The following is a 204671-nucleotide window of genomic DNA, read 5'->3' as shown; positions in this document are numbered from 1 at the left end:
AAAAAAAGGAACCTTTAGAAGGGACCACAGGTTGGGGTTTAATCTCCCTTCCAAGATGACCAGCCTCCAATAGATGCAGAATGGGCAACATTGAACATATAATGTAATGCTATAAAAGTTAACGAGAACAACTTGATTTGATAAGATGAAGTCAATGCAGAATTTTCTATAGCAGTGCATCCAGGAAGGTGACCCACCTCAGATCTTGTTCCGGTTAGTTGGTGCAAAATCAGATTTGTGTGCTTTGTTGCTGCTACCCACTAGGGGGCTAAGTTCTGATCCCTGCGGGACTCCACAGGTGACATTACAATACTCAGGTCACATAACCATGGATTACATGGTCCATCCTCTCTGAGGGATAAGATCTAAATCAAGTGCTGAACATGAAATAACATGTTTTGAGGTGTTCTAGTTAGGATTGATGATTTTTGTCGACTTTTCTAGAGAAAGTGGGGGTTTGACACCAAGCATAATTGTGAATATGAAAGCACATGTTCGCGTGTACTGCAACACTAATCATTAAGGATGACATCTCCACATAACATAAGGTGAGAAGTAAGTCCAGTATCCCCACGTAACATAGACGTGGATGCCCACAACATTGTGGAGCGATCACATGTCAGAGGTTACAAAGATTTACATTCTTGCAACATGGTCTGACAGTTTTTTTTTCATTCAAGCAAAATCCATCTACTGTATTAAACAGTGATGGGAAAAGCAGACTCACACAAGGGAAACGCATACATGGTGCAGGATTCAAGAGTTGGATTTCAAGCCCCCCCTTAGTCCCTCCCTCCCTCTTCCTCCCATAGCAAACACTGAGGGTCCCTTTGTTCACACACACAGCAAGGGGGCAAAAGTGCACCGATATGTCAGCCAAATATTCACATTGTTTGAAGTGAGATGCGAAAGACGTGAGCCAAACTTGCAATTATAAATCACGTTTACCACTTGTAAAGGAGTGCGAAGCGTAAGCGTCACCCAGGTGTTTTTCTATGTGACACCAGACATGGGCCAAGATTGTCCACTTATATGATAGCCTGATGCTGTGTTAATATGTACAAAATGATGAGTTATAGTTACTGTAAAGATGAGTTTCCAAAATGAAGATCAGTCCTGTGGGTTTGTTTTTACGATCTGCTTTATCCTCACAAGTGTCGCAGGGCGTGCCGGAGCCTATCCTAGCTGTCTTCAGGCAGGAGGCGGGGTACACCCTGAACTGGTCGCCAGTTAATCGCAGGGCACACATAGACAAACAACCATTGATGCTCACAAATCACACTTAGCCTCGATTTACAGTGTTCCATTAACCTGCTACGCATGTTTTTGGAACGTGGGAGGAAACCGGAGCACCCGAAGAAGATCATCATTCTTGCAAAAAGGACTACAGAAATTGGGCAGTAGTTACTGTTGAGAAGCTGAAATTACAGATTTTGACAATTCTGAATTTTAAAAAAAGGATTCTAAACAATTATCCCCAAAAATTTAATATTATTTAATTGATTAACCATTGCAACTCAATTTTTTAAAAACTGCAATTAAAAAAATAATGACACAAATATAGTGTAAATTTTAAATAAAATTGAAATTTAAAAACGTGGATATAACAATTTAAAAAGACAAATGGAAACAAAATAATTAATATATCTCAAAATGAATATATGGAAAACTATCATTAAAAAAATAAAACCAATCACTGAAATAAAACTATAAATAAATATATGCTGAATAAAATCTCTCATCAAAACCAAATTAATGAAAAACAAACATAGATAATCACATATAAATAAGTATAGAAAACCCAGGGGTGTTTGGCAAAGCAGCGCAAATAAGCAGAAGGTAAAAAAATAGGGGGGGGGGCGGGGGAGGGAGATGAGAGTAACGCTTCCACACTATTCCAAACCCAAAAACATCCCTCTGGCACGGCGCCGGCGCCGCCGCCACACATTGTGTCTTGTCTTGTGCAAATGAAGGCTAAATAATGCATGGCTGAGCGCCATGCCTCAACGGACTGCTGAGTGCTGCTCGCAGCCCTCACTGACGCTCCCTTCCGTGGGCTTCCATTTCAACAGGCACAGCGCAAACTTTTAAGTCTGCACAACGAGACACGACTAGCGCTCGGCGCTGTTTGCTTAAGGCACTTTTAATTTGTTTACAACTGCTCGGTGTCATTTAGCCACATCGATCAAAATATAAGGAACGTCGATCGGCATTTGAATCGTATACACTGCTGCAAACTACACTATAAGCACAATAAGTATCATTTTGTTCAAATATTACCCCAAAGTCAAAAAAGGTATTAGAAATATAATGTAAAAAAAATAATAATAAAAATGACCCGCTGTATTACTATACTGTTTACACATCATCTGTGTAAATGTGACGCAAAAAGGAGGACTTTTTATGTGACTTTGCCCCCCTCTATAGGCTGTCTTTATGTACTGCAACAAGGGACATAAACAGCCTTTCTTACTGCAGTTACATATGCGCTGTAAATACAATAATCCACTATAAACCAACCCGTGTTCCTTCGTCATAATTCTAGTGGCGGTGTGATTTCTCAAAGTGGACGAGACATGACGCAGTAACATATCTTCACCGCATGAGAGCAGCAGAGTACATTTTGACAGCTCGAAACTCAGCACAATCGTCATGTAACAGAGGGATGGTGTGTTGAAAAAAATGTTACTTTAAAATTGTCGATTCAAATCAAAATAATAGCCTTCCTGTATCGTTTCAGGCATGTCTTCTTTAGAGTTTGGTTGTTGTTTTTTTTTGGTGGGATCTTAAGTGAAACTGTTTTTGGGGGCTGAGTTTTCAAAAGAACACCCAGGAGTAAGAACGCCTGCAAATGACCCCTAAAACGGTTCAAACTAAAATGCCTGACATCATGCATATTGACAGGACTACTTGCCTCAGACATTTTTGTGGCTAAATTAAAGATAAACATCCACACTAAAGCTCAGGCTGCTAAAGAAAACTGTCTTCGGAGGCTAAATTTTATCACAAATTGCGGCCCTGACACAAATAATAAATTCAAGCCAAAACGGACAGCTTTCTTTTCTGTGTCCTTTCAGGCGTGGCTTCCTGAGACTTTTTTGTGGGTCAACTCACCATAGACACTCAACAGAAAATTCCATATTGGGAATTTCACTTCCCAAAATATGGGAGCTGATTTTTTTCAGAAGACCACCTGAATCTTTTCAAGTGTGGGTTCTGGGGACGGGAGTTTTTGGTAGGTCTACGCATGCTAGTCATTGACACCAAATTCCATCTTGTCAACCTAAAGTGGCTTTGGGGGCTTAAATTTTCCACAAATTATGGTGTGCTGGAAATGGCCAAAACAACCCTAACATGGCAATTTCAAACCAAAATGTCAGATTTCCTGTGCGTTTTAGGCCCTGGCATTGTGAGACTTTTTGTGGGTCTCTTCATGATGGACATGTTTAATTTCATGTTGCATAGTGAAACAGATTTTGGGCTCTTAAATCTTCCACAAATTCGGAAGTACTGGAAATGACCAAATTGGGGTTGCGATTTCTAACCAAAATGGCTGACTTCCTGTGCTTTTTAAATCTTGAGAATGTTTTTGTGTCTCCTCATGAAAGACATGTTTACCAAATTTCGTGTCACTTTGTGAAGGCCTGTCGCTATTATTCTGATGTGTCTTACCTTTTTGTTTGAGGCAGCGAGGCGTGCTGCAGGCAGGTTGCATCATCAGCTAATTGCCACCCTGGAGGTTGAGCTAGAGAGCAGCATCTTCATCATCATCATCACTTTCTACTTCACGATCATTATCATCATCATCCACATGTGCTGCAATCACCTGCAATCCTTTCCACGCTGGCACCGGTTGCTTAGCAACCAGAGAGGAGCCAAAATGGAAGTGTCATTGACATTTTATTTGCATTAACAATTCACGATACAGTACATCGACATGCGGGCCACACTGATGTCAACGTCAACAGGATTCATGTTCACATAATAGCGACAAGCTAATTACGCATCAGCAACGGCAATTAGGTTCACTGTATGTATGTGTATGTTGGTCATTGATTGCAGCATCCCTGGGGATGTCATTTCATCATGCGCCATTTGTCTTACACGAGTCTGACAAGAGACAAGATGTTCAACCTTCTGGGAAACAATCGGTGTGTCTGCGTGATCATGTTTTTATATCTTTGTGTGGACAAAGAGTAATAGAATTGTGGTGGACATGTTTTTTGGTGGGAGCATTTCGGCCGGTCCATGTGTGTGTGTGTGTGTAGAAGATTTTCTACATTCAAAGCAAGGATGGCAGCGTGTGTATGCTTTGGTTTTGGTCTGCGTGGCACAATGTAACAAATGTTATTTGTGAGGACATTCTCAAACAAAATGGCACTATTTGCTGTTAATGTGCTGTGACATTCGAGGCTCTTCTCCAAATTACTGCTCCACTCAATCCAAATAAACTCCCAAGTTGTTGATCTGAAATTGTTTATTGGTGTCAGTTGTTATTAGTCAAAACAATCGGTGTTAATAATTATCGACATCCAAATTCACAGTGTGTGCCAAACTGCTATTGTGTGTTTAAAAAAAATAATGGCATTAAAATCCATCAAGTGACAATAATTGAGGAATTGCACCAGACCTGAAATCATTTTTTAAGTCAAATAAGCCCTTCGTGGGATTTTTTCCTGGCATCTAATTGAGCTGCTCTACATTCATTCATCACATACAAAAAAAACATTTGGTAATTTCCTACTAGGTCCAAATGCAAGGCAACAAACAAAAAGGCTCAAGTTACCATCACAAAGTGTCAGTCAGTGCAGCAATAAACACACACAAACACACAAAATCTATCAAAAAAAATGTTTTTGAGGTACAAAGTTGCAAAATGTCAACATCAATCTCATAAATAAAACAATCACAGCAACCAAGAGTCTTTAAAAAGAAATAAACATCATCCTGGATTCGTGCAGGCATCCACGTATGCGCGCATCCTGGCCCGGTGTGCAGATTCCAAGCAGTGCCCGACTGCCCGCTCCGCCTCGTCCACGCGGCGCCGGAAGCGCACGCGGTCCCGGGCCATCTCCTCCCAGGGTCCTTTGCGGGAGGCGGCGGCGGCAAAGCGCCACGCACACATCACGTGAACCTCCACCACCGGAGAGAAGCGGACCTCACGCTAAAGGACAACACAAACAAATGACACGTCAATACGTGCGGTAAAGATGGGGCTTGCTATACTTGTAATAATATATACAGTGTATACACACACATCTAAAATCAACCAGGATGAGCACAATTAGAAAGACACTTTTTAATTGAGTATTTCTTGGGAAGGGAGGGAAGAAAGAGGGCAGGAGGACATGAAAAGGAAGGCGACAGGAAGGAAGGCGGGATGAAGAAATGAAGGAGGATGACACAAAAGGAGTGAAAGGAGGAAGGGTGCATGTGAAGAAGCAAGGCAAAGACAAAAAAGGAAGGAATGGAGAAGGCGGCTCGAATGATTTGAAGGAAAATAAGTAACAAGGAAGGTAGTATGATGTATGGAGGGGAGTTTGGGGGAGATGGGACATATGACCAAGAAGAAGAAAGGAAGGGGAGAAAATGTTATATTTAAAAAAAAAAAGAGTCGGAAGGAAAGGGAAAAAGATGCAAGCAAGGAAGGGATGAAGGAAAGGGTTTGGGGCTGAAGGGTTAACAGAAAGATGGAAGGAAGGATGAATGCCAAGAAGAAAGAGGGAGGTAGTGGAAGGAAGCAAGTCTGGTATCAAAGAAAAGGAGGACTTAGGATGGCAGGTACAAAAGGATAAAAGAAGGGATTAAGGAAAGGAGGTAAGGATGGAGGGAAGGCAGCAAAGGAAATAGGGGGGATGGACGGCAAGACAGAAACAAGGATGGTACAAAAGGAAGAAAGGAAAGAGTGAAGGAAGGAAGGATCAGCACACACGTGCGTCCTTCGGGACCCCATTTTGTAACAACATGATTCAAGTGTGTTGAATGAATGTCTTTGTGCCAACTACGTCCAAGTGTAGCGGTTTTGTGTTTGTGGGCCGGCGTGTTCATTCAGCGGCTGTGATGCAACCCGAGTCGGGAGCTCGCGACAAGTCTCGGCCGACTCATCGAGTCACGTGATCGGTCAGCATGACAACAACACGGCAAACGCGAAACAAAACAAGTTACCGCGCACGCGCCTTCCGCTCCAACAGACACCGCGCATCAATTAAGCAGTCCTCTTAGAAAATTGGATGGCGCAAAAACAAACAAACAAATAATAAGTGCGTCCCTATATGGCATGTCAGGTTAAATATAGATTTTAATCTAGATTTGAACCAAAATGCACACTTGACATTTGTAAAACTGATGTTTAGGATGATGGAGTCGCGGGGGGGGGGGGTGATTCTTCAAGGTCTCAACAACTCATAAATCACTAAAAGGTTTGAACAATGGGGAGGATATTTAAAAATCAGAAACAAGTTTTATAAATATATCAATAGAGTAGATATTTATGGAGATCGCGCTTTCAAACAAGAGTGAAGCAGCGACGGCGGCTTGAGATGTAAAAACAGATAAGCACAACAGCAATTGAAGAAAAAAAAAAAAACAAGACAGCAAATTCAACAACACAAATACAAAAAAAACAACCTAATCTGACTTTTTTGGGGGTATTTGTGAGCTTTGATTTGCTGTTGTGATCGTTTTAGTCGTTTTTGATTTACTGCTGTGAATGTTTTTTGGTGTTTGTCATTTTTGATCTGCTGTTGTGATCAATTTTGGGTTTTGATTTGCTGTTTAGTTTTTGGTTTTCGTATTTTGTTTTCTCGTTTAGATTTTTTTTCTCTTTTGTTTGTTTTTGTGTTTTGGACTTTGGGGTCACCGTAGGCAGCAGTACAAACTGTTCCTTCAACGCGACGATGTAAAAATAGCTTGTCAAGTCACGGTGTCAGTTTTAGAAAATGTGTGGGTGTGTCAGGAGTGTGCCACTGTGTTAGTGATCTCGTACCTTTTTTCGGGTTTCAGGTCCGCCGCGCCTGTTGGGTGATTGACATCTGTGGGTGGGTCGTTTCCATGGCACCCGTGTCACAGCGTCAGGGCAACGCGTGACACGTTGGCTATGTTTCTGGAGTGTTTTGGGTGTGGTGCGTTTAGCAGGAGTAGCTTTGAGAGGCTCTGAGACATGTTGAGGCAGGTGATTGCTGGGACGGGCCTGGAAGTTCAATGGGTGGTAAGGGTCGTCTGTCTGGTCGAGGAACCCCCACAGCTCGTCCTCGTCCTCTGAGGAAGAGGTGAAGCCGCCCTCGTCACTGTCGGTACCCGCCGAGGCGGCTTGCGGCGCTTTGCTGATGGTGCAGGCAGTGAAACACATGGGGTCGTACGGGTCGTCGGGCCTGGAGAAAAACTCGAGAAGGCGTTCGTTCTCTTCCAGATCGGCGATGGACACGTCGGAGCTGGACCAGCTGGAGTCGCTGTCAGAGCGGCTGACCCACATCTTCAGGCCCGACATTTCCTCTGACGCCTTGCCTGTCGCGTCAGCTTTGGGCTTCTTCAGGAAGAGGTCGTAAGGGTCGTCGCACGTGGGTTGCCATAAGGCCTGGCTTTCCTGGCTGTTAAACTTATTGCCGTCGACGACGTTCTCGGAATCATCCTGGAAGAGCGACTCCTTGGGGAAAGCCGGCAATATATCCCAGTCGCCGTGGAAGCCCACGTAGACGCCATCGTGGGAAGCCAGGCCGGACAGCAGCGCTTCGGCCGCGGCCCGGCCGCCGCTATTGTCGTCGGCGCCACCGCCGCAGAGGTCTGAGAGGCCGTTGGGTCGACCCACCATCACACCGGCGTCATTGTCAAACAGCGAGGAGAAGAGGAACGACTCGGTTGGGCTGTGCTGGATGTGCTGCCCCATCTCGTCTGTGATCCGGAAGTGTACCTCAAAGCGAAACATCTGGAAAACTAAGAAGAAAAAAAAGAGAAAAAGTGGACAGTTAAATCGTGACACAAAATGGAGGTTGACTGCAGGTTTAGAATCCTCCTTGACAATCACTTTTTGTTTTGTTTTTTACAATTTAGAGGTTATTTTGGCCCCTTCTAGGAATTGTTCTCCTTCATTTCCTCACCTATCCCACACTGTGTCCATGTATCCCACAACTTCTATTTTGGGGGGCTAAAACAGTCAAATGGCAATAATGATGGTTAGCACAACAAAGCTAGAAACTTATTTGCTCGAAAACAATTTGATGAGCCGTGTTTATTCATGTTTTTCGGTTGAAATATATCAAAGGGACAATTATTTCTGTCAACTCTACTCTTATTTCTCTGTTGAAAAAGTAGCAAAGCCAATTGTCACATTAGCAAAAACGTAAAACATTTTGTTGAATTGCCCAACTTAAAATTTTATCGAACTTGGCCTTGAAATGTTGAGTGTAAAATACTTCCTTTGATGTTTTTACAAAACAGTTCCTGAGCGTAAAAATATTTCGATCTAGTTGAGAATATGCCGATGGGAAAATCACACACAGTCTGTAACGGCACCTCACCTCAACAAAGCCACAAGCCCAGCATCGATAAACAATAACGTTCGATTGTTTTTTTTTTATTTGATTGAAATGTAAGGAATAAATGGTGTTATTCAACTGTTATGCTTAGTTGGATAGAGCAGACTTGACGAGTTGCATCATGTTTTCTCAACTGAAAAAAAAAGAATGCCTTGTCTTCCCTACTAACGGAAGCGCGTCACGTGGTATAACACGCAGTTCCGCGCTGATAAACTGATAAACAAAATATATTAGTTGTTGAGTTCGGGTTAACTAAGTAATACACGTCTAATTGAATATTTTGTAGAGTTCTTCTAGTTTCTTTGAACGCACTACAGCTTTAAAATCCATCCAACTACAGACTACAACGCCGCTTACCCCACGGTCCAAAATGAGTATTACCTCTACCGTGTGTAGTTAAAAGTCTCTCTCAATTGGTTTTCTGGAATCATACTATAAAATTGAATTTCAGCGAAGAGCAAGTTGAATCATGGAGTCAGAATAATAGGTAAATAAAATATTTTCAAAAGAGAATACCGAGAGCTTGGGAAAAGCCCTTTTTTCCGTGGGTACAAAACCGCACCCCGGTCGTGCTATGGTGAACGATTATGGTCTCAAAGTGGAAACTTTTGGTGTTTTCTTCTTACCAGACAAGAATGTGCAGTAGATGACTCGAACCATAATCCAGAGATGCTCCCACAGCACTGTCAGCATCTGCTTGGTCCAAGGCAAAAGAGCCATTCCCCGGTTGCCCAACCTCTCCATGGCCGCGGCGGTTGTTACTGTCCGATCACAAGTCATCTCCGGAGACATTTTTCGACGATGCGGGGAGAAAAGGACAAACCAGTCACGTATTCTGATACTCTTCGTCGAAGACCAGCTGGCTTCGCGTTAAAAAGAGATTAATGTCACTGTACGGACGCTTCATTTTCTGCCGAATTGGCGCCATGTTTTCCTCTGGGCTTCCTTGTCAGGCGTTCCCGTGTTGCTGCATCTCCATTTTTTCATTTGTCATATTTCTTGCGTCTTCTGGTTGTGGCGAATAACTCTTTGTCGTTACGCTCTTGCTTTAATACACGGGATGACGTCAGACTGCACGCTGATTGGACAGAACAACTGTCAGTCAGTCTGAAGGAGGGGTTTGTACTTCATCTTTTTGATGATTGCGTCGATAAGCGTCATGCTGTGTTCCGATTGGACAGAACGAATGTCAGTCATTTCTCAAGGGCCCACGCCCTCGTTTTCTTACGTCATGGTGACGCATAGAAAGTCACGTAATTTCTCGAACACCGAGGAAATCCTCAGAACGGAAAGACGAAAGGGAAAATTAAAACCCTACCGTTATTTGTGTACCCGTTAATAAAAATGCATATGTTCAGTAATGTTTAGGAATAAAATACTGTTGGTAGTACTCTGAAACCAAAAAGAGAGCTGGTACATTGTCTTTAACGACATCAAAGATAATTCAATCAGAAAAATCGCATACACAGTATTACTAGTGAACTTAATATAGATTTCAACAAGTTAATATTAGTTTGTAGTGAATTTATGTGCCGCTTTTGTGGTAAACTGGCCCCCGAGCTCAGTTATGACCCCAAACACCCCTCCAAAAATAATTGATGAAATTGGATGCTTGCATTAGTACACTCCATTAAAATTTATTACTAAAATGTCCCTCAGAGATGAACAAAAGCATTTTAATCATTGTTGCTTTTAAGATTAAATAATAAAAAAGACAAAGGGAGCTTCAAAATGTGAACTTTCATTTATTTGAAAACTGAAGCTTTTATGCCACCAGAGCAGAAGCTGTAGAAGACTCACTGTGAACGGAAACAAAAACACAGTTAGAAAATACTAAGGATACCATACACATGAAAAAAATATATTGATTATAAACAATTCATCTTGTGCGAAGGGGACTGGCAAAAGCGACACAGGCGAGCCGCTCTGCTAATTTACCTCCGGGTTTTGCTCTTGCACAACAGAAATATCACAACTCTCAAGATGAGAGAGAGAAGGACAATGTTTTTGTGCCACGGCTTGGAAGTTAGTTTTGAGAGAATAAGAGAGGCGACTGAATACGTACTACTTCCAGTTGGGGGCCAGAACCCTCTTGGTCTTATAGTAGCGGGCCAGCCGGTGGATTCTGCTCTCGATGAGAATCAGGCGGAACTTGGCATCCTTGTCCTGCACATGGACGAACACCAACATCGAGTCAGGCCGTGTTCAGGAATGAGTGTAAACATCTGAGCGTTTTTGAACTTGGCACCTTTCTGTTTCTCTCCAGATGCTTCCTGACGGCCACGGCCTTCTTGATCAGGTGGTACAGGTCCTCAGGCAGGTCAGGGGCCAGGCCCTTGGACTTGAGGATCCTCAGGATTTTGTTGCCCGTGACAAAACGGACCTGGGCCACACCGTGGGAGTCCCTCAGAATGACACCTAAAATACACATATAACAAAGAATATAGATTTATATATGAGCAATGAGCAACCACAAACAAAGTATGACTATTTGTTTTTCCATGTTATTCTGACTTCAAGATGGCGCCGCGAGAGTGGTTGCCTTTCCAGCAGCTCCTACACTTTTGTTCAACTTTCTTCCTTTCATAACTGCTGCTGTAAATTGGGAATTTCTCCATCATGAGACGACAAAAGTTTTTCTTATTCTTAATATTGAACAGTATATCACAAAGTCAGTACAATTTAAACAAAAATATGGTTCTCAAGTATCATAAAAATCTCGTGCGGGAGAAGTTTATAACCCTATTGAGGTGTGGGCTAACTGGTACTGAATCGTCTTTTTTTTTTCACTGACAACAGGGCTACGCGATAACTCAATATAAATATGTATCACCACTGACATGCTCGATATCAACAGAAAATGCCTTCGATAATATGTTTGATGAAAAAAAAAAAGAAATCAGAAAGCAAATTGATTGCGGCATTGTGTGTGTTGTAGGGAACGCGCTGCCACCTCCAATGACAAAGCCGAAGAAGACTAACGACTAAGAAGTGCGTGCAGAAAAAAAAGATTCCCAATTAATTAAAAAAAATTCAACGAATAAAATAACTTTCCCTCCCTTCATATTTGGGCAATAATTAAATGTGTATTTGTGCTCTGGGTAAGTCGGCCTGATTCACCACGAATAGTGGAGGTGAACTGTAAATATATGGTTCAAAAAATAACTTCCATTTTCCATTCACAGAAGGCTTTGCATGGCACAATGAATTTAATTAAGGAAGTAACAAGGACAACTATCCTTGCCATGCGTTTGTGTTGCCACTAGTTGGAATGTGTCATATTTATCAGACATGTTGGGATTTATGCTGCACTACCGTGACTTGAAGTTGTGTTTGAAATAATGACACCTCGTTCAATTCCACACGCAACTTGCATTGCTCTCAAACATTCTACATTACGCTTTTGCTCCATGTCATGATTTCTGACATTTGAGTTTCAGTCATATGCTTTGGATCATACACAACCGGCAAACATAACATCCCATCAATTCCATATATTTAGTGAGTAGTGTGCTGACGATATATTTAAATTAAGGAACAGTACCCAATTGACTCACCAATCTGAGAGGGGGTCAAGCCCTTTTTGGCCAGCTTGAAAATCTGCTCTTTGACATCATCGGATGTCAGCTTAAGCCACTGCAACAATTAGAAAAAAAACTGTATTATAGTACAGTATGTACAAAGATAAATTACAATGTACAATGAAATGGTGAATTCTGAGACAATTTGTTATTACCAACTGTACCGACTGTATTTAATAAAAGTCCCACAACTTTGATGTACATCACTGCTGACTTTCCTTCATAGAAATCCCTTTTCATTATTATCCATGTCCATAAGTAATAACCTGCAGTCTATTTTTTGTTTGTTCAAAATTTCTTTTTCAGGCTTAAGACAAAAAAACAAATTTCCTTTTATTCCTCCTCAAATGCTGTTTTTGTATTTGTTTTTCACCCAGTTAGCTGTTCGTTTGTGTTACATTTGTGGATATTGATGCTATGACAATCAAATGTTTCCTCCCAGGATGACAATTGTATACAACACTGATTTTGGGTGCATGTATGCGGATTTTTCTTTTACGTTACTTTTTGTACTTCTTGAAGTTGCCTTTAATCGTGATGCGAAATGTTTATAAACCTTGCAAGAGTGTGTGAGAGACTCACAGTTGGGACACTGCGTCTGTAAGGCAAAGCTGACTGGGACAAGCCCTTTCTGTTAGGAAGAAAAGAAAACATTTTGTTGTCAAAGTAGTGCAAAAAGACAAATTAGCTCGACTAGCATCGAGTTGGCCTGCACCGTAGTTACGACAACCCCAAAGGACAAAATTACTCATGAGACATTTGAAGTTTTGCTACGCTACCACCAAGAAGAAGGAAATGTGACAATTATATCTATGAGTGCTTTCCATGAATCAAACCCTGTCAAATTGAGCACTGAAGCTCCAGGTAAGCATCAGCTAATTCAAGCTAGCACGAAGCTAACAGACGACCGAAAGCGGGTCTGCCTCATGCTTTTTTTCTAGCTTCTAGAGCCGTTTTTAAGCCTCCAAGTTGTCCGATTGATGCTCGACATTCGCTTAGAATCACTCTCGTATCGGTAAAGACAAGATGTGAAGGGGAAAAATCTACTTTCAAGGCGAAAAATCGGCGTTTACCCGGGAGCGTGCATGCGACCCATGATGGCGGTAGAGGAAGAGAGGCCCCACACGAGACAGAAAACGGGGCTTTGCGCTTGCGCCGGATGTGACGGATGAAGCGCGGGTGACGTCACAGGAAATTGTCGATAAATTTCGGAAACGTATACAAAACTTCCATCCATCCATTCTCTCTACCGCTTATCCGGGGTCCGATTGCGGGGGGAATGGCTTTAGCAGGAAAGCTCCGGCGACTTCCCTCTCCTCAGCCACTTCTTCTAGCTCTTCCCGGAGGATCCCAATGCGTTCCCAGGCCAGCCGGTAGACATAGTCTCTCCAGGTTGTCCTGGGTCGTTCCCGGGACCTCCTGCTGGTCGTACCTGCCGGAACGATCCTGATAAACTGCCCGAGCATCGGTGAAAACAAAACTTATGTCACGAAACATAATTTCCAAATCCCTTCCAAATGATAAATATTTCTTCTATTTAATCTGCATGCAAAATATATTGAATCAAACAAAAAAGTACCAAAAGTATTTGTCCGATCCGATATCTTTGTGCGTTATCACGAATCGGCTTTGGATGAAAGAAGCGCCTGAAACAGTATTGTTAATGCATTATTTGATTTATTTACGTTTTGTTTTTTTAATGGGGTTATTTGATTTATTCCATATAAAGTACTATGGGCGTTTATACCAAAAGTTTAAAAATGTGTTTATATAGCTAAAATACTCCTAATTCTGTCCAAACTCACTCATTTGTTGCACATCAAAGTTACATTTTTGTGCACAATTCATCCATGGTTGCAAGTTTTGTTTTGATTCAGTTTTGAAATTGATGCACAAATATGTACGAAATTAGTGTGGGTCTTACCTTGTGCAGGTAAGACCATATTAGCGTATAATTATCATACGTTGCAGTTGTTGTGCTTCAATGAAAGCAGATGCCCCATGCAGTTACAAACCCTTATTTTATTTTCATGAATTAAAAAAAAAAGACAAATTGTGATAGCAAACCCAACAGATTAATATTTCAGCAACAGTGTGTTCACATACACTTATAAAAAATCATTTTGGGGGTCAGGGAGAATAACTATTATCTGACATTTTCTTATGCAGGCAAAAATACTCAACTTTCGTCCCATTTGTTCCCCAAAACATTGAATGTGCTTTAGCAAAGACGCATTACACACTGATCCATGTCACCAATTAAAAATAAATAACTGGCCACATTAACACAAATGTTCTCTTTATACAGACATGAATGGAGTTAACCAAGGTGGGATTAATATTTATTAGAGCGAGTGTCACTTTTTTCCATAAATGATCATCATCGTCATGATATGTAAACACACTTGCATGGGGATTAAAACTTTCATATCTTTGTGAGTTTTCTTGTTCCCTTTTTTTGCTTTCTGTGTGTGGGTCAAAAGTGCTGATCAGGAGAAACCCGCAACATTCCAAATGAACATGTAGGCACTGCACGTGAAATCCCAAACAGCCCCTAAAAGTGTGCTATCTTGCCATTAATACCAGCTTGTGTGCAATTAGTGGAAAGCCCACCTTTACCCGAGAACCTACGCCCCCCCCTAAAAAAAAAGAAGACATCCCCAGACTAAATGTTTCTTTTGAGATGGTTATTGAAAATAAATAAAGCAGTAAGGCCGCATTAAAAGAGATTGTGAGCCGTCGCTAAGGCACCTTGAAGTGGTCGGATTTTGCTGCTCTCCTCGGCTAAATTTGGCACATTTGTGTGGGTGTGTTTGTGGGCGGGGGGTGGTTGTAGTGTAACACCTGGACTCTTCTCTCAAACCACCTCAAATGTGATAAAAACGGCAAATTTGACATTTCTGGGAAGAATCCCGAAATTCATTGCCTGGGATCTCGTGAGTTAAATGACCCCAAAGTGTCTGCAGGTACAACAGCAAAGGAGTTTTTTTTCCCCCAGAGAGAATCCTGTAGTTTATTCCGTGCAATCTGGTGTGTCAAACTATCCTAAAGTGTGTGTGGTAAAAGCAGCAAACTGTGACGCCCCCTTAGGAAGGAGAATATGTTATTAAAAAAAAACAACCAAACAAACTTGCTTCTAGTCCTTGAAAAATAAACGTGTCTATTTCTCTCTCTATTTATATTTACTCTTGTGAAGGTGAGCAGTTTTGGTCCTCTAATATCAAAATGTACAAAACATTACAGCTCACTGTTAAAGTTAAGGAGGAGAGACAAGAAATGAAGCGGCGATTGTTTTGTCACAGAAAAAAAAATCCAGGTGGTGTTTTTTTTTTAGAAGTAGGGCACGGCAGTGAGCTTGTACCACTTGACCGTCTCTTTGCCCAGGTCAAAGTCTTTGAGGCGAAGCGTGATGCCACCCAGGAAGTAGTTCTCACGGAGGGACTCGGCACTCAGCACGCTGAGTTGCAGCTCGCGCAGGCCCAATGTCTCCTTGCTGTAGCCGCTGTACACCAGCTGAGGAGCAAAGTCAGTCACATGGCGTCAATTTTGAATTACATTTGTGACTAAACATGTGAAATGCTCCCAAATTTGAACCTTCTAGAAAATTGACAATATGCACTCTCTGTCCAATCTAATAAAGTCAGGCTACAATTTATTCTAACGTGGTCTCACCATCTCGTTGAAGGTCGGGTTCCTGGTTTTCCTCGAGATCTTGGTCTTCCGCTTGGAAGTCTTATGCGGATCCGGAAGCAGGTACGTCTTCACGTATGGGTTAGGATCCGTCCCCTCTTCAGACACCTGAAATGGAACGCGGAGGATAATGGGGTGAGCCGAGAAGCTACACTGTTCAAGCGGCACGTGTGACGCTCGTGTCGCCATGTTTACCAGATCTCGGATGTGCATGACCATGATGAAGAGTGTGCTGTTCCGGTATGAGATGGACAGCTTGACCTCGCCTTCCACACGGCCCGACGTTGGACTCAACGGGGGCTCTGCAAGAGTCCCAACACGTAAGTATATGTTGGGGTATCTCATAGACAAAAAGTAAATGACTCAGCCTATGGGAATGTCATGCATCACTAAAAAAAAAGAAGTACTTTGCGGAGCACATCTCTCAAATTAATTCAAGAGCAGAGAGTTCCCTACGCAGCATTAAAGACGACCTGGCATATTGCTTAAAAACAATTACTTCGAAACGTTCCAGTAGAGTTTGACTCCACTATGTTGCGTATATCCATATTTACATTCCGGCAACTTCTTAGTTCTGCCCAGTTTGCCTCAGGTATTCCAGTATATCAAGACGACACTTGTCTCGGCGATAAGCATCTCAGGAGATTGTGACACGTGGTTGAGCTGCAACGTCGCATGCAGTCATGTTCCAGGAACTTTGTGATTTCTTTGTTATGCTCATTCTGCAATGTCTTGTCTGGTGAGAAGCGATTCAAGTCAACCTGGGCAAGCTATGTGACTTAATTTTTCTTTCTTGTTGACATTTTTCTGATTTTCTCTATAAGTTTATTAGGTTTTACACTCCACTTGCACTTGGCAGAAATTTCTAACAGTGTTTTGTACAAATAATTTGCACCCCCAGGACTAAATAAAGATTCTTCATCTGAATAAAGGCCTTCCATCTGCATCTGCTTACCAGGAGCTCTTTGGGTCGCGTCCAAACCTTCCGTCTTGTCATCGCGTGCCACCGGATGAAAGAACGTGTAGATCAGGTCGCACTAGAAGAGAAGAATGTTAGATGACAAAAGACAGCAATTTGCTGACCCGTTTGCGTGCGTGTACCTGTTTGACCTCGGCCGAGCTCCTCATCAGGTTGTGGATGTAGTTGTTCAGCTCCAGCTTCCTCTTGGCGGCCACCTCCTTGATGTGGGTACGGCCCAGCACCATTTTACTTGGGAAACTGAAAGGGGGGGGACGACGACAATCGATTTTGTGTCTGTAGTGCACATTTCATCCACATGAGGGAGGTAGTTAGCTGTCTACTACTGTCTGTGATGCCACAAATATTGAACGCACGTTCCAGTAAAATCTCAATTCTATTTCACAACAACGGAATTTCCGACTCTTCCATTCCCTCCATGGTTTTAATAAAAATCAAATGGCAATGACATTTCACCCCCCCCTCTCCTTTCAGTAATGTTCTTATTTCTCCTGATACACAACTATTGAGCAAGCTTGATGGGGCTGTGATGACATTTTCATGATTTATTTCATTTGATTTTTCCGATCTCACAGTATGTTCTCTAGCTTCTTCCCACAACCAAAAAAAGCCTCTTAAAAACGTCTGAGGGAATAGAATGTAAAAAGTGGCTTGTGGAGGAATACCTTGGTAGCTTCCAGAGGGGGAAGAGGATACTGAGTTTGTTATGGAGCTCCTGAAACTCATCAAAAGTTCGGAAGACAAACTGGGGCTCGTTCTGCCCTTCCCTGAGCAACCTCACCACGTACGTCTGCGCAAAGGGAACAAGAGGGAAGAATAATAAGTATAATAATTAAAACATAAGCCAATAATTACCCCCGGACGCTCCTTTGAAAAACGTACATAGTGCTTGTCAGGGTTGTATCGCTTCTGGAAAGAGAAGATGGAGGCGTGGAGAATGCGGCCCTCCTGCTTTAAGGTGTACGTCTTGGGCGAGAAGGATAGGATGGGCTCGTCGTTGGCCGGTAGACCTGAGAAGCGGAGCTGGGCCAGGTTGTGGATGAAGAAATTGAACTTGGTGGCCACGCTGCCCAGGCTGGACTCGATCAGTCTGCAATGATGTTATGAAGTTGTTAACAAATGTGAAATTGTATATTTGAGCTCACACAACTGGTGGATTTTTATTTCACTCCGTCTAAACTGGATTTATGCAGCCTGGTTCAATTTGGAGAACTGGGGAAAAAAATCCAAATGTGGATGGAGGCCTTTTCACACTGCACTTATTGCACCATTGACTGAACACATTCTTTGTGTGATGTGCTTTGAGGAGCTATGCGAGACAACTTCAGATGGCGCATCCAATAGGAGAAGGATTGGCAAAGTGATTTCAGAGAAAAGAATCCACGGTATTTCCTGGTAGGCCGATAAGCAGCCACTTCCTGATATGGGGCATGCTCCTACTGGTGGCAATGCTATCGTTGCACCCTGCTCCACCATGAACACAGAGAAAACCAAGCGAAGCGTGAAAAGGCCTTAAAAATCGGATACATTTCAAAACGATTGCGACGGTGAGGGGGTTGACGTACCTGGTGAAGAAGATTGTGGCCTCGGCGTCAGTGTTGTGCGGCTGCAGTGCGTCATAAACGTACTTCAGGTCCTGCGAGCTGGTCAGCTCTGGAAGCCCCGATGACGTCATCTGAGACAGGATGAAACAGACACCGTTCAAAACAAAGACACTAACGTGCATGTCTCAAACTCAAGGCCCGGGGGCCAGATGTGGCCCGCCATATCATTTTAAGTGGCCCGCGAAAGCAAATCAAAGATGACAACTTCCATGATACTTGCTAAAATGTATACCAACATTTCAAATTTTCATCTGTAATAAATCAGTGACATATTGTAAGCATTTTGTTGTTACCAAACCCCTCATTACAGTTGCAGAAACAGTAGTTGAATAAAACGTTATTCTTGACTTTTTTTAAAAATATAGTTTCAGTCATCATGGCCCTCCAAGGGAAACGGTAATTAACAAAAATGAGTTTGACACCCCTGCAACAATTGTACGCCTCAGTGCGTACAATTGTTACCACAAGCGAGAGCGCAAGTGTGATTTTAAAATGATCAGATTCATTAAACCATAAACATGCAATCAACTGGACAATGAATTGTTGTTGTGGCAACATAATGAGCAGCTGTGAGACATCATTAAAGGCAGCATTCTGTTGCCATTCTGGGTGTGCTATAAATAGAAAGATGCCAATGAGCGAGGAAAACTCGAGTCACGAAATGGCAGAGCTACGTTAAAAATGGAACATCTTGTGAAAAATTTAAACGAAAGTAGATCTTACTGTGTGAGAGTCAAGATTTTACACTTGACAGCCATTTTCAGATTAACGATAAATATTAAGATTCAAATTACAATTCCTCAAGGGGATACCCACAGTGTGCTCGCTGTATATTACAGAACCATATCACACACCTGCAGCTATGCAAGAAGTGATGTCGGAGTAAAAGGGCCGTGCAAACAGTTCTGCGCCTCTTGAACTGGGGCGGGAGCGGCGGTAATTTGCTCGAGGGCCACCTCAACAGTAGCCAGGAAGCAGATTAGAATCTCTTCAGCAACTACCTGCCATTTTTATATTTTTGTCCACAGCAGGACTTGAACTATGATACTGCGGCTCTAAAGTCCGGGTTCTTACATCTGAACGACTGCCACCAAATATTTATTTATTAAACAATAAAAATGGTGGCGCTACAGAGAAACCCCCCAAATTGGTGTCCACTCTGGAAAGCCGGTAAATTATTAGAGCGGAATCGTTCCTTGTGTGTCTGTCTGTCATAAGCAAGTAAGTGTTTACCAGTGATAGCAGGTTGAGGAAAAGACCGGAGTGCTTGCGAATGAGATTGTAGGCCTGGCAGCAAAGATCAACAAACAGCTGGAAGCGACTGGTGGGACGCTCGCCGCCATTAATGACGTAAGCCATGTCAGAGGTAAGCACAAAGGGTGCTCGGTCCCTGGTGGCAGGCAAAACACACACACAAAAAAAAAAAATTGCATATTCAGTAGGCGGAAACAAAATGGCAACCCAATCAAACTTCACTGTCACCTTTTGAAGCTGCCAAACATCTGGGCGTGACCGAGGAACTTGCCGAAGTCGATATGGAACATGTGGCCCGTGGAGCGCAGCATGATGTTGTCATTGTGCCGGTCGCAGATGCCCAGCACGTAGGTGGCCACGCAGCAGCCAGCACAAGAGTAGATGAAGTTCTCGGAGGCCTGCGGAGTGAGGAAAAGGAGGGCGAGGAGGGAAATATGCAGGCGCCAAACATTAGCGACGCCGCAGCGCTTGATGGGAGCACATTTAGCGCAACCAGAAGATATTGACGGTGCTTCACGTTTTCCATATTTTATTATTTTCCTGTACCGTCCATGATGTGAATCAATTTCAAGGTATTAACACTATTTTAAACAAATCAATTGACAGGACTTCAAATGGATTTCCTGATTTGCGCATACCTTCTCATACTCGTCCTCGGCGGGGTTGTATTTGCGTAGCCACTCGGCCAGGGGTTTATCCTTAAAGGAGCCGGTGACGCCATATTCCACCTGGATCTTTCTCAAGGTGTCGGAGGATGGCACCAGCTCCACCATTCCTGCGACCAACAACCGCAATTTTTCAGAAAGGTATTTTCACGAGAGCTGGAAAGGCTTGTAAGTTGTTTGCTACCTTTGTCCTTGCCCGTGGAGATGCATTTGAAGTTCACAATGCGAAGGTCCAGTCCTTCTTGCAGCCAGATGCGGTCCATGATGCGGATCATTTGCAGCGCCAACATGTCCTGCCTCAGATCTTCTCCGACCTAACGTGATCACAGTCAAATACGCAGAGGTGGATTTAGATTGCGGATCCGAGTGTTCGATTCCGATTTATTTCGTGTTCTAGTTGCATGTACATTTTCGAGTGACACATATCTGATACACTGACACAATACAAATGGCATGTGCAGATGTTCAACTGTTATTTCAACTCCAGGCAACCAGGGGGAGCAGTGTACAGTCAACACTAAGTTCTAATGACAACAATGCTAACAAGAACCAGGGATGTGATAATTGAAACCCTGTTTGACTCCTAGCATGTTTCTTCCAAGTGTGTGGGTGTGTGTGTGGGTGTGTGTGTTGTACCTTGAACATAACATTGATCTCCTCTCCCAGTGGGTCAGCATTAACCAGTGCCAGCTTGAGTGGGAGAGCGTTGGAGTTGAAGAAGGAGCAGGCCTGCCCACACAAACAAGTTTTACTTTTGTTTATTTTACATTCAAGCAAAAGCGCCTCAATATATCCCCTCTGTGCGTATGTGTCTTACTTTGATGTTGAGTTCCTTGGCCACCAGACTGGGAAAGAGAGGAAGTCGGCAGCTACTTCTCTGGAAAAAGGTCTGAACGGTTTCAAGGCCCTCCAGAAGAGCCACCTGAAAACACAAACGCACACAAACACTGGCAACAATGTGTTGAAGACAAGGATGGGGAAACGCATGGCGGGGGGCACATGATGCCCACTCTATGAATCTGGACCACCAAGCATTAATTATCAAGAGGCGTGTCATATTTAATTACGGACAGAAAATAATAGTTGTGCAGTGAAATTGGTTCGTTAAATTTGGTTGTATGTTCTATTCATGTTCATTTTTTTTTGTATTACCGCTGTAAATAATACAATTAAATAATCAGATTAAACCATTTTATTGTTCAAATGTAATCTTTGACATATATGCGAAAATTTAAAAAAAAAGAAAAAGGGGGGACTCCATCTATTCATAACCTGGCCTATCTGTCCATTTAAAAAACAAACATACATGGCCCTTGTTTCAAGAGAAATGTCGTGGAAACCAAGGTCAAACCCAAGCCGTCATACTGCACTGATCGAATTTTGCATTGTATAACCTTTCGCGATTCCACCTTCTTAATGAAAGGCGGGCAGGAAGACAGACTTACCTGCCGCGTGGACCCGCCGGCCTGTCTCACCCTCTCGGCCACGGCGCCAAGTAGTGTGACCAGCTGCGTTTGTTTCTCCAGCTCGGCCCGTAGTTTGGTCCCGCACAAGCACAGCAAGGCACCAAGCACGCGCTCGTAACGCCGCCCCCACGCCGCATCCTGCACGGCGTCCTTGAGCAGCCTGTCAACAACACATTTAACAAAAGACATTTCTTCTTCAATGTCACAAAATAGACATACCGACTATCAGGTCAAAATTGAGCAACACTTTCATTTCATTTGACCTTTTTTGTGCATTTTTGTCAGATGGTCTATTTATCAAAGGATAAATTATGTTTTTCTTTTACTGTCCAATGACTTTGCTCCAGTATTTGGCCTCTCTCATCTAGCTCAATAATAAAAGTGTGTGTCCTGTGTTTCTGTTATGTACGAGCTCACCAGTAGAGGTAGTGTGCGATGTTGATGTTACCGAGTGCCCTGGAGAGCAGCAGCATGACGAGGGCGCTCTTGAGGTGACACTCAAACTTTAAAGCCTGTGAGTGGGGACAGTCCAAGTAATTTGTGGTGCAAAGTTGCTCGGTGGACGCGGGTCGTGAACTTGTATCAACAGCAGTACCTGCACCAACTGCGGTAGGTAGTCAGCCAGCTCGTCATCGGTACTCTTCTCAACCCAGCTGACAGCCACCCGCCTCACCTCGGTGTCAGCAAACCTGCGCACGCACACACACACACACACAGTTGATGACTTCACACAAACCCCGCAGCCGTATATACGAGGTATAAATGGGAAAACAGCGCGTACTTGGAGTCGAGAAGTTCCAGCGCAGTGACAGGCGGCAACGGGGGCCAGTGGTGAAGCAATGAGTGGATGTGAGCCATGCTGGCCCAGTCCCAACTGGGCGCGCTGGCCAGCACCTTGGGCAGGCTGCTGGGGTGATCCCTCCGGCAGTGGAGCCGTTGGTCCCAGAGGAGCTGGTGGTCAGCCCGCCTTAGCCTGCAGGGGGGAGGACCACATGTTAGGGACTATCTTACTAAAATCAGCTCTCCTTTTTGGAGAGGGTTTTGAAATGAGTTAACCGATCCTCCATGGACCAATGAATGCTTCAAGACATGCGTGTGACGTCATCGTGTAAGAGCCAGGGAAGTGTATTTACTCAAACAGTGTCCATGGGAAATAATATTTTTTTTATATTTTCCTCAAGAATAAATAGAACTTTGTGATTGAGATGATACGATGCAGTCATCTACAGCTGACCCCCCTGTATAAACTATATACTGCTCTCCTGGGATCAGGCGAACACCATAGCACAAAGAGGGCAAACACAAAAGCCTTGTGCCCACACGGGCCGGAGACACGAATGGCAAAAAAGCGTTTGCGGGCGGCGATGGCTCAATAAGAGAGCGCTCTGTGTTCGAGTGCCAGTTGTGGTTTTGGGCAGCAGGGGAGGAGATTTGCCTGCAGCTGGATCAGTTAGAAAACATGAAACAGGGATATGTGCTTCGGCGTTAGCATCCCAGTTTTGTGAATAGCTAAACCATCAGTAGAGTACTTAACATACTCTTCTTTTTTTCTGACTTTAGTATGGAAGCTGTTCCTTTTTTTGTTGTTGTTAATTTAAGTTGATGGTGTTTTTTTTAAAGATGCGTTTCCTTTACCCAAAATTGGATGCTCGGCTGCAGATTTTCTCCAGTTTTCGTCGGAGGTCAGGATCAAGCTCCTCCTTTGGGCTGGGCTCTGGCCTGGGAGGTTCCTGAGGCCCCACATACAAAACATCCAGCGCAGAGTTGGGGAAATCCACCTGTTGGCGATACCCTTCAGTTACTCACAAGTCATATTCAAGCTGACACATGGCAGCCATCTTATGAATCCCCAAAACAAAACAAAAACAAGAACAAAAAAAAACCCGAAACAAAAACAAACAAACAACAACAATAGACCACTTTGGACAAAGTATGGTCCGCAAGCCATATGTAGGACATTCTCTTCTTTAATCCAGCCCACAAAGCGTTTACAGTGTCTTGTTGCTGCATTCATTCAGAACCCCTCCACCCCCTGCAAAAATATATTTTTTAAATATTTCATCTCATTGAAGAGGTTTAATAGTAAATTAATGTGTAAAATTAACTACATCATACATGCACATTTAACATGTTTGCATGAAATAATTGTTTCATAAATATTAAAATAAAAAAAATAACTATTATGATGTCATTGAAATTAATTAGTTTACATATAGAAAGATTTACTCATCTGCAAAGGCTGTCCGTTTTTCCAAAAAAAAAAAAAAAAAAAAAAAAAAATCAAATATGGCCCTCAGGCAACTCATGCACATCACTATCTTACTAACCTGCAGCACAATTCTCTCTACAGGCATCTTTTTGCGGCTGCCCGCAGAGCCGGCGGCGGCTCCCTGCACAGACGCCCACAAACACAACAGCCGGGTGCCCCTGGCGAGAACCCTGTGAAGCACAGCCAGTCTCAAATCATCGGCGTTGTGCAGGACTTGGGACTTGAATTGTGACAAGATGGACTATTTCCTACCGTCTGAAGTCAAACAGTGGCATTGACACTTTGCCCAGCATCTCCGGTGCCTTCCTCTGTTTGTTGGAGTCTGGGGAGCCTCCAGCATTCTGGTTGAGCACACCATACAGAGTCAGGCTCAGGATGGACTCCCTCGGAAGCACCGCCACGGCGATGGGGAAATTGATCCTTGAATAAAAAGGGAAAAAGATGATGAGAGAAACGGTATATCAAAGTGAATACTCGTGGATTCATCACTTACAGCTCGTCCCATTTTATGTGGTAGAAGTAGCTCTTGTATGTGCCAACTCGCTTGGATTGCACCGGCTTGAAAAGGTTCTTGCCGTTGTGGGTGAGGAAACACACCAGGAAGTATTTCTCGTAACTGTAAGGAAAGGAAGACAAAAAAAAAAAAGACATTACAGGACACTAATTGCCAGCCTTTTGTGGCATCTCATTAATATGCCTTAAGACAAGTTTGGCCTCAACGCGCTATTAAGCAGTCAGTGACAATGCTGATGCCAATATCCCCACAAAGGCTCCTTTGTTTTCTCTTAGACATCCGCCTGTGCCCCCACACACACCTGAGAACAAGTCTAATTTTAACACGTGTGCGTGGGTGCGGCAACCTCCAGACAGGAATTCTGTAGATTGCAGTTTCATCACCCTGACACGTTTTCACTTTTATATACTGATTTCAATGACATTTACGAAACACGAATTGCGCTCGGAAACGCTGGCCATTTCCTCCGTCAACATTGCAACGTTTGCCAAACCCTTTAAGTAAGGGGTTTCAAATCATGGTTTTACGGTAAGGTAACATGTTCAAACTACAGTTTGTGTTCAATTAAAAGCCAGTGTTGGGGGTTCTAATTCTGGGTGAGGGTTTGTGGCATGTTCGCTACTTTCCTTCCTTCCCTCACAAGCTTTCTCAAACAAGTGTATACCTACGTTTTGGTCCACCCTGTATATTCATTTCTTCACACTGAATAAATATAATATACAAGTTCAGGGAGCGAGAGATCGACAGGCGGATCGGTGCAGCGTCTGCTGTGATGCGGACGTTGTATCGGTCTGTCGTGGTGAAGAAGGAGCTGAGCCAAAGGGCGAAGCTCTCAATTTACCGGTCGATCTACGTTCCAACCCTCATCTATGGTCACGAGCTATGGGTCGTGACCGAAAGAACGAGATCCCGGATACAAGCGGCCGAAATGAGTTTTCTCCGCAGGGTGTCCGGGCTCTCCCTTAGAGATAAGGTGAGAAGCTCGGTCATCCGGGAGGGGCTCAGAGTCGAGCCGCTTCTCCTCCACATCGAGAGGAGCCAGATGAGGTGGCTTGGGCATCTGATTCGGATGCCTCCTGAACGCCTCCCTGGTGAGGTGTTCCGGGCATGTCCCACCGGGAGGAGACCCCGAGGAAGACCCAGGACACGCTGGAGTGACTATGTCACCCAGCTGGCCTGGGAACGCCTCGGGATCCCCCGGGGAGAGCTGGAAGAAGTAGCTAGGGAGAGGGAAGTCTGGGCTTCCCTGCTAAAGCTGTTGCCCCCGCGACCCGGCCCCGGATAAGCGGTAGAAGATGGATGGATGGATGGATGGATACAAGTTCAGACCCGATGCTGAGATCTCAAACAGTGTCACAAATGAAACAAAATGTGAAATTCTGCGCTCCGTGGCATCTGCGTTGGCCGCTCCGTCACTATCCCGGGCCTTCCCTGTGGCCGCAACAGATGGATGACATACAAGCCAAACGCACACACAACGCGACCCCAACAAGAGAGCGTCACGGGACAAAAATGTCTGGCTACTCCTTTGTGGATGGAAAAACAGCAACAACGTTTGCCACCGGCTTAAAATAGAGCCAGGCATGGAGTATGCAGAAGCCGGTTATTAGGATGGAAATTGCTACTGAGACGGAAAAAAAAAAAAGTTCGACAAGTTTACATGGTTTAGGCAATGACTCGTGGGAAATGATTTGGTTCTACTTAATTAGTTTGTAAATTACAGTGACAGCCAGAGGATGAAAGGCTCTTTGACAAGCTGATGAAGCGACATGACATTTTCCACCAGCGTCCACCTGCCATTCATCCAACAGAACAAGAGCCGTGAACAGATTTGACAAGGAGTGAATACATTTGAGAGTAAATTGAGATGAGATCATCATGATTTTAGCAGATATCGTTGATATGACATTTTTGTTTAATGGTGTGCCGTGAGATTTTTTTTACAAGCAAAATATGGCCAAAAAAAAAAAAAAAGATTGGGATACATTGGGTGCAGGTCAGAACTCAAATCAGATTTTCATTCTAGTTATTTTGTGACATCACACCGTTTCTAAATTCCCGTCGTTGTTTAAAATAAAGTCACAGACATTTTCTGTGCCCTTCAGGCTTTTGTGGCCACCAAGGTAACTGCTGATTTTGTGGTTCCAGATGCGCGACAAGAGTTGAGAATGGAAAATTTGTCCGTGTTCGTTCCAGGCACGCATGCATGCGCGAGATAAAGCCAGGTTGAAATCCGACACTGGCGTGGAAAAAAACAAGCTGCGGGAAGCAATGCTGAAGTGGTTTTCTAATATGTGTGCCTTGAAAACAGATGTCAGAATGACATTTTTTCCTCTCATCACTTATTCTAATTGATATGATGCACATACCAGCCATTTGGTACTAAATCCATATGCATCTGTGTTTACCTGCTGACCCAGTTGGCCGGGATGCCGTGCAGGGCAAAGACGGTGAACTGGAGGTGGTCCGTAGTTCCTGAGGCTTCTTTGCTGCTCCGCCGCTCCTTTGCCGTTTCGCCATTGAGCGAGGGCGAGCTGATGGAGGTGGAAGGCGCGCAGAAGGAGCGCAGGTAGAGCTTGGCCAAGTCGTAAACGGCCTGGGTGAGCAGCGCCATGCTTTCGTCCACTGGGCTGGCGTGCCCTGATGAGGAGTCAAAAATGGATTCGGTGTTGTGAGTTGTACTTCACTGCTGTGGAGGGGGGTCGCACCTCCCAGTCATTATATTTGTTGCAAATCTAAATAAATAGGTTCACGAAAAGCAGCAGGTGCGGACAAACTTGATTTTTAACAGGGACAGATTAATTCGTTAAAGTTCAATTAAATTGTCGGCAACACTGCCTATTTTATTGTGATAAACTAATGACTCTCATTTTAATTGTACTATTGAATAGAATTCAAACAACTATTTTTTAAAATTTTATGTATTTGTAAAATTGCTTAATTCACTTCGATTTTAATTTTTTTTCTATTTTCTATTCACAATAAATTTGCGAAATTTTTTAGCAAAGTATATGAAGACAAATTAGGGGTGCAACGATCAATCACCTACTTAATCAATTTTTAAATTAAATTGCAATTATTTTTCCATCACACTGGGGAACACAATTTTTGTTGAGTCAGGTCTGACAGCTGTTTTAAAATAATTCTGAGGTGCGGAATCAAAAACTGAGCTCTGTTTTTCACTACCATGTCAAGCGAGACCATGGTTTTCCCAAAAACATACGATTCGGATCAAGTGTATAAATGTTTATGTAAAAAAAACATAAAACACCCTCAAAATGAATTTATGTCCTGTTTTTAAAGAACTGGATGGAAATTAAAACATGATTAATCAATGATTAAAATAATGCATAAGTGAGATGGTGAATTCAGGTTTCTTGTTGGCTGTTTGCCACCCCCCCAAAGAAATGTTTTGAATTAAACTACTAGAATAAATGCTCATTCATTGAGATTGCATCTGTTTACAACACTCTGCACTTATTTTAATTTTGGTTAAACCTTCACTACGTTCGAAACAACACCGAGAGCCGTTCCAGTGATTCTGAAAAAAACGCAGGTGGCACATTTCAATGCAATTTGTCAGTGAGTATGGTTCTTACCATTAGCTGTCTGCCCAGATGATGGGGACCCCATCTAAAAGGTAAGGCACGATCATTTTCAAGGAGCATATACACACACACATCAACAACTATGATGTGCCTGTGTGTGTGTGTGTGTGTGTGTGTGTGCGCGCGCGCTTTAAAGCTCACCATCGGCGAACGCGTCCTGGGCAGGTTGACGGAGTGTCGCAGTCTTTTGATGGCCTCTGCGATAGCCTGAGTCTCCACTTCATCCAGAGCGCAGCAGAAGTTCTTCACCGTCTGCACCACCCGGTCCACAGTCTTGTACTGGGTACTCTGAATTTAGAGATGCAGACGTGTTACCTTGGGTGTTCCAACAGCTAATACGTCATTAGCTTGACCGTATTCAAAAGCTCAACGGGGGGAACGAGGAAGGAGTACAGCAAAGGCAGAGTGGCCCAATTGAATTCATTCTTACGTGAGTTTCAAACACATGTCCTGCTAAGAATCAAAAACCGTGTACATTGTTCAACCTTCATTTTCATCCCAGACTTGCAGGACTACCTCATTTTGTAGGCAGATGTTGACTTGGTTGTGATAACCTTCCAGGTAATCGGTCAGACCTTGTCTGGAGGCACAGAGGGAAAGAGAAAGTTAAAAGTTATGTCCATGTACAGTACAGGAAAAAAAACGTTCCCAATTCGTTTAGGAAGTTTGTTGGCAGTCTTGAACTTGTGCAGAGATGGGTTTTTTTTATTTGTTGTAAATAATTTGTTAAGTCTGCTTTGCCTTGCGTTTTTTATTTTTTATTTTTTAAAGTGGAGATGACTAGAACAGTAAATTTCCCTTGTGGATGAAGAAAGTAGTAAGTAATATACTATGTACAGGAGGCTTCAGAATATTTTTTTCAGATTTTATTTTTCTCAAGCTGCTCAACCTCCCCTGAAGTCCCCTGGTGCCTGCCAGTGAACATTGCAAAACCGGTGCCTTAGAGTTGATCGAGTCAATGTTGGAAAGAGCTTCCATGATGTTCCACCTCTTTCGTTCAACATCTTCGAACGTGGTCGTATTCCAACATTATTTCGTCCCATTCCAAACCATTTCCTGGATCACATCATCTTCCTCACTCACACGAGTTTACGGCCTTCTTACCTTGTGGCGGTCTCCTTAAATGGTCGCTCCACATAGCTTAGGTGTTTGTCCAAATTGATGGACGCGTTGTCATCATCCACCTGAGTTGGCACAAAAAACAGGAAAGATTAAGCAGCTGATCATGGAATTTTATTTTATTTTTTTTAAACACGAGGTGAGTAGGATCGCCAGATTGAAAGTGAGGATGACTGATGGGACTGCGAGAGCGGTTAAACAGGACATTTCAGTGGACATGGAAATGACTTACAGTGCGAGCCAAGTCCCGTCTCATGGTGGAATGAGAGAGAAGCTGTAATGTGATCTCATTCTCCCACTTCCTGCAGTTCTGGACGTACTCATGGCTGCCCAGGCTGTGTTTACTGTGACGCGGGACAACACAGATGCAAGGTTACGCTAAGCCTTAATAATGAATGGACGCTTAGAATCGAGATGGGGACACGGAATGACGCCATGAGACAACCGTCAGTGAAAGTGAAACGTCGCGTCAGGAAACTAGCTCACTTCTGCAGCACTTCCTCCCGGCCGCACACTTTGAGGAGGTAGCTGGAGAAGTCCACCTGGTCCAGGTCGTCGTGAACCCAGCAGAGCGTCTGACTGATCAGGAGCTCCACCGGAGAATTCACTGCGGCGTGAAAAAAAGAGCGACTGTTGAGCAGATAAGAAATGCAGCGGCGAGGGCAGAGGCAATGCGGGTGGACATGATTTAGAAAAGAACCAATTCCTGTTTTAGTAAACACCTGAAAGTGAAAGGGAAGCAGGCAAGAAAATAACGCATCTAACTTAGCGGCGAATGATTTTATTGTTCATTTTACACTCGACGGTCACGAGTTGAGCTGCAACGCTCACTGGACACTTCATTAGGTACACATGCGGTATTTCAACGTGCCAACGGGTCAATCCGGTTTGCCTCTTGGTGCCATTTTGTGTATTTACGACGCAAGTACTTATGGTCCAAAGAGGGTTGTCCCGTGACATTCAACACATACAAGACTTAACTTTACGACTAGGTTGATGACCTATTTTTTTTAAGTTTCTTGCCGAAATGTAAAAAAAGCATTGAGCGGGAGATTATATTTCAATTTAATCATGGGCTGGGTCGACAAATTTGAAATTTGAATTACCGCCGCCAAGAGTACTGGAAGGAAAGGTATCAGGTGATTTTTTTTCCCCCATTAAATGAGTCAGGCAGCAGGCATGTTTCGGATCCTGCCTTGGTGGAGGCCTCACTTTCGCTATCCACTTTCAAAGTGGAATGCACGAGGAAATCCAGGAAGATTTCCGGTGGGATACATTGTGGTCCGCCATGTTGATCTAGTTATATTTTATAAAAGCAACATTTTTGATCCCGTTCTTGCAATCGATTATTCTTTAAACCGTACCTGCGTTTCTGACGTTGTGGACACACGCATTTCGTTCCAACCTTCCTAATGGACATGCCAAGTTTTTGAATGGGCTAATAATCCAAATCAAACCTGTTCTTGGTTCGAAGTGAGTCACAGGAGCAGAGCGTTCCTGAAGTGTATTTCACGGCATAGGTTGTGCAGTAGGTGTAGTTTGTTGACAAAAACAGAAGCAGATTTTGGTACGTTAGCATTTTTGAAAGTGGCTGCATTATTGTACGGATGCAAAGCCAGATAAAGTGCGGTCGTAAGTGAGGCATTCACAAAGATGGAGACCACCCCGGATCCAGTAATAACAGCCCTCCACCCACCAGAGGAATGGAGGCTATTTCTTTTCAGCCCAGAATTGGAGCTCACAGTCAGGATAAGACATGGTGGGCACGCGCCACAGATTTTGGGACCCTGAGCTAGCGAGAGAGAGAGATCCCAACAGGGCATTTTTAGTTGGAGGCAAACGAAGTGCCTCGCTTCAGTAAGGAACACATTTAACGGCATTTCCAGTGCATCGGGTCACAAAATATCCCCAAAAAAGGAGGTAGACCATTTGGAAGTCAACATAGGCAGGATGACGAGGCGAAATGGGGAAGCTGGGAAAGTGCTTTTGGAGAAGTTGGGAAGGAAGGAAGTTTCTTTTTCTTGAGCAAGGGAACAGTAGGTCAGTCGGTCAGATGCAACACATGATGCGGCTGAAGCCTATAAGAACTGGAATTCAGCCGTCAGCAGGATTGATGGTATGTTCTACACACCAGGCAAAAATATTTATCTTCAGAGAGCCAGAAAGACACAGGAGGTGCGTTTAAAAGCCTAACTATATTTTAAGTATTTTTGTACCCCTTGCTCAAATCACCTAACAGGCCAAGGAGTGAGCTTAGTGTCGGGGGTGTGTGAGGTGTCAGCTGCAATCCGTTTCTCCTGGGAAGGAAAACAAAATTGTTCGGAGCCCTTGAGATGAGGCGAAAACAGAGACGCTCCCGACTGAGAATACATTTCGACGCAACAGGAACGCCGTGTACTTCCCATGAGACAAGAGGGTGTGGGAAAAAAAAAAAAAAAGACAAAAATGGGAGTGAAGAGTTTGGCCAATTTCCTCCTAATCAGCACGCAGTCACTGACCTCAATTTCATAAAAGATCATCTGGGAACAAATGCCATCGAGGAATCAAACATTTTGTCCCTCTCGGAACTTACCATCACAGGTAAAGGTCACCGGCTGCTGAGAGTCCGAAATCTCAATGGACACCTTTACGGAGCAGCTGGTGTCCCCCCCAGCGTCCCTTTGGGCGATTACGGGACTGCGGAAGTAGCCGGGGTTGGTGGACGTATCGACGTGAGGGAATTTGGAGCGCAGGCTGCAAGAAGGGACCCAAAAATTAAAATTGTGTGTGTGTATGCGCACGCATATATATTTCTGCCTTGAAGAGATAATGGCGAGACAAGAAGAAGGCGAAAGATTTCCGCAAAAGCATGTCAGGTAAATAAAAATCTAAACAAAACCCCAAGTATGAATACAGGCTATTATAAACATTCCTGGGAAGGGTATCAAGTACTTGAGGTTTTGGTCCGTTTGCAGCAGGGCCGTCCCTATTCATGTACAGCCCAGGTGTCAAACTCAAGGCCCGGGGGCCAGATTTGGCCCGCCCCATCATTCTATGTGGCCCGCCAAAGCAAATGATGTATCAAACGTCATGTTTCTTGATAAATACCAACAATGCAAATGGACTTCACTTTTAAAAATGTTGAGATATTGCAAGAATTTCTTTGCTTCCAATCCCTCTTTCAAAACAAATTAAACATTAGAAAGCATTTGAAAACTAATTTAACATGATTACTGGTCCCCGATTTCAAAACTAGTCTTTCATATAATTGTGGCGTGTTTGTAATCTGAGACAACCAAACGTTTATTTGACGTCGCACTGTGAACTTCAGTCAGTATGGCCCTCCGAAGGAAACCCGAACTACGATGTGGCCCGCAACCAAAATGAGTTTGACACCCCTGACGTACAGTATAAAGTTTGACAGCCAATGAAGCATCAGCGATGCTGCCCAGACGTCATACCTCGCCACGTCTTTGCAGAAGGCCACCACCTCCAGGTTCTGAGCGTCTTCTTGCTCCAGGGCATCATTCTTCACTAGACCTTTTCCTTTGCCCTGAATGTGCCAAAACACACACATGTACACGCAGTGTAGGAATTAGAAACACACACGAAAAAAAAACAAAGAGGAACAACCCAGATGAGAATTTGAATACACCACGGACCGCTCTGATGTCAGCTTTCAGGGTTTGAATTCCAAGAATGTTGATGGCGCACGATGACTATGAATAAAGTGAATTAGAGCGTGACATCTTATTTTACTCATCTGCTCTAAATTGTAGAAGGCATGATTTATTTGTTATTAGGCGGGATTAAAAAGGGCTGAATGATTCAGACAAAATCTCCAAAGCGTTGGCGAAGAAACCTGGAACCGGTTCCTCTCAAGCACGCACACAATTGTAAGATAAGCGGCTTACTGCCGGGAAATTGCAGTAACACTTGGTGCTATTTTACGGAACAGGCTGACTCGAGGAATGCAACTTCCCGGGGCACAGGAAATGCACAGCGCAAAGAGCCCGGGCTCTGCAAAGTGCTCAGTCACGGCTTTGGGAATGTGTGACTACGACATCAATGCTGGTGAGGGGAAAAGAGGACCAGGAGGAGGAGGAGTAAAAAGAAGAGGGGGGGGGGAGGTGTAAAAATGCTTGGAATGTGGATGCAATCGTAATTTCCTCCCATTAGAAACTTCTTGATTTAACACACAGAAGCACAAGTTGGACTGCAAGTGTGTCACAATAACACAAAAAAAAGACACAACGGGTCATCCCGTTCATAGTGAACCCTGTCAAACACTTTAAATCGAATCTCATGAGGCTTTGTCCTGAGCTGTTGTTCCTTTAAGGCATATTTGCTATCGCCTGTTTTCAATGACGGACAATGTGAATGAGGAGACGGCGTTAAAGCGCTTTGAGTATTCTGTAGGTAGAAAAGCACTGTATCGGTAAAAGCCTATTTACCACTAACAAAAAGCTTAGGGATAGTCACAGATCTGCAGCTTTCAAATATTTTAGGAGTGAGTATTCTCCCGATTATTCCATTGATATATCATCCCAAAAAATTATTACCGGTAAATACAAAAAGTGAGATATGAAGTGCAGGTGATGTGGGCGTCAATAAATGAGCGTGACGAGTTGGCTGGACGCGTTGAGTAACTCGGTATAGCATGTCAATCGGGGAGTTTTAACAGCGGAGCTGCGTCTCGCCGCATGGAAGAGAGAGAGACACGCCACACACATTCGTGTCGGCCCTCGCAAATTACCGCTGCTGAGGTGACAATTTTTAAAAGTTGCCCCGGGGGCTTTTTCGAGCGACATTATTGTAAGCAAAAACAAACGCAGGCTGAATCAAACAAACAGCGGAGAGCGAGACAGGCCCGCCTTTGTTCAAGCGCTCATGTGATTCCCACGTTGGCTAAAAAAAGCCTTGTCCCTTTCATCACTGTGATGTGTCGCCGTGCCGCTGGTGCAAAGTGATGAAGACGCCGACCGTGGGGAAGGCCCGTGTTCACAAGATGAGTTGGGAATGTGACAAAATGGGCGGAGCGTCACCGTCAGAAGCGCTGTAAGTGATATTTGGCGCAAAATAGCACCTTGCGACCAATATACAGTATTTCCGATACGAACATACTTTCAAGGGGATATATTAACAAGAGGTATACAATGGATGGGACTCGGCAGACATTTAATTGGGAGAATTGTTTCAAATTGGGATCAATTAAAGAGCAACATCTCCCAAATCAAGTGCATGATGTCTTTGTTGTGGGTGCGTGCTATATACGAGGCCGATGGCGTGCGATGTTATGACACATCACGTACCGCTCTATGGCATCACGTAATTACCGGGTCGTCCCGTGTTAGGCTTTCAAACTGCAAGCGGAAGCGGTCGGAGGCGATCACAACCCGCCTCCGATGGCGTGCTGGTGGACACGGATCGATATTGGCCAGTGAGCCTTTCCCACTGCCCAAAAAAGCGTGTTTACCCGTGGTTTTGCGGCAATGGGAAAGGGGTATTACATTTTAACTCATTGTGGTTATTTTTGGATGTGGAATATACTGTCGTAAAAAAATGTTTAGCAAGTTAAACCGAGGGTGCCCAACAGTTTTTAACCTAAGATCGACTTTTCAAGTAAACCAACATCCCGCGATCGACCCAATGCCACACGCAAACGCATACACTCACGCGCGCATTCATTGCACGCACAGGCCCCGTCAACACGGAGTCGGAGATCACACAAAAATCAATAGATTTGCATCTCTAGCAGTTCATTATCCACTTTGATGATGGATGAAAACAATGGCTGAAAAGACGACAAAGCAGTCGGCAGAAAACATCTGCCTCTTGTTCGCAAACATGCACGTCAATGCAGCCAAGTACTTGTTGCAAGCTGTTCGTTCCGTCATCAGAGGAACCAGCGAGACTCAAAACAAATCAGCTTCCTCTTTCGATCAGGAAATGAACGTGGGGTACAATTTGCCCTTCGTGCGATGGACTCAAATCTTCGCACAGAGACTTTAGCTTCATTAACAAAGAGCAAGGACGAGGAAAAAATAAACCTAATATGTAAGAAGTCTGGCCTGCTGTTGATCTTTTTTTAATGTTCTTTTGTATCTCTTGGCCGGTAAACAAGGTGAAATTTTATGCGTTCTGTCAAGTGACTCATACAGTTGTTGACATCCCGGCTCAGCAACGGCAAGCATCCACTCTGCTAAGTGCACTGCAGCATACGTAAGGTGTAATTAGAGTATTGAATAAAAGATCAGAAGAGTCTGGCTTGGGGGTGGGGGGGGGGGGGGGGGCGGGGTCTGCAAGTGTGGGAGATGCAAGTTCAGACGGTTCATTGTACTCCTGTCTGACGTCAACACTCACTGAATTTAAGATGAAATTGCCCAAGCAGATTAAAATCAGCACAAAGACATTTCGACAGGCAGACTGGCAAGCGGGAACACGCTCGATCCGTCTGCGATGGCAAAAACGCTGTTGCGTTTGTGGTATGTCCTCAACTAAAATTTTGCCGACACTTCAAGGGAGGTGCGTCATCTGAGGCAGTGATGCATTATAGCACTTTGACTACATTTAAAGCGAGTGGCATCGTTTGGAAGCGCGCTTTCGGATATAACCAGAAGCAGTTTTAAGAGCGAACAAAGTCAATAAATAAATAATCGATCACAGTTGTTTTTCGGTTATAGGTACCATCATGTGTTTACTTTGGTCCTTCAATGACGGCAAATTAGTGACGTCGCAAAAAGCGATTGCAGACGTAACGACAAACGATTACAGTATACCCCCAATTTTGTGAAATTCATTTGAGTAGAGTTACGGCCGCTTTACCCAACATTGGCAGGAAACATTTGAACTCCTACACATAGTGAAGTGCAAACCAAAATATTGAGTAAAACTGCACAAAACTTGAAAGTTCAAATGACTGCACGATTTATATTTGTGCTGCCACATGTTGGTGATCCTCTGACACGTCTGTTGCCACGAAAAGTCGGTGAAGGCAAGTGACTTGATAGACTCATTTTAAATAACTGAGCGCAGATTCAGCCAAGTTGTTGGGGTAAAACCGATCCTTGACAGTGCAGTTTAGTTAAATATCACCAGGGGAAGAAACTCCACATCAGACGATTGTTGGGCATTGACATAGATGAACAATAAGCAGTGCTTTTTTGTCCGTCCATCCATCCATCCATCCATCCATCCTGTGACTATTTTAAGAGACTATCCCTTTCTTGTTTTTATATTCATGCACTAAGTTCAAATCATTGCAGGAATGACCGTTTCTGTATATCGCATAACCCCAAAAAAAAAAGTGAAAATCGCCACAAAACAGCACATGGTAATTTGGTCTTTTGGGTTAAAAAAAAACTGCAGAAATACCCGCAGCAATGTCCTGAGGCAATGTCCTAAATATTCCTCACAAGACCTCAGATTACTTGTGTTTGTAACCACAGATTGAGGAGAAAAAAAACAACCCATCTCATTCTAAAATAAGTAAAGAGTATGTGAACATCGAGATTGATGGGTTTCGTAGTAAAACGTTTTGGGAGGCCGAGTGACCAGCATTGACATACAAGAGTAGATGCGCTTTCACGTTGCCTGTAATAATATGTTCATCCATCCATTTTAGGGTCACGAATAGGACAAAGATTATACCAGCTGATTTGATGCCACTTTACCAGCGCGGGACCAACTTCGCTTTTTCATCAGCGCGATGTTCTGAAAACAACACGGCATTGAATGCATCAGTCTGCTGAATTGGTGATGATGTGTTGTAAGGATCCCCTTGAAATTGAGATGATGCATCTGACGCGGTTATCCATGAAATAAATGAAAAATACAACACCGTCCAGGGCTACGGCACGGCTACAGACTGTGCAAGCTAATGACGGAACATTTCTTTTTGAGGCATCAATAATGGTTTACATCACCTGCGTGGTTTCCAGTTCCCAAATTCAGAATTCCAGTACCCTTTTAAAATCTGATCACCTGATTACAAATAGAAGCCGCGGTGAAGTGCAGTGTAAAATGATTTCGAATCACAGCACACTGTGGCTCTCCTTTACCACATGTAAATAGTCTATTAACTCATTCCCTCCCAAAGACGTTTTTAAACGTCTTTTCAGACTTGGTCCAGAATTGGCTGGTACTGAATGAGTTAAACAAACCCAAAAATCACTTGAATATTCGCAAGTAGAGAAGCGTTTGTGTGTGCGTGCCTACCTGACTGTTTGCTTTATGTTGCGAGGAGGTTCCTGGAATGTTGAGCGAGTGGCTCCTCGTAACAGCGGCCCCAGTCGACGCCCTCCTCTGTTGCGATCGGCCCGACCCAGATGCCTTCCCTTCAAGCGGGTGACTGCTACTATTACTTTTCCCTTCAGTCTCCAGCACAGCGTCCCAGGGATCCCCAGCAGAAAGCCCCTGCGTCGCATCGGGATCGTCCCCCGGCGTGGCGCCCGCTTCCTCGTTGTCGGGTTTACGCTTAGTCAGCGGGTCCAGATCCAGCCAGTCGAAGCGGCCGATGCCCGTGGATTCCGCAGCCGCCGCCGGTTGCTGGGCCGCCGGGTTGGGTGCCAGGGAGGCAGAGCACGCCGGAGCGGAATCTAGGTCAGTGCAGGTCGCCTTGCCGTTCTTCAAGTATTCCGAGGTGCTGGCAATCTTATCAAAGAGTTTTGCCATCTCGGGGTCCACGGCAGGCGGCGGAGGGAACACCATGGTGGTGGCGGCGGTGGCGGCAGGTTGTATGGGAGTGAAGGCCAAGAAAGACGTCTGCTGGGCGGGCAGCGCCATGAAGGGCGACAGGGCTGGAGTGAAGCCATTCTGAAACGTCCCCGGCTTGGGGAACGGGGCGGAAGGGAACAAGGGTGCCGGCTGATGGGTGGGCGTGGACACAGCAGAACTCGACGGAGTGGACAGGATGGGCGTCCACTGGGAACCTTGGAAAGGAGATGAGCTACAGGTATGGCCACCGGGGTAGGAGGCGCTGAGGTTGAAGCCCAGCAGCGACGACGGGCGCGATACTTTACTGTTGGCCCCAAAGTTTTCATCTAAGAGGAGCTTCTCCAGCTCCTCGTTGGTCAGCTTGTCCACATCGATGTCCCTGAACTTGTTGGCCTCTGGCTGCTTCTTGGTCTCGGGAAACACAATGAGGTCCTTTTCTGGTCTCTTAGCGGCAGGCAAACGTTGAGAACATGCGGGAGCGGAAGCAACGGTTGCAGACTTGGGCTTGTTTGGCTTGGGGGAGGACCCCCCAGTGGGAGAGGAGGAAAAAGTGTGCCTTTTGTCCCTTTGGAGCTTCGCTAACGCTTCTTCTTCCATGCGCAGGGCTTCCTCTTTACCCACAAGCCCCTTTGGCTGGGGGACATCCAGCTTAAACCCATTACCTTTCGATATCTGGGCCATGGTGTCAACTGGGAGGTGCCATGAGCTTGACGGCTTTTTACATTAGGATTCCAAAGCAAAGCCTCATACACCTACAACAAAAGGACGCAGTAAAAATGTGAAAGAAACAAAAATTTTAATGCAGCTTTTTGGTTCTCAAACTTTGAAACCGCAACCACAATAACAACATTGTTAAAAGGAGACATAGGATGCATCACTGACAAAATTTAAAACAGTTCTCAGGTGTCTGACCGAAGGTTTAAAAGATGACAGCCCTCTTTAAAGCCTGATCGAAATGAGGGTCTTTTGAGGGGAGCCATCGTCTAGTGCGGCTTTTGCTACCACAATGGGTTGGAGCGAGGGGGTTGTGACAAAGCAAGCAGCTGCGCTAACTACGTACTACAAATATCCTACATCAAACATTTACACAAGGTGTTCTCATTTTACGAGTCTTTTCAAGTAGCCACGTAAACGTCGAGATGAGATAAGATGGGTCAGTAAGCGAGAATTTATTAATCATCTACTTCCCATTTCCAGTTACTCGAGCAATGACCAACTTCCTTTTGAACGCAGATCCTTGATTGAGTGCTTCAGTGACAGATATGCATTTGAGTTCATCCGCTGGCGCTGTTGAGCACTCAGTGAAGATGAAGACCTTTAAATTAGCTCTCACGCTAGCAAAAAGCTAGCTAAATGCAGAATGATTATTAGCTGCCAGGAGTGTATTCGGATTTAGTTCCAAAATGTGTCATTTCTTTTTCCGTATGGAAGGCGATCACAGAGTCCATCTTGCTAAACACTGCCAAAGATACGTTGAAAACTTTTGACCCGAGGTATCTGCTTCCAAACTGGGATATATGGACCAGCTGAGCCATGTAGTTTGATGGTTCATTTTCTGATCATGTTTACATACATGTTTTGACAAACGTGTTCTATGCAAGAGGAACCGCTTCTACTTGCGTCATCTGTCACGAAAAGTCTTTTTCTATTAGTTCTGTGAACGTTTATGTTTCAACATGATGTGCTTTTAAATGTTAGCGAAATGGCGTGTGAGAGGAATCTTACATTTTTACTGAGGCCATTTTGCTCAGGCCTACAGTGCATAATATTAAATTTATTGTATTATTTTGATGTCAAATTTGTGTTCTCCCATCATAATGAAGGTGACGTTAACCTCGGAGTTAGCAAGCTTAACCTCACAAGTGGTTCACTTTAACTAGCGCGTGTCAAACAACCACCACAACCTGTTAACCCCGCCGTCCCTTTTTCTTTTGGGGGGGGGGGGGGGGGACACACACTGGTCAAAGCTGCCATTCATCTCACCACCACAGGGTTGAGTGAGTTCCTTCCCTCGCCAGGCACTCCTAAAAGACCTCCCGCCCCCCTTGTTGCCCCGCTCCCCCACTGCACCCCTCCCATTGTGGTGGAGGAGGCTGGCTAGGGCCAGCGCTCGCCTCACACCATTGTGCGCCTCAAGAATTTGGCATACTAAGCAACCTGAGGGGTTTCTCTCTCTGAATCACTCTTGCGCTCTGGCGTGTAACTAGCGCTCGCAGCAACAAGGCTGTGTTATCAGCTGCGCTAACACCAGCGGGGAGTGACAGCAAACCTGAAACAGTACGGAGTCATCATATTTTGGCCTCAAAACCAAAGTCATTTGCCGTTCAGGAAATTCATCGTCACACTATGAAATAAGACAGAAAAAAGGTTAGGATAAATGGGCCTCTAAAGTTCAAATTCCGAAGAGGAACCACCGTGCGATATCTCAGGACTCACAATCGAGTATTCAGACAGGTGTGGTCACTAGTTAGCAAAAGTTAAGCTCGAGACAAGACGCAGTCACCAAAGACTCTAATTACTGTTGCATTTCATTATAGCTATGTGGTGCTAACCGCTAGCAAGCGAATTAACCAGTGAAATGGTTATCAGTGCTTTTTAGGGACAGAAGTTGAGGAAACGGTAAATTATACAGTTACCCTTGTTAGCTAAATTGTTTTAACCATTGTTTACATTTTTTTTAACAATTGTAAGACCAAGAAGAAGGCTATAAAATAAGATGAACAAGGCGCAACTTAGCATGCCATTGACGACTGAGGGTTGTGACAGGTCTGTCGCATTTTAATGCAATGTCAGCTTCTCATTCCTGCCGGTAGCTCTTCACAGGTCGCAAACTAACAGCTGAGACAGTTGTCTGGTGCCTTTTTTCCATGACAAAATAATGTCAAAAGATGATAAGTTAGGTGAGCAGACTTACATCCCGATATCACTTGTAAGCAACTCTGTTTTATTTTAGTGCATTCAAAATAGTTAAATTCTTCCTACACTTCAACGACCATGAAGTATGTTTAAAAAAATGAAAAAAAAAAATAGAACGCATGAAGCTAGCATGGCAACGGCTGACTTGGTCAGCTGCTTCTTTGTGACAAATGAAAGTAAAAAGACAGGAAGTGGACACACTTCTGGTTCACCATATGTGCTATTGTAAACAAAGTAAAGCTGGATTGCTTTGATTTATTTATTTTTTTGCATTTTAAGGTACTAGTAGTTTTACCCTTGTACAATTTTAACTATGGTTAAACATTGATCAATAAGGCACAGTTTGGCACGGCTGTCAGTTTTTCAAGTTTTAGATTTTACTTTATTGATGTCTAATTCCTTGATTTGGTGGGCTGGTTGGTTGTTCGAAATTGTAAATTGGGACAGAGCAGTTCCGTTCGTTTCCTGATGGGAAAAAAATGCAACCCGCCCCAACAAAAATTATACTGTCATGAACATTTTCCTGACTTGAAAGAAAAAAAAAAGCTGTCTCATGTCCCATCATTCTTTGGAGATCTGAAACTCAAGGGAGCATATCTGCATGCCTTGATATTTATGTATTTTGGTATATCAACTGGCAATATTGTTAGCTTTGTTCCTCAAAGATCAATCATGAACAATTATTCCAGCCTGCAGAAGAACACCGAAAGCTATCCTAAGATAACAAAAACGCCGAAAGAACCTGACTCCCGATACGCCTATGCTACGACGTAAGGCGATCCGTATATGGCAGCAGGATGCATAAGAGGGAAGAGAGAAGGTGAATTGATCCAAGACTAACTCCAGAACTGAGTGGCTTCTACTGCATTATGACACAAAAAGGGGGGCGTTGTGGCGCTTTAAGACTATAACAACATTGGAGCTGTTGGCTGTTGTGCCGTTTAAGTATTCAGGAGGCAGCCGAGAATGCTCGCTAGAGTGGAAACAAATGGAGAATGCGCGCAGAGGTTAAAAAAAAAAAATCTCTTTGGAAGCGACTTTGTTCATTCACTTCCTCCATGAATTGACAAAACCACACACAAGTAGTGGTGTTGCTGCTGCTTTCCAATCAGAGTTCAAAACTGCCAATGTTAGCAGTCTGTTGGCTCAAAGTGCAAAGAGAACATCTTTAAAATGGAAAATATGTAACTGGGGCATAGACAATGGACTATATGACAAAAACAAAACAACTGTGAAATACGGCAATACGTTTCAAGTTAATAACATCTTTTACAGTAAACGGTGACATACAATTGAAACACGCAGTTGAAATTTTAGACCAGTAAAACACCCACCGGTATTTTCTTAATCATTATCCAGGTTAGGCAATAGAGAACAGATTCTCGTTTGCAATATCAACTTGGCTACAGAGCAAACAACAATAAATTAATATTTCAGTCGAAGTCTGATAGTCAGTAAAGGTTACTTGAGTGGTTAATGCCAGACAAACCAGGATGGTTAACTTCTCAACTTTTTGGTCTTCTACTTTCTTCCTTTTATAACTTTTCTGCTGTAAATTGGGAAGTTCTCCATTGTGAAACAAATCAAGGTTGTCTTATTCTTAAGATGTTCCAAGATGGCGCCCAAGTAGGCAGCAGTCGGCATGTGCTCTTCAAGAGCTTTGTTTTTGTTTTTTCCTTTGGGCTTTGTCTTTTGTTTTGTCACATGGCGTTTGTTGTAACTTCATGTGGACCCGATGTGGATTGTTTTCAGCGTTTTTGGCCACCGCATTCGTCATAAGAGAAGAATCTGTGCTTGGTGGTTGCGCCTTCTCGGCAGCACACGTATACCATCACAGATTTTCATTGGGAGGAAGGTCGGCGCTAATTGACTGTCGCCGCTGGACAGCCCCGGGGCGCTTGTTTTTGCACCTGTAATGGGAAGCATTTTTTACAGCCCCATTTTGTTTAGCCGAGATGTCGGCGCTGTTGGACAGTCTGCATTGGTGCGTTAGGATGGATGGCTTGTGGAGCCGAGAATGAGGAGAGAGAACACGTGGATGCGTATTTGGAATTAAGAGTCGCCGCTTTGAACTGAAACAGATTTACTTGGGACCGGAGAAGTTAACCAATCTCTTTTTTCGTCAATGGACGCTACAGCTTCTTGTTTACTTTCAAACTTAGCTTTTAACAGACGTGTGCACATTTTGAGCATGGCGTCTCTGATCTCTGGTGTCTGGTCTGGTCTGGCGTCTCTGGTGAAAGGACACTTTGATTCTCTCCTGTTTTATCTAGAGCTGCTTCAAACAACAAAGCGTATGCAGGAAAATTGCATGATTGTCCGTTTTTATGTTATGTGTTGTGCTGTATTATTTTATTTGTTTAACTGTTTATGTTATGTTTATGTGAAACCTGTGTTGGGACTATGGCTGAAAACTAGCATTTAAGTCCGGTACAATTACACTTTTTATTCTTGTGTTGATTAATGTGCACTGTCCCAATGAAATAAATAAAATTTTAAAAAATTCAAAGATGATGCATAGAAAGGTCTGGACTACAATTGGCTGATCAGTTAGTGCCCAACTAAAGACAGTTTGCAAAATCCTGTAAGTATTAAAAATAATAAGAGGATCTAAATCCCACTGAGTCTAAAATGACTGATAGAAAAGTAATAACTGTCATTTTTACTTGACGACTTTCATGGCCGGTATATATTTTTAAGGGTAAAATTAGTTTGAAATTATGTTTTCAATTATTTGGGTATCATAGTTTGGGGGTATATTTCAGATTGATAAACGCAATTATAATAATTACCTTGTCTTTCATTCTCAAATTTTTACTGTTTGCTGCCGGTCTTGTCACCTCCTTTGACGATACAGTACAACCATCAAATGGAGCAAACTAAAGGAAGGTAAATACCAATTTGTAGACAAATGCTAACCACATTCAGAATATCGATGATACAGTTTGAGTAGTCAAGTTTACATACAAAAAAAAACAATAACGCGACATCAGGAACATACTGATCACGCAAATGCAATAAATAACATTTTAAGAGTAAAGTTTGGCAGATAAACTAGCTGCACTTACTTACCTGCTTAGTCCTTTTATATTCAGTCCTGTACAAATTCCTGAGGCAGGGCGCGAGCATTTATGAAACAACAAAACAAGTTGAGTAAAGTTCTGTTCTTTTAAAACGCCGGTTAGTTTAAAAAAAACTCAACACTTCGAAGCGATTCGAACTTCCAACTTGACTTGGCTGCTAAGTTAGCGGCTAACAAAAATAGAGAGAACGCGCTGTTAAATTGAAACACACGCTCGGTTCGATTCCGTTTTCAAAAATGACTACGGTGGAGTTGGCCTGAGTTCAATTTAATGATTATAAAAAAAAGTAGACGCGAGTCAAGCGCTGCGGTCTCACAACAAGGAAGAAAAGCAGGTTTTTGCTAGACGGGAAGCGGTCGCTTTCAACCCGGTGAAGGAGCCGCGACGACAGCTGATGACAAAAAAAGTTTCGACGCAAACATTTTAGTTAGGGGGGAATTGTGTCACTTTCTCACCTTTTAGCGGTGATCGAAGCCATTTTTGTCCCGCAGCTGCATTTTTTTCCCGTCCACTTTGCACGGCTTAGACGTCAGTTCCTGTGGAGGTTGAACGAGGAGGTTTTTTGGTGAAGGGGTCGGACCAGAGCTTGGAGGGTTGACTCAATGCGGGATGGCGTTTTGGAGCGGCAAGCAGCGCCGTCTTGTGGACACGTGAACACGCCAGCTTCTGTTTGGCACGTGACGTCTTCATGACTACAGCATTTCTTGGACCGAGATACAGTTCTGTACAATAAAAAAAATGCACTGAGCTACGATCATAAATTTAGATTATAAGTATGTATTACTATATATTTGAATATAATTGTTTACAATTGCTAATTTTATCCATGGTTACATTTTAGGACATAACTCACATGCTTCATTGCTTCAAGTTGACAATACAGTAGAATATTAGACATGAATTAATGAATTTTATAAATAATTGAGAATTTCTCCAGTGTGAGACAAATAAAGGTTTTCTTATTATATCTTATTTCATCAGTGTTTTGCATGGTCTGTTTATCCATGTTAGATATGTATAAAATGAAACTCACCTGAAAAAGAAAATCAATGCAAGACAATGCAGTACAATGCGAATAGTTTGGAAGAAAATATATCAAATAAATTCAAATATGAATAGAAATGAGTAAACACAAATAAATACTATATGAACTACATAATGTAAATAATTTGAAAGCAACCGACCACAAGTTCTGTGCAACATAAAAAAGCGAGATGTTCAGTACTCTATTTACAGTATATGATTAGAAATGCAGGAAATATTGTCTATCGTAGCTTACTGGATCATCGTTTTATTTGATGTTGATATGACTTTTTACCCCAATAAGTGTATAATGCATTGACAACGATGGGCCTGATATGGAATAAAAATACATTAAGTCCATGTTTGCGTCCTGTCAGAAGAAAAAACATTTTAAAAACTCAATAAAATGATACAAATTATTTGGAAGTGTCAGGTAGCACTGACCCCGCCCACTCGATGATTGACTGAGCGCCACGTACGGTCTGCTTTAATCAGCTCGATGACATCCTGATTGACGGGTAACTGGTCCACTCAGCACCTAGCGCGACTGCACCGTTACTATTCCGTCCAATGGGATTGGCCGCGAGCGGGGCGTCACCATGGTAACCCCTTTAGGCTAGTAGGTTGATGCCACGAGCGGCTTGTATTGGTGGCAGGGAGCAGGTGACGGCTGTAAACATACACAAGCTAAGCTAACAAGAAGCTCGTTCAGGAGTCAAAAGTGCATCTGGACCTAGGTAAGTATTATTGTTTTGGTCTTCGTTGATCATAACTATGTTTTATTTTCACAATATACTGTTTTAACCTTCTTTTGGTTCCTTTTTCTCTGGCAGGATCGCCTCAAAGCCAACAGATGGTTCGTTTCTGCCTAAGCAGAGTTGGGTTTCTGCGTTTGTAGATTTAAAAAAAAAAAATCCATTATCAGATAGTTACAAACAATATACAGTGGATCAGTTAAGTTGCCACAGCCCTTCACCTTTTCCACATTTTTGTTGTGAAACAGCCTTTGTCCAAGATAAAACCTAAACAAGAAAAATTCTCAAACGTCCACACTCAACACCGTCAATTAAACGACAAGGTGAAAGATGAGCTTCCGAAATGTTGAAAAAGAAAAAGAAGGGGAAAAAAATAACAACTAAGAAAGCAGGTATTCTGGAAGCATGGTGTCACATATGCTACACAGTTTTGAAGTTTGGGGTTCGAATCTCAGCTATATAAGTGTGAATAAATGTGCCCAGCAATTGCTATTAGTCCAGGTAAATTCAACTCCTGGAAAAAGGCTGTATTCATTAAAAAAATGCTTTACAGCTGCGTCCTATGTGCTGTATGGGCTCATTGTTGAAATTGCACGTCATCATTTTTTTCTGTGTGTATTGTATCCCACTAATGATCTCAAAACCATACATTTCTATTTTCGAAAGTGGATGGCGATGGTACGAGGTAAAGCGTTGGACAATTGCGTACTGGTTCTGCTGAGTCTGTGGCTGTGCATCCACTCACTGCCCATTGCTGTGAACAAGAGCAAAGAGAACACAGCGCCCAAAGAGGATGAACTGAATGCCCCACAAAGTGTAGTGAGTCACAAAACATTTTTATTGATTAAATTACGACATGATTATTTAAGATCTAATTTGATGTTCGCCAGGCAAATGTACCCATTTTATTGTCAAAATGAATGGAACTTGGTGTCCTCTCGTCATATCTGGACATGTCCGCTGGAAGCTGAATGTGTAATTTAGTGCCATCTACAGGCGAACTAACAGAATGCAATGAACTCAACTTGAAGTGCGTGCATTTCAAGCACACGCGCGACGATAGAGATGCAAGCAAAATATCCTCACAAACGACTTATAATATTCTCACAAGTGATGCAGTGAGTTCAGTTGTAGTCATAATGTTGAGGAACCACCTTCACTAAGTTCGTCTCCCTCGGGTGTCCTGAGCGGAAAGATGGCGGCCAAACATGGCAGCCTCTTGTAGCGGGGCGCGCCCAATGTAATATAATCAGTGATTTCTTCACCTACAATTACATGGAAAAAAATACGTTGATGTTTTCGAACATATTTTTTTCCATAAATAATGATCATTGAAAATCGATACATATTCACACACTGTCCCTTTTAAACAAAAAAAATGAAGCATTGCCTTTGACTTTTGACCCTGGATTTCCAATGGGGAGTATTTTGTTTGAAAGTAAAACCGCTTCACAGAACTACTTGTGTTGGACTTTGGAGATTCCGCTGTACGTCAACAGCTACGCATGCTTTCCATTCAGTTTAACAATAATAATGCAGTATATTTAATTCATGCCTCAGGACACCGGGCTACACTATGACCGCTACCTCAGGGAGGTCATCGAATACCTGGAGAAAGACCCTCACTTTCGAGAGAAGTTACAAAACGCCAACACGGAGGTAAAAATGCAGAAAAAAAAAGTTTGTTGACTCATACACTTGCACTACTGAACTGTCGTCCTAACTCACAGCCAGACAAACTTGCCAAAGAGCTGGACTTTGTCCACAACAATCTGCGCACCAAGCTGGATGAGCTGAAGAGGGAGGAAATGAACAGGCTGCGGATGCTCATCAAGGCCAAACACGACATGGAGCTGGGAGATGGTAACCCCACATTATGCTGTTGTTGCGACTTACAGGCTTGTATCCCAATTAGTGTACAAGACGTGTTGTAACGTCCATGGTTTGTTGAAATATCCTTGCAGGCTGGAAAGTGGACTACCAGGCCTTGCTGAAACAATTTGAACACCTCAACCACGACAATGCGCATTCATTTGAAGTTGAGGACCTGGACCGCCTCATCAAAGCGGTATGAAGCTTGAAACAAACATTTGTACACTGTATGTCACATATAAAATACATCGATCACCTCCCGACAGGCTACGAAAGACCTTATGCAATTTGACAAGCAGCATCACGAAGAGTTCAAGCGCTACGAGATGATGAAGGAGCACGAGAGGCGGGAGAAGCTGAAGGCCATGTCGGAGGAGGCGCGTAAGAAGGAGGAGCAACACCACGAGGAGATGAAGAAGAAGCACGCCGACCACGCCAAAGTCAACCACCCGGTAGGTCACCAGTGGAAAGAAGTGACCAAGGTACACATGCCCTGTTACTGTACTTAAGTAGATTTTCAGCTAGTGAGGATTCCCAAATCCAAATTCCATTCCAAATTTATAAAAAAATCGGAACTCTAACAAATCACACATATGTGTAAACCAATTGAGTTCTTCCTTGGACTTCATAGGACAATATTGCCAGTTAAACTAATCATTACGTCAACTAGCATTTAGCGTTAGCGCATGCCTAAGATGACGCCAGTGTGTCTGCGCATGCGTGTGTGTGTGTGTACACGTGTATGTACAGCACGGGTGTCAAAGTCAAGGCCCGGGGGCCAGATCTGGCCCGCCACATCATTTTATGTGGCCCGCGAAAGAAAATCATGCGATTCAACTTGCATGATCCTTGCTAAAATCTGTACTGAAATGTCAAATTGTCACGTGTAATAAATGACGTTGAGATTTTGCAATGATTTTTGTGACCCCGTTTACATTCACTTCAACAATAATGGAACAAACAACAAACCAAGAGTTGTTTTTAAGACACGTCACAAGGAAGCAGTGACAGCTCCGATGAGGCTGAAGTGACAGCCGAACCTGTCAGCCAGTTAAGAGGTGAAGAGAAACTTCACCAAAAAAAGACTTTAAACCTAATTTAACAAATAGTTGACATTTCAAAACTCGTAATCCATCAGTTGGTTGTGAACAAGTTATGCCAAGAGATGATTAAACATTTATTCGGTTTCACTATCGTAATGGCCCGCCGAGGGAAGAGGTAACTCCTAAGTGGCCCGCGACAAAAAACGAGTTTGTCATCCCTGATGTACAGGGAAGCGAGGACCAGCTGAAGGAGGTGTGGGCGGAGTCCGACGGTCTTGAACCGGACAACTTTGATCCGAAGACCTTCTTCAAACTGCATGGTAGTCCTGACAAGTTTCACACCAATGACTAGAATTTTTTTGTGGATGTTCAAATTTGCCTTGTATGCCCAGACAACAACGGCGATGGCTTCTTTGACGAGAATGAGCTTGAGGCTCTCTTCGTGAAAGAGGTATGACATCATGCCATTACGGTTTTTCTGTCATGACCGATATCTTCTGTACACTTTAACAAATAGAGTAGACCAGAACATATTGCGAAGGCTAATATGGATTATTTTATATATTATTCTATATTTGACCAGTTTCAGCCTAAAAGTAAAACAGTTTGCACTTCAGGTTGAGCGGCTCCTCTTGTTTTATGTTGAGAAGGAAGAAATTTTCATCTGTGCTGTATGTTACACATACCGTACATTTGACAATAAAGTTTATCCAATCCAATCAATTAGTTTTTGCTAAAATAATGATTACGTCTCTTTCGGTTCCGTCGCTTGTAATATTTTGAACGTGAGCTTGATATTTTTTTCATGAATTACCCCAAAAATATTTATTTTAAATAATTCTTACAAATGTTTTTATATTTAAAAATGATTCAGTAAAATATGTTAGTTTGTTTTTGTTGTTATTCCTCATGTTTTGGGGGGGAAAATCCATTATAAAATGGAAAATGTTTTTTTTTAATTGATTAGTTGTAGTGACATTTGTTTTTCTCTTTTCAGTTCTTTTTTCAAACACATCTTTTGCCTATGTATAACAGTATTTTTTTTTTGGGGGGGGGGGGGGGGTCGCGCTATCGTTTGTTTACTCTGGACCGAGTGAATATTGTCTGTTCTCTCCTCAAGCTTGAGAAGGTGTACAACTCCAACAACGAAGAAGACGACATGGTGGAGATGGAGGAGGAGAGGCGGCGCATGAGAGAGCATGTCATGGCTGAGGTGGTATGATTCATAATTCAGATGCACAGTGCATCTGCAAAGTATTTATAGCGCTTCGCTTCTCCACATTTTGTTATGTTACAGCCTTATGCCAAAATGTAGGCAATACGCCCCCCCCCCCCCCCAAAAAAAAGAAAACAAATCAATTTTGGAATAAGGCTAGAACGTAATCAAGGGTCGAAACAGGAGTGACCGTTCATGATGTGTTCAGGTGGACACCAACAAAGACAGACTGGTGTCACTCGCCGAGTTCCTGGTGGCCACGAAGAACCCGCAGTTCCAACAAAATGAGGAGTGGGAGGTAAGAATTCCTTCACGGAGCCAATCAGAAGCCATCTTGATTCAATGCAGTTGTTCGCAAATTTTTGACACAAAGGACGACCACCGAAGGAAAAAAACCCCCCAAAGCTGTCCATGTACCACCACTTTGAACAACATTATTATCAGTATTATGTTTGAGGGAAACCAACCCCGGTACTGCTGATTTCCTCACACCATGATTGAAATACATGTTGGACTTTGAGAATCACTAAACTGTTGCGTGGCTTCCAGACTTTGGAGCAGCAAAACTCCCCTTACATGGAGGAGGAGCTGGCGATGTTCGAGCAGCAGCTGGCCAAGGACAGCAAAATGATCGTGGAACAAGTGGCAGAGCTGCAGAAGCAGCGCGAGAATCTTCAAAATAAGCAAGACTTGCTCGATATTCAGAAGCGCAGCATTCAGCAGGTCCTTAAATAGCACAACCCCCCCCCCACCACCCAGTCATGGGACGCCACCCGCCTTCACCTTTGAATCAGTCAGATTTTTTTTTTCCTTTCTCTATTTAAGGCCATGAGTGAACTGGAGAAGAGAAAAGTCCAATCCAAGTCAGACGTCAAATGTGAGTAAAGTGTGGATGGGGGTCTGAGCCTTGTTGCTAAATACAGAAAAATTGGAAGCAATTGAACCACCCCCAAAAAAAGGTTTGTATTTTGAGATGGCGCAAATGAACTACTTTCATCTTAATCAACTCCAGTCTTTGAGGGCTAGCAACATGTAAAACATGCAGGCTAGGGGCCCTCGAGGACTGGAGTTGGTGACCTTGGGTCTGAATGAACCTCCTCAAATCAGTTCAAGGTGTTTCCATGTCACCAGGTGGCGTCAATGCAACACTGTTATTGTTTTGGCCTGAACACATTCATGGATTTTTTTAGGGGAGGAATCGATCCTGTTATGTTTGTTTTTTTTGTTTTGTTTTTGGGCTCAAGCAAAAGCCATATCGAATATAAAAGTATTGGTTTGATGCCATCTCCATGCCACGAGACTATGTTGAAGTGAAGGAGAGGAGCTTCATCAGTTGGACGGGTCCCCTGTCCAATAGAAGTGACCCCAAGTTGTGGCATCAATCAATAATTCTAAACCCTTGAATTACTTGCGGATTTCCACTTTTATCGTAGCACAACAGCAAGGCAACATAAATTTAATTCTCAAACTTATATCTCACAAGATTATCCTAAAAAAACAAATGGCTTACATATGTTTTTTTTTTTACACACCAGTAAAAATACAAATTTCTACTTTTTTGTTAGCTTTTTTTTTTTTTAATTGTGTTTTGGACTCAGTGACAAGTAGATACTCTAATTTTAGCATTAAATGAGTTATTAAGTTCCACAACCTGCAAAAGCGATCTGTACCTTTCTTAGCATCATCTTGAGAAGTTTACCAACCTGCGGGAATCATGTTGTATTTGATGTTTTTTGCGGGTTTTTATTGCAGAGTCCGGAGCCGCGGGAGCTGGAGGAAAACAGGCGTTAACCAGACACCTGTTGCAAATGACACTCTTGACGGGTCCTATCAGGGTGCGCGTGTTTGTTGGCATTTCAACCTTCTGTCTTGTCTACTTTTGTTTGTTTGCAATACCACTGGATAAAAGTTGGGCTACAAAGCTTTGGAAAGTTCCTGGTGCATTTCCATGGGTATTTAAGGTGGGGAAACGGAACTTTATGGTATTTAAATATATCTAATTTCAATATTAGGAGTCAACCTTTAATTAAATTCTTGATTTATTCCCTGAAGTTGGAAGTTTCCAACTTTGAGAATTCCTGGAGTTTTGTAACGCCGAGATGAAAGCGTTTCTTGACCCTGCAAATTGTTGCCCTTGAAACTCAAGGAAAAATGATTCATAGCATTTATAAATTAATTTATTTTTATCGACAACTACTTTTGTCACGAGAACCACATTCTTGAAGATGTTTAATTTTTTATGTCATTTTATTTATTGAATTTGCTAATTGGATTTTTTGAATGATTCCTTCTCCATTTTGTCATGCACGTATGCGTCTGTACTTCCTGAGTCCCAACATCCGCCATTTCGTTACGAGTGGCAATAAAGCAAATCAGGTGGCAAATTTACAGTGTGTCTAATGCTTTTTCTTGATTATTTATTTATTCATTTATTTTGTGTGATGTTTGCAGTGATAGCATGTAACAATAACCATAGAACCCGAAATTTACTGCGACACAGAAAAGGGGCTTGCTGCTAAGTACAAGAAAAAGCATGAATTAGAAATTAATTCTACCAATCAGATGCGAATAAAAATAAACAGTTTTTTACATGAGGCGACCGTATGGCTGAGCTTTTGCTGTCTCGTGAGTCTGTCAAAAGGGGTAAGCAGTTGTAGTAGACGTTTTTTTTTGTTTTTTGTTTTACAAAGAATTTAAGAATGTTAAAGTGAGGCAGTCTGATAATTGAAAATATAAAAATATTTTCCAAATAATTGCACTACATTGCTAAATATGTTGCCGTACAACTAGTTGTCTATTTTCGAGGGGGAAAAAAATATGCACTTGAGAATAACTTGTAAAGTCATACATTAGAGGGAAAAAAAGTCAAATAATTTCATGAAAACGTATTTTTTTTGGGGGGGGGGTACACTTTTGTTTTGTATTTTGTATAGCGGTACACAGTACCTGTATTTATATTTTTCAATAAATTGGGTTTTTAGTTAAATTCATTATTGATAGCATCTTTGTGTGCATTGTTACAATTAAAATTACTTTTTAAAAGCATTTTGACTAGTTTTTTTAAGCATTCTTTTCTTTAATGATTGGGTAATTCTCATTACATTAGAATAATTTTATGATTAAAAAAAAAATGTTTCCCCATATATATTTTAAGCATTTCCCTTGAATGAAAGAATTGATCATTCAACTCTAATTAATTGTAAATATTAAAAACTATTAATTCGTATAACTGAGGAGGAATTATTTTGGACAGAGACATATTGCACATTTTACATTCATTTTTACATACCAAATCTGTGGGGGGTGGGGGGGGGGTTTGTTTTTTGTGATCGTCAAGTGAATGAAGCTGCTCGTCGGCGGTGTGGGTGCCTTCATGTCCGCCCGTAGGAGTTTTTGAAGCGCTCGATGAGGTAGGCGCCCGCTTGCACCGGAGGGTACAAGTTGGATCCGTCGATGCAGCTGACCACGGCCTCGTCGTCGGGCTGAACAAAGAAAGCCAGAGACTGGCGGGTGCTGCTGCAATCGCCGGCCGGGGGGAGTAAAACTCTGTGGAGCTGATGGACACATATGAATGACAAGCTTTGGATGGTCTCTTGATGCACACCCTCAGATTAAACCATTGCAATGAAGGTGCTGCATTAGTTCCAGTCATTTAAAAATCTATATTTTAAATCAGTGATAAGGCTATGTAAATGACTAAAACAAATAAAGTCATCACTACTGCAGCAATATAGAATTGTAAGAGATCTTGAGCATGGGAGCAAAAACAAATAAGCCTTTCGGGAATTTTATTCTAATTTGTACATGTCAGAGTATCGTGCCCATCGGGATGGCAGGGCTAAAATATTAACCAACCTTCCCGAAAGACTCATGAAAAGGAGACACTGGAAATAAAAGTTAGTACAGCCGTGAAAGCTCTGCGATGGGAAAACACCTAGTCATGATGGATACAGTATTTAAAAAAAAAAAAAAAAGTACGGGTAACATCTTCAAGTTTGTTGATATTGAAGTTTTCTATACTTGTTTTGAAAGTGCTCACCACAGAGACAAAATGGTCGCTGGTCCAACGCTGCATCAGGTCGGCGATGTTGACGAGAATGGCCCCGGGCACGGAAGGAGCGCAGATGAACTCGCCGGAACGACGGCGCACCTGAACAAATAAACACACACGTTCGGGAATGACATTTAGACTCCATCATCATCATTTTTGCTTGCATACTTGGAGACCCTGTGCATTCTGGAAAAGCAAAGTGATGCTCCCGTAGTCGGAATGCTCTCCGCATCGCAGCTGACCCTCCTTGGCTTGCTCGCTGTTGACCGGCGGGTAGTAGAGCGAACGTAGCGTCGTACCGTTTTTATCAGCTACAACGAGACACAAAATTTCAGACAACGGAATAATGCGCTTGTCTGTAGAAGAGCATTTTCCAGCCTTTACATTATTGCGACATAAAATCTTGTAAATACAAAATACATAATTTCCTATAAGAGCAAAGCAGGTTTCATCGTGCATCGTACTTCCAATCAGGCGGTGTGCGCTCAGGAGGATATCGGAGTCCACATCCAGACTGAGGGCCATCACCCTCAAAACGCGCAGGCACAGCTCTTTGCAGCGGTGGAAAAAAAGCCGTCTGGGTCTCCTGGAATCCCGGGGCAGCCTCGGATGAGGGCCATTTCTACAGAGGAACACAAATCACAATGAGTCACTAATTTTATTGGAGATAGTCTGTCTGCCAAGCTGATGCAGGGGTTGTACTTTCAATCTGAACAAAAGGCTTACTATGTCAGGCTGCAGTGATGACAGGTTAAACGCCTCTTTTAGATCTCCCGGTTTTTGTGGATCTAATCTGAATGTGTACAAATGCAGAATTCAAAACAAATCGTACTCGTTGGTTAAAAGGAGATTAAAAAAAGTCATGTAGTCATGCACTTGGTTTACCTAAACGGGCGGGGAGGAGGGGTGCTTTTCGCTAATGGTGCTTTTCCATGAATCCGGCTTCCACACCGGGACGGCCTTGATTGGCCCACGAGTGGTGGTTGTCTCGCTGGCTTAGTCTCAGAAATGTGTGTATTGCGTTACCCGACCTGGCTTCTGTTGAAAAGTAAATCATCCACCCTCACCCCCTCACCCAAAAAAAGAAAAACACCTTTCGGTCTCCAGGGATACCCAGCCGTGGTTGGGACTGTTTGGGAAGGATTTCCTGCTGAACGGCCGCTTGAGCTGATCTGGTTGCAAGAAGAACCTTCTGGAAACATCCATGACATTATCAACCTGCATGGAAAGGCAGAATAATATGTTCTGAATTTGGAATGATATCCAGGAGAAACGTTGTTCCTCAATAATATTTTAGAAATGGGTATTTATTTTTATTTTTTTTAAATATAAAAAATTGAGTTATTGCATTTAATGTTGAGTTCTTGTTGAGCATATTTGTGCCGTCCTTGAATGATATGTATTTTTTTTAATGTGCCTTTTGCACTGGGGGGGGAAAATGACTGAATGTTGTTATTTTGTTGTTTGGTTCAAACCCTCTGCTACTGGGTAAGATTAGTCGGTCTTTTACATTGTCCATGTTTATAAATAGTACTTTGTTCGTATTTGGTTCGGAAATTAGTGTTTCTATATGGCCCCTTGTAACACTGATGAAAAACTCTCGGCCCCTTCAGCATTTACGTGATCCGTCCCTGATATAGAGTCGCAAAGTTGAGCGATCTGTAAGTTTCAATGCTTCATTGAAATCATTTACAAGCATGCATTTTAACAACCACAAAATGTAACTCAGTGGACCTGGAATTCTGCGGCAGTTTCCCTTTCGCCGTTTTTTTTTGGGGGGGGGGGGTCGCAAAGTTGAACGATCTGTAAGTTTCAATGGTTCATTGAAATCATTTACAAGCATGCATTTTAACAACCACAAAATGTAACTCAGTGGACCTGGAATTCTGCGGCAGTTTCCCTTTCACCGTTTTTTTTTGGGGGGGGGGGTAAATTACCGACAACAACAACAATTTGTGTTCATTCTCACCTCCGCCTGCGTGATGCCAGTATTCTTCAAGAAGACGAAGCCCACGTCCGTAAAAGCCACTTTTAACTCTCTGCCGAGTTGGTGGAGCTCTGCGTTGGAAATATCCTCCACGCTGAGGCTGGCCACGCTAAAGTCGACCACCGGAATGCTCATCGTTTCGAATTAAAACGTCTAAAACAAACAAACAAATAAACAAAAATAAAAATAAAAAACTAAAAGCAGCAGAGTATAACTCTAAATAAAGACACATGGGTATTAGTGATGTGTCGTTCGCGAACGAGCCGGCTCTTAGAGCCGGCTCTTTGAAGTGAACGATGGGAGCCGGCTCCTCATTGGGAGCCGGTCCGAATAGGACCCGACTTTTTTTTCTCCTCTTTTTTTCCCCCCTTCGGTTAAAGCCGCACGTGATTGGTCAAGATCCGTGGTAGAAGAGGAAGGCGAGGGTTTTACACACACACACACACACACACACACACACACACACACACACACACACGCACACGCTGCAGTTTAGAGAAGGGGGAGGGGTTAGAGAAGAGACACACAGCAGCACACTGAGCAGCACGCGAACAAGACAAACGAGGAGACGAGAGAGTTAGTTAGCGAAAGAAACAACACGGTGGAAAGCGGAAAGGTGAGAAAATGGATAGGAAACGCAGTGAAATTTGGACTCATTTCAATTTAATTGATAGTTCAAAGGCAGCGTGTAGACTGTGCAAGGTTAAAATATCCCATCGATCAGGCTCCACAAATAACCTGCACAGGCACATCAGAAAAGTCCACCCATCAGTACAATTTGAAGAGAAAAGACAAGCAAGGGAACCAGCTATTAATGAAGGTGCTAGTGTGTCTGCAACTGTTGCTGCTGCTGCAATGTCACAACTGCCTAGATGTACAACCCAGAGCTCTATGAGCCACTTTATGCAAAAAGCTATAAACCAGCAAAACAGAACACAATTGACGAGGAACTGGGTGAAATGATTGCAAGTGATTTTCAGCCATTTTGTGTTGGCTGTGTGTTGTCGCAACATCTGAGAGAATCTTCTCCAAAACAGGGCAAATATTAACAGAGAGGAGAAACAGGATCAACCCCTCAAAGCTGAGGCACTTGGTTTTTCTTCATGCCAATCTTCGCGAAAGACAAGTTAAAACTTTTACCTGGGTGCTGCTTTCTTCTTTTTGTTTTACAAATTTTAACTTATAATTTGTTGTGTGGTATTCAAAGCTTACTTATGTTGTTTTACTGTAAATAGTTAAAAGCTTATAAATATACACATTCAGAGATTGGAACTTTTTGTTGACCTTGTTTTGATATGGGTCTTTGTACTTTGTTTTTATTTTTGTAGCACTCCATGTTGTACTCCATGTTGAGTATGTTCAGAAGAATATACATAAAGCCATATAAATAATAAATATTTGATATACTGTCTATTTTTTGCATTAGTAATTCATTTTACGCATAATATTACGTTATTTTTGGTAGTAAATTAATTTAAGCAACAAAAAAACTGAGGAGCCATTTGGGAGCCGAAAGAGCCGGCTCTTTTTAGGGAGCCGAGCCAAAAGAGCCGGCTCTCTAAAAGGAGCCGGAATTCCCATCACTAATGGGTATGTGGCAGGCACCATTTATTTGGTAAATTTGCGGTCACGTGATCACTCCTGTCCAATCAGAGAGGTGGGGTGTGGCGTGAGTGCTGTCAGATCACCTGCAAAACTCGTGATACAAGTGGACGCGATACAAGCACACATCTTAACCGTTTTACGAATACAAACAAGAATATCGAGCTCGAGGGAGAAAGAGTGGAGCGTTTTCCACATACAGTCAAACTCAAGCGAGAAATTGGACTGAACGATTTTGGAAAATAATCATTTTATTGCGATTGAGATTTAATCCGTGATTTTCTGATTTCTTATTTCAGCAAACACATTTAATAGATTAATCTCCGGTACAATCAACAATATCAGATTTTGTTTTGCTCTCATGAGTTCAAGGAAAATTATGTTTTTTCGGGAGAGAGCGAGAGAGAGAGAGGGAGAGAGAGAAAGAGAAAATGCCCATTGACCGACCAAGATTGATCTTTTTTTTTCCACTTGCAGCCTTTGCAACATGAAAATTGCATTCGACTACATTGCGATGTCGGTTCGAATTTGGTTAATTGTTCAGCCCTAGTGAGAAACATGCCCTTTTAGGATCTGCATGTCCATATTCATAAAAATAATATTCATTGTAATACGGCTGATATAAATTAAACTGGAGCATCTTTGTAGAATTCTGTCTAATTTGGCATCCAACGGGACACAGAACATAGAGATGAATTACTTTTGTGGCGCCCCGCGTTTCCTCAGGTGAGTCATCATAACACTCCATTTTCAAGGCACACCCTTAACTGACTCAAAAAGTTGCACAAATTCCGAAGAATACTTTCCAAAAAACAGCAGACCTTCATATCTATTTTCGTTTTTTTTTTCTCTCCTGCCAATAACTCATTCATCCAGGTTTCCTCACAATTTAATTTCATTCAATGATTCTCTCAAGATGTTTTTTGTTTGTTTTCAACATCTATTTGCTTTAAGACATTCAATGTTAGGTAACCCCAAATCAAACTTCAGTGACAAATTTTTCATTAAGGATTCTTTCCGGCATTAATATGTATTGTGCAATACAGTATATGTGGGGTGGTACAAATTAAATTGTTGTGTATTTGCAATGTAATCTGTATTTTGGCATTCATCTCTAATTGGTCAACAAAGGGGCACATAACATATTGCTGTTGTGAAAGCACGACATACCGGTAAAAAAAGATGGATTGTCTTGCATTGTTCAATTATAATAATTTTGTGGAGCCGTGATGGCCGCATCCACCCAGCCTTCTGGGTGGCGCACCCTTTTTACTCATAAATTGCACAAATTCCATGGAACCATTTCGAAATGACAAGGAAGCTAAATCATACATGTTGTTTTTATTATTTTGCTCACTCTTGCCAATAAGTTTCATTCATTTCCTGTCAAAATGTAAAAATATATCCGTGCTTCCATTTGAAAAAACCCCCAAACAAATTATGTATTTTATAAAGGCGGGTTGTTTTGTATTAACCACATAGTTGCTTTCATCACTTTCGACTTCTGTCATTGTTGAGGGAAGAACCAACCAACCTCCAATGAGAAATGTGCCATTTAATATATTTTTTCCCAGTAATGAAACATTATACATTATATGTGGAATGATTTGAGTAAAACAAGTTTAACATGAGAGAATATGTTGCATCATAATATCAAATTCAGCGTTGAATGGATGAATTCCAAATTCCATATAGAATAGTTTCAAAAAGCCTTTTTTTCCTTGTTTTTTGGTCTCACCTGCCAATAATTTTCAGAGTTTATAGAATGGATGTAAATTTATTCAATGCTTCCATTGAACATATTCCATATGTTTGAGTATGTATTGAGGACTTTGTCAGGATAACGATGAAGAATCATCAAGAAACATCCGGTCATAGCTTTCTTTGATTGCTCCTAGTTTTAATTTCATTACAAGCTTGCATCTGAGACAACACCCCGCGCCCCCCGAAATTGTCTCACAATCTTTATAGGGCACCAAATCTGTCTACCCACTAATAATTGGATTGGTGTAGTCTGTGTGGGGATATTCAATGCCATAGTGCAGCACTAAATCACAGAGCATGCAAGAGGCGTGGCCTCAAAAGTTTGCCCGCAGGGTGGGGAGGACGGCCCAGTGTTGGCGCCAGATTCAACTAACTTCTCATTATGTTGGTCTTGCGGCAGTAAAGCAAATGAAGCTGCTTGTTGGTGGCACGGTGCGTGGGGGGTGCATTACGTCCGCCCATAGGAGTCGTATTCGCGTTCCTTGACGTAGTCGCTCGGCCGCAACGGGGGGTACTTGTCGGATCCGTCGATGCAGCTGACCACGGCATCGTTGTCGGGGTGGAGAAAGAAAGCCAGAGACTGGCGGGTGCTGCTGCAGTCGCCGGCCGGGGGGAGTAAAACTCTGTGGGGCTGATGGGCACATACAAATGACAAGCTTTGGATGATCACATGATGTGTCCGCCGCCGCCACCCTGGTTCCCACCTATTTTCTCACAGCATTTTTGCCCAGGTTCCAGTTATTTGGAGAAATACTTTAAATAAGTGAAAAGGCAGGGTAAATATGTGCACTTGCACGAAAACAAAAATCATCATTACTGCAGCAATTTATAACTGCCGGGGGTCTTTAGTATGGAAGCAAAAAACAAATTAGATAAGCCTTTCGGGAATTTGATTCTAATTTGTACGCATCAGAGTATTGTGCCCATCAGGATGACAGGGCTAAGATATTAAATAAAATACGGATAACATCTTAAAGTTGGTTGATATTTCACTTTTCTGTTATTTTGAAAGCGCTCACCGCAGAGACAAATTGGTCGCTGGTCCAACGCTGCATCATGTCGGCGATGTTGACGAGAACGGTTCCGGGTACGGAAGGAACGCAGATAAACTCGCGGGAACGATGGCGCACCTGAACACACACGCACGCACGCACGCACACGTTTGGTAATGACATTTAGACGCCATCGTCATCATTTTTTTTTTTTTTTTGCTTGCATACTTGGAGACCCTCAGCGTTCTGGAAAAGCAAAGTGATGCTCCCCCAGTCGGAATGCTCTCCGCATCGCAGCTGACCCTCCTTGGCTTGCTCACTGTTCACCGGCGGGTAGTAGGACGAACGTAGTGTCGTGTAGTTCTCTTCGGCTATGACGAGACACAACGAGGAACAATTTGAAACAAGTGTAGAACAGTTTTTACATTATTTATATGATGAATACATCATTTCCTGTAAGAGCAAAGCAGGTTTCGTGGCTAAATCTGAAAAGAAGTGTGACTTAGTGCAGCGTACTTCCAATCAGGCGGTGTGCGCTCAGGAAGATATCAGAGTCCACATCCAGACAAAGGGACATCACCCTCAAAATGCGCAGGCTCAACTCTTTGCAGCGGTGGAAAAAAGTCATCTGGGTCTCCTGGAATCCCGGGGCCGCCTCGGATGAGGGCCATTTCTATAGAGGAACCCAAATCCCAACGACTTTTTTTTTTTTTTTTGCGAAAGGATTCATCGCTGAGCTGATGCAAGCTAAAAAAAAAAAAAAAAAGCTTGTGCTTTCAATCCGTCGCACAGAATAAAATGCTTACTATGTCAGGATGCAGTGAAGTCAGGTTAAACGCCTCTTTTAGATCTCCAGGTTTTTCTGGATGTAACCTGAATGTGTACGAAAGCAGAATTGAAAATAAATCGTACTCGTTGGTTCAAAGGAGACAAAAAAAAATAGTGTACTCATGCACTTGGTTTACCCAATTTGTACAAAATCTTGCGACAGTGGAACCTTGATTTAACGTAATAATAGGGGTTAGGGGTCATCCGCTGGGTACGATTGTCCGTTCTATTGAAGTACTTTTTTTTTCGTAGAGTACCATCCATCTATCCATCCACTTTCCGATCCGCTTTATCCTCACAAGGGTCGCGGGGGGTGCTGGAGCCTATCCCAGCCGTCTTCGGGCTGTAGGCGGGGGACACCCTGAACCGGTTGCCAGCCAATGGCTAGGCACACAGAGACGAACAACCATTCGCTATCACACCTCGGGACAATTTCGAGTGTTCCATTAACTCTCTCAACCCTACCGAGATGTACACAATGCTGTCAGCCTACTCTAGTCTACCATCTATCTGTGACCCAGAAGTATGCGTACCAGTCTCTGTTTGTTAATTGTGTCACAGCATCCGTATAGAGCAGCAAATTGCGGAACTCACGGACTTCGGCGGCGACTGTACAAATGGCCGTTCAGAGCGGACCGGACACAAAATAATACCTTTCAGTTTCCATGGCTACCCAGCCGTGGTAGGGATTGACTGGGAAGGACTTCCTCACGAACAACCTCTTGAGCTGATCTGGCTGCAGGAAGAACCTTCTAGAAGCATCCATCACATGATCCACCTGCATGGAAATGCAGAACTTTTACTTGTTTTCCCTTTTTACAATCCGAAAAAGTTTTAATATTTGCACTAAAAGTAGAGATATAAAAAAATAAAAATAAACAAGGACAAGTACACAACAAATATGACAATACAGAACTCTTCTAACACCGTTGAGCGCTAAATTTGCAACGCAATCCTGGTTTTAAACATACATAAGAGGGCAGTTTAGTGGCCTCATTCATCGTGCACATGAAACGATCTTTAGCGACAATTATCAATTATTTGTACATAGCGCAGGGATGGGGAACCGGTACACCGGCAGGACATGAGTGGCCCTTGATTCACTTTCCTCAAAAACGTTTTTTCCCCCAAACCCAAACAAATCTTCAAAAAGAACTGATTGGCATTCTAAGTTTCCGCAAAACAAAAAAGATGAAAAAAAAATCCCCAAAAGGAAAAACAAATACAATTAGAATATACGAATCTAAGGGTGCCCATACTGCAAATATGATTGGTCATCAATAGTTTTGACTCATTTTATATGTTGCAGGTCAAATTGACCTGTTTGAAAAATGTAGAAAAAAATTATATAAATTAACTTAGTCTGCTGGCCTCCGTTTTCCATTTTTTTAAACATCAAAAACTGCATTCCATTATGTGATATTTTTTATGTGATTTAAAAAAAAAAACAACTAACATGGAGCAGGAGGTTAAATTTTAATATTATCAACCACCACTAGATGACAGACATTTCCTATATTACAAGGTGAGTAGGCCTAATAATTTCTGGGAGGATTTGGAATGATATGCAGGACTTTACCTTATAAAACCACAAATGAATGAGTTTATTTTTGTGGAAAAAAAAAGATAAAAATGAGTTCTTCCACTGAATGTTGGTTTCTTGTTCGGCAGTTGTGTGCCGTCCCTCAATGTCAATTTTGACCTTTGCACTGGAGGAAAAAAAACACAGTGTGAGATTACTTTGTTGTTTGCTTTCAACCATTTTTCTTGGGTTATGATAGTGGATTAGCAAGATATACTGTAAGTTTCAATATATGACTGAAATCTTTTACAGCATATAAACAAGCACAAAATATAATAGCGGACCTGGAATGCCAATTCAGTTTCGCCTCACCGTTTTTTAAAATTATTACTTTTGAAAGCTTTTGTTAAATTGTTAAATATTATCATTTTATATTTAAGCATTATAAATAAATAAAAAAGAGAGAGCTGTGTTCAACGAAGTCGTCCTCTCCTTTTTGCCCATTCTAAACGTAGAGCAATCCATCCAAAACCTACGAACCCCTCAACTTACACTTTTATTGTTGTTATTACAATTACTGTTTCTACTGAGTCTCACCTCCTCCTGCGTGATGCCAGTGTTCTTCAAAAAGACGAAGCCCACTTCCATAAAAGCTACTTTTAACACTCTGCTCAGTTGGTGAAGGTTTGCACTGGAAATATCCTCGACGCTGAGGCTAGCCACGCTAAAGTCGACCACCGGGATGCTCATCGTTTCGAATTAAAACGTCTAAAGACAAAAACAACAACAACAAAAAACGAACAGGTTAAAAAAACTAACCCCAAAAGAGCGTGGCACAAAACCCAAGACGCTCGATGACGTGTTACGCACCGTTATTTGGGCAGTTTTGTAGTCACGTGATCACCCCCCCGTCCAATCAGAGAGGCGCGGCCCTGATGTCACCACGACAGCCCACCTTTCGATGCCAACTCACAGAACACAGGTAATGTGGAGTCCACATTGATTGTGGACACAATACACAGCTTTTAACACAATTTCCTCTCATAAAAATACAAAAATGTCGAGATCAAGGGAGAAAGAGTGGAGCGTCTCTTTCGCCGGTTGTAGTTTTATGGGCATTTATTGCGCAATAATCTCCCCCCCCCCCCAAAAAAAATGGTGCCCCCCACCCATCCGTGTTAGACCACAATTGAGTCCAGTGGTGTTGATGGTCCATTACAGCCACCTACAGGATTTAACTGGAACTGCCTCACCTGTCAGAGTTAATGTGTAATTGTTTTTTGCCTTTTTCCCCCCCGTCACTGCGGTCTGCGTTTTTATAAACTTCTATTGTGAAGCAAATCAAATTCGCACAGGCCATGGCTGAGATCTGCCACAACTGCTGGGCAGATGCGCTCCGCTTCCTGCAAGATAACAATAAGGCAAAATCACCTAATTATTGTTAATCAAACCGGTAAATCTTAATGTGAAAATGCCCTGCACAGATCTTATAGACCGTGATCTGGTTGAGGTGTCGGTGAAAGTTCTAGAGTCTAGTGAGGTGCACTGGTGGCTAAACCCACATGTCATCGAGAACCTCCCACTTAAAACCCTCATAGTCGACCGTTTACGTTAAATGCAATATTTCTTTGAAGTGTCATAGCACAGTACTGCTTTTATTGTCATAAAGGGCAAAAAATCCCAAGGAATTAATATAAACTATATATGTATGGATAGCACAGATGCCGCTGAACATTTTGAGTGATTGAAAATAAAAAAAACACATGCTGGAATAATGCAACATACACAATTTTCAAAAATTGTAAAACGCGTAGGTTCGGTATCAGTTTTTTTCGAAGGGCATAAGGGTTTTAACCTAAAAAAAGGTAGCCCTCAATTTACGGTACCAAATACACGCCGACATGTGGTCACTCCAGAATGTTGTGTGTGTGTCCATTTTGTATGTTCTGGGCAGGGCCTTATTTGACACACCCAGTCTGCCTTGGGCCTTGCTTGATGTGGAGATTTTATTTCTTTAATCAGGATTCACATTTCAGTTGCCTCCGACTTGCTCACTCCACAATGTTGTGTGCGTCCGTGTTTATGTTGCTGTGAACTACGCAACTCATTTTTCATAACTTTTTAACACTTTACAATGTTAGTGGTCCAGCAGACTCTGACATGTGGTCATTCCACAGGGTTGTGTGTGTGTCCATGTTTACATTGCAGGTAGCAATTTATTTCAATCAGTCAATCAACCGGTCAATCACAACTTTGTGAGAGAGCTCTTTTCATACAAAGATTGTGATTAAAGGGGGTTTTACAGATTAAAATGATTCCCAGCCCCACAACCGCCCACCCACTTCTCAGGCCCCACCCTCTGATGAGTCAAACACACTGTCACGTTGCAAGGTGGTGGTGGATCCCAAAAAGCAGGCAGGAGGGAGGAGCAGGGTAAACTTGACGAATTGTATTTAAAACAAAGAAAACTAAATCCAAAACAAACAAAGTGCTAACAACCAAAACTAATCCAAAGTAGCAAAACAAAACCATGACTGTGGCAAAAAAAAATAACAGGAACAGAACCATGACAGAAACAAACTTGACAGCAACAAAGGAGGAACAACCAACCAACAAACAAACAAACAAACACACAAACAAACAAACAAACAAACCTGTCAGTAGCAAGAGCAAACAATGACCCGACACTGAGTGTTCGGGCTGGCAGTCCTTTTAAAGCCCTAATTATCTATGACCAACAGGTGTGCAGCTGCCGGGGGAGCCCTACAGTGCCACCTGTTGGTCCCTAAACCGAATCATGACACACACGATCACGGTTATATTCACCCTACTTGACCCTCTCCTCTGCCTTTGGAGCGCAGGTACTGTGAGAGTTCATACGTTACAAGCAGTTCTGAAAGATAAGAAGGATCAAGACCATTAAGGGGCATAAACTATTAAAAGAATCTTGAAATCGATCTTAAAACAAACAGGGAGCCAATGCAGTGATTCACCAGGCGAGACAGAGATATACAACTGTGTATTACCAGCGTAGCTGAAAGTTGACTCCTTTCTCGTGTTGACATCACCGAAAATTAAAAAGCTGAATTTGTTGAAGTTGGGACTCATATTGAATTATATCCATCTCATGATTACAAATTTCAAATGTATTAGTTTTGAGTACTTTGATCCTGGAAGGAGAAGAGCTTGAAGATTATTTTTATGAGCTCTGCCCCTCCCTCGATGTTATGAAAAGAGTTCTGTAAACTGATCTTGTCTGTTGCGCAACACTGCCCATGTGCGTATGAGAATGAGAGCTTGTGTGTGAGGCGTCGAAGATTTGAGAGGATGTTCGCCCGGGGTAAAGAGTGGAATATTTCCTTTGCTGGCTGTGGTTTCCGCAGTGTTTACTACCTGGGAGCGGTGACGAGCATCCTGGAGCGAGCGCCGCACTTGGTGCGCGGGGCCTCCAAGATCTGTGGAGCGTCGTCGGGATGCCTGGTGGCCGCGGCGTTGACCGTCGGACTTCCCATCGGTGAGAAAGCCTCACTCTAAAATAAACCTGAAAAAAGGAACCGTGAATGAAACCACACCCCCCTGACGGGGGCCAACACGGTGTAGCGTCAACAATAATCAGCAAAATGCTGACGTTTTTCCAAACGGGGTCCTCAGAGCAATTGTACGCGGACGTGCTGGCGGTGGCCAAGGAGGCGAGAAAGCATCACCTTAGCATCTTCCACCCGACCTTCAGTCTCCAGCGAACGGTTCGCAACTCCCTGCTGGAGAAGCTTCCGGCGGATGCCCACCGGCGAGCCTCGGGGAGGCTCTGCGTGTCCCTCACCAGGATGAGCGACGGGAGCAACGTCCTGGTGTCCCACTTTGACAGCAGGGAGGAGCTCATACAGGTGGGTCGCTCACTTCAGAGCACGGGTCTCAAACATGTGTAAGCTTATGTTATATTATTAATTATCATTTTATGTTTGAGCATCATATTATTTCATGTTAAGCATACCTAAATTATATTCTGTTGTTTAATAATTGCTTAGACATTTTTTTTTATGTTGATAGGTTCTGATTGGCTGTTAAAGTAAGAGAAGCAGGAAGTGATTTTAGTTACGGGGGTTGTGTTCAGAATCAGAATCAGAATCATCTTTATTGGCCAAGTATGTAGAACACACAAGGAATTTGTCTCCGGTATAACACGCTGCATTAGTATCATCGTAAACAACAAATCATTGAACCATTTTAGAGTAACCAGTAGCAGTATTTGTAGTACAAGAAGAGTGACTACGTCAGTGACTGTTTAAGGAGTTAATGGCTAGAGGGAAGAAGCTGTTTAAGTGTCTACTGGATTTGGTGCGCATGGATCTGTAGCGTCTGCCTGAGGGGAGTAGCTGGAAAAGGTGGTGGGCAGGGTGCGGGGGATCCAGGAGGATTTTCCGTGCCCTTGTCTTGATTCTTGCAGTGTGCAAGTCCTCAAGAGTGGGTAGGGCGGTGCCAACGATTTTTTCCGCCGTCCTAACTGTCCGTTGAAGTCGGATTTTGTCCTTTTTTGTGGCGGCCCCAAACCAAACCGTGATGGAAGAACACAGGATTGATTCGATGACTGCCGTGTAGAACTGTCGTAGCACCTCCTGTGGCAGGCCATGCTTCCTCAGCAGCCTCAGGAAGTACATCCTCTTCTCGGACGTGCTGCGGTGCAGACGTTTTTTTTCCCCGCTTTTTATTAAACTGCATTGAAGGATTCCATCTCTGCATCTGTCATTCGCAAAGAAGAGCCATCCACTGAAAAACAACGAACCCCTCAACTTACACTTGGATCGTCGAGGGCCGCTGTCCTACGCGTTTCTTTAGTCAATTGCAGCTGAGTGGCACATCGTTTAGAGCAGGGTTCCAATCAGGTGTGTCGGAGGAGGCAAACATCTAAAACATGCAGTTTTCAGGCTATGAAAGGCTATGCTTTAGAACAAGGGGTGTCAAACTCATTTTTTTCCCCCGCCGGCCACTTTGGAGTTACGTTTTCCCTCGTTGCGTCAGTGAAGCCGAATGAACTTTTAATCATCTCTTCGCATAACTTGTTCACAACCAATTGATGGATTACAGGTTTTGAAATCACTCAAGTCAACTATTTGTATGTTAAATTAGGCTTAAAGTTTCTTTTTTTTTCCCCCAGACAATGCTCTTTTTTTTGGTGAAGTTTCTCTTCAACTCTTACCTGGCTGACAGTTTTGGCTGTCACTTCAGCCTTCATCAGAGATGCCACTGCTTCCTTGTGACATGCCTTAAAAACAGCCATTTTGTTTTTTGTTTGTTCCATTATTGTTGAAGTGAGTGTAAACAGGGTCACAAAATTATTGCAAAATCGCATCCTCATTTATTATACATGATGATTTTGCATTTCAGTACAGATTTTAGCAAGGATCATGTAAATTGAAACCCAGGATTTTCTTTCGTGGGCCACATAAAATGATGTGGCGGGCCGGACCTGGCCCCCGGGCCTCGACTTTGACACCTGTGCTTGAGAATGTTCAACTCGCATTATTTTGTCCACGTTTGATTCCATCTATTATTTCTGCCAATGTTTTTGTCTCCATGTTTGAATCACATTATTGCGTAGGTGTTCAAATCCATCTACATCAATGTTAGACCCATCTGATAGTGTTGGTGTTTGATTTACATTCTCGTGTCTATGACTGTAGGTCCTGATGTGCAGCTGCTTCTTTCCAGTCTACTGTGGCTTGATTCCACCTTCCTACAGAGGACAAGTGAGCCAATACCGAAAAAGGCAAACCACGACGATATCATTACCTTTCTTTCTATTAATAAAGTAGGAACCGGTCTGTCTCTTAGCTATACATGGATGGAGCTCTGAGCAACAACATGCCGCTGTTGGAGCATCCTAACACCATCACGGTGGCCCCATTCTGCAGTGAGAGTGACATCAGCCCCAAAGATGGCGCTTGGACCGCCATCTCCGTGCACTGCAATAACCTCAACATCCAGGTGACCGCGGGAAACGTGCGGCGCATTTACACCTCCTTCCTGCCCCCTGCACCAGAGGTTAGGGTTGACTAACCTTATTTGACTCCGTTTTATCCCAAAACTGACTCACATTTTTTTCAATGTTTGATTCACAATATTGTGCCCAAGTTAGATTCAATGTTTGACTCCAAGTTTGACTCATATTTTGTCCATGTTTGACTCACATTATCTTGCCCATTTTATTACTTTGTTTGACTCGCATTGTATCCAAAATTGCCTATGACTTTAATATGTTTGACTCACTTATTGTGTTTGAAAAGATATTTGACTCAGATTGTTCTGACTCTCATTTTTTTTTCCATGTTTGACTCACACTATCGTAAGTTTGGCGTTTGACTCGGTGTCTCCACAGTAAAGCATTTGACTCACATTGTGTTCAACTAACATTGTATAATGTTCTTCTTCGACCTCATGGTGGACTCGCATAATAACGTCAATGTTTGATAGGCATGCGTCCATGTTTGACTCCATGTTTGGGACTCATACAATAATATCAGCCTGTGTTTGACTCATAGGAGCTGGCTGAGATCTTCTACAGTGGCTACACAGATGCTCTCTGCTTCCTGAGACAAGAAGGTAAGAGTTTAATATATATTTCGTTTCTTTTTTCTTTTTTCTGTACACAAATCTGCGTGTTCCAGATCTGTTGGGTACATCTTCTCCAGAGGAGCCGATGGACAAGGTTGACATTACAGAGACAGCTTCGGGGGACCAACCATGGTGGCTGAAGCACAAACATGCACAACAACTCCCGCTCAACATCAAGAGAGGTGAAACCATCCAAAGTAAAAATATACTGTTTACATTCATATCCAAGTTTCAATTAAAATTAGAATCCAAATCAATGAGAGGAAAAAATAAATAAAACCTTTTAAAAAATGACTTTTTAACTTAAAAGCAGTTTCCATGTTTCAAGTCACATTTTGATCATGTGAACTGTCATAAAAATGCAAAAACAACTTCAATATTTTGTCTCCTGTGTGTGCATGCGAACAGTATTATGTGCGGCGTGCAGGGATGGAGGCGATGTACTTGGAAGACGAGGATTGTGTCCACTTGAAGTTTTTTACCGGATACTGACGCCACTGGTGCTTGCGGTTGAGCTGATCTTGCTTCTTTTTAAGAGGTAAAGTGAAAAATATTTCATCCATAACAGTGGTTCAATTGCCAAAAATGAATGCTTACAAGCAAACGTCTCACATGATGGCAATTTGTCCATTTCGCAGTCGAGTGGGTGTGGCATAGGGGCGTTACTAACATTGGATAAATTCTGCCTAACAACAAGCCACAATGTCATTTTCTTACTCCTCGGTGGTTATAAAAGATCATTTGATTAGTGACCTATTGTCGTCACGATTTTGATTGGCAGCCTGACACCACCAACAAAGCTATACGAAAACATAGCAGCAGTTGCCATGACAACAGCTGCAGAAAGAAGTGCGCGTGTGTTCGTGTATGTTAACCATATGTACAGTAGATGTTCCGAAAGCTTTTTTTGGTGCAAAATTCAATCTATTTTTTGAAATAGATCATTCAAATATGCAATGCATTTGTTTAAAAAAAAAAAAAGTCAAATACTCCACTAATCAATAACACAATACTGACCCTATTTAGCGATCATTTCAATGTCGACCTTTTCAATTACATGTACTTGTATTTAGTGCCATTTCCTCAGTAGGATTATTTGAATTTGTCTTTCTTTTTTGACATTACATTTTAAGAAGTGCCTTTTTTATTTAATAGAACTTATTGCGTGACATTTGTATTTATCAAATAGTATTTGTATTGAATTGAATTTGATTTATTGAATTTTTAATTTTTTCATGGCTACTGTATTTAATCAATGGCAATTTTTTTATTTTGTTGAATTTTTACTTATCGATTGGCTGACTGGAATTTGTATTCATTGCATGGCATTCATATTTAATAAATGACATTTGCATTTATTTAACGGGCTCGCAAGATTCTCTATTTAATTGCCTTTATATTTATTGAATGTCAAGACAACCAACCCTCCTTTAACTGTTATTATGGATCGTGATATATTTTTTTCATATACCCTCCAGTATACTTTGTCTTACTTTATGCTGCTGTGGCTTTGACATAGATATGTTCAGTATCTGTTTTATGATTACTGAACTTCCCACATGAGTAAGAGTGATTTTTTTTTTCCTCCATAGAGAAAGAGACACACATACCCACACAAGTGAATAAAAACAAAGTGCAACTATGTATAAAAAGCACCATAAGGACATGTTTTAATGGACAAAACAATCACAAAACTCCTTGAGTGTAATTTTCATCAACCGATTCTAAAAAGTCCTAAAACGAAATGAATTTTAAAAAAAGGCGGCTGAGGTCATTCCCTGCAATCAAAGCAGTAGTTGCGCATGTTGGCTTGTTTACTGCATCGTGTGCAGTACAGTACAACTGTAAACACGATTAAAAAAAAGGGCACCAAAGAAGTTGTTGCTGAGTTGAAACAAAGAATTGGGAGGAACTTCTTAAGGGGTTCAAGTACGTCTCTATACTTTTGTCTCCATAGAAGGAAGATGAACAGCGGTAGTAGAAAGTATTGGGACACAACTCCTAATTAAAAAGTGAACACAAAGTTGTGTTGCGCTACCTTTGTTAACGCTTATTTCCACTGTGTGGACGACTCTTGATTAAAAAAAATTGCCCTATGCCTCAATACTTTTGTCCACGCAGTCGTGATTAACGTAGACAAAGGTATTGGGTCACACATTTCAATTTAAAATGAACAAAACTATTGAAACACGACACCTTTCAGAGGTGTCAATAACTTTGTCCACTCTTATCTCAGTGGAAAAAAAGTATTGAGACGAGCCCCAATATTTGTCCACAGACTCATAGTGGAGTCAGAATTAGACGGTAGAAGAAAATAATGCTAGGGAAGTTAGCATTTCCGTTCCATGTCCCTATTCCACTTCCAGTTTCCTGCTGCCCCCAGCTGGTCCGTAGTCCAAAGTACAGCGCCCTTTTTCTCAGTGGAAAGAGCCAAAACAATTGTCATTGTCCCTGCATTTCATTTGTGTGTGTGTGTGTGTGTGTGTAATGGCGGCCATGGAGAGCATGATACCACAACAACATTTTAAAACCAGTGCAGAAAGAATATTCTGCAAGAATGTCTACAAAGTCTATCTAGGCGTGTATATTCCACTAAGGAAGAAAAACTATATAAAAATTGGAACAATTTGTCATTATACGGCTGAGGACAGGGTAGCTCCTCCGCCTTCTCCTTCTCCTCTTCCCTCTGCGCTTTGATCAGGAATCTGACTGGCACACGATTGCGTCATCCCCTCTCCGTTGGGTAGTTGAGAAGTTTTTGACGAGCTCGCTTCCTGTCCTTCGTCTTCTGCTAGGATGAGAGACTGTTATTTGTTTTCTCACACTCATGCAGAAGCTGCTGTTGACTACGGCACACGCTCAGACACTCACACACTGCCCCACAAACCCCGTCTCTTAAAGGCACATGCACGTACACTAAAATATGTACAGGTATACTATTTTTTTTGTGTTGCAGTTTTTTTGTTTGAATAAATTTACGGCGTGTCTAAAAATTAGGTTTTATGAGGTTTGAAATTTTCTGGGATTTTTTTGGCCATATTTAATTTAGAGAATTGAATCATACAATTTTGATGAGAATCAAGCAGTCATTAAAAAAACCCTGCAGTGTAGCCCCACCTACTGGCGAGGAGGACTTACTCTGAATTCCCCCCCCCCCTTGAAGATGGATGGCTAGTATCGGTAACCTTCATGAGTCCACGATACCTTGAAATAAGGTGTGTATTGGGACGGGCCCTCTCCTAATCAATTTAATACATTGTAGACGTGGGTTAACCTTTTTCTTAGCTGCAATGATCATCCATCCATCTGTTTTGTGTCGCGCGTCACCTTCCGAGCGACGTCTTGTGTGTTCTCGTGGAATTATTGTGTCTCCAAACTTCCACACAGGAAGCGTATGCCTACCAGCATTGTTTTCCTGGCTTTGTGAGAAGGCAAAGTGTCCGTTGGCTTGACTCTGGCCTCCCTCGGCCGGCGGTTCGCCATAAGCTCCGCCGTAGGCGTCCTCGTAGCCGGGATCATACTGCTCCTCCTTGATGGCCACTCTCTTGGCGTCCTCTGCGAAGACCGGTGGTAAAATTAACACAAGGTGGCGATGTACAACATGGCTCGCTTCCCGATTGGCGTACCCTTGGCCAGGTGAAGGTCGAATGAGTAGTTGATCTCTTCAATCTCCCTGGGCCGCTGAATGCCCCGCAGGTGGTCGCGCAGCTCCCGCAACTTAATGTAAAAGTGGACTTTGTCCTGAGCACGAGGGAACTGAGCGCAACGGGCGCTGGATGATGGCATCAAGTACAAAGCCTGGCGAAAGCAGAGACCCGCCCCCACAAAAAAAAAAGAATTAAAACCAATTTTTTTTGGGATACTGAGTAAAACATCCACCCGCCTATTTTCTTATTGCTTATACTCTTAGTAGGGCTATATGATTTGAAAAAATAATTGAGCTGTGATTTTTTTTTCCCCCCTCAGGATTGCAATTGCAATTTAATATGCGACTATTTTTGTTTCGGTCCTTTTCTAATGTATCTTCAACAAACACATTTTATTTAAAATGGACATACGTGTTTTTCACAGGACAGTGACGATATCCAACTGGTTTCACGAAGTATGATTAAGTAAACATGCGGACTGCCTTTTTATCAACATTGGACTGATAAATCATCTAGACCAGATGTCAAACCCAAGGCCCGGGGGCCAGATCCGGCCCGCCTGATCATTTTATGTAGCCCGTGAAAGCAAATCATATGTGTCAACTTGCAAAAATCTGTACCAAAATGTCAAATCGTCATGTGTCATAAATAACATTGAGCTTTTGCAGTAATGTTGTTCCCCAGTTTACACTCACTTGAACAATTTATTATAATTGACTTGACTGATTTCAAAACTCGCAATGCATTAATTTTACAAGTAATAATTTTGTCGGCCCTCCAAGGGAAGACGCAACTCCAAATTGGCCCGCGACTAAAATGAGTTTGACACCCCTGATCTAGACCAATAAATAAATAATATACACGATACATCTTTATTTCGATGGCGCTTTCACAACAGGTTGTGGCTGTGACGAAGCGCATTGCAGAACATTTAAGAAAAAATAACAATAATACACATGAACATTCAAGCTCCAACAGGTAGCTGTCTCACTCTTGTTTTGTACCTCACTGTGACAATGAAAGCTGGGATAATGTTTACTCACCACCTCACAGTCGGGGATCTTGTGAGGCTGCAAACCAAACTCCAGCGTCTTTGGTTTCTTGCCAAAGAGTTCTCGACAGAACATTTCATATATGCCTAGAAGAAAGAGGGGAATAAAGATTTTGGCAAAATATGTGGTTTGGTTGAATGGAGGATGCGTAACGACAGCTGTAAAAAAAATAAATAAATAAAATAAAAAAAAATACTGTACGAGACTTACACTTTCCGTTGAAGACTGCAATGAGAGGTTTGTATTTCATCAGTTTCTCCACAAGAATTTTGCCCCCTTCACGCAGCTCTTTGCTGCGGGGACAAAAAAAAAAAAAGAAGGTGGTTCAACAGCTTTTCCAACAAAAAATAAGACAAAGTTGTTACCTACCTTGACAGGTCTTTACTGCCTGGCGTCGCCCTGGCAACCATGTTGGTGAAGCCCATTTTGTACTTGCCAGGCAAAGTGGTGTCATGCATGTGGTTGAGTTGCTCTTCGGTGAATCCCGAAAGGAAGAGGCACTTCCCTATGGAGGAAAACAAAACAAAAAAAGTCACTTTCGGCCTTTTTGCATGGAGGAGCCTTTTGCAGATATTATAGTGGCCAAAGATCAATTTAAATTGGGGTCTTCTTTTGATGGAACCAGTTTTACATATTCTCACTTACAAAAATGATTTCCAGGACCAGGAAACCATCGTCCGATGAAAGCAGCCATCAGTCCTGGATTGATACCAATCTGCGAGAAAAGCAGGATTGCCAGATTATACCAAAAAACAGATACTTGCCTTTGAATGCAATATCGTCAAATTCCGCTCACAATGACATAGTCCAGATTGTGGTCCAGCAGGTCCGGCAGGGTCTTTTTCATCACCTCCTCCTCCGACATGCCCTTGAAACGATCCACTTTCCTCTTCACCTTCTTGAAGCTCTCGTCAATCTTCTCCTGCTTGCCATCGGCCGCCTGTCCCTGAGCGCCTTTCTTGGGCTTCGGGCCCGGTTTGGCCTTGGGCGCTTTGGGTTCCTTCGGAGGCTTGGGTTCCTTCGGGGGCTTGGGTGCCTTTGGGGGCTTGGGTTCTTTTGGGGGCTTGGGTTCCTTTGGGACCTTGGGGGCCTTTGGCGCCTTGGGTTCCTTGGGCTGAGATGGTCGGCCTCGCTTTTTGGGCGGGGCTGCGTGGAGGATTCAACAAAATCTGTTATTGCAAACAGTCGTAGAGATCATGTTGGTGAAGAAATTATTTCTCTTGGTCTAATTAAAACAGCGGTGTGTAGACTTTCTAAATGCACTCTACGTTTTGTCAGATTAGCAGGCTCCTGCTGCTCCATCGCGGGCTGAGGGTGAACAATGTGCGATGTAGCTGCCGCTGTTCCCCCTGTGTGTTCCTCCGGGCAGTGCGGCAGACGGTTGTAGGTTGAATATTGGGCTTGGAGGGCTTGGAACTGCTGAGCCGACTGAATCCTGAGGCGTGACATTGAGAAAAGAGGAGCAAAGAAACTTGTAAAATCTGTTTCCCTTGACCCGCCCCCCCCCCATCCCCCAAAGCAAAATATCAAAAGAATGAACATAAAACTTTAAATCATAACATGAACAAAACAAATATGATTTAATGTTTGAAAAACGTTTTTGACACTTGATGGTTATTTCGTCGGCCTATACTGTGCAACTCACCACTGTTGTAGATACGCCGAGGAGCCAACAGGCAGGGATCCTTTCATCTCATTGTCCATCTTGTGGGTGCTTTTACTTCATTAAATAAATAAACCGATATGCATGGTGAGGGACAAAAATGGAAGTGGCACATGCAATAAACGGATGATTTAAACACAAAGACAACAGACAACAAATTCAACAGACAGTGAAACTACCAAACCGTCTGACGGGCACTCTGGATCACAATCACTCACTCTTCATGTAGTCCAAATTACAGTATTATAATTTACTGACAGATCAAAACCCCAAACATCACTGATAATTTACAACGTTAATATTAAACAGGTAATTGGTATAGAGCCAGGGTGAGGAGTCATAACATGAGTGGGAAACTTCACAAAATCCATAGTGATTATGTATTTCATTCTGTGGGGTGAGACTTATAAAGGAATAAACAACATGGAAAAAGTCAAGAAACTGGACTTCCCACTCCTTTTGGAATATAGAAAACTTTTGTACAGACTTTGATTGACTATAGTTGATTTTGTTTTGTTTTCATGTTTAAAATAAAAGTTGAAATTGAATCATATCCAACACTTAAAAGATGTCACTGCGTCTTCAAATGCTCTCAAACACGCTACGTGAGCGGGTTCTAAAAATTAAATACCCTCCTTTCTTCCGGGGCTAAAAGCTAACAATGGTAACAATAAACCGAGTGTGATCATCGCTTTTTAATTTTTTTACGAAGACGTGGCTACACCGTTTTCAAACGTTTGACTCACAAAACAACTTATTAATTCCTCTTCCGTAATGAATTGTGCAAATTAAAAGCGATCATTAGCCGCCAGCTAGCAGCTAAGCTATCACGGATGAATGATCTTGCTTGTATAGTAGAATGGGAAGCAATAAGGGCACAACAGTTTAGAGTGTAAACATGCATGAGACGTACCTAGTTAACGGCTGTTTTATTCGGATTCTCCGGTCAGGAAAATAATCTTATTTTCCCCACATGTGTGTTTTCTTTTTAAATTCAGACGATTGGGTGAGCTTCAGGGAGCAACAAAGACGTGACAGCGCAGTCCCAGTCAACTTTGACACGAGACGATTCCAAGTCCAAGATCTAGGGGTCAAGAAAAGGAGACATCAAAATAAACAGAATGATCGACGCTATTTTTTTTACGCAGCCAAATACAGTTGTTTATTGTTTATAAGTATATATGAGCGTTTATATCTTTATTTAATTTTAGCATTTGTAAAGAATATTACAAAAACTGAAGAGAGCCCCCTTATTGGACTCTTGGTTTGAGCTACTCGGCTTTTAAACGTGAGGGTGTTTTCTATTGGCTGAAAGGTTGTGACGTTTAAAGTTTGCGGCGTCGTGTCGCCTCTCAGAAGTGGGCAGCTTTGGGCCAAGTATTTTTAATGAAACTAATGTACATTTTTTTAAATATACTGTACATACATACACCATAAGAAACTGAATGGATGGATGAATGAATACAAGTATATGTTTTTGGTGAAAAGAGGTGTGGTTTTTCTTGTTTTGTACCCAATTAATACACCACCAGTCAAACCAGTACTACAATAGTTTTGAGAATCTACGTTTCACTTGTTGAAAATCTGACTAAACAAGTTTTATTTTTTCCATGAATATGTTCACTTTACTGTACAAAAACAACCAAAGCAAGGCATTGGTCTTCATTACGATTTTAATAAAAATCGTAAAGACAAATTACTTGTTTACACAGATGGTCACACAATTCCATTATTTCAAAATACAGTACAAAAATAAGAAACCAAAGGGGAACAAAAAGATGATACCAAATGCAATAAATAGTGGAAAATATTACACCTAGTACAGTACATGCACAGTGAAGTGTAGGATCAAACATTCGTGTGTAGTCCTTTTTTTTTTTAGTGCATTCCATGAAAATTCAGCATTATGCTGTCCGATTCCTCTTGCTTGCTGATTCCAGTTTGGAAAATTGCCTTCCCGATGTAACTTCAGTAAAAGTTTCCTGGATTACTTTGCCTCACATTCTCATGCTGACCACTATAGCTTTCGTACTCGGGATCCATCTGCTCTTCTTTGATGGTGATCCTCTTTGCATCTTCTGCGCAACAAACAAGCAATAAAAATAAATAAATAAATAAATGGAAGGAATCCAGTGATTCCTGGATGCGGCGATGGTTTACCTTTAGCTTGCTGCAGGTCAAAAGAATAGTCGGTCTCCATCACCTCACGGCGGGGTACGACACCTTTCATGTGGTCTCGCAGCTCTTTCAGCTTGATGTAGAAGTGCACTTTGTCCTGTGCGCGGGGGAACTGGGCACAACGAGGACTGGAGGAAGGCATCAAGTAGCACACCTAGACCCAAAAGGAACAAAGTTTGGCTTCTTCGTGATGGTTGTTTGTAATTTGTGGATGTGGTGTGTCACATACCGTTTCGGTGTCTGGGATCTTGTAGGGCTGCAAGCCAAAGTCTATGTTCTTGGCCTTCACGCCAAAGATTTCCTTGCAGAATATTTCGTAAATACCTAACAGGATAAAAGATGTATTATTCCTATGACATACAAACAGAATACAAGCCATCTGTAGCTTTGGGGAAGTCAAATTAAATATATATACAGGTATATATATTTTTTCTTTTCTGTAGGTTTTAAGACCACTTTCCATGAAATTTAAGACCTCGTTTAACCATTACAACTGGGCAGCATAGGAATTTTATAATATAGTTTTTTCACGTGATGTTGTACCTTTTCCATTAAAAGCTGCTATCAGCGGCTTGTATTTTTGCAGCTTTTCAAGCAGCTGTCGCCCTCCTTCACGGATCTCCTTACTGGGAAGAATAACACGAGAAGCTTCAATGTCTTTTTACATACCAAAATGCATCATCTGAACTGGTCACATTTTTTTCAATTTTATTTTTTAAAAAACATGAGCCCTAATCACCTGGAAAGGTCTTTGCTGCCAGGTGTGGTCCTCTCTACCATGTTTGTAAAGCCGATGCCGTATTTCTCCGGCAGGCTCTCGTCATGCATGAAGTTCAGCTGCTGCTCAGTGAAACCAGACAGAAATAAGCATTTCCCTGCAGACAAAGCAGGATAGAATGCTCTGTCGTTTTATTTATTTTCAAGACACGGGGCCATTATTTTAGGAGGGTGACAATATTTAAAACCTAAAAAATACATTTGTAAAAATGTATTTTAATTTTAAAAAATGAATATCGGTTGCACAAGTGTTCAAAGCTGGTAAACTAGGCTAACAATGAAAAATAGTTCAGTAATGAAGACATACAGAAATGGTTGCCAGGGTTGGGGTAGTGGTGTCCTTTATAGGCCGACATCAATCCTGGATTAATTCCAATCTGAGGAGAAATATTACCATAGAAATCCATCCAAAAGAAAATCACACGCTCTTCAGACAAAAAAATAAAATACCCTGACCAGGTGTCTTCTGAGAATTGTGCACACGTTTCATGATTAAGGAATTCGTATACGGTATGCTCTTTATAACTCACGATCAAAATGTCAAGATTGTAGGTAATAACGTCAGGCAGCGTTTTGGCCATAACCTCAGCCACTGACATGCCGTTGAAGCGATTCAGCGTCCTTTTGGCCTTCTTTGCCGCCGCCTCGTTTGCATCCTCCTCTTCCTCTTTTACCGCTGCTCCTCCTCCTCCTCCACCTCCTACTTCACGCGGATTCTTGGGCGGGCGGCCTCGCTTTTTCTTCACCGGCGTCACCACTAAGAAAAAATGTCGGACACCTCATGGAAAATGTACTTTGTCATTCCTTGTATACAAAGCCCAACATCATTCATCCATCCATTTCCTATTGTGCTTGCCTGCAGAGAATGGTTTAAAAATGTGTGTAGGGGTGGGGGGAGAAGCACATCACATTTACCTTGAGGTGGAGTAGCAGGTGGAGGTTGGTGCTGAACATTGAGCTCCTCCTCCTGTGTTGAATGTTGATACTGGGGTTGGTGGTGTTGTACTGCATGTTCAAACTGAGGCTCCTGCTGCTGCTGTTGTACTGGATATTGTTGTTGTTGGTGCAGGTAAGCAGGATGCTGATCTTGCTGGTAGACGGGCTCCTGGTAGTGGGAGTAGTTCTGATAAAACTGCTCCTGGCAGAGCGGCTGTTCCCTGTGTACCGACAGTTCGGCCATGACGGGCTCATCCCTGGGCCCCTCGCTATAGTGGTTGTGGTGGGACATCACATGCTGCACCTCAGGGTGCTGCTGGCTTGACTGGTACCTTGGAACAAGATTTTAAGCATTGAGTCGCATATCCTGGACACCCAGCATGAAATTCATGTACTCGTATGCTCATTGTCCTCGCTCGTGAGGCAAGTCGTAGTTGTATGCAGGTGTCAACTAGTGCACAATTTTGCCTCCCTGTTAACATGTCGTTGTCCAACTAGTGTGCTAAAATACCATCCATGTTACAAAATAATGTCCTACTAGTTGCCTGTAGTTATAGTCAAAACCCGAAAATGCCAGTTTTGTTGTTGTACAGTGCCTTTGAGTACTATGAGAAGCACTCTCAAATAAAATGTATTATTATTATTTAAAAATATAGGTGTTATAGGCACTAGTGGTTTTGGTACTCCGGTGACTACTCAAAAGTTGGGTATTCGTACTGGTATCGGTCTGAAAAAAAGTACCGGTAATATCAAACATCCGAATTATCTCACTTGTGAGAATAAAGAGTGTACGAGTTCATGGACCTGATGATAGATAAATGCTCAAACTGCTTTCCTTAAAAGAGTACGACATAAGAGGACACTTGAAATTTGGTGATCAATGAAGAAACATCATGACTGCACAACACCAATTGATATTCATTCATTAGACTACTCAAAAAATGTGGGAATAGAGATTTGGGGTGAAAGTTGAGGATGAACCTAAAAAACACAATATTCTTTTATAGGTTATTTTAAATGGACCTTAAATTGAATATCAAGGATCTCGACCCAAAAGTGATATGAAGTGACTGTAGGAGGCAAAAAAAGTGGAAATAGCATCTGCTGTGAATATTTTTGTTAAGTTCTGAGTAAAGTTGTGCAAAAAGTACAGAAACACTCAGTAGTCGGACAACAGCTCCGATGTCAAATTAACTTCAAAGACTTTTAGGTTCATCCTGAAATGTCTTCCAAATGTCGAACATCCCTGATTTGTGTTTTGGTTTTTGTGAGTCGTGCATATACAACCAACATGCAAAATAAAATCATAAAAAACGAATCAATCGATGCTGTTGTTTACTAATGCCACTGCATTCACGAAAATGACAAATAAAAGGGAAAAATGAAAACATGACAAATCGAGATGATGACTGCATTCCTCGGAGATGGGCCACTTGCAGGGAAAACTCACCACTGCTGGAAATAATCCGTGGGCACCGTCAATGGTGTAAACTCGTTTTCCTCCATACTAACTGCTGATTTACTTGACAAAAACATTAACATTCATTGGGTTGCCGTGATAATGGTTCGCTTAGGCGTGAGAGGAACGAAGCTAAGCCGTGTAAAAAAATGCTAGCATCACAAAAAACATCGACGGACAATGGCACTTGTCGGTCTGCGTTACGTTTAACAGACGGTTTTAAATTAGATGCTTCTTGTGGGATAAAACTATCAGATATGTGTGATATTTGACATACCTGTCATACATTTTATGGCTTCTGATTTTGAGGCTTGGGGGCAGGAAAGCGATTCCAAAACAAAGAACATTGAAACTTTGCGACGTGTTCGCTTACTGCCACCTAAAGGTCGGAAGGCGCACCGTTTCCTTCTTCTTCGTCGTCTCATGCTCTTAGCAATTACGCACACTACCGCCACTCATTGGAAAAAAGGAGAATTGCGTTGGTTGATGCAATGAATACAACCCGGATGTAATCTTTTCAGAATGTGACCCGTTCGTGTCCCGATGACCGACAATCCTTGTGAATGAGTTATAAACAACTTGTTCACAAGTCTGGTAATGGATTAGTCTAGCAAGGTTGGTAAACAAACGTTAAAGTGTGGAACGCTTACTTTGTTAGGCACCTATTTATTATTAAAACGTGAGTAGTACAGCCAGATAGCTTCTCAATTTGACAACGTGCAGTTTTGACATTGATGGCATGACACATGTTTGTTCACAGTCTGCAAGTGTGCATGGTGTTCCTCGTTGAAGCAGCGCAAAAATGCCCGCTGGGGTGTCGTGGACTCGTTACCTAAGGATGTACGGAGCCAGTATACTGGCCATGTTTGCAGGGGCACAGGCGGTCCACCAGTACTACTTACCCGACCTGGTGAGAGGGCTGAATTGAAGGAGACCTATTATCTTAAATATTCAATGAAATTTTATACCGCCCGAAGGCTTTATATCTTAAGTAGTCAACAACAAATGTTTTCATGCCATAAGACTTGTTAGTATTCTTATACAGTAGTAGTTTTTCGAGTTAATACAAATAACTTAGACATTTAGCTGTCAGCTAGTATTCCACTGCTTTATAAATTTTAAGCTGTTGCCGTGGTGCTGCCGAACATACCAGTATCAAGGTCGATAAAGCAGATATAGTATGGAAGTGAAAATGATGGTATTGTGACAACACGAAATGACCTCTCTGAGTTGTTCAAGTCAATTTTCGCTTTAATAGTAGTGCACACGTAGATCGTTTGTTTCTGAAACAGTGCTTTTCTTTTTCCATCAGACTATACCAGAGGTCCCACCAAAGCCTGGCGAGCTTCGGACAGAATTGCAAGGCTTCAAACTCAGAGAAGCAGCCGCACAGGAGCAAATGGAAGCAAAACCCAAGATGAACTAATATGGAAATAATATACTGTATATAATGGAAATGGTCTCAGGGCGGTGAATATTTATCACAGACAGTAATCATTGGTTTCAACATATTTGTAGGTAGACAACTGTGTGAACATTAAATGGACTTTTCAGAGTCTGGTGTTTTGTTTTGTTTTGTTTTTAAAGGAACAGTCCGCTCCAAAATGTCAGGAAAATGTTATTTGAACATCTGAAATTTATTTGAGGTTATCCAGCACTTTAAATGGTGGCAGGTGCGCTGACTCCTATGTAACATAAATTTGAATATAAGATGGGGAGGCGGGCGGTTGATGGCTGGATGTGTAAAAAAAATTGCATTTTTTTTGTTGCCTGATATTTGTGTAATTATGTTTTATATGAATCAAACAAGTTTAGCAACATTTATTTATGTACGAAATAAACGGGGTTTATTGTTTTAAATTTGTTGAAACACATTGTCAGACCCTTTTTTGGTGAAGCAGGGTCGTATCTTAGCAACCGACATCAACAAGCAGGATGGATGACAAGATGGCGACCGAACGAGAGAAAGAAGCTTCTGAATATCTGGAAAAACACAAAATCTTCGATCTCATGAAAAACCTCACCAGCATGCTCTTCTTTTATAGACCCGGTTAGCCTTTTATGTATCTATTACAAGCAACAGCTTTTTTTCAGGGCACTTTTTGAGGTAAAACGACTCGTTTTTACCAGATAGTTAGCTAAACTAGTACTTCGCTGTTAACTGTTGAACTGTTCTTTTCTCGGATTCAATAATTTTTTTCATCATCGTATAAGTACATTTAGTTTCTCAGATTTTTTTTGTCTTTACAAACTTTATAAACATTCTGTAAATGTACAGAAGTTCAATGAAATTTTGTTTTCCTCATTTTAATATACTTGATGATTAATAATATTTGAACCACTTAAGTGAACTTGGATAATTCCCGATGCTCTGCTTGTTTGGAATCGCTCATTAGTCATCCTTTTTGTTTCGCTTTCAACTGATTCAGACTATCTAGCTATTTAGCATTTTGTTTACATTTTAAGCTTGTTTCAGTTTGATTGGACGTTACTTTTCATCTGTTTTACACATTTTATTTATTTTTATTATGTCGTTTGATATCTTACTCAATCCATTGGCCTTTTTTGTGCACCTTAGTATTCATGGATAAGCAGTTTGGAACATGGATGCATGCACTCCTAGTCTTTTTTGGCAAAAAGCTTCCTTGTACTTTGTTATCCTTTCAGTTGATAGGCATCTCAACTTGGAATGATTTGTCCTTTTTATTCAGATGATCCCAAAGAGTTTCTGATCGAGAAACTCACACAACTAAAACAAGCTCGAGATAGTGGCCAAAAGGCTCCCAGTCTCCTCAGCCCTTCTAACCTGGATGCAGCGTTTGGTATAGTGGACCCAGCCAATGAAAGACATGTCTCGTTTGCACAGTACAAACAGGGTGAGCGCGTCACAACTCATGAAAATATATATTTTTTTCATCAACTGTACTATTAAAAGAGCCTTATATTTTCCACAGCTCTCATCTCATTGGGCATGAAAGACATAAATGAGTGTCCTGACGGCGTAAACGAAGACAAAATATCCTATGATACTTTCATAACAGAAGGGTAAGAGAGGTTATGAGAATTTTTTTTTCTTACTTCGATGATTTAAAAATATAACATCATGTTCTCTTATTGTTACAGGATGCTTAGCTTGGAGAAATGCTCAGCGACATACAAACAACCTTAAACTTAAAAATTTACTCCTAAAAGTAACAGTTTCTTTCTCTCTTTATACACTTTTGCAATGTTTTTCCAGTATTCGTTGTGATACAGACCAACATGATTGCATGACATTATTTTATAACAATGCAGACCCTGATAAATAAAAGAATAAAACAGCAAAACATATTTGAGTTGGATTTTTTTTTCTTAAACAGGTACGCGGGGTACTCATGTGGTCCTTGAAAGCTACCCTGGTGCCCGCTGGTACCATATTGGTGGCCCCTGCTATACAGTATCTACAGCAGTCTATTGATGCAAAGTGCTCGTAGCAATTATTGGAGCAAAGATTTGCTTCTACTTAAAGACGTGAACACTAATGCAGTGGGATGATTTACAGTATTATATGGAATTGTGGACAGTAGTGCAAGTAAATTAATTATGATCTACATTTTCATCATCTGAACGCTATACCTTTTTCACACATCCATTTGACAGAATGATTAATAGCATTGAGACGATTTGATTTTACTTTTATAACTTTACTGAATTTTATTTTCGTTCCTGTTTCCTGACATTGTATTTTTTTTAAATATATATTTACTGTATTTTATGTCTGGGTATTCATGTTTACTGTATTTCTATTTTAAATTGTTATCTGTACATGTTAATATACTTACTGTATTTATATTTTGTATTTTTACGACATTTTATCATCAAACGAGCAATGGCCGCCTGCTGGTAGGCGTGGCCAAGCCGAATTCCGGAAATGACATGGCTGCCTCCTTGCGTGAAGTTCTTTCTCCTGTCTCCGCGTAATAGTCTTGAGTGTTTGCTTTTTGCGTGTGTCCCCCCTCTGTCAACTGTCGCTGTTTTCCATCGGGTCGCCGTCGCGTGGATCTAAGCATGGGCACCGTCCACGCCAGGGTAAGAAAATGCGACGGAAACGCGTTGCTTTGGGCGTTTGACCTCTCGGCGTGTGTGGCTGCTGAGGAGAAAAGGGAGGCCCTCGGTGACAGCGTCCACCCTTCAACGAGATTTGGGGCATTGGTGGCTAATGCACGGCGCTTGTTTGTCGAGCAAAGCATGTACATTTGGACCTCCTCAATCACATATTGTCCACCGTGCATTTTAAACATTTAACACCACAATGCTGACGCTTTAGGTTTCCTTTATACATGTATGTGCTAGCTCGTTGTCTTCTTGACACCAGTATTTTATTTTTTTTATCTGGGAGTGGAAAGACTGACATTATGGAGATGTACTGTACTGTGTTGTACACTCAATGACATGTTGTTAGATAGACTCCGACTGTATAATGAGATGTAATAAGACTGCATGATGAGCAGAATCAGTCATTTAAGTTTATTGTCCTTGTACTTGTGTGAAGAACATTCACATGTACTCAACCAATATTGTTTTGTAACCTTTTTTACCTGCACTATTTTGTCCTTTTGTCCTATTCAAGCAATTCAAAGTCTATTTACATGCTCCTTCAGGACATCGCTCATCTACAAAACTATTTGGCAAGTTCCTGAAATTGCCATCATTTTCACTATATCGCATTTAGCATTATAAATGGGACAAATATTTGCCATTGACACTCTCCTTCCATATTTCTAGACTGATTAAAATCCTTCCATCTTTAGGTCTCACATTCCACATGTTATCAATTCAATTCATTCCACAGCATTTCATGTCAGTGTCAGCTGCTCAGGTTTCACCCGCAATTTCTCCGAAAAATGCATTCTGAAGTTTGCAGCGTCTAAAAAAAACAACTGCTTTCGGATTGTGTGATTAAAGTAGGCTACAATGCAGACATTGCTATATTATACAGTAACATCATGATTATCTTTGTAAAACCTAACTTGTTTGATGCAACTCCTCTTGTATTGCATGCCATTCGAAAGACTAGATGATGTAGGTGTACCCAATGGAGTGTGCATAACAAAAGAAATACTTGTGCAAATAACTTATTATTCCATAGATAATATCTTTCAGGAAATGATTTATACTGTAATTGTTTCACTTGAGTCACAGCGTGTCTCTGATGGTCGTTTCTTTTCAACATGGTGTTGCAGAGCCTGGACCCTCTGCCCATGCAGGGTCCTGAGCTGGGAGTTCACGCTGATGACATTGAGCCTCCTGATATGGAGCAGGAACCTAAGCAGGAAATTCTGGAAAACAAGGATGTAAGATCCATGTAGTTGCCAAACACGCCACAAAACAACTTTGTGAAATGACATTTCCTTCTGTTCCTTTAATATCCAAAGGTGGTGGTCCAGCGGGTGCATGTAGACGGGCTCGGGAGGACCAAGGAGGACCTGCTTTCCTATGAGATCTCTGATGTTTTCCGAGCAAGGAATTTAATCGATGTACGTACTGGAAATCAAAGGGAAACTACAGCCCGTTAACTGACTCTACACTGCTGCTTTGTTATTTCAGGTAATGAAAAGATCCCACGAAGCCAGGCAGAAGCTGCTTCGTCTTGGAATCTTCCGGAAAGTTGAAGTTGTTATTGACACCTCCAGGGGTACATCAGCCACAAAATACGACGCTATACATGAGTCACATCACATTGGGGTTATTTGGATGTTGTGTAAAATTTGCAGGTGAACCTAAAAATTCACTATAATATTTTCGGGTGAATTCAATTTGAGCTTCTCGAAACTTTTGAATGGACACACCAACTGTTCAATGTTTATTTTCTTTTTGCATTTTGCTCTTCTCGAAACTAAGGGCTGAACGGTTGTTTGATCATGAATGGACCAACATGTTTCCTGGTTCAATTACAATTGGTTCTTAAACAGTCCATTCCATTAATGCTGTTCACATTTTGACATCATTCGATCAAGATGACACTCTAAAAATTGCCAGGCTTCGATTGCAGCAGAGAGACTGATAGAGTAACAGAAAGGCACAGAAGTGGACATTTTGGAAAGTAATGAATTGTTAAAAAACAACAAAAAAAACAACAACAATCAATTCAAATCCAATCCAACTTTATTTGTGGAGCACTTCTAGAGCTCACTTTTGCTACCGCTTATATTTCAGGTGAAGACGCTCTCCCCAACGGCCTCGATGTGACGTTCGAGGTCACCGAGCTGAGGCGGATGACCGGCAGTTACAACACTATGGTCGGGAACAATGAAGGAAGCATGGTGAGTGCGCAATTGGATGGACGGTCTCGCTTGAATTGGCGCCACTAAACGATGGTACAATAATGCTTCACGGCAGGTGCTCGGAATGAAGCTGCCCAATGTGTTTGGCCGGGCCGAGAAGCTCACCTTTCAGTTCTCCTACGGCACCAAAGAGACTTCCTACGGCCTGTCCTTTTTCAAACCGCAAGTGGGGAACTTTGAACGCAAGTAAGTATCTTTTTAGTGTCATGTGTTGACAATTAGGAGCGTAACACGACGTATACTTGTGTATGAATTTTTCGCCGTGACATTTATAACTTGCCTCGCCTTCTGCATAGTTTCAGTGTATACTGAGTACTGAAATCATGATGAAGAGAGAGTGAATGTTCGTTTTAGAAATAGAATCCAAACTATTGCCACTATCCGAAATAGAAATCCCATTACTAGATTTATTAGCGATCGCTTGCATCAAGATTCTCCAATTGCTTTACAATACATCTGATAATCTTTTTTTTGCCGTGTAATAGGAGAGGAATGTTGTTGGGGTTTTTTTCTCTCCCCTCAGCATCACACTCAACGCCTACAAAGTAACCGGACAGTTTCCGTGGAGTTCGCTGAGGGAGACGGATCGTGGCGTCTCAGCCGAGCTAAATGTAAAAGACGACAAATCTTCATACGATCGTCACTGTCATTGTGGAAGAGGATTTTAATGTCTTGCTGTCCATCCTTGCTCAGTTCCCTGTGTGGAAGACCAACCAAACCCTGAAGTGGGAAGGCGTGTGGAGAGATTTAGGATGTCTGGCTCGCACCGCCTCCTTCGCTGTCCGGGAAGAGAGTGGACATTCTCTCAAGTCGTCACTCGCGGTATTTTGGCTTCAAGTCCCACATGACATAATCTCATTCTCACAAGAAACGCACAGCTGCAAACAACAACAAGGTTATGTGCTATAAAAGACAATCAGGTTCCACAAATAATTGAATTTCAAATGAACCCTTTTATGCACCCTATAACCTGAGAACATGATAAACTGTCCACTGTAGTAACTGCTGTCCCTCAAAGGGTTAAACCGTTTTTTAAATGACTTTGAAACTACAGGTACAGTTATATAAATTATTTTTGTAATATACCTGATTTTTAAAAAAAAGTACACAACGAGTGAAGCATTTAATAATTTGGGTGTGTGACTTAAGGGCAACAAAGACCCCAATTCAATCATCTCAAAACGTTAGAATACGGTAGCAAATAAACAGCCCAAATGACTTTTTTTTTTTAAGCATGCCATGGTCATCGACACCAGAAACTCCTCCATCCTGCCCAGGAAAGGTGGCCTCTTGAAAATCCATCAGGTCGGTTGCAGACCGCACGCCTTAAACCACAACCACATGAATGACCTAATTTACGGAATATTTGATGTGACGTGTAGGAGCTTGCTGGTTACACGGGAGGAGATGCCAGTTTCCTCAAGGAGGACTTTGAAATCCAGCTCAATAAAAGCCTCTTCTGGGACTCTGTGAGATTTACACTTTTTTTTTTTTTTTTTTTAACCTGTAAAAATGATCACAGTTTATATTAGAATTGTCTTCACCAGAGCCTCATATTTGTTTTTTTTCTTCCAGGTTCTGTCTGCCTCCTTGTGGGGCGGTTTGCTGTTGCCTATTGGTGACAAGCCAACAAGCATAGCAGACAGGTACTTCATATTTTCTTGTACCCCTTTTGTCATTGCGAATCCGCCAAATAACCATCAAAAATTGGACACTCTATGGGTGGGGCGGCTAGATAGCTCGATCGATCAATCGCTAGATAATGTTGTAGGAGTCTCCACAATGGGAATGACATAAGTCAAAGCAAAGCAGACTTTTTATTTATTTATAACCTTTAAAAAAAATGCTTGGAGCCTCTCTGTCATAACTTCCTATGTCGTCCCTCCAGGTTTTATCTGGGTGGCCCGACCAGTATTCGAGGTTTCAGCATGTACAGCATGGGCCCGCAAAGTGAAGGTGAGATGGTTGGCTACGCTGTTAGCCTCGATGCTAATTTTTAAAATATTTTCATCTTTTTTTTTTGTTTGTTTGTTTTGTTTTGTTTTGTTTTTTAATTGGTATGACAGGCGATTACCTGGGAGGAGAAGCTTACTGGGCGGGTGGCGTTCACCTCTACACTCCGCTGCCCTTCCGGCCTGGCAGGGGGGGCTTTGGCGACCTCTTCCGAACGCATTTCTTCCTCAACGCCGGGAACCTTTGTAACCTTAACTACGGTGGGTTAGGTCCTAAAAAACAAACTTAAAAAAACTGAAGGTAAACATCCAAGAGCTTGGAACTTGACCGTAATATTGAGTTCAAAATGTTAAAAATGACTCGTTAGGCATAATTTTGAAGTGACTAGCCCTTTTCAATCATGTCATTCATCTTTGAACTTTTACCTTTTAATGGTTAACTTCTTTTTACACTACGAATATTAAAACAAGACGTCGGTGATGCACCTCACCTTTGCAATACTCCTCCGTCTTTAAACTCTTTCAACTTATTTTTACAGATACATGCAGAATGTTACTTAAAACGGTTTCGTTTGATCAATATGCTGAAAAATATGGTGTTAGGAGGTTGTGTATCAAAACTAATTGAACCTACCCCAATAAATGAATAAGGATCATTGCGTTTCTCATGCTTAGGAGAGGGCCCTCAAGCACATTTGAAGAAGCTGGCAGAGTGCATCCGCTGGTCATATGGGCTTGGTATCGTGTTGCGTTTAGGCAACATTGCCAGACTGGAGCTGAATTACTGCATTCCCATGGGAGTTCAGAGTGGAGACAGGTAAAGATGCTATCGACGTCAAAATGCCATCTTGATGTTCACAGGTGGGAGGTTTGTTTTTCATTGAAAGGAAACGTACTTTGTTTTTCACAAAGGCATTGTGATACCTATGAAAAATTAAGTATGTGCCAGCTGTCGTGGATATTAAAAGTCTACACGCCCTTGTGCAAATGTGCCAGGCTTTTGTGATATGATAAAGGGCAGAAGTAAATAATTTCAAAACATTTTCCACCATTTTGTAACCTATATAGCACAACTGGAAATGAAAATGAAGTGGGTGAATGAAGCACATTGAAACTCACACCTGACACGTTGGGGGGGGGGGGGGGGGGTTGATGGGAGAAAAAGCTTTGAAATTATTTACCTCACTCACGGGTGCAAGGGCAGGCTTTCGAGACACACTGCTGTTTGTATCCAAGACATGGGAAAGTCAAATTTCCATAAAATGCCCCCTTTAATTTAACCAAACTTGATCATTCATTGTTTTCTTTTGACTGCTGTCTTCCAGGATATGTGATGGGGTCCAATTTGGGGCAGGAATACGATTCCTCTGAAGCCGCCATTCAACAGGAATGCCAGTCTTGTTGCTGAAAGGGAAGACTGCTTGTAGTAGATGTTTGTTTGCAACTTATCACTTTGTTGATAAATATGTTTGCACTGAATTAGCATTGCTCTGTGTTTATTCATCTTTGGAGAGCTCAACAAGTCATCAAGCTAAAAGGTGAAGATGAACGGCTACCAATTGAGTATAATGCTCTGTAGATGTACAAATAAGTTCTGATACCTTGATAACCAGCTTGATAACCAACTACCTTTGGTGTTTAAAAAATTTCCGTCTATCTGAACTCATACAGGCAATGTATTCATTTTTTTCTGTTGTTAAGGGCAGGTGCATCTCATGTAATAAGCAATTACTTCACCTACAATTTCATTAAAAAAATCGTTGATGTCAAAGAACATATTTTTTCACATTATTGAATTTAATATATATATATACTGTATATATATTTTTTAAAATTACAAACCATGAAAAACCAACTTATTTTCACACACTGTCCTTTTAAGTAACTGTGCATTTCTGAGTTTACGTTTTATTTTACTCGAGTAGGTTAAATCAATATTTCTAAAATTACACTTGCCACTACTGAATACAAAATGGATGTATGAATGGATGCATGCGTCAAATGAGCGCCATAACTGCGCGGCATTTTTTGCTCCATTTTGTATCACGTGTTTCTTCATCTCGCCCTGTGGTTGGCCAAACCTGCACATGCGCATCGTCGTCACTTCCGTAACTGCTTGGTTTAGCCTTCCTCTCGTCCATTGAACGTTGCTTGGTTGGCGGACAATTAGTGGGGGCTCATAATTCACAAGCTTCTCGAAATTTCGCCACCCTCTTCCCATTCTTTGGTGCTACGTTCACAACGAAATAGTGCAAAATAGTGCCACCACCCCGTTAACCAGCAGAAAAAAAGAACCAACGGGTATTATTTTGGCGTCTTGTTTTTGCATTGAGCTGAGCGCAAGGCAAATCGGACGCACGCTGATGGCGGTCACTATCGAGGATCTCTATCGAAGCTACGGGGTCCTTGCTGATGCCAAGGACGACGTCAGCCAGGTAAATGAAGAAAATAGCAAAAAATAAAGCCTATGCATTGCTTACGTCGCTTCTAGAAAACGCCAAACCTTCATTTTCAGGCCAATGTTGCTGGCTGCTAGCTTACGTAAGCTTGTGTTGTGAGTGCGGGGGTGCTAAGCTAGCATCTAGCTGTTAGCCTTGTGATGGTGCCATGTTTAATTCACAGTCGAAGGTGCTACGAGCCACGTTTTGTTTTGTTCGTAATGAGAGGGCACTCGGACTTTGAAAGCATTTGTCCCGTCTGACTTTAAAAAATATTAATATATTCCGTTAATACCGGGATCGGTAGAAGGTAGGGACGTACCGTGAAATCTTTTAATTTAATGACATTTCGATCATGTGTATTTGTCCCCCCCCCCCCCCTCCCCTTGTATCCATCTTTCCTTGGCTGAAACGTCTGCTGTTATTTGTTCCTACCTTATTTTTGGAGTTTGACTCGGTCCTGTTTTCCTTCCCCACTTTCTTCCCCCTGGCATCTTTTCCTTCCTGACTTTTTGACATCACCGACGTCTTGTTTTAATATTCGTAGTTTGTTTTTTTTCTTCTTCTTTCTGCCTACATTCTTGCTGCTGGAGGCTGTAAATTTCCCCAGTGTGGGACAAATAAAGGATATCTTATCTTATCCTTTCATTTTTGACTTCGTTCCTTCCTTCCCTCAATCCACCATCCTTTTTCCTTCACTGAAAGCTACTAGTCTACATGACCTCCTTTCCCCTTGCCCTCCATCACACCTGTTTTTTTAAAAATTCTGTCTCCTTACTTCTGGCCTTCCTTCCTTACCTCATTCCTTTTTGCCCTCCTCCCTCCTCCGACCTCCTTTCATTACCTTCCTTGTCCCTTCTTTCTGTTTTTTCCTGTCTTCGTTTACTTTCTCCCTGATCTTAAATTTGCTTTTCTGCCTTACTTCTTCACTCCTTCCTTTCATCTCAGACCTGTTTTTTCTCTTCCTTCCTTGTGTCACACCTCTTTTTTTATGCATTCTCACCTTTGTTTAAGCTTGTTTTTCTCTTTCCTTGATTCCCTGCATCATACCAGGTTTTATTCATGCATCGTTCTATTTTTATCAGTCACTTAACCTTGATTTTTTTTTACCTTCCTTCCTACTTTCATTTCACCCATCCCTCTTTCCCTCAGACGCGCTTATTTATTTTTCTTGTCTCTTCATATTCACTTTTGCCTTGCGTCCACCACAGAACTGTCTTCCCCCTGACCACCACTGTCCTCAATCTGTCCCGACCTGCTGCTATTCATTATGTATCCTTCCTTCTTTTGTTTAAAACTCTTCTTCAGTTTTCCTTTGTTCGACACCTGTCCAAAACTGCTTTAGAATGACTTTTAATTGTTCTAGACTTATCTATTTGTTCTTATTATAGTCGTATTTACATATTCAAACATATTTTGCTATCTTAGCATGAGTTTTTATTTTTTTATTTTAAATTCGTCATAGCTTTGCTTCCCACACCCCACCGCAGTTTGCCTGTATTTACTCTAACATCAATCTACTTTTTGGGAATGAGGAAATCAGTCAGTGTCTACAGTAATGTTAAACACACGCACAAAAACAATTCCAGTTCCTTGTTCTTTGCATTCTGCAGCACAAAGATGCCTACCAAGTCATCTTGGATGGCGTGAAGGGCGGGCCCAAGGAGAAGCGGCTGGCGGCTCAATTCATCCCCAAGTTCTTCAGCAGCTTCCCCGAGTTGTCGGACGCCGCCATCAACGCCCAGCTGGATCTCTGTGAAGATGATGACGTGTCAGTAAGTGTGACGACTATGTGCAGTCTCTCAAGATTTATTCTCGGGCCACGTTCATTCACTGTTAATATCTTACGGCCGCCTGTTCACTTTGGTCCAGATTCGGCGGCAGGCTATTAAAGAGCTCCCGCGCTTTGCGACTGGCGACAACATCCTCAAGGTGGCAGATATTCTCACCCAACTACTCCAGACAGGTACTGGATGTATAGAAAGTAAAGTAGTGCCTTGATTTGACCTGTGAAATATTTTTTCAGCCAAGTACCCCCTAATCAGTGGAAAACATTTTTGGTTTGGAAAAACCAAAAATGTTTTACAGAGTGCTGTAGCATTTTTAAAACAATTTTGCATGGTTGCTACTTTTTAAATATATTTTAAAATCTCACGTACCTCTTGAAGCTCCTTCACGTTCTGACAACCAATCTTGTGTACCATACTATGCTATTTTTATTCAAGAAAACATACAAGCAACAACAACCTCTGAAACATTTTAGTGTTTTTGTTTTTGTTTTGCGGGCTGGAATGAATTATTGGCATTTAGTTCCATTTCCCCTGGGGAAATTGATTGTCTATATAAGTAAATTGAGTTACGTACCACTGCATTGTTTTATAAATTTATCATTCATTTTTATAGCAGTGTTGAACAAAAACCAATTTTTAAGTGTCATATGTGTTAATTTTTTTTAGATGATACAGCAGAATTCAACCAAGTGAACATTTCGCTGATTTCCATCTTCAAGATTGACGCGAAAGGTGCGTGATTGTTTGTTTCAGTTAGCATTTGAATTTTCCCCCTCTGCTAACATTGATTAAGATTGTCGCCTGTTGCACAGGCACCCTCGGTGGCCTCTTCTCGCAGATTCTTCAAGGGGAGGACATTGTGCGTGAGCGGGCCATCAAGTTTCTGTCCACCAAGCTCAAGACCTTGCCTGAGGATGTCATGACAAAGGAGGTGGAGGAGTACGTCTTCACAGAGACGAAGAAGGTTGTGCTCGTGTGTTTGCAAATTTAAACTTTGATGAAGTTATTGTTCAAGACGAGCATCATACTAGTGCTATCGTTGACAGTAGGCAGCCTTCGGCAAGTGCTCTTCAGGAGCCTTGCTTTTTTGTTCTTTTTTGCTGTTTTTGCCCTTTGTTTTGTCACATGTTGTTTCATCATGTGGACCTGATATGGACTGTTTTCAGCATTTTTTGGCTACGACATTCGTCAAAGGAGAAGTATCTGTGGTTGGTGGTTGCGCCTTCTCGGCAGCACACCTGTACCAGTACAGACTTTGATTGGGAGGAATGTCGGCGCCATTGACTGTCGGTGCTGGACAGACCTGGGGCGCTTGTGTTTTTTGCGCCTGAAATGGACAACATTTTTCACAACCCCGTTTTGTTCAGTGGAGATGTCGGCGCTGTTGGACAGTCGGCGTTGGTGCGGCTGGATGGATGGCTGCTGAAGTTGAGGATGAGGAGAGAGGAGCGTTGGCGCAGAGCGCCGATGCGTATTTGGAAACGAGAGTCGCCGCTTGGAATTGAAACGGATTTCCATGGGACAGAAGTGAACCTATCTCTTTTTTCCACAATGGATGCTACAGCTTCTTGTTGACTTTGAAACTTAGCTTGTAGCCGATGTGTGCACATTTTGAGCATGAGGTCTCTGATCCACTGGTTAAAGGACACTTTGATCCTCTCCTCTTTCATCTCAAACTGCTTCAAACAACAAAGCGTGTGACGGAAAAGTGGTTAGGACTGCACGACTGTCCGTGTTTTATGTTATGTGTTGTCCATCCATCCATCATCTACCGCTTATCCGGGGCCGGGTCGCGGGGGCAACAGCTTTAGCAGAGAAGCCCAGACTTCCCTCTCCCTAGCTACTTCTTCCAGCTCTCCCCGGGGGATCCCGAGACGTTCCCAGGCCAGCTGGGTGACATAGTCTCTCCAGCGTGTCCTGGGTCTTCCTCGGGGTCTCTTCCCGGTGGGACATGCCCGGAACACCTCACCAGGGAGGCGCTCAGGAGGCGTCCGAATCAGATGCCCAAGCCACCTCATCTGGCTCCTCTCGATGTGGAGGAGAAGCGGCTCGACTCTGAGCCCCTCCCGGATGTTATGTGTTGTGTTTATTATTTTACTTTGTTAACTGTTTTGTTAAGCGCCTTGTTACAGCTGCCGCTGTTGTGAAAGCGCTATTTAAATCAGCATGTATTGTATTGTATTAACACCCCCCCCGCCACCGCCCTCTCTCTCTCCCCTCAGGTGTTGGAGGACGTGACTGGTGAGGAGTTTGTGTTACTGATGCGCTTGGTGTCGAACCTGCGCGTGTTGCAGACAGTGAGCGGGCGCCAGCAGCTGGTGGAGCTGGTGGTGGAACAGGCCTTCCTGGAGCAGGCGCTCAACCCGGCCGACCCCGACACTGTGGACCGCCTGCTTCAGTGCACGCGCCAGGCGCTGCCCCTCTTCTCTGTGAGTACATCAACAGTATCGTTTCACTGTCGATTTTCCTTGTTCAAAATGTCAAAAATGTTAATGATTTCCATTCTTTCACCTGTAGAAAAATGTCCATTCCACACGTTTTGTGACATACTTTTGTGAACACGTCCTGCCTAACCTCAGCATGCTGACGACTCCTGTGGCCGAGCTCGACATCCAGCTTGAGGTCAGTTTCCTTGATGTGTCCTGTTTTGGGGTTTGAGAGTTTATTTTTAACCTCAACCGGTATCATAAAATTCTGCCCTATTGAGCACACGGGGGCAAAAGGTGCACTCGCGAAATAAATATCATTTGTATATTAAAAATACAAGTAAGTGTTCGCAACAACAACAAAAAAAAATCCTAACTTGCTATGGGAAACAAAAATAAAAGGTGGAATGCAGCGACTTTCCTTTTCCAACTTTTGTGAGGTATGTTGAGAGTGCCATTTACTGATCCAAATGCTTCAACGTATGCAGAATAGATTTAAAAACATGAGCAGTTCACATGTCAACATGGATCTCACCGATACTGTAGTAAACGATAAAGATTTTGGCGTGATGGAGAACCCACGAAGAGACTAACCTTCTGAGATCAAAAAAACGAGACAGATGTTTAAGACACTTGTATTTCTAACTTTTCAGGTACTTGCCTCTACTTACTGTGTTGCTGCTGACGTGTAGTGATAAAGTCGCGTCTTTCAAAGAAGGAAATGACTTAAGTTGTGAAAAAGTGTCCCGTTATTCCCAACAAGAGTTTATGCAACAGCGGCACCCACTTCCAATCGGCACCTCGAGTCCCACCAAACTCGATACTCACGACGGCTGCCGCACACGCAATTGACAAGGTGTTATGTGTATGACGCTCTTTATGACTCAGCTAATCACACTGTTGCTCGTTAGCGCTACGTGCGTGAAGACGTGTCTTTTTAACGCTGCGCGTCTTTATGTGCATCCGCGCAGGTCCTCAAGCTGCTGGCAGAGATGAGTCCTTTCTGCGGTGACATGGACAAACTGGAGACCAACCTCAACATGCTTTTCACCAAGCTGCTGGTGGGTAAACAGCACAGACCACCATCAGCCAAACACCTCGTTGAGAGTATGTGCGACTGCGCCATGCCGTGGGCACTTACCACCGTGGCAGGCACACTCAAATTCAAGCTATTTCAGTTTGGGAGAAACACGCCGTTATGGCATCTTGGCGCTTCCAATCGGAGAGATGGTGGTGGAGTGCCACCCATCCATCCATCTTCTACTGCTTATCTGGGGTCGGGTCGCAGGAGCAGCAGCTTTGACATTGACAGTTTTCATAATCCACTATCTTCCCATGGAATTTAATATTTTGAAATGTATTTTTTATCCCCCCCTCCTCTCCCATAGGAGTACATGCCTCTGCCGCCAGAAGAGGTGGAGAACGGCGAGCAGACAGCCGGCGAGGAGCCCAAGCTGCAGTTCAGCTACGTGGAGTGTCTGCTCTTCAGCTTCCACCAGCTGGGCAAAAAACTACCTGACTTCCTCATTGATAAAGTGGACGCTGAGCGCCTCAAAGACTTCAAGATCAGGTACGCATCACTCACAGGTGATATGAACTCCACTGACTCATCAAATGTCACCTATGTGATGTCATTTTTTTAAAAAACGGTTGCGATGGCACTTACAGGTTACAGTATTTCGCCAGAGGCCTGCAGGTTTACATCAGACAGCTGCGAGTGGCTCTGCAAGGCAAGACGGGACAAGCGCTTAAGACGGACGAGGTATACGGCGCCATCTTTCTGAGTCTGTCAAACCATGTGGGTGCTGACGAGGACTTGTTTTAATAATCATCAGAACAAGATCAAGGTGGTGGCCCTGAAGATTACAAACAACATCAACGTCCTCATCAAGGTCGGTTGCGGTTAAACTAGGAACTCGGGCAAATCTCTTATTTACATCGGCTATCTGTTATGGTATTTCCTCATAGTGACTCCAACTCAAATGAACACCAAGCCATCCGATTTAGCCGAATAAGTGTGCCCCTCAAATTGATGCTTCCCCTGGACATTTCATACTACTGAGCCATTTGAATTCCGTTGTGAACCAAAACAACAGAAAAACGATACTCTAGGCATGAGTAAAAACCGGAGGTAACGAAACCACCTTCTACCAAGGCAGAAACGGTATTTCACCCATAAGGTGATACAAATTCACCTCACTGCACTGTCGGTCGCTCCTCAAATCGTGGCCTCACCTGTGATGGACACAAGGCAATCGGCAAGTTGACCGCTTTATCATAAACATATCCCTCTGATAGATTTGATCCAACTCTGTGTCTCAGGATCTCTTCCACAACCCTCCGTCATTTAAGAGCGCCGTCACGCTGTCCTGGAAGCCTGTCCAGAAGACCGAGGCGGCGGCGGCGGTGGCGTAAGTTTGACACGCTGCAAAGCAGCTGATGCCCGATTCTCCTTACGTGACTGAGCATTACCTCTGCTCTCTCTTTCACGCAGCAGTCTTAAGCGTCCATCCGGTGACGACGCAGGCACGGGCGTCACCCTGAAGAAGCAGATGGCTCCGCAGCCTCGGCGAGACGCTCGGCAAATCTACAACCCACCCAGCGGCAAATACAGCGCATCCCTCGGGAACTTGAGCTACGGTAGGATTGCGAGCACAGTCTGATCATGGCACACGTTGACAGTTTTAGTAGTAACGTATGGAAATGCTCTTTATTGTTTTATGTACACGATGTTGTGGCCACCGAGGATTAAATGTGAATACATTTGGGTCATGGTGAGGAGATTTGCTTTCGATACCTCCAATATTAACATTAACAGGAATATTTTCATAGCAACTTGCTAAATGTTGGCACTCAAAAACTTGAATCGGTCCAAAGCTCAACCCAGCTACACTATATGAGGAGTGAACAATAATTTTATAGTTAATAAATAATTATACGAGTGGACCATTTTTATTTGTTTCACATGGGAGCTTGAAATGATTGAAAAATCTTGAAAGAAAATTCGATTTTTATCCATTAGTTCACTTAACAAAAAACTAAAAGCACTGTAAACAATGAGAATTTGGTTTTCCTTATGTAGCCATTTAAGTGAAAAATGATGTGCTTGCACAGTGATTTATCAATTTCAAAAAACACAAGACAATTAAAAAAAAAAATCATTGGCTCTTTTTTAAAAAATTGTCACCATTTGAATAAAAACAAAATCTATCCATCTATGGGGGCCCTCCTAATTTTTCATAACTATTTTTCTGTTTTCATCCCTTGATGTCCCTTGTTGACCAATTAATACAATTACAAAGCTAATGACAAAATCACTTTTGAGTCCCCTTTTTTTTCATTGATCAATTCGCAATAAAAGTTTAAAAATACTGTAAACCCAAAGTTTTTTTTATCCTCAGAAGTTATTGATAAGATAAGAAAACCTTTATTTTTCTCACAATGGAGAAATTCCCAATTTACAGCAGCAAGATTATGAAAGGGAGAAGTAGGAGAACAAAACGTATCAAATGGATCTGATATACCGGTCTGTACCTTGCTTGTTATATAGGGCGAAATATTTGTTAAAAAGAAAAAGCATGCCTTAGGTCACAGCCGAAACTTTTTGTACAACCTATTATGACACTTGGAGTACATAGAGCACAGGTGGGGAACTTCGGTTCCTCGAGAGCCAGATCGTATCTGTTTTACAAGTCTCCCTCCTCCAACTCATCTGACTCAAGGGATCAGGATCAATACAGGCTTCAAAAGAGCTTGCTGTTAGCTGATCATTTGAATCAGGTGTGTTGGAGTAAAGGATGGCTCGAGAGCAACCGGATTGTGTGTGATTTTTTTTGTGGGCCATGCGCTAACATTATGGTCTTCACCATGGTGAATGTTGCCTACAGAGCAGCGCGGCGGCTTCAGGGGCGGACGGGGACGGGGCTTCGGCACCAGAGGCAACAGAAGCCGAGGGCGGATCTACTGAGTCGGGTCACCAAGAGGGTGGGTGGGGGCGGTGCTTCTTACTCACTGAACTGCATCACGCCTGGATCGTTGTCAACCTTAAATGGATTATGTACCACTATTGTCCCACTTCCATTTAAAAAAAATGAAAGAAAATTGTCACAATGAACATTTTTATCCAGATCAACTAGAATTCGTCAAGAAGCCAAGGCCCGTAGCTGTAGTTTCTCTCCCTTTTTTGTTTTTATGAATGACGTTGTATCCTTGTGGAACAAAAAGACTGCCGAGTTGTGACACACAATAGTTTTTCAAAACAAAACCAAAAAAAAACCAAACAAAAAAACAGTCCTTTTTGGGTTGCAACGTGATGTTGGAATGCATTTGTTTTTACATTTTTTATTTAATCTTGTTTTCATGTTTAAAATTATTAGTAGAGCTTCAGTTTGGCCGACTATTACAACTTTGTATGAATCGCTGATGTTGTCGGATTTTTATCATAAACTTGTATGGAACTATGAGCGGTCGGTGTCATGTCTTCATGTTCGATAACGCACATCCACCAAAGTACAGATACCTTGCTTTTTATTGGCCTTGTTATGCGACCGCAGTGGTGAAGACGTGATCATGACACAGGATGGTGGGCCATAAGTTTCCATCTACAGAGTTTTACAATACATAGGGCATCTAAAACATTTAAAAAAAGAAATGCATGATACATTTTTCTATGTATGGAAACTTATGGCCCACTCCGTCGAACAAGAAATGCAAAATATATACGTCTATAGCTACAATGTGAGTGGAAAAACAACTCCCCTGTTTAAAAGTATTTGTATTTATTGTAACAGTTTCAGAATTTTGAGGTCTGATGAAGATTTTACTCAAATTTCTCTTTTTTGTTGTTGTTGTATTAGAACTTAAATTTGGATGTGATGCGGGATTGCGAGTACCTTACCATGATGCGAGTCCATTTATCAGTATTTGGGAGAATGTTAAAGATTTGATTTTGATGCAAAATGAGGCCTCTCCACGTTTTGCTACTGTCCTTTGTGAATGGCTGAGTGCCTCTTTCAACAGGAGATAGATGTGACTTCACTTTTTTTCTTTCGTTTCTTTTTGTACAAAACCAAAGATTTGAAGGGCAAATATGAAATGTGGTCTTCCAAACCACAAAATTTAGCTTCTGGTCACGCGAAGAAAAAAAAATGCACCTACCATTTGGTGGAAGTCATCCCTTTCCCCGTTACTTAATTTCTGATGCATTAAAGAACAGCAAGAAAATTAAATACATACTCAATTCTCATCCATTTAAAAACAAGCAAAAAAACCCCAACCTATTATTAAACCACTTGTGAATAGTTTACCATAGGAAGTTATTTTTCAATCACTCTGTGTAGGTAGATGTACAGGAAAGGCGGTAGTGACTCGGGACTTAATTAGCAATCCAAATATACCGGTACATGAATTTATCTTGCTGGGCCGGTCGCTGATGCAAAAAAACATCGGGCTTCATGCATTGAAATTGAAACTATTTTAGGAGATATAACCATCCAATTCTGACAAACCATAATCTCAGTTGGATAAAACAATTGATTGGAGGTGGCTGCTGATAAACTGGAGTGTGCACCCCAATGTACTTTTTTCTTTTGTATCATGAGATGACTATCGAGATGAAAGAGCAAAATATTTTAAAATGTTGTGACAGGCTGTTCCCTCTAGGGGGCGATACAGACCAGGGTTTTCCCCTCCTGCCAGAGCAACAACCTGTTCTATTTTTAGCCCCGTTGAACGTTTCAAGCTTCATTCTTTCTTTTGTCTTGGATGCAGAGAAACCACTACACACACACACATTTATGTGTGTATGTATACATATATATATAAAAATACACTAGGCGATGTGAGTTTTGTCCGATTCAAAACGGACAGCAAATATCACACCTTTTACTCATTTCTGTTAAGGTTGACTTTCCACTCAAAATTAAGTGTGTATCATGATTGATATTGGCTTATGGCTTGTACAAAATACACTTGATGAACGTGTGTTGCGATCATGTTGCCGAAAAAGCTCTCAAAACTGATACGATGCACACCACTCCAAACACATTCTTATTTTACCATCCCAAAACTGAGCATGGCGATCTTCATTGGGTTATATTTCGAATGAAATGGCCAGTGAGCTTTTCACACGAGGGTGGTTTTTTATTTTTATTTTTTTTGGGGGGGGGGGGGGGGGCAATTTGTCGTCGCAATCCGCTGACCGTTTATTGTCTGTGGTGCGTTCAAGGTCCTCCTCAAACTTCTCCCCTTTGGCCAGCAGGAGGTGGTAAACAACCGTGGGAAAAGAATCTCTCCTCTGGTGATTGATCGTGACCAGGTATTTCCCAAAGCGCGCGCGCGCGCACACACACACACACACGCACTCACACGCACTGCAGAGCTGAAAATAATCATGCAGTGGTGAAGGAGGAGGCGTGGGCAGATAGGGGATCGAAATTATTGGGGTACATAGCAAGCACCCTTGCCCATTATTGCTGCTATTGTAACGTGTTTGACGTGTGATGTGGTATGCTTTGGCTCACAAGCTCTTTGTCTCCTTTGCCATAGTTGTTTTTCCTCGTCCCATTTTCAGAGTATATCCGTTTTTCGTTTTTTTGGAAGCTAGCAACACCCATAATGCTGTCTCCAACAGGTGATCTGGGCTTTTCTTTTTCCATGCTTTTCCAGTCCCACTTGATGCCGCGCGCCTCCATTTTCAGGAGCTCATAAGAAAAAGAAATAAATCAACTGAAAAATCCTTACTTAATTTGAATTGTGTTTCCATCCATCCATCCATTTTCCGAACAGCTTGAATCCTCACTAGGGTCGCGGGGGGTGCTGGAGCCCATCCCAGCCGTCTTCGGGCAGTAGGCGGGGACACCCTGAATCAGTTGCCAGCCAATCGCAGGGCACACAGAGACGAACAACCATTCACGCCCACACTCCCACCTAGGGACAATTTAGAGCGTCCAATCAGCCTACCATGCATGTTTTTGGAATGTGGGAGGAAACCGGAGCACCCGGAGAAAACCCACGCAGGCCCGGGGAGAACATGCAAACTCCACACAGGGAGGCCGGAGCTGGAATCGAACCCGGTACCTCTGCACTTTGAAGCCGACGTGCTAACCACTGGACTACCGGGCCGCCCTGAATTGTGTTTCTCTTCCCCCAATCAGATCTCAGATCCATCATACAAGCCAAATACACATCGGATATTCCGCTTGAATGGAAACGTGAGCAAAGAATTCCTCCAATGGACGGGTAACTTAATTTCTCGCCTTTTCGTACCCGTTGGAGTCACATTGGGTAACCATGGCAAACACCCAAACCAAACCAATGTAAATATGTCAATTCTTTCCCCGAATGGGAATAAAATGTCCTATTTTTAGTGAATGCAAAGTGTGCATAATCTATTTATTGCCTTGTGTAAAACAAAATGAAAAGAAAACAACATATTTCTAGTTCATGGAGAGTCTGCAAAAAAAAAATCAATTGATTGTCTTGAAATAAATTAAAATATAACATCATATTTCAACTTATTGCAAAGTGTGCATAAATTCTATTGATTGTTTTAAACTAAACTAAAAAATGTCATATTTGTACATTAGTCCACGTTTGCATAGCTAAATGCAATTCAATAAAAAGCACTCATAAAATGATCTCATTTAAAATAAAACGAGATTAATGAAATGACTTCTATTTAATGCATGTAAAATAGATTGAATTGATTGAATAGAATAAATTGATTGAAATGTCAAATAAAATGGAGAAAAAAAAACATTGATTGAACTGCTGATTCTTGAGACAGTGGCGCAAAAAAAGGCGAACGTGCACCCAAACGCATGTTGTGCCAAACCCAAATTTGCGTTGCTTCCAAATTCACCCATTGAAACTCCTCCTCTTGAAGCCGGCATTGGAGCACGTCTGTTCGAGGCCTGTAAAGAGGCTATAAAAAGAATCAACTGCGTCAGCAATGCAATTTTTTTTTCTTTTGGCATCACCGAGAGCCGGCGCCATATTTATACTGCAGTGATTTTTTTCCCCTCCTTTTAAACTGAATTTATGACATCCTTTTTGACATCATCATGTGTTTCTTGAAGGTCAAGAAAGGGCTATTGAGAGAATTCTTTTGGGGGAACTCTCCTTGGTCCTGAAGCGCTGTTTGAGAACGTGTACTGTCACTGGTTCAGATATAAAATCATCCATTCTTTTCTTAAGGGTAGTTCCCCACACATGCTCACCCACCATTTCATGAGGTACACCAGCGCCATTAGTTTTGATTGACATTCCAGTCATCGTTGTAATTCTAGCTTTACGTGTGTGGCTGTCACATGGCCCACCCAGAGCTGTGTTTCCAATATTTCAACATCATCATCTTGCTAAAACGGAGATCCGTAACAACACGCGCACATTCACACGGATACTTTAAGTCCCTTGAGGGGCTCTATTGTACACCACATATACATTGTCAACATTTCTGATGCACTGATTAACATTAACTCAATGTTCACCTAGGTATTTTTCATCCATTGGCTTTGACAGTGCCAGTAGGACATTCTCTTAACAGCCCCCCCCCCCCCATTTTTCCCTTTGCAGCTCACTTGAGTGGCTGTACTTTTCCTATCCTGTCACTTTTCCTATGTTAGGTCTGCCCTCCTGTGGCAATTAGTTGCGACAATCACAGGCTAAGAAAACAAGAGATTTATGGCTGTGCTCCTGCAGTTCCCATAGGCCTGTTGTGTGCTGTATCGATCCACAGCTCATCAAATCACACTTAGAAAGTCTCCATCCCTGTTCAGAGCCACTGTGGCACCACAACCCAGCAATGAGCTTAATATCCAATTTGAATAGGAAGCAAGCACTGGCTTGATATCGGGTGCATGTGTGGCTTTGTATAAAGTTGGAAGTGTTCACATTGATGAGAACTAAACCACTATTGAAAAGAGTGTGCAATGGTCCCAATCCCTCTTTGCCTTAGGGGGTAGTTAAGTGTGAAAGTCATTACCCAATTTTGGTCTATCTGGCACAATGAGCAGCAGTCTAGGAGTTGGGATAACATCATACCCGTGAAACACACAAGGTCATGTCATGTTATGTCTGTGCTGTCCTTGCTTCTTGGATTACAAATCGCTACATTCCCTTGTTTCACCATCTTCATTGTTTATGTCTTGTGACCTGTTGTAACTGTCATATGCTTGTGCAGGAGTTTTTTGCCTCACTCAAATTATCCTCAAATGAGGGTAGTTTGAGCGTGGGTTTTTTTTTCTCCCCCTCTCCCTCCCTTGTTTATTTCTGACTTTCGGGTTGAGTGAACGCTGGCGCGTTTTGGCTGCCGCTGCTCAACCCGTATTGTTTTGTGTTTTTTGTTATTGTAAAGTGTCCTTGGGTGTCTTGAAAGGCACTTATAGATAAAATCTATTATTATTATTATATTATTATTATTTTTGGCACCGCCCCCCTGTTAAAAAAAAGAAAAACAAAATCCAATGATGACTAAAATAATTCACCACCTAAAAAAGTAATAATGACTGCAAAAATACAGAAGGTTAACCAATGAAAACCATTATTTGGACACACTTGCGCCCGACATGAGTAGGGGAGTGTTACTCAACGTAATAATAATCGTTTTGCTGACACCAGGAGTTGCATTGCAACGTGCTGTTAGTTAGCTAGTTTTGCCTTCACCCCAAAAACACCTCCTCCCCCTTCAGATATTCTGCAGTTGTAGCCACTTTAGAGTGCCTCATTGTTAGGTGTGAGTGAGTGTCCGTCACACAGAGATAGGTGCGAGAGCAAGCGGTGGGAAGTGAGTGTGTTGACGCTGGTTTTGCTCTGGCGTGGCTGCTTCACAGCGCAGTTTTCGCAAGACGCCATTCCAACCGCCGGAGGCTTTAGACGGATGTATTTTCACAACGCGTAAAGATGCCCGACGAGGTAGCATCCATTTGAGATCTTTGATTGACAGTTGAGACTTAACGCATTCAGCGGACACGTCCACAGTGTTTGAGAGTGGCGGTAATGGCTTGACTTTTCACAATTTTCACACCTTGTTTTATAGACATCATGATTTCTGTATTTTTCAAGTTTTGCTGGGTGGTTAACTGCATTCTTCTCTGTGCTCTGTCAAATTTAGATGCCATATTTATGTATTTTCAATTCACAGGGACTTAATATCGATATTTTACTCCAGAATAGCATTGAAATTCCTTTGCCCCCATCACAATTTTAAGACTTCCTATGGCAGAACGTACCTGACTGAGCCTGCTGTTTGTTTCACGGGTGGAGCAGTGTTCTTTTCTTTGTACGCGTGGCACAGGCAAAGCTGTGGGTGCGCTTTTGTTTAAGAATGAAAACCCCCACAATCAACAAAACAATCTAATATTTTTGAGATCGTAATCACCGACAAGCCGCAAAGCTTCTGGACAATTTTTGTGAGGGTTGTGTTTGAGTTAGTATTAGTAGCAGACCCAAACATTCCAAAGCCACGTATGTATTTATATATGTGTGGATATGCATGAAAAGCCACCTACCCCCTCATGCGCAATGCTGGGAATAGTAACAGTGCGGCGAGGCAGTGCTAAATATAGCAGCCAGTGAGTGTTAACATGTCAACTTGAGCGGGAGTGCGGGGGAAGCACTCGCTGCCTGCCGCACGTGTGTATATGCGGTATGTGTGTACCTGTATACATCTCAACCCACATACACACATTTAGCGACTGATAATCTCAAACACACTTTTAGACAAAACCGCCATATATGCAGCAATTATCAAAATAATGGCATCATGTTCCAGTGTGCATTGGATCTAGCTATTCTCTTGCATATATATATATATATATATATATATATATATGTATATATATATATATGTATATATCTCGGTTGGATCTCCATTGAAGACGCTTGTGCAGCAAAGTGTGCGTTTATTTGATTGAAGAAGACTTGAAACATGCTCCCCACCCGTCCCAACCGAAGCGTGTTATGTAATGGAGCATGTGAATGTTAGGAGCGAGGCAAGAGGAGAAAGAGGAAGAGGAGGTTGTCACTTCTTCTTCATTTTGCTTCTCCCCCCCCCCCCCCCCCCCTCTCTGACAGATCTCCGGAAACTCCTCCCCCAAAAATGGCTTCCAATTAAATGAACCCAATTCAAATCTCATGAACAACAATTGTAGCCTATCTGATAATAAGGTAAATGGAATTTAAAGTATACCTTAAAATTGGATTTAAAAGCCCATTTGAAGTTCAATTTAAGATAAGATAAGAAAACCTTTATTAGTCTAACAATGGAGAAATTCCCAATTCACAGTAGCAAAGTTATGAAAGGAAGAAGTAGAAGAACAAAATATAGGAGCTGCTGTAAAGTGGAAAGCTTGAAAGCTTGAAGTCAAAATAACAATAAAATTACAATTCAAATTGAATTCAGTTCATTGAAATTAGTGTAGAACTTTGCAAAAGGGTGTTAAATTAACCATTTCCCGACATTTTTGACAGTTTCAAAAGAACAAAAAACGTTTTAATCGCATTCAAATTAATTCATCTAGAAACACTTTACAAAATCTATTTACAAAAATAGGTTTCTCAATCGCATAAAACAATATTGCACTTTAAATGTGTTTAAGAATAAAAAATAAAAATTAAGAATCATTTTTCATTTAGTAAATTAAGCTATTAAAATGAAATTAAACTACATTTTAAAAAAAAATCTGTTTCGAAATGGATTAAATTTGTGTGGCTCACTATTTGGCAAGTCTCTCCAAGCCGCCGTACACACTTTTTCTGGATTTTTCTTCTCACCAATGTCAGATCTTGAGTTTGTACAATTTATCATTCAACAATAATCCGGTTTTACTCACTTACGGGCAAAGTAATATGGCAAAGGAAAAAAAGGGGGCGGAGTTCACATTTGACAGGCCCTTGTGCTGTAGTAGGGCAGCTTTCCTTTCCTTTTTTTTCTTTTTTTCTTTTACGCACCGATATCCCCAAACTCCTGGCGGGCGGGGAACACTATGTACTCTACTCCTCATATGTCCACTGAGACCCCCCGCCCCCCTTCATTGCTTAACACACATACATAAATGGAACACCCCTGCATTCATTCACTTACTCTGCCCGCAAAACGTCGTGAATGAGTGAGCCTAGAAGTGATGAATGAAGGAGTGAGTGAATGAAGAAGTCAGCCCTCCTTCCTCTCTCTCTCAATGGGGCTTGTCCACCCGTTTCTTCTTCTTCTACTCATCTTCGTGATCATCACACAAGGAAAGCAAACACGCACATGAGCAAGAGGGGAGAGGGGGCAGTGTGGGGGGGGGGGGTCGCATTTGTGACAAAGGCGACCTCTAGAGATGCGTTATTGTGTGCAGCAGAGCTCCCAACCAAGCATGTGATGCCAAGGATTCTGCGTGCGTGCGTGCGTGCGTGCGTGTGCGCACGCGCCAAATCTAAAAATAGCCACAGTATAGCTCTGCTCTTCCACTGACATCATTTAGGCAGGAGAAATGGAAAAATAAATAGTGGGGGGAGAGAGGGACGTAAGGAAGGGAGTGTAATTCCTGCATAAAAGGCTCAAAGATTCTTTTTTTTGTTGTTGTTGTTGTTATGGTTTTAGTCTTTTTGTCAAATATTTTAGCATAGGTGTGAAATACTCATCAGGCTGTGTTCATTAACAGTAATCAACAAATAAGGCATGCAATGTGTACATTTTGAAATACGGCGGACGAGTAGGGGAATGGGATCAGGGTTGACCATAAATAGTAAAAATCTGAAAATTTAATGCGGATTATAATTACTTTGAAAAAAAAACACATTTAAAAATAAATGTTATTAAAAAAAAAAGCAAATCGGGGATCAGAAGACCAGGAAAAAGAATCTGGCAAATAAGCGGGGCTTCCCACAAATAACAGGTTCACAGAAGTCTATGAATGCCTCCAAACTGTGAATCCGTGAGATCCACTGTATGCATGAATACCAAAAGGAGTTTTAGGAATAATACACAAGATGGCGTCTTTATGACTGAATATTAGTTCATCAACACATGTACGCTCAAATGAGAGCCAATAAAAGCCAATCTGTTAAATACATTTATAAATAGGTTATAAATGATTCATTAATGAAGTAAAGTAAAACAAATTTTTTTTTAAAATCTCATGAAATCAGATTAAATTGCCAACAACTTAATATGAGGGCAAAAGGTATATAATTTGTTTATGAATGCGTCATTATGATGATGATGATGTAAACACATTGACTCCCACAAATCACATGAGATTTAAAACCGTTTTCACCAAAAGGTGAAACAAAATTTAAAATTTTTATATTCTTAAAGTCATCATCTAGAATCCATCCGTTTACTGCCATTGACGAATATATTCGTCAATGTCATTTTTTTTCAGCGTGTAAGCTTGTAAGATGGTCTCGCCCAGCTTGTCTGTTAAATTCAAGCATCCACGTAACTTATGAGAAACAAATGGCAGTAGATGCAACGTTACATCTCTTTGCATTTGCTATCAGCACAGCATTTGAGTCAAACAGAGAGATTAGAGGCTGAATCTTGCCTTGTCACGTTGATTTTGAGGGAGGGAAATGCCAACATGTTGGAAATCAGACAAGTTTAGGCACCTAACACTTGAACTGACTATGTACATATATGTTAGAAACAGAATGTGTGTTGCAACAATGAGTAGAAAAGCGTGTGTCACAACGGTGAGGAAAAAATACTCAACATGGGATGACACCAGCCGCTTTTTACCGGAAAGATGCGACCCACCACCATGAGTGGGAAGCCACTAGCAGATGGGAAGGGACATTAGAACAAATTAAAAGGGTGTGTATATGTGTGTGTGTGTGTGTGTGTGTGTGTGTGTGTGTGTGTGTGTGTGTGTGTGTGTGTGTGTGTGTGTGTGTGTGTGTGTGTGTGTGTGTGTGTGAATGTTTCCAAGCGCCTTAGTCACGCCCAGCTTCTCGCCGTGTGTCGTCAGCCTTGGCAGCCACGCCTGAGCGCTGCGTGACTTTCTCCAGTGACGTGGTTTTGTCGTGCATGCACGCCCGCCCCCACCACCTCTTTCCTGGTGAGGGTTCTCCTCCATCTTGTCCTCATTTTTAGGGCTCACATGATAATGGGATGGTGGTTCTTTTTGGGGGTTACTCAACAACCATCGAGCAGATTGCTGTGGAAGTGTTCATGCATAGCCAGATAAAAATGCCGCCCGAGTCACAATGGAACCCCAAGATGGAAAGTGATTAAATCCCTATTGTGCTCCATGATCCAAGATGTCTGCCAGTCAACAAATGAAACAACAAAAAAAAATTACAGATTTTTCACTTTCTTGAGAATGAAGTAGCCTGTTAGCTATAAAGGGGGAAAAAAAAACCTTTTGTCAACGGAATTTATTTTCCACATTCAATATTTTTCTCAAATCAGGAAGTAGCCAAAGCTCACACATTTTGGGCCATTGAAAAAACATTACATTTTTGTTGATCCTTTTTTCCCATTTGCGGTACAAAAAAAATGGTTCCCAACCCTCAAATGTAAATGGTAGAATCCTGTTCAACTATTCCGGATGTTATTCTTCATGAAACAGCTAGGAGCCTGTTAGCGAAAAAAGCGAACAGAAATTTAGCACTTAAAAATAAATCTTTGTGAATTTATTTGCCCTTTTTTGGCAGTTTAGGCTCGAGTGAAAATGTCCCCCCCTCTCATCCCAAAATGCGAATGGTACAGTTCCCTTCATCTTTTTCTACTGGCTTATATCATTCTCCGTGAACTAGTAGCCTGCTAGCTAACAAAGCTTTGTTATAGCGTCAGTGCTACGTGTCGCGTTGGCCTGTGGAGTCCATTTTTTTCCTCACAGCTACCTGGAGACAGCAAATGAGAGTCACCTACACACAACGGACACCAACTAAAAAAATGATGCCTCTTCCTCCGCTGCTTCAACAAACACCCACCCAAATGTAATCTTGTGTGTTTGTGTCACCTCTAAAGCTCGAGAAGTACCAAAAGGCGAGAATTGGAACCTCCCACGACACGAGCTACGGTCCACCTCAATTCAAGTGGGTGAATCATAAGAGCTAATTCTGTCCTGATGCCGTGTGTGAGTGTTTATTTTTGTTTGTCACTCATTCCTTCGCGGGTGGAATGTGGAAAAATACAAACACTCATTGGCAGTGAGAAGATGCACCAAAAATACAATAAACAGCTTCAGTCACACCTGAGCATTGTCACTGCAGATTTTTTTTTCTAATACACTGAAAAAAAAAAAAAAAGAAAACGTGTCAACCTAAAAATTCCCCCAAACGCCCTCATTGTTTATTTTCTTTCCAAAGATTTTTAAAAATATGTTATCATTTTCATTGTTACTTTCAGTTCAGAACCACAGACAGCTCCTACTCTGTCAGTCCATTCCTGCCACCTTACCTCCTCCATGGCAAATTCTGATGGTTCTTGTGGTATGGCCTTATTATATGTCCACAATATAAGCAACGTGACATCACAGCACGGTGATAGCCAATGACATCGACAAAGATGAGAAAGTTGACACAGTCGCTCGCAACGGACGACATGTTGACTGTTCTCTCTCCACCAATCCGCAAACCCCTCCGTGCGCTTAGTACCCCAGATGGATCAGTGCCAGAAAATGGTACAATCCAGATAAGTTATTTTGGTGCCCTTGGCATCTTCCGACAATGGACACGCCCTTTCTATGCTTATCTGCCATCATTGGCACCCCTTTTGTTTCAATCTTTATGTATTTATTTATTTATTTATTTGAACGAAACAATTCCTTTCAAGAATGGTCCCGAATGTAATGACGTGGTTATCATCGTGCTTCAACATCATCAGGGGTCCTCAAGGTGTTCCCTTTCCCTGTCGCCTAAAGGTTAAATGGGAGGGGGGCGGAGTGGTGCGCTGTTGAATGTGGTCGGGTGGGAAGGCTGAGAGATATTTTTAGATCAGAGAAAGAGAGAAAGAGACGTTTTCATTCTGACATTTTTGACCCCAAAGATAATTGTCGCGCCATCTGTTTGCATCCCAATGTGGAATCTCATTCGTTTGTGCATGTCTGTATGAATGTGTGCGCGCGCGTGTGTGTGTGTGTGTGTGTGTAGGATGATGATGGTGGGCTGTTTGGGCGATAAAACATCACCCCAAAACACCCCGACCTTAAACGCTCCCTCCCTCTGTCTGTCTCTCTCTCCTGCTCTGCTTGTGAGCTGAATTAATTTGATACTATTTTTGAAAGTCAGTGTTTCTAAGGGATACCTAATGACGCAATGACGTCAATGCAGGTCAATAACACGCTGCCGGAGAGAGAGAGAGAGAGGCTCATGGAGAGTGACAGCTAGAGAAAAAGACAATGAGGTTTTTATTTATTTATTTTTTGCTCCACACAGAGGTTGATATCGTTCTCTCCAGCCCAGCCGTGCTGCCTTGTTTCTGGGTACAACTTACCTGTGACGCCCCGCTATTCTCCATTCTTCCCTGGATGGAGGGTTTCCATGAAAGTATGTTTCTTTTTATTGTGTCCCTTGAAGCCGTCTGGAAGCACACACACACACACACACACACACACACACACACACACACACACACACACACACACACACACACACACACACACACACACGTGCATGCACATGCACCCACGCACAGCCACACTGAGGTGAATCGTGCTTCTCCCCAAATACCCCCCACTACCCCCACGCCCCCTACCTCCTGTTCTCAGCTTTGGTGCGCTGGCTCACATATGTAACTCTGCCCCCCAACCACTTCTCTCTATCGTACACCCGCCCCTATACCTCCAACATGAGCCCCCATCCTCCATTTTTTTCTTCCAGAATCGGGAATTGGCAATGCCGGCAAACATTTGGGTCTGATCCAGGAGACGAAGCATCAGCACCGTACTGGCCTGATTCCTGCACCCTCTCGTTCTCCTACCCTTTCTCACCCCCCTCCAACCCCCCCCCCCCCAAAAAAAATCTCCACACAGTTTTAAGGGTAAGTGCTTCCATTTGTAGTCCAGAAAGTTTGACCGCATGTGTGTATCTTTTTTTTTTTTTTTTTAATTTTGGAGGACATCCTGTGGGCATAGACCCCCCCCCCCCCTCTTGAATCCCTCCCCTCCCTCCTCCCTCCTCCATCTTCCATCCGGGCAATATCAGCACAAACTTGACGTAGTTGCCGAGTGGATTTAGGTGAACGTGTCGATCCATCTTGGTGGAGAGGTTTTTTTTCTTTTTCTTTTTGTGGGGAGTGGGGAGGGAGTAAGGGATCTTTGCGTGATTTTGCAGACACTCCACCAGAGAGAGAGAGAGAGAGAGAGAAAAGAATGAGGGGAGAGCCAGGACGCATGAGGCTGCAGTGATGCGTAGGAGTGTTGTTCACATGCCGGGGGATCTTCCGCCGCGCCGCTCGGCAACAACAAGCAGGAAGCACACAAGGCAGGTTAGGAAAAAAAACAATCTTGGAATACGTTTGTTTGGAATACATTTGTCTGTTTCACACAACTTTATTGTGTCTAAGTGCTTTGCTTTGAAAAAATGAGAAACCCTCGTCTTTAAAACCGATGCATAGATAAGCGTTGTAAAAAGTCAGCAGTCAAGTAAGAAAGTCAACAGCAGCAGCAGGTTGCCGTGGAACATTGAGTAAAGCGTGGGGTGGGCTGCGCCAGCCCTCTTGATTCTTCCACGTGATTGTTTTGTAACGCAAGTCAGTGGATGGCGGGAATTAACATTTTTTCATCCATGAAATTGAATACTTCGTTTTTTTTATTTTACAATGTCCCAAAGAGCATCCTCTGCAACCAAGATTTGAGGGCACCATGTTGTTATGTAACAATTCTCAAGTTATTTTAAGTGAAATTTGGAAGATCTTGTTTTATTAAAAAAAAACAAAAAAAGATCCATTACTGTATTTCCTTACTTTTAGTATTTTGTTTATACTAAAGCACCTTAAAAATATTCATTTAATCTCTGTGTTTGAAGGAGGGTAAATGATATTTTTGGGCAATATTTTCTCTTTTTGTAAATGTTCTTGGAAATGTATTTCTACAATTTCCTTTTCTTATTTTATTCAAACGCTGAAGAATATATTTATATTGTGTGGTTCAAGTATTAATCATTTTTGTCTCTGTTAATATTTTATTCTTGTCATATTTAATTTACTGTATTTTTCTTTATTTTATTGAAAGATAAATGTTCAATTTTTTTGCCAAATGCACCGTGTGGTTGAAATATTTCCAAGTAATTATTTTTTGTCCAATATTTTCATCCCCCCACTGAATTTTAATATAACATTGCTATTTTTCTATTAGAATTTTTCCTCTTGCTTTTAAAGGTGTTGTGTTGTTTAAATATTTCGAGTTTTAACACTACTCCTCTTAACCAGAGCAAACATATCTTAATACTTCTTATTATCTGTAAAATATTTGTATATTGTTTCCTAATTTGTCATTGCTTCCAACCAAACGTACTTGGTGACGTTTGCGAGTGTTTTCTTCTTCTGTCGAATTTTTGGTCTTATCTCTCGGTCGAGTTTGTCGACACCATGCGGCCACTCTCCAGCACTGCACCTTTGCCCTCGGGGCCGCAAGTCCCATTGATAAGCGTGTTCCCTGCTTGATTGGGGACATTTTTTTTCTCCCCCGCTCGCCCCCACCCCGTGAAGTGTCCTGCGTGTGTGTCCACGGTGACGTCACACACACTTATCCCATTGGCTCTTGTTGTCCCTCGGGGAATAGGGAGGAGGGGCATCAAAGGAAAGCAAGTAAGACTGACGTGTATTTTTCATGATATGCGCGTGCGCGTCCGCGCACACTCGCCGTGTACAGTTGGCCCACAGGCAAGGCTAAAAATAGCGCCAACCGATGCGACGGGCGCAGCCCTTTTGCTCCCCACTTGCCCCCCCCCCCCCACCTTTTGTCGGAACCACCTTTTGTTACTTTCAACCACTCCACTCGTCACCCCTCCAAAAGCATCCACTTGTGCAATTCCACGCGTGTCTAGCTGGCATGATGTTGCTTTGATGTTTTGAAGTTAAGAATTACGTCTACGCAGCTGTTTACACAGAACAACTACGTAAGTTCTTTACAATTATTCTTATTATTTACAAATCTAGAATATCTGAATATCACAAGATCCATATTTGATTTTTTTTTTTTGGTACTCTTCCCCCCCACCCCCCAACACATACGCAGGATGGCAGCAGCAAGCAGCATCTTTCCAAGCAGGTTCCACGGGGCGGAGGGAAGAAAAAAAAAAGTGAGAGAATCTGAACGTGACGTCAATGCCTAGTAACTGACGCAGCCCTTCACCCCCCTCAGCCACCCCCCTCAAAAAAAGAAAAACTGCTTTTTATTTATTTCTTTTTTTGCAGAGGGGTTGCTTCTAGTCTCGTCAGCAAAGCAGCTTTACAAATTTTGCTCGCCTATACGCGAGAGGTTTTGTTTTTATAGCAAAACAACAACAAAAAAGAAAGAGAGAAACGGCAGTTCCACTTGTGGAGGAGCGTCGTGCCAGGTAGAATGTGCCTTCTTCATCATCGTCATCATTATCATCATCATCATCATCGGTTTGGTGGATGTTTGGAGTTGCTTGGTGGAGAGACAACATCAACCCCAAAAAAAAAAACATCGCTGCATTGGTGCAACAAACAGCGGCGGCGTTCGTGCACACTTGTGGAGGGCTCATTTGCATGAAGCTTCACGGAACATGCCTCCCTTCTGCTAAAAATAGACTAGATAGTTTTGCATCCTCCACAAATAGCGATGTAAAAAAAAAAAAAGAAGAAGAGGGGGGAGCGCGGTGTCAGTAAGGTGATCCCGGGGAAAACTTGCAGATGTTTTCTTCAGGGCTTGAAATAAAAAACAAATCAAATAAAACCTTAACCAAATGTATTTTTGTTTTTAGGCGGTGTACACGAACGCAGCCAGGTGAGTGACATTGAACGTGCATGCTGTACCTCTTTGGTTTTCCCTCCTTTTCACCCAGTCTCGTGTGTCGTGTGCGGGAATGACAACCGCGCACACTTCCTGCAGGCTTGGAATCCCCCCCCCCCCAGCCCCTACCACGCTGTAGGACACCCCACCCCCACCCCTTCCCTACCCCTTTGTCTGTTCTGTCTCTATCAGTGTGTGCGTGTGTGTGTGTGAGAGAGAGAGAGAGAGAGAAATCGGGTGCGGGGGGTTCCCCGGTTTCTTATTTTTAAAGAGGAGGTACACACTCATACATGCATGGAGGTGGAGGGGGGGGGCAGAGGAAGAAAAAGGAGCCGCAGTGGGAGAGGGGAGACCCGGGAGCTGTCCATCGTCAGTGGTGCTGATCGCACGCCAAGTGGCAGTAGTGAGCTTATTTTCAACGCCTGTGAGAAAGAGATTTTCCCCGAGCAGAATATTCGGCCTCCGCCTTTCCAAGTTATCTTCCAATTCAAATGTCCCATCCGTTTCCTGCGCGTTCAATCATTGGGGCCGGTGGCATCAAATTTTCCGACCACCCGTGCCGAACTCTCCAGCTTGAGCTCGGCAAGCTGCCCATCACTATGGTTCTTCCCTCAGGTGACCAGCAGGGCGCGCAAGAGGGAGGTTCTTGCGAGTTTTGCTGTTTCCGCCAACCGAGTTCAGTGGGAATGAGCGCGCCAAGTGAATGGCGAGAGAAAGGGGGGCTGATAGCCACCCGAACTACCCCCTCCTCTTTATTTCTTCCATGACCCCTCTTTTCTTTTTATTACTTTATTTTTTAAAATTCATTCTGCATCAGGCAAAGCGCGGGAAAGCTGCGCGGAAAGGAAGGAAGGGACGAAAAAAAAAGGGGGGGGGGTGCACATCTCATCCCGCTCCGTCATGACGTGGGTAGCGTGCGCGAAGGCTGGCTGCGTCAGGAGAGAGGCAGTCACTGTGCATGAGCCCAGACGGCAGGGGGGAGAATCGTGACTGACTGGCTAGTAAATAAAAAGACCACCATTACCATTAGAGCCGAAGTCCAACCATGTCCTAACTGAAGCCGAAATCAAGTAACGAGCTTGTTTGGGTTTTTTTTTGAGGGGGGTTGGAAGCAGGTAAGTTTATTTACTCCCCCCCCCCCCCCCCATGCACGAGCATTGTTTGGATGCTGTGTGGACACATTGCATTGCAGGGTTTTGATTGGTTTAGCTGTCCTCTCTCCCCCTCCCCTCCTGTCTAACTCTTAATTTAATTTGCATGTGTTAAGAAAATAGCCCGATCCTCTATCATTGATATTGATCACAAATTGGTTCCCCAACACACACAGACACGCACACACATCCGTCACCCCCCCCCCCCCCCCCCATTTCTTTTTTCTTTTCCTTTCTTTTTTTTTTTTTTTTTCAAAAAGGGGGGTCCCTGTGCGAACGAGGCTGCGATTGGCTGATGACGAGCTCGCCCGCGCACCAATCACACGCCTCCCCTGCTCTCTATTTATTGCCAGCAGTCTACAGCCTGGCTCCCTCCTCGCACGGAGCGGCTGCAGTAGCAGCAGCAGCGGCAGCAGCAGCAACAAAACAAGCAGCAGCAGCAGCAGCAGCATCTCATCGAACACTATACAGAGAGAAGGGAGGCGAAATTTAAGGGAATGCATGCACAGTGACGTGCAAACAACTTGCAGTTTAGAGGAGAAGGAAAAGAACCACGGACAGCTCTCAAATTGCGGAGATTCCCCTACCTTATTCCTATTTTCATTTATGAGCGCGTACATGCGGGCGCGCGCGCCTGTGTGTGTGTATGTGTGTGTATGCGCGTGTGTGATGGCGAATAGAGCTGGAGATACACTCGAGTGGAGTGCAGGAGAGCGAGGGGGAGATTCACGGCAGGAGAAGTCACGGAGGAGCACCCGAGGGGGGGGGGGAACAACAACAACAAAGAAATTGCCCTTCGTGAATCTTTTTGCGGTCTGGGCTTGCTGTTCTGAGCAATGCATCTGGGAAGCCCTTACCCCAAAAAGCATTCGCGGGGGGCGCGCTCGCCGCCGACAACATCGACGACACATCGGGAGGCTGGATTTCATCGCGGCCACTCGTGGAATTTCCCCTGACACGCTCCTCGCTTGCTTCTTTTTCCTTTTTGTTGTTGTTTTTTTTTCCCAGTGTCGTTTTTTTTTCATTCTTCATGCTCTTGTCTCCCTTACCCGTCTTGTTTGCAGCAAAGTAGAACCCCTGCACATTATTTCGTCATCTTATTGTAGGCTTTAATTACACCCCCCACGCCCCTTCACACACTTTTTTTTAAAATTCCACTTGACTTTTACTCTAACTCCTGCATGCTTCACTGTAAGAATATTTTATTTAGTTCGACAAAAACACATCAACTTTGTGAGTCAAACACACACTAACCTCCCCTTAAAGTAACTTTGTTTGGACCCCCCCTCCCCTACCGCGCCCCTCCTGTAATGTTGCGGGTCAAATTGATCCTATATTTAAGTTTAAAAATCAAAACATAACACTTTAAAAAATGTCAACCTTCCTCCATACAAGCCTTCGTGTTATTATTTTATCTTTCATATTATTTCTTGAATTTCTTTTCTCCTATGACTTCTGACGTGCAACATGTTTTTCTATAGCAAAGAAGCAAACATAACAAGAGGGTCGGAAAAAAAAGGTGTGTGACAATAAGCCCACCCCACTCTCAATCGTGTTTTATGAATAGAAGTGAACGCACCTCAAGCATCCCCCTCCCTCTTTCAGCCCCCCCCCCACACAAGTACACGTGTGCACCCCACGACCACCACCTGACCCATTCAAATAAAAAAAGTGCAGCATTTAAAGTGAGCAACGATAAGCGCGTAAGATGTTGAGGTGGCCCCTTTGAACAACAACGTGCACGCGAGCGCACCGCTCCGTCCCACCGATCCCGCGTGGCGTGCACAGACGTCAACAAAAAAAAGTCACAAGAGCGGCGTGATTGGTCGCTTAGTGACGTCACCTGTCCCGTCCACCCGCCATCGTCATCATCATCAACATTAAGTGCGTGTGATTCGGTGTCCAGCAGAATAGTGCCAAAAGGGGGTAAACAATAGTCCCCATGTTCAAAATTCTGAAATATATTGATATCATGAAGGGGGGGGGCACTGTAAACAGCAATACATTGTATTTGGGGGGAAAAAAAAGACACGTGGCAGACAAAGTTGAGTGATGCGATATGATGAGGGCAAAGGGTACCGAGAAAAATCTGAAACCGCACTCCCCATGATGAAAATGCAGAACGTTTATTGATAATAATATGATTTCATTATGACGAGGGTTACTATATTTTATTTATAGTGCACTTCAAAAACAACCGCCGGCTGCTTATACGATGGGCTTGTGCATCAAAAGTAAAAATCTGACGTGTGTGTTTGTGTGTGTGTGTGTGAACACAAAGACATTTAAAACAACATACAAACAGTTAAACACAATAAAACACCACCACGTTAAGTTTTTTTAAAACCCTTACATTGACGATGACACGTGGCAACCGCGCGGAAAGTTTAGTTTTCTGGCGAGATTTTTAACAGGCTGGTACCAAAAAAAAACATGAAGGATGAAAACACCCCTACGTCACCACTTCAAGTGCACCGTATTAAAAAAAAAAGACACGTGACAAACATAGCGAGAATATCACGACGATGGCATTTTAAGTTCTAAACAAGGGTACTAAAAAGTTTCAAACATAGGCCCAAATAACCCCACGATTGACCTCCAGCAATACCTTGCCTTGAAAGACACCCACGTGAAAAAAAGGATGGACGTGCGTGAAACAAACAGATGAGCTCTTCTAATTGAGTGACGTCATAGGCAAACCGGGGTGCAAAACACGCGTTCACGCGCTCGCTCTTGCAAAAACTTCTCACGGTGCGTTTGTCTGTCTCGCAGGTGAGGAGGAAACACCAGACCCGAAGACCACTACCAGGAGGCCGATCCAGACGCGCACGGGTGAGCCACAATGCATGCGCGTGTTTTTGACAGGGACGTCGTCGAGGTAATTGCGCAAGCCCCGGGAAGGTTCGAGGCTGCGCGTGCCATCACGAGTTTGTCTCCACCACATCTGTACGTTTGAGATCAACTTCAATCAACTCCAGTTGCGTAGGAGGATACAGTAGTCGGATTAAATGAAAGAAAGTCGTACTGGTTGACGGTCAGACGGCGACAAAATGGACGCCGCGAACCAAACGTGTGCGTGCCCGACACACACGTTTTCTGATACTCTAACTTCTAATTTAGAAAAAAAAAAACGTTTTGGCATAGCTACGTAATCAATGGAAAGCGGAAAGGCAAAGTTTAGTGAGTGAGCTCTTTCTGGTCCCACGTACTGAGAGATGCGGAGTTTAATTGTGCTCGAGGAGGGGTCTCAAAGTCATTTTTGTCACGGGCCACGTTGTCCTTATATAAATGCAAAGTCACCTTCAGTCTAAGATTAGTACAACTATTGTTCCCTTTATGATAAGACTGCATTAAATGAAAACATGCTTGAAACGTCTGTCAAAAGTGACCGAAATTAGCAAGTTTGGTTGAGAGTTACTGCCAAAATAAGAACAAACAGGTTCAGTCATAAAATCGATCACCTCAGTTTATAATTGCAGTGAAATGTATATTAAGAAGAGATGTAGTGAGAAAAGGTTGTAATTTATATTTAAAGTCAAGAAAATGGCTACACTGGTACAGCTTTTGTTTGCCAACAAAACAAAAACAAATCCAGTCCTGTATGTTTAGTCATCACTGCATACAACTGCCGTTCAATATATGTTGGGCATTTAGTGGGGAAACTGCCTCACAGTTTTATTAAAAATGAAGAAATGTAGCAATTTTGGTGCAGTTTTTCCAGCCCAAAGCACAAGAACAAACCCATGCAAACAAAATGCATAAAGTAGCCCCTAGACTTGAATTGCTTTAGTGGGCTGAATCAGAAACTTGAATTTGACACCTGCCTTTGTATTTGAGTTTGTGAAATTTCTCTTGCTTGCTGTTAAAAGTAACAAATGTCAGGTCCCTAAAATCAAATCATTTTAGGACAATTATTTGCTGCTTGTAACATCCAATTGCACATGGTGACTTTCTAGGATAAGTTGAGAACACATGAGAATTTCTAACACAAGCCCAAATTTCACATGCAAGTAATTTGTCCAGTTTTTACAAATTGGCAAATGAATTTCGATACACGCTAAATTTGTGTTTGTGAAGTTTCGTGTGCTGTTTGGCTCAAGAGTGGCTCCAACAACTGACAAATACAGATACAATTCCTCGTGTTATTTTAGCATACTTGGCCACTATCGCTATTTCTGATTAGTGATCGATGTTAATCGCTACTGTAATACCTTCGCACGAGGGCAAGGAGTGCAGATACACTTTCGGCTGTTTATTGAATGAGACAAACAGTCAAGCACAAACATTTCAAAATAAGAACAGTGGCAAGGAGCTGCAGTTGGGCACAACAAAATAACCAAACTTGAGTCTTTCTTCCTCCGACATTGCAAACGTTTATACGTGACGTCGACAACAATAAAACAAACCTAAACAAATGCATTTCCTTTTCAATATCATTCAAGTGACATAAACAAGTCCGCTCCTCCTTTGGGGTGGCGTGGAATCATCCAATGTCCAAAGCACCAGACCTCGATTTAGCGCGCTCTGATCCATCAGGTACAACGTGACAAATGGTTGAGGACCAAAATGATCCATGTACAAAATAATTGGTTCTTAACTTCGCGTTACACAAAACTTCAGGTCTTTATTCTCTCCAACACTGCATCTCAACTTAATCCTGTAGATAAACTGGAGGTCAACAACAGCAAATCTATTTCCCGCTAGGTCTCAATTAAATATACATTTACTTCCTCTCGTATCCGACATATTGATTCCGTAAACGTATCACCAACATGTCTCACTTGAAATCGTTCCCGGCCCGTATTGCCATACACAGCAAGTTTAGGAGCATTTTTAGGCACTCCTAAAAAAATACTTTCATGCTCTACAATGAACTTTTTCACAATTATCTAGTTTGCAATAACCTCACACTCCGGCACCAGCGTCCAACAACGGACAAACGCATGTTTTCCCGAGCTCTGTGTAGGTCAACAAATGTGAGGTGTTGGTCTCCACCAAAACCTTTTAGTAAACGAGAGAATATTACCAATCAGTTAGACAATCACTTATCTGAACACACGATCGATTTCTGATGGTACTAATATAATAAGTAATAATGCATTCAATAAATTGATTTCGACAAAGATTCAGAGGGTTCGATGCACGCTGTTGTAACATTGACGAATGAAATGCGATGACATCCTCCCTACATATCAGCGGAGCGCAGAATCTGTCTGCCTGCGCTTCGATCAAATCCAACATAGTCGCCTCACGCCACCTGCGCCACAACTTAGACCTGCTCTTAGCTCATCTACTTACTGTCACCAAATTGTCAAGTGCGCTGGGGGCGTGTAAACGAAAACGCCCTCACTGCGCCGTAACGCCCATCATGGCACCGCGCAGCCCGCCAAATTATCAAAATGGTAAACCGGACTGGCCCCGTAACAAAAATGAAGATGGGGCCAGTTTTTACACCGAATGCACCTGTTTATGAAAAAAAGTGCTAAATTTGGTGAGAACCTCTAAGACACTCGTATAAGCACATTTTAACATAACAAGTAATGTTACTAATCACAGCCTATTTAATTGTTGACGGCGTAACTGATTGCAAGACGCTCCACAAATAGGGATGACATGGTGCCCTGCTAATTTTGCCCCACAACTTGTATTTTCTTCTTCCACCATCGAATACATACACGATGTGGTTAAAGACTCTACAAATACGACTGACATGTTGCATTGCTAATGTGACCCGATTTCAGAAGAGCATTTTACGCCCTATGTAACAAATTTACAGTCCATCTTGTTATTGACAAAATGTAACCCTCGTGCCACAAAAATGGCTGACGATGTTAGCAACCTTGCAAGAACTTATAATAGGCAATGATGAAGATATTCTTTGCTCATGGCACACAAAAAAAAATCTGAATCCGGCACATTTTTACTGTAGCTCAAAAAAAAAAAAACATCCATATTCACGGACTGGTTTGCAAGACCCTCCACAAATATGGCCGACACGCTTTGCTTCTAATATTATATCCCCAAAAAATCTACTTTGAGAGAATTTTTTTTGCATGTTAACTTTAAGGCATGCTACGCTAATATTTCCCCAGATTTTTTTTCCACTTTTTTTGTTAAGAGATCCTTTTAAAGCTCAGTTAGAGGAGAGTTCTAATTGGCCATTTGCCTTTGTTACAACAATGCAAATTTTCCCCCCTCACAATTGATTTGTATTCCTTTTTTTTTTTTTTGAAAGCATTCATGAAAGACATAACTCAGTCTTTTCAAGTAGTGTAAAAATCTGTCGCTTTTCCACTTATTGCAGTGTGTTACTTTTTGTTAAATAGCCAACCTCATTCTCAGAGGAACTGACAGCAATTCAGTGATAGGTGACCAAAACAGCTTTGCATAGCTTGTGTGTGTGTGTGTGTGTGTGTGTGTGTTAGTTAATCCTTCAATGATAAAAATATCATTTATACCGTGAATGATGCAAAAAAGTGAAGCGCTACATAAAATGGTACATCTTGCCACCGTTTATTTTCTTGTCCGCGTTTGTAAAGCAGAAAGTGGTCGTTTGTCACACTGCTAATCTATTTTCAATTCCAGTCAAAAATAGTCGAAAATATCTGACAGCATGTTTTTAAAATAGTTTTTTTTTTGTAATTGGACTAATTTCCACAACATTGAATATTTTGATTCCTGCTTGTGTGAGCTGCACGAGCAAATTCAAACCTTACTGTAGACAAAAGAACCGGATATTGATGAAGTAGGAACTTGTACAAGCAAGTTAGAAACCATCTTATGTCACGATGTTAGCGGCGACTCATTTTGAGCAACATGGACATCATATACTGTATATCACTCCATATAATATTTGTCAGGTCACATATAGCCAATGAAAAATATTAATCGTGATGAAAGCAATTTAGTAGGACGTAAAAAAAAAAATTGGTCTCCGTAAAATTGATTTGATAGTTATAAAACAAATAGTTATAATTATATCAGGAGGATAGTGTGTGTTATTTTCCCACAGCATTTACGAATAAAAGGAAACAAATACTTTCTGAAAAATAAATAAATAAAAAAATTAAAAGTTTGGTGCTCAAAACACAGTCTTGTTTTTGGTACAAAATCTAGTCATTTCTGACCAAAAAAAAAAAAAAGAGTTTGGGGAGAGCGTACTGCGCAGAAATCATGAACAACCCAAGCGAATGAGCGTGCGTGTGTGTGCATGTGTGTGTGTGTCATTTTTTGTTTGCTCTAAAATGTAATGGAAAATTGTCCAAAATGTTTTGTTTCCTGTGTGAGCAGCACATGAAGCATCAACCCCTCTCCAGCCCCCCGCACCAAAACCAAACCTGTCACAACACACTTGCGCTGGAAATATAACAACAAGCAATGAGACATGTATGTCGTTAATAAAATGTATTCAAATAAATAAAGAATAGCAGTAAGACTAATACAATTACAACGTTCAATATTTAAAAAACAATGAGCAACTCTTCTTTCTGTTTGTAACTTTCTACTTGTTTTTGTCTTTTGTTTTTGCTCAAAGTCCCACAAAATAGTCTTTTCGCGGAGAGACAGTAATTACAAATGTGAGAAAACAAACAAGATTGCATATTGCGTTGCTTGTGTGGGACAAAGGCCGCTTTTTTTCATCCTCTTTAATATGCCACTATGATATTAATTGTATCATATATCTGGATTTCCTCTTTTAAGGCAAATGAGGCAGGTGAACAATTGGGAAGAAAATGTTCAGATGTTTTCAAACGTATTGCATGTGCAGTATGACAAATTTGGAAACCATCAGACACATTGTTTGCCTGTCAAGCAAGTTCTGTTGTTGTTGTTGTTGTTGAGTGCGTTGATTTTATTGACTTCATTTCTTCTACTTCCTAGCATGAAAGAATTTAGTAGGGAATCAAGGAAAGATCTAGACACCACGTTATGTGACAACCGGACTATTTTAAAGCGACGGGAGATTGTCTATTTGGTTGTTGGTTGGATGTTGTTGGATGTGTGAGCGGTACGACCACTGATAATATGGCGAATGATGACAGTAATGGGTTTTCAGAAGAATTTAATCTGGAATCCTCCAAAATATTTTGACACCCAGTCATTGTCTGTCCCTGAACCGCTGTGTGAAAATCAGCATCATAAGTGTCCCATGGAATTCTTTCCAAAATAATTGACACCATGCACTGCTTTCTAACATCATGTGTGTTATGCTATGCTAGAATATTTTGTATAGGCTACACCAGGGGTGCCCATTATAAGATAAGATATCCTTTATTTGTCCCGCAATGGGGAAATTACAATCAGAATTCAGAAAGGAAAAACGCTGGGTAGGGAGAGGGAAAAAAAAACACGCTCGAACTATCCTTTTCCGAGGATAATTTAAGTCCAGGATAAAAAAAACACCCTAGCACATGAATAAGCATTAGACAGTTACAACAAGTCACAAGACATAACATGTATAAGGGGGGGATGAATGGGAAAGGGGGGAGGGGGGGGGGTAGGGTAGGGTAACCGCGACGCGGCCGACAATGACCAGCTGCACGGTCACCGTTGCGCTCCGCATCATCGAACCACGTCACGGCCGATCGCGATCGACCAGTAGATCAAAGTCTGGTCCCAAGTCGAGCTGAGGGGTGGAGAGGGGAAACCCCCCCCAAAAACATTTGTGTTTCTGTGCATGCTAGTAATGGGCTACACTGTCAAAAAAAAACAAAACATAAAAAAATGGATGAATACAAAATTTCAAGGCAACAAGCTTCAATAAAACCCTTTCATGCACCAATAATGATAACCAGTAACCTGATAACTTGCTAAACTGTCCACTGTAGTAATCGCTGCCCCTGAAAGGGTTAAATTGGGCAATTCAACAAAGTAGTCAAAATTTTGCTAATGTTAATTGTGTCTTTCCCGCACTTTCCACAAACTAATAAGAGTTGTCAGAACAAAGCCCCTGTTTAAAGACGGAAGTCAAAACAACTCGGCAAATTGTTTTGAAGCAAACGACTTTGCTTGCTTTGTTGTGCTCCTCAACATACATGTCAATAATTCATCTTTTCAAGTTGTCCCAACCCTACATTACTGTTTTAGTTGCCCCAAAAAATACACATTGTGTGTTTTTATTTTTTTACAGTGTACAGGGTTGAATGCAATATGGCTAATCAAAATGTTATTCCCATTGAAATCGATTAATTCTGCCAAAAATGTAATTGAATGTTTTTTTTTGGCCTTTCAGCGAAGAATACCCGCAAAATAACAGACGTTGGTTGGCAGTGGTGTGAAAGAGAAGAGTGGAAGGAGTGTCAAATTTCACATTCGACGCTCACCTCTTCCACCCTGTTGTGTTAAAAGCAACGAGTGACATTGATGTCATTGAATTCCCAGACTGCGCATTGTCGTGTCTCTGCGTAAATTGGCTCGTTTGTGTGTCAAAGGCACCAGCGGCAAAATTTTTGTCATTGTAGCTCTCATCGCCCAATTTTGCTGAAACTCTCCTTGAAATCCGGCTGCTTCATTGTATTTAGCCCTTTCATGCACCAATAATGATAACTTGTAACCTGATAACATGATAGACTGTCTGCTGTAGTGACCGCAGTCCCTGAAGAATGTATATATGTCACATAAAAAAATGTGCGTGCAGTTATACAGGTTTTAATGACACGTCACACTCTGACATGAGGGATTCGCTCAACTTGAGTTCAGGTGGAATTTAACTGTTCTCCTGGCATTCGCCAAATGACTGAAATGTGCCTGGGCACCTGTCGAAGTCTGAATATTCAGTCTTCAGATGCAGTGGTCAGCACGAGATTTGAAACTCGGGAGTCGATTTTTTTTTTGGGTTAACGGCATCAATCCAGCGGGGCGTGCAGCTCGACTGCGCGGACGAGCGCAGGGCGGTGGACCTGAGAGAGGGAGGTGAATGCGCCGCTGTGGGAGTGGGCACTTACGAATACATTAGTTTGGTCTCTGGAGATATAGCAATCCAGCTTTCTCGACCACTTTCCTTTGTGTTCCATCATATTTCATCATCGTGGATTATTTTTCCATTTTTAAAAAATGTGTTTTTTTTTCAAATGATGACAGAATAACGATAGTGTGAGTGGCGCGCACACGCGGAAGAAGAAGCGCATGCACTCAGCCTCGTGTTTATCGGTCAGATCTTGTTCATATTACAACATTAAAGAACATGAGCCTTTTTCTAGATCTTATGATTATATGCATGTTTTTAAATGCAGGATCTGTTTTTTATTTTTTTGTGATACCTCACCGTCTTGGAGGCCTTGATGACAAAAGTGGTGGCCCGCTCCGTCACTCGACAATTAAAATGGGGGGAGGGGGGTAGTGTGTGTGTGTGTGTGCGCGCATGTGTGTAAGCAGTGTATCATCACTCTGGGTCGCCTCTCTCTCTCTCTCTCTCTCTCTCTCTCTCTCTCTCTTTCCATAGCACTCTCTATTTTTTTTATATACGACTGAGCGGTAGGCCTACACACACACACACACACACACACACAGGAGACATCTTTGTCGCACAGGTAAAATTTTTATTGTCCACACAGTGTTCAGTTGCCCCGACTTTTTCTTCCCCCATAGTACTTTGTATAAAAACCACTTTGAGGACCGTCTTACATTTGTGATTGGTCCAGCTCAGGTTTTGCCATAAATATGATGTATTTTGCCATCATTTTAAAACCTAAAATGAGATCCAGCGACCTAAAATGATGTCAGTTTTGTAGTAATGATAATTTCTGTGTAAAAGATATCGCAAGGAAAGGCTCTGTGAAGATGAAATTGTGTCCATATAAAACCGACAAGGTCATTATTTTAAAAACGTCAAATAGTACCCTAAATTTAAAAAAAAAATCTGTTTCATCTTAATGATATTTTGGTTCAGAATCCATAAATGAACTTTATTCAGCTGACACATTTTCAGTCTTTTATAGATTGGAAACAAGATTTCACTGACAGGATGAAGAACCTTGTCAATTTTGGAATCCAACTTACATGACTCTCGTCTCCCATTTTGAAAGTATCAGGAAGAATCCGAACTGCACGTCTGACTGAGATGTGCCGGCTCCAGGCTACAAATCGATTAGTTACGATGTAACAATGATGTAATAACAATGTTTGTCCACAAAATAAGTCAGGGCCCAATGGAGTTAAGGAAGCATTTTACATCTCTGTGAAGTGGCTAAAAAGTAACAAGAGACAAATAAAGCTACAAACTTAGTAAAGCTTGTCAGCCTCTGAACAAACCAGGATCTCTGGTTATCTCGACAAGGTTAACTTCTGTTCCATATTTAGCTCACTAATTAACAAATTGCTGTTGATTAATAATATCATTATGACCTGTAATGTAGATTTCTTACTCCTGACTGAAAGTAGTTATAATGCTTTTATTGATGAGGCAGCACCAACATATTTTTGTTTCACGATTAAATGTTGCATTGGGTTGTTCCCATTGTTTAAATCACTGGGCGATGTATTCGTAGACAGCGCATGCGCACTCGGGTGTAAAGAACTGGTGCAGCTTAATTTTCATGCCCATGAAAGCCTTGTTGAGACTTTTGGGGAATTTGGTAGGCCAGGAAGGTGTTTTTGTTTTACCTGCCAATTTGGTGGCTGAAAGTAGACCAGGCTTTAAACCAGATGAAAGCAGGTCTAAGTTGTGGCGCGGGTTGGCGTGACATGATTTGAGTAAATTTGATCAAGGTGCAGGCAGACAGAGTATGATATGTGTGGTGGGAATTCAGTCACCGCTCTCTGTTTCTGACGGGCAACCAACAATGACGTCATTTCCAAAATGGCTGACGGAAAGAGAACAGGCTTAAATATAACTTATTTTTTCTTTTTTAATAAACAAGTATTTAAACTAAAATCCATGAACATTTCTGAAAAAAACCCCATCAGTTATTTGTAGGTCTCCTTACGTTACTTCATACCATAATCTATCTATCTATCTATCTATCTATCTATCTATCTATCTATCTATCTATCTATCTATCTATCTATCTATCTATCTATCTATCTATCTATCTATCTATCTATCTATCTATCTATCTATCTATCTATCTATCTATCTATCTATCTATCTATCCCTCGTGATCTCTCTCTCATCATCCATCCATCCACCACCCATTACTTTGTGTAGGAATAAAAAGCAGGATTACAACAGATGACATTCTAGATTTTCATTTTGCGCTGAAATATATTCCTGGATCAATTCCAGCTCCAGCCTCCCTGTGTGGAGTTTGCATGTTCTCCCTGCATGGGTTTTCTCCGGGTACTCCGCAAAATTTGCCGGAGTTTAACTTTGAAAGACTTTCTGAAAATGGCCAAAATTAGCCTCAAAAAGACCTCTTCAAAGACTTCTTCAAATCACAGAGTTAGACTTCAGTGGCTAAACCAAACTGGCTTCAGTGGTTGGATTTAAAAAAACAATTTTTTTTTTTTTTGGAGCCAACCTCTGATGTAAGAAATAAGACGCATGAAAATACTACGTTGTCATTTATGTTGGCATTGGCCTGATCAGCAAATTAAGATAAAGATGAGCAATTGCATAAGTGTGTGTGTGTGTGTGTGTGTGTGTGTCAGAAGGCAGGAGGGGAAAAAAAAAAGATGCAGGTCGGCCATCTTGTTGTGACGAGCCTCAGGGCTGAGGAGTGTCGATGAATGTATGAATGAATGTATTGATGTCATCGTTTCATCCCTTAAGAATGCCTTTTTCATGCTGTTAACCCCCCTCACCCCCAAAAAAAGAAAAAGAAAAAAAAAGCCTCCCCCTGCTTTTCAGTGGCGCCTCGACAGAGAAAATGGCTGCTCAGGTTTCCCACCCCTGCCCTACTCTCATCATATAACACCAAAGGAGATCCTTAGCTCTCCAAAATTTGTACCTCGATAACAAATCCATCTCATAGCTTTGATTTTGTCAGTAGTGAGACATTTGAAATATATGAGGTCATATTTTGGTCCAAAAATGAATAGGTGAAAAAAAAGATGCAAAATTGTGATCATACAGTATGTCTCTTAGCTTCATTAATATGAAGACACTTTTTGGGAGTTGTATTGTGTTGATGTCAAGTGCATTGAATTTCGTCTGTGTATAAAACGGCTTTGATACGCTTTAAATAAAATATTTTATAAAAGGTAACACTTGAGGATTTTTCTCAATGTTGTCATCAAGTGTGATGTACAAAAACGTGTTCAAGAAAAGTCACACAATAAATCCTCGTTTGTTTTTTTTGTGCTTTTACATTTAATTTTCACTCCGATGAAAGACAAAAATAGGTTATTGAAAAAAAATGGATCAGCAGTGTTTACTTTGCAGCAAGTCACTACAAATATGAACATTCTTTTAAATTTTTTTGTGTGTGTGTTTTATAACTGATTTAAAAATGGCATAAATACAAACCATTATTCTGAATGTGATAAATAAATTGGATGCAGTCTATGTTGTTCTTGTGAGTTTAGTCATAATTCTATTTAAAATCAAGGGAAAAAAAGCCAAAATATTTTTATGACATCAAATAAATGTCACCATAATGCAAAATATAAAACAAATGAAGCTTGCAACCACGTGTGCTTCACTCACGTTTTTTTGGGGGCAGGGGGTCACCTGATTTTCTTCATGTCAATTTGACCCAAACTTCTGGGTTGTTTTGTCCAAAATGACCCCGTTTTGGGGGGTGTTTTGCAGGGGAAAAAAACAAAACAAAACACAAAGAAGGGTGAAATTGTCCCTAGTAGTGGATTAGTCCTTTTTTTAACCTGAATTGGGTTCTTTTTGACCCACCCAACTGTTTTCAGAGTGAAGCGCTGGATCTGAAACAGACTTAATGCTGTGTTATTTATACCCAGGGCGGGCCGGTGGTCGAGTGGTTAGTCCGTTGACCTCACAGTGCAGAGGTCGTGGGTTCGATTTCAGCTCCGGCCTTCCTATGTGGAGTTTGCATGTTCTCCCCCTGCCTGTGTGGGTTTTCTCCGGGTACTCCGGTTTCCTCCCACATTCTAAAAACATGCATGGCAGGTTGAATGAACACTCTAAATGGTCCCAAGCTGTGAGTGTGAGCATGGATGGTTGTTTTGTCTCTGTGTGTCCTGCGATCGGCTGGCAACCGGTTCAGGGTGTCCCCCGCCTACTGCCTGAAGACGGCTAGGATAGGCTCCAGCACGGCCCGCCTTCCTTGTGAGGATAAAACGGTTCAGATAATGGATGGATGTATGTTTATATCCAACACATTGGGTTGAGGATTTGACTCAGCATGTTGGGCCAAGAATTTTATTCAACAAGGGGTAAAAAATAAAAATAACTATTCCTACCGATTAGTTAAAGCTACCAAGAAATGGGCTTCCGGCTTATAAATATAATTCAATATTCATTTTCCAAAGACAACCCGTGGACGGTCTCAAGTTGTTGACACTCTTATAGCCGAGGCCGTCTTCATGTACAGCAACGTTTTTTTTTCCCTAACAGATCTTGAGCGCTCAATTTTGTTTGTGATGAGGTGGTCTGACGTTTTGTGCTCTGTACTTGGTGAAGCAGCATGTGGCTCATCTTTCAATGCCCCGTTTCAAATAACCGTGGGCATGCAGGTACTGTTTGGATGCTTGCGATCATGAGGCGGTCGATGTTTTTGTGCGCGTGTGACAACAGCTGCCATATTTGTCACATGCTGCATTCCCTGTGACTGCTCTCTAAGTGAAGCAGCACGTGGCTGATTTTTCAGCACCCTGCCTCTGAGTGGCTGGAAGCAAATTTATGTCTACGATCACGAGGCAAACGTATCCGTAGTACGAATCTGACAGCGGCTGCTTCACGCACTGCATTCCATGTATTTGCTCAATAGTTGGTGAAGCAGCATGTGGCTCATCTTTCCACATCCTGTTCCAAGTAACTATAAACAATTGTATGTTTGTGATCACGAAGCAGATCCGAATGGTGGTCCGCTCGTGACGGCAGCCGCCGCGTTTGTTACCTCCTACTGCATTCCATGTGCCTTCTCTCGACTTGGTGAAGCAGCATGCGGTTCATTGTCCAACGCTCCGCTTCTGAGTAGCTGTAAACAATCGGGTGATTGAAAAACAGCTCCACTTCTTGTCGGTTAGCGTGGCGGCAGCTGCCGTGTCAGTTGGAACAGCTTTTGTCCTGCATCCCGCGTGTCTGCCATGTACCGTCTTTTCCCTTCTTTCCTCACAAGAAACCCGGTGGAAGTTTTCTTCAATTTCACTCTTCAATTTTCACTGATTACAATAATTGTGAATCGAGAATAAATGCTTGAAGAATTGGAATGGCTAAAATGCACAATGCTGCATAGTTCTCAGATAGGAATTGACAACTCGTGCGTAGTTTGTTGGTGTTTGTTTGAGTGCTTTTGTGTTTGCAGTCATGTGGTTATTCATAATTATTGAACCTGCTTATGTGATATTAAAACAATTTTACATTTGATTGTTATGGGTTTGGAACCAAGTTTTAAATGTTTTTTTTCCCATGTGAGTGTGTGAGTGTGTGAGTGTGTGTGTGTGTGTGTGTGTGTGTGTGTGTGTGTGTGTTCTTTCATGCGCAAAACTGATTTAAATTGACCTTTACACTGAGGAATTTTTTTGAACTTGAATATGCAAGTGAAAATGTATTTAGAGGTAAAAAAAGAAAGAAAGAAAACCGTGGCTGATAAGTTAATTTACATTGCAGTGATTTGATATGTTCTCAGGCAAAAAGTGGAGGTTTTTTTCCTCCTTTCAAATTTAGCTTGATTTTTGTCCCCTTTTTATTAAATTTTGGCTTGGTTTACCTGAGGCATTGCTTATTTTTTTTTTCTCCTGTCGTAGACGATAGGTGTGAGAATATTTTAACTTCTCAGAGTTGATGTGTGCTCAATTCTTTGGTATGAACAAAATTGGATGCGTGTGTGTGTGTGTGTATGTGTTTTCTATATATATACTGTATAAACAGTATATACATATATATATATATATATATATATAAATTGTTTGTGTGTAGTTATATGAATAAACGTAACACTATGCTCTTTGCTGTATGTTGCAGGGAGCACATGATTGTAGGGATGAAGCTCAAAACCACACACACACACACACACACAGGTGAGTGTTTATGTGATTTTATATATATATGTATATATATGTGTATATATATATATATATATATATATATATATATATATATAATAACTGGTTTATATCAATAAAAATAGTACACATAAGGCAGCACACACATGCCCAATTTTTTGATTGACAACGATTACATCAATAATTACATTAGTAAAAAAAATTCTAAGAAAGAATAAAAGAGAGTGCAACACACGCACACAGGGTGCAAATTATTGTCAGTGTTAAAATAGTGGGTAAAGCGTCATGATAATGTAACGTTTTAAATCTTGTGGATTGACTGAATTCGAACATGTACATTGGTCGCACATCCTTAAAATGTGGAAAACCGAAGTGATATATGTCACTTGAACACATTTGAATTCAAAAGCAAGCTTTTGATTTGTAATATGAATCTTGCCATCTTTGACTCACTTTTACAAAGTATTACATCCATTTCAACTACCCCAAAGTCGTACGAAGTCATAAAAGATGCGCATGTAGAGAAAGAAATGAAATCTCCTGCAGCCTCACAAACAATGCAGCAACTTTACAAAAAAAAAAACTCATAAATGTGGCTAAAAAAATCAGCAAGACATAATGAGTCGTTACAACAGTTTTGTACATCAGTTTGACATTTCTCCCCTTCCTTCTCTCGCTCTGTGTGTGTGTGTGTGTGTGTGTGTGTGTGTGTGCATGTATTCAGGTGTACAGACGTCCGCCATAAAGCCTGGGGAGGTATGTCATGACACATTCTTTTGTCATTCCATGTTTAAACGTGATATTCAGATGTGAAGCGTGTGTGTGTGTTCTGTGCTCTAGACAATCGTGTTTTCTTTGTCGTCACTTTCCACACTTGTCGTATTCTTTGTCAAGAGTATATTCCAAGGTGGTCGTCATTGGGTTTACATGTGATGATGATGATGATGAGGAGGGGAGGAGACACGCTAATACTTGATGTGAGCGTGTCTTTTTATACAAGTGTCGCTGTCCACTTGGGTGGTGCTGAAATGAGAAACCAAGTGTGTTTCAAACTAATGTTTTCAAAAAAAGCACAGAGACGATGATCAATTGGTTGAAAACGTACACGCTTAGATTTATTGCTAGTTTTACATCATGCAGTATGTTCACTTTATTTAAAAAAACAACAACATTAAACGTCTTATTTTAAGTTGGTCTGTCTGTCTGTCTGACTGTCTGTACACACACACACACACACACACGTACACACACAGAGATAAATACAATATGTTACATACTACATAAATGCAGCATTGTAAATGCGCGTGCATATGTTTGTGTTTGTGTGTTCAAGCCTGACAGTAAAAAAAATAAGTGTGAGAAAAGTTGAGTTGTTCTATACGGGCTTTGTGTGTTTGTACATCACGCGGAGAGCTGTTTCGAATATATTGAACCATGTCGTCCCTGTATAGCTCAATGTAGTCACAAAAGTATTACACAAAATCTCCCTGTGTGCTACACCCACAATTGTCGTCATCTCATCATGCTATAAATGAAGACGAATATAGATGAAGTGACCAGTGTGTTTTCAGAGAAGGGGCAAGAAAAAAAAACTTTGCAACCCAAGGAGGTTGTGTAGGTGTGTGAAGGACGTAAAAGAGACTAAAACTTTGAATTACGAAAAATAATAATGTTTATTGTTCGTAGATAAAATGCTTTTAAAAAAAGTATTCATCCTATACATTTCCCCCAGTACTAAAATTTCACTTTTTGTCCTGTTTACAGCTTTCTGGACGAGCCACGTGTGAAGTGGGACGCTGAAAAAAAATGTAAACCAAAACTACAAAATACTTCTTTGTCCATATATGCGTGTGTTTGTGTGTGTGTGTGTGTGCGTGTGTATGCGTGTGTTATACTTCCACGTGTACTGTACATTATGTGTTTAAGTTGCAATGTTACAAAGGCGACGTCACGTGTAATATATATATGTAATATATCATTATGTGACTCATAATTGTAATCCAGTACGTGTGTGAGGTGCCTGTGTGTGCGTGTGTGTTTTGAGCTGGGTAACCGTCGCGTGCACGCGCATCGGCTGGCACTTGTGACGCGGATTGCGAGCCGACGCGCACGCACACCGGCTGTGCTCGAACATTTTTGTAGTCTTACACGCTGACAGACTACGCGGCAGGCCACACGTGACGTCGTCACAGTTCATTTCGTGTACATTTAATGTTTCGTTGCTGCGCGCGCGCGCGCGTATGTGCGCGTGAAAAGCGAGAGGATGGCGACTGCGCTTGTGCGCGTGTGTGTGCGCCTGTGTGTTTTGGTGCGTGAGTGATGAGGAGGAAATTGTACAGAGGATGTGTGCATGAACACAACGTTAATGTACAGATTTTTAAAATAAAATGTAAAATAAAATTAAAGGGCAAGCGTGTTGTCCCTGTGTTTATGTAACATCGCCCCCTTCTCGAAACTTAGACTCGTACACTGTCATGAAGAGAAAGGGGGAGGGCAAATCTCGCGAGAGTGGGAGCAACCGGCAAAAAGCGATGCTGGGAGTTGTAGTTATGTTATATATTCATTATTTATTTAAGAGAGGGAGTCTTTTGTCACAATTTATTTTGGATAGACAGACAGATAGACAGATAGAGAGATAAATAGCAGGTGTATTGTGGTTTCTTTGCAGACGACCGGATACCTGAAATAACCGAGTGAGTGACTCGCGTCCGAGGAGTTATGTGATGACGTCACCGACTGACTTGTCACGCAGCTAATAGACACGCGGTTCTGACCAATAAGATGCACCTTTCATTCATAAAGCGGCGTGTGCACTCCAGCGGGGTTTCGTAACGCATCCTGAAACCGACAAACCTGTCCTGCCCGCCAGCCAATGGCTACACTTGCCAGTCTCATTTGGATCCGCCGTCCTAACTGAACACAAGCCAATAAGAGGCGAGAAATCGCTTGAAAGGCGGCGCACGTGGCCAATAGAAGCAGCGGAGGTAGGCGGGGCGTGGTCAAATCTGGCTCTGCAAGTGTTGCGGGGGGAGGAAGTGAAGGAGTGTGATGCTACAACCTCCTTATAAAGCCAGTCTCCCACGTCCTGCCGTGGAAATTAGAAATTAGCCTTACAATTGAGGTCTCGTCACACGGCAACTCGCACACACACTTTTGGACCGAATAGCTCCGCCACTGCAACTAGAGCCGCCGCCATGACGTGGACCGACGCTCAGGACATGCTCCGCGGGGCCGAAACGCTTCTCTTCTGGGTCGGCGCCTTCGCGGTAGCCTCGCTGCTTTTGTGGATCCTCTACCGGCTCTTGTCCGGCTTCAGGGTGTGGGTGCTGGGCAACGGGCAGCTGGTCTCACCGCGGCTGGGCAAGTGGGCAGGTAAGTGTCCCCCTCTTACTTTTCTCTGACTTCACCTCCACACAGCACTTCCAGTGAAGCCAGGTGTGCCCAAACTTCACTTTAGGCGCATTCTATTTCGTCTTAACAATAATTAATGTTATTAATTTTTTTTGGCGGGTTTGGCTGGGGGTGTTTATGAGCTCAATCAAGGTTGTTGCGGTGGTTGCATAACCAACGCAGGTAAGCAATTGATTGCTTGGCAAGATGACGACCATGAGGTTCAATTATGTGTGAATGGGGTTTTCACTTACATTTTGCGTGCCCCATTCGCTTGTTTTGATTTCCGGCTATAACGCACTTTTCAGCCCCATTAACTCCTCACAAGGCACCTGCTCTTTTTTTTTTTTTTGGAATGGGTGACCTACATTTCAATACCTTTTAAATATATGTATATTGCGACATAGGATGAGTATTACGTGGACATTTTAGCGTGTTTATGGTATTTTTGCAAGGATGATCTCGCTGGAATCTCCCCTGCTAAGGTTTGACCCAATTCTGCATGGGCGAAAATACTGCGCAGTGTGCCAGTAATACCCCCCACCCCTCCACCCCCGGCGCGCACACACACACATTTTTAAGGCACAAAATCTTAATTTGATATGCTCCAAATGAAGGTGCATTGATGAATGGTGCCTTTAGGGATGACTAATGCGCATTTTTACCCCCCAACCCGCCCCTCCCCTTCCATGTCACTGATGTTGCGCACACACACACATACCGGTGCACATCGATGAGTCATGCACTCGTTCACCGCTTAGTCATCTGATGACCACGTAGGAATAGTCATCACACACCCTTTGCATCCGTTCTTTTGGTGCATTGTGAAATCCAACGACACTTGAAAAGCATCACCTTCATTGACTGAGGTATCATGCCTTTTAATAATTAGATTCTTCTCCATGATATCATCCTTCTTAAGTATGGGAAGAGAACCTTTGTGGAACCCTTTAATGTTTGCGGGATTGATCACTGTAAAATAAGTCAAATGAATTTAAAAATGATGACACAGCAGCTTTATGACACACGTGTGGACACACAATTGAGATCAGCCCAGAATTTGGTCTCAAGTTGGTTCGCTTGCCCAGTGTGAACACAAAGCTCGAATGATTCACTGCCTTGCCTTGTTTTGTATTGAATAAAATGGACTACAAGCAGACTCTGAAACTTATAATGTGAACCCCAAAAGAAGTCTCCCTTTTCTCCAGTCCTTTGTTCAAAGGACTTAACCAGTTTACATTCACATTGTGATCTAAACCTGGACATGGGTCTTTTTCTGATCCAATTCAGATTTCATGGCTTTGTATTTCCATTGCTTTGAGACTGTTGCCGGAAGTGACCTCAGTTTGGTTTTTGCTTCAGAAGTGTGAACCATATTCACTTGGACTGGATTGTGTTTCAAATCGACTTCCAATGTGACCCCCCCAAAATAACGAATTTGGTTTTGCTTCAGAGGTGTCAGCCAGATTCGCTTTGTATTGTACTGACTTTGTCGAACGTGGACTAAAACCTGAACCGCATCCCGTTTCAAATATCTTTGGATGTGTGCACAAGTAGAACAAAGACCTTTTTTTTTTTCTATTGACAGAAACTGAAGTTGTTGTCATCAAACTAACACAGTAAGGGATTTAATACCATTTGCTTTCACATTGTCGTTTACAGTATATGGTGCACCTGGATCCACGTCTCTTTTAAATCGAATTCTGGTTGATGATTCCACTTGGAATTTACATCCTTTAGACCGCCAGAGGTGATCTCGGTTTGGTTTCAGAAGTGTCACCCAGATTCACATTGCCTTTTATTCACATTGTGTTGAATGACAAAAGTTGATTCAACACAAATAAGTTTTCAATGTGAACGCAAACACAGGTGAATAAATTTACGAGGGAAGCTCCTTGTTCACAGTGAATCAACGCAAAAAGGGTTCACTTTGAGTTCACATTGAGAGCCCATTTAAACTTGGACCCTGGCCTCTTTCTAATCTTTAGTTTGATTATTGCACTTGGATTCACATTGCGCATCCTTGCGAGAGGTGAACTGTTTGTTTTTACTTTAGAATGGTCACCCAGATTTACTTGGCCTTGTATTGACAGTCTAATCAAATGAGGAAAGTAGACCAGAACTGGATCTTCAAAACAACTTGTAATGTGAATGCAAAAAGTCCCTTTTCTTTTGCATCTCTTCTTGGTAAACCTTTAGTTTTTGTTGTTGGGGGAGGGGCGGGTTGAAATTCATTTCAGATCAGAGTTGCAAAGTTGTTCACAGACCTAGAACCAAGATAAAATGAGACTCTGTTCAGTTCCCGTTCCCATTGCAACCCCATTTATACTCTGACCCAGATGTCTTTCTGATCCACTTTGTGTTCCCATTGCACATAGTTGATACTATTGCCGCAGGTTATATCAATTTGGTTTTACCGAGGTGTCGCCCAGATTGCATTTGCCATACATTGGATCAATCAAGTGGACCCGACTCAGGTTCTTGTTGTTCAAGTTAAATTGGAATATAACCCCCCAAAAGTCCACTTTGCTGTTTTTGCCACTTCTTGACCAACTCGTTTTTTTTGTCCTTCCTTCCCAAGCTAGTTTGATCTACCTTTTGTGAACCAACTCAAAAAGGGAGTTTGTTCTGTTGGGTTTCATCTTGCGAGCCCAACCCGAACATCTTTCTGATCCTGTTTGTGTTCACATTGCCTCATCGAGACTCTTGTCAGAGTTGTTGAATGTCCATCCGGTTTCACCCAGGTGTCATCACATTCTATGTAATGAGTCAAGTGGGGACCAGAATGGGTTGCCACAATATAAATGTAAAAGGTTCCTGATCCCTTTGTGTTCACATTGTCATTTCAATGTGGATCCAGCTCTCTTTCTGGTGCACTTCAGTTGGATGCTGACACTTTGTGTTCCCTTTAATGACATGCTGATTCCCTCCTCCCCCTCACATGTCCTCTCTCGCTCTATTTACGTAATGTGGGGAAAAAAAATGTTCATCATTTGTATGTGTGTGTGTGTGTGTGAGGATGTCGACCCCTTACAAACACCACTCCCAGAGAAACCTGTTTCGGAGTCGCGTGGTGAGCGCGGCTGGCAGTTGATTGAGACGGGAAGTGTGGTTAAAAAAGGCTCACTGGCTGCAACGAGCGCTCTCGCCTCGGCTGGTCGGACCAGATACGCCGGTCGGGCTTGTCGTTGCGGTGAATGGCGTGATTTTTTTTTTGCCTGTCGAGTGTCGTCGTCCTCAATGGATTGGGGAACCCTTATCGACTGGGGAAAAAGACCACATTAGGACTTGGATAGTTTTGACTTTTGTAATTTTGGCTGGCGGTGTACAGGGGGATGAACTGGTTGTCTGAATCCAGACTCTCGGGCTTTGGCTGAGCAGTTCAAAGTCAACACCTGAAATGAAACATTACGGGAGTAAATGGAAAAAAAAAATACACATTTTTCATAACTTCTTCAAACGATAAGCTTCCCCCGTAATACCCGATAACGGTGCATCCCAAAATATTTCATTTCGCTGAGTAATGATTGGGTTTAACAGGTACAACATTTGAAACGTAACCGTCTCCAGATTTAAAGATCTTAAAATGGTAGAATTACCCCAAAATACTAGATTAGAGTGCATTTTAAAAATATTTGTTTTCCCATCTGTAATGATTGCATTTAAAATGAATAGTTTAATGCTTTCATGCACCCTGTAACCCGATAACATGATAAGATGTCCACTGTCCCTGAAAGAGTGAAAAAAAACCCCTACTTAAGCAAAGCTAAAATTCCATCATAAAGAAATATACGATTATAGTACTTTCCCCTGAAAACATCTCCATTACCCTTTATTTTTTACTTATTTTCCTTCTTAGTAATGACAGGATTAAATTTACAGCACTTTAAACAAGACCTATTTTAATAATGTTTTCTAATAAATTTACCGGAAAATACGCACGGTGATTGCGTTTATACATTTACTCGTCCATCATGATTAGATTTGTAAACAGTTTTTATTCTAGCCAAATGTCAGACTTTAATAATACCATGAAATGAAAGTACTCCAAAAGTACTTAACCCTTTCAGGGACAGCATATCATGTTGTCAGTTTACAGGGTGCATGAAAGGGTTAATTACAATGATTTAAAAAAACATTTTTTTGGGGGGGTGAATATATTTTCTACTCTGCAATGAATGGATACAAAAGTTCAATGTATAAAAGAAAAACTACTCATTTAAAAAGAACATTTCATATCTGAATAATGCCTTAAAATAAAGGTGGCGCACCTTTGCAATCAGTTTTTTAAAAATATATTTAGACTCTAAAATAGTTACTGAACAATACTTCACACAAAACCCAATCAGAAAACCCCCCAAAAAAAAAAGTTTCAAATTTTAATAATGCGTTCAAAAAGTCGGCAAGGGCCCCAAAATATTTCATTACAGTGCAAAAAGGACGCTTCAGGTTGCAAATGATTGGCATTTTTTTTTTCTCAGTGAATGGAAATTCTTTTTTTTTTTTTTTTTTCTGCACAGCCCTTTCGTAATGTGTTGCGCAACGGAGGCCCCTCAAAATGCAGCGTGGTGACACCCGAATGCCGGTCCCGGCGGGGAATGCGGCCGCGAAACCACATTCTCACCTGCGGGTCTTTTCATTCTCGTTGACGTGCGTCTCCATGTAATTTGCTGCCGAACAATGTCAAAAGCTGCATTCCGCAGGCACTCGCCACGTGCGTCTTTCAGTCTGTACAATGTGTGATGTCAGCCATGAGAACGCCTGCGTGCGCACGTTTCTCGTCGTCTTACGACACAGGCAGCGGCGTGCTGGTCCAACTCGTTTTTCGGCAGCGCTCGGCCCCGTTATGTTGAAATCGGCTTGACAAGACTTTTAAGGAAATGTTCACAGAAAATGTTTAACAGTACTTCAACGCTATTCTTATCGACAGGGGCGCACGTGCGTCCATCCTTCGTTTTGATAAACGATTACTTGTCGGCCATGTTGTTTGCTTGATGTGGTGTGAAAGCAAGGATTTTGATTGACGGTGACTGTTGGAATTGAATGTTCTCTTCACGATTATTTTTGAGTTGACATTCAGATCAATGATGTATTTAGTCTTTAAATATGCAGTTCATATTTTAGGGTGTGTGCTTTTCCATATACAGTGGACCTCCGATTAATCGCAGCTTAGCATTTGGGGACTGTTGATTTGAGCTGTTTGGAGACATCAGAGCAAGATCACGGCAACTCACTTCGCAGCAAGCTGTTGAGCACGTCGTGAGAAATTCTCAGAGAGGAGGCCTCAAGTTGGGTTTTCGCTCTCCGTTAAAGTTGGCCGTCAAACTAAACCTAAAACAAAAACAATTACACGTGTATTCAAAACCGCCACATCATTTTTGACCGTGTGCGCTAGCTTAATGCTATATGGGAGGGTGATAGCACTTTCAGTAACAGATATTTGATGACTGTAGTTTGAGATAGGCTTGGCCTATAGCCACCACAACCGGCCCCCACCAATCACAATTTGTGATTGACGGTCATCAGAAGTGGATAGATAAGATGGTGGCACCTTTGTCTGCTTTGCCTCGTGATAGTTTGCCAAACCAGGACTAAGCACAGCCTCCAACCTCGAGGAATCGGCCACAGCAGCTCAGCGGAACGTCGCTCAATCTCGCTCCAACTGCCAGTTTCGTGTCATCGCTACTTGGATCCACCGATTTTGATTTAATTTTTCAAAAGTGCCATTTTTACTCATTTATTGGACGTATTGTCACATCCATCCATCCATCCATTTTCCGAACCGCTTGATCCTCACTAGGGTCGCGGGTGTGCTGGAGCCTATCCCAGCTGTCCTCGGGCAGTAGGCGGGGGACACCCTGAATCGGTTGCCAGCCAATCGCAGGGCACACAGAGACGAACAACCATCCACGCTCACATTCACACCTAGGGGCAATTTAGAGCGTTCAATCAGCCTGCCATGCACGTTTTTGGAATGTGGGAGGAAACCGGAGAACCCGGAGAAAACCCACGCAGGCCCGGGGAGAACATGCAAACTCCACACAGGGAGGCCGGAGCTGGAATCGAACCCGGTACCTCTGCACTGTGAAGTCGACGTGCTAACCACTGGACTACCGGGCCGCCGTATTGTCACATCTCTTGCAAATTTTTTTCCCACCCCTTTCTAGGATGAAAAAGTTAAATGTGTGCTTTTAATTATATTCCGTGTAAGTGAACTATAGGACAGCATATGGAGTGAATGTGGTTTGGATTTGTGTGCTTTTTCGATAGTTACATCCATTTTTTAATTTGTATTTTTTGCGAGGCATTTGTTTTGTCTGATAGCTACAGTATGTTGTTTTCACACACACACATCACAAAATATGGTCACTGTTTCCAAAATTCCAAATGTTCTTTTATTGACTTTTTCCTTTTTAAAAATATTTATATTTCTAACAAAATGTAACAATATGTTGTCTTTGACTTTAAAAGTCCAAACATACTTTTGTAGCTATGACACGGGGAAAACCGCAACTCAGAATTTTGTGAGATTTCTATTTCATGGTTGATGTATTGATCAAATAAAACCATTTGTCTTTTGGCAAAATAATGAAGAGAACCCCCCCGCCCTCTACATTTTGAAAATATTGCAATTATCCAAAGAAAAAAATGCACAATTTTTTGGACATAAGCTCATTTAAAAACATTTCAAATTTTAAAAATGGGGTACCTCTTGGCTTGTTTTATGTGTATCAATACTCGCATGCTTTTCCCACAGAAAACACGTCGATCATAATTTTATTCATGACAAAATGAAAGTGGGGAAAAAAAACTACTTGATGAGATACAATGCCATTGTGATTCGCTTCGCATTGAGCAGCAGGGATTTTCCCTGGTCTTCCCCTTTTTGTAGAGCAGGCGACTCTTAGTGGTAGGACTGAGCTTGTGCAGGCAGCGCCAGTCAAGGCGGCTTCCCCCATTCACTTTCTCCTGCGCGCGCACACACTCCACCGACTCACTGCAGATGTGCAAAAAACTTCAAAATGTGTGCGCATGCGGAGGTTTAATCTTCAAAAAAAAAAAAACAACCCTAAAAATCTGAACCAAATTCATTTTTAAAAATACTTTGGTCAATTATTACTTGTTGCTATGGGAAGGCGCTGATTGCCCCTTCTCGTGTCCTGATTGTGAACACGGTGGCATTATATAAGAGCCATGAAGCCGGGCTCCATTCATGTACTTAAAGGCAAATGTGCATGTAGAAGTGAATGATGCGTTTGTGCGAGCGACATGAATGTCTTAATCCTTGTGAATGTACTTCCCTCAGCTGGTGTGTGTGTGTGTGTGTGTGGGCGGACGGAGAGCGAGAACACCGCTGTTCATGTGCCGAACACGCTCAGCGACACGTGCCGCAGCCAGGGATGCTGGGTAAAAAAAAAAAAGAAAAAACCCTTATGCCGGAGCTTCCCTTTCAACCTCCTCAGCAACACGCGCAAAGCAGGAGTGGGTGGGTGGTTGTCTGGGGGGGGGGGGGGGTGTTGAGTCCGTATAGCTACAGTATCTTCTCATTCATTTTTCTTGGATTGTCCGCTTTGTTTCAGTCCTATTCGTTGTCGTTTTTCTTCTGGTCGTGTCGTCCCCTTTTTCTACCCCCCCCCCCCCTTTCGGTGATGCACCAAAATGAATTGAGACCAAAATCCTAGTTGCCATTTGGCAAAAAGAAGCAGTTGATCAACGTGAACGCAAAGCTGTGGCGCGAAGTGCATTGGAGTTGAAGATTCAAACGCAAATCCAGCCCTCCGCTTAACCCCAACCCTGACCCTGAGATCACTTGCAAGGAACTGCTGGAGACCACAGCTCACGCCCAAAGGCTCACATGCAGACTAACCAGCCAACCCGATTCACTGGGCCACACCCCTAAAAGTCATGCACGCAACACGCTTGTAGAATCAGTTTCTTTCTTGATGTCATTATTAAAAAAAACACCCTAAAAATGCAATGTTTTTTTTAAATCAAAAATGTGCCACAAAATTAGTTTTTGTTGTGTGAGTATTTTGATGTACATTTTTACACTCTATCGGCCCTCAGGATATTGATTAAAAAAAAACAGCCTTTTGACACTGAGCGCGGGTGTTGAAAAATTGGGGTGGGGGGGACACCCACATCCCCATCGCTGCAACGCACCTGACAACTACTAAGGATCCATTATGATGATAATGATGATTCAAAATCATCATTGTACTAAACGGGTCTCGGCGCTTTTCTAGTGATGCAAAGAAGCTATTTCCAACAGAAATAGCGACGTTGTTGTTTATAATCCCTCATGAATTCAGATATCTCAGTTCCACAAAATCAAAAATGTTTCCTCCATCTTCTGCTGTCTGTGAACATATCCTCGTCACAATGAACCCTTTCCCCGCACCCTGTAACCCGATAACACGATAACACGATAAGCCGTGCACCGTAGTACTCGCTGTCCCCGAAAGGGTTAACCAAGATCCTTGAAAAAGTGTCCCCTTATTACTGATTGACTCTTGCTTTGTTTCAGAATGTGGACGTCTGCTCAGAGCAAGGGCGGAACAATTCAAGTGGGACCCAGTGCTGTCGACCACCCCGAAATCATGAAAAATCCCAAACCGTTTGCCTTATCACCTCTAAAAGTTATTAAATAACTTAAAAAAAAAAAAACGGGTCAACAAAAATATGTGAAAATGAATCTAATACATAATTGCTTGATGACTTCATTATTAGAATAGTTGTCGGTTGATTAATGATCCATTGGTTGTCGATTTAATCCCTCAATTTTGTACGCAGCAATGGACAATTTATCAGAATGGTGTTATTTGTTTGCTTAATGGTGACAATTATTTGTCCGTATACTGTAATGAATCGAAATAGCTCCAGCCAATCAATGACGGCGTTGTTGCCGCGGCAAATTCCAGTCCAACACCTCCTCGGGTTCAGTGTGACCTTCACACACTCTGCGTGAGCGCATAGCGTCCCCCTTTTGATGTTGCTTGCGTACCAGGACAATTTTTTTTTTCTTTCAGATTTTGAAACCTTTCCCCTCATTTGTAAGCAAGAGGAATAGAAATAACCTGTCCAAGAAAATGTTTTCAAGGGGAAATAATTTTTTTCTTTTTTTTCAAATGATAGTGTCCTAACAAATGTCTGAAGCCAGGGCCACTCTGCTAACACGGTGACCTTTCCGACCCCTCGCGCGCCCTCTTTTTTTTTTTTTTTTTAACTTTACAAATTTAGACCCTTTTTTTTGGTGTTATTTAAGACATCGAAAGTCCTTCCAGAGCAGGAAATGTGCAACTTTCCACATCCAGACGAAAAATTACGGCCGCTTGCGCAAAGCCACTAGTGGCTAATTTAAGGTTGGTAGGCAAGCCAGTTACCCCGCTATTTAAAAAAAAAATAGCCATTTATCAAGGTCAATTTTCCAGAACACGTGCCCTTCAGGTAACAATTTAACATAACTCGCTGTCAAAAAAAAAAAAAAATTAACATGATTAATCTCCAACCCAAATGTTGCCTTCATTTTCATTGTGAGGTGAACACACACACGCAAGCTTGGCTTTAGCTAACCGGTAGAACGTGTGGCGGTGTCTTTGGCTTTGAATGTGATCCGACGTCTTATTTGAACACCTTTTTCTTGAAGTGCGCCCAAAATGGAACAAGTACTCATGTATTGTACATCTCACATCTTGCGGGTTTGCGGATTGGAAGCCCATCTTTGGGATGGATCTCCTAATACCGTTTTGTGTCCTACAACTTCCAGGTTGTGAGGTTTCCTCCAAAATCACTTCAACTAGTTGAAAGAAATTATTTACTTTTGTCGTATTTTTTTCTCTCCAAACAATGGTGGGTGGGGTTTTTTTCCCCTTTTTTTTTTCCAGAAAGCTATTTTTCGCTCGATCCAAATATAGATGCTGGATCTATCTTGGTTGACTCTGAAGTACAAGTCCTCAAGCCTCCCTCCTTCGCCGTCAAGCTTTATTTTTGTCGACTTTTATATTACCCATGTGACTTTCTCCCTTGCTATTTAAAGAAATATACACGTGTGTGTGCGTGTGCGTGCGCGTGTGCGTTTCCATCTTGTGCTGCATCCCTCCCTCCTCCCTCAGTGTAACGTAGGAGGCCTCTGCTCGTTGATAGGCGAGTTTGGGGTGCGACAGATTACATAACAGGAGCAGGGCATACGAGGACCGCAGTCTCTCCTCACCGAGAATCTTAATTGAGGATTTGCCGGACGCTTATTTTTACAACGGTGTCCTTTAAGAGAGTGATGGAAAGCTTTTTATGTCAAACTTTTTTTTTTTTGGGACAAATCTGAACATTCGATGTATTGATCGTGTACGCCCACCCACCCATCCATCCATCCGTTTTCCGAAACTCTTTATCCTCACAAGGGTCGTGGGGGAGGTGCATGAGCCTATCCCAGCTGTCTTCGGGCAGTAGGCGGGGGACACCCTGAACTGGTTGCCAGCCAATTGCAGAGCAAACATAGACGAAAAACCATCCGCGCTCATAATCACACCTTGGGACAATTTAGAGTGTTCCATTAGCCTGCCATGCATGTTTTTGGAATGCGGGAGGAAACCGGAGTACCCGGAGAATACCCACGCAGGCACTGGGAGAACATGCAAACTGTAGGAAAGTATATATGAAAAGTTAGGCTGTGTGGGACAAACTGACTCCTGTCTCTTTACACTAAAGCATTTGTCATCCCACCGGGCCCCGCCTCTTAAAGGCCCGCACGGTATTGACATTTTACATTTTATGTATGCATTTTTTTTTGTGTTGTTGTTTTGATAAGTTTGAATGTGTTTGAAGCGTATGGGAGGAGTAAAATTCTCATATATGGGAGAAAAATGATCTGTGAACGAGGGTTCACTGTATTGGGGGGATTTATGATTCATCACTGAAAAAGGTAAAACCTTTTTAATAGTGCCACAATATCGATATGTGTTGCCGTCTTATCGCTACTATATAGTAACAGACAACCATATGCTATTTTTAGTTGAATTCCTCCGGTTCTCCATCATGATTCCAAGTGTGTGTGTGTGTGTGTGTGTGTGTGTGTGGTGTTTCCCAGCATGTAGCGTGGATGCTGCAGCCCCGGTTGTCGTGGCGATGATGCTGACGGTGATGCTGGTGATATTGTTTGGTATTCAGGTGCATGCGGCAGGCAAGCATGCAAGGCGGGAGGCGATGGATAGATTGTGGTGTGTGTGTGGGGGGGGGGGGGGTTAGCTCCCAGACGAGGCAGTCGCTGCTATTTTTACTCCTCCTGCTGCTTTTTTTAGAGGCGCGCCGTAGCGAGCAGGCAGCGGCCGCTCCTCAGCCCAGGGAGGGAGGATGGTGGGGGTGGGGGGGGGAACAAAAGGCTGGGGGATGTCAATATCTCTGGATGTGAAGTGCAGCGCTGAGGTGCCGTTTATGGTGCAAAAGCGCCCCCCTCAGGCCGCTCTCGGTGCTTGAGAGCAGCGTGGTGAGAATGGGAGACCTCGGCTGCAAAGTCAAATGAAATCTGATCAGGGATGTTAGTTCAATATGGGTGTTATCATGTAGCTGCATATAGCAGAATTCAGTGACTTTCCCCCACTATTCAACCAGGGATGGGGATGAAGCACTGCCGCAAATCATGAAAATTCGATTTCGCCCCCGAAAAGGGTTTGCCACTGCCTGTATGTGCCTGTAGAGAACTTAAAACGGAACAAATTTAACCTAACTACTTCAAGATGGAGCCAAACCAATACATAATTTGCTTTGATTTGAGCACAAAACAGCAAATAGGTGAGTTTTCAGCAAATAACGGAAGATGAGCCAAAATACGCAAATAAGCAGGGGTTCACTTTAAGAACAGACCTTAGCATATGGCTGGCAATTTTTTTTTCCCCAACTGAGAGCCACCCACAATTGTTCAAATTATTGTCCCCCGACTCCCAGTAAAAGGAACTCTGAGCGCTTCAGCAAGCCAAGTCATTTTTGCAACCGTTTTTCGTATTTTGGTTACCTCATTTACCAAACAGGATTTGGAATGTTAAGAGCAGTCAAGAGGGTCAAAATATTAAAAAAACATTCCTCAGGATGATGCACTGCTCTACGTCGAGAGCAGTTTCTAATCTTTTGGTTGCCTCGAGTAGCTACGGGAGAGGGTCAAAACATTAGGAACCGCCCTTTCCCATCATTCGGTTGCCCTGTGCAGTGAAGTCTGTCGTGATCATGCGGTGCACCGCTACCAACTACAATCACGCCCCTGTATCGACGATTAAAAACCGTCCCGCTGCATTGTCTTGTATTTGATTTCAGACAATTGTGTAGGTATCCCTCTTGTTGTGCGCAAGGAGCGTGGGGGTCAGGATAAATGAGAATATGCTTTCAAGCACCTTCATCTATATTTTGGATTAAAACAATGAGAAATGTCTGCACGCCGAATGACGTAGCTTGGTTTCGTCCTCCTCTCAGAGCCCACTTACACACACACACACACACGACAGGCGACGCACGCACACATGCAACTGTTATTGAGAGAATGGGGCTATTATATAACGGGTGGGAGGAGCGTTGTCATTCATAAGTACAGCAGGAGGATATGGAGATGTGCGTGAGGAGGAGGAGGCGGTGCTGAGGGTTTGCTAGGGGGTGCGATAGCTCCCCCTGGAATGCCACTAGCACTCTCTAAGAAATAGTTTATTGATTCGTATACGTTGTGAACGGCGCAAGTACAGTTTTCCGTTTTATAGGAAATTGTTTCAAATGACAGTGGAACTTGCGGGGCTGGCAGACAAGTGAACACCCGAGTCAAATTACACGACTCAACCGCAGTTGTTAATCAGTGAGATTATGTGAGCCTGGGAGGTGAGTCTCTTCACATCAATGTGAAAGACAGTTGGTATACATCCTGGTTGGAAAGTGTGCTTAGTTGTGCGTAGGCATGCGTGTGTGTGTCTGTGTTTGTTCGGGCTGGGCATTAAAAGAAAAAAAAAACGATGGATGTGTAGAATGGCGCGGTGCCTTTGCAAGTTCCTCATGAAGTAAAAGTACTTTGCAACCTAAATGTTTGTGATTATGTGGTCAAAGCCCCGATACCACCGGGGGCCGAACTTTTGCGACTGTCGGCAAAAAATAGCAAAATGCGGATTCACGCCAGGGTTCGTTCATGGTCGTAAATGTGTGTGCAAGGAAATTTCGAATGTGTTCAGGATTCCCCTGCGGCAGAAAAGCATCGGAGACCTTCAAGGAACACAACCTGCGTACACACTCGCGAATGTTCACCGCTCAGTGGGATCGGAGCTTTAAACTGTTTAATCACATCCCAGTTGTGGTTACTGTAAAACTAAACGCACGATAAAAGAATTACACACATTGTACTGCATTTAAATACGAGAATTTTTTCTTTTTTTAAACATTGCTAGTGCTAATGCTAAAGTCAATGTAAAATCCCATTCACATGCTAACAGGAAATAGGCATCAATTTCAGCAGTGATATTCTTTCAAACGACGAATATTCACACACCAACGCTGTTGATATACACATATACACAGCTAATATATTCTCAAAGGTGCAAATTGTTCCCAATTTGTGAAGAATTAATTAAATCTACAATGAAGTCCGAATACGCTGCCTCCTTAGAGGCCAAAGCGCGTGCACGGCAGGGACAGACGGTGTTTGTTTTTGTTTGTTTTAATTCATTGCGATCATTTTTCATCTTAGTAATTTATTCTCATTGCCCTTTTCAAGTTCGATTTAGAGTTGAGTTTTCGAGGATTCAAGGAATTTTACTTTCCTCAAAATTCAAGGATACAAAGATCCAAGAAAATGGAACGAGATGTGATTCCCGAGGTCCTGCGTTAGCCTAGTAACTCCCAAGACGTGCAAAAATCAAGATATAACCTAAGATCAAATAAACATGATAGAGTGATAAGGGAGGTGCTTATTCGCGGTTTGAAAGAGTGCAAAAGTGCGATCATCACAGGGACTTACAAGGTTATTTTGAACTTGGGAGCTGGGGGGGCAGGAATTTTTTTTTTGTTTTGTAAATTGATGAAAAATATATTCATGTATTATTTGTTTTTGTTAAATTCCAACTCAATTGTCTGAAATTTATTGAATTTTTTTTTAGCGAGCTAGCTTGATAGCTAGACAGATATCTAGCTAGAGAGATTTTATTTTTGAGTGAATGATTCATTTGATTAAACAAAATGAAGAAACAATACTTAAGGAATATCACATGAGTGGGGGTGATGTACTCGCAAAAATGATTGAAACTGAGCACTTTTTCGTGGTGACTGATTTAGGCGAAGGACGGACTGATATACACGAACGAGGCTGCTTCAGGTTCACCTCTATGTCAATGACAGGTTATTTTTCCCAAAAAAATGTATTCCTATTCGGTTACTGCTTTGGTCCATAACGTCAGAAGATCGTCAGAAAATTTCCTGTTGACAGGATAAACTCATCAGATGTGATGCTTGTTTGGGTCTCCTCGTCAACTGTTTGATTCTTCCTCCCCCTGTGGCATGCATTGGTATGATCCGCTCCCATTGAGGCTTTTGTGCCGGAGTGTTTCATTCTTAATATTGAGGAGGGTGTGGGTGGTGGTGGTGGATGGGGGGTGGGGGGGGGGGGGGGGGGGGTTTGACAACGAAAGAGTCGGATTTAAAAATAAATTCTGCTTGCCTTTTTCACTTTTTGACTTTGTGCTACTCTCGCTCGCCTTCCTCTCCTCCCTCCTTCTCTCCGTCTCTCTATTCCATTTCTCCTTCACACGCTCTTCTATTTTTAGACGCCCCCAGGATCCCTCCACATCCCGCCAGCCCCTCTTCTTCCTCCTCCTCGTTCATTTGTCATCGCTCCCTCTCTCTCCTCTCCTCTCCTCTCGCCTGTTGCCAGAGAATGTCCTCTATGCCTCCATGAATCTTTCATCAACTGATCAGAGATGTGTTGCGCGCACAATCGTGGCTATCGGCTTTCTGTTAAAAAAAATAAAAATAAATTCATCATCATCAACTTGAGGCTTGACGGACGCACTTGGTGTCCTCCATTGTATATTAGTCTAAAGCGGTGTTTGGCAAACTGCGGAATGTCGACCACGAGTGGTCCCCAAGAAAATCCCAAATGCAGGGGCGGAGCGATGTGGTGACCATGGTCACTCCACATCCAGGGCAAAATTTGCATTCCTGTAATTTTCCTGCCATTTTCACAATAATGCAGTATTCTGGCATCCATTGATACGCCGCCGCAATTCATTTATAATAACTGTCTGTCGGAAATGGTTTAATTCTTCCAGTCAATGTCATTCAAAATCATTAGAAGTCGCAGCAAGTGACATGACTGAGAAGTCATTTTTTTATCATACCGTCCACAGTCGTGGTTTCAAGAAATAAAATGCCCACATATTTCCAATCAAAATGCTTTGTGTTTTTTAATTATGATTAGTTTGAATGGGCGATCAATTGCAGTATGCAAAATGGTGTCAGACGTTAGTGACTATTGATCACTCTGAATCAGTAGCAGAGAAAATGGCAATGTCTAGTAAATTATATAAATAATATACATAAAATATAAATAATGAAGTAATGATGCTGTTGTTGTTGGATAGCAAGTGGTCTGGCGATTTATTGGTCAGGTGGTCCTTTTTAACCTGAAGAGGTTGTACTGATCTAAACTGCAGATTTTTGGGGTCTAAACATTAATGTCAATGCCCCACCAGTTTTTGCAGATGGCGCTGCGGGGGAAAGTCTTCCCATTGCAAAAGGAATGCATCTAATTTTGCCTTTTGTGCTACATTTGGTTTGGTTTTAGTCATACTGTCGGTGTCTGTACATTTTTCAGTCAGAAATGATCTTGCCCCACAAATTCTGCCCAGTAACACGTCTCCAAACTTTTCTGTTTAATCTTCGCTGTGTCGTTGTGGCAGTATACGGTTCATAAACTCTAGCTAGCTAGCTAGCTGCATATCGATCTATCCATCCATATTTTCAGCAGCATCTTCCGTTTGCTTGGCTAATGTTAGCACATTTAGCTCGGAAGCTTGCTTCCGGAAGGTGAATGTTTGTTCTGCTAATTTAGCTTGTTTATAGCATTTTAGTTCCCATTCTTGTTAGCATGAAACTGGGGTACTTTTGTCAGATGAAATTAGATAGCCACGGTGAACGTTTTGCTGTTACATGGTTTAATTTGCTTTCGTTTGAAAGTAAATGTCAACTGGGAGTGACAAACGGTTTCAAGCGAGCACTTTTTGCCTCTTGTTTGGAGAACAGTGTGAATGAAAACATTCGCCAAGGATATATATATATATAAGATATATACACCTTCTCAATGTGTGGCTAAAGAGGTGGGATAGGTAAAACTGTTAAAAAATGTTTTCCCTTTTTTTTTTTTTTTTTTTAATCTCAGATATTGCCAAACCTTACTGTGAGAGCTTCTACAATATACGCTGTACAGGAATGTTGCATGAGAGAAACCTCTCCCCAGGTTTCGTTGACTTAACTAACGCCTGTCCTTGGCCTTTGTCTCTCGTGTATTGTCTACAATGATCCCGTTAAGCTTTGAAAACCTGCTCCCCATCTACCTGTGATGACATGTCTTATCTACGAGCATCGCCACTGTGTCACAAGGAATCTACGTCACGTTGAAGCTTATTCAGTGCTCACTCACCATAACAAGTGGTCCAACCAGAAGTCGGGGTGTGGTCATAAATGAGGTTCACGTTTTGTCTCTGCTGCAGTCAAGCAGCACGGGTGGCCATGTTCCTTAACATCATAGAATCCCACTGGGTTACGCAGAGTTCAGCTATTGCTGTTTTTTTTTTTTTAAATCCAATTCAGTTTCCAACACATTTCATTCAGTGAAATGTATTCTAAAATATTAATAACTTCTACAAAATGAGGACAAAAGTTCATACAAAAATGATTGGAAATGTATGCAAGGACAGAAGAAGGCACATGTTAATTTAAAATTGTAAAATGTATTAGAAAATTATGAATTCCCCGAAACATCACCCAAAATTTAGTGAGCTTATTTAGAAACTGCAAAGAACTAGATGCCACCTTGCGTCAAACGTTATTGAGCGCTACATACGCTCCCTTTATTTTTATCTCACCATTTTTTTTTTTTGGTGCCTTCTAAGTACGACTCATTGTTTTTAAAGTCTATTAAGCAATGTGAACGCTTTGTACCAAAACCCATTGCTGACCTTTTGCCTCCCTTGTCTGCTTTGTTCAGTTGTGACGGGAGCCACTGATGGAATCGGGAAATCCTATGCGGAGGAGGTGAGTCTCCTGAAAACATTTTTTTTTCTCTTTATCTTAAAATGAAATAAACATTTATTTAACTTTCTTTGACAGAGAGGCTGTGACTCATACGTACAACACAGGGTTCAGTCTAAGGCCGCAGCCGCTCTACGCTCACGCTGCTTTTATTGTGGGAAATACACACGTACATAGACTTTTAGTATGATGCTTGCCATGCATTTTGGTGCTACTGTTGATTAAACGGGGCTCTTTTTTAGTTTTTTTAAACGCACACTTTTTTCTGGGTTTTTACACTATATTTGATGTAATGCCCTCGCATGTGGGGAAAAGTGAGCCACTTGCATATGTACTTATCAGCTGATTATTGAATGCTGAGAAACGGTAAGACGCGTAGCGACATTGAGCTCACTCACTGCTGTCGGCCACAGCTCGCTTCCAGTCACTCGCACGCAGGTTTACCGATATCACATGCCACCCCGCCATGTCCCGCCCCTAAAAGACATATGCACAGACGCTACATTTGCATTTTCGGATCGTGTTCGGATGATACTGGCGATTTGTATCTTTCCACAAAAGACGTTTCGATATGGGTGGTGCGAAACGGTGCTCGGACGGTTCGATTTGAAAGTGGAACGATTCGATTCAGTTCGACTCGGTGGGATTTTCATTCGATATAGTCCGGCTCAGTTCGAGAGTTTTTTAACTTGTCATTTTACATACATTTGAATGAACCCATCAGTACTGTAAGTGTGACGTTTCCTTCGAGCATATATGTCTTCGAAAATAGAAAGGGTGGGGTCGGGGGGGGGGCGGCAACATTATAGTTTTTACATTATTTGTGAGCTGTAACCTGACGTCTTTTCCCTCCAGCTTGCTCGTCGAGGGTTTGCCATTGTGTTGATCAGCCGCTCCCAACACAAGCTGGATGACGTGGCCAGGTCACTTGGTAAGGGTGCAAATTTGACCAGCACCATCCTGTCCGGATTGGAAATAATCTGGTCAGACTGTAATATTGTCATTCTTTTCGGACGTTGCTTCAGGCATTGTTGTGCACGACCATCAACTGCTTTTAAAGAGTCTTTGGGCATGCAATGACAAGTAGTCTACTTTGTTTGGTCTGCGGTGCCCTCTGCTGTTTAATTTTGACACTGCATTAGGATTCTCACAAGAATCCCAATGCTCAGAATCCTATTCTTGATTTACTGCTCAGTAATTGCTTTCCGCCCCCGAAATGTGATAAATAAATACAGACAAACAACATTTTTTTCCCATACTTTGTGCCACAGAGGACCAGTTTGGAGTGGAGATAAAGACCATCGCGGTGGACTTCGGCAAGACCAACATTTACCCCTCCATCGAGGCGGGACTGTCGGGCCTGGAGATCGGTGTCCTTGGTGAACAACTTACATATTTACTGGAACTGATTTTTAAAGTGACCATTTTTTAGACCAGTGTTGGTTTCGTCATTAATGTAGGGAACCTTCATCGTAAGATGTGTTATTTTAAATACAAATAAAGTATTTATACTTTCTATATAATAAAATATATTATAAAGAAGAAGACATTTGTTTTTACATGTACTTAATGTGAAAAGAGCATTAAGAAAACAACGCTTGGTCCTTGTTTTATATGCAGTTGCTTACTGGTTAAAAGGTGTGGCTGGTTGAATCGTTTCTTTCTTTTGCTTCTACCACCTCCATGTGGACATTTTTAGAATGTCATGAATTTGTATGTGTGTGTGTGTGTATGTGTTTTTTTTTGTTCGTGTTTAACAGTCAATAATGTTGGCGTGTCCTATCCATACCCTGAGTACTACCTCCATATCCCGGATCTGGACAGTGTATGTATGATTCATTTATTTTGGGCGGGGGGTGGGGTTGATTGTTGTATTAAAATGTTTTTGTCGTGGTCAGGCGAATTTTGAATGTTGTATTCCCAATTTGTGTTTCAGTTCATCACCAACATGATTAACGTCAACATGACTTCAGTGTGCCAGGTAATCTTGATCCATTTGAGCCTACTGCTTCCATATAAATGCCATTGTGTTGCTGCTTCTGCTTCTTCTTCTTTGGTGGTACCTGCAGTGTCTCGCTCGTTCCCAAAGCAACGGTGGACTACACCAACGCCGTCTGCACCCACCCACGCATCTCTCCCTCCTTTTCTCCACTCTCTACCTCGCTTCTATGTTCTAATTATTTCACTCTGTCAGGATCCTCCATGTGTTTTTTTTTTTTTTTTTATGAGCTTTTAAACACCAATTTTTGTCTGTTGTCCACCAGATGACCCGCCTGGTACTGCCCAGAATGGCTGACAGGTGAGCCCCCCCCCACCCCCCATTTATTTATTTTTTTTGTAATGCACATTGATGTCACATTGTTATTAATTGTTTTTATAAAAATGAGCTAAAGGATCAGCGAGTCTTTCCCCACCATGGCTGCTTCCTCTTCCTCTCCTTCCTTTTGTTCACAAATGCTGACAAGCTTTCAATTCACACAAAGTGCCCTCCCTGCCCTGATTGGCCCCTCATGTGGCCACGTGACTGGCACCGGCCAATGAAGTCGCAGCACATTTTGGAGCTGTGTGAGGCCGAGCATCTCTCTCTCTCTCTCTCTTTCTCTCTCTCTCTGAACTATATCACTGCAGCAACAGGCTGCCATGGCAACGCACACTGCCACGCTCTGTGTGTGTGTGCGTGTGTGTGCGCGTGTGTGCGCGCGCGCGCGCGCGTGCTTGTTTGAGAGGGCAGACGATGGGTTCCCTGGGAAATTGTTGATGCGATTTGATCCAAAAATAGATGCATAGAAGAGGTTTAAACACTTGAAACTGCTTCCTGTGAATGCATTTTCTAAAATAAAAAAGGTGTGTGTGTGTGTGTGTGAGAGAGAGTGTGTATATGTATTTAATATACTGTATATATAAGAAATATGCTTTTAAAACTTTTATTTTGTAACTTTCTTTAACAAACCACATACACTTTGTATAATTTAAAATTTTAATTATAAAAATATTTTGCTTTTAAATTTACCACAATATTTCACAGGAGTCAGATTTTGAATTTTTTTTTTTAAATTTGATGGAAATTTGAATGTTTGTCACTTAACATCAAATATTTAAATGTCATGGTCAAATTAATTTTTACACAAATAAGTGCAAGTGTTTTTTGTCTTTTAATGAATTGAAAACATGTTTCCAAATGACAAGTTTGATGTTTGTTTTTTTTTCTTTAAAGTATTCTTGATTGATATTCAAAACAACAGCAGTTAGCTGGATGTGACCTGTCTTTTGAGTTTGCTCTTGTCGGAGTGCACACCGCTGCTTGCACAAACAGTTGGTCAGTGAGACCCAATTTCAATTTGTTTTTGTTTTATAAATTCTCTCAATGTTGTTTCAGATCCAAAGGTGTGATCCTCAACATCTCCTCGGCCAGTGGCATGTACCCCGTCCCTCTGCTCACCATCTACTCTGCCACCAAGGTTCGTGTGCCATCCTCATTTCACTGCGTCGAAGCGGAAATTGTGACTATTTCTCATCCGAATCTTTCTTCCCCACACCCATTTCAGGCCTTTGTGGATTTCTTCTCCCGTGGCCTCCAGGAGGAGTACAGGCGTCAGGGCATCATCATCCAGGTAAGGCTACCGCCTGTGGTATTGTCTGTGGCACATATAGTATCCTATTTAACATAAGGTCGTGAATTAAAATAAAAACGAGGTGGTAAAATAAAACAAACGTATTAAAATAAAACTGGCTGTAGAAAAAAAAAGGTGATATAAAAAGATTAATTCAATGAAGACGTAGTTGTTGATTAAAGTAAAAAAGAAGTGGTTCAATCAACCAAATGCAATGAAGTACATTAAAACGAAATAAGGCAGTATACCGCATCGAAATAAAATAAGGTCAGGCATTAAATAAGGGTAAAATAAAACATACAATACATAAAAATTCAACATGCAGAGCAGAAAATGGAACTGTAAAATATATTTCATAAAACAAGGCAACGCTTTAAAATACAGAGAAATAAAACATAGTAAGGAACTACAAAAGAGTAAACCAAAGCAATGATTGTCAAGTGAAAGGGACATAAAATAAAAGCAGTAAAATGTAGTCGAAAAATGCTATCAAATAAAACCGGCAGTAAAATGAAGTTAAAAAAAAAAAAAAGTCAACAAGGCGGTGAAATACAAAAAAAATAAAACAAAGTAAGGCAGTACAGCGAGGTGAAATGTAAGTAGGTTCAGTAAATACAGTCGTCAGATAAAGTAAAAGTAAAGAAAGTAAAGCGCAATAATGAAATTAAGTTTAACAAAGATGGTCAAGAAAAAAAAGCAGGGAAGTGAAATTAAATAAAATAAAGCAAAGATGGTAAAATTGTCATCTGCATCAATCTACTGGGAATATTTGTTCAAACTTCGTGATTAAAATGGACCACGAGTTGTTTTTTGTTTTCTTTTTTTTTTGTCTTTGCCCAAACTTTTCTGGCGAACGTTGTTTTGAGCCCCTGCTCGTGTTAGTTACTCTTACGACATCTGCTGTTCATAGACGGCACTGCACTTTGACCTCCGCAAGTACATTTTGAATACATCCAAAGCAATTTTTGCCCAACATATTAAGTGTTCACAACACTTTTTCATTTCAAGACTACTGCACGCAAAAAATGGCAAAGACAGGAAACATGCACACCAAATCGTCCATATTTGTTCGATATTGAGCTTTTTGAAAGCGTCCGTTTGACTCTAGCTTTTCGTATCCGCGTCCTCCCGCAGAGCGTGCTGCCTTTCTTCGTGGCCACCAAGATGACGCGCATCAGGAAGCCCACTTTGGACAAGCCCACTCCGGAGCGCTACGTGGCTGCCGAGCTCAACACCGTGGGGCTGCAGAGTCAGACCAACGGCTACTTCCCCCATGCCGTCATGGTAAGACACTCGGGCGGTACAAACATGGAGCGACCTTGACTTTGTTAAGTTTATTCCTTGACTGGCTGTATGTTGTGAACTAAAAATAAAGTAGCAGAAGATGAAGACAGGGGGAAAAAAAACAACCTCATGACGGTGCAGAAAAGGCACAAATATAAATTATAATTCAGGTCCCGGGTTGGTCCGTACCATGTCAGAAAAACTGCCAAAATTTGGGTCGTTGTTTTCCAAAGTAAAAAAGGATGTTCGCAAATGTCTTATTTGGAAAAAAAGACTAATCTAGTCAGTTTGCTTTCATGGAAAATTACAGAAAACTGTGAAAATGGACTGACTGTTGAGGGCCTGAAATTCTGAGCATTTGGAAAATTTTAAATCTAACAAATGATGAACAGATGATCAAAAATATTTATTGACTTTTTAAATATCATTTTTAATTTATTAATTGTGATAATCGATGAGTTATTGATTCATCATTGCACCTAACTTTTCTTTTTTTTTAATGTTTGATCAACTTTTATGTAAATGCAAGTCCACCTAATGCCTTGCCCAATTAACATCCAGTACTTTGATTTTATTTATTAATGCGCACAATACAACAAGATCAGTAGAATACCATAACCACTCACCCAGTAAGAGATCGTGTAGGTGAGATCAGAAAACACGCCGGGGTTCATGATTTTAATTTCTTTAATTTATCTGTTATTCTCCCTTTGCCCCCCCCCAACACCACCACCACCATCCACCAGGGCTGGCTGACCACCAAGCTGGTGCCCATCGGCATCGTCATCTTCTTTGGAGCACGAATGAACCGCCTGCAGCGCACAGGATACCTGCACAGAAGGAAGTTGCGCGAGCAGAAGAATGGAACCGGCTTAAAGACGGACTAAGATCATCAATGTGACCCAAACGCAGTGTTTAATTAAGTGTTCGTGTGTGTGACTGTGCGTGTGTGTATGTAAGGGCTCCCTTCTGGGTGACTTTCAAGAGCTAGGGTGCGTGAGTTTGTGTTTACCTGAAGAACCTCCACAGAAAAAGAACCTGAATTGTTACTTGAGATTAGATGCTACTGCCTGAAAAAAAAAATACAAAAAAAATATTAACAGAGGTGTGTAAAACCCTGCTGTTATAAGCAGTGGAAAATGGTGGTGGGCTTTTTTATATTACATATGGTGTGTGTATATAAATATATATGTACAATTATTTATTTTATATTTGTATAAGACCACATGTACACACACACAATCTGCCTTAAGACTAGGTTTGAGCCAAGTCGTGTTTTTGATGCTAATCATATGAAACTGCCCGTTTAGTCGCTTGCAGTGAAGTGTTGACACTTTATTTATGATGGCGACGCCATTTGATGGTATGCTGTTACAAACCAATGTATCACTGGTTTTTTGTTTTGTTTTTTGGTTTTGTTTGGCTCGACAAGCTACACAGAAATGCCTTTCTATGGTCATTGATGCTGGAATTACATGGGAACAACACTGTGTCTCATTTGGTGTGCCTCCCCAGCAATGGACAATTTTCTACGATAAAAACCGTTCACATTGACTGCTTCACATATATTTTTCAGCAGTGACACACCGAGTTAGGTGTATGAAATGTTCTCATGAGTGCCTCTCGGGTGCCAACAATCTTTTTAAAATGCTTTATATTCTCTACTTTATATGTAATATTGGAATATGCACTGTTTACTTCTGATTGTAGCTTCTTATTTTTGCTACCGTTTGTTAATAAAAGTACACGCTTGACAGCTGGGGTGCTTTTCTTTTACGTTTGCAGACCCTTCTACAGTATGTCACGCGTGTGGAAACGTTTTTTCTTCATTCCCAAGACCTCCAGCAAATGTAGAAAAACACGTCCTCTTTTGGCTTTACAACCTTTTTGAATACGAGCGACATTTAATTAGCGAATCTTGTTGATGGACATTGCTGTTATTTTTAAAACAAACAAACAAAAAAAAACGACAACCAAGGAACATATTGAAGTGTTAGAAAAACATAATGATTTGTACTTCAGTCCTTTAAAATGTGCTATATAAATGTAAGTTATTAAACATACGGTAAGAGCATGTTAACTGAGGTAAATGTTCCACTGAAAGTTTAGCTGAAGAAATTTGTAAATACTGTATACTACAGTCATCTAATACTTTTTTTAACGTAAACTTTACTTTGTATTGTACAGTAAATCTAATTGTTTAGAGCAAAACCATGCACTTGGGCAGTTCCTTTCGATTTTATATAAATTCCCGACTTGTAACATTTACACGAGAGAAAAATATGCTTCAGTCGGAAAGAGCGGTACAGAATTTTTTAACCGGACATAGGACCTGTCATTTCCAGATAAGGTTTCTAAACTCATGCATTTCAATTAAAAAAGATAAAAGGCATAAGAGCTTGTAAAATACGTTTAGATAAAAACAATCATGTTCGTGGTAAAAACATCTCACAAAAAGATTAGCTAAAATAAATTAAGAAACGAAACGGCACGGCACTATACGTCTACATCTTAGTTCCGGGTGGAGTTTATTTTGATGTAACACATCAATAATGGCCGGCCTGCCTGATGAGTAAATGTACCTCCTTTGGACACATGATTATATGTTCTTGTTCTCTCAGGCAAGTCATTTGACTATTTAAGGATTAGTAAACTTGGCACTTTCGTTTTTGTGTGAAAATATCCTCGTGTTTCTATTAACATGCAAGCCATCGAGAGATGCGTTTCAATATGAGAATTGGAAAACTTGAATTGTTGCAGTAGTTCACCGTTCAAAACAGAAACTCATAAACTGTATAGACTCGTGATACTAAAGCATTTCATGGCTTGAATGCATTTGATAAAATAAAATGGATGTTTGTATCGTACAGGCAATGGTAACCAAAAATTCACCACCTCGAGAAATTTGAATATCCCCCCGAGGACCCTAACCTTTCCCTGAACAGGTGTGATGTCAGATAAACGCCAGCGTGCTCGGGTGCAGGGTTCCTGGGCTAAACAGCTGCCCAAAAAACCGAGGCCAGCAGGTACTTAGAAATTAAAATTCTTTATGTTCACTCAAACCCACTTTAAAATTGTAGTCTTCAATGTGTCATCTTTTTATTTGCCGTGTAGTTCCTCCCAGCCAAAATGCCACTCCAGCTGTCGCATCCTGGGGAATACATCAGCAGACGACATCTGCAAATTTTGAGTTCCACCAGCCCATTAAGGTCTTTTTGCGCATGAAAAAAAAAAAAAGAAATTCCAACAAAACTGAATCTGAAAGCAGAAGCTTTACTAACAAGACATGTATTTCTCTTCTTCACAGCCCGTTAGAGATGTACCACCAGAGAAAGTTATTGAGTAAGTGTTGGATTTGAGTAGACTGGCTCATAATTTTTGTGTAATACTACTTCTAGTATGTATTTCTGTTTCTATTTTGCTTTCGACAGCCAGGCAGGTGATTACGAAATCAGCCATGAACCCTCAGGTGTGTCAAGGTAAGCAATGAAATCAATTGAAATGTCAATAATGTGTACCCACCAAAAAAATAATTTTGGGTTGCGTGTTTAGTAAAGAAAAATAGCGCTCTAATTGTTTAAAAACAAATTAGACGTGAATGTTAAAAAAAATAAACATAGGTACTGAAGGGTTCTTGTGTTAGATGTGTGCCTTTAAGGGGAACGCCCCAGTGAATTATGTCTTCAGGGGCCTGAGTCAGCTTGGACAATTAGTCAGCGTGTGAGTGTCTGGGCGCGAGTTGCGGCATACAGCAGCTCCTTGCGAGTGTTTTCATCTTGTCTTTTTGGGTTTGACTGTTTGTGACGATAGCTCTCTTTGGCTTCATAAGAGGGCATTATCGTTGATTTATAGGCACTCTCGTTTTTATTTGATTTTGTCAACAAAAAAGATTTGTTTTCAATGTAGATTTATTCATTTCCCTCATTTTTTGTTCACTCTATTAACCTTGAATATGATATGTGTTTGTCTTATGCGATCAGATTGCGACTGGTGCCCAGCTTTCTTCCAGCAGACAAAGCTGACTGGATATTCAGTAAACTGCTGGCAGAGCTTCCCTGGTCACAAAAGACCAACGTCCGACAAGGTGGGTATAAAAAAGTCAACATGATGACCACATGCTCATCGAGTGAAAACATCATATTTTCACGTTTCGCTTACATTTCAATGTACAAAACGCCTTCATAGACCGCAACATTGCACAATTAGGACCAGTGTAACTTAGCAGTGTGCAAAATCTTTTACGCTAAATTATTATTGTATAATTTAAAAATGTGTATTCCTACAATCTACCAATAAAAAACAAACAAAAAAACAAAAAACAATTACCCTTGCCTAGCTTTGATCTTGGCCAGTTAGGGTGATTGAAAATTATCGTATCATCACACAAATCTGACATCCCAGCATGAATAAACTGGAGTTAAAAAAAACATATTTTTACAGGAATAAAGAACATTTTGTTTTTTTTGATGAGGTTTTTTCTCAAAAATGTCGTTCTCTTAAAAATAAATAACTAAAGAGGACTTTGCCAAAATAAAAGAGAAAATATTTTGTGTGTGCGTGTATGTGGGTGGGGGGTATTTCTTTTTATTCATTTAAAATGTGACTTTTTTCCATTATTAAACTTTGACTTGAAAATAATATTTTGACTTGATCTTGGGAAAAAAATGCATTTAATCTTGAAAATTTGTGACTTTTCACTCTTCCAATAAAATTCAACAACGGGGCATTTTAGAATATCACAAGCAAGAACAAAAATAATAATGAGATGGTCGTAATCATGCCCTAAATTGCTCATATTTCACAAATTCTGTCAGTGTGTGTATGTCAACTTTCGAGCAGAAATGAATGCTCTTATTTTTCATGCACCCTTTCATACGGCTCCCTACGTGCCTGAAATAATGTTGCAAAGGCTAATTGTGCCTCCCCTCTTCACCCCCCCCCCCCCCCCCCCCCTTCGCCCTTCCCCCTTACTGCTTTAGGTGAGGCCTACGCAGAGCCCAGGCTGACCTGCTGGTTTGGAGAGTTACCCTACACTTATGCTCGTTCCACCATGGCCGCCAATACCAAGGTCTAAAAAAAACATGGAATACATAACCAACAAACACAGCATCCACACACAATACAGTATAACCTCCCCCCCCAAATGTTTGTAATTGCATCTCGCTACCACAGGATGGCGGCAAAGCGCCACCTGTGTGTATTTCTCAATTCACTTCAACATACAGTATTTGACACCTTGCCTTGTCACACTATCCCGCTATCCGACCCTAGTGGCACCCGCTGCTGTTGAACCTTCGCCGAGCGGTTTCCGAGGCAAGCGGCGGTGGCGACGGCGAGCGCTTCAACTCGCTGCTGTGCAACTTGTACCGAGACGGACACGACAGCATCGGCTGGCACAGCGACGACGAGGCCTCGCTGGGCCCGCAGCCCGTCATCGCCTCGCTTAGTTTGGGTGACAGCAGGGTGTTCAGCCTACGCAAGAAGCCGCCTCCGGTCAGTCACACACTGGCATGCAAGCACAAACATTTGAGTTTGAATCGTTTTTTGGAAGAAATAATAAGTTTGCGTATAATCTTGTTTCTGTTCTACAGTGTCAATGTTTCAACAGGTTTGAGATTTATTGGGCTAATCTGGCATTTTCAAATCACATGGGAATCACGTGGGAATTTGTGTTGGTGTACAAGCAAAATTTGTTGAGATGATATTTTTTTGTCACAGGAAGAAAATGGTGACTACACTTATGCGGAGCGTATTAAGGTTCCTCTGGGTCACGGCGCTCTGCTTTTGATGGAAGGAGCCACGCAGGATGACTGGCAGGTAGGTTCCACCAATCACTCCCAACATAGAGAAATGTTACACACCGCAAATCACAAACATCGTCTTCAAGGTCAGGAATGATCAAGAGCCCCGTTCGTTTGAAAGGCTATGCAGTGGTTAAAATCCATCGGAAGTCAGTTGGCTGCCCCTGATTCGTCCGCGCCTCACTCGGTTGATTTTGATGCCCGCCTCTTGTGCTTCTCAGCACCAGGTGGCGAAGGAATACCATGACCGCGGCCCCCGCATTAACTTGACCTTCAGGAGCATCTTCCCCGAGCCTCAGGGCCACTGGCCTGGCACCAAGTTGCGCTTTACCGGCCGCCAAGCGGACGTGAATCTCACAAATTAGAACCCGACAATAAAAAGAACTGCACCGGTTGAGATTTTTCATTTTTCTGTTTTTCCCAAAGAGCAAACCCGAAACACAACTCGTGTGACCAGGACGATGCGGTGTGTTTTACACTTGATCAGAACTGAATTGTCTTGTTTTACTTAATGAGTACAAGAAGTGGCACGTACTGACATTGAGAAAAATATAAATGAGTCTAATCACCCCCACACCCCTTGTCAAAGGAGTGCATGTTTACTTGCAATAAAAATAAATAAATAAATAAATAAATAAAACGAATACTTTTGAGACATTCAAACTGTCAAGTAGTTATTTGAAATTGAAAAAAAACCCTTATTGTGATCTTATTTTCTGTAAAATAAGTGGAACTCATAGCTGGCCTGGTGGAACAGGATTGAAGAGCCTTGTCCTAAGACAAACCACAAGTCAATAAAATCCATGAATAATCAATCACAAGTAACAGTGATTTTCGATGTTGAACCAGTTATATAATGTCATCATAAATTTAGATCCTTGTAGCATGTAAAAAAAAAAGGTACCTATGCTTTGCCCAAACATGGTACAACCCCGTCACCTTTACTATATACGGATTTGGTTGAATCCGTTGTTGGTTTACCAGTTGGACGATGGTCTGGAAGACTGCATCTCTGGAATCAAGAAACCTTGCCACCCGGTAATTAATCCATTTGCTTCAACTACTTGGTGACATTGCAAATAGTCTCAAGAAAATTGATTTTTTTGCGCCACTTGAACTGATCACGTGTTTTAGCTTAGCTCGTGCTTTCGCTCAGAGAGCAAAAAGACCATTTGCAAGTGTGGCTTGCTTTCTTGCAAGGACTTGACCCTCGGAAGGAAAAAAAAAAGATTCATTAGTCACTGTCAAGATTTACTCCAGTTTGAAAATCACCCCCAAAATTGTTATTCATCTATGTTTGATGCTAATCTGTTACAATGTAGTCAAAACTCCCTGAAGTCTTACAATGTCCAAAAAAGGTGCACATTTCAGAATTTGCATTTAACAGAAGAGGTTGAAGGCACCCTTGGGTGATCATTTCACACATAATGTCCACATTGGATCAAGTTACAACCTAAAATGCAGAAAAACATCCATTATTGCACTACCTTGTGCTTTTGGAAACACAGTTCACACGTTTGGCACACCATTCGGGTCCACTCGGCACGAGCAACAAGGCTGGATTTACACTGTGTGTGTCAAGTGACTCATTTGGGATAGGAGCCATGCCAATGTCGATAAAAACATTTGTGCGCGGAATAAGACCTCTTCCAATTGTGTGTTATTTAAAAAAAAAAGAGAATTGCATTGCATAAGTCAAGTATCAAAGTCGAGGCATGGGGGCCAGATCTGGCCCGCCACATCATTTTATGTGGCCCGCGAAAGCAAATCACGCGTGTCAAGTTCCATGATGCTTGCTAAAGTCTGAACCAAAATGTCAAATTGTCCTATGTAATCCACAATAACAGTCATTATTCTTGACTTCTGATTTTAAAATGAGTGAATCATCATTTTGTTTTGCGCTGTGTATGTAAGATGTGGAGGGGATTAAACATTTTTATGGTTTCCCAAAATTCATAATGGCCCTCCGAGGGAAATCGTAACTACAATGTGGTCCGCGACAAAAATGAGTTTGACACCCCTGGCATAAGTGATACAGTCCACTTGAATCAGAAATGGTCACTCGGAACCCGTAGTGTGAATCCAGCCCTGGTGAACAATGCAAAAATGAATAGATAATCTCACACACACAAAAACACAAGTTAGCTTCAAATACAGCAGCGCACAGACTGATTACATACAATCCGAGACACACAACTGGCGCTTTACTAGAACACAGTCAAGGCACAGTAACTTTTCCATATATCCATGGTTCACTATTCACCAAATTGTTCAACATTCCTAGGAAATTATAACGGCGAGCTATTTTTAGACGACTCATGTGGTCCTTTGGGGGCTATCTGGTGCGTGTGGATTACAGTGATACAACACTAATACTTGATGCCTCGTTGTTTAACCAGGCATTTAGGTCTTAGTCTCTCATTTCTAATGTCGACCTGGGGGCAAATTAGGGTTCAGTCTCTTGCCCAAGGACACTTCAACAGCAGGCAGTCAGAGACGGGAAACCGACCGCTGACCCTTTGGTCATTGGGTGATGCGCTCAAGCACCTGAGCCACAGCCACCTTTCCGGATGGCACCGAGGCACTACTTTTCTATTCGATGGTGCTTTTGATTCCCCTTATTTCAACATGGTTCCTTGTCACGAAGATGGCGCCACAGCATTACTTTTCGATTGTCCAAGTGTTTGCTGCCATCCTATGGAAACCTCTGTCATCGGAAAGCGCACAAAAACCGTGAAGAAGTCTCAGCAAATAAAGGAAGGTTTCACAGAACCAAAAATGCACGGAGATAAAACTCAATAGTGAACTGCCAATGTGGTGGAGAACACTGCCGCTAGAGACGTGTTTTTAATTAGCTACGATAATTCAGTGTGTCGAATGAGGTTGAAAATACTAAATAAGTACCGTGAAATCGCACAAGTAACAGTTAAGAATAAAACTTTTGTTGGGTGATGAATTTAAGTTGACATGAGTGCAACAGGTTGTTGAAGGCCGACTTAAAAAACAAAACAAAACCCAACAACAACAAGGCGGGTATTGCACGCGATCAAGATATTCAGCTTCAGGAAATCCAAACGGCGCGTTCTATCCTGGTTCGGGTGCACCAGTACCAAAGGAGCCGGTCCCAGTCCTGTTAGACGCGATGGAGGAGGTGACGCTGCCACCTGCTGGTGAGGCTTCGCCGCCGTGTTGCGTTTTGAAGTAAATGATGTAAAACAAGGGCAGGACGATGCCGATGAGCAGCATGGCCACCACGGCGTTCCACCACTGGATGCCCCAGTCCGCCCCCTGACCCTTCTGCCCTTTGACGATGGACCTTTTGGAACCGACATCCAACAGATCCATGTCAAAGTCGTCCGAGTTCGGGATCAGCTTCTCCGTGTCGTTGTCCACTTCGATGAGGAAGTCCATCACTTGGTGTCTGTTTGGCTGCGGCTTGACTGGCGTTTCCTTGAAAGAGTTACTCGGGCTGGCCTCCAATTCCGTTAAAAGGCTGTGCTTGGGAACGGGAATTTTGATGGTTTTCAGTGCAAATAAATCCTGCTCCTGTATGAGGTTGTTCACACGCTTTATGTCTGCCACCTGTTCGAAGAAAGAAGTACCCAATTTAAGCTGGTTGAAGTTCAAAAGTTGATTGAATTAAAAAAAACAACAACATATATATATATATATATATATATACACATATATATACAGAAAAATCTGTGAATATGCAAATTCACATGAACTGTAGTTTTAAATTGTCTTATCATTATTTACCACTAGATGGCAGATGTAGCTGACTCACCCTTCGACAGGTTCTTATACTGCCCTAAACTACAACATGAGTAGGCCGAATAATTTTTGCTGATTTGGAATAATGTGCAGGACTTAGAACCTCAGTAATATTCAAATTTTCAGTTTTTGCGAAGAATGCACAAAATGAGTTCCTGCTCTAAAAATTGGATTGCTGTTCAGCAGTTTTGTGACATCCTTGAATGGTAATTTTTACGCAAGGGAGTAATATATTAAAAGCATGTGTTTTGCACACATGCACATATTTTGTCCTTATCTAAAATTGCATTTTTTTCATACAACTGGTCGGTAAGTATGTGGTCCTATGTGGGCCCTCAGTCGCACTGATGGAAAAATTAAGCACGCTGCCAGCATTTATATTGCCCTTCCCTTATTTCAAGCCAACACTTTCGCAGCCAGATACTACAAGTAGAGTATGTGAGAATGGCGACCCCAAATGGACAAAACTAATGACCGCACCTCACACGCACATTATTGTTTGAACAGGCAAAACCAAATTTCATTTTGATTAAATCGGTGGGATGATCGGCAGAATATTTTATTCTAAAAATATCTGCTGGCTGTTGCCCTATATCACTCCCCTACCTTGCATCCGTACTGCAAGGCCAGTTTATTGAGATTGTCGCCGTCCAAAACGTCACGTTCCAGCAGGTGAAAACTCCCCAGCCTGTCCTGCTCCAACTCTTGGAACGCCCGAGGTATCATTTCCATCAGGCCCAACTCCTCCAACTCGTCCTCTTCCTCCTCGTCCGATGACGCAGCTGTGCCGTTGGCTTTCCTCTTGAACATGTAAACCTGGCCATCGGCGCTGGCGTGGACGTCCACCGGGGCCTGGAACGCGTGCGACACATGCTCCCCGCGCCGCATCTTTCAACACTAGCCAGGAAGAAAAACAATTTGAAGAACCAGTCATCTCAAAAAGAGTTGCTAGAAAAGAATAAAGGTGGTCCTCTGTTCACTCAGTGCCTTACTTTTTGTTTTTCATTGAATTGTTTTGTATTTATGATGTGGAGGTGTTTCTGCGCTCACAATCGTGTGGCTCTTAAATCTTAAAATTATGTTTCCGATCATATACATTTGCACCAATGTTTTTTGCCTCGTGTTGATGAGAAAGCGCGAAATAACTCTCGTGAGTGTTTCACAGTTTTGACTAATTTTTACATTTGTATGACTCTTAAACGCGAGTCATAAAACATTGCATGAACAGTTGAAGGTTTCATGATGGCAAGCCTGACTCTGGAATGTATTATTTCTATTTTTGGGAGGATTTCCTATTGCAATGTGACTGCACTCTTGTGTATTTCTTCAACGTTAATATTTAAATCAATTACATTTAAATGTAATTGATTGACAAGACACAATAGCACATTTGCACTTATCACAAAATTTAACGATTACCTGTACTTTGAGAGAAATCCTGCCGTCATGCCATATGTGGAATTGCCCGAAAATTACTAAAGGGGAGCAGCATTTTTTTTACGTTTAACGTTGGCAACAGAGGCCAGAGGGGATGTTACCATGGTAACATATTTGACTCGCTTTACACTTGGCTGGTAACTGCCTGCCTGTTGCTCTGAAAACAATAAAAAGGTGAACTGAACTACAAGTCACTCAACTAGAAAGATTGAAAAAGACGATATTATTCATCTTTTATATTAACACGTTCAACTGGGGAGGCACGGTGACTGGTTTGCTCGTCTGCCTCACTGTGCAGAGGTGCAGGGTTCGATTCCGGCTACGGCCTTCCTGTGTGGAGTTTGCATGTTCTCCCCGTGCCTGCGGGGGGTTTTCCTGGGGTTTCCAGGTATTCCGGTTTCCTCCCACATTAACGGAACACTCTAAATTGTCACTCGGCGTGACCGTGAGTGCTAATGGTTGTTCGTCTATGTGTGCCCTGCGATTGGCTGGCAACTACTTCAGGGTGTCCCCCGCCTACTGCCCGATGACAGCTGGGATAGGTTCCAGCACACCCGCAACCCTCGTGACAAGTTGATTAGAAGATGGATGGATGTTCAACTGGTAGGTTATACGACGTTAGGCCGGTCAAGTGCCACTTTTGCTCATGAAGCTTGGAGCCGTTTGACTTCAGCGACGCGTTAGCCTAGTTAGCACATGTAGCTCAGTTAGCCTTATTAGCGCAGTACTCTCGTAACGTGTTACCCAACATGACGTGTGTCACTTCAAGAGGACATTTTGTCTCCCACGCACAACTATAAAGTCGCGCACACTGTCGTAGGCAGCTCCAATGTAGTTACCTTAAAGGGAAAAGCAACAAAAGGCACCACACTCGTAATACTCTCCAACCCCTCCACCAGCTACTTTGTGCTAAGTAACTTCAAGTTGGTGTGAGTGACGTCAGCGAGCAAACCTTCTGTGGTACTCTAAAAGCGGACACACTCGGCCAAAAATTCACTACCGCCCCTCTGTGTTAAATTACCAGAAATGCAGCCTTTTTTACAAGCTGTTATTTTAAAAAAATTCTCAAGCAATCAATTCATGCTTGATTGCTTGATACATTTTATTATATTCATTTAATTGTCATAGCCGCCAAACCACTATGCATTTAGTTATGGATGGTGGCTTACAGCCCCAACCACAAGCCACTGTTAGCTATAACTCCGGCTGAAGCTTGAAACATCAATCAATGAGTCAAATTTGATTTAAATAACACTTTCGTCACATGAAAATGCAATTCAACGTGTATGCGTATCCGTTGGAATGGTTGATTCTCTTCTATAACCCAAAATGGATTCACTACTCCAGAATCCCCATCGGTGTGATTAGAATCCCACTGAAATATTCTGACAGAAACCTGCAGCGGTTGCATCTGGCAACCAATCTAAACCATAAAAGACTACTGCAGTATTTTCGATTGAGTGTCCTGCAGTTTCAGACTCCCAAGTCTCACGCTTCCACCTGTGCCAACCACCGACCGTTTTTCCACCTCTGCTGCACAGTACAAGCCTCAGCCTTCTGCTGCTTTACATCTGTTGCGCCCACCAGAAGATCTTGGCATCTAGTTTGGTTGGCAGGCGTTTGGGAGCGGCAACTGTGGAATATTTGGCCAGAGGCACTTAACAGACGCCGTGGTCGCACATGTCTGAGTCAGGCATGCATGACGACTGCTGGTTATAAGATGAAGTGTTTGTGAGAGTTACACACATATGTGAATGTGATTTTTAACAGTGGGGGAGAGGAGGAGCGGGGGGTCAGGCCCGAGAAATCCTTTTCTACTGGCCTTAATCACAGAGGCGCTGACCTTCATTAAATCATAGCATCTTGTTTGTCCGAAGCAGAATTCTCGTAATCAACGTAAAAAAATATTCAAGCATGGAAGTGTGTTGCTGCAACTACATATCATTTGTCTTCTTTGTCGTCGCTGAACTGAGGTTTTGAATTAGGATTTTTTTTTGGTGCAAATTATCAGAAAATTGCATGCATCCAACAGAAGTTAGTTCGACAAACTAGATCATTGTTTATGCATTCATAAAAATATAATCTCCCCTACTGGAATGATGCGTTTGATGTAACTTGCTCAGTGTTGACAGTATTCTTGAGATGTTATTGCAGCCTTTGGACACATGAGGTCGCAGCAGGACAACGAAAACGCTCTTGCGCTTGAGCTTGACCCATTAAAAACCCACCACAGCGTGTCTCTTCGTTCAGAGTAATTACGCGGGAGCAACATTACCTTTTAAACACCTCACAGCGTCACAAAGACTTTGTTTTCTTCGCTTAACACAAACTGATTTCGTAATAACATTTGCGAGTGACGCTCCGTGTTTTTGTGGTGTATTTGGAAGACGTTTCTTTACGAAGGGGAACCTGTTGTGACGTCACAACTCCTTCATCTGGAACATGGTACAGTAGGATCAAACATGGCGGAAACACTGCTGTTATCTCCCACCGAGCGCGTTTTGTTGTAATTGCTATTTCTAAAATAATATAATGGTACTACTTCCATCTCCAAAGTATTGAACTTTTTCTTGGAAATACTCTACTTTTGTTTAAAATATGACATGTTCAAAACCACGAAAACTTCAGGCTCGTTATGACTTTAAACTGGAAAATATACAACTTTAGTAATTCTAATACTTTGTATTCCAGATGGATTTTCAGATGTTTTTATATGGAGTATTATTATCATTGTTCAGTATTTTCACTTTCATCTTGAAAATCAAAATCGTTATTCTAATCTTATGACTTTGTACAAATATGTCATAATGTTCTGATGTAATGGAAAAAAAAGCCGTTTTGAAATTATATTACTATTCTCCAACTATTTTGATTTCGAATGACATTTCAAAACATACATTTTGTTTTTATCAACTTTATTCTAATCTATTTTAATCTAAAAAACATATACTGTACGTTTGTTTATTCTTGTAATATGACGACTGGAATCTAAAAAAAACGTTAAAAATAAAAAAATATCAAGACTGGAAAAAATGCTGTACATGACCTATTAACTATTTAGACCTGTATTCTTGTAATATTTCAATTTTAATCTCGGAAATATTGAAATGTCTTCTTGTAATCTTGAAACTACATGAATTTAGCCTTTTAATATTACGACTTCAATCTTGAATTGATACAAAATTCTGGACGTAACAGACATTGCCACTCCAATCTCAAAATGATGACTTTTTGTTTTGCTATTACACTATTTTTTCTTCTCTAAAAAGATCCTGACTTAAACCTCATCGTTGTACTATTTCCTTTTCAGTGTGTAATAATAAAATAGAAGCAGTGTTTATTCTATCCGACACTTTTGGATTACTCTGCATGCCCCAGGACATTGTTGCTATTTCATCAAAATGGATCAAAGGGATTGACAAAATCAAAGTCCTCATTTGACAGAGAGTGAAACTATGAGCAGTTCTGTCTAATAGCAGTCATGCATATTCTAGTGATGCTCCCCACATATGTGCCGCCACTCAGCTGGAAAACACCGACGACCTCCAGTTGACTCCCGATCTACACAGTTGACTCTCACCGCTCATCAGATATTGTGTCCAAATGCTCCATTTCACTTATAAAAAAAAACAACACGGGCTATCTTCACTTTGATTTTAGGACTATGTTAATCTCGATCGCTGCAAGAATAATCATCCCTTTATTTATTTATTCAAATTGGTCCATGATGGAAAAAGAGTGTCTCTCAAATTCAACCCTTGCAATCGACGAAGGCGTTAACGATCATGAAGCTAACGTTGCCTTCGAGGGCATATCATCATATCGTTTACATCGCGTTCAGATGCGGCGTGGAATGTGAACGATGAGCAACAAAGCGGCATAATGTGCTGCATTTCAGGGCCACTGAGCAGCTTGTCAAACACTGTCGGAAGAGAGGGAGAAAGAGAGAGAGACAGAGGAAGGAAAAGAGAGACAAGGAGAAAGGGAGCGAGAAGCTAGGTATGGAAAGAAGTGTGGTGGGGCCGTAAAAAAAAAAAAAAAGTGTATACTGCTTTCACATATTGTCCTGCAAAACAACAGAGTGGGCCTCTTCTTTAAATGATTCATAGCAAACGGTCAAATATTTATGGAGGTGAAACATTCATGGTTGCCACATCTATGAACTTATTGCTGTGTGGCTGCAATATATGTTGACCCCCCAAACCCCACAAACACACACACACACGACTCCGACAGTAGGTGGAGTTACTGTTTTGTGAATGTAGTACCACAATCTAACTTTTGCAAAGTTTGCTCACACATTTAGGATGGGCATTTGACTAAATTTAGCAATGAGAAAAAGAGGAGAACAGAATTGTTTGGTGTGGATTAATTGCCTCCTGTGAGTATAAGAATGAATAAATGAATGTACTAATGTGGAATAAAATCATCCATCTATTATCTGAACCGCTTATCCTTGTAAATATTCTTTTAAATCTACAAATATTATTTTCTGGATGTAAATATTTTTGATTTGATATTTGATAGTCTATTTTAGATGGAAAATATTGTTAGAAAGGTGCATTAGCCTCACATAATTATTCATATCCTGGCCAAATATATCTTTTTTAAAAACAAACAAAATACTGTAAAGCATTTTGTTTTGGCCCCAAAAAAAATCTAGCAATGAATCTTTTTCAAAAACATTTTTAAAATACTGTAAATTCACAAATAATGACCTAAAATAATTTAATATTTTATAGTGTAAGTGTAAACAGACACTGAGCTCCGTCGACACGTGTGGTGAGCGTCAGACACATTTCATTCATAATATGTGAAGAGTTAGCATCCAAACCTTTGAAGAATTGCAGATCAGTTCAGCATTATTTTTATGATTAGATTTTTGTTCATACATTTTTCAAATCATCCCACTGGGCGGCAAAGCAACGGAGGCGGGGGACACACAATAATCGTGGGTCAAGGGCGTTCCTTCCAAATGTCCACTTCACTGCGCAGATGTGCGCTTGGCAATGCTGAGACGCTAGCGCGCAACCAACGCGTCATATTTAGGGAGAACGAGAGTAGCCGCTTTTATTGGCCGTGGTGGAAGTTGACTGTGACCACTCCCACATCGGCGCAGCCTTTCCTCTCTCAGATCCGGCATCTGCCACGTCACCAACATTGGATCTAATACTTGTCCTCACTAGAAGAAAACGAAACCAACAATCGTCAGAGCACTCACTGAGCAATGCTTTCCTAGTAGATTGTTTTCATATAGTACGTGACATTTGATTCATTTGAAGATGTCACCACAGCATTTTTATAACTCGAGCCTTGTTTCCACTTGTCGCCGTTCTCCACCAGATACGTTTGATTATTTGCCTTGCAAAAACTAGAGCGTGATGAATGTTGACATCAACAGCGGGTGATTGGAGCTTTGTCTCGGAAAATCCGCGGGGGCTCCGCGCGAGTCAGTGTAATGAAATTCTTATGGGTTAAGGTCACGGCAACAGTTCAGATGTTTATTGATTAAATGTCGACCCACCAGGTGAATGTGATTCACATCTCGGGGCAGACGGATGCAACGATCCATCCATCATCTTTGAGGAAACATACACAACTAAACATCATTGGCGCATGTCGACAGCACATTTGAATGCAACATTACAACAATTTTTGGTGGACTGTTCTTGGATTGAAGAACAACTGCAGTCTTTTGTAACGATGTATCAGTATATCCTATAATCTGGTTAGTCATTTATTCCTTTGTAGTTATTCATTGATCCTAGAAGTAAAAATGCAGTTGTAAGAACAGGATAGAATTCTCCTGTTGGCCGTTTTCTTTCCTTGTGGTTTTGGCGAATTGTTGAAGTGCTGCCTCCATGAGTGAAAATACAATTGATGTGTTGTGTTGTATTATTTTACCATTTTATGTTAACTGTTCTTTATGATGGCGGCGTGGGCACCCGCGGCGGCTCCTCTTGTTGTCTGGTTGAAAGGGAAGAAATTTCATCTGTGCTGTATGTTGCACATACAGCGCATTTGACAAAGTTGTACTTTACTTGACAATTCACTCGTTTACATTTTTTGATGGGGGTGCACTAGCTTCTTTAGTCTTTGAGGTTAACAAGTATGCTCCTCACTCGACATCTAATCGTCTCACAATGACAAAGGTAAAAAGTGCGTCGGTTCTCCGTTCTCACATACCAGGGCGTTTGAGTACTTTAGCGAACAGTCGATACCCATTAAAATAAAGGGGAATACCGTGTATCGTAAATTACATTACTGTCAATTCAAGCATGTGGATACCTTGTCATTCATCATCAAATTTCCTGTGCGAAGGCAGCAAACACAAATTCTGATGTGATGTGTTTGAGGCTGTTTGAAGGCCTTCCACCGGAGGAACCTCGGAGCTGATTTGCTGATAGGAGCAGTGCAGTCGTGGTGGAAATTAATTTGGATCCCGACGGCCCCTAGGGCTGACCCTGCACCCCCTGCCTACTCACATGAGACACAACCCTGGCAGTGGTGGTCTTCATGCAGGCCTGGAGCATACAGTGACACATAACCTTGCCCTGTCACCACCCTCACCAGTGTGTCAGCTAACATTACGCTGATTGACGTTGAACCAACACTCCGGAGCTATGAGATCTGAGGCTCTGTATAACCTCGCCCTAGCTTCAACCAGGGCTAGGACATTTGGGGGCATAGTGCCGGATCATGAGGCCATCTGCGCATGTGAGCCGCACAAAACATCAGTCGTAGCTTTTTGGGAATTAAACATTCATAAAACACTGTTGGGTCTGAAATGGTAGGTGGGATATTTTCTCGGTTATAAGGCGGAATGTAAAACACAAATAGAATGGCTGCAAATTGAGCTTATTCACATTTTAACGTCAAGAAACTGCAGCCTACCTATTTTTGTTGACAAGTAAGACCCAGCAAATGTTAAGTCAGTTAATTAGTCAGTCAGTAAGCCTACTTTACACAGCCTATCTTTATGACTTTATAGCAGTTGGTATGTAATCATATCGCCAGATAGCATCCTTAGTACAGATAAACTTGATAAAGACTTAACTTTGTGTTCTGTTGTGAAGTACTAATGTGAAATAAGAGAAATAACAGTGAATAACTCAAATACTTTTATGCTAGCAGTTGTTATGCTAACAATCAGCAAGACAGCAACTTGAGTGTAGAAAGAGCTGCACATATATAACGATTTTTTACATTGTGGTGTTTTCAGGTACTTTTTTGGAAAGAGAATGGCTCCAACGCTAACAAGCTAACATTCGGTATGCTACTAAGAATGCAATCTTAAACACTGAGGTAGCTTGTAAGCATTTGACATTGTGCCCCGTTTTCTGGTCTTTTCTGGAAAGAATGTTTCTTGCCAGAACAGTGCAGTTGTTGTATACATCCTGTTATAAAATGCCAACATTTATTATCAGTACCTAAGCTCAAGGGCAGTGCTTTGGTAATCCAGTCTATATGGTTGGATGGGCTACAATTACAATGAAAAAAAAAAAATATATATACAATTTTTCCATCGAAACAGGACAAAAGTTACAACTATAAATAGAAAAATTCTGGCTCAGTTGTGGCTACCTCAGTTATCAGTTATGCAAAAGTGGCACTGTAGTCTCAAAGGTACACCGGTGCTTGGTTGATTGACATATTATCACATTCTTTTTACTGGACATCAGCAATACACAGAAATAAAAAGCAGCTTCCGACACATCTGCAATGTCTTTGTTATCGAGGCCGATGACATCTGACTTTTTTTTTTTAAATGCAGAAGGGATAATAAGCAAAAAGGTGTTTATGTAAGATATGTCTGTCAAAGTCAAATCTACTCAGATGCTAGTGTGACTCCATTTGTGAGCCTTCTGACCTGCAGCTACACGAGCTTAACAAGCTCTGATGTTGACAAGAAGGTTTAATGATGAACCACGACCTCACTCACTGCATGCTCCAATGAGCCTTGGTTTTCACTTCCTGGGCTTTCTTTTGAAACCTTTCACTATGTGACTCCTTTTGACAGAACATAACCAGTCCACAAGGCCTGGATGGACTGTAGTTTGATCCACGGTGCCTCTTTAGGTCATTTACTAATGCATGGACTTGGCATCGGTCTGACACGTTACGTGTTGTGCCGTTCTGAGGGAGCATGTAAAGACGCTTGTAAAGCAGTGCGTCTTTAAAGTGCCGTCGTGTGGCGACTCGATTGGCGTTGTTGAATCTAACGTGAGGTTCCTTGTGACCTTGGGGATTTGAATAATGCATTGAAGTTGTTTGTACACTGCAAAGGTCATACCTGAACTTTGACTCCATGTTTCCAACGAGTGATTACGTGTGAAAACGAAAAGCAATGCCGTTCAACCCAGGGGAGCGAGAAAAGAAAAGTTAGTTAGCTGGTGCAACTTTGTTCGTTTGTTGAAAGTTTTCAGCTTCTTTTTTATTTTTTTTTATGAGAACCATCTATTGGGAGCCTGCAAACAAAGCATTTTAATAACAGCCATCTTTCTCTTAAAAGTTCATTTCATACAATACAATAATAAAGTAGTATTGTATTAACCCCATGTGGAAAATATCACGACCTGCCATCTTCTATCCACATATACAGTATATGTGAAAATCCTCTGGGAGGGGGAAGAAAAAAAAAAACAATTAGACCCCAAAAAGAGAAAATGATCAACATGAGAAAAAGATTGCTGCATTTCCAGCGGCGCTCCCCATTTGCCACATTCTGGAGGAAAATAAAAGAAGACAGACAAAACTGAGAGTCAAATCAAAGGTTAATTGGAGCCGGGAAAATGTCAACCAATTTTACCCATCACCCACGAGGGGAAAACTGCCCTCGGTGGAAAAAAAGATGGTGAAATATCTGGAGTGCGTATTAGCCTCTCATCCATAATGGCCTCCTGAAGAGAGCGATGATGACATCTTTTCAGCACTCTGTTCCCCCTCAGAGCATTTTAGGTGTGCGCCATGCCAAGCTGCGTGTGCGCTCGCAAACAAACATGTTATAAGGGTGGGTGTGCGTTCTGCAATGGCTTGGGGGAATCCACAGGTGTTAGCACAGCCTTTAACACTCCATGACTAGGCTTGTACAGTCGGCTAAGGGTATCACGATTGACTCTTTTCAGAGCTTTGTAATTAATCCACTATGACCAAAAATAAATAAATAAAACACTCGGAAATAAATCGGTGAACAATTGAAATAATGAAACTCAACAAGTCTAACCTCAAACCGAAATATATGTATGATTACCTTCACCAAAAAGCTCCTCTCTCTCTCTGTCTCTCAAATATTACACACAAATCCGTGTCACTATATTGTTGCAGCCCCGAGACAAAAAGAGTGTTGTCTTTTAGACGTCCACTTTATGAATTCGTTTAAAACTCCCAAACGAATACAAACACGACATTGTGCCTTCTCTTCTGAATTCGGCTCGAGAGGCGTTCAAAGAACACCTAAAAAAAAAAAAGAGTAAATTAAAGCTATTCAATGGTACTAAGAAAATCCAGCAAGAAAATAAAATACATTCTATGTGGACACACAACAAAGGAATCTTTTTTTTTATTTAACATCAACATAGCCACAATTCTGAACCAGTCCAGTCTCCTACAATATTCTGAGTGAGCACTTCTCCTTTGCCGAGATAATCAATCCACCTCAGATGGTTGACATATCAAGATGCTGATTAGACAACGTGATTATTGCACAAAGGTAGCACAATGAAAGGCATCTGTAAAATGTGCAGTTTTGTGTTGTGGGACTCTGGGGGCGGCGGTCAGAAAACCAGTCGGTATCTAGCACGACCACAGATCAGGTTGTTAATTGTGGCTTGTGGAATATTGGTCCAATCCTCTTCAAAGGCTGTTCAAGGTTAGCGGATATTGATAGGAACTGGAACCCGCTGTCATATATGCCGATTCAGAGCATCTGAAACACGCTTATTTTAGACAGTCCTTTTTAACTATGGACAGCCCGCGGCACATCTGAGCAATAATCATCAAAATGTCTAATCGCATTTTTGTATGTGAAGTGGAGGGATTATCCCGGCAAAGGAGAGGTGCTTACTGACAGCTGTAAACAGATTTGGGAAGGGAGAGAAATAACCTTGTCTGCACATACAGGGTTTTGAACTTTAAGATTACAGTCAAAACTCGGTTTTCGTCCATAATCCGTTACAGAAGGCTGTTTGAAAACCGAAATTGTTCGAAAACCGTAACCACGCTCTTTTTAAAATGTCTACTGAACACGTCTGCTCACATTGGAAAGCAAGACGAGGAAGCGTCACTTTCTCGTGTAAGGAAGGCAAGAGAAGTCAAATGGTGCATTCAAGTGCGCTCAGTTTGTTCGAGAACCGAAATTTGTTCGTCATCCGAGGCATAAAAAAACTCGACATTTTTGGTCGAAAACCGAATTGGGCGAGAACCGAGACGTTCGAAAACCGAGGTTTGACTGTATTATTATAATTTTTTTTGTGGTTGTTATTTTTCTGAATAAAGCCTGTCGGATAGAAAGGAACCAAAAGTTAAATTACAGGTACGAGACAAAATTTACTTTATTCGGTTTTGCTTTCATTGTTTTTGCAAAATACCGAAGCGAAATAATTTTCTTTTTTGACAAATGGTCTTGTTACGATGCTTTGATATTGACATCTCAAGTGAAATATTGATGAGGAGCTGCAAGGGAACTGAACTGAGGGCGCGATGATGACGCTAATTTGAGTCCAAGTGTCTTGTGGCTCAGCAGTTGAAAAAAAATGGCCTGACCTTCCTTAAACAAAAATCAAAAGTAGAAGATCAAAGAGTGTTATGTGGTGCTGTTTTTGTACTGGGTTTACTCTTCGTGGACCTGAATAAACTTGACACAGAATCCTTTGAGAATTGATGACGTTCTTACATCCACTCCTGTATCACGTGACCGTACAAAAGCAGTTTAGTGGACGGAAATGTGGGTGCGATGACATTTAAAATTGATTGGCTAATTATTAAGACTATTAAATCTCATTGTCAAGCGTGATAGATATGTCTCTTCCTCTGACAAAGGACAGCTGAGCCTTGATCTTCCCGGCAGGACCGCTGTGACGAATGCCAATAAAAAAAGGATTAGTCTCGGAATAAGAGAAGGTGCTGTAGTCCTCTCTTAATTGGCCGGTCCTCGGCTTGATCTAGTCTTGAGGCTGCCACTTGCTGAACTGGTCAATTAATCTTCCCTCCCTTATAATGAGGCGGGGGATTTCCGATGGCTTGCTCGCGCACACACAGACAGAATGTATGCCGAGAGGATCTTCTGCGCCGTCACAAAGTGACCTGACAATTAAAAAAAACGAGCCCACCCCCACCCCCCACCCCAGCCCACCTCACCAGTTGGCAAATATCACTGACCCAATCTACTATTAAAAGGACTAACAATGACTTCAAATCAACTACCGGAGGCACAAAAATGCGGGAGAAAGTGTCGAATCCCCCATGAAATAAGATTGTTGCAGTCCAACTCTGCCCTTATTCCTTTTGAGGTTAATAAAAAGCGACTTGTTGGATCCCCCCCCCCGCTGTGGACAACAAATGCGCTCGGGGCTGCTATTAATTTAAAGATAGATGACAGTGGAAAAGGTTAAATATGTAGGGTTTAACCGTATTTGACCTTGAATTGTTGCTGGCATTAAATCCGGCGGGTGAGGAAGAGGATAATGGAGGAGCCAGTTGCAATCAAAGGCAAAATCTCAAAACGGCGATGACGTTTTGACCTTGACACACATTTTTCCCTTTGCATATGAATGCCACGAATCTGCTTTGTCGCATCTCCGAAAGTGATTGTCGACCCTAAATGGTAAACACAGCTGCTTACCATACGCTCAGTTTCATTTTGTGTGGATTTGGTCCGTGGTTATTGTCGTCAACTGGAAATGGCTGGTTCAAACAAAATGGCGGACTTTTTTTTCAATTCTGGGCATGGAGACACTTCACTGGGATATCTTATAATAGATATGAGCAGCCAGTTTCTGGTCTGTCAGAGAGAGGTGGATGGCAGGCTTTTTATTTTATTTTATTAAAGTTTCCTTTTTCATGCGAATTCCTGGAAATATTATTCAGACTGGGATGGCATTCTTCGCTCACAATTGATGGGTAAGGGTAAACATTTTTGGCTATTTAGCATCAAGGATCCTTGCTCACGATCGGGGCTCTTTGAGATGAAAACGCTTATAGTGTATAAATAATACAAATATGGGCGGCCCGGTGGTGGAGTGGTTAGCGCCTTGACCTCACAGTGCAGAGGTCGTGGGTTCTCCCCGTGTCTGCGTGGGTTTTCTCCGGGTGCTCCGGTTTCCTCCCACATTCCAAAGACATGCATAGCAGGCTGATTGAACACTCGAGTCTAAATTGTCCCTTGGTGTGAGTGTGAGCGATTGGCTGACAACCGGTTCAGGGTGTCCCCCGCCTGCTGCCCGAAGACGGCTGGGATAGGCTCCAGCACCCCCCCGCGACCCTCGTGAGGATAACGCGGATAAAAAAATTGATGAATGGATGAATAGATAATACAAATATGTACAAGTCATCCATTTGTCTGAGCTGTGTCACGAATTACGAGATGGACACTGCGCCTTGCTCAAGCTCCACGTCTCAAAATGAAGGCTTCCGGTGAGATCGTTGAAGTTCACTTTCGTGACAATTCCCCGCGATGACGTTGAAAGGCGCTGCCATGCAGAGTGCTGAAACAAAAGGCCATCTGCCGGCACTTGGTTTGATTGCTGACACTTTATCATTGGTCTGCTCAATGTAAATAGTACACAAAGGCACTTGACCATGTCAAAATAAACCAGATAAAAGATAAGTTAAGTTTCCTGAAAAGCAAACTATCAGTATGTCTATGTCATAGACTCTTTGTATTCACATGTCTGCTGTGTTGGGTCTGTCTCAGTGACAGACTGAGACTGCGGTTGTCTTCTACTCTGATCAAAACAGTGTGTCCCCTAGCGGAGACTCTGTGAATTGCACCTTATAAAAAAATATTCAATCCGTGTCTTTTATACATGTTTTCACTTTTAAATGATCCTGCTGGCCTGATCGAACCTCCTTGGGGACTGGTTCCGGCCCGCGGGCCATATGTTTGACACACCCTGACATGGAGCAAATGACAATATGAATCTGTTTATTTTAATATGAGGATGTATTTAACCCTTTGAGGGACAGCGGTTACTACAGTGGACAGCTTACCATGTTATCAGGTTACAGGGTGCATGAAATGGTTAAATGTCTGTCCGGTTTAGTAGTCCTTGTTAAGTCTTTTAAGAAGTATCTTCTTTTCCGATACAGGCTACACTTGCCGTGGTGGCGAATGGAGCCGAACCTGCACGCTTCTGACATTTTATGTCCAAACACAATGCCGAGCTCCTTCGTTTAACATGGACGGAATTATTCAAGTCTGTTTTCATAGCGGCGGGCACCTTAAGTATGGGTCAAAATCAGAGTCAAGTCTTTTTGGCTCTGCCGTGTGGAGCGCAGACTCCAGCGAGAGTAATTATTTGTGGAGGTTTTAGGACCTCGGGGGGTGACGGAGTTGGGCGGGAGGGGCAGAGGGTGCGCTGAAACGGAAAGTACGCCAGTCCCACTCACGCTTGATGCTCAGTGAATCTGAAAGGTCATGTCATGTTTTCTGGCAATTGACTCGATTGGGTTGGATTGTGCAACATAAGGCCGGGACGCTAGTGTGTATGCGTCCTTTGTGTGTTTCTGCCTATTTGCTAGCTATTGTGCCCCCCGGGTTGCATTTTGCATTGACCTTATTACCCCGCGCAGTGACGTACTTGTCCCATCACTTGCACCCTCGGACTCCCGAGCAGACGCGCCACTTGCGTGACAACGGTTAACACAGGACATTAACTTTACATTCTTAAGCTAGTTTTGGCAGCGAAGCACTTTTTCTTGTAATTGAAACGCTGAAATGGTCTATGCTTAATCAGCTTTAATCAACTCTTCTCTCTCTCTCTCTCTCTCTCTCTCTCTAGTCAACATGTACAAGCTTGTGCCTCGAAGCCATTTAGTGCAAATACTGTAAATTATAAGAACAATGTGATGGTAACCTTGCTCCATCAGCCATCATTGGAGATGTTCACTTTTGCAGCTGTCAACATTAGTGCATTGGTACTGCCTAAGCATAGATACCAAAGCATGTGCTCAAAATATGACTGCATGTACAGCGAACCCCTGCATAGTTGCTGTGTGGTTGTAGCGAATTTGCCTATCACGATAACAGTCATGCAACGCTCCGCTGAAAGTGTCATTTGTCTATAAAATTGTTGTAAGTACACCTCTGCATAACATTGTAACCATGTAACATTAAGGAAAACGAACAAAAAAAAAATGTCGATCAAATTACAAGGAAGAATAACTTTTACTCTGTAACAGAAAAAAAATTGAAGTGCATCAATTTGCCCGAGATAAAATAAATACATGAGAGCGCCATTGCCACCTACTGTAGGGGATTTGCAGTTACACTTTATTTTTGTATGACCCCCCAAATTAATACATAAATAAATAACAAATAAAATGCCATATTAATGTTATTATTGTTATTATTATTACTTTTGAGAGCCTCTTTAAAAAAAATCTGCATTTTTAATTCAATATTATGCCTTTGGCAATGGCATCTTTCGAAAACTTTTCCTCGTCCTCCTGAAATGATGACAGATGATCGAGCTAATAATCACATACTTACGCAATAAGTCAAATAACTACCTTGAGAAAGAAAGCGTCGTGAAGTGAAAAGAAAATGACTAGTCGGCTTCCAGAGGATATTTCGAGTCCGATGCCGCGCTATTATTTATGGAGAAAGCCAGCAAAGTGAGTGTTTCCTCAAGGCAATAGCCCACAACATGTAGTTTTACCAGCAAATCCTTCGGCAGGCCTGACTTCTCCATGCCTACGCGCTTGACTTCTGCACTCCAGCAGATCGGTGGCAGAGGTCCAGAATCACTTAGATCATTTTACCCCGGGCGCAAAGGGGGCAGAGAGGAGCCACTGACCCTGTGCTCTTCAAGGCAGGGCTTTACGCCTCGCTGGCTTCCCTGGTGTGACATTTCTCCTGTATTTGCCCCCGCCCACTGTTTCCCCTCCTGAGCAGAACCACCAAGGCAGTGCAGAAAAAAGGGGGGGGGGGGGGAGATCATTGTCTATGAAGATATCAATCAAATGCACAGCATCTGGGGTCACTCTGCTGTCAAAGCTCCTTGTTTACTGTCCCGCCTCTCATGCAAAGTGACAATAATGTCAGAATGTCATCAATGTTCGCCAACGAAGCCCGTTAATGCAACACGACGTTTTCCTTTGGAAAAGAGATATCATACCTGTCTTGCTCCCGTCATCTTTGCCCCACTACAAACATCCCCTCCGCCCCACCACCCACAACCCCACGTGCCCACTGAGGGTCATACATCAGTCATGACATTATTAAAGGTTCAATCGTGCCTTAAAACAAGGCCTCTCCTCACTGAGGATGTGTTGTAGAACAGATGGGACTTACGCTGAGCGGCTTTAACGTCTATTTTAAGTGCTTTGTAGACAATGATCTAATGAGACATTTACATTTTGTTCAAGGGGGGTAGGGGGGGGGGGGTTTGAAGATGGCTCAGACCAAAGAGACAGTCGCTCATCAAGCGTGTCATCATAAAGCATAAACTGTGGTGTTTTGTGACCCTTTATTTAGCCAAGGCACATGAAAAAAAAATCTCAAGGCACAGCAGCAAACAAAAATGTTCCAAAAAGTAACGTGTCTTACATTTTATTTGAAAAAAAAAAAAAAAAGTGTCACAATTACACTTGTACACGCACATGCGACAAAGACTCTCCAGAACTTCCACTCACAACCCTGAAACAAACAAATGTCTTCTCGCAGCTTCAGCAAAACTTCCTTGGCAGCCGTTACTACTTTCCTCCCAATTTTTCCCTTCCAAATCCTGCACACATCTTCACAAAGAGCAATGACATGACATCATCAAAACATCTGTTTCCCTTTTTATGACAGTTACAATAAATAAATAAAAATAATAAAACACACGCACATCGGTTTCCACAGCGTTCTTCATTGATCCACACGAGATCAATGAAGGATGTCGTTCAAGTGTGCGTTAGCAGACGGGAGTCAAGTTGAAAGCCTCAGATGTTCTCCCAAAGCATAAGTGGCTGTCAAGGGAGTTATGAGACTGGCGTTTAGGAAGGGTAAAAGCTCGGACGTGGTGTTGCGCCCGGTTCAACACGTGCCAGAGAAAGCCCGAAGGTTCCACTGCAATCTGTTCCACTTTGGTTCCCTCCAGTGCTTTGACCTCAATTCCCGACTGCTGTGAAAGCGTCCTTGCGCACTTTTTCTTGACGCGAGTCGGCGCGCGGGCAGCTACACACTCTCCCCTCTCTGAGCAAACAGAGCGCAGAAGCTGCTCAAATATCAAACCACCGCGACGCTGCGGAGGAGCCACGCGGTTAACATCCCACATCCTGGGCCGTGGCAGTATATCCCAACTTGGCGAGCCCGTTAAAATGACACTTTCAATTGGGGTCAATTGGAGCCCTGCTTCTGGATTTCCGACAGCTTTCTCTGCCAAGGGCTAATCACAGGCTGCGGATATAATTAAAGTTACAGGCTGTAGATCAGCTCGTGTAACAGAATATTTCAGCAACACTAGGGGTCACTGGCAGTCCATCCCATCATCCAAGCACCGTCGCCGTCATGGATAACATGACTGCCCACAAAGGAACAACACATTTGTCCAGTCGACCTCTGTTCATAACGTCATCGTAAAATCCAAAAACCCAGCCGAAAATCTGCGTTCTCTAGAGACCATAGAAAAATCCAGTTTGACCCTGCACTTCAGAATGTATTTAATCTTCTTAAAGCATATGTTTTAAACACGTTTTGGATGCATTTGAATGCAACCAAAAAATAAATAAAAATCAAGAAGAAAATGTTCATATCCTGTCTGTCACTTTCCTGGTGAGCCCGAAATGTGATTGGCCAACAGCTCCTGGGAGAGTGTGCTCATTGTTCATGTACTGTAGTGTTTGACCAGCATTCAATCAACGTCTAAAAAAGGAGATTCCTTTCTCATTGTGCGGGGCATGACAGTCAGCCAGGGGACCGTACAAATCCATAAAAATATTACAAGGATCTGCAACATATTTACAGTCGAGAATACAGTGGTGCCTTGAAATACCAGTGATCCCTTAGCTAAGGGTGACTGTCAAACGAAAACAAGAAGAATTACGTTGTTTCGATAAAGCTACCACATAGCCTTGGTTAGCTGAATGCTAAGAATATACAATGGGAAATTCCATTCTCACTTTACCTCTGTGTGGCATGGTTGTTACCCTCTCAGCAATGGATATCCGAACACAAACGATGCTGCAACATATTTAGACAGACCATGTAACAATAAGGTCAGGCGTCCATTCTTTATGCTCTGCGAAGACAAACTATGATGCTGTCTTGAACCTGGAATCGACTCATGGCATTTACATTTATTGACCAACACAGCACACCACATCTAACCATATCTTCACCAACAATTGTGATTCTCCTCCCCCAAAGCAGCTGTCTGTCACAGTACCAAAACTGACCTGTGAGAGGCAGTACAGTGCTCCAAAATACAAAGAAGAAGAAATGGGAAGTAATTGGATAATTGTTCCGATAGCAGGTGCTATCGGATGGTAAGACAAGACAGGGCTGGACAATTTGGACTGAGCCTGGGAAATATTATCCAAATCTCCACGAAAAACTAACTGGTCTTTCCAGTGAACATGTGGCACCACTCGACAAACTTTTGGGGAATTTGACATCACTACAAAGTGAACACACCAACAAACATGAATTCCTCTTCACCTTTCCACTTTTGTACTTTGTGGAGGTAATTATTCGATCATCAAAATACGCATCTTCAGTCTGAATTGATTCCCAAAGTGAGACTTGGTTTCTCGGCCCTTTCCTCTCTGCGAGACAAAACATCTCGATGGCGGCGAAACGGGATTGTAGTAATTATCTAATTGTTCAAGCCGTGCCTTTCTTTTTGATTTATGGTCTCGTATCAGTGGCCGACTTGATTTATAATGAGGTCTCTACCCCCCCTCCCCACACTTGTGAAAATATGAACCTGAATTATGTGGCACCGGTCCAATTATTTTTTTGCCGGTGACATTGACAGTGTGCATCCACAAAGAGCTGCCACCGAAGCTTTCACCTAATAAGAATAATATGATCAATCAGTTTTGATGGGCCGACCACACCTCTCACGATGACTATTGGGATGTGACCCTTTTCACTCGCTTACATTTTTCTTTAATCTGAAACCAATACCATCAGGGGACAAAATTTGTCTGTCTTTTTTTTTTTTTTTTTTTTTTATCATCAAAGTACATTATCATCAAGCATGCACATAATTTTCTCGGCGCAGGGCTTCTGCCGGCATGTTCGTCCCGGTCATACAAAAAGGGAACTTGTCCCAGAGATGTTTTTTGGGTCCGACTACCAAATTTGAGCAATGGATTGATTCAGTAGTGCACTCCAGAATTTGTGGAAAATTCAGCCACCTAAGACAGTTTTACTTAGCGTCATCAAATTTGGTAGGCGAGTCGATCATGACACTCAAGAGGCCATGTCTGAAAAGGCATGAAAGTGAAAGCTTGCCATTTTGATTTGAAGAGGCCATAAATCATTTCCTGGGATCTCCTCCCGAAGATTTGGTTTGACTACTCCCAATTTTGAGCCGTGTATGTACACCAGACAGATGGTTGTTAACAGCGAAATGTGAGTTTTCCTCAATGTGTGTAGGCGAAGCGTGGCGGCAAAGTTATGACGTTTAGTCGTTCACCCCACCCCAGAATTTTCTGAACATCCAAACCCAAAGCCAGTTTCACCTCACCACATGAAATTCGGTAGGCGTGTCTATCATGAGTAGACTCCCCCCCCCCCCCCCCAAAAAAGTCTCAAGAAGCCATTGAAAGTCTGCCATTTTGGTTCGAAGAGGCCATTTTAGCCATTTCCAGGGGTACTTCAAAGACAAATGCATCTTTGAGATTTCATCTTATCGCAACTGATTTTGAGCCTGGTTTAACAGGTGGACACATTCCGAAACATTTGATTTTGCGTCATTGCCCATGGAGCACATTGTCAAAAGTTTGACAATTCGCAATATGGTTCCCATCCCCACACGAATATCTTGGCTCCACAAAGTCAGATCTTGACTACATTATTCAAGCAATAGCTGCTTGGAGGGCTCATGTCGAGAGTGGGTGAACAATGCAAATTATTTGAGCTGAATTTATACTTTTGCAGCCTCGGGGCGATGTGAGTCCCTGATATACATGACAGGTCAGGGGTGTCCAGACTAAAGCCCCTGGTGCCATTTGCAGCCTGTTATCCTTTTTTAAATTTTTTTTTTAAACGGCATATATTAAAAAGAACATTTGAAACAATGGCAACACTATTGTCTTTTTTTCCTTTTTTAAAGAAAGGGTGAAGATATCATGAAAATATTGCTTTTGTTTTGGTTGTAAATGTGGAGAGCTGTGTACGGGCGGATTTATTCAAATGAGATGCAGAATTGAGAAAAAAATCGAGAAAAATGATCAAATATTTGACTTCCACCTTAAAAAGAACCTTTTTAAGCATGTTTAATTAAAGTGAAAGAATGTCACACACCACTGTTTTAGGTGGACTTTAAGGTAATACAGTGGTGCCTCTACCTATGAACGTCTCTTCATATGAAATGTTCAAGTTACGGAACGCCTCAACAGGAAAATCTTGCCTTTTACGAAAGAAATTTCAAGATACGAAATGTAAAAATACAGTATGGGCTGCTCCTCGCAGCTCCCAGTTTCCTGAACGCACCATACCTATAGCTGCTCTGCCACTGGCTATTACCGAGCATCATCCTGGTATCCCATTGGCTAAGAGGGACCTCCGGAAGTGTCTATGTGTGGAGATAGATAAGTGTCTATGCAGCATGCTCGTCATTCGGCCCTTGGGCCATGAGGCGTCCCGATACGTTTACGTAAATGTGAAAAGTGAAAAGAAAAAGTGTTCACAAGTCTGGTGATCGCTCACGAAGCTGATGTTAACCTTGGACATTTTCGAAGGATTGTTAAAAGCCGACAAAAGCAAACGATCTTGGATCATTCTTCACAAAACGCCAGGCAAAAAACCACTTCTGAGAGAGAACATGAACTACAGAGGGCAAAAAAAATTATGAGGACGCAGTTAAAGGTTAAATGACCATCATTTTTATCCTTTCCTCTTTTCTTATGCTCAAGTCTCATTTATTTTGCAATAATCTAATTGTAACATGTATTTGTTCCATATTGTGATGCATTTTTAAGCTTTAGGAAACATTTATGACTGAATTTTGGGGGGGGCTTGGAACGAATTAGATCATTTACATGGAAAACGCGTCTCTACTTTCAAACTCTTCTATTTAAGAAAGTTCTTCCAGAACCAATTAGTTTCATAAGTAGAGGTACCACTGTGTTCGATACATTTTGGGAGCTGGAGAGAAGACAAATGTAAAATTCGGCTTAGAAAGTCTGTGACACCCCGCAGTCAGGTTGGATGGATCAGGTGTTTCCAAATCCTGATGTATTTTTCATGATAATGACCTGACTCGTACCTTCCATTTATCCAGGTGTCCCCTTATTATTAAGTTTAGGGCGTAAAGTCAACAAAGAGCCACGATGTGGAGCAGCCAATGCAGGCGCAAGGACAGAGTTGACAGAATATATAAAGTCCCCAAGCCCCCAAGCCCCCCCCCCCCCACACACACACACACCACGTGGACAGCAGGAGGCTGCAACTATATTGGTTGAAGAATAGTGCCAGACACAAGCGCATCCACTATACAGATGAACGTTTCTGCCCCCCTCGCCCCCACCACCTTCAAATTAGCACCAAGCACAGAGACCGCTGCTGGTGTGCGTGATGAAAAGATGCACGGCTGCCACTATTTGTGCCGCTGAGGCATTCATCAAATTAATTACTGGCTGTATCCGAGCACCTCTCTGATACCTCTTTATTTTGAGTCCGGTAAATGGGGCCTGAGACTAGAGCTGACAGGAGAAGCCTAATAGACCCACAGTATTTCTCCCCCACCCCAGCCCCCACCCCCCGCACATAATTAATCGAAATCTTCACTCGCTTGACAAATTGGAATGATGAATCTATCTTCTATGAATAGCTTAAGAGAAAAGGCATAATCAGTCAAAGCTATACAGTTTGAAGCAACATTTCACTCCTGCTCGGACTCTCTCTCCGCCGTCGGGTATGATCGATTAGGCCGCAAAGCAAACATACCTTTTTGAAAAAGACTCCCCGTGCTCTCGGCACCTCGATTGATAACTTTGGCTTCTTACTGTAATAGAGCGGTCAAGGTTGAGAGTTTGCTTGTAGTTCAAAAGAATTGGAGAGAATATAAATCAAACGGCCGTGTTCTTTAGTGCCGCAAACACTGATGCATACCGATGTTAACGTGACAAATGTGAACAGTGGAAATGTGCGTGGCATTGTTTTTTTTTGGTTTATTTTATGGGGTATACTGCTGATATTTCATGTCAACATAATGCAGTTCAACTCACTTTCGGGAAGCTGTTTAGGATTGTGATGCAGTCCTGCTAATGGAATTATTACAGCGGGAATACGGCAAATAGTGAATATCCACAAATTGTTGACCCTTCCCTAAAAATGCTTGTAATTTTAAGAGTTTTAATATGATTTACCGGACACCACAAACGATGATCCCCAAAATACTTACATACTTACTTATCAGGGCCGTCTTATAGTCGGGTCAATACGGTAATAGTTGTTGCGCTAAGAGGTGGATGAACTCAGTCCCCACTGTAGACCCAGGTACCAAATGCATGTACTCCATTTCCCAGTGCTATGGTGCCCTTCTAAGGTGGCATCGCAACCCCCATCTCGCCCCCACAAAAAACAACTTGTTGAACCTTTTCTTCAGCTGACGTCTCATCAGCTTTGCGGAAGACTCGGTGATGACAGTTCAGTCACCACGGCATTGTATATAAAAGTACGCTATTGGATACAGCCAGTCACTTGTTTAAAGGGGAAATCAAAGATACTGGTCTTGAGGTTGTGCTCAGCTCCACACACATTGTAGTCCCACACTTGTTAAGACTGCGAGGACAACTCTTTCATATGTGCGAGTGGATGAAAAATCACTCAAACAATATACTGTGTGTGTGTGAGAGAGCGGGAGGGGTGGGCGAGCGTGTGGGTGAATGTGAAGGTTGTCTTTTGAAGGACATACAGTATCTTGTCTATGGTAAGTAGTCATCCCTAATAGCTTTTGGTTTGGATGTGAAATATCGTCTTGCCACATGCGGATGTGACATTATTGTGTTCTCCAGGGAAAAGTGCAGACCGATCTTGGTTCAGTGGGAAGAGGAACAAGAAAGGGGGCTAAATAAAGGCTTGTCGTCATGAAAAAGTGCATCGATCCTTTTGGTTTTGTTCTTGCCAATTGAATATGCGCCAACTTGAGTCTTCTAATCCTGCAGGAAATTACATGTAACAAACTTGTAAAGCTTGTGAAGCTTATTTGAAATTGATAAATGAATGCCTGCAATTTTAACACTGTTCAAAACACGTTTAGATCGAGGTGAACCAAACTATGAACAGTGTTGATGTTGGTCTGCTGGTATATATTGTATTTTTCTGACCACAAAAATTGTTGCAGAATTAAAAAAACAAAACAAAAAAAAGCTATGTTTTGAGCTATGTTTTTGCAATTTGTTACCCAGGTAAGGGTTTTATTCAGCAAACAAATATGACAATAGAACAATTTGTTTGCTTTTTTTATTTATTTTGTTTTTATTTCTTAAATTCACGTTGTGTACATCAGTAAACGGTATTTTCTTGTGTAGAAGCAAAGCTAAATTGATAAAAATTAGGACAAGATTGATTGTAATTTGGAGAACATTTATTATGCAGACCTCAAAAGTCAAAATCAAGAATCGGGACTCTATCGCGGAAACAAACAAATAACATTGCTGATTTTACTAATATTTGTATTGTATTTTAATATAGTTTTAACCTGATAGGCAATCACTCTTTGTTGACATAAAGTCCACTGTAACGGAAGTTAATACATATCCAGTTCCAGTTTAGCGAGTTTGACTTTTTCTCTGGAGTCCAGACATTAATTTGCCTCCTATTTTATTGTTGAAAGTTCAATATTCTCCACTTTAATGCAGTTCCAGTCAGATTTCTGTGAAAAGTGTAATTGATCACCCAAGCAATTAATTCCTGTGTTAACATGCGTGACCTGTGTCGATCTTAGGTTAGCTTAGCAATTAGCATGGCTTCTCCATCTTTTCTCATCCTATCGTGAGAATACCACTTGGAAGAAATGTAACTAATTTGCCACCACAGAGCTGATGATAATTCATTTCGGAGTAACTCCACCACTTGTTTAAGCACTTTAGTAGCCAGATGAAGCTTGTTGCTAGCTAGCTGCCACTATGTAAGTAGTGCGGATCTTTCCTCAACCTCCGACGACCCACGGTAGATGATGTGAGCCCAGCAAAGCTTTTCGGGACTGATTGTCAGTTTTGCTATTCAATGTTTTTTGATGAGGCGCAAAATGCTCATTTTGCTTTGGGAAAAAAAAAAATCAGTCTGCACTGTTTTGACTTCATGAGTTTTATAAATGAGTTTAATAAATAACTTTACTTGTACCAAAGTGTTTTATGATACAAACATCTGTGCTTTTACTCCCACCGGTGAGACCGCAATGGCTTCAAGCATGAGATGGGCTGTGCGTGTCAGGCAGTCACAATGTGGGCTTTCAAAGGATTCGAGTGGGTCGTCAAGCTGGCTGCTGAGTGGCTGCCAGGCTACTCGGCGGGGGCAAGTCCAGCGGAGACGCTATCATCAGATTAACCTTCAAGCTGAGCCACAACTACTTCCTGTTTGAGTACCTCAGATTCATTTTTAATTGAAAGGAATGTCCAATTACCCCGCGTTCCATTGTCGCCACGGCCTCTCCGTGAGTGAAGACCGGCGAGTGAGCTCATTTACTCGGTTTCACTCTTGGGGCTTCTGTGCTACGGAGCTAAGCTGCATTCTGAGAAGTCCATTGTCTTATTGCAAAGCTGGTGAATATTGGATAAACCAATTTTCCACCCAAAGCCTTTATCTGAAAGTCTCCCTCCCTGGGTGCACCTCCTCAATTTTGGATAAGAAGATACAATTGTGCCATACTCTTCATTGAAAGTTCGGTAAATGTCATTGCAAAGTGCATTTTTGTTCATTCCCTTGTATTTGACACTCCAAACACATCACACTTTCTATTTTTTCAGCTGGTATTCCTTGTAAATTCAAGCGTTTCAGGGCCCGTTGCTCGGAGCGCCGCAGAACAGAGAGGTTGCAGAGTTCATAAATGAGTAAGACTCTCCAAATGAGTTTGGTGACCTCTTAAACTCCATGAAATTAATATAAGCAGACATCCTTCTTGCCGCGGGGCTAGCACAGGGCTGGAGAAGATCACTTAAGCTCCCGGAGTTTCATCAAACTTTTATAAGCCGACTTTCAAGACACATTGTTGCTGCTGCCGCTGACTAAGGCAAGCATTATGGAGCCAAACAAACCTGTACTAGCCCCACTTAACCCTTCATCAGAAACGTACGTGGCGGCGGGAGGGGGGTTCGCGGGGGGGGGGGGGGGGTGCAAAACCACCATCCGCACATGCAACATCACCCTGGGGCTTTTCACAGCGACCGTTTCTGATTTGTTTTTACAAGCTCACCAGTTCGCAAGCTCACGGCTCGAGGTAGTCCAAACATTTAATTTATTACCGACACTAAGTAGCTCAAGATTGAATTCATTTGCTACGGCTGATTTGCGCTAGAAAGTCGTCACGGGGTGTGAACATTTTACTCTGTTATTATTCATAGCAGAATAATTCACTATGCTGTAATGTTTTTGAAATACAGTGAAGCCCGATTTATCGTGGGGGATACATTCCAGACCTCCCCGTGATAGCTGAAAATCTGCGATATAGAAAGGCCATATAAAAGATGTTTTAACCCATCCACATGCTTCAAATCCAAAACACGCAAGAAAACAAAAACAAAAACAAATTGTCAGCATAAAATGTGGGTTCATGTGCCTTTAAGAGGCGGGACCCTATAGGGTGGTTTGTGACATCGCCAAATCTGCGTGTCTTCGTCTGAGTGGGAGCTGTGGCAGACAGCAGTTATTATGTTTGTGCGCTTTACAGCTGTTCCAGCGTTGAAGAGTGCATCACGGTCGTGGCTCTCCTTTCCCATCCGCAAGGGCATTACAGTGGATAAAAATTGATTTTAAAATTCTGCTACTGGTCGATAAATATTAACTTGAAAGAAATGCTGATTGAATATGAATCCAGTAGGGCTCTAAGGTCTGCGGATTTGGGTCAATTAGTGGAGCCTCGGTTTCAAAGCAAACACGGTGCAGTGGCAATTAAGTGTTTTGCTGCTGCTAGTGGAATAAGCTGCCAACAGAAGTGAAGTCTGCCCCAAATGTAAATGCTTTTAAATCCAGATTAAAAACGATACATTTTACCATAGCTTCGATGAATGGCTTTTAAGCATTTACAATCAATTTCACTGTCACAAATTTTAGAAAAGTACTTTTGAAATTTTGCTTTGAAATGCCTTTAAATCTTATATGTAAATACTTGTAAATACTGTCGATATGTTTTTCAAATAATATTTTTTTACTATTAGTTTTGCCTTTAAATGTCTTTAGCTGTTTGTTTGTAAATATTTTTAGCTATTATAGTTTAGGTTGTGTGAAACACATTGAGTTGCCCTTTGTATAGAACTGCCTTGCTTTTGCCTGTTGTCAAATCCCACAAAAAACCTGAGTGATATAGAATGGAAAAATTACCTTGGCCTTTCTATCATTCAAAATAGTTATGCAACCATAAAAAAATGTGTATTTCTCCATATTTATCCATAGGGATCGTTTGGTACAATTTCAGTGGTCCCCAACCACGGGTCTGGGATGCAGAAATATGTCAGCGATGTGATGAGTGATGCAAAAAAACAAAACAACAAAAAAAACCCCTTGTCAAAATCCAAATGAAAAGCACAAAATGTTTTTTTTTTTTTTCCTGAAAACATGTGTGTCCAACTCCAATTTGTATTTCCTTGGCTGAAACATTGATTCCTAATTGCAATAGCACACCTTCATATTTTTTCATGTGACTGGTGTAACGGCTGCACGTAGAATACCGAGCATCTGATGAACTAACGGTGTGACTCATTTTGATATAGCCCATTACCTCTGCCCTATGCCTACACTAACGTTACTGGGGTCTTTTTATTTATTTATTTTTAAATTAAGATGCGACACTATTTGTACCTGTGGTGGCCAAGTGCTTGTAATGACTCCCTGGGGATGAGTGAGAACGCGTTAACAGCGTCTAAACCGCTACAGCCTGCTCATGAATCTTAATGTTGATCTTATAAACGGAGCCGCGCGGTGTCAAAGAGAGTAACTCAGTGAGTGGTCGGCGCGGCGCTAATGTGAGCGTGCCTCTGGACATAAAGTGAGAGAAACAGGCGGCTTGAATACGATCACGTATAATACTCAAAAGTATTCGCTTTGGGGGGATGGGAGGTGTTCCGGCTTCTTCAGGTTCAACATTTGAAGAAAATGGGGTGGCATGGATAAAGAGATGACGGCGAAATGGATTCCATAAGGATGAAAATGAGCCCCGAACCCCTCAAAAGATTGACAGATGTTTGAGGCAACGTTTTAGTTGAACAATATGACATTTAGATGAAATTAAATAGAATACTTTGCCTACAGTACCTCACCATAGTGAAAATGACGGTATAGGAAGTGAAAATTGCCGAGGGCCTGTAATTTGGAGAGATTAATGAATGTGAGATAATTCCATTCTTAATTAACCTGTTAATCCTTTGATGATGGATTATAAAAACAGAACGTGCCGTTTATGGGATTGTAAAAAAAAAAAAAAAGGAAAAGAAAAGCACTCTTTAGACCTACCGGTATTTTAATTGCACCTTTCCACAGAGAGTAAAAATTCCTCTCTGTTTGGTGTACTATTTTGTTGCAAAATCACTGCATTCAAAGGTTTTGTGTAACCCTCAATGCATTGCATATCGAGTGTGCAAAATTATTCCGATGTGCCGGCGTTCATTGAAGCGCATTTCATTCTATATTCTATATTTGTGTTGCGAGACAAAATTTGAGTGGGCTTCAGATATGTCCGTGCTCAAATGAGGTGGGGAAAAGAAAACCGGAGCAATTAAAGGCCTGTCTAATGCCTTTGCTAATGGGCAAGGAGAGCTGATGCACTTTCCGACAACAGTCAAACGCACAAATACAGAAGGAACTGCTTCGGATCTCAACTCACGCCCAGATAGTCACATGCAAAGTAAACGTAACTTCAGCTTCAAATGTCACTCACTATGCCACACCCCTTAAAGACACATATACACCACAGAAATATTACAGTATGTACAGTAGTTGCAAAAGCAGTTTATATCTTTACATTCTCTTTTATGGTGCCATTTTTCTTTCTTAACATGTAACAAAAAAAATAATAATTTGGGGGGGGGGTGAGGGGGTTCGCGGCTGGAATGAATGAAAGGAATCAAAGTCATTTCATTTACTTTCATCGCCTCTTGTGGAACCAAATGGAACGACAAAACTTTTAAGCCGCGCTTTTGAAATTGCCCGCCTTCTGCATTCGCCTTGTGCGGGGCCATCTGTCCACACAAAGATGGCAGCGCTGAGAAGCGAAATAATTACACACCTAAACGGTATCCGCTCATCCCTCTGCAGAGCACTGAGGGGGTGAGAGTGATGCGGTGCGGAGTGTGATGAGATCATTAGGCATGAGTGAAAAAGCCGAGGTCAACACTGGGGCACTCTATGTAATCATCTCACTTACATGCACCATCAGTGTGTGGAGAATGTGTACGCACACCCCCCGCCCCCGTCCCGAAGCTCACCTAACTCTGTGTGTGTGTGTGTGTGTGTGTGTGTGTGTGTGAGAGAGAGAGAGAGAGCGAGAGACAGAGAGAGAGAGCCACACACACACACTGAGAGAGAGCCACACACACACTGAGAGAGAGCCACACACACACTGACTGGATGCTGCTGTCTTCCCCCATGGGCAAATAGATGCAAGATGACATGCTCGCTGCTTCTGTGCTGAATGTTCACTGAACTTTGTGGCGAAAGGTTGCCACTAAAGAGGGTTCAACCACAGGTTAATATACACACAAACAGCAAAAGAGAGGGAGGAAAAAAAAGGCCGAGCCAGGGATTATTAAATATTGGGATGATCCCTCGTTGCTGTTGCGCCACTCCCCCCCCCCCCCCACCACCCCTCCCAAAAACAAAAAAACTGCCCTCTTCCTGTTCTCCTATTGAGGCGGTCATCTGGATGACCATATTGTTGACTGTGATATGCTAACGCTAAATCAGTGGTTCCCAAACCTGGGTCGAGGTACTCCCAAGGGTCAGAGATGTTGTCGCTTGGGTTCCACAGCATAATTTGCCATTAAATAATTGCCGTATCATTAAAAAAAAGAAAGGGTAGTCGAAAAAGAAAAAAGAAATTTTATTTCAGCCATCACACATCGTGAGATCTAAAAATACAAACCAAAAATTAAAAAAATGTATTGTTTAAAAAGTCTGAAGCCAAGATTATGAAATGAAGCTCTCATGATACCAATGTGCCGCGTATGTAAACAACTAGAATTATTCAAAATGAACTAAATAACTAAATAAGGGAATTTTTAGAGAGGTTGAAACAAATTTGGATAATTTAATGTTATGGATATTTCATAAATCAATTTGGATATATTTCTGAAAAAATGTTCTGAAACTTGGGATAGTTTATTGAAAGTGTTTAGAACGCTGGGGACTGTAAAAATTGCAACTAATAAAAAGGAATTCTCACACGCATACACACGCGCACACACACACATACAAAAAATAACCCACCCTCAATATAGTGGGATGTTGCCAAGAGATTGCCTTCCTTCTACGCAATGTTGTTGATGTTTTTTCTCCCATTTTCGTGCAACAGCTTTTACAAATCACGTCCTTGATGGGCAAACCTTGACAAATATTTTCTGTCACTGCAGGAGGCCCCAACAATAGAGCCTTTTGCAATTGTTGTTGTTGTTTTGTGCGTGTGTGTGTGTGGGGGGGGGGGGGTTGGGCACACTCAATCAGAAAGTTCAGGGCTATTCGCGCTGAGTTGCTTTTGTGACTCCCCAGAACACAACACAATGGGCCAAATATTGTGACGATGGTTCCGGAAAGTTGAAAGACGGGTTCAAAGCGTTCACACTCCAACGAGGTGTTTCAAGGAAAGGCAACAAAAATAAACAAAGTGATATGTAAGCATTTCAAGGAGTGGTATATTGTATTGTATACTGTTTACACACAGCAAATGTAGTATGATGACATTTTTATTTCTTGTTGGCGTGGGCAAGCATACTGTAGTTCACCCTTCATTTCTGCTTATCTTACTGTGTTATGCGCTGTTGTTCAAGACACTTTTCTACAGGTGCAGTTAAAAAAAAAGAAAGAGAATATGGTCAAAAAATTGATTTCAGTAGCTCAGTTCAAAAGTGAAACTCATGTATTCTCATGTATGACCAATAAGAAAATACTTATATATAATCATCCCCCCCCCCCCCAAAAAAATCATGAAATTGTCAGTGTAAACCTAAAAAAAAAAAATGTATACACCCCCCCCCCACTCACACACACATATACAGTATATATATATATACATATATATTTTTTTTTACTTAACACTTTCTTCTGAATTTGATAAATTACAAATGGATATTTTGTCTTGGAATGATTTTAGCAAAGGGATTAGCCAGCGACATTTTGTTTTGATCTTAAAATGCATGAGATCACCCTTACAAAGCAGTCCCAAAAGTGCTATATTTGAAGCACTTACAACTACGGCTGTACAGCAATCCATGATTACATTTGCTAGAGTAAAAAAACAAAACAAAACATGGCAATAAGTTGAGTTAAAATGAGAGAAACCAAACCAAAGTGAAGCAGACTTTGTGGCTGTGATTCCCTCATGTCAGAGATCACACCCGGCAGTGGGGGTGGGAGTTGGTTGTGGGTCACCTGAGGGGCTGAAGGCCAGCCAGGCAGACCGGCCACCTTACTGGGAGTCAAATCGGAGGCGCTCACTTGGCACCTCATGCCTGACTGGCCCATGACCCGCAGGGGCGACACCCGCGTCTGGGTCACATACAGTCCTTTGACCTACTTAGCCACTGACGAGAGTGCGACATTTTCCCACGGCTTTCTTGTAGAGCAAAGCTAATTTGAGCAGTCAAACTGCAGAGCCACTCTTGCAATGTACAATTATTATAATATTTGTTATAATTGTAATTGTAATCTTTTTATTTTTGACAGTTCTGAACGCTTTTTCCGATGAGCATTTCTTTTGAAACCGTCACATAATTTCAGTAGATCTTTGTCACTTGTCAGTGAAGCTGAGAGTGGATTTTCTATGTGGAAAGTCATGAACGTATTTTATTTTTTAGTCAGCCAAGAAAATGTGACTTTAGACATTGTTTATGCAGTCAATCGAGAATTTTTTTTCAAATTAAAATTTTTTTTTTAAAGGGGAACTCTAGTCAAAAATGTTCTTGACAATATGCTCTATGCAGCTCCGCTAGTTTGTGGAATGTGAATTAATCAAAATGTGTCTGTTTTTATCCATCTCAGGGATGGCCATTTATCAAAAATGTTGATGCATTTTTTTAAACAAAATGTTGTTATATTTGAATTTTAATACAAATCATAATTATCAATCCATCCATATTTAACACTGCTTAACCAGCTGACTTTGGGCGAAAGGCAGACTACACTCTGAAATGGTCGCCAGTCCGTTGCAGGGGACAAATTGTAATTCTTTTTTGCAATTGCAACATATTCTTACTTAAATACGACATCAATTTGTAATTCAATTGAATTATTTTTAATGAAAAAATGTATTATAATGTGATAAATTGAATTACATTTTTTCTAGGTTATCCATCCATCCATTTTCTGATCCGCTTTACCCTCACAAGGATCGCGCTGGAGCCTATCCCAGCTGTCTTTGGGCAATAGGCGGAGGACACCCTGAACCGGCTGCCAGCCAATTGCAGGGCACACATAGACGAAAAACCATCCATGCTCACAATCCTAGCTAGGGACAATTTAGCGTGTTCCGTTAACCTGCCATGCATGTTTTTGGAATGCGGGAGCAAACTGGAGTAGCCGGAGAAAACCCACACAGGCACGGGGAGACCACGCAAACTCCACACACAAACTCCACACCATCAAACCCCGTAACCCTGCACTGTGAGGCGGACGCGCTAACCAGTCGATCACCGTGCCGCTCTTGCCTAGATTAAATCGTTTTTATTTAATTCAATTCTTACTCAAAATTTGATTACCGTATTTTCACGACCATTCGACGCACCGTATGGTTGGGCGCAGTCTCATTAATGGGTGCTATTTCTGTATTTTACACATAGACAAAACGCACTGTATTATTGGGCGCAATTTTAAAGTGGTAAAACATACGCCAGCTTAAACATACGGCATGCATGCGCGCACGCTAAAAACACGTTAGCTTGTAGCATACGGTAGCATGCCAAGACATACAGATACAAGCTAAAAACACGTTTTTAAAAAGGCAACGGAAAACTGAGTTCCGTTGTATTTTATTTAGCCATCGTACAATGTACTCACGTTTTTCGATCAATCGTCACCCAGAAATCCATCAAAGTCCTCATCCTGTGTATCAGAATTGAACAATTGTGCAAGTACCGGTAATCCATCAAAAACGCCGTGTTCCCTCTCGTTGTCAGTCACTCTCATTGCCATGTGGCTCCACAGAAATGATGCCGGCTTTGCCAAAAACTCGAACAACAGTGCAAGCAGACACGTTCGTCCAAGCAGACACAATCCATTCGCAAATTGTGGCGTAACTCGCCCGGCGCTGCCTCTCACTCTTTGTAAAGTTGTGTTTGCCATCGATCATTCATTGTTCCCATGCCGTTCGCAACTTTACTTTGAACGCCCGGTTGATGCCGATGTCCAGCGGTTGGACTTCTTTAGTCAAGCCTCCGGGAATAACGGCAAGCTCAGAGTTCATTTGCTTGACTTGGGTTTTCACCGCTGCTGTGAGATGGGCACGCATGCCAAAAGCATAACCGATGGCTTGAAGTTTGAACTGAGCTTCGTAGGCGTGTCTCTTTGTAGAATTTATTTTCGGGGGTTCTTAGAAACCAAAACCGAAGTTGTTTTGCAACAATGCACATAGCCACACTCTATACAGGTGTTGGTACCTGCTTGGGGCGTACCTTTAGCGTCCACTTACACGCCCACCCTTCACTCATTGGCGGACTTCTTCCCCGCATGCCTGTCCTCACTCACATCTGCCTTTTCTCTCTCTCGCTCTCCATATGTGTATATATATACACGCCCACCCTTCACTGATTGGCCGACTTCTTTGCCGCATGCCTGTCCACAGTCACTTCCGCCTTTTCTCTATATAAACAGCGTGTCGGCTGTCAGTCAGGTTTTGGAACTCGGCGCATAGACAAGACGCTCCGCATCATAAGGCGTCCTGTCCATTTTGGAGAAAATTTAAGACTTTTAATGGCGCCTTATAGTCGTGAAAATACGGTATTTTAAACGTAAAAGTCAATTTCATATATTTTTTATTTATGTTTTTATTTGAATTTAAACATATTGCCTTAAATTACATTTTTAAATAAAATGGTAGTTGTTAGTAATTAATTTAAAACATTTTAATTCAATTTTTTTCTTTAATTTGAATTTAAAAATGGTAATTTTGTAGATTATTTCTTTTCCATTCTGTGTAATTGAAACCTCGTAGTTGATGCTTGTCATTAAAAGCCCTCCAGGAGTGTGTCGGCTTTTTGATCTCCACATTTTGACCCTCCAGGACTGATTATTTCTCATTCCTATCCGAAGAGCATATTTCTACCCCTTGAATATCAAGTTTCTTGCATCCCATCTTAAAACAACATCCATACCTCTGTAAAGACATGCATTGGGTCATGTTTTTTAAAATACCGTAGCTTCTGACCCTGGAATCAAAGCACATGCGTGGGCTCACATGAAGCGCTACTCATGAGAGCTGACATGTGATCTCTGGCGGGTACGGAGACGCACGCAGCGAGAAAAGTGGCGAAGGGCCACTTGGAGCACATCAGCTGCTTCCCTTGTTGTCACCCTCTTCATTGCAGCCCTCCAGGCACCGCACTCCGAGTCCAGTGCACACTCCCATCCCCCAACCTCCTTGTGTCTCCCCTAATGGCCTTTCCACTTCAATGTCACTCCTCAGCTCCCTTGGAAAAAAAAAATCTATGAATATACATAAGCGGATTCTTTGGCTTGAGAAGTGACTTCATAGCATAGGCCAGTGGTTCCCATTTTATATGTAAATATATATTTTTCCCACCACGTACCACCTCCCAAAAATGAATGACGACGTTAAATTTCAGCACAAAAACCAGGAAGAGGTTTAATTTAATTCCATTATAAGCCACTGTAACATTACACTTTTTTTTAACGTCAATGTTAACAGCACACTTAAATATAAGGAAGAAAGCTGCACGTAAACAGGTAAGGAGAGGCTTTGTTGATATTGCGCATTTCATACAACTGGTAACTCAATGTACTTTGCAAAATTAAAAGTTCAACATTTGAAAGCATTTACGAACAAAAGAATTAAAGACATTCAAAGGCAAAATAAAGTATTAAAAATAACGAACTAAATTGACCAACAGAACATACAGTGCAAGAACATCATTTTGGAGAACATTATTTAAAAAATGGTTTGGAAGACCTTAGTCATAGCTATTGAAATAAAACATAGTCTTAACCTGGATTTTTAAAAAAAATACGCTTAGGTCTGATTTCACTTCTCTTGGCATCTTATTCCATTTATGTGCAGCATAACAGCTAAATGCCGCATCACCATGTTTGCATTGAACTCTGAGCTCCACTAATTGATCTGAGGCCGCAAACCTTTTATATTTCGTTCGCATTTCTTTAGTGTCATCAGGACTAAACCATTCAGCAAATAATAATTTTATTCAAAATAACACATTCACTTAAAATGGTACCTAAATAAATGTTTTGAAAAAAAAGAAGAGTTTTCAAGATGAAATGGAAATGGATTGTATTTCAGATTTGAATACAACTGAGCTTTACTTAACAAATGTACTGCAGCTGACTGGATTAAAAAAAATCTTTAAGTCACATTTATGCATTTTATGAACATTTAATTCAGTGCCTTGCATGCCACTAGGGGCAGCCGACATGCTAAAACTGGTACAGGTACTTCTGCCTGACGATGATCTAATTTCAACCACCACTTGTGCCACAGGCGGCCATTTTGTTGTGTTCAGGCCACAGGCTCAAGAACAGTGTTCAGTTGATTCGAAAAAGTCCGCTTTTTAAATAGAAAACTTTGGGCAGGAAACTTGTGTCAACCGTGCCTGTGGCCAATATTCATCGACTCATTTTTTTAATTTTGAATTGCGATGAACCCATCCATGCACACACGCTACATAACATTACAAAAACAACACACAAACAATAATCTCAAAGTAAGTCAAGTTTATTTGTTTAGTAGCGTTAAGTAAGTGTGACGTCATGGTAAAAAAGCTATACTTCCTGTGACATGATGGTGTACCGTGTGATGTTTGTAACGTAAAATTGTGCCTTGATTCTACACTGCATAAACAATCGGTTAGCATGAGAATAATATGGCTGACAGGTGTTGGGCAGTCGGGTGGGGTTTTAAAAAAACAAACAAAAACAAGCAGTACTGAATCATTTTAGCGGAATATGTTTAGACACTTGGAGTGTGTTGTGGACTCGCGCGATGTCTATTAACTCAGGCGACAGGCGGCAGAGTGCGTCATTTGAGTCTGTTACGGCGGCAAAGCGCCTCGTTACCGCCCGCCGCGACGTGCCTGTGCAGCTTGACCAATTACTTTTGACGCTGAGAGGACGTGAC

At 42.1% G+C, this 204671-nt stretch overlaps 17 protein-coding genes, 2 long non-coding RNA genes and 1 other non-coding gene across 45 annotated transcripts; 10 read left to right on the top strand and 10 right to left on the bottom strand.

Annotated features, from left to right (window-relative positions):
* Positions 1 to 4459: 4459 nt before the first annotated feature.
* Positions 4460 to 9577, bottom strand: LOC147206559 (uncharacterized). The gene is made up of 3 exons (XM_086110009.1): positions 9158 to 9577; positions 6986 to 7929; positions 4460 to 5164 (listed from the first exon to the last, which is right to left on the bottom strand). The coding sequence occupies exons 1-3, from the start codon at positions 9321 to 9323 to the stop codon at positions 4943 to 4945; spliced, it is 1332 nt and encodes a 443-aa protein (XP_085966135.1). The 5' UTR covers positions 9324 to 9577; the 3' UTR covers positions 4460 to 4942.
* Positions 9578 to 10256: 679 nt separating this feature from the next.
* Positions 10257 to 13297, bottom strand: rps13 (ribosomal protein S13). Its single transcript, XM_086109940.1, has 6 exons — positions 13186 to 13297; positions 12695 to 12743; positions 12089 to 12167; positions 10780 to 10949; positions 10597 to 10697; positions 10257 to 10330 (listed from the first exon to the last, which is right to left on the bottom strand). Exons 1-6 carry the CDS (start codon positions 13206 to 13208, stop codon positions 10297 to 10299), a joined length of 456 nt encoding a protein of 151 aa, XP_085966066.1. The 5' UTR covers positions 13209 to 13297; the 3' UTR covers positions 10257 to 10296.
* LOC147206558 (small nucleolar RNA SNORA19) lies at positions 10414 to 10546 on the bottom strand. Its single transcript, XR_015100852.1, has one exon. It is a non-coding gene; the product is annotated as a small nucleolar RNA SNORA19 (small nucleolar RNA).
* An 817-nt stretch (positions 13298 to 14114) lies between the features above and the next one.
* pik3c2a (phosphatidylinositol-4-phosphate 3-kinase, catalytic subunit type 2 alpha) lies at positions 14115 to 44501 on the bottom strand. The gene is made up of 33 exons (XM_086108798.1): positions 44429 to 44501; positions 37477 to 38726; positions 32721 to 32812; positions 31853 to 32013; positions 29767 to 29887; positions 29513 to 29624; positions 29266 to 29345; positions 28678 to 28741; positions 28303 to 28449; positions 28153 to 28186; positions 26962 to 27193; positions 24533 to 24655; positions 24292 to 24459; positions 24098 to 24209; positions 23406 to 23548; positions 22552 to 22743; positions 22366 to 22459; positions 22188 to 22282; positions 21750 to 21930; positions 21122 to 21226; positions 20941 to 21033; positions 20489 to 20618; positions 20278 to 20414; positions 19868 to 20037; positions 19619 to 19775; positions 18347 to 18456; positions 17664 to 17871; positions 17447 to 17571; positions 16904 to 17021; positions 16758 to 16839; positions 15998 to 16104; positions 15785 to 15910; positions 14115 to 15625 (listed from the first exon to the last, which is right to left on the bottom strand). The coding sequence occupies exons 2-33, from the start codon at positions 38653 to 38655 to the stop codon at positions 15443 to 15445; spliced, it is 5181 nt and encodes a 1726-aa protein (XP_085964924.1). The 5' UTR covers positions 38656 to 38726; positions 44429 to 44501; the 3' UTR covers positions 14115 to 15442.
* A 1133-nt stretch (positions 44502 to 45634) lies between these two features.
* On the top strand, positions 45635 to 52270 carry LOC147206555 (nucleobindin-2-like). 2 transcript variants are annotated; one of them, XM_086109843.1, is made up of 14 exons: positions 45635 to 45733; positions 45830 to 45852; positions 46418 to 46570; positions 47312 to 47410; positions 47482 to 47614; positions 47716 to 47819; positions 47890 to 48075; positions 48896 to 48986; positions 49059 to 49117; positions 49787 to 49879; positions 50091 to 50180; positions 50432 to 50605; positions 50708 to 50759; positions 51635 to 52270. In XM_086109843.1, coding segments are annotated over exons 2-14 (1239 nt in total). In that variant the 5' UTR covers positions 45635 to 45733; positions 45830 to 45849; the 3' UTR covers positions 51637 to 52270. The 2 variants fall into 2 exon arrangements, with proteins under 2 accessions (XP_085965969.1, XP_085965967.1); XM_086109841.1 differs by having other exon boundaries at positions 45637 to 45733; positions 45830 to 45873.
* Positions 52271 to 53142: 872 nt separating this feature from the next.
* Positions 53143 to 56100, bottom strand: LOC147206554 (uncharacterized). Its single transcript, XM_086109450.1, is given in 8 exon segments — positions 53143 to 53436; positions 53922 to 54032; positions 54102 to 54244; positions 54398 to 54503; positions 54505 to 54555; positions 54660 to 54726; positions 55027 to 55151; positions 55903 to 56100. Coding segments are annotated over 8 exon segments (939 nt in total). The 5' UTR covers positions 56056 to 56100; the 3' UTR covers positions 53143 to 53253.
* Positions 56101 to 59059: 2959 nt separating this feature from the next.
* On the bottom strand, positions 59060 to 63687 carry LOC147206553 (uncharacterized). Of its 2 annotated transcripts, none has more exons than XM_086110170.1 (8): positions 63499 to 63687; positions 63226 to 63396; positions 61760 to 61884; positions 61085 to 61151; positions 60795 to 60951; positions 60507 to 60649; positions 60306 to 60416; positions 59060 to 59917 (listed from the first exon to the last, which is right to left on the bottom strand). In XM_086110170.1, exons 2-8 carry the CDS (start codon positions 63376 to 63378, stop codon positions 59735 to 59737), a joined length of 939 nt encoding a protein of 312 aa, XP_085966296.1. In that variant the 5' UTR covers positions 63379 to 63396; positions 63499 to 63687; the 3' UTR covers positions 59060 to 59734. The 2 variants fall into 2 exon arrangements, with proteins under 2 accessions (XP_085966296.1, XP_085966297.1); XM_086110171.1 differs by lacking the exon at positions 63499 to 63687 and adding an exon at positions 62686 to 62815 and having other exon boundaries at positions 63226 to 63375.
* A 1659-nt stretch (positions 63688 to 65346) lies between these two features.
* Positions 65347 to 66444, bottom strand: LOC147206552 (uncharacterized). The gene is made up of 3 exons (XR_015100707.1): positions 66333 to 66444; positions 66022 to 66169; positions 65347 to 65521 (listed from the first exon to the last, which is right to left on the bottom strand). It is a non-coding gene; the product is annotated as an uncharacterized LOC147206552 (long non-coding RNA).
* LOC147206551 (patatin-like phospholipase domain-containing protein 2) lies at positions 65907 to 70547 on the top strand. Of its 2 annotated transcripts, none has more exons than XM_086109247.1 (7): positions 65907 to 66142; positions 66280 to 66512; positions 68307 to 68372; positions 68458 to 68667; positions 69165 to 69225; positions 69291 to 69419; positions 69646 to 70547. In XM_086109247.1, exons 1-7 carry the CDS (start codon positions 65956 to 65958, stop codon positions 69777 to 69779), a joined length of 1020 nt encoding a protein of 339 aa, XP_085965373.1. In that variant the 5' UTR covers positions 65907 to 65955; the 3' UTR covers positions 69780 to 70547. The 2 variants fall into 2 exon arrangements, with proteins under 2 accessions (XP_085965373.1, XP_085965371.1); XM_086109245.1 differs by having other exon boundaries at positions 69291 to 69434.
* A 334-nt stretch (positions 70548 to 70881) lies between these two features.
* Positions 70882 to 76653, bottom strand: LOC147206550 (G/T mismatch-specific thymine DNA glycosylase-like). 3 transcript variants are annotated; one of them, XM_086110107.1, is made up of 11 exons: positions 76513 to 76653; positions 75582 to 75656; positions 75205 to 75371; positions 74733 to 75082; positions 74582 to 74651; positions 74306 to 74441; positions 74147 to 74229; positions 73928 to 74022; positions 72864 to 73035; positions 72640 to 72792; positions 70882 to 72028 (listed from the first exon to the last, which is right to left on the bottom strand). In XM_086110107.1, the coding sequence occupies exons 2-11, from the start codon at positions 75638 to 75640 to the stop codon at positions 71871 to 71873; spliced, it is 1443 nt and encodes a 480-aa protein (XP_085966233.1). In that variant the 5' UTR covers positions 75641 to 75656; positions 76513 to 76653; the 3' UTR covers positions 70882 to 71870. The 3 variants fall into 3 exon arrangements, with proteins under 3 accessions (XP_085966233.1, XP_085966234.1, XP_085966235.1); XM_086110108.1 differs by having other exon boundaries at positions 70882 to 72025; XM_086110109.1 differs by lacking the exon at positions 75582 to 75656 and having other exon boundaries at positions 76513 to 76641.
* A 601-nt stretch (positions 76654 to 77254) lies between these two features.
* tdg.2 (thymine DNA glycosylase, tandem duplicate 2) lies at positions 77255 to 81315 on the bottom strand. 6 transcript variants are annotated; one of them, XM_086110099.1, is made up of 10 exons: positions 81227 to 81252; positions 80941 to 81012; positions 79470 to 79822; positions 79085 to 79311; positions 78862 to 78931; positions 78517 to 78652; positions 78321 to 78403; positions 78007 to 78101; positions 77760 to 77931; positions 77255 to 77677 (listed from the first exon to the last, which is right to left on the bottom strand). In XM_086110099.1, exons 1-10 carry the CDS (start codon positions 81235 to 81237, stop codon positions 77568 to 77570), a joined length of 1329 nt encoding a protein of 442 aa, XP_085966225.1. In that variant the 5' UTR covers positions 81238 to 81252; the 3' UTR covers positions 77255 to 77567. The 6 variants fall into 6 exon arrangements, with proteins under 6 accessions (XP_085966225.1, XP_085966221.1, XP_085966226.1 ...); XM_086110095.1 differs by having other exon boundaries at positions 78862 to 79311; positions 81227 to 81315; XM_086110100.1 differs by lacking the exon at positions 81227 to 81252 and having other exon boundaries at positions 80941 to 81220.
* Positions 81316 to 81440: 125 nt separating this feature from the next.
* On the top strand, positions 81441 to 82504 carry uqcc6 (ubiquinol-cytochrome c reductase complex assembly factor 6). 2 transcript variants are annotated; one of them, XM_086109178.1, is made up of 3 exons: positions 81441 to 81564; positions 81710 to 81859; positions 82262 to 82504. In XM_086109178.1, the coding sequence occupies exons 2-3, from the start codon at positions 81752 to 81754 to the stop codon at positions 82373 to 82375; spliced, it is 222 nt and encodes a 73-aa protein (XP_085965304.1). In that variant the 5' UTR covers positions 81441 to 81564; positions 81710 to 81751; the 3' UTR covers positions 82376 to 82504. The 2 variants fall into 2 exon arrangements, with proteins under 2 accessions (XP_085965304.1, XP_085965305.1); XM_086109179.1 differs by having other exon boundaries at positions 81448 to 81628.
* Positions 82505 to 82653: 149 nt separating this feature from the next.
* On the top strand, positions 82654 to 84275 carry efcab10 (EF-hand calcium binding domain 10). The gene is made up of 4 exons (XM_086109177.1): positions 82654 to 82999; positions 83661 to 83825; positions 83904 to 83994; positions 84073 to 84275. Exons 1-4 carry the CDS (start codon positions 82885 to 82887, stop codon positions 84116 to 84118), a joined length of 417 nt encoding a protein of 138 aa, XP_085965303.1. The 5' UTR covers positions 82654 to 82884; the 3' UTR covers positions 84119 to 84275.
* A 594-nt stretch (positions 84276 to 84869) lies between these two features.
* Positions 84870 to 90703, top strand: samm50 (SAMM50 sorting and assembly machinery component). The gene is made up of 15 exons (XM_086110008.1): positions 84870 to 85017; positions 86172 to 86282; positions 86364 to 86465; positions 86536 to 86623; positions 87145 to 87251; positions 87328 to 87458; positions 87796 to 87883; positions 87966 to 88094; positions 88506 to 88577; positions 88655 to 88741; positions 88848 to 88918; positions 89161 to 89228; positions 89339 to 89485; positions 89900 to 90041; positions 90550 to 90703. Exons 1-15 carry the CDS (start codon positions 84997 to 84999, stop codon positions 90593 to 90595), a joined length of 1410 nt encoding a protein of 469 aa, XP_085966134.1. The 5' UTR covers positions 84870 to 84996; the 3' UTR covers positions 90596 to 90703.
* A 646-nt stretch (positions 90704 to 91349) lies between these two features.
* On the top strand, positions 91350 to 100341 carry api5 (apoptosis inhibitor 5). Of its 2 annotated transcripts, none has more exons than XM_086109728.1 (14): positions 91350 to 91659; positions 93276 to 93437; positions 93535 to 93628; positions 94119 to 94184; positions 94265 to 94416; positions 95675 to 95881; positions 95970 to 96074; positions 96850 to 96939; positions 97267 to 97448; positions 97547 to 97640; positions 97714 to 97770; positions 98201 to 98289; positions 98376 to 98518; positions 99766 to 100341. In XM_086109728.1, exons 1-14 carry the CDS (start codon positions 91588 to 91590, stop codon positions 99843 to 99845), a joined length of 1593 nt encoding a protein of 530 aa, XP_085965854.1. In that variant the 5' UTR covers positions 91350 to 91587; the 3' UTR covers positions 99846 to 100341. The 2 variants fall into 2 exon arrangements, with proteins under 2 accessions (XP_085965854.1, XP_085965853.1); XM_086109727.1 differs by having other exon boundaries at positions 98373 to 98518.
* A 1752-nt stretch (positions 100342 to 102093) lies between these two features.
* LOC147206544 (uncharacterized) lies at positions 102094 to 103289 on the top strand. The gene is made up of 3 exons (XR_015100596.1): positions 102094 to 102194; positions 102665 to 102951; positions 103033 to 103289. It is a non-coding gene; the product is annotated as an uncharacterized LOC147206544 (long non-coding RNA).
* Positions 103290 to 112241: 8952 nt separating this feature from the next.
* On the top strand, positions 112242 to 135424 carry LOC147206543 (uncharacterized). 13 transcript variants are annotated; one of them, XR_015100775.1, is made up of 8 exons: positions 112242 to 112354; positions 112688 to 112847; positions 113141 to 113294; positions 115757 to 115779; positions 119709 to 119768; positions 132973 to 133028; positions 133738 to 133769; positions 134778 to 135424. XR_015100775.1 is itself a non-coding variant. In XM_086109909.1 (7 exons), the coding sequence occupies exons 1-5, from the start codon at positions 112656 to 112658 to the stop codon at positions 132981 to 132983; spliced, it is 324 nt and encodes a 107-aa protein (XP_085966035.1). In that variant the 5' UTR covers positions 112625 to 112655; the 3' UTR covers positions 132984 to 133027; positions 133735 to 133769; positions 134778 to 135424. The 13 variants fall into 13 exon arrangements, 2 of the variants coding, with proteins under 2 accessions (XP_085966035.1, XP_085966034.1); XR_015100782.1 differs by lacking the exons at positions 112242 to 112354; positions 112688 to 112847; positions 113141 to 113294 and adding exons at positions 113305 to 114925; positions 115045 to 115108; positions 118418 to 118455; XM_086109909.1 differs by lacking the exons at positions 112242 to 112354; positions 113141 to 113294 and adding an exon at positions 118418 to 118455 and having other exon boundaries at positions 112625 to 112847; positions 132973 to 133027; positions 133735 to 133769.
* A 617-nt stretch (positions 135425 to 136041) lies between these two features.
* Positions 136042 to 160314, top strand: hsd17b12a (hydroxysteroid (17-beta) dehydrogenase 12a). The gene is made up of 11 exons (XM_086109553.1): positions 136042 to 136385; positions 153622 to 153668; positions 154521 to 154596; positions 154937 to 155044; positions 155426 to 155490; positions 155602 to 155646; positions 155930 to 155964; positions 157042 to 157123; positions 157211 to 157276; positions 158411 to 158560; positions 159307 to 160314. Exons 1-11 carry the CDS (start codon positions 136208 to 136210, stop codon positions 159445 to 159447), a joined length of 993 nt encoding a protein of 330 aa, XP_085965679.1. The 5' UTR covers positions 136042 to 136207; the 3' UTR covers positions 159448 to 160314.
* Positions 160315 to 161091: 777 nt separating this feature from the next.
* alkbh3 (alkB homolog 3, alpha-ketoglutarate dependent dioxygenase) lies at positions 161092 to 164755 on the top strand. 2 transcript variants are annotated; one of them, XM_086109768.1, is made up of 10 exons: positions 161092 to 161181; positions 161506 to 161586; positions 161675 to 161769; positions 161868 to 161902; positions 161992 to 162039; positions 162541 to 162644; positions 163540 to 163628; positions 163832 to 164053; positions 164279 to 164377; positions 164583 to 164755. In XM_086109768.1, exons 2-10 carry the CDS (start codon positions 161511 to 161513, stop codon positions 164724 to 164726), a joined length of 912 nt encoding a protein of 303 aa, XP_085965894.1. In that variant the 5' UTR covers positions 161092 to 161181; positions 161506 to 161510; the 3' UTR covers positions 164727 to 164755. The 2 variants fall into 2 exon arrangements, with proteins under 2 accessions (XP_085965894.1, XP_085965895.1); XM_086109769.1 differs by having other exon boundaries at positions 161115 to 161181; positions 161431 to 161586.
* An 844-nt stretch (positions 164756 to 165599) lies between these two features.
* lysmd4 (LysM, putative peptidoglycan-binding, domain containing 4) lies at positions 165600 to 170496 on the bottom strand. Its single transcript, XM_086109770.1, has 3 exons — positions 170412 to 170496; positions 168742 to 169032; positions 165600 to 167943 (listed from the first exon to the last, which is right to left on the bottom strand). Exons 2-3 carry the CDS (start codon positions 169021 to 169023, stop codon positions 167446 to 167448), a joined length of 780 nt encoding a protein of 259 aa, XP_085965896.1. The 5' UTR covers positions 169024 to 169032; positions 170412 to 170496; the 3' UTR covers positions 165600 to 167445.
* Positions 170497 to 204671: the final 34175 nt, after the last annotated feature.

The sequence above is a fragment of the Hippocampus guttulatus genome, chromosome 4, assembly GCF_054856545.1.
Source record: "Hippocampus guttulatus isolate MCC_2025c chromosome 4, RoL_Hgut_1.0, whole genome shotgun sequence".
NCBI lineage: Eukaryota > Metazoa > Chordata > Actinopteri > Syngnathiformes > Syngnathidae > Hippocampus > Hippocampus guttulatus.
Note: the sequence above shows the minus strand (reverse complement) of the source record. Positions and strands in the feature narration are given on the sequence as shown.

Bases quoted from the DNA above. Each gene is read 5' to 3' on its own strand.
- LOC147206559 (XM_086110009.1), bottom strand. From the start codon at position 9,323: ATGTCTCCGGAGATGACTTGTGATCGGACAGTAACAACCGCCGCGGCC. The intron at 7,930-9,157 runs GTAAGAAGAAAA...TTTTCTTCTTAG, and splicing joins CTACTGCACATTCTTGTCTG to TTTTCCAGATGTTTCGCTTT. The intron at 5,165-6,985 runs GTACGAGATCAC...GTTGTCCTTTAG, and splicing joins GACCTGAAACCCGAAAAAAG to CGTGAGGTCCGCTTCTCTCC.
- rps13 (XM_086109940.1), bottom strand. From the start codon at position 13,208: ATGGGTCGCATGCACGCTCCCGG. The intron at 12,744-13,185 runs GTAAACGCCGAT...TCTTCCTAACAG, and splicing joins GGTCGCATGCACGCTCCCGG to AAAGGGCTTGTCCCAGTCAG. The intron at 10,331-10,596 runs GTACGTATTCAG...TTCCGTTCACAG, and splicing joins CTGGCCCCCAACTGGAAGTA to TGAGTCTTCTACAGCTTCTG.
- pik3c2a (XM_086108798.1), bottom strand. From the start codon at position 38,655: ATGGCCCAGATATCGAAAGGTAATGGGTTTAAGCTGGATGTCCCCCAG. The intron at 28,742-29,265 runs GTAAGAAGGCCG...CTGTGCCTCCAG, and splicing joins TTTAAGGAGACCGCCACAAG to ACAAGGTCTGACCGATTACC. The intron at 24,460-24,532 runs GTAAGTGATGAA...TTTTTATTCAAG, and splicing joins CACATAAAATGGGACGAGCT to GATCAATTTCCCCATCGCCG.
- LOC147206555 (XM_086109841.1), top strand. From the start codon at position 45,850: ATGGTTCGTTTCTGCCTAAGCAGA. The intron at 47,820-47,889 runs GTATGAAGCTTG...ACCTCCCGACAG, and splicing joins TGGACCGCCTCATCAAAGCG to GCTACGAAAGACCTTATGCA. The intron at 48,076-48,895 runs GTAGGTCACCAG...CCTGATGTACAG, and splicing joins ACGCCAAAGTCAACCACCCG to GGAAGCGAGGACCAGCTGAA.
- LOC147206553 (XM_086110170.1), bottom strand. From the start codon at position 63,378: ATGAGCATCCCGGTGGTCGACTTTAGCGTGGCTAGCCTCAGCGTCGAG. The intron at 61,152-61,759 runs GTATTATTTTGT...GTACACATTCAG, and splicing joins GTAGCCATGGAAACTGAAAG to GTTACATCCAGAAAAACCTG. The intron at 60,650-60,794 runs GTACGCTGCACT...GTCTCGTCATAG, and splicing joins CGCACACCGCCTGATTGGAA to CCGAAGAGAACTACACGACA.
- LOC147206551 (XM_086109245.1), top strand. From the start codon at position 65,956: ATGTTCGCCCGGGGTAAAGAGTGGAATATTTCCTTTGCTGGCTGTGGT. The intron at 66,143-66,279 runs GTGAGAAAGCCT...CGGGGTCCTCAG, and splicing joins GACCGTCGGACTTCCCATCG to AGCAATTGTACGCGGACGTG. The intron at 66,513-68,306 runs GTGGGTCGCTCA...CTATGACTGTAG, and splicing joins GCAGGGAGGAGCTCATACAG to GTCCTGATGTGCAGCTGCTT.
- LOC147206550 (XM_086110107.1), bottom strand. From the start codon at position 75,640: ATGGACAATGAGATGAAAGGATCCCTGCCTGTTGGCTCCTCGGCGTAT. The intron at 75,372-75,581 runs GTGAGTTGCACA...GTCACGCCTCAG, and splicing joins TCGGCGTATCTACAACAGTG to GATTCAGTCGGCTCAGCAGT. The intron at 74,230-74,305 runs GTAGGTAACAAC...TTGTCCCCGCAG, and splicing joins GGCAGTAAAGACCTGTCAAG to CAAAGAGCTGCGTGAAGGGG.
- tdg.2 (XM_086110094.1), bottom strand. From the start codon at position 81,032: ATGTTAATGTTTTTGTCAAGTAAATCAGCAGTTAGTATGGAGGAAAAC. The intron at 78,404-78,516 runs GTGATTAGGGCT...TATTCTTCCCAG, and splicing joins GGCAGCAAAGACCTTTCCAG to TAAGGAGATCCGTGAAGGAG. The intron at 78,102-78,320 runs GTACAACATCAC...TTATCCTGTTAG, and splicing joins AGCAGCTTTTAATGGAAAAG to GTATTTACGAAATATTCTGC.
- uqcc6 (XM_086109178.1), top strand. From the start codon at position 81,752: ATGCCCGCTGGGGTGTCGTGGACTCGTTACCTAAGGATGTACGGAGCC. The intron at 81,860-82,261 runs GTGAGAGGGCTG...TTTTTCCATCAG, and splicing joins AGTACTACTTACCCGACCTG to ACTATACCAGAGGTCCCACC.
- efcab10 (XM_086109177.1), top strand. From the start codon at position 82,885: ATGGATGACAAGATGGCGACCGAACGAGAGAAAGAAGCTTCTGAATAT. The intron at 83,000-83,660 runs GTTAGCCTTTTA...CTTTTTATTCAG, and splicing joins GCTCTTCTTTTATAGACCCG to ATGATCCCAAAGAGTTTCTG. The intron at 83,995-84,072 runs GTAAGAGAGGTT...TTATTGTTACAG, and splicing joins GATACTTTCATAACAGAAGG to GATGCTTAGCTTGGAGAAAT.
- samm50 (XM_086110008.1), top strand. From the start codon at position 84,997: ATGGGCACCGTCCACGCCAGG. The intron at 86,624-87,144 runs GTACATCAGCCA...CTTATATTTCAG, and splicing joins TGTTATTGACACCTCCAGGG to GTGAAGACGCTCTCCCCAAC. The intron at 88,742-88,847 runs GTGAGATTTACA...TTTTTCTTCCAG, and splicing joins AAAGCCTCTTCTGGGACTCT to GTTCTGTCTGCCTCCTTGTG.
- api5 (XM_086109727.1), top strand. From the start codon at position 91,588: ATGGCGGTCACTATCGAGGATCTCTATCGAAGCTACGGGGTCCTTGCT. The intron at 93,629-94,118 runs GTACTGGATGTA...AATTTTTTTTAG, and splicing joins CACCCAACTACTCCAGACAG to ATGATACAGCAGAATTCAAC. The intron at 98,290-98,372 runs GTAAGTTTGACA...TCTTTCACGCAG, and splicing joins GAGGCGGCGGCGGCGGTGGC to CAGTCTTAAGCGTCCATCCG.
- LOC147206543 (XM_086109909.1), top strand. From the start codon at position 112,656: ATGAGCCCCCATCCTCCATTTTTTTCTTCCAGAATCGGGAATTGGCAA. The intron at 115,780-118,417 runs GTGAGTGACATT...GTTTTTCTATAG, and splicing joins GTGTACACGAACGCAGCCAG to CAAAGAAGCAAACATAACAA. The intron at 118,456-119,708 runs GTGTGTGACAAT...TCTGTCTCGCAG, and splicing joins AAGAGGGTCGGAAAAAAAAG to GTGAGGAGGAAACACCAGAC.
- hsd17b12a (XM_086109553.1), top strand. From the start codon at position 136,208: ATGACGTGGACCGACGCTCAGGACATGCTCCGCGGGGCCGAAACGCTT. The intron at 155,491-155,601 runs GTATGTATGATT...TTTGTGTTTCAG, and splicing joins ATATCCCGGATCTGGACAGT to TTCATCACCAACATGATTAA. The intron at 158,561-159,306 runs GTAAGACACTCG...ACCATCCACCAG, and splicing joins ACTTCCCCCATGCCGTCATG to GGCTGGCTGACCACCAAGCT.
- alkbh3 (XM_086109768.1), top strand. From the start codon at position 161,511: ATGTCAGATAAACGCCAGCGTGCTCGGGTGCAGGGTTCCTGGGCTAAA. The intron at 161,903-161,991 runs GTAAGTGTTGGA...TGCTTTCGACAG, and splicing joins CCACCAGAGAAAGTTATTGA to CCAGGCAGGTGATTACGAAA. The intron at 162,645-163,539 runs GTGGGTATAAAA...TTACTGCTTTAG, and splicing joins AAAGACCAACGTCCGACAAG to GTGAGGCCTACGCAGAGCCC.
- lysmd4 (XM_086109770.1), bottom strand. From the start codon at position 169,023: ATGCGGCGCGGGGAGCATGTGTCGCACGCGTTCCAGGCCCCGGTGGAC. The intron at 167,944-168,741 runs GTAGGGGAGTGA...TTCTTCGAACAG, and splicing joins CCTTGCAGTACGGATGCAAG to GTGGCAGACATAAAGCGTGT.